The sequence below is a fragment of the Vidua chalybeata genome, chromosome 13 (assembly GCF_026979565.1).
Source record: "Vidua chalybeata isolate OUT-0048 chromosome 13, bVidCha1 merged haplotype, whole genome shotgun sequence".
NCBI lineage: Eukaryota > Metazoa > Chordata > Aves > Passeriformes > Viduidae > Vidua > Vidua chalybeata.
Window position 1 is genome coordinate 14,451,247 of NC_071542.1, and position 253,660 is coordinate 14,704,906.

The following is a 253,660-nucleotide window of genomic DNA, read 5'->3' on the forward strand; positions in this document are numbered from 1 at the left end:
TGGTCTGTGTTTCTAAGTCATTCTTGGAGCAGCAGCAAATCCCACCCTCCTCAGCCCCCCCAGGTCCCAGAGGAGCAGAATGCTGTTAATTAATTCTAAAGAACATCAGACAGCCACTCTCTCTCTACATTGGGACAGGGGTTACTTTTATCTTCATAATTTGCCTTCCTTGATCTGATTTCCCCCCAGTTAAATTAAATCTCTGTCTTCTGTTTCAATTGATTTTTCTTTTCCTGCTCTCTTTTTAACTGAAGTAAGTTTACATAAATGTAAAAGTAACAAGACAAAGTCTCGGAACAGACACGTCAGCTATTTAATATGGCACAGGCTGTTGTAAAGCAATAGTAATGTAGTTTAATTTGTATTTTCATAACTCATTCAGTTTCTCCTCCCCTCTTCCCCCCTGACCCTGAAAGCTAAATTATATTTAAATGTCATGGGGTGCTGGGAGATTGGCTGAAACTGCCTGACCCATTGGACCGTTCACTTGATGCAAGAGCCATGAAAGACTCAGACTTATGTCACAGAAGCAATATTTCTTGTATTAGCTATTTATGGATTTACACATATTTTCATTTTTCAACAGTAAATAAAATAAATAACAGGCACCAAAAGGCTGGCAGCATGACAGGGACCTTTATAAGATGCAGAACAACAAAAAAATTAAAAGCAGAGAGACTGTAAATAATTCTGTGGACTTGATTTGTGACACGTGCATGGGTAATTGCTGCATTCTGTGTTTTAAAGTCATCATTATATCTGTGTGGGGTCAGAGAAGTTGGTGTCCTCCAGAGAGAAGGAGGCTCTTTCTGTAACATGAGACCACTCTTGCATGGGAATCTGGCATGGGCAACAACCTGAGGATAAGACAGGAAATAGCTGGAGAACTAATGGGCACCTCTGGTTATGAAAGCTATTTCTTGGAAATAGTAAATCTAATAAACTTGGAAAGACTTGGCTTTACATAGGCAAATGTGATGGCTGCCAACAGAAAACAGGCTTAATTATTTGAAGAAAAAAAAGCAAAACTCACAATATTTCAGGGGTTATGAATAATGAGGGACAATATTTGTATCCATTTGGACGAAAACATAATGCAACAAGCCTTTTGGATTGTGGGCAAAATTTAAAAGTATTTACACTGTCTGTTGGGTATTACTTGGAGATGGCCAAGGAAAACCCTGACTTAGGAGACTCCTTGTAGGATACAGTGGCTCCAAGGGCTTGGCCCTGTTTGCCTGGGAAGCTGTGATGGAGGGTGACAACTTGCACTCATTTTCCCTGGATGATCTGACTGCTCCTGGCTTTCTGACTGTCCTTGTCCTCCCAGTTTTAATTGGATAAAAAGGTTCCATCAAGAAGCAAGCTTAAGCCCGTGCTTAACTTTCACTACATTCAGCCTAACTAAGACTCCTTTAGGTTTTAAATCACTGCAGCTTCTGGCACTGACTTGTGGGGTTTAGGCCTAAAGCCAGGACAGATGTGTCCACACAAACAAATATATATATATAAAAACCATATAACATTTGCTGTCATGGTAGCAGCAGGATGTCTGTGTGCTGCTGCTGCCTTGGTAACAGTGTCTGTGTTTGTCTGCCCCTGGATCCTGAGCTGCCATGGGATGGGGTGTGGGATATATTTAAAGGAAATAAGTTTTTTAAAAGCACAGGAATAAGAAAACCTATCAAGACTTCTGTCTGCCAAATCATGATCCCTTTTATACACCTCCTTACAGCCCCTACATGCACTTCTGCTCTTTGTTATAACTAAGGAAGACTGAAGAGTCTCCAGAGTATTTTTTTTTTTGCTGCGCTTGTCCTCAAAGGCCCACATACACTAGACAAAGGATGGATAAAATTTAGGGGAAAAATAACAGCATTACAACACAATGAAATGTGGGCATCAGTGAAGACTGTTTTATTTGGTGAATTCTTTTTTCTCCGAAGAATGAATGCATCAGAGCACCATCAATAACACACCAGGGAGAAGGAAAGTGGTGTGAAGTCAAGCACATCTGCCTTGGTAAAAATCATGATCTTGTCCATTCTCCACAGCAACCACTAATAATTGGAGAGATTTCTGAATCCCAAATGTTCTAATATAATAGTTAACAACACAAAGCATTAATACCTAACTGTTGCAGTTAGAGTAATAAATTTGTTGGGTGCCTGCAGAACAGAAATAAGGCAGCCTGCTCAAACTCATAGCCAGAATTCAAGGGAGTCATTACCACATTGGCCCTTTACTGAAAGCTGTCTTGAATAATTAGATTTATGTGTAGCCATAAGTTATCTTGAAATTAATAGTTCTCCAAATTTCAAGATAAAAATCCCAAACCCTAGGCAATAAACATCAATCCATTGTAAAGAAGGAATGTAGGACCACTGTAACTGTGTGAGGGTCATGAGAACACTGCTTAGATCAGAAGAAATCAAAGCTATTGCTTCCATCTTATGCAATCATGCTCATAAACTGAGAGATCCTTGAAATTCCCATCCTGATTTTTCTTGCATTGGTTTAACAAATCATTCTCACTGGTTTTATTAAACTGGAAGTGTAAATCATGGTCTGACTGCCACTGCACCCCAGTCAGTAGGAAATTTTATTTATCTCTTCTGAAATTAATGCTTGAAAGGACACAATAAACCACAAAGAAGAGTGGGAGAAAGAGCAGGGAAGGAAAAAAACCAACAAAACCCCTGAGAGACAGGGCTGCATTAGGCTGTGTTTGATTGCAGATATCTCTCTGATGGCAGCGCCCTGCATATTGTTCTTCAAGTACTCATGCAGTCAAAATGTGGGAACTCTCCCTTTGGGATGGGGATGAACTCTTCTGCAGGGCTGTCTTCAGCTGCATATGAAATGGATTTTTTCCGTACTTCAGAAAGTTTGGTCAATTGTGCCTGCCTTCACATCCCTGCTCGTACCAGTGGCGGTGTTTTACAGGCTGGTTTGCTGTGAATTTGGCCAAGAAGTGCTGCAGACTCCTCATGAGCTGGTGAATCCCCAGTCCCCAGAGTGCCATTTCCTTTACCATTCCAGTTCTTGTCAAACACCAGATTTCTATAGAGAGCCATGTGTGATACCAGCTCCTGGATGCCTTTTCCTGCAGCTTGTACCAGCAACACAGCAGAGCTGGGTTTCACCAAAGCCTGGTAATGAAGGGCTCTGTAATGTATCAACTGAGCCTTACAAGGCCTCATCTCTAGTAGAATTGTATATTTACAAGGAATCTGATTTTAAAAGCAATGTAAAAATATATGAGCATGGAGAAATTCTTTTAAGAATGGCTGATTTCTGCAAACTTCTTCAGCTTTTATGGAAAAATTCTATAGAAATCCAGGGGAAAAAATGAACATCTCTGAAGAAGTTTGAGGTGAGAAGGTTAATAGAAAAATCATATCTCTGGTGTGGAATTTTTTTTTTTTTTGGTGCACCTCAGTATAGCATTCTGTAGGCAGCTAACAGGGAAAAAAAATCTATCAGAAAGTAACATTTTCTAATCTAGTTTGCTGTAGTGCAGCCCTGCAAAGAAATAAAGACTCTCTCATCCCAGGAATCTAGCAAGTGTGAAAAGCAGATAGGAAATAATTTGTCAATAGATTTGCAGATATCAAATGGACGCGAGAGGTTAGAGCGAGCACAAACCTCTGCACAGAGCTACAACTTGTCCAACATTTTCTTCAGCAGCTCAGGGAAAGCAAATCGTTTTCCATGAACCTTTTCAGTGGAGGGCAATAAAGAAGCAGTCCCTCAGCAGCTGCTGCCTTTAATTGCTTTTCAGGTGTTCTCAACACTGGCACCTCTCCACTGCTGCACGGACCAAAATCCAAAGGAAGAATTCAAGTAAGATACCATGGGGGAAAAAAAAAAAATCTCCCTGGTTTAGAAGTCTGTTCAGTAGGTTTCTTGTTGAAAACAGGGTGTACTTTTTCAAAGTTTGCATTTGTAAGGCAAATGTGGGCATCCTGATGACCAAAATAAGTTGGTGTGGGCACTTAATTCTTTTGGCCCCTTGCAAATTCACACTAAGATCGCTGATCCAGCAACAAAGGGAATGCTGGGAGCTGGTCCAAGCAAAGCTCTGATTCAAGCTACTATGCACCAAATCACAGCAAACATTCCAGTGATTTCATCTGCTGTGAAAAGAAAGCCCTAAACATCAGTAAATGCACCAGAAATTAGCTTTCCCTGGCAGTAAGATTTTGTGGGTTTATTTATAGCCTATTAGTGCTCGTGGAAGGCAAGGAACAATAATCTAAACCAGAGTCAGCAGTTCTGCTGCTAGTTAGAAAATATGCCATTTTAACAACTCTTTGCTCCTGGTCCAAAACCCCTTTGCCTTTTCCTGCTCTCTTGCCTGTTCACCCTCACGTCTTTTTCATCTAGGCTGAGGGGTCCAGGCTCCAGGAATTTCCCTCACTGCTGGGCAATTTTAACCACAACACAGAGAGAACAGAACTGCTGAGAAGGCCCAGAAGGTGACTGTTCTCTCCCAGAAATACTCTGGTAGAAGTAACATTTTTTTCTTTCCCTTTTGGATCCAACTTTGCCTCACAAAACCTTCAACATTTTAGGTGAAAAGTGTTTTCTTTCCATAAAAAGGCCTAGTCTATCAAAAAAAGCCACTTGAGAGAGAAGAATAGCTCTAAGAGATATTCTCTGGGTAGTGACACAGTATTATCAGAACCCCACGTCCCAGCCCCTACCTGAAGAACTCCCTTTCTCCATGCAGCAGCCTCCAGCTTGTTCCTTGGTTTGCCTGTCAGAGAGAGCAGGGGGGTGTAGGGAAGCTATAAATAAAGCTGCAACAGGCAACACCAGCCTTCTTTACCATGGGATGAAATAAGAATGCAGCTGTTCTTGGTTACTAATTGAATAACTGAGTTACAGGGGCACCAGAAGCCCCATGGCTGGGTTAAATGGTGCCCAGGTCTGTGGAGGGGCTCTCTCCTCTCCTCTCCTCTCCTCTCCTCTCCTCTCCTCTCCTCTCCTCTCCTCTCCTCTCCTCTCCTCTCCTCTCCTCTCCTCTCCTCTCCTCTCCTCTCCTCTCCTCTCCTCTCCTCTCCTCTCCTCTCCTCTCCTCTCCTCTCCTCTCCTCTCCTCTCCTCTCCTCTCCTCTCCTCTCCTCTCCTCTCCTCTCCTCTCCTCTCCTCTCCTCTCCTCTCCTCTCCTCTCCTCTCCTCTCCTCTCCTCTCCTCTCCTCTCCTCTCCTCTCCTCTCCTCTCCTCTCCTCTCCTCTCCTCTCCTCTCCTCTCCTCTCCTCTCCTCTCCTCTCCTCTCCTCTCCTCTCCTCTCCTCTCCTCTCCTCTCCTCTCCTCTCCTCTCCTCTCCTCTCCTCTCCTCTCCTCTCCTCTCCTCTCCTCTCCTCTCCTCTCCTCTCCTCTCCTCTCCTCTCCTCTCCTCTCCTCTCCTCTCCTCTCCTCTCCTCTCCTCTCCTCTCCTCTCCTCTCCTCTCCTCTCCTCTCCTCTCCTCTCCTCTCCTCTCCTCTCCTCTCCTCTCCTCTCCTCTCCTCTCCTCTCCTCTCCTCTCCTCTCCTCTCCTCTCCTCTCCTCTCCTCTCCTCTCCTCTCCTCTCCTCTCCTCTCCTCTCCTCTCCTCTCCTCTCCTCTCCTCTCCTCTCCTCTCCTCTCCTCTCCTCTCCTCTCCTCTCCCTGTTTGAAGAAGCTGCTGGATGAGAGGAGTGTCAGGGGCTGCAGGGTATGGCAGGAGAGGAGGTCACTGGTGGAAGGTGGGCTTTAGGATCTCATCCATGAGTGTGGATTGACAGGAACGGGCTGAATTGTAAGACCACTCCAATTTAAACAAGAGTAGTCAAAATGGAGTGATTCTTCCCTTAGACCCCACTTTAGCAAACTGTAAGTGGAAAAACTCCTCCAACACATAAGAAATGTTTACAATTCCTGCCAAGCAAACCTTTGCTTTGAGCATGTAAAGCTCCAGGCTCCTAAGAAAAAGGCTGACACAAATTACCTGCTATACAGCAAAGAAAGCTGCTGTAGTCACCCTGTGTTGCTAACAAAGTTGCAGAACCATATTCCCAGAAGAGATTGGAGTAGCGATGCACTGTGCATGTGCAGATCCATCACAGCACGTGCATTCATGGGACAGGACAGACATGAGGAGTTTTATGCGCTGGGAGGAGGAAGGAGGCCTGCAGGAGAGTGGACTTGATTATTAAAGAAGGGATCACAGGCCCTGAGGTACAAACCACTATCAGCTTCAGCCCCTGTAAAACCCATCCCATGCATACCTGGGCTCCAGTGCAATCCCCAGGAAGCAATGTCTCACTCCATGAATTCCAGCAGAGGACACATCACACCCCACTTAGGCTGAGGTACAGCCCAGAGGCTCAGCTGTGTGCCAAAAGACATTTATACCATATGCCAAGGCCTCAAAGTCTTGTTGTTAACTCAAACTAACCTCTTCCCTCTCCACTAGTGGGAATAACACTGGCTAGTTTCTCTTTTGTACACATGATCTTTTCTTTGCTGGAAATCTCAGGTTTGAATTATTCTGGAGCTCTAAGTTATCTGGCACGTTTAATCATTGGCTAAGCCACATGTGAGAGTATAATTCTGAAAAGGGCACCTGGGACCCAAATTCTGGTGATCAGTGTATTGTCTGTGTGGCCCACAGAAGAAAATGGTTTGGCTGCTCCTATTTAAACAGCAGCGAGCAGCAGAGCATAAGGAAAGGAAATGAAAGGTCTTAAATGAATCCAATTACTCATGCCATTAATTTAGATTTACTTGAGTAGCTAGAGCATGTTAAATAAACAAAAATTGATTAGTTAGATCATGTTCATTTGAAATTTGACCACGAGTGGATGGATATTTATTTTCCAGTCTAATAGTAAAGGTTCGCCAATATGTTTCTGTGGTATTTAAAAGGAGGTCACTTGATATTTTCATCTTGGATTTGCAATTATTCCCAGGATCATTTTCATCTGCAAGCCTTTTTTCCTAGATAAGTGCTGTGCTGATGACAGGTGTAGGTGATGCTTTTTTGCATGTTTCAATCAAGCTAGACACTCTTACAAAAGAGTGTGTGTGGAATGAACCCTAAGGTTTGCCTCTAGCTCATGTAAAAATCTGCTACTGCCCACAGGAGCCAGCTCTGATTTTTACTCTTGAGGGAAAACAGCAAAAGATTACTTGAAACCCGAATCAGTTAGAGAACTATAGCACAGGGAGAATAGAGTCTGAATGGGCTTTGAAATGAAATCAAGCCAAGAAGGTGCTTGTGTAGCAGACATGCATGCTGAGGCAGCTGAAGAACAATATTTCATATTAACTACATCCCATGCATTAGGAGGTGGGAGAAAAATGAATGTTTTTATTTAGAACCAAGGAATATTTCCCTAGCTCCCATTTCCTCTTGATAAAATCACTGTTGTCCCTATAACTCAAACATATCTGGAGGTGGAGACCTTTCTTTCCACCACACAAAAAAATAGATGCAACTTTACCCAAAACTTCCCTGTGAAATGTTCTACCACAACCTTTTCCCTATGTTACACTCAGCAAGTATTCTCTCCCCTCTGAATTGTTCTAGGTACTCAACCTCTGATAAGAAAAGAGTGAGAAATAGTTTCTTCTGTGGCTTAAAAATCTTAGTCTGAACCCAGGTAAAATGATTATAATGTAATGTGATTTTTAACCACATTACTATCGGCCAACATTTCCCGTCCATTAATAAGTTTCTGAGATGGTTCTCATGGATAAAAATGGAATTTAAAAGATAATTTATTGTTTCCTTCACTGGAAACAGAGTTAGGAAGCAGGCATATGTAAAAAATAGAATATTCGCTTATGTTAGGGGGTGGGTCTACATAATCTTCTCTCCAGAAGGTACATCTGGATTTTCATCAGATATTGATGAAATTTTGTGGGTATTTGTTCTCTTCATGAATACTGTATTCAGTTCCAATCAGTCTGGTTTTTGTACACTATATTTAAGATGGAAAGACCTTGATAATACTGAGATAAAGCCCAGTTCTCCCAGCCATGGAATATGTGTTGACAGAGCAGAATATTAAAATAAGCTCTGTATTGTGAATTGCAGTAGCATTCTACCCATGGCTTGTAGAAAAATAACAAAGGTTTAGGTGGCAAAACTTGGATGTTCCTTTGCACTTTTTATTTGCTTATTTCATTTGGTGGTCATAACTCTTTTTCAACTCAGTTGGTTTTAACTTTTTCACTTTCCATGTCTCATAGTGCCTGAGTCAGTCTTCCTTAAAGAATGCCCTTGTAAATGAAATGTTATCCTCTCCAATGTACTTTAAAAGAAATTAAAGTACTCTTTAGTTCCTACTTGGAAAACAAAATCAGATCTGGCAGTTTAGGATTATTGCAGTTGTGTCAGGTTGTATTTCAAGAAGACAACTCGATGTGCAGTCTTCTAATTAAAATGAAAAGATATGATCAACTTATTAAATTAGCTTCCCATCTGGTAATTTTACTGTTTAAAATAAATCTCTTTTGTGCTTAAAAAAAATCTGAAACCAGCATAACAAATCCTAAACTGATCTTAATACTGTTATTGCAACAAAAGTCTTCCAAAAGATGAGGGAAAAGTTGATAATCCTCACATAAAGTGTAGAAATAGAAGAAGAGAGCCAGTAGTGGGGCCTGACAATGATGAGTGTTTTACTGGCTCTAGATCAGGTTTCATTGTAAGACTTTTCCCTGAAACTCACAGAATCCCCCTTCCATCAACTTCTGTGTATAAGGTGAATGACTCCTGCCCCTATTCTAAGTAGCATGAGGTGGATTTAGAAATAGATATATTTTATTAGTGTATATCACATGTGAATATTCAATATGCCAAAAAGGAGGGAAATTTCAGCTAAGGAGTGACTGTATTTCATGCAAAGCCATTGTCACACCCCTCACCTTGCTCTTGGTGCCCTCCAGCAGTGGCAGCAGTGGCCCTTTGGCAGGGGAGGTGTGGGGTCAGGCCTGGCTCAGCTGCATTGCCACGTGTCCCCTCCAGACAGGGACGTCAGGAATGTGGAAGTTCCCTGCAAGCTGTGACACTGCAGCTGCCAGCACTCAGCCTGGGCTCACATTTGCCCCTGCCAGGGTCAGCACCAGCAACACATACTCCACACCAATGTGTGTATTTCTCCTCTTCTTCATCCCAGCACTAAGGGATGTGCTGAGAGCTACATCCTGAGAGCTGGCATGTCTCCAGCTGCTTTGGGACCAGCACCCACATTAAAGTGATGCTCCTCAGGGAGAACAGCAAGAGGAATTACTTCTCAACAATTATTTCAAAGTGTTCTGATCCTTTTAACTGAGGGATTGTCTTACTTGGGGAAAAAAAAGACAAAGAAAAAAAAAATCCAAGGAAACTCCAATGCAGTGTAGCTACATGAGTTATCACTTAAAAACTCCTAAAACAAGGCTTAAGCTTGAATACCCTTTAATTGAATTAATTCTTCTCCATTTTGTTCATTTGCATCTGTGGAAATTTGTGTGTATAGCTCAAAACAGATTTTTCCTTCTTTCTTTCTGCTTCTCATCTGGAAAATCACTTCCTGATGCCTTGCAGACTCCCCAGGACTATCCATGGCTTATCCAACAATGTTCTGGCCAGCCAAGGTATTAATAAAGAAGACCAGCTCTGTAGTCATTCATACACATTTCCACTGCCAAAAGCTACACTGCAGGAAAGAAAGAATTGAAAAAATAGGGATCCACAATCCTGAATGCTTTATGAATCAGAAGAATTTCTGGGAAAGTAAAATCTAACAGCTAGCATCTGCTGTACCTGGCAGCAGCAGCCTAGAATAGATTCAAGTCTTTCCAGGCTTATTGCTTATGGCTCAAAGCCACACTCCTGAAGGTGCAGAGGCTGTAGGGTCTCAGGGAGGAAGGATTGGAACCCAGTGCACCAGGTCTGGGAAGCAGGGTGACAGGATGCAGGCCAGGTGATGAAGACAGGTCCATCATCTCAATTCTCCCTTTTCTTGGCTTTCCACTGCCTGGAGCTGGTAAATAAGGAGAAAAATTACAAAGGAACAGCTACAGACAACCACCTGCTGGAAGAGAAAGGAATACAACAGGAAGAATTACTCAGCTGGCTGTGAGAATAGCTGTTGGTCAAAGGCCCTCCCAAGGTGCTGTGTTCACGTCTGAGGATGGAGATGCTGAGACAGGGCAGAGCGTGGTGGGTGAGAGCAATCCCTGCTGGCAGCACAGCCAGGAGCACTGCCCTGCTCCCTGCAGGCATTCTCCTGTGCTCAGCTGTCAGCAAGGGACAAGAGCACAAGCTGCACCCGTGCAGTTTACACCAGTGATCATTTTCAGCCATTTTTCCCATGAGGAAAACCCACAGGGATTTCCATGGCAGCTTAATGGTCCTTAGCTTAGCTGAGTGGCCCTTGGCAAAGCTTTCACTGTGTCAGAAGAGCTGTTGTGCTGTGTTAGTGGAGGGATGATTTTTACTTCAGCTTTCTGCTACACTCAGAACACACTTTTTTCCCTTTGAATGAGTGCCCCCATTCAGCCATAGAGTACAGATTCAGAAGAATGTGTTTCCATCCAGTAATGGGTCTGGGATAAAGACCTCATGAGTCTGACATCCAGTTGGGATTCTGGCTCAGTAGTGATGAGCCAGTAACATTAATGCTGGATACTAAAGCAAGAAATAGATTTTTGGGCCTTAAATTGTTGTGTTCAGCTCCCTCCCCAGCAATCCTGTCTCCACAGGAATGGAAAAATAAAATCAGACAGAAGAATTCTGTTAGCAGACAAGGCAAGAAATTCAATACAGATGACATTTGCTTTGCAAAGCAATAAAAAAAGCTCCACCTGCTTAACAGTTAGGTACTTTGAGATAGGATTTAGCACAAAACATTTAGAACATTTTCAAAACATTGCAATGTTAAACACTCAACCCTCAGGACAAATGTGGGGTGGAGATGAGGAATTGGAGGCAGAGAGGTTGAACTGTGGCAGAATTCCAATTGGGACTCTTGGCTTTTGGGTTTTTATCCCAAGAGCAGAATGTCTAATTCTGTTTCGCTGGGTGAGGCACCCAGCATTGCAAAGGGCAATCAGCATTTCAGCAGCCAACTGGGCATCTTTTAACTTGTATTCTCCAATACAAGAGAAGTGGGACCTCAGGGAGGTGATCCCACATGAGCCATGGTGCCTCACACCTACCCAGCTGCCAGGATTCCGTGGGTCCCAGGCCTGTGGATCATCTCCTGCTCCTGTCTCAGCAGTGCTGTGCTCCTGACAGCCAATGTTTGCAGCCTTAGCCAAGACCCTCCTGCACGTGACACTGATGATCCTGTCTCTGCTGCTCATTCTTCCAAGTCACAAACGCCAAAAACCTGTTTTTAAACAGGGAGCTCTTTTCTTACTGCAAGGGAGTGTGCCAGTGTTTAGCATGTTGGGGCAATTCATCCCCACAGAAGTGCACATCTGCTTTCTGCTGAGATGACATGAGATCCCCAGCTCAGCCTCGTGCAGGAAATAATTAAATTGTTTGTATTTAGACCCAAAGAGTAGCAGCTTCCACTCTTCTGCATGGGTCAGTGAGGTCCTAGGAAGGGCTACCAAGGAACCAGAGCAATTAGCATGTAGGCACCTAATCAGCTACTGCAAAATGGCCTGAAATACAAAGGAGAATAAAGCCTCTGCACATGCCATTTCTGACACAAACAAAAGCTTCAATTAATTTTGGAGCAATATGCAAAATACCTATCACTGTTTCATGGAAATTCAGAAACAACAGCTGCTCTTTTTGTGGCTGTTTGTTGCTGAGACCTAACAGAGGTTAAAAGTTCATTGTTTCCATTATCCTCAATATATATGTATATATACATAGCAATTCACAGAGGTATGGTGAGGCTGGGTGCATCTATTGGCATTCTCTTCCTGGGAGGGGGGCCTGCCTGTGTGTATCTGCATGATGGAAAGATCTTGTTCATTAGCTCAGGATGCTCATATCATGTATATTCTATTAAGCACATATTGAATATGCATCTCATTTTCATTTCAATTAGGATCTGAGGCTGATTTCATTCATGACTATTGATTTCTTCCAGGCCATTTGCATTTTATTCTGTTCATTATTATTTATAAGCTCTGTGCTCTCTGAGGAATTTAAACATCCCTCTCATGATTGCCCCCAAGTGATGAATTACACCCCGTCCTTCAAAAACCAACACAACAAGCCCCAGGTTCATCCTCTGCTCTTTCTGTGTATTTATGGGGCTTTCTGTGCTTTGCTCTGGTGCCTGCTGTTGGGTTGGCAGCAGGTGATGCTCTGCATGGTGAACTCAATTTACTGCATGACAAGCTGTGGGACCGCCTGGAGTTTTCCAGTAGAAAGACATATTTCAGCCCCATCTCTGGTGGGAAATTTTTCCCTGCCCTGTCAGGGCACTGGGTGTCCAGGAGCATCAATAACATGACAGCTGAATCACAGACACCTCCTCTCTTCAGAAAATCACTCCTGGCTTTTGTCCCTGACTCACGAACCAGGACAAGAAACACTTCACTCCCAAATCCTCTCCCTCCCCAGGGACTCCCTCCTGCCTGACATTTCACAGTGTCAGAGGATTAATTAAATGTTCTCCCCCTGGTTTTGTAGGAAGGCTGTGTCCTTTTAGGCAAGATACTGTGTTTTAAGTGTTTTAGAGAAAGGTTTTAGTTCAGTGCTTTGCACACACTGATGTGTGTGGCTGAATTTGCTGGTCCCTGAACTCCACGGGGGTGAGTGAAGAACTGGAGATTCTTCCTGACATGTGGAGACTCCCCAATGCCTTTTGATGATTTGACAGGTACTGTCTGAGATCAAATTGCACAATCCCTAGCTTGGAATGAACAGACAGGAAACTTCAAAAGAGCCAGAATTGCAGTTTAAATTGAAAACAAGTTGTGTTTTCATTGGAAGAGCTATGCAATAATTAATTGCTTACTTAAATGTAAGGTTAGATCTGAAAGGTCTTTTGAGAGATTTAAGAAAGTCTACACATTAAATCTGATAGGAACATATGCTCCTAGATTGTTTTGATCTATGCTAACAGAGCTGGAAGGACACAAAACTGCAATAGAAGTAAAATACAAACTGAATTTTTCCAGATGTAGAAGAAAGAAGTTTGCTTGATAGAGTTTTGATGCAAATGGATGAAAAGAGGAGAGGAAAAAGACAAAGGTCATTAATTTTTCTTTCAACAAATTAACCCCTCTGTCCACAGCTCAGGCTTTCACACACCCATCAGCTAAAGCAATGGCATCACACCACGTGTGCAGTCAGACAGGAAGAAATGAAAGCCTGGCTATCAGGTCTGGCAGTGTTTTTCTCCACTCCCATGAGGATTCCTGTGTGATCATATCAAGGTGTAACAGAAGACACAAAGTCCCAAGATATTTCTCCAAAAACTGGCATTAAGGGCAGGCTTAAATTATGGATGGATGTTATCTAGAGATTACATTCCTGACTCTCCAGTGAGTGATTAATCATCACATCCTGGCTGCTCCTAAGGGGGATTAACATGGGAGGAAAGAGCTCAGTGCTGAGGATTCCCACACCAAAGCAGCTTCTCAGCCCACAGGCATATAGGATAGATGGAAAGGAAAGAAGGGAGTAGGAATGGAACAAAGACAGGAAATTAGTAGAGCTTTCACAGCTATACCACAGCTATACCAGGCATCATTTAGCAGAACAGAAAGAATGAGATGTTGGCCAAACTTTGAATTTCTTACAGCAAAAGGTACATTAGAATATATATACTTGCAAGGAGGGAGCAAGGGTTCCATGAGATGCCTCTGGTGTTTGCTCCCTCTGCATTAAGTCAAGGAGAGTTAGTTTCTAGAATTATTTTTGCCTGTGGTCAGACACATCCTGCTCTGAAATCCCAGCCAGTTTCTGGGCCATACTTGTAAAGAAATCCATCAAATTATTTGGATTTTCAGGCCCTTGTAAGCTGGGGCATCCAGCCTTAATTACAAACTCCTATTATAAAAGTTGCTCATTCTTGAAACTGTGGGTGGGGAGGATTTATTTCCAAATAAATTATCAATTTAGCCTGTACAGAGCTGCATCTGAGAAGCTGACCTCTTTACTGACAGCTTCTATTGGTAGATACATTTCCCTATTTCATTGTAAAAATAAAAGCTCACTTATAGCAACATACAAAAGGCTCTGTTGACACCAGAGACTACTCTTGGTAGAAGTCAATTATGTTATACATACCTCTTAAAAAAAAAAAGTTTTGTGATTCTTTCATATGTAAATTGGGTATTCCCTGATTCATCTTTAAATAAATGCCATTAATTTGTCTTGAAATAAATACCATTTATCTTCGATAAATGCTCTGATGCATCTGGGCTGATCAAAGGGCTCTGGTCCTTGCCTCTCCACTGAAGATGCCAAAGTGGTTCATGCTTCCCAAAACCCTCTCAGCATGGGTATTTCACCCCTTGAGTCTAAGTTACCAACACCCTGCACAAAGGCAGAGCTGGGGGCTGCACGATGGAGATAAGACCCAGAATGAAGCACTCACAGATGGCAGTTGCCATAGAAGGTACAAAGGATTCTTTAATTAAGTCTTCCCTTCCACTTATTAAAATTCAGGAAAGATTACCAAGGAATTTGTACTGTATCTTGAAAACAAATCATAACAATTACAGCAGACTGCCCCAGGCTGGCTAGATTGTAGCTCATTATTCCACAAAGGCTTGATGAATGTGTAAATTTATATAGAAGGCTTCTGCCTGTCATCATTGCTGTGCAAAGACTTCCTGCTTGCCGTATCCAGTTTTAGAAGGAAGACCAGCTGGCTAGAGTCCCTTGAATTATTTGTTGTTGTTGTTGAATTTTTAAAATACATATAAATTATGTCTCACATTTACAGTTTTTCTCCAAGCTGTCAAACAGGGACTCATTCCTGCTCTTTTTGATGCCATCTAACTCAGTTAACTCTCTGGCCCCACATCCCTTAAACATCACCAAAAACAATGGCTTTAAGATTCTAAATGTTTGATTTTTAAATGCCACAGGCTTCCTCTTAAGGAAAAATGAAACTTTACAGCATAATTGGTTTATACCTATGAGCTTAATTGCCGCACAGGAATAAAACAGGAGATTTGCATACGTGCACATCCGTAAGGACAGTCTGTATTTCCCCACTAACTGATTAAATAATGGGTCAAGTGGGGTGGGTGAATCACTCATTATATGCATTTCCTCTTAAAAGGGGAGCTTTCAACAAAGATCAGGGCTGGATTTGATCCTCTCCATCACATCCTTTGCATGTGTGATTACACACAGAAGACTGGAGCAATGGTGTGATTTATTGGCAAGGCTTATGGATTATAGTGCCACGAGGGACTGTCAAGATGATCTTAGCCAACTCCCCTGCATAAACCAGACCAGAATATTTCTCTGAATTAGCATCTGGATGAAGATCAGATGTTGGAAAATATGTCCACTTGTAATTAAAACCTATCCATCAGTAGATAATCCACTAATAGCCCTGGGGAAATGAAGCAGGAGCATCATTCTGGGACATGCACCCACCCGAGCTAACATCCATGCCTGTTCCACCTCTGTGCTTTTACTGTTCTCCTGATTTTATACCTGAGACCTCAGGCTCCAGCATTGCATAGGGAACTCCTTCACCGTTCTCCTGGATATATTGCTCTTATTGCAAGTTTAAAGCAATTTATCTGAAACTGGTTCAGTGTAAGTTTTCTGTAGAAAAGAGGGAAATGTAGATTTTTGAAAGATAGTGCTTATGTGTTCTGTTTCCCAAATGCAGTGAAATGAATGTTCTTAGTCTGTCTCCTGCCTGGCTGTGGTGACTTCACCTTCTCTTGCAAGATTTTAAATGTTCAGATACATGCAAATCCCATTTGCAAAGAAAATACCAGGTATTCCAGAGTGCCTGAGAGCTCACAGCACTATGTGAGAACTTTGCAAATATTTTAAATTCTGCTCATTTTGCCAATGGCACCTTGAAGCCAGGACTCCAGGGTCTTAACCCATCATTCTGGCAGCCAAGTTTAGCTAAATCAAACAGACCCAAAGTACAGCAGTCCACAACCTGCAGGTAGAGGCATGGGCTGGAATGCAACGCCACCAAGGCCACGAGGAGAGACTTGGCAAAGAAAAAGGGAGAAAAACTTCCCACAGGATGGAAAAAGACATAAGGGATTCTGGGTTTGTACTGTTTTTATTTTTGATTTTAAATGGCATTTCTCATTGCATCTCTGTGTAAGTGATCAAAAGAAAATATTCAGCAATCTTCTCCACAGCTAGTGTTTATTCTTGCTTTTATTCAAAAACACTTTGGCTGGGCTTGTCCAATAAATCAAAGTCTTCAGCTGATCATGAAATTAATAAATAAGGTGACACATTTGCTCTCCAGTGCAACTGAGATTTCCCATTTCATGCTTCAGTTGCCTGAAGTAAGAATGCAAGAGAGGGAGATTTTTTCCTGTGGTGGTAAGGAGAGCTGATGAAAGATTACCTTAAAATCCTTCATAAGGGACAACCAAGCAAGAGACAGGTTTGTTTGGTTTTTTTTTTTTTTTTAACTTCCCTTAAAAAAAGATAGAAGCAAATAAATAAACAAAGTAGAAGGGGGGCATACTTTATATTGATTTTCCTGCTCTGCCTGCATCATTCTCCCAGGGACTGCAGGGAGAGAGGAGCTGAGATGAGGAGATGAGCAGATGCCACAGGTGTGTGGGCACAGCTCCAGGTGCTGCCCATGCCTGAAGGCTCCTGCTGCCAACTCCTGTGCACCCAGGGCTCTCCACTCACAGCCCTGTCCCTAAAGATGTGTGAATGTAAAAAACAGGAGTCCTCCGGTATTAAAAGGAAAAAAAAAAAAATTGTACTGCAAAGATGCAGGGTGGCACAAGGGACTGATGCACTTCAAGGATTCCAGCAAGAAATTCAGCCCCGACTCATGTTCATGAATATACATGCACATAACCCCACCATGTATTCTTTACTAAAATGATCTCGTTGATAAACATTGAGTTACATAAATAAATAAATAAATAAATAAATGTATCATCCAACTAACTATGGCATTTTTCAACATTTATTTTAATAAAAGGAGACAGGAGGAGGTCTGTGAATTCTGAAATATATTCTTTGCAGGGATAAAAGCATCTAGGAAAATATAAGATATCATTACTATTACTTAGAAGATGGCTTAATTATATTTTTGACAGAATGTTTGAAGTTGGATGGTGTGGTGAATTCTTCAGCAGCTAATGAAAGATTGCAGCCTTCCCTTCAGCTTGATAGATTCTAAATGTCTGTCTTATTAGTGCAAGGAGGGAAATTTTCTGTTAAGTGTGCTTAAGGCAATGGGGAACTTCAAAAAATAAAACATCTCTTTCACCTTCAGGAGAAAAAAAATTGAATATGGTCAGTGTTTCCTTGTGCAGAATACCAGAGTGTTCACTGGCACACAAATCTCTATCTCTCCAGCATAATTAATTTTTTATTATTATTAAGAAATTTTCCTTTCAAAGTAAATGGAAGAGGAGGGAACAATCATAGAGACTAGTAAAGCCATCTTTAAAAAAAATAGATTTGCATTTTGTTTGAAAAATAAGACAGGAGGAGAGTTGTGATTTTGGAGGATCTTGGTCACTAGTGGTCATAACAAGAAATGGTGCTGCTGACAGGCTGCTTCTCTCTCCCCTCTTCTTTCTTCCATACAAAGCAAGTTACTTTTGACACACAAACCTCCCACCCTCACATACTTATTTTTTATTTGTATAAAAGACCCTGAATGCTTATTAAATGTTAATTTGTAGATTAGAATATGCACTGAGTGCAAAAGTTTTGGTAAATCATGACTAAGATAACCAAAGTGATTTTGAAAAAAAATTCCAAGATCACTGTGATGTGAATCATTGTAAGAATAAAGAAAAGATAGTGCTACAAATGAATTAACTGAGGAGCAAAATAAGATATCCCAAAAGTATTGTGAAATAATGTCAAATAAATATGCAAATTCAAGTATTCATTTTCTAGAAGAAGTTGACTTGGAAGATATTCCTAACATTTTGTTCTCTGTCCTCCCAGAGCAAAAGTACTGGATGAAAGATTTAACAAAATGTTAGATAACCTTTGATAAGTCCTAATTCTTCTTTGATTAACAGTAATTAAGTACATCTGGTCCACATTTTCGTTTCTGTTTAAAATACTTTTACCTTTCAAATAGAATATAGTTCATTACAGACACACTTAGCAAAAATGATAAGGGTTAATTTATTTTCCATTCTCAGTCTAGCCTTAGTACCATGGAGAGCCTGGATTCCTGGTCCCTCCTTCACCAGGGATGTTGTAGGATTTGCATCCTACAGAAAAAAGGCTCATTATCACTCACTGTGGTGATGAATTCGTGAGCTGAACATAAATTTCTCAGCTGTTGAAGAATGTATTAAATGCTCCCAATATACATTCTAGCAAGTTAATGAATATATATATATGCATGTGTGTATATAAAAATGCTAACTTATAAATAAATCTTCCTCTCCTCTATGAGTTTTTATGCCATAGTAAGTTAACCCCATAAGCCCTGGTTAATACTATTTTATAGAATTTCTGTTTATGCCAAGGGAATTAAAGGCTGGTTGATGCCACCTTTGGGTCCTGGGCTGGGAAATCAGGAATTATGGAATCTACAATTCATGGGAGCTTCTTAGAAGGTGAATGCAAAAGACAAAATTGGTGTTAATGAGCTGCAGGATTAAAAAGAGACATGGAAACCCCTGAGCTAGACCTGGCCTCCTTGATTCATAGCCACCACTGATATTAATTCAGCTCCTCTGCATAAAAACACCAGGCTGCCACTGTGACACTCCCTGTTCCCTTGGATGTCCAACCTGCCCCAACAGGATCCTTCCATCTGCAGTCAGGCAGGAGATCAAGAGCTCTCAGTTTTAGATAGAGCTGATACCATTCCCTCTGTCTGTATCTGGCATTTCAATATTACTGACTGAGCATTACTCACCGTATCATCTTTTTAGTCTCCTTACAGAGGAAGAGATTGACAGCACGTTCAGCAATTCCCAAAGGATGAAACCCAGACATGTCCCTGCACCCTACTCTTACTCCTGGCTCCATCTGAACCTCTGTTTCAGGACAAGGCCATCTCTACAGAGCTGGTGCACTCTTATTCCAGATTTCAGCTAGTCAGCCTGGGGTGAGATCCTAGGAAAAATAAGCTGGTCTTATTTTACTTTAGAAGCAAAGCTCATTCTTCAGACTTAACTCTGTCTTGGAGCTTAAGATGACTCAATCAGACACCTGAAGCCAGCTCTATCCTCTCTAACAACAGATAAAGGAGAACAGATGTCTTAGTTTATTACTTTTTCCTTTCCCTGGTTCTATTGAAACCTCAGATTTTCAGAAAGTAGAGTGTAAATCAATGAGCCTTTTCCCTATAATTATCATCAATAGCTGTGCACTACAATTTCCAGAAAGCAGACTCTGCCTTTCCTGTTGTTTGATCCCCTCTCCTCTGCATGCTGCTGCCTGCAGGAGATTCAGAGGGCAGCAAGGCTGTGAAAACTGTGTGGGATGAAGCCCTAAACAGGAAAGAATCTGTTGTGCAAGATGCCTTTTGTCAGCTGAAAATTGCACTTGTAAAAAAACACAGAAACCCCAAAGCTTGTAGTTAAAGAGTAACATCTTTAGCTCTAATTTATACTGACAGCACAATAGAGCTATTGCTCAAGCTCTGCCTGCTCTCTCCCCATCACAGCAAGGGTTTTATTAAGTGATAAATCAATTTCTACAAGGCAAACTGGAGATTAAGTCCTTACCCAATGTTCATTTGCAATTGAAAGCAAACAGAAATACCCTGGGACAGGGGCTTGGTGACCCTTTTCAAGGGCCAAGCTTGAATAAACACCCCACGTGCCAGCACAAGGCTGAGATCAGTATTGCAAATCCTGAGGGAATGCTATTTCTCAAAATCTGATCAACTAACGATTTCTTCTTTAAATTAATAAGTTCCCTGAATAAATTTGGATTAAAACGGTCACTGCTGAAAGAAATGTCATTCTTAGGTTCTGATGGCAGGTCTCAGCTGATGGAAACCAGTACCCAAATAGACCAGGACCTGTCTCATCTCAGATTCCCTGCCAGGTGAGGGGCAGAGCCTGGTATCTCAGAGGACACAGGGAAGCCTCTCAAGGAGCAGATCTATAAGTGACCTACTCATGGATTCTCTCTCCAGGTACAGCATCAGCTCTTTGCCATGTGAGGTAAGAGCATCTCCCTTTGGGCAGTTGCTGTGCTGATTAAATCCTCTCCTGCATCAAGGGAAAGCTGGGGTGGAAAACTCCCCACATCTGTTTACAGTCCCAGTAACAAAAACTGAATGGGCCCCGCTTTCCCCAGCAATTTAACTGGAGGTGCTGCACATGGAACGGAGGCAGGGAGAAAACATGGGAAAAATGAGAACAGTTCCATTCAGCCCAGCAACAGCTGAGTGAAAGGGCCTCCACAGGCACCCCCTTTGAGGTGGAATTGAGTGCTCAGGCAGCAAACACAGCTGGGAACACCTGTGAGCCAGCAAGAAGTGACACTTCATGGAAATGCAATTACTCAGAAGATCAAGGTGGGCTTGTGAGGCAATGCCTGCTTTCTTCTCCCTGCCAATACCCCTTCAGCAGTGCTGCAGGAAGTGGTGACAGCCTAACATCTCTTTTTCCCTTGGCATGAAGCCAGCTGCTCAAAAGATGTGATTACCCTTCTCCTTTGACTCCTCTTTTCTTTGTGGAAGAATTCTGGCACCATTTGTCACCTCGCCAGTTTTGCTTTCCCCAGTTCAGTGACCTCTAGCATTTCACCCAGCTTAGAAGTGAACGAGGCACATCTTTAGCCATTGCAGGAATTCAGAGATGACCTCTGGGTTGGCTTTAGCTCCAGGTTTTATCTTAGAATCTTCCACTAAATCAAGTGAGTTTTTTCATTTTGTTTAGGTTTTTATGTTTTGTGAGGGAATCTATAACTGACCCATCCTTGGCTGTGGTAGCTGTTTGAGAAAAGCAGGAGGGAAAACTGTCACAGTATGGGAGAGGGAAACTGTTTAGTAGCACAGGGATTAGTGGTTTGCAGGCAAACTCATTTCAGAAGCCTTTCAACTTCCTCCTTGGTGTGTGCCCCGTGCAGAAGGACCAGGCTTTCATTAATCCCAGTCTTTGCACAGGGGAATGGGTTAGGGATGCTCCCATGAGCTCCCCAGCTGGGAGGTGTGAGTGGGTGGCAATCCCTTCGTGTCAGGGGCTGAGAGGAAATTTCCACATCTGGCACAGAGCATGGGAGCTGAGGGCCTCCTGGAGCTGCGGGTGCCCAGCTCCCTGCAGGCTTTTCCCCATCATTAATGGGCTCTGTGTGTTTCTGTGGTCTCATTAACAATGCAGCAGCCATAGCAGGGCCCTTGCTGTAAATGGCACCACTTCAGATCATTACTATAGATTGCTGTAGCATTATCTCTCTCCCAGCAACAGTTTCATTTGAGTTCGAGCAGATTCCATCAAATATTCAAATGCAAACAGATATTTAACTGCAGTGGAAGGTGGTTTGCTGGCAGTGAGTCAAGGCTTTCAAACGTTTTCATGTTTTTTCAATCATTCCCTCCATCCCTGAGGTGTTTGTTGTGAATTACCAGGAGGGAAGACATAACTTAGCAATGAATGGGGGAAGGAAAAGGGAGCAAACCTCTAAACCACAGCCGAGCAATAAGCAATTCACTTTGTCCCCAGAAAACTGTTTTCAGTGTTTCTGTTTTCTTTAGAGCTGGTTATATTGTGATTTGAAGAACAAAAATGCCATAACCTTGAGTCCTGTGGCTGGTGCATTCAACCTCTTTTCATCTCACCCCACACAGGTTAGCTATAGTTTAAAATAATTTTTACTGCTGTTCTGCACTTCATAAAAGCACACAAACCTTGAGAAAAATCTATTGCCTTCCTCCAAATCTTTGGTGTTTACATGTTTTCCCACTCATCTGGGAGCTGCCCTTGCTGGACTTATTATCAACACAATCAGGATTTATTCCCAGGGACAAAAAAGAGTAGCAAAGCTCTAAAAAAGACCAAAATGACACCAAAGCCCTATGAAATCCAAAGCACACATAAATTTTCAGCGCTCACTGTCAGTACAAATGCCAGGTTATCACAAACCTGTATAGAAAAGCACCGAGGAGATGGTGACAGATGGGAGGACCTGTGCTGGGACAGAGCTGAGGTCAAGTCCCCGCTGAGGAACAGGGAGATGGAGCTGCTGCTGCCCAGTGAGGCTGTGGCCTTCCAGAAGGAGCAGCAGCATCTCCACTGCTCACCCAGGAACAGCAGCAGAGCAAAACCAAGAGTCGGATCCAGGAAAATTCCTGCAACTGCCAGGCCTTACTCAAAGTGTATCCAAGTCAGACAGCACAGCTTCTTCTCCATGAGGACAGGGGTGGGTGGAAAGTAGGGGTCACCTGGAACCACTGAGCTCCTGCTCCTGCATTCAGGGCATGGTTCTTACACCTCCAGTTCAGCAGCAAAACCAGGCTGAGGAGTTGAACCACAGCAGTGAGTCCCTGACCCCACAGCACCACCCACCACCCACTCAGCTGCGCCAGCAGGGCAGAGTCCTGACAGCCTTCACCTTCCAGCCTCACCTCCCTAACCTTTGCACCTTTCACAGCAATGTCTGAGGCTCAAAAAAACGCTGTTAACCTGAGGCTGTTCCTGTTGTGGCACAAATTGTTTAGGAAGCACCTCGTACAACAAGCCACCAGCACTATCTCTTCTCATCAAAGCCCTTTATCAGAGATCCAGTCTTTCCCATTCATGTAGCACAATAATTTGTTATCCAACAGGTAGAAGACCACAAATAAAGAGCACACAAAGAGGGGAAGGGAGATGTGGAGAACAAAGGCATCTGAGCACAGCCCACTGCTGGAAACAGCAATGTGAGAGCATTCCAGCATGCGAGAGATTTAAGTTTTACATCTTAGTGTCAGAGAATTTGTTGCACAAAAGACAACAAAAATAATTCAAAGCAATTTTTCCCCCATTCTCTTCGTGATAGGAATCTGTTCCTTTTGCAAATAAACCATGTTTTCCCCAGCTCATCCCTCTCTGAATGGAGGAGCAGGCAGAAATAAATTAATCATGCTTACACTGCCTATTTGGTTTTTGCTCATTGCTCTAAGCTCCTTTGTGATCTCTCTCAAAATATTTTCATGTATTTGTTTAGAGAGAAACTTTCCTTCAGGCAGTAATGCATAATACAGTAATACAGGACATTGCAGGAAATTTCATCTTTAAAAAAAAAAAAAAAAAACAAACCAAAACTAGGTAGATTTGGTCTGGTCTTCCATTTGAATTCCCACTCACTTTCCTAAACAATAATGCTCTTATCCCCACTGTGAAAGGGTAGTAAATACGTTGCACTTAATGATGTTTTTCTCTGGTCTGTCTATTCTCTGCATTCTAATTTTCAGTGTTAACTTCCAGACACATATCTAATGTTTCATAAAGGCAATGATCCATTTCAAATTCCTTGGGACATGTCTCATTTTCTGAAAGATGTGTGTTGTTTACTGCTGGCTGAAAAAAAAAAATCTTATTTCTTGCTGCTGGCCTTTATATCCCTTATTTTATGTCTTTTTAAATCCTGATGGAGAAAACAGAAAAGGTGTTGACCCCCATTTTATGAAATTTCTACCCAATCAGTTTTTCTTTCGCTGATTTCTTAGGGTTAATTGTGCATCCTGCAAGTGACGTTTTCAAATTGTTAAGGGCAATATTTTCGTAATTGTAGCGTTTAGATGGATGCTTGGGGTCTTGGCTGTGTTTAGTGACTGTGTTTATCTGGTTTGCCATCGCTGGCTCAGCCCTGCAGAGGGGCTGCCTGCCTTTTGCTCTTGCTCTGCTGCTCCACAACTGCTCTGCTGCTCCACAACTGCTCTGCTCCACTGATTTAATGAAAGGTATCATCTCTCCCTCTGCATCTTCACTCACTCCTTTTCTGGGAAACATTTCCAAGTCCTGGTAACTGCAGGAGGGATGCCCTTGGGCTTTCTGGGCATCTTTTTTTCCCAGTTAAAGTCTTGTACAGATAGAAAAGCACCCCTTTTCCAGGGACAGATCTGGGCCTTCCCCAGGGAAGTGGAAGCAGAGTTTACAGCTAATATCTTCCCTGTGTTTTGATGTACATGTCTTGACCCACCTCACTTGTCCCAGTGGAGTCTGCATAGCCTTTCCCACTTATTTTCCAGGCCCTGGGGAATACAACAGAGGAGAAAACAGCATTCTACGAAATCCTGCTGATATTCCAGGAAATGCTGATGCCAGGAGGGCTGAGCTCTTCTGTTTCACTTCTCATGCAGCCGTCAGGGCAGCATGGAGGGGCAGGGAGGGCAGATGAAGAACATCCCTATGGGATTCCCATCAGGAGTGGTGCTCAGCACACCTCCACAACCCATAGCACACCTCCACAACCCATAGCACACCTCCACAACCCATGACCCCACGGAGCCTCTTGGCCTGTGCTGGCACAAGGACACATGTGGGGAGCCAGAAACTCAGCACAGCACAACAGCTTTGCCTCTCTGTGCCATTAGACAGCACAGGGAACAACCCTTGACACCCTCAGTAATGCTCAGGCATCAAAGTCAAATAAGTACCAGCTTTATGGAGGGTTTTATGTATTGATTTGTAAATAGACAAACCAATTTTATCTGACTCCCTTAAGACATTATTGATATTTTCTGCTGTAAAATCTTCTGTTCTTTTGTGTGTATTTATCAAGTTCAAGGCAAATAAATGACAGGATTGGTGTTTCATAAGGGTAGCTCTGAAATGAACTGTCAAGGATTTTGTTTCCTATTTCACTTGCTGCAGTTCAGTTTTAAACTGATATTATATAGAAAAGAGTAGAATTTTTTTACCCATTCTCTCTAGGTTTGGTTACATTTTTAATTGATCCAAAGTTTTGGGAGTGACCCTCTTATATGAGTCTCTTGCATTTGCAGATAGTCGATTATTCACACAGAACTTCTCCTGAGAAAACAGAAATAAGATTTAGTGTACATCTTCTGATCTTTAACCACCACTCTCAGCAACAGATGGACAATCCCTTGGTGAGGAGGGACATTCTGGTGCAGGACACCCAAGAACTGATGGTCCAGTGCTTGCCACCTGGGTGATTCCTCTGTTGGCAGGAACCACAATTAACTATATTCAGTGAGTATTAAAGGTACACATTTGCTCATAAATAAAAGAAAAAAAAAACAAAAACACCTTTATTATAGTAACAAAATGTATTGAAATCCATTCAATACAATTCATACCTGAATTCCACAGGTACTGATTAATTGGGTTCAGAGGAAAGTGAATCCCCTTGTGCTCCATAAGTGCAAGGCTATGGAGGTATCCAAACACACCCAAGCAATGGCTCACTGTATATTAAAATACAGCAGGGAGCATAATTCCCACTGCTGCTGTCTATTAGATTAAACCCTAGCCCTTTGTGATCCTGGCACAGAAGATTTTCTAGCTCAGAATATCCCAAGTGTTTTTGCTAATTAACCATTTCCAGAATCTACCATCCCTAATGCATGAGTCAGATTCCAAGAAAGCATGAGATTTTAACTTTTTTTAGTGCACCTTCTGCTTCCTAAGACCTAGAATTGAATTCAAGCTTTTCTGCGGAATCCTGTAGCTGAGATTTCTATGTAATCATGCATCTGCAGGAGATTCAGTGCTGAGAAAAACATGACATATCATAAGAGTCAGTGAGTTTCACACTGTTTGGGTGTGAAGAAAAATATCTATTTCCATCATTTTCCTCCAGGATGCAGACTTTGCAATACTATTCCACAGTATTTCAATGTATAAAAAGATGGGAAAGACCTTTTTTGTAAGAGATCCAGACAGGTTATTTCAAGTGGTTTGGAACCATGGGATAGAGATCATGCCACAGGGTGAACAGGACAGCACCAAGCCCTGCGTGGGCAGGGCCCCCATGAAAAGCTCTGGGCAGGGTCCCAGCCTGTTTGTTTGGCTCCCAATTACCTGAAACAGCAAGGGGAGTTCTTCTCTCTTACTCTTGCTTCTCCTGGGCCAAAAGCAAATGCAGTTACAAGAGGCCAAAGCAGCCAAGCTCCTCAAATCAGAGACAGCATCAGTTTGCAAGATACAGGCTCATCTCACTGCCAAAAACCCACAGACATAATAAAAGAAGGCATAATTTTTTATCTCCCTTTGGACGATACTAAAACAGGATTCTAAGGGGATGGAGAATTAAAATCCAAATGCAGATGTTCAGCATGGTGTGGGCTGTGCTTTTCTATTTCATTATCAGCTGCTTTCTGTTGGGGACAAAATATCTTTTCATCTCTTGAAGAGCTCCAGTCCTTTACACACTACCTCTTCAGCTAGGAAGGAATTAACAACTATTGTGGATGTTTTGGTAGTGATGAAAGCTTCAGTATTCATCATGCCAGCTCTCCTATTCATGGAGAAGCCAGTCTCTGCTGTTGGAAAACTCCACCAGCTACACATCTCTTGGGTGATTGTGAAGTGTCTGTGCACAAAGTCAGTCCAGCTCCAATTCCCTGCCCTGCCCTGGTTGTGGGAGCCAATTTCCACTGAAATGCAAAAGGCAGGAAATCAAATTTATTGCTGGGGGAGATCCACAAACTGAAAAACTTTGAATGAGGCATTTTTCATCCACAAAGAACAGCACTCAGGGTCACCCTGTGCTATCTCTCCACATTAAACATTTTATTGATTTTATCTTGCTCAAGTCTGAAGAGTCTTTCAGATGATTAAAATTCAGGTGAAAGCAGTCTGAGCGAGGGGAAGGTGTGGTGGAGCCAAACTTCCTCCCGCAGGGCAGCCACATCAGAATGCCTACATAATTGTCTGTTGGAAGTCGTTTCTTTGGAATCCTCGAAGCAGCTTAAAAAATAATGATGACCCTCTGTCCTTCTGCTCCATTACCCTCAACATACTTTTTCTTTCACATGAATACATGTCATAACATGGACAAATACCAGCGAAAGTGAGTCTGTGGAAGAAGTGCTGTTTAAATCCTGGGCTAGGCCATTTCCACATGAACAGGCTAAGAGGTGCAGAGGAATCCGAGATGAGGAGGATGTTAGTTATCCTGAAACATTCATCAGCACTGCCAGCACAGCTGTTGGATGAGGAAGGACTCCTCTATCACTCTTGGCTGCCAGTTTGGTGGAGAAAAAGTAAAGGTGTTGTGTGCAAAAGAGCACAGATGCACAGTGACTCCCTCAAACACTGCCAAGGGTATTTGTTTCACTGCCCTGATCCAGCTCAAGCAGGAAGGGGAGGGCTGGGGGACTGCAGCTCTCCTGACAGCTGCTGCACGGTGGCTCTTGCTGCTCGAGAGGGCTCCACACCAGGGTGGTCACGGCGTTTTTGCCAAGGAGCAAATTGTCTCTTTGGGGTGCCAGTGTTTGTTATGAACTCAGCATCTTGGCACAAACTTGTATTTGTGGGGAAAAGCTTCTTACAGGACATGTTCTGATAGGACAAGGGGAAATGGTTTTGCACTGAAAGGGGGTCAATTTAGATTAAAGGCAAGGAAGAAGGGTTTTTTTTTCAGTAAGGGTAGTGAAACACTGGCATGGGCTGCCCAGTGTCTCATCCCTGGGAACATTCAAAGCCAGATTGGACGGGGCTCTGAGCAACTCGATCAAGTTGAAGATGTCTCTGCTCACTGCAGAGGGGCTGGGCTACATAGGCTTGAAGGGTACCTTCACTCCCTCTGTTGATGTTCACAAAGAGACAGAAGCAGGTTTGGAGTTCGTTTTACTTTTTTTTTTTTTTTTTTCCATTAAAGATGCGGGTGTCCTGCTAATTGCTGGGATCTGTTTCCAGGGGGAAATGGAGACTAAGATGGATAGCTGCTGTTAGCAATGCCTGCTTCACTTTAAAAGACAGCTTTTTGCTGTTGTTTTCTTTTGGTTGCCTGTCTAATAAGTGCAGAGCAAGTACCAAAGTCATTACACTCAACAGGAAATGGCTTTGGGCCACAGCAAGCTGGGGTTGTTTTTGAGCTGGCAACTGAAAATGAGATTTCTGTGTGCTGTTTACCAGCCCTCTGCACCTCCCATTCCCCCCCTCTCCTTCTTCCCTGCCTTGCCCTCCATCACACAGTGGTGTGGATCTGTCACTGATGGATGATATCCAAAACCCGGTCCTGTCCCCACCACAGGATGTGAATGTTGGGCAGATTGTGACTGCTGCACAAAGAGTGGCCTCAATTTTAAAATGTTGACAAAAAGCAAATTCTCATCCTAGGAAATAATTACTGAAAAGAGAAGAAAAATAATGTTCTGTGGCTGCATGTTTGGCTCCTTCCTGCTTTTGTGGTTCCCAGCACTGGCTCAGTCACCATCATCCTGATGGTTATTGACAGCCTGGGGGTGCTGGTACAGTCACTCTTCCCACACTCCTCCATCGGGCTCTCAATTTTCTCCACACAGATCATTCCACCAGCCAGTATGAAGGGAAGAAATGCTGTCTCCTGGAATGTCGAGGATCTTCTCTGCAGCCAAAGGCTTTCCTGACCCCAGCCTGGGATGTGGCTGAATGCTGACAGGGCTCCAGGAGCTCAGTGCAAAAGGGTAAATGCCCATGCTCCTAGATTGTGAGGGGGAACTGGATTTCTGCTGTTCAAAATCAAGTAATGGAGGAGGAGAGGATCTAAAAATCAGTAGGAAGAAAGTGGGGAGGGAGCAGTGTCTTCAGACAACAGAAATGAGTAATGGGGCAATAATGGCTGGAGGAGAACAGTGACATAAACCATGGAAGAAGACAGGGAAACAGTGCCCAGAGCAGGCAGGAAGCAAATGGACTGTTCAGAGCACACTTGTTCATTTTGGCTCATAATGCAGCTGATAATCTTTTCCTAAATGCATTTTCTTTTCTGTTCATCATTTGCCCACACTAACAGCCCTGCTTCTAATCCTCAAAAGGTAACATTTGTGAATAGTTGGCTAGCCAAAATACTTTGGGTGAGAAATTTAACAGGTTTCAGGATGAAGCTTGCTAAATTTATCAAAGATATTAAGTGGTGGATGTGCCTATGGGATTTGGTACCCTTGGAGTCCCCTTTGGGTCTGTTTCCTAGGTTCCTATCTCAAAGCACTTTGCACACATTTAGCCTCTGAGCCTCAACAACTGGCAAACAGATATTATCACTTCTATTTTCTATCTAGGGAGCATTAGACACAGAAAAGAGTTGGTCAAAAATATTGTTGCCAATGAATTTAGTGGAATTACTAACTCCTTAAAGAGAAGTGTGTGCTTCAGTGCTCAGGGTCAGAGCCTCCCTTGTGCTCACTTAGGCCCATTTGTGCCTTACAAATGACACCCTCTTAAGATACCAGCTGGCCCCTCAGTTTCTGAGCTGCTTAATGTGTGTGTATTTCCCCCACTGCCTTTCACATTCCCAGTCAGATGGCACTGGGAATTTTAATACCTTTGACAGCTAGAGGGGTGTAGAAATGCATCACATGTTGTTCCTGCTAGTTAATGGAGAACTAATGAGACAACAGCTGCCAAAAGCCAGCAGTGCCCCTCGCTCCCTCCCGCTCTCCGTGTGGCAGCAGGAGCACGGCAGCAGAGCTGGGGATGGTGCTGGTGGTGTGGTCAGGGTGCAGAGCAGTCCCTGGCCTTGGGAGCAGAGCACACCTCCAGCCCAATGGCTCTGCTCTGCAGCTGTGTTACTTCACACAAAAGGGTTTTTCCATCTGCCTCGCAGGCCTCGTGCAGCACTTTCCTGGGAGAGAATGAGCAGGGAGGGAAAGGGAGAATCCCATGGAGCTCACTGCTGGTTCTACACTAGTCAGGAGCAGACAATGATATCTACAGCCAGAAGTGAACAGTGGTTACCGAGAGCCCAAAGATTATTTTTTCCCTTTCCCGCTTGCTCAATGATTCTTTTTTTGGTTGTCATTCCTAAGACCCAGTTTGGAAAATACAGTCTGCAGCTCCATAAACGTTCAAGGCTCTTCACCTCCAAAGACAGCTACTGCATTCTGTAGGGAATGAGCAGTCACAGCCCTCCATTTCTACCTTGTAAAGCAAAAATGTCTGATCAATAAATTTTACTGCTGTAGCAGTAACTGTGGTAGTAACTAAACTAAAGCACAGGAGATGACAGAATGGCTGGATTGATATTCTGTCAGGAGGAGAAAGAATTGCCAGATAGGAAACTCTTTAAATGTTCATGAACAATCAACCATACAATCTTTCTTCCCATGGGACATTTTTTTAAGGAGAATAAATTACCTGCATGAAAATATTTGTTGCTCAGAGCAGCTGACTGAAATGATAGTGTGGAGATGTGTTTCAGCTTCTCAGAAGTCCTTTGCTTCTTTTTTAAAGTGGCATCATGCAAATCCAGAGTCACCTTTACACAGGTAGCTGGGATTGGACCACCTGCCTATTCAGCATGACTGTATGTTCAGGTCTACTGCTAAAACCTGCAAGGAGATGGTGGAGAATTATTTCTGACAAGTTTAAAAGCCAGCTGAACTCAGAAGGCTTGAAGGGAAAGTTCCTTTGTAATTGTTGCAAATATTGATTCAGTCTCCAAACCTGTCTGGCACCAGAGCAGAGAAGAATTACACTGAAATCAGACCTCTGTCTGCATCACAAGAGTTCCATTCTGGGCAAAAACTGGAGACTTTTGGAGGTGAGAAGTCAGGAGACAAAGTTTCACTGAAGCACAGGCTTATCCAAATCACATTCTGGCAAGTTCTGATAAAGGAAAAACACTCCTTGCCTGTAGCTGCTTATGTCTCTTGAATAATTCTCTGCAAACTCATCACCATTTGTCAACAGTACTTCAGCTGAAATAATGCATGACCCTCGTGCATCGATCCACTGGCTTGTCCAGGGTAAGCCCGAAGCAGCAAGTTAAATTTCCATCATTAAAATCTCAAATACAATTTACTTCTTGATCGTATGTAGGCAGCCTTTTAGAGCCCCCATCCATGAAAACTGGCTGCTTGCACTCAGAACAAGGAAAGGGTAACAACTTATTTAACACGCTCTCAATCTGTCTTCTCAAAGGCCTTTTCTTTTTGTATTTACTGCAGATAAAAGGCTCTGGGATAACCAAACAAACTGTTGGTACTTACCCAAAATGAATGAAATCTTAGGAACTTTCCCCTCTTTTGTTGCAAGTAAATCCTGGCCACACTGAAATGAAAGGCAGAACTCCTGTCACTTTAGTCATTCAATGTCCATGTTCCCAGCAATTACTCCTGGGAGTGGGCTTGATGCCTTCCTATTCCACAGGATGAATTGATCCTTGTTCAGGACACAGAGGGGTCCCTTGCCAAGTGTGTGGAGTGAGCACGGGAAGGGGTGAGCAGGGCTGAAACAAGACAACGTGCTATGCCGAGAGAGATGGTTTCTGTCCTGCTGCCCTGTGCCTGAGCAAGCAATCAGGGTTGGGTTTCCCTTTTTCTTTTTCAGAAGCTACTGGGTCTGAACAAAGTTATGTGCAGGCTGGGTTGGCAAAATGCTGGTCTGCATATCACACTGGGGGCTGGCATCCTGCCTCTCCTAACCATGCTGCAGTGCATCACTCCCTGCGGCAGTACCAAAAACAAACTCACAATGGTCTGGGGAGATAAAATCCAGCGTTTATCACCAAATTAAGTGAAACAACCTAAAGTAACTACCTAATAAATAGTGGTGTGACCTATCTTCATAACATTTAATGAGCAGTAATTATTGATTCATTAAAATGGCACGTGTCTCTTGTTTTTCCGCACAGTGCCACGTGTGAAAGCAGCATCCACCTTGAATATTAATGGATGAATCATTTAGCAGTTTACCGCCTCAGTTCAGATAAACAATTAAGTGCAATCCATGTCTTGTTGGAGTAAATGAATATCTGGGGAGGAAAGAAAGCCAGCATTTGCAGCCATGACTAAGATGCAATCACGGGTATGGGAATAAGAAGATGGAAAAACGGTTTTGGGAGCTTTCAGAGTCAATCTGGGTCCTCAGCTTTCAGATCAACTGGGTGAGAGACAGTCATCATCCTCTTTCCTGGGTCCTTCAGTATTTCCCAGTTACAGATCAGAGTCTGACCATCACCACCCTCAGCATGGTTATTCCAGTTGCACGGGTACAAGAGGACACCTACCCTGAGGCAGCTCCCAAACAAGCAGAGATGTCCAGAAGGCACATGAGTCAGGGAGATTCCAAGAGAACTGTGAGCCAGAGAAATCCCAGAGGAGTGAACCCAGAAGACAATGGACCATGTCTAAATACCTGAGACAATATTGCTCTCAGCAGCAGAAAAGCCTCCACATAGGTCAAGCTGTGATGATAAAATCTAGGGCATCCTACTCTGGAAACTTTTTTTTTTTTTTTGCTCTCCCAGGTTACAGGCATTTTGAGCACATGCCAGAAGAAAAAACACTCTGACTGGGGACAGAAATCCTGCCTTTCCAAGAAGTCCAGCCCCAGTCCTCTATCTGGACAGAGCAGCTTGAAACATCACTATATTCAACAGCCCTACAAAAATTCAGCCTAAAGATAAAGTGCTCTGCTGTAATATAAAGGCACATGCAGCAATGAGCTGTGCTGGGAAACCCTGAGAACAGACTCACAGCTCAGTGGATGGGATTAGTGAGGGCTGGAATTGCTTTTACAGCCTGGCTTCTGGTTAACCCTGTAGTGCACGAGGGGCTGCAGCTCCTCAGCAGCTCTGTGTGAGCAGTGCAAGGCTGGAAGCAGCTTTGGAGATGGAGAACCAGCCTGTGAGAACTTCCTGCTTATTGGGAGTGAGGAGGCAGGAAATGCCAGCTGAGGGTTTCCCAAGGTAAAGTGTTTGCCCAGCTGTCTGGTCACAATATTCTTTCTTATCCAAACAAGGTTGTAAAGTGTCTCCCACTAAAAGCTGCACAGTTGTGTCTCCAATTTAATGCAGGTAAAGGTGCTGCAGTAGCAGCATGGAAAATGGGGTGGCTACAAACCCTTTCATTCCACTGAAGCTGCAAGGTTAGAGGGTCAGACAGCTTACTTCTTCTCCCTGCAACTCAAAGGGGACAGGAAAGAGGGACAGGGATGGTACCAATCCCAAAAACTGTCCTATCAATGCCAGTAAGGATCCCTATTTCCAGGCTATTCTATTTCTTGAACTCATTTTACTGTGTTTTGACATTTTCATTGGACATCATCCCTCCTGCAGAGAACAAAATCAGTGTTTAATGTGTTCCCTAATAAAATAACTCAGACCATCATCGTGGACATTCCTTCCCTATAACCCACTGGTCATGGCTAGTGTGAAAACTATGTTTTCCCTCTACTTCTGTTGTCCCCAGTAATAAACCATAGAAGATTTATTACCAGATCAAATGATGACCTGCTGTGAAACTTCAGACCCTGGCTATTGATTTGTGTGTGCTGCCTGCCCGTGTTAACAAGCCCAGGGCAGACTGAGTGGTGTGCTCAGTCCCCCCTGATGCTGCTGGGTGCAGCTTACCCCTGGCAAATTAGACCAAAGCAGCTCCAGAGAATGGATATTTTTTAGACTGGAGAGCCAGGGATTGGGAAGGGGATTTCTGTGCCACTCTGGGCTGTCATGCTATCGCGGCAGATTTTTTTGTGAAGCTATTTTGACTGTCACTACTTTCTTGTCTTTCCTGTGAGTAGGAATGAGGCAGAGCCATGTTTTTACCATCTCCCCATCTATCATAATGCTCCAAAGAACTGGGACCAGGTCTCATGTCCATAGTGTGTGCCTGGTGCTACAAGACAATGCAGAAAAGCCTCTTTCCCCTCCCTTCCTAGCACCAAAGCCTGCTGGCCTGCTGAACTTAACCCGTTTTTTCTTCAGTGTGAAAAAGCTCTTTTAGATTTCTTTATGGAAGCCTCATAGCTCTTTTGACTTGTCAGGAACAATTAAGAAAAATGAGAATATGAGATTTGGCAGAAAGGATGAATCAGTGTAATAGGAAATATCTAATTTGAGGGAAAAGCAGAGATCTTTGCCCAAGTTATTCTTATGCTGTAGCTCTTAAGCATCAATATTTCTTTCCTCCTAAGCTGCACTTCCCTGAGGACAGAGACAGGAAGGCAGAATTCTCCTGGGGCTGGTTGGTAACTGATATGCTGTCTGCTTTCTGGGCACTTGAGATGGAGGAGATAGAAAATCTGTTTATTTGCTAAATCTAGGCTTGACCAACTTTTCTGCTGGGCAGCTGCTTCCTATTATTCCCTTTGAAATTTGCTTGTTTCCCAAGACTGAGACTTCAGCCTTCAAAGGGGTGATCCTCACAGAGCAGAGAGCAGATCCTGTGCTTTGCTTGCCCTACATGTGGAGTTGGCACATGGCAGTGCCAGAATTATCAGCTGTGTTTCACATCAGGAAAAGTGACCCCATTTTCCACCCTGAGCAATGAAGTCTAGAGGAAGAGTGGTGTGACACAGGTTTACTTCTGTTCTGCAGAGCACCCTGTTAGCCTGCTGTACAATGGCTCTGCTGCCCCTGGGCCAGGAAAATCCTGCAGCTGTTCCTCTGAAGACATGCTGCCCTCAAAGCTGTCACTTGGTGTGGTTGTGACACGAGAGCCAAGAGTTCTTCTCTATTTGTGCAATTCCCACTGATGTTGGGGGCTCTTGAGAGAGCACTGAGGAGGTGTAAAACATCAGAATCAGATTTTTTTTTTTCTCTCCCTCCCTCTGAGAATTAGGTCTTGGCAGTGTAAATTTGTGGCAGTAGGCTCTTTTAAAGCACATGTCATTCTATCCTTGCACCAGGTATAATAGCAAAAGGAAAGATGGACCAGTGAGAGAGGCTTTATTTGTGCATGCAATGTGGATGTGACAATAGAGAGTACTGACAAAGATTTTATCTGAGCAATTGTCCAAGTCTTGTACAAACAGATCTATCTCTGCAGCACCAGGCAACTCACTTTGTATTGTCTGGTGAGTGGCTTAAATCAAACACAGAGCAAAGTAAGACTGAGAGCATCTTGAGTTACATATCTCTGAAGAGAGTTTTGCTTTTTACTGCTCAGATTCCTAAAGACTAAGTATTTAAATGCTGTGTGAGCTTTGAGCACATAAAGATATGCAGTAAAAGGTGAAAAGAAGGTAGGATTACTGCTTCTTGGGGGAAAAAATCACCATAAGGCTTTCTAGGAGAGCATCTCAGCTGGGTGAGTAACTGCAAACTGAGAAAAAGGCAGCTTGAATTTAGACAGAAGTTCAGACCTTGCTGCTGGATGGACTAGAGGAGGTCCCAGTTGATGAGCCACCACACTGATGTACCATTTCTGACAGGGGTGGCTCTTGTGCAGTTCTGGCCACTTGCAAGGATGTGGTCCAGAGGTCCCCTTAGGTGCAAAGAGGACTAGGGAGCAAAAACCTGTGCTTTGAATCATGCAACATCACCTTCTACCACCAGCACAAAGTTCTTCCTTTCTCCTCCCCTTTTTTTTTGGCAAAAGTTTAATATTTTTTGAAGGGAGTTGGGCATTAATTCCCTATTTCAGTGGCTGCTAGTGCCTAAATGCTTTACCTGGTCCTTAGTGCCTAAATCCCTTAGAGATGTCACTATGCCTTAGCCCTGCCTACATCCTTCTCTCAGATTGGCCTCGCTGCTCATTTTGTTCTCCTTCCTTTAACAATTGCCCACCCATCTGAGCTGTAATCCTTTGTCTTACTGCAAAGGTGTGGAGAGAGATAAAACAAAAGCACTCTAGTGAGACACAGAAAAACCTGGCTGTGAGCAAGGCTCTGTTCTGTGCTTGCAGTGCATCTATCAGCCATGCTTGGCAGACCAAGAAAATCAGTCTCTGGCCTGTATAAATATGAATGATGCAAAAGGAAGATTAGATGCAATAAAACAACCCTGGTTGTTTCTCCTGCCTTATTTACTTGGTTTTGTTGCTATTAATAAGTATTTTGTGCAGAGGATTCAAGTGCTATTGCTCTACAAAAGTATATAAACAAGTTTAAATAAAAATAAAGGCTGTTTATCCTAAAGTCTAATTTGGTTTGGCTAAAGGCACATGTTAATGATGTGGTGACAGTGTGGGTACGCATTGGGTGTGCTGTCCAGACATGAAAACAGACACTGACAGAGGTTTAGGATGTGAATTGATGCTGCATCTAACCAGGACCCTGCTACAGAAAAGTGCAGCCCTACCACCCTCCCCCTGCTTCTCCTTCATCCACTCAGTGCAAATTAGATCAAGAAACTGGAAGACTTCTTTCATTTTTTCTTCCTCTTCATGTCAGCTCAGCTCACTGAACTGACTCTGACCCAGGGGCTGCAGGCCCTGCAGAGCTGAAGAGCCTGCAGAGGAACAGCTCTGCCTCTCCCAGCCCAATGCCCTGCTGCAGGTGGAACGTGTGCTGAGAGTCCTGGAACATCCTGAGCTGGAGCAGGTTACTCCCAAGTGAGCACCAGCCAAGGCAGGAGCTGCACCAGCAGCTTCTCTGGAGCTAACAGGGACGGTGCAGTGAGGCTTGGATCAGGGTGCAGAGATGTGCTTGGAGGGAAGCACAGATTCCCCTTGCTCCCAACATTTACCAGGGAGTCTGATGTCCCAAGCATGGGCTTTATTAAGGTACAATTGATGCAACTCCTCGGGAGCCTCATTTTGCAGCGGGGTGGAACCCGTGAAGGAGCTCAAAGCATGGGTTCAGTAACCCCCCATGCTGGGGGAGTGGGGGCCACCAAGGTGACGGAGAAGGAAAAGCAGGACAGGGTGGCTGCAAAATTTTCCCTGGCCACAAGAGGGTGGCCTAAGGTGGCACTTATCCTGACAAGTGTCATGTTTTGAGGTTAGAAAAAGCTCTGTTCATGCGTATTTTTCTAATTCCAGCCAGAAGCACAAGTGCTGGAATAGAAGAAAAACTGATTTCGCTGTGATTTTCCTGCTGTGGCTTGCAGATCAAAGGAGTTTAAATAGTTTACTTGGGCAAGTTTTCTATAAGCTCTCAAACTGTCTTGGTGCTTATCAGCATGATGTTAACTCCAGCAGGAATGAAGGATGCTCACAATCCTAAACAGCTGTTGAGTTGTTCTTAACCTCCAGCTGAGTAATAGTGCCTAAGAAGCTGCATTTGTGATATGCAGAGCTCCAGAAAGTGGGATGGTTTTTTATTGCTTCCACATCTGGAAAAGAGGAAGCATAATAGAGTAGCTTAGTTTCTCTTCTTTGTTTCCAATGAATTAAACTTCCTCAAAACACTTCTGTCTTCTCCTCTGCCTGTTTTGGTTCTGTGTTTGGTTATTATCTTTGTTGCCATACTTTTCAGGCCTCATGAGATAAATCATCTTCACATGGCAGAATAGTGAGATTTTGTACACTTCTCTGAGGTGGTACAGGTATAACTGCAATTAGAGATAACTTGTTTTTGTGCTGAACCAGGGGTTGAAAAAAACCTTTTTAATGGGTACTCTTTCCAAGATAACAAACGTCAATCACATCATTACTGTGGGCTTTGCTACCTGTTCCATAGCATCAAGCTGCAAAGAACATCCTATTGTCCCAAGGGTTTTTGTGATGGATTGGTTGAGTAGAAATGAGGGGAGGGGTGTGCTGCATTTTGTGTTGAAGTGGTACTTTTTAGTTTATATTTATCCTGGATTCTTTTCTTATGAAGAACAGTTCCTATAGCTGATGGGAAAATCTGCAGAGATGCAGTTTAGCAGCAGGCAGCTTAGAGGTGAGGTGGCTTTGCAGGGAAGGGAGCTCTGCCTGGAATCTTTGTTTCAAAGGGGCTTTAACAGGTGGCCAAGATGTGGTGTGGGATGTCTAAGGGTGCCTCAGGTGGGAGGCAACAGTCCTGGAGGGGAAATGGGGTCAGGTGGGCACTGAGGTGAGCCCTTGGTAAAAGACAAATGGGAAGTGCTGGTGGTTGAGCAGCAAGATGTGAAGAGACAGTAACAGGTTCAAAAAGGATTCTAATGTGAGCTTTGAGGGTTTCATGGAGAGTTCAAGTTCAAGTCAAGCAGCTTCACCCTGCAAAGCTTCTGAGGCTGATAATGCTCATAATAGTTGGCTGCTTCACAAAGCATCCAAGGCAGATGTTCAGCCTGATGAACACAGATTTTTCCTGCAGGGGGTTAATTTACCTTCTTATTGCTTTATTTTTTTCCTTTGCTAGAAAGGTGTGTTGCTTTGCAAAGCAGAAAAGCCATCACCTCCTACTGAATGGGACAGTCCTAGGGAGTGGAGGCTTCACAAAACTGCTCCCCATGAGCAGCTGCAACCCGCCTGGGATTTCCATGCCTGTCTGGAGATTAGGGGAGTAGGGATGAAAAGAAACTAAAGAGAGTCTGGGTAGCCATTGTATCAGGGAGTTGAGCATAGATGACTAAAGCAGAATGGGTTCTGTTCCTGATTTCCCCCTTCAGTGCTTAATGATTACTAATGGAGAGGTATTCCCTTGGAGCCTGGGCTGGGAGCACCTTCCCTGCAGCTTGCTGGGCTTTTTCTGTTTGAGTTGAGCTCTGTTACTACAGCTGCAGTCAAGCTTTGCAAGCTGAACACCATCATTAGTGTGGGTAATTTTGATGAGGAAGATGCCTCAGCTTTTCATTGTTCGCGGGTTTCTTCTCTGGAAAACTGAAAGAAGGATGGCACTGAGCTTGCATCCACATCTTGCCAGCCCTGTCTCACACCTTGTGGTGGGATGCAGCAACATGTGAAAGGTGTTCATCTTCATCCTCCTCACTGCCCATCCCCTCCAGGGGAGGCAGAAGAGGGGTGAGGAGCTGAGCCTTCGCTCGCAAATGGACACACAGCTCCTGTCCTCCATTGCAGTGACAACTATGCACAGGTAAATGGACCCCTAAGGCCTTTGGAATGATGCTTTGTGTTCACTCTAGTAGGCTCTTTGTAGTCTGTTATAGGTGCAGGTTCCATTTTTAGGAGGAAAGTGAGACATTGCCATAAGGAAGAATGGAAAAAAAAAAAAAAAAAAGGAAAGAATTACCAAAATAAAAAACCTTGCCCATTTTGCTTTTTCCTCTGGGTGTCACCATCACTGCTGCTGTTCTTGTATTCAAATGTGTGTTCATGCCCTACACTTCTATTTCAAAGTAACAAATTCAAACCACCTGTAAGTGTGGCTATTGCTCTGAATTTCATTTGTTTCCATGTGCTTGTTTCAACTGTGAATTCATGTTGGGACAAGTGGATTTTTTACTCAAAAGATTATTAAATACCTCTGTGCTGTACATGCTGGGTTTTTTTCAGGCATCTTTGTAAAATTATTGCCACTATCTCATTAATTTTATTCAAATTCCACATAATTACCTTTTCCTATCCTATTAGTGAATATATAACAGCAAGAAAAAAATGATGAGATGACAAAAATTGCCAGTACCCAGCTGTCTCTACTTCTCCAGCACAAAAGATCCTGCCTCTTTTAAGTAAAGCTTCTCTTTGTCTGTAAGTGAACCTGCTACAGGACTACAAGAATGGATTCTTTCAAGGGAAAACAATAAACATGGTATCAGCTGACAGATGCTGTCCTTCCTGACTGCAGTGTTATATCCATTATTCAATAAGATGGACATGGTGTTCAGGAGAGCTGGAGCAATGAGGTGTAACTGTATCTTTCTGCACCAGGAGGAGCCTCCAAAGAGATTAATGGAGGAGGAAGGAGGGGAAGATTTTTCCTTTGGGTTTCTGGTGTCTTATGACTGCAGCTTTTGCTCTGCAGGCAGGACTCTGGAGGAGTCCTACTGGATGAAGACTGAGATACAGGAAGCTGCTAGTGAGTTGTGTTGGTTTGTTGGGGTTTTTTTTCACCACTTTGGCAGCAAATTTGTTTTCTTTCTTAGTACATTTTTTTTTCAAATTTTTTTCTGCAAAAGTGAGGTCAAGTCATGTTCAGTGCAGGTGCTCTTGGTTCTGTGGATGAGCAAGAGGCACAGGGATAAATGTGTTGTTACTTAGAGTTGAGGAAATAACCTTGGAGCAGCTCCATGCTGAAGGTTCAGCCTGAGGAGATGGATCAGCAAGTGTGAGTCACAAACATCAGCTGCTCTGGTACAGTGAGGTTTCCTTAGTACTCGCTGGAAAGTCTCAGAGAAAATGAATTTTTGAAGCCAGTATGCATATGAAATGAGACTATGTGTGGTCTGAAGTTTATCTTAATAGTTAATAAGTGGTGCAGGGACAATTAGAACAACAGGCAGAGTCTTCTTGACTAAAGAAGGTGCAGATATTGGCTGTGCTGTTTTCAGCTAGATTAAATTTGGGAGGTTTCTAGGTCCTGGGGAAGTAGATCTAAGTCTCATCTCTAGGAACTGATCTGACACCAGTGGTTTTTTCTAAGCAGTCTTCCAAAGTGACTGCTAATAAATCCTATGAACAGGTGTAAAGTAGCTCTTAGATGTGAAAGATGATGATGATGCTCCCGTGAGAGACCAAGCATAGCAGGTAGTCCATATGTCCAGACTGGGACAAGAAATATATATACACCAAACCCCTCGGTTCATGCAGGTCAGATCCATTTCAGAAGCAGGCTTTGTGCCTGGCTACTGGGATATAAAGCTGATTTGGCTCCCTGCCAGCAGAAAACAATCCCCAGCCACCCCTGGCTTTCTTATCACAAGGCAACACACTCCAGGCATGCTGGCTTCCTCTGATCTGGCCGTAGGTGCTCAACTGTCAGCAATTAGTCTCCCTGAATCTCATTTCTTGGGTATTACAGTTCTAAGGAAAGGGCCAGTGCCTGATTCTTAAGAGGGCAAGGGGTTAACATGCTTAATAAAAATACCTTGACACTATAAAAAGCTGTATCCTTATCTCTGAAAGCAACATATTCTATTACCCTGGAAGTGACTGATTGGCCCTAATGAAGCTCCATGGGGAGAACATACAGGAACATGGCTGGCTCTGGTTACCTTAGCAACTCTCTCCTTGAGCCTTCAGAGGCTAAATTTATATAAAAATGGAGATCTAAAAACACCTGACAATATTCCAACAGAGAAAAATGTTACCCACTGAAATTAACCTTGATTAAGAAGGATGATGTTGCTGTAATTGACACGGTGTGTTCCTCTAGCACAAGGGCTTTGAATGCTCATTGTTGTTGTGAGTCAGGGAAAGCAACAGGCAGCTCTGGAAGGGTCCAAAGGAACATCCAAGGGAAATCAGTGGGGAAGTTTTGGAGTGAAAATCAGTGAGATGGGGAGAAGCTGGATCCAAGTTCTGTGGAAGTGTCCAGCTGTGAGTGTTTTTAGTGCTTGCAATCCCCTATCACTGTTTGTAGGCAAATATTTAGGTTCAAAAGGACCCTTAAGATCAAGCCCAGCTGTGAACTTCCTATGACTTCTAGGATTGTTCTTTAGGTTAGAAATTCTCCAACTCTCAGGCAAGGACTACTCTGCTCTGTCTTGTGAAGCACCTCCTTGGGTCTCCACCTAGAGCAGAACTGCAGTTTGTCAGTGGTGAATTTGTTATTGTGGACCAGTTAGCTCAATACACATATGGCTGCTTGCATTACCAGGGTGCCTGGTCTTGTTTGTACTTCCCTGGATGTCAGTGCAGATCAAATCTTTTACATCAGCCCCAATAAAGCTGGATAACCCTTGAGAGGGAGTTTGGAGAACAGTGCTTTTAATTCTTCTCTCTTTACCTTTCAAGCACACGCAGCTTGTGATCATTTTAATGGTGCTGCTTATTGTCTCTAATAATTTTAATGATATTCTGGACTGACTTAGCTTTTAAGGATTGAAAGGGAGTCTGGGGACTCAGTGGGGAAAGGTAAAGTGGACTGAGAAACCCTGAGCTCCCATAGGTGAAGCTTAAAGAGATGCTCCTGGCTGGGATCAGGGACTGAGCCACTCAGGGCTGTGAAAGCCCAGTTAAAGTGGTTAATTTTACTTGTGGAATTTGTTGCTGGGAGAGGCCAGCAGGCCAAATACTCTGGTTGGGTTTTAAATAGGGCTGGATAATTTCATGATGTCTAACAACATTTGCAGCTCTGCAAGGCAAGCTAACGAGGTTAATCAAATCTTATGCTTCAGGGAGCTGCCTTGCCATGCAGGCCTGCTTCTGTGTAAACACTGCAAGATGGTGCATCATGGGTGTTTGACCAAAAATATCAAGAGTCTGTATCAGTGAGCCAGTTTTGTCCTAAGCTAGAATGATCAAGGACTTGATCTGAGATGGAAAAATGGAATAACCATCATTACTTCTCAGCCTACTGCTCTCTGAAATGCAGCTCTTGCTGGCATATTATAAGAAATCAGAGCATGTGTGCAGCCACAAAACCTTGACGAATTATCAGTTACACTCCACTGCTGATGAGTGAAGCTCTTGGTGATTGTAGTCCCTGTAGGACTTAATGCTAATGCTCCTAGGGCAGTGCTTTCCTGCTGTAGTGCAGCTTCTGCTGGGTCAGGAGCTCAGGAACAGATCAGGAAATGGTGCTAAAAACTGAAAGGCTTGCACAGGTGAGGCAGGGCATGACTGCACAGTCTGTGCATTTCCTCCTCCTTCACATAGTAAATCCAGAATAATTTCATTTAAATGGCTTCTCTGTGAGTCTTGCCAGTGACCCTGGCAGGCTCAGCTCAGCACAGGCACAGGGACTTTGGGGGTGTCACAGAGCTTGGGACTCTGAAAGTGGAGCAGATCCTCTGCTGTGTTAATGGGGAGCAGCATTTTGATGAGCACCCTAGTTGTTTCTGATTTAGTGAGGAAATGGATGGAAGATCTCAGCCTTTTATTCCTATGTTGATCATCCACAAAGGGGTTATACTGGTATAAATTTAGGATTTATGCTCTGAAAATTGGTGGCAGGGTTTGGCTGGCTGCTTTTGTTTTTGCTGCTACTTGGCTCTTGGATGTGAGGCTTGTAATTGAGAGCTGAAAGCAAATGGAGTGAGCTTGGCCACTAAACAGCCTCACTTCTGGTCTCTTTATTTGCACAATATTTTCACTGTCTTGAAAGGAATATGGAGGGGAAATGTTCCTGGCTTGACTGTGGCTTTAATCCAGGCTGAGCCAGGTGGGCTCCAGCTAAGTTTGGCTCTTCAGCTGTATCTAACAGGTCCAGAGCCATGGGAGAGAGCAGAGCTGGAAGGCAGAACACTTTCCTGCATATTTACTGGATGGTGTCCTTCCTTTGCCCTTGCTGCTTAAAGTCTCTTCAGTTATGCTGAGAGTTAGGCTGGAGTGTGTTAGTGAAGGCTGAAAAAAGCTCAGGGTTTTCATGGGCTTTCCAATATTCTGACTGAAATATTTAAAGGCCTGAAAACCTGAAGCAAAATCTTCTGGACTTCCCTAAATTGCCATTTCCTGAAAACTCACAACAAGCCAATATGTTTATAATTATAACATGTTTAAAGGGGGAACCAAAAGGAATTTAAAAGATACTTCCCATATATAGGGGAACTCCAAGTTTCTCTGAACTAACGCAAAAAGGATTTCAATTTTTGGGTCGCAGATGTTTTCAGTATCACAATGATTAGTTCTTCACATATTCAATTATTGTTTAAACATAAACTAATAGATGCAATGTATCTTCAAGTCATGGAAATATAATTTGATTGTAGCTTCCTTTTTTGTTTTACAAATAATTGCATGATGATCAGGCAACAAAAATTTTTGGAGAATTAATTATGGAAAGAACATTCAGTAAGAACTCCCCTCTGGATACTTATGGCATGCTTGTGAGCTTCTGGAGACAGCACATGATGCTGAATTCTGCCTAACTCAAGCCAACAGAGAAATACAATAACTCCCATATACACTTTCACTATGTATATATAGATATATAAATGTGTATATATTTTTCTGTAGTACATAATTGTTGTGCAGGACTGGACTACATTGTCCTTTCAAGTTAACACTGCCTCCAGTGCTGGTTCTCAAGTGGTTCTACCCCAGAACTTGCATCTCAGCAGAGCATTGTCTGACAGTCAAGAGTTTGAATACTGTTTCCCCACTTCAAAACAATCCTGAGAGTATTCCTCTTGAATGAAATAAATTATGAATATCTCTGGTATATTAAAGGGAGGAAAAAGAGCAATCTCTAGTTAGGGGTTAACTGGTGGTTAACCCAGCTGATAAGAGAAGGTGTTGCCAGCCAGGACTGCCAGAGGAAGGTGATGGCTTGTGTGACATCTCATGGCATTGCAGTGGGTGATGCTCTTCTGTCAACACCTCAGTTCAGAGCCAGTCTGACACAGAGGGAATCTTCCTGCTTGTCTTTGAGCCAAGCACAGTGTCCTCAGGCTTGGCCTGCCTGGCCAATAATGGATTCAAGGACAGGTACACTGGGTGCTATTAACTATGGTTGTTTTCCTTTTATGTAAATTATAATGCTGCTTCCTACAGAAAGGAAGGAAGCTGGTCCCTGCTGGGGAGGGCTTCTGCAGCCTCCTGTTGTGAGGGTCTGAAGTGCCTCAGCCAGGCTGTACCAGGAGCTAAGGTAACACATATTTTGAGACAATGTACACTTTGCTAAGATGGGCAGTTTGAAAATGAAAATGCTCTGGAGAGGCAGACATCCAAGGAATGAATCCTATATCCCTATGACACCCTTCCCTTGCCCTCTGCTATCTAACCAGGTGATGGAAGTGGGAGGGTCACAGAGTCCCAGGAAGACCACCAGCAACATCACCAGCTGTTTTTTGTTTCATAAAAACTGGTTACAGTGTACTGATAACCCTCACCTGACCTCTTGCTGCCCTTGATGCTTTTGAGTGATATGCCCAGCTCTATGGCTCAAAAACCACAAACTTTATCAGACAATCCAGAAACTCATCAAGATCTTTCCGTTTGCAAAGCAGGTTTTGAGATGTTTCATTCTGCCACTGGCCACACATGTGGTGTCTGTCTGTCACTTCCAGTGCACGCTTGTCACTCAGTGAAGGGTGTGGAGGAGCAACCTGAACATAATAAGAAGCTCTGGATAAAAGGAAATTGAAAATGAAAGTCCCTGGCCTTTGGAATTAAAGGATGAAGCAATCTCTGGTTAGCTCATTCCCCCTAGGGAGGTCCTCAAGCCTCTTGTAGCCTGCACTGTAAAGAAGCTTACAGTAAAATATGCATTTCATTTTATTTTGTTGAGAGGAAGAAGGGAAATGAATTGACCAGGGGAGAGATGGACAGAGTGGAGCAGAGTGGGCACTTTCCATTATGTTTCATTTGTCAAGCCAGTTAGTCTTGCTGCAGGAATAATCTCAGGTTCTCTGCCTTTTTTCCTCTGGACATCTGCTGCCCTTTTGCAGTGATTTATCTCCTTGCCCCATTCCTCCTTTCTGGGAGGGCAGAGAAAATGGTTTGGGCTTGCCTCTTGTGCAAGAACGTGCCTCAGTTCAAAGCCAAGATCTGCCTGTGTTTTGATTGTGGTTTGAGTCCCTTGCTGCTTCTGTGGGGAACCTAAAGATTTCTCTTTTAGGGGGTTCTTGGCCTGCATCTAGGAAATATCTCCAGTTCTGTTTGTCTGGATTTGTCACAGCACATCTCCAAAGTACTGGGTACATCCCCCAGAAACTGGTTTAGCATTCTCCTCCCTTCCTAAATAACTCTGTGATGTTTCTTTACGAAGGAGTTTGTGCCATAAATGAGCTAAACCTCTTCCTTTCTCACTAATAAGAGCATTTCCCCCCCACATGCTGCCCTCTGCTCATAGACTGCAGCCTGTGGCTGGGTTCTGTGAATTGCTGCATATCCTGCCTGATGCTACAGGCTCTGCAATCCATTCCCCAGCTGAACTTCATGCAGGTTCCATCCCCAGCAGTGCTGAACTGCTGTGCTGCTGGGAGGACTTAGAAGCTGTTGCTTACACAAAAGCTGGCAATTAGCAAATTTTGGTAGGGACATGAAGTAACACTTGTACCTGTGCTCAACTCCCCACAGGGGCCAGTTTACAGTCCAATTAAACAATTATAAATCATTAAACTGAATCTTCAGAATCCTCTGGGCTCTCTAAATTGCTATTTACATAATTCTACAGCTAAAAATAATGAAGATAAAGTAATCAGGTGGCAGTGGAACATCTTTTCAAGTATATGAGAAGTTAATTGCCTTCACTTTATTCCCAAGTGTGCAAACACTGTCTTGTTTGATAGTGACAAATATAATTTGGGGGGTATTTTACCCACCTGATATTTTGAAGAGGGTATAGGCTGTGCTTAGTTGCACAGTTATCATCTTGGAGAAAATAATATTACTCTATACAGGTCCATCACCCTGTGATGTTTATTAAGGAAATATGAGATTGCTGAAAGATGAAACTTCCAAATTAGGCTCTGGCAGCCTTGACAGGAAAAGGAAAAGCTGGAGTGAACTTTCCAGGTTTAAAGCCTGGTAAAAAGGAGTTTTTCTTTTCCTTTTTCTTTCCTGTGCAGGGCAGGAGTTGTACTTTGATCCTTGTGGGTCTCTTCCAAGTCAGGATATGCTACGTTTCTAGGTTCACGTCACCATTCAGATCAGAAAAAGCCCTTTGTACTCACATGGATTCACACTTTCAACAGCTTAATTTGGAACTCTCTCGGTGTTCTTCTCTGCCCTCAAACTTTGGGCAAACCCTGCTAGGCTTACCATGCTTTCACCTATTCCTTTCACTACAGTGGAAATGCAAGGCTGGAAATAAAAAGATGACATTTATCTTAAAGGCCACACTTGACTTCAATTGGAGCTTCCCAAGTGCTCAGTGCTTTGGAAAATGCATTCTTCAACTGACAATTCGATGGCTTATCCCATACAGGACATTTTAAATGCTTTATGAAACAGAATGGCTTAAGCTTCTCATTAAATGCCTTGCTGAATACAGAGTTAAATAGCAATTATTTTGCATGACTCAGTTTCTCTACCCATCCAAAAGGAAGTTTTTGAGCACTCTGTACAGCATTACAAGGAGATATGGTATAATATAAGTGAACATTGTACAAAATCCTACACTCAGCATTAGGTTTGCCTTGCTGTGGAAAACTCAGATAACTGTTCTTTGCAAACAGTGTTCATCTTTCTTGAGAATGACACCAGTACAACTGCAAAACAGAAGTGAGTGTTTGGAAAAGAAATTACTGTGAACTGAAAAACAATTTTTTTTTTCCCAAATACTTCTTGTCCAAAGTTCCAAGTACCTTTCATCAAATTTTACGGAAATGAAACCAAATTAGCTGAAAGTAACAGAGCTGAGGACTGGCACCTCAGCTGTGAGAATGGTGTTTGTTCTCTTCTGCGATGTGTTTCTAGGAAGGAAAAAAAAAAAGGCATTAGAAAAGTGATGTGAAAAGGAAAAGTTGCACAGTGTGCTTGGTCAGTACCTCAGCAATATCATGATGACTTATCTTTGTACCAAAGCTTTTTTAACCCTTTGGAGTTGTTCTTGGAGCCCCTGAGTTGTTCTGGATCTGTGCTTCTGTTCCAAAGAGAAGGGATCCATGGCAGAGAGCAAAGCCAGAAGCCCCAGTTTTGAGGAAGAAGAAATTCTCTTCTCCCTATACAGATCTAGGGAAGGACTGACAGATGCATTGCAGTGATATCTCCATATTTCCCTGATTTCACAGTAAGCTATACCCTTGATGCTAAAAAATTAAATTCAGCCCTGGTTGCAGCCCTGGTCTTAAAACTCTTTGTTCCTTTAATCTGTGTGTTAACTGATTACTCACAGCATCCAAACTCTCCAGGGCAGCAGGGACCAAGGGCCAAAGATCCTGCCTGAGATGTTATTCTTAGAAGTGGTATTCAGTCTGGGCTGTGTAGGAAAAACATGTGGTACAGAAGTGGATCTGACTCTTAATTTCCAACTCCTTCTACCGAGGGACACACAAAGAGGCAGAGATGTTATGTTAAAGAAAAGTGAGAGTGGCAGAGGTGGCCTTTGGAGATTTAGCACTGCACAGTGTCTGTTCCCATCAAAGTGACACCCTGTGCAGGCGTCCCTGGGACACTGAGCATCCCAGGAGCTGCAGGCAGCACAGGAACCTCGGTGCTGCTGGACAGGGATGCCTGCAGGAGAAGTGCAGTGGCTGCACACAGCTCTGCTGACAGACAGGTGGCACCTTCAAGAGGCACGAACACCTGAATTTGATGATGCTTCCTTATCCTGAGCTCACCTCTGCTCCTCCTCAAAAAGCTGCAATTAGAAGCACGTTATCACTCCAAAGTGACCTCGACCTGTCACAGCCTGTGAGATACCTTATAAATCAAAAGGCACGGTAATTACCAGCATTAGGCAAGCGATTTGGGATTGTTTTGGGTAACAGCATCGCTGCAGATTCTCCTAGAGATTTCTCAACTCCAGGAGAGTAAGACTTAAGGTTCTCTCTGGTGTCCTTTGCTAAGCTTTTATTGCATCTTTTGGGCACATTTTATGATGATACAGCTTTTCTCAGAGCTAGTAATGACCATTGCAGGCTGGGAATGGCATCAAGAGGCTTTTTTAGCTTGAAGAATGTGACATTTTATTTACAGCATCCTTATGCTTGGCTATGATCTTGAGTGGAGGGACACATAACCTAGCAAGCTGGAGTAAGCTATGACTTGAAAAACGTGAGGTTTTCCTGATTTCTGTACCTTTTCAGGAAGTATTGCTTACCTGACTTAAATTTTGCTATTCCTATAAACACTAGATTCTGCCAGGTGGGTTTTATCCTTTAAAGGATAAAATTTTGCCATTTGGTGGACTTGGGAAGCCCACGAGAACAGAGATAAAATGAGAAAAGGGCCAGAATTGCTGGGCAAAAATGGAAACAGCGCTTTGTATTTGACTGGTGTAATTCTGCTTGGTCTCACACTTCCAGGTGAATTAGAGCCCTTGAGACAGAATATTACTTGTCTTTTTAACTTATGGAGAATTTAACCTGCCTGTGGAAATTACCATTTGCTCAGTCTCAGAGATGGAAATGCTGGGGATTCCCTGTGCAGAGATGAGTCAGCCATGGCCCCCAGCTGCCACTCCTTCAGAGCTCCAGCTCTCCTGTGATGTGCCTTCTGGCCTGACTAGGAGGATGAATTGACACCAGAAGTAATAAATAGAGAAAAAAGTGAGTAGTCTGGAAGAGGAATGGGAAACCCCTGTAATCTCTGCTCATCTGCTGAAATGTTATCTTTGTCTTCATCTGAGCTCCAAGACACTAAGGGCTTCCAACATTTCTACATCACCTAAATCTCAAATGTCATCATAAGAGAAGATATTCTAGTAATAATATAGAAATGGCTTAAGCCTTCCTGCCAAAAAAAGTCCTCTCCTCAAACCAAGTCTATTAGAAACTTTTGAACTCGCTCAACCTTGAAATCCCAAATTCTATTTCAAAATCCTGTGCTCTGGGTTTTCCTTCAGTGGCTCTGTCTGAAGCTGTTTATACACCCCTGGAGGATGCTCACCCCCAGCTGGGGATGTCTGCACCGTGGTGTTCCTGCCCTCTCTCTCATTTCAGGTGGAGCCTGGCTGTGCCTGCTGCTGGGCAGCCTCACCCAGCAAGGCTGAGGCTGCCCTGTCTGGCAGCCCAAGTGACACAGGCTGTGCCAGAAGACACTGCCTGTGCTGGGTTTTGTGTCTGAGCCCACTGCCTGTGCAGAATATCACTTTGCAGAGTCCCTGCCTCTTGCTTAAGAGCAAAAGGCCAGGGTAAATCTCACATCCTGCTTTCTTGGAAACAATAGCATCCTAAAAGAACAAAATCCTGAACTCTGTGCCTGACCTGCCTGACTCAGGATGTCTGTTGTAGAGGCCACAGGCTTTTTGATGGGGTTTTCCTAACAATAGGGCAGCCTCAAATAAAGCCCTTGCTCAGAGGGATGTGTAGCTGAAATTTCTCCAAACTGTTCAAGGAAGGAAGTCGGATCTTAAGAGGAAAAGTCTGTCTTTGAGTCATGTTTCTTCTACTTCCTAGGGCTATTTTGGAATTATACAGAATGGAGGAAGCAAAACATTAAAAAGCAAGGCTTAGGTTGACTTTCTTTTTTCCCTGATTGAGCATGCCTTATGTCACCAGGAGCTTTGCAATTCATTTCAGTGGGAGCCCTTATCACTGCCTTTCATTTCCCCAATTTGCCTCCAGCACTGCAAAGCAACCTGCAGTGTTTTTAGCTTTCCTGGGAGGTGTGTTGAACCCCACATCCTCTTTTGCTGTTGTTCTCCCCAAGGACTGAACAGGGACTTTTCAGTTATGAGTTATAAACTGACTTTGTACTGCAACAGTGAACAGGGCAATTCCCTGCAGTCCCTGGCTTCTGCACCCCCACTCTTGTGTAGTTGTGTAGGGACAAAATGACACTGTCTAAATGTAAAAGACTCTCTGCATGCATGTAAAGGACCTCAAAATAGAGTCACTCCCGTGGTGGTGTGACTGTTTTGCAGTAGTAATCCAAAATCTGTAGGAGTGTTACTAGTATGGGAAACCTGCAGTGGGATGCACAAGGTCTGTGTTTGAAAGGAAGAAAATTTGCAGTTGTAAATCTCAGGGTGGTTGTTCTTTCCTGCCAAGTGTCTCCTTGTTATCTCCAAAACCAAACCCTGTCTGCTCTGCATTGCTGCATGTCTCTAGGTCACTCAGTGAAGGCTTTCTCTTTGATTGAGGTTACCAGAGCTGGAAATCCACAATATTTTTATCCCGAACATTTGAATTTGTAGTGGGATCCAGCTCCTGGAGTTAATGATATATAAAGAATGCCATCTCATTTACAAAATTAAAAAATTTAAAAGAAAAAAAATAGAAAAGGAAAGGATATTTTGAGCCCTTTCGGCTGAGGGGGAAAGCTCTCAGTGGTCTCCTGAGGACTCCAAAGGAAAAAAATAGAACTTGGGAGTTGAGCTGTTTTTAAATTCCCAATTGCTAAGAATTGGAAAAACAAACAAACCCCTGAAACTGCCTCAGAAATATAGGGCACATAAGGAGAAATGCTGTGCCCAAGCAGAACCCTGATCCCATCTGTTCAACAGTGGCAGAGACAGCTTTCCCATTTTACCTGTGGCTGACTTCTTGCCCTCATGATAATTTCCTGACTGCTAAGGACAGGTAGGGAAAACTGCAGGAATCAGCTCATTGCCATGGATCATCCAGCACTGTTTTTTACCCTGCTGCAATATTTCTCGCCTGTCCCATGCAGCAGATTTCAAGAAGTCATACAGGGGCCAGGTCTGCAGTTCCATTTATCATTTCAGACAACATAGAAAATTGTGTTGCAACAGAGCAAACTACTAAATCACACATAATTGCTCTGATAACGACTTAGGGAAGGTGGCAACAACTAGGGAACTCTTTCATCTTCCAAGGTTAAACATCTTTAGAGGTATTTGATCAACTCTTCATGTGAAAATGCGTATTTTCAGCCCAGATCTTTTCTGCAAAAAGCAACTCACAGGAAAAAAAAAAAAAAAAAAAAAAAAAGGTTTGCTTATTTATCTGCATGTAACTAAGGGAGGACTGGCTGTCTTATGGGGTGTGTGACACTGAGGTCCCACAGCAGAAGGCAGGTGCAAAGCAGTCACTGTCCCTGTGCTACAAGCAGCAGTGTGGCACACTGAGATGAAGGACCTCACCCAAGACTTCAAGAAGTCTTTGGCAGTTGTCATGGTTGGGTTCAGGTTGGTCCCATAGCCCTGCTATGAGCAGAGAAGCCCCTTCATCCCTAAGTCTGCCTCCTGATTTGTTTTCACTGATTTCAAAGCCAGTGTTCCCAGCAATTGAAATCAGTTTGGTTCCTGGTGCGTGGAAAGTTACAAAGTTTTATCCGTGCAGGACTGGAGGAAAAGGCTCCTCCAGCCGTTGACTGTTCCCCCACCCTCAAAATATCCTTTTGATTGTCCTGCAATATTGAAACTTCAGCAGCTAGAAACTGTCATCAAGCTGCGAAGAAAATCAGAAGAATCTCACTGCTAGAGTTTTAACAAGGCTTTTTTTTTTTTTTTTCCCTGTGGCCCTTCATTTGGAGCAGCCAAAAATAGAGTTGGCAATTGAGAAGCCTGCAAGGAACTTGTCTTGCTGCTCATTCCCTTTCACCCCTGGCAGGGTGTGGGGTGCCCAGAAACCACCCATTTCCACAGGCAAAACTTAATTTTTGAAAGGATTTCTCTCCCCCTGGACACCTAAAGTCTTGAACAGCTTCCCCAGTGAGCTGTGTGCAGTAGGGATGGGTTCAGTGTGCTGGTGGCTGCCTGGATTCTGGGATAACTCTGGGATAATGCACTGGCTCCAGTGCACTGGGGGCATCTGAGCATGTCCAAGTGGGGCAGTGGAGCCTGCCAGGGGTTTGCCCCCTTGGGAAATGCCATTCCCAAAGGTCAGGACCGAGGGCAGGAGGAAACCCCACCTCAGCCAGGCTGCTTTCCCTCATTGTGTCTGGCTCTATGTCCAGCTGTGAGGCTTATCTTAGAGGAAAGGGTGGAGGTTTTCTAAACAGCTGATTCACTTCTGATTTTCTCACCCTTGGGAAGATGCCATGCATCCTCACTGCCTCTTTGCAGCTCTGACTGCTCCAGCAATTTCCTAATTGCTCCTGAGAAAGTCTGCAGGAGGCTGAATGTGTCAGGACTTTCAGGCAGCTGGGGAGATCTGCCCCCTGTTTTTCCCAAAGAGGCACAGCCCAAAAGTAATTTGTCTCATATTAAAAAAAAAAAAAAGAAAGAAAACACAATCAAATGAAAGAAAAAAAAAAAGTAGCTTAAGAAAGCACAAAGATTGCAAGAAAGAGGTGGGAGGGGAGAACATGGAAAAAATCCCATCATAAATTGTTTCTAGGTGTAATGCAATGTCAACACCCAAATCTGTCACTAAACCCAGGGATGAGGGTCTCCTCTCCAGAAATCCATGGGTCTGGGAGGATGCTGAGCTCTGCATTAGCAGTGACCTCCTCGGTGCAAAGGAGAGATGAGATCCACACCATAATATTTTCCAAAAATGACAGCTAACTTAATGCCTGGGTCACCAGTGAGTGCTTCATCCTGTCATGGGAAGGTCAGGTGACTGCAGAGCCTCTGTGCTCTTGGGTTATGACTCACTCTCAATACCAAAAATGCAACACAGGCATGTCTGCAGAGGGTGTGAGCTGATGTGCCTCTTCTGCCATCCGTGGGGAAGGTGTTCTCCCTTCATCTCATTCCCAGGTCACTAAGACAGCCAGCAGAGCTTATTGGATCACCATGGTGTATTTGCAGCAAGCCCAGGACCTGTGAAATGCCACGAGGAATAACAGAGGGCCAGATGGTGGCTGGATGAACAGAAGTTGGCCTCCCTTGGGAACACCTTGCCCTGGGTGTTTCTGCCCAGTTTTAGGCAGTGGGGGTGTCACTCTGAGTAGATTAGTTGCTGGCAGGACTGTCAGTGCAGATGAATTTGTTTTGGAGCAGTCTCAGCCACACAGCTCCTTAGAGGACACCTTTGCTTCTCCCCCAGGAAGCAGCATCACTACCCCAGCCATCATTATGACACCCATCCCTCGTTGAATACACCCTATAACCAGCAACCAGTGAGTTTTGTGTAATGCCACATCCTCAGCCAGGCTGCTGACCCTCAGGGTAGTTTTTCTGGACTCACTTTCCTGATATACAAAATAAAATGAATAACACTTCCTTCTCAAGCTGCTGCAAATCTTCAGTTTTGCTTTGAAGATGCTCTGGTCCCTTTAGATGAAATTCATGGATCAGCTGCAGCAGCCTTCTTGGAGTTATCATGTCATTCTTTATTTTGATATTTGTAGTTGTTTGTATGGTAAGATGTTTCCTCAGGCCCTACAAAAAACAGGTGTGTCTGTGATAAAAGAATTTCCAGCAGTTATTTATCTGACCCTCTGAATTTTCATGGTCTATGTATGGATGGGGAATATTTCTGGTTTTGCTCTGGGCTTCAATGATGGGAACTGGGTTTTCCAAGACTTTAGTCTCAAGTCCTACTTCAGTCCCAGTGGTAGAGCAGAGCAGTTTACTAAAATATGGAATATTTTATGAACAGTTTACAAAACAGACTTTGTAGATTTGTTTCACACTTAAAACAAGAATTTCACAAAAGCAATAAAAACAGTCTTAGAAATAACCTTAGGTTTGCAAGACTGAAAGTCTCCTAAGTCAAGAAGTCACATGTGATAATTCAAAAATCTGTTCATCCATTTATCAAATTCCTTTATGTATAAGTTGAAAGGGGGGGTTGCATTTGATTGGTGGTTTTTCTGTGTGTGAAATAATTTTTTTTTTAATTTGAACCCTTTTGACTACCTGGGTTTCATTTAGGAGGAGAAATCGGGCCCAAGACCTGCCACTTGTTTCCCTTTCCTTTCACAGCCACCACGGTCATTTTTGTGTTCAGTGGGGCTGGAGAGGTGAGAGGCAACTTCTGCTCCTGGAGCTCCTTCAGAAAGCAGCACAAATTTATACTAATAATGGTGGGGTTTTAAATCCAGTGCAAATTGTAAATGTGCATTTCCATGGTAACACGTAGGTAGTGAAGTAATCCTCAATTCATCATCTTCCATGAAATTCCAGCAACTATTCCTAAACATGCATCCTTTTCTAATCCCAGAGCTGTTGCCATGGAAATGATCAGATAAGATACAGGCCTTTAGGCAGATGGGTCTATAAAGGATGCTAAATCTTGGCCCATTGAAATCCTTATTTAAAAGCAACATAGCTGGCAGTGATTTTGCTTCGGATTGTTTCAAGATTAATTAAATTAACTTCATATTACAAAAGGCTTCTTTTCAAGTGACCCCTGGGAACTGAAAGTGTCTCTGGCCACAGAGAGTCAGGTCTCTCCTCTTTGGTGTGGTGCCAGGGGCTTCTGCTGCTCCTGTTTCCTGCTCCGATGTTCCTGCACCTCTCTCCACACGTGGATAACTCAAATTCTCACCAGCTTTGCTCACAGTCTGGGGTTTGGGCCTGCTTTTCAGATATCTTGCTCTGCAAAGGAACTTATTTTTAATTTTTGCCATTCATTGCAGCAGAGGAGAGCATCCAGGAGATTACATCCAATACCCAGAGGATCTCTGCTTTCCAGTGCATTAAATTCTCCATTTCAAAAGCTGTGCATGATGAGAGGCTTGCATGTGCAGAGGCACCTTCTGAGCAGTTTTCCAAGCTGGACCTGGAGGTGTGTAGATGACTGTTAAAATGGGATTTGGTTTCCAAACCTCTATGTTCAGTGCTCCTAAGTCACAAAGGTGTGTTGAAAGTCTTCTGTCTTCACCAAGGCATTTCAGTGCAGGACACACTCACTTTTGCCTTCTCCTGAAATCAACAGGAGAGAGTTTCAAAGACATGAACCACTCTTAGGCACTAGTTTTCCTGACTTTTAATAGAGGTTGGGGATCCAATTCCCATATATACCTTAGGCATTTTTCTGCAACGTTTCTTTATCTCTCTGCACAGAAAAAAAAATCCCAACATGTAAATTAATCTGAACAGAGAACATCTGAATACAAAGTGGATTTCTTGTTATTTTGAGACTTTAGTGACAAGAGTCAGAGGGTAAGACTGTCTTAACACTAAGGTGCTATAGAGATAACAGTGGTGGTTAAAGAGCCCTCCCTCAACCAGCCTGCTTGTTACCAGTTTTTGGTGGAGGTTTTTCACCTCCTGAAAGGTTGTGAGCTTGAAGGGGGGAAGGCACCTGGAGTAAAGCATGGGTTGAAGAGCTGTGAGTGTTCCTCAGCCAGAGCAAAGTCCACCAGCATAGGCTGGCTTGTTAAGGAAGGTCAGGTGGATGCTCCCTGTCCTGAAGGACTAATGAGACGTGGAGATAGGATGTGAGAATCAGAAAGTGGAGGGCTGGAAACATCAGGCCAGCAGGGAAGATTTAAGAGGACAGGAAGAAAGTGAGAAAGGAAAGGAGGGAGATCACTGGGTCTGGAAAGCAGGCAGGAGAGGAGGAAGGGCTCTGTCAGAAGCTGTTCAGCACATGAAACTCCAGGGAGAAGAGCGGGCAATATTACAGCATCCATCAGTGTCTGCACAGTCTGTTCCTCATCCCCTCCCAGGCTTTACTCTCTGCTCCTTCCAGCAAGGCAGCAGTTTTGTTTTCATTACAGGGGGGAAATTAGAGAAATTACACCCCCAGAGCCAGTGCCTTGTCCCTCCCAGTGCTGCTGGCAGAGGCAGCCCAGGGCATGGAGCCCCAAAAGAGCCCTTGCAAATCAAAAGCTTCACTATTTGCCTTGTTGCAGAGAGGTACTTTTGAAGATTCCCCCATGGAAAACCTAATAATTCCCATTAAAATAAACTCCATGCAATTCTTTATAGAGCTTAAAATAAATCAGTATCAGCAGCTCTGCCTGTGTTTAAATCATTCATGGACACTGTTTATTGTCTAATAATAATATTGCATGGATTGCAGCTCCTGTGCCAAGCACATCACATTCCCTGGGAGGGAAAAGGGGGGAATAAATTCAGGAAAAATGGCATGTTGCAGCCAAGAAAGGCAGCCAATGGTCTCCACCAGAAAATTTGGCCAGTTCAACTTCTCACAGAAGAGGCTAGCAGCAATCACACCCTGGATTTATATCATGCCCTGAAACCAAGGAACACAATGCCTCTATTGATATTTTTTCCAGCTTTAGCTCATAGATGAGGAAGGAGCATCAGAAAGGGGCCGAGTCACAAAAGCTCGTGAACACTGGCAGGAATCAGACACAGGTGTCTTGGGCTCTGGTCTGCAGCTGTAATTCAGGATATGATATTTATCTAGACACCCAAGAGAGTTTGAACGGGAGAGGCTGATGTAAACAGGAAGGCAGAGAGTGATGAGTATGATGGGAAGGAAAGAGGAAGGAGAAAAGAGGGGCAGCAGAGGAGTGTGCAAGATTGGAAGGTAATTTTCCAGCGTCTTCAAGTTAGTAGGAGTCAGAGGAGTCAGTAGGACCAGCAGTGGAGGAGAGATGGGCTAGAAGACAGGAGAACTGCTGAGATGGCATGTAGGAATGGTGCTGGACAGCAGAGCTAGCAAAGGTTTCATGCTGTGCTAGCCAGTGGAGAGCTGCAGTCTTTGTATCTGCTCCTGGAGCTAAGATGTGAGCTGGGCACCATCAGAGCCTCCCACGTTACTGCAGGAGCATTGACTCTTCTGCACAGAAGCAAAACATCCATCTTCAGGGAGACAGCTCGGCTAAAGTCTCAGACAACATCTCAGTCTCTTTCATTATGCCCTAAGTAGCAAACTGCTGTGATTTCAGCAAGACTTAATAAGTTCCCTAAAATATCCCCTTGACCAGGCCTGGCCACAATTGCCTTGATTTGCAGATCTGCAAAAAATAGATGAAAAGACAAGTGTGAAGCGGGTGCTGTCATGCAAATGAAAGGATGGAAATGCAGTGACATTTTTGTCTGGCTCCTCTACCTCCCTTTCCCTTTAGAGACACTTACCTGTTTGCAGCAGTCCTGTCCAAACGCTGCTTGATGATCTGCTAGGACTTCCAAAGTGGCTGCCAAGATTTCATCAAGTGACTTTTTACAGAAGAATTTTTGTGAAGTGTTTCCCAGGTTTATCCTATTTTTCAATCATCATTCAAAAGCAGGGTACATTAAAGAGCCTCTGGTGCTCCTGATATCACAAAGACTGGCTGGGAATGTAGCAGCAAATGGCATCACCAGCAGGGTCTGAATCCAGAGCTTTTGGCACTATCTCTCCTGCCTGAGCACAGGGAACAGTATCTCATCTGGTAGCTGCTGGAAGTTATTTACTATGTTTAAAACATAACAAAAGTCCCATTTTCTCTAAAAGTAAAACACTTTGAGAGTTTGATAGCAAGGTCTCACCACATTATCTCTGTGTTCCAAAGCAATGCATCTGTGTGTGCTCACAGCCAAGTGCACCAGGAGCTTCCTGGAGTATTTTACAAGCTGGGTCTGCAAGATGAAAACTCTGGAACAAGTAGCTTATCACTTAAGCTGCTTCGAGGATTTAGAGTGGTTTAAATTACTTAAAGTGCTCCAGGGACCCGATCCTGCACCCATTGAAACTACTGGTGATTTTGTTGGAGACTTACAAGGGACAAGGATTTGGCACTAAAGGCTTAGAGAGCTGAAGTGGATAAAACCCCTACAGCCCTTTAGAGATGGCTAAACCGTTCCAAAGCCTTAGCCCTGTTCACACAGAGGCTGGCCAGTGATAGAAAAGCCTTGGGAGTGCACCAAATGTCTCGCTGATGTTTACATCAGGCACACTTTCAAGCCCTGTGATTGCAGCGACTCATCTCTTTTTCATTTCCCAGTGACAGCTGTGGTCCCATCCTGCTCACAGCAGAGTCTGCAGCACCACTGGGCACAGAGAAAGGAGGTGCCTTGTGCAGAGTATTGCAGAATCACTTTGGCAATTTGGCTGATGATAACCAGGCAGGAGCAGAATCAGGCCCCAAGATGGTAGCTCAAATGTTTCCTCCTTTTGGTTTTTGCATAAGGACCCTTCTCTAGTCCTTTTTGAAGTCCATTTCAATACTTTACTGCCATTTGCTTTGATCCTGTCTTCCTTCCACATACCTCTTAGGTTATTTTAAACTGTATTTAATACTGATCCTTCCCTTCTTGTCTAAGTACCAGCAGGTACCCTGGGGTTTAAGTTATTAGTTAATGTATTTATCACAGGCAGAAGAAAAGGAAAATATGAAACCCTTCCAACTTTTCATAATAGCCAAAAAAAAAAAAAATAAAAAGTGTGTTTATACCCATTGCAAACCTTGGAGGTTTATTGCTCTCCAGAGATCCAACCTTCCAGTTATGCACAGGCCTATTCTGCTTTTCATGCAGAGTGGAATATGATCTCAACTACAGTGGCAGGGAGTGTTAAGAGACCTTGGGAAATGCTGACATGGCCTTGCAGGCACAGATTATCATCTGCAGAGGACACAAGAGACTGAGGGACTGAGCCAGACTCCTCCAGATCAGCACCCAGGGACCCTCAGCAATGCTCAGAACCATGTCATCCAACAGGATGTTTTTCCCTGTCTCTCCAGCTTTCTCCTACAGCCCATCCTCATGGGCAATAAGAGTAAAAATCTTAACTTCTTAAGGGGAATTCAGCCATCCACAATATAATACACTAGGGGATGAATTCCTGAGAGAGACCCCTTTTGGTATAAAACCTAAGAGGAACTGGTGTTGTAGATGATAGAACAGAGACAAGAAAAATTTTAAAAACCTTCTTGTGCAGCCATTGCCTGATAAGGTGTTCCTCCTTATCCAGTGGCCCTCACAATCTCAGCAATCCCCTTGGATTTGGGCTCTCATGCAAAAAAAAAAAAAAAAAAAAAAAAAAAAAAAGCTTGTAGCAAAACCAGAAGGAGAGGATTATATCCCTAGGATCTACAGCAAAATTTTTCCCAGCAACTTTCAGAATCTACTCAAATCCTGTCAGAGCAGTAAAAGCCAAAAGAGATGCAGAGACGCATCGAAGAACCATCATACCAATAGAAATGTTCTTGTGATATTAATAAAACAAAATATAGTTTAAATATTTTTCAGGTCAGGAGATTTCCCTTGGTAGAACATGGTAATCTGGACAGACTGACTAGAAATATAAGTCAAAGAGACTAATCTATTTCCATATATATACCAGCCTAGATGTATATATTTTAGGTTTATAGTGAATAGCTCAACAGTGTCCCCTGAAGGATGTACTGTAAATAAAAGAGGTTATGAAAGAGGTAAAAGAAAACAAAACAAAACAAAAAAATAAATAAAAGAGAGGAAAAGAATAGGGAGAAGTTTGTGAAAATCTTTTCAAGAAATAATTCCAGCTACTTTTCTTGTAACATCTACACAATTCTGGAGTTTTCCAGATCAGTTAGTTGCTGCAGTGGTGTCCAGCTAGCTGGACTTCAGATAGCTGTGCCCAAGAAACCTCTCTGCCTTTTCAGAGGGCATTTCTGTCATGACAAAGAGAACCTGGTCTACCTCCCTTTTCAGCTGAGCAGGGAAGCAGAAGGTTTTGTTCAGGGTGGTCTCATTAAAACCCCCCATCTCAGTGTGCACCAGGAATGCACTCAGCGACTATCCATGGGCACCACAATGTCAAAAATTTTGCTAGATGGATACTGAAGTCATCCAGGCATCGAGAGCCATGTCCCTCAGTGCCACCAAGCTCCTGTCTGGGGGTTTACTTGGAAAGGGATGTTTCTGCAGCAACTTCCTCTGAGCACTGAGGGTCCCTGTGGAGGCAGAACTGCTCTGTCCAGCCCTGTCCAGCTCGGGGCCACGATCCTGCAGCCAGCTCCCTGTGCACACTGAATTCCGTGTGGGAAAGCAGCTCTCAGTACCAGCCCAGCAGGATCAGGAAGTTCCACCAATTCATTTAACACCACTGTGGTTTTTTTTTCAACAACAGCATCAATGAGGTTTTCCTTCTTTTTTTTTTTTTCACGCAGAGGAGAAACAATCTGACCACTATGAGTTCAGCTCTGTAGTCTTCTGTAGGGAATCTATTTGCTGAGCCACTGGCTCCACTGGTGCTTTGCAGTAACACCAGTGCTCGGTAAATATTGGCCACTGTGCCTCTAAGTACTATTAATGAAGTTAATTAGCAACAAAAGTTTCCAAATGTTAAAAAGCTACAGGCATGGCCACGGTTCATTAAGCTTCTCAGAAGCTTCAAACCAATCTTAACTGCATTTCTCAGGGAAAAAAGAACACAACTTTTTCTAAAGAATTGAAAGAATTCAGCAGGTCTTCTCTACTTTATGAAAAGAGCATTTGATTCCTGTGGGTATAAGGAAAATTGGTCCTGCTTTTCCTGGGAACACTTTCCTGCAAGTGACCTCCATAAGGAACCTTCTACCTATAAAGATGGAGCTGATGGAACATGTAGGAAAGAAAAGAAAATGTCATAACTGTTTTAATAAGCAGTGTGCCTATGGCACTGCTGGCCAGTCCAGCATACCCCTCTCACATAATTAATCAAGACCAAGCACTAGCCTTGCTATTGTCCTGTTTCAGAGCATTATGGAAATCCAAGATTTAAGCCAGTGCTTTAATGTCCCTGCCTCATTTAATACCATTACTGCATTATAGATTTAAGGTAGCTCTTAAGTGGTAAATTTTCAAAGTGTGTGGGACTTAATGTCAACAGAAGTTCCACCACTAAAGTCTTTTGCTCTGCTTTAAAAATGTTCCTCTTAACCTCTTGCCTGCAGCTTAATACCTGGGCTAAATGGGATACTTTTAGGGTATTCCTCATGTCAGTGTATTCCCTGGTGAGTCACAGGCTCTGAGTCACAGATTTCACCCTGATGGAGATTTCCCCATGGTCCAGATCTGAGGTGACAAATGATAAGCAAAGATGCAATGCTCACCTTTTCATTTTCTTTGAACTGCACAGCCTCTATCTTGACCGGGAGAGAAGGGGGGTTGTGGCAGGCTGTAGGAAATGGGGAGAGGGAAGTACCAGATGCCTCTTCTTCCCTTCCCCATCCAGGAGACACAAGTTTGCACAGAACTGGGGCTGCTGCTTTGTGCCAGTGTTTGAAGTCTTTCTGATTCAGGTGTCAAGATCCCACTGACAGCTACATGACAACATGTTTTCTCCTTGCTGCTTTCAAATAAAAAACAAAATGAGATTTCCTTTGCTGTGCCCTGTAAGTCTGTTTTCCTCTATTTTCAAGCCTAAGCTGGATGCAATAATTATTCCTTTAAAATCAAGGGTTATTGTACCACTTCCAGCTGTGTAGTTGAAATGTTACCCAAACCTCTTCAGCTGATAAGCTAGAATCAGTCTCTAACAAGGAGTGAGACTCAATTTACCAAATAATATCCCCCCTTAAACAGAAACCTAATCAAACACATTCCACATTCTCAATGGTCACCTGAGCCCATTTCCCAATAATCTGTCTTTCTGTGTCAGAGTATTAAGTCTGGTAAAGTGAAAAAAGAAATTGTGGAGGAAATTAAAGTTGGTTTACTGTGGCAGCCATCACTTCTAGCTCAGCCAGCTGCATCACTCTTCGCTGCTGTGAAATCAATTTTGGAAGCAAAGTTCTGTTATTGCATTCTGATATTTTCTCCTAAGTTCCCTGAAATGTATGTGAATAGAGTTGTGACAGGGATGGCAGGGTCATGCTAAAGATAACCAGAAAGAGTTAATATAAGAAACTCTGCTGTTCCATGGTCTATATCCCTGGAGCACTGCATGCACATGGAGCCTCCCAGCAAGTAAATTTTGATGCAGATGGAAATGTTTGTACCTGAAAGTAAAAAATTACACATATTTCTCAGCCAATTGAGAGATAAAGCCAGTATCCTGTTGTCTACAAATCTGGTAAGATTTAAAACCCATGCTGATCTCCTTGCAGATGAAATCACAAATAGTTTTCTCACATATAATAAGAACAACATAAATCCTTCACCAGAATTATTTACTGAATTACTTTTCATGACCAGTTATCAAAGAAGAAAGCAAAGTAGTAATGAATTGAGAAACAGATGATAAGAAGCTAACAAAGTATTCATGTGGTTTTATTCCTTTGGGCAAAACCTTTATTCCACCAAAATCAATGAGAATAGAATAGGATGAGTTATGATTTATTGCTACAGTCAGATCTCATTGTGCTGTATTAAAGAGGTTGTGATGATTACAGGTTTTCTCTGAACATGCCACAAACAGCGACATATTTAGAAAGCATCAGATGTCAAACACCAAACTGTTTCTGAGAGAACTTATAAAATTATTGTCACATCACAAAATGGATCAAAATAGTGCCTTTCCCAGTTTTTACTTTGTTTCCTTTTGGCAAGCACTAATTCCTCAATGTGCTAATCCAAGTTCTTTCTTGATGTGTAACCATTGCAAGTCAGCTCTGAGAACAACACAGCCACACTAGCCTGAGCCTGGCAGAGTATGTGGCATCTGGAGCATAAATCATCGTGGCTTTGCTTGTTTCCTGCCTTGATCATGCACCAGATAATCAGTGATGACTCAGAATTACTCAAAGAGTAGCCATTGCAAGTTCATTTTGTTATCCTTGGTGTTGCCTTGTCTGTGTGTGCACTAATCATGCTCCAGGGTAGCTGGATTTAATGACGGTGTCATCAGAAAGTGGTAGTGTCATTTTTTAATATTTTGTGACAATAAAAGCCTAGCTGATGTATTGTTAGTGATATTTTCCTGCTTATATCCTTAGCATGGATGGTACCAAGATGAAAGCAACACTGTCAAGCCTTTTTGGCTACAGCTAAAATTCCTATTTGCTATCAGAAGAAATTATGTTAAACCAGCCATAGTGGGGCTGGAGGTACCTCAAAGACATACTGCAGTGACAAAAAGCATTACAGAGATGCAATTGCCTTTCATGGGAGCTTAGCTCCCAGGTATGACTGATTGTTTTAGGGCAGCAGCACTGACAGGCTGGGCTAATTTTATCAGTTGGAAATTTCCCTCTATTTTTGATTTATTTTATTGGAAAATGTTCTGCAAATGCTTGTCCGGGGATTTTGTGTATTAAGTGTTTTTCTTTGCTGGAAGGGAAGTGTCAGAATGTTGAAATCCATCTGGTTTTAAGAACCAGGCAGTGACTTTCCAAGGAAGAAAGAAGGAGCTGAGCACTGCTCTCATCAGTTTTCCTTGTCACCAAGAAGCGAGGGAGTCTGCAGGGTGCTCACAGTGAGTGGGCACGGGGGGCTTTGAGAGGAGCTTCCTCCAGGCTGGGAATCTCAAACCCTGGCTGCTGCAAATCACCTCTGCTGGTCTCTCCAGAGCACTTCAGCTCAGACCACCACCTGCTGCCCATGGATGCTCTGGTACCTCTGGAGAAGAGCACAAGAGCAGCAGAAAAATGAAAGTGATCAGGAGCTGATGAGCAGCAGAAGTACTGGATGTGAGGAGGGACTGCAGTGTGAGATCAGTGATGGTTTGTGAACCCTTTGGTGCAGCTGGGAGGAATTCCCCAGCACTGCTAGGAATGTACCTCCTGTTAGCTGAGAACTGATGATGCTTGAAATGATTCTGTGAGGCAAAATAAGTGCATAAACTTGTATAGAGGTTCAACCTGAAATAAATTAATGAACAATTATATTCTCTTAGGTGGCTATTTTATTTGAAGAGCTGAGTTCCCTTCTTTTATTCCTGTAAACTGTTTACAGGGTCTTCTCAAGCATCTTCCTTCTCTGATTCACCCAGTAATGCCTGAGGAATTTCCTGGTGGGAGGCAGAGCAAGGGGCTGCTGGTGGGTTGGCAGGTGTGAGGAGCTTCTCTCTGCCCCTCTCTTCAGTTTGCTGCAAATCAGTGGGCAAAGTTCTGTGATGCACAGTAAGGAAAGGAGGGGCTGAGCAGTTTTTGGCAGAGAGATTTACCCACGTCCCAGAGGTGTGCACACTGCTATGTCAGTAATGCTCTGGAGAGGCTGAAGGTAGAATATTTCTCCTCTTCCCTGAGGAAATTCTTCCAGCTCTGGAACTTGGAACAGAGTGGACACAGTCCTGAGGATGCCATTCCAGCAATGTCTCAACTGGCTGGAACTGAGTCCATATCCCTGTTGATTGACCATCTTTGAAATGAAGGCAGTGTCTGTGCCTAGGGTGGAAAGAGAGCTGTTAAACAGAGAAACAGTGAGGTTATGTTTTATGATCATGGCACTACTTCCCTGATCATACAGGAAAGTGTTCAGGCTGTTCCTCAAAGCAAGAGCTAATCTGCCAAAAGCATTTGCATGGACTCACTGACTGTCCTCCTCACATCAAATACTGATCTTTTGATCTGCTCATGCAGTCTCCTGTATGTGGTAGCACATTTTCCATCATTGGAAGGGAATATCTACTGATATTGGAAAGGACAGATCCCCTTTGTGACCTCTCAAAGAGACCAACTTGGTGCTTCCTGAGCAAAGAAAATAGGTAATGCTGGGACAACTCCGTGCAAGGAAAGTTCAGAGATCTGCAGTCACATGAGGAAAGAATAGAGGCTGAGTGAGGAAAAAATTTACTCATGCATTTAATTATCCGAGTCAGCCTAAATAAATTGGTCATCCTAGGAGACGGCAGGGATCCAGGAGCACAACCATCATCAGAGGTCCATCAGCAAACATTTGTCATCTTCCAATTAGTGCTGCTCTGCTGGCACAGATTCCCAGTCTGAACCCGAGATGGGGCCCTCCCTGGAGATGCAATGAAATATTGAACAGAGGGTTGTAGGTTGTACAAAAAGGAATGCATGTATAAGGGACTGAATTAGGATTGCCTAGGCAGGCTTAACTTGGGCATCTCTTACACATGGTGCACTTGACTGGACTGTAGTAATGTCCTCTTAATGCTGTTTCTTTAAAGACAATATCACAGATGAAGAGCAAGGAGTATGAAGAGTTGTGTTCACAGAAGAACAAAGAACAAGTCAGCAAGAAAGCAAATGAGACAGCCAGAGGCAAACTTCCTTAGTGAGAGAAGTCTCAGGATAAAGCCTGATATGGTTCAGCTGCAAAAGATATGTCTGCTGTGCTGAGAAGAAAGGATAAACCTCTATGAGAAATGAGCTGGTTTTGCTCTGTATTGAGCTTGATCTATTAAATACCATGCCAAATTCAGGTCAGACTATGGAGAAAATATCCTTAGAGCCTTAGAAATTAATAATCTTGCTTTTTAGAGCAATCACTCAGATTAATATTGAGAAGTAGAAGAAAGGCATTGGCACAAAATTTTAAGGAAGGAGATGGAGTTTGCTTTTCCTGAAAGCACTGTCTTCCTTTTTTCAATTAAGAATAAACATCAAGAAGGCTGATGATTACCTGTGGTTTGTAGTTCTCAAACTTTAGACAGCAAAGAAAGATTGACTTTGCTGTGTGGTTAAGTTCCAAGACTTGGTGGCAGGTTGGTGAATTAAAATTTTTATTCTAAATTAACTGAACTATTTCCAGTATTGTGCACTTAGCTGTAAAGCTTTGAGGTAAAATTAACAGTTGAAAAGAGAAGTTATCGGATCAGTATGGGAATGTAACAGGGGTGTGCATGTTCCCTGTTCTTGCTGGTTTATTTCATGAGTCATTGCATTCTTCTTCCCTCTGCCATGCTTGGTTATCTTAGGCTCTGATAACAATGTGATTGCCACATTGCAGCCCTCAGCAAAGCCAGGCAGGATCCCATGTGAGAATTTGGATGAGGAGGGTCCTGCTGCTGTTGTTACAATCAACCACCCAGCAATTGCTGGGGCTTTGGCTCTGCTGGGCTCTGATGTCAACACAATCTCTGTACAAGGTGCCTTCTGCTGGTGAGGTGGTTTGGAACAACAGGATGTCAAAACCTTTCTTTGCAGTTAGAGATCAAATGCAGCAGTTTAGCTCAAGATTAACAATGGCTTCCTACAGTCTTCTGGATAGAAATGGGTATTTTGGCTTACTCCCCATAGCAGCTGACTAACCACAAATAAAGTCTTGCCAGTGGCCCATGCTCTAATCCATGGCTCGGTGACCAGAGCTCTCTGTGATTTTGTGTGTGTGTGTGTGTGTGTGTGTGTGCGTGTTCATATCTGTGAAATGAGGAGCACATCATTTAATTTCTCTCTATCTTGGGTCTCCATCACTAGGGAACAGTTAACATTCCTTTTGCTACTCTGATAGAAATGCCATTCATTTTTAGGCTGATACCCTAAAGGCACCCATACCTTAACTTTATAATTACATATGGCTAAAGGCAGCACTAAAATCTCATGTTCTCTCTCCAATTCTTGCAAGCTCTTCTTTGGGGGAAATTTTTAAGGCATAAAAAAAGTAATTCAGCTTATCTCTTTTTGTCTTTTCTTTACAGACATTTCCAACAATGGAAAGTTTCACAAGAGGTACACCCACAAGAGAGGAAGAAGGAAGGAGAATATTCTAAATACAACTTTTGCAAGCAAAAAGAACAAAGTTAGTATATCTTTAAAAAAAATTGTATTACAAGTTTTCTTCTTGATCACACTGTAAAAATCTTATTCATTTCAATGGAATTATCCAAGTGTAACTTCAAGGGGAATTTGGCTTATGTGGGATGAGGGCAGGAGGCTCAGGAGTAGAGGCTGGCAGGACTCCTCATTCCCTGTGGCTCCTTTTTCTGGGAAGGAGAGTGAAAGGGAGAAAACCCTACAGCACATGTACTCCAAACATCTCCTCAAACAGATCACTCATCCCAGCCAGAGTCAAAAAGCCCATTCTCCAGCTCCTATGACAAATACACAGAGCCCTGACTGAGGGATACTCTGGGCTAGAAATCTGGGGCACCCCTTTCTGTGGTACAGAATTAAGTCCAGTAGAGAGAGACAAGAAGTGGCATTTCAAGTAGGAGCATTTCTGTTTGGATGTTTTAGTGTGTCACACAAAGCTGCTGATGGTGCTGCTGATGACACACAAAGCATGCAACCAGTGCAAAGCACAGCCTGAGTTGCTGAACCAGCTCTGCTCAGGAGTGACTGCAATAAACCCCTGATCTCTGTACTGTGTATCACCCAGTGGATTAAACACTCCCCACCAGTACCTAACTATAGCTTGGAGTTATCACAGCATGGCTGCATATCTGGTTGACTAAACCTCTGCAGTGGTTTTGTCCAAAACTCCCACTGACATCAGCCAGGCACAGTCCGGCTGGGGGGTCACTGGAATCCCCCTGAGGATGACAGATTGCAACACTCCAAGGGATTAGAGCTAAACCAGTGGTGCTTATGGCACTGGCTGTGTGGAAAGATTTATGAAGGGTTGGCAATTGCAGCCTGCCAGTGAAAATACATGTTTTAACAGTAGAGTGACTAAAACTAATGTTGTATTTCTGCTAGCTGCTGCCCGGGAGTTTGCTGGTGTATTTAGTTCATAGGTTCAGGGCTAGAAGACCTTACTCATCACAGTTCTTAATGCTTCAAGCCTACTGCAAAGCCTGGCACCTGACTTGATGAATAGTTACTGGAATTAATCATCAGAGGAGACCAGTTTCTTCATCATACATTTGTCTGAAAAATTGCTCTCTTTGTGGAAGCTTTTAATGGATTTCTCAAGTCTTTCTGAACCGTGACACATAATGCCTGACATTCAATGGAAGTGACAAATGAAAGGGATGAAAACTGAGGTGGAAGCATAATTACTGCATATCAAAATATGCTTTGGTAACTGAAATTCGTAGGTGATGTGGGACAGTTTAACACTGCCAGGGGCTGACAGTCCCCTTCTGCACAGCCATCCACGCTGCCACCCTGCTCTCCCTTCCCCAAACTTAATTGCCTTGCAATTATTGGCTAGGAAAAAAATCTGTAATCACTAGTGATTAATTGCCCGTCCCTGGAACTGACAGGAAGAATGGTCTCAGGGCTTCTGTCCATAGCATCATTTAGCAGTGAAAATACAGCAAGTTGTTTTGGAAATGTCAGGGGGAAGTTGCCAGCTCTCCTCTTGGGCTTGGATGGCTGCTGGAGCACTTCGAGCTCTGCTATTTCCATTACAATGGAGCACAAATCATCTGATTTTCACAGACAACAATGAGAAACCATCTCCGGGCCTAAAAGAGGTTCTGTAATGCATCTCCTCCTGCGGGGAAGCGGGAACAGAGCTCACCTTGCTTAGGTGTAAGGGTAAAGTAAGAAAATGAAGCAGAGCATTGACCTGCAGTGGGACTCTGCCTTTTTTGGAGAAGACAGGGATGAAATCTTACTGAACCTTAGATTTTCTCACTTCCACCTTTTATACTCTGGAATGCATCAAAACCCATGTGCCCTCATGATCACAATTCACAGACCCACTTTTCTCTCCTGAATGACAGGTTGTCACCATGAGCTCAGTTTGGTAGGATCAAAGCTGATTCTTTTAGAAAACTATAGAGAACACCATTATTTCATTTGTCATCCAGAAAAAAAGGGGAACAGGATTCCTTTCAGGTTATCATACCCACGTTATTTCTAATTCCAGCAGAGAGGAACAGACCATATCTCTGCTGTATTTCCATGCCCATGTAGCCTTACAAGCTCTCCTGTCTTGCTATATGTGGAGCAGTATCCAGCATATTGTCAACTACAACCAGGCACTTAGCAACACAGAAAAAAAACCCCAACAAAACCACAAAACCCCCCCAAAACAACAACAACAACAAAAAAAAAAAGGTACAGGAAAATCATGTGCCCAATTCTGAAATCTCAAGTGATTGGGGAAAATCTTTACAAAAAAATGTTACCAGCCACATGTATGAGGATCTTGTTATGGGAGTTAGAAAAAATGCAGCCATCCACATCAGTGCAGCACCATAATTTAGAGACTGAAATTCTCATTCTGGGGTATGTGCCATAATTTTTAATAAAAACAAATCTAAAATAGAGATGCTGCCAAGCAAAGCATTACCAGGGCTGCCAGAAGGCCTTCTAAGGAGCCAGCCCTACACAAAACCAGGCACGGTTTGGACATGGCTGGTAAGGAAGGTTTATTTGGATAGCTTGTGGATTTGCATGGGAATTACAGCACATTGAGGTGATTTTTTTTTTTTTTTTTTTCTGAATTGAAAAATATTTGATGGGGAATGCTGTGGTTTAACCCCAAATGGCAACTAAACCCCACACAGCCTCTTGCTTCCACCCAGTGTGATGGAAGAGAGAATCAAAAGTGAGAAAACTTGTGGATTGAGATTAAGACAGGTAATTAGGTAAACCAGAAGCTGTGCATGCAAATAAAAAGCAAAACAAGGAATTCACTTGCCACTTTCCAAGGGCTGGCAGGTGTTCAGCCATCCCCAGGAGTGCAGGGTCCCACCACATGTAATGATGATGTGGGAAGACAAACACCATCACTTGGAATGTCCCCTCCTTCCTCCTTCTTTCCTCAGCTCTACACACTGACCATGACTCCACACAGTCTGGAATATCCCTTGGGTCAGTTGGGTCAACTGTCCTGGCTGTGTCCCCTCCCAGCTCCTCGTGCCCCAATGCTGCACACTGGTGGGGTGAGAAGAAGAAAAGCCCTTGGCTGGGTGTAAGCACCATTCAGCAAGAAAAAAACATCCCTGAGTTATCAACAGCACAAATCCAAAACAGCCCTATACTGGCTACTGTGAAGAAAACAAACTTTACTCCAGCCAGAAGTAGCACAGGGAAAAATGTATTTCTGAAAATTCACAGCCTCTCCTACTATGTTTTACACAGCAGCTGGGAACAGCTTTTCCAGATGGTTTGAGGTAGGAAAAGAAAAGCACATTTGCTATATGACACTGGAAAGTTCACAGAGCCAGATGACAAACATGAACCTGGTTTGGGGACAGGACTCAGCAATGACACATGGAAAACATGGCTTTTCCCACAGCACTTTCTGGATCTGTTCTTATAGTTGTCTCTGTCAGGTAAAAATTTTCCATGTGAGCCTGTTATACTAAAGATATCCAATTAAAACCAGACTACTAAAGTACAGAAAATATATTATTTTTTTTTAAATGCAACAAGTGGGTTGTAAACTGTTTAAGTTCTGCAGCTTTTGTTCATGCCAAGCCCTGAAGTAATGGAAACTGGATTCCAACTGACCAAAGCGAGATCTCGCCAAAAAATCTTTTGTCTAGTACACTTGCTGCTTTTATTAAACACAAAGTCCCTTGTGGAGAAGATCAAGCAGAGTAGGTAGCAACAAATCCTGGCATCACTTTCTGAGATATTAGTGGCCTCTTGTATTGCCTTGTGCACTGGATTTTTTGTCTCACTTGCCAGAGCACCACTGAAGCTGAGTTATTAAATGACTGAGTCCCAAACACATATGTCATAAGCTACTGGGCCCCCCTTCTGTCTTGGTGTTTGTAACATGATGTTGCTGCAGGCCCCCAGCTGGGTAATAATTAGCATTGACTCCATGATTGCAGAAGTCTGATCAATTGCTTTATTATATTATCTTATACTATCTTATACTATACTTATTAAGAAACTTAGTAACTCTTCTAGCCAGTCCAGTACAGCTTTGACTTAATTGGTCAATCAATCTAATTACTATCTAGTGTCCAATTAAGAAATCACCCTTTGGTAAACAAATCTCCATGACACATTCCACATGTGTACAACAGCAGGTGTAACAAGTGGCGATAAGCATTTTTTCTCATTCTTTTCTCTGATCTTCTCACAGCCTTCCCCGGGAAAATGCCTGGGAAAGTCTGTGCCTGCTCTCTGTGGCCAGACAGCTGCTGCCACAATATGACATGATTTTTCTTTCTGCTCTGCATCTTGAAAAGGAAGTTCAGTGTTGTGGAGAATTTAAAATTGGCTCACACTGCAGAGGAGATTTCATTACCAACATATCAGCCCTCAAGGTACGCAGTAATTCTCTCCTTTATATTACTGGAATTTTTTGTATCTTTTCTAGGAACTAGGTATTGATCCCTGGAAAATGAAAAACACTTAAAATAAAATATAGATAACTGCAATCCCAGTGGTACCATTAAAGGATGAAATGCTTCATTAACACCTCATAAGAACATTTGGAACATGAGCGGACAGCAAGTTTCCTCCTTCATCACTGGGGCATGGTATCCACAAAGGAATGGCTCTTAAAACTTCCCAGGATTAGTCTACACACAAATTACTACAGTGTAACCAAGAGAGATAGAAGTTGCAGTGCTCTTTTCTACCATATCAAGATAATTTTTCTGCTTAGAAATTGTTTTATCATATTCCAGCCTAAATCAGCTACTTAGCAATTTAATCTTAAATGAAATAGAGGAAAAGTAAACCTTCACAGAAACCATAATTAGTTTGACAAAACTAGGTTAAACTATCAATTAAACCAACACAACTTCATATATCTACGTGCCCTTGAACTTCTTGACTGTGAAGAGCCCATATCAAATTGCTGGACGTGATCTCCCTTGAAGTTTCAGCTTGTAGGTTTTGGCTGGGAAAACGTTCTTCAGTCTAGCAGAGGTAGCAAATCTGACTGACATTTGAGAAATATAGAAATGCTGAGTCTCTACACATGACTACATAGTTTTCTTGTATTTATTTGAGCAATGATGTGAAGGCAAAAAAGAGCAATATGAGGTGTCCTGTTGATTTCCATGGCACAAAGGTACCTCTGAAAATTTAGTCCCCAAGCATTATGCAAGTCATAACTTGCACATCAGGTGGTGCCTGCCTGGAGTAGCTGGAAGCACACACTAAATTAGCAGGCTTATGAGAGTATAATTAGTTTCCAGTGAGGGACCCAAGAGAATAGGTCTCCAACATGATTTCAGGCGCTAAATAAAGCGTAATAAAGCCCAAGAGGTAAGTACTCAATATAGAGACTGGATCCACCTGAGCTAGAGTCTCCTATATCTCCCCAAGCCTGTAAGAGGTTGTAGGGGCTAACCTAAATCCTCATCCATCCGCCCAGCATGCAAACGATGCCTGGATCACAGCTCTCCTCCTGAGTGGGTAAAGGCCTCTCTGTCTCAGCCCAGAGAGACATAAAATGGATCCACCTATGGATGGGTCTGGCTCCCTAATGCCTAGAACAATCTCATTCTGCATTTTCTGCCAGGTTTCCTATCGATTATTTCATCCAGCTAGAGACTGATTATACCTGAGACATCAATGGTGCTATGTAAATATCTATCCTATATAATCACTGTTATCTACCTAAGGCTTCTGAGGTTTCTAGTTTACGTCTGGCAGGTTCATGAAGAGTAACTCAAGCTAATGATCCATGTCAGTTGGCTTAAATTCCTCAGCTGGAAAATGCTCAGGGGGGCTGCAAATCCAAAAAGGTTGAAAACCGAGGCAGTCAATAGACAGATAGTGTCAGTCAGTCTGATACTCTTAGTGTCTGACAGAAAAAAATATCAATAGCTGGCATGATTGATGAGGAATGAAGGAAATACCACCCACAAACAAAAAATAAATAAGATGTGCAAGGGCTGTGTTGCATTCATTTTGAGACTTCTTACTTTTCCCTTTTTTTTAGCTGATTCGATTTCACTCCTTGGAGTAATCCTTTGATCCAGGCATACTTTATAATAAAGAATTAAACAAATTCATGCATACACAGTGGCCCTCATGGCAGCACCTTTAACATGGGCTCCACTCTCACCTGAGTGGAGCTTCTGTGAACTGCCATGGAGAGGAATGGAGATACATCATCTTATATTTAGTGACATCTGTGTAATTAATAGTGTGTTGCTCAATGCCTTGTAAACATGTAAGTAAAAAAATGAAAGAGAGGAAATTATGGGTAATTCAGTAATTTGTTTTTTTTTTAAAAAGGTCCTTCTTGAATGTGTTCACCTCCTCCTGGTGTTTCAAATTCTAGTGTTAAGCCATTTGGAACCATAGATAGCAGTTTTTGGCTGGAACCTGGGTGTTTGAGTTCTGCCAGGCTATAAATAAACATAGATTGATTTACATATTTGTTAACTTCATTTTTACAAGGTTGCAAGCATTTCAGGTCTTTCACATACTGTGGTCAAAATGCCAACAAGGTCATTCTAGGAAATACAGAAATTCACCAAGACATTTCCCAGTGTCAGAAATGCATCAGCTTAGGAGCAAAGAAAAAGAGATGAGAGAAGGCACCATAGGTTATACCTGTTATAGGTACAGGTGGGGAGGATCTGAAGGAACTTCATGGAAGTGTAATATCATTAATAGGCAAGATACTGATGGATACCTCTCAGTTACTGGCACTGGAAGAATGTGACCTAGATGAGTTTGTGGAATAGCAGATCAAATTACATGGAAGACCATGCCTGTTGCCTCAAGGAAGCATGAAGGAATTTAGGGTGGAAAAGGAAATAAAGAGAATCACATGAGTCCAAACATATACTGCTATTGTTTAAAATGAGCCACTTCTAGGCACCTCTGAGAAAATAAAGCCAGGTGAACTGTGATCTCAGCTCTTGGCAGCAGCTCTGTACCAGTCACACAGAGCATTTCAGCAGGAACTCAAAGTGCGATTTCCAAAGAGGCTGGTGTCTCTTCTCCAAGGACTTGTATCTCTTCTCATGTGGAATGAAGTGTTCTGATTTTCCAAGCACTACACCTAGAGTCTACTTGTACCTTTATCTGCCTTCCATCCAACAAGTCTTTTGGGGAATGTAAGACTCATCCTTTGCAGCTGGGGCTTCAGTCGGCATTTAAGCCAGTCCTCAGTACTAACCACGCTGTCTCCTTAATGCCTTGCTCTAGGCTGGAGAAAACTACATGGCTGGCACAAGTCAAAACAATCTGAGGTATCACAAGAGGAGAAAGAGCCTGGCTTCCCCTGGCAGGACAGCTGGGAGCAGATCGTGCCACACGCTGTGACAAACTCAAGTACACGCTGGCATCTTTAACCAGGACAATACAAGCACTGCCAACACAAGTTATGTTGGGAATGAGTGATGCAACTTTTTGTTGCTACTTTTCTTTCACACCTTCAACCCTTTTGTCCAAGCTGCACCACCAAAAAAAAAAAAAAAAAAAAAAAAAAAGTGAGAAACATATTCTCTGGAGCGGTGAGGAAATACTGCTATTCTGAGCAGGAAAGAACAAAGTCAGTCCCTGAGCCAATATGTAGATCACTGAAGAGTTTACATATTGTCATCAAGAATAGATGCCAGAATCTGATGTCTTTGATGGCCCATCAACAGTCTAATCAGCAACATAAAGCAATCTCAGAATGGAAATTATTTGTCACACTCTGAAAGACTGACATTTGACATCTGGTTTGACAGGTTACAAGGCACCCTTGTAAATGAAGAAATTCAGTTCTTTCATCAGAATCTATAAATAACACTTTAGTCATCCCAGAGGTTCTGGGATTCTAAAAGGTGAGTTTGGACAGTCACCCTCCAAGGCCACATGGCATGCTGTACCCCTCCCTTCACATCAGGAAAGAGAATATCTAATTGCCTCTCAACTCACACCTCTGAGAAGACCCTGAAGCCAAAGGATCAACACACATAGGAAAAACAAGGGTAGACAGAAAATTGACTGAAAGGTCCCATGATTAACCTATCAAACACAATGGTTGTGTGTTACAATGTTGGGACATAAATCAGACATTAATTAACATCCCACTCACTGCAGGATGCTCTGAAATACTGACGCCTGCAGAAGAAAATGTCCTTTTAACAGCAATCCTGGTGCAACTCCCAATTTCTCAGGGATGTAGAGACTGAGACACAGTTTAGTGTCTGGTACTACTGAGAAACGCAGAACAGTGAAGCACTTCACAACAGTCATAAGAGATAAGGTACCCTGCTTAGAAGCTGTAACAGAGCAATAAGATCATGCCAGCAAGCACCAGAACACCCTAATTAAATTATCTTTTAAAGAATGAAGCACTTGTGGCAGTCTCTTGGTTTTGTGTGCAGAGAGTTTCACAGCACTGCAATGTGCAGGAAAGGCTCCATCCTCAAGGTCACTGCTGATTTTATGCCCAGTTACGTTCAGGAGAGTTTTGATGGGCAAAGACTGCAGAGTTTTTTCCTCAAATCAATTGCCCTGATAAGAACTTGCACAAATGGCTGCATAGGATGACAGCAGATGTCTGTCTAATCCTTTGTCCCCTTCCTAATCCTGGTCAAAATCAAAATATATGCTGGACTCCACCTGATAGCCTTCCTGGAACTCAAGTACATTTGCTTTGCACTTGTGCATCAACAGACTGAAATTCTGGAAAAATAACAGGGGACACGTATTAAAAGCTGGGGGTTTTCCAGTAATAACTCCTATAAACCAATCACACCCATTGAAATCAACCAGGCATGCCATTTATTTGGTGTTTTGATAATTTACAGCCCTGGGGGGCACTGAGGGCCAGATTTTAAAAGCTGTTCAGCTGTTTAACTCTCATTGATTTCAATGTAATTGATTTCAGTGGGAGTTAGGGGCCTGCATTGCTTCACACTTTGGGCCAGGCCCTCCTATGGTAACTGTACCAATTAGGCAGGAGAGACATTTATCAGGAGCCCCATTAAAGAGAATCAGAGGTGCCCAATTACATCTAAATTACCAGTTCAGCCCCCGTGATGTTGGAAGGGGAGGGGTGGTTGTTGCTGTAGCACAGGCACCACCACTGACAGGGGAACATGTCTTCCATTGTATCCCACTTACAGCAACGCTCATCCAGGGAAAACATCCTGCTGCCTCCATTAACCCACGGGGTATTTTTACCCTCCCATCGGGTCACTCTGTCACTGCAACAGCCTAATGGTGTAATGGATACCAGGAAGAAAAGCAGCCTGAGTCCAAACCTAAATGAGTGGGGCTTACATAATTAGAGGGTGAGAGAAAGAGAAACTAGAATCAGAGCCACGGCCTTTGCAAGGTTTCCAAGGCAGCAAGTGACTGCTTCTCACGCAGCATGCACCACAGTCGTGTTTGCAATTCTACAGCATCAGTTTCCCCTATGAGGAAGAGAAAAGAAATCCCCACTCTTTTGAAATGTGAGTGCTTTTGAAATAATAGAAGGTCTGGGGCATTATGCTCCACATGAGTAGTTGTGGTGATATCTTCATTTATTTGATATCATCTTCTGACATTTCGTCCCATTTGCAGGCGAGTCATTTATAACATTACATATAAAGGATTCTGGTGCCATGATCTTTAGCTTTTGCCCTGCATTTAATACTAAGGATCACTCAACCATGATGAAAGCAGCTGGATGAAATTCCTCTCCTGCAAGACATGAAGGCCAATGATGGTATGAAAGATGTGGGGCTGCTTTGTCATTTATTGCTTCATATCCCATATGTTTGTCTGATTGGTGAAGGGAAAGGTCTGTTTATTAATACAATAGCTCATGTGAATTGCAAGCAGCTGAATGGAAAAAGGAAAGAAAAAAAAAAAAAGGGGGGGAAAAACCAGCCAGGAAGGCAATGCTATGACTGAGCAGGACAGACTTAAGGGAGTTCCCAGGAGGCTGCTGAAAACCACATCAGAATGGCAAGTCTGGGTGGCTAAGCCTTCTCTAGCACCATGTTTTGAGAAATCATCTTGGGGAAAAGGGTTCTAGCAGGGGGGAAAAATATCCTTTTGGTAAGAACACTGAAAATTTCTGTTAGAACACCAACAGGTAAAGGAGGGGAAGAAGCTGACTCTAGGAAGTATAGAAATATTTCCCTGGACAGATGGATTGCTCTATATAGGTCAAAATTTTGTTTTCTGCCAGCCTTCTTTCTCACTCCTAGGATGACACCAGCTGCACCACATTGTACTGCTGGTTCCTCACTCCTGAAAGCAGTTTTTTCCAGGTGCCAAACCAATCAGAACAATGTGGGTAGCTCAGGTGATGACAGGAAGCCAGAGCCAATGTATTGGGAAGAGTAAAATCCACAGACAGCATTCCTAGAATCGACACCTTCAGGAGAGACCTCCTGGCCTGCCTGTACCACCAGATCTCCCTGGACATCCCTCCCAGCTCAAACAAGTCCCTGGAGTGCCTGGAAAAAGTAAATGCTGACTAAAACTGCTGCCTTTTTAGATTAGCTGTTAATGAAAGCTCCTTGTTATCCACAGCCTTGCTCCAGCATGAATGAGCCAGTTAACACACTGATGGTGTGTCAGTGCCTCACTGTACTCCCAATTCAAGATTTAATGCTTACTACTGTTAAGGGAAAAAATATGAAGAACTCGTTTAGCTAGGTTTAATTTCCTTACTCTCTGAAAAGTCTACAAATTAATTCCTCAGTGGATTTCTGTTCCAGCACTTAACCTGATCTTTTCAGACACAACAGTGATCATTTCTCACTTCCTGCCTTATTCTGCAAGAAAAGAGCACCACAGTACCCTTCCTTCTCTGACCTACCCTTGGTGGAGCTCTCACAATGCTGTGCCAGAGAGAACAAAAAATAATGTTATGTATTTGGGTGGAATTTCCAATACTACAGTGGTTGTTTTTAATCAGAAAAAAAATCTCTTGTTCTTCATGGGACCAAGATCAAACACCACAATGGGGTTTCCCTTAGTGGGTACCCAATCCAAGCATTCATCTAATTTCAGCTAAGGCTGGGGGAAGTAAATTCATTTTGCTTTCCTCCACCATATTATCCATTATTTCTTCTCTGTTCTTTACCCAGCTAAATTGTTCATTTACTGTTGAGTCCAACTAACCCTTTTTATAATGTGCTGGTTTTCATAGGTGTGGGAAGAAGGGCATGGAGACTAATGAGACTCATAATAACCCCCAGCCTTTTGCTTGTACAATCTGGCACTTGGGAAAAGCTTCAATGGTATCTTTTCTTGTGATGAAAAAAAAAAAAAAAACAAAAAACTGGTGCTGCTTGGCCAAAGGTTTCATGACTGAGGAAATCATCTGTAGCTCAGGGTGAATGCTGGCTTTCTGCTTCCCAATGAGCTCATGTTTTCACACGTTAGGCTATAAAATTGTTATGTGGAATATTAGGGCCTTTGGTTTCTCACTGTGAATGACACAGAAGGACACCTCCTTGCCATGGTAACAAGCCAAAGACGATGTTTTAGCCAGAGAGTGCACAGAATGAAAAGTATGGCAGAAACAGCAAAGGTGGATTGGTTGTTCATCAGGATATGTTTTTAGAAAACCAGGTAGGGGGAATGGGAAAAAAGACAGTGTCAGAGATATTGCCTGTTGACTGCAGAGAATGTGGCAGGACCGGGTGCTTCCATTGATGTTGGAGTGGATGCAAAGTGAGTCTGGGACTGCTGAGTGCTTCCACTGGGGTTATCTCAACCAGGAATCTTAAAGTCTTCTTTCTTCAGATGTTTTTTCAATATATTTTCTTTTACACTCGTAAAACGTCCCATCTATTAGTCTTACTTATGGAATTTCTCCATTTCTCAAGTATTTTTTTCTACCCCATCCTCCTCAAGATTCTCTTGAGCCATAAATGCCCCTTCTTAGCCCTTTCTGAGATCACGTTGCACTTAATGAGTACTTGGCCCAAATCTGGAATGGTGCCAGGACCTCTGGCTCAGGAGATCTTTGAGCAAGACTTCAGCCCAGGTTACCACCTTCATTTTTAAGTAAAATGTATCTCCAGTGCCTCCAACAGAGAAGTGTGTGTACTAGCCAAGAGTTTTAATCCTTCCCAGAGGTCTTTTGCAGTTGGTCCAGGCTGGCTAACAAGCCTAGAGCTTGTGCACAAGCTTTTAAACATCTGCTCTAAGAGCACCGTTTTAGCCCTTTGAGTTTGGCCTTACACATGCTATTTTTGGCCTGTGCTAGTGACTGACATGCTGTCCTGCTGACTGTGTTATATCCTGGAAACACTGCAGGCTGTGAGCTGCAGGACTCTTGGTTTGGGAAAAACACAGGTTTCTTCTGTAAATCTCTATAGTCTGAGTGTGCCCTAGCAAGACACAAGAAGGGAAGGAAATTAAATGGGTGCTGAAAAGCATTAATACATAATAAACAAAACAGTGGCATAACAGGCAGAATTTGATCAGCTGGAATCTCAAATATTGGTGTAGAAGTGGACTATTTATAGGAAAAGGCTGCTCCAGCCCTGTTTAAAAATACTGGCAGAAGTTGGAGGGAAAACTCAGATTATTGTGTAGGGTAGAAATGGCCAACCGAGTGTAACATTTGCAAGTCTCTGGAAATCTTGGGGATTTCAAGCAGCTTGGGGCAAAGTATACTGCACACACATGGTGCCTGCCATGTGTTCAGCCCTCTCCACTCAGCAGGCCAACTGCCAGGATTTGTGTAGCGTGTGTGAGGATGTGTTTGGATAAAGCATTACTGGAAAGGGAACTTATGCAAACTTCACTGAGCTCACCTGAAAAATTTCCACGGACACCTCTTAACACAGTAGTTGTTTTATAACTCAAACCCAAATGACGCCACTATAGAGTTTTTAACCTTTTGTGACTCTCCCTACATTTCCAGACAGGGAGGGTGTTTTTCTGTACTTCACCAGCTCAAAATTCATGCACCAACAAGTTCAAACATCTATTGCATCTCTTTCAGGTTCCCATTCAGGTGGCTTCAACCTAGAGCACACAAAAACTGCAGTAATGGTGTAGAGATTGTGCCACGTTTCCACTAAATAGTTCCCATTGCCTCAGACACAGGCAGAGCTAAAGTGCTCAGAATATTGGAAGGACAGCTGAGTTTGACACAGGTTTCATTAATTCAGTGGATAGCAATCCTTCTTCTGGCAATGCAAATAGTCTTGGCAGTGCCCAAAGTGTCTCTGTGAGCGCCGAGGCGGTGCCAGCTGCTGACATGGTAGAAGATTGAATTCAGCCTGGGGAAGGGGGGGATCATTTCTGGTTGTAGCTGCAAAACAATAAGGGGTGAAAGGAGAAGGGCAAGAACATCACTCCACTTAAGTGGCTTTTCCCTAAGTTGACCCCTGTGGATACATTTATTCTGATTTCTTTGAATTTAGCACTTGTTTGCTGGCTTTAATTTATTTATTTTCTTATGATTTTCTCTTTGCTTCTTGCAGAGCTTCTGAAGGTTCTTGAGATCATTCTGTCTGCATATCCTTTTACCTACACATCTGCCCCTAACCTTACCCCAAACTATCTCCAGGCTTGATGGGACTCTGAGCAACCTGGCCTGGTGGAAGGTCCCTGCCCATGGCATGGGGGTTACAACCAGCTCTCTCAGGTGCCTTCTAATGACCAGTCTATGATTGTGTCAAACCTTTGGGTCAGATTCTGCCAGATGTCAGCTAAATCCAAGTTTCAGCTGAAGAAAAGGCACAACCATGGTTTTAATATTTATTAGAGCACTACGGAGTGTGCTCAGAAAAGAGACAGCAGTAGACTGGAGCAGAGTTCAAGCCTCTCAAAATACAACCAAATCCAACTGCTCAGCACACTGTTGTAGAAAGCCAAGCTCCACTTTACAGTGTTTGACTTTATTTAAAAATGCAAATGGCTGCAGCCCCCCATCCATCTGATCTGCCAGAGAAGAGGAGTTTGAGGAGGTACAGCAGAGCACACAAGACTGCTTTCAGTACATCTTGTTATGCTGCAGCAGAGATCTCTAAAATGAAGCCTGAAGACCTCATGTATCAATGAACACTGATTTTGCCTTTCACTGAAGGTACAGAAGAAGCTATAAACACTTCTATAAACACTGCAGAGGGTCCCTGCACAGTTGTTTGCAGACACTGTCTCCCCAGATGATTAACAAACAGCAGTAATGGGTCTGTGTTTGAGCACAATGCTGCTGGAGTTAATATCCAAATCCTTCCCTGAATGGGAAGGGTATTTTCTAGGTGCTTGAAAATGGGCTGGTTAATCATCAAAACTAGAGTCATTCAGGCAAGAGGTACTTCAGAGATGAGACAGCAGGGGGAAAAAAAGGCTGCTCTGTTTGCTAAAGGTGACAGATTTGACAACATTTTGTTTCTTCTGGAAGACAGGTGCTTCATCTGTGTTGACATCAGGGAGTATGGTCATGTAAGATTGTGTAGGCTACTTTATTGATACTGAATACAGGCAAAAAATTGTGGGTTTTTTTTGTAGTTTTTAAACAGTCACATGTTGCAAGACATTGTCTATGGATAAAAAGAAACACTGCGTAAGCAACTCTTAACAATTAACCAGAATTTTTGCACCAACAGTGCAGTAGGGCACAAAATCTTCTCCTCTCATTATACCCAGTTTGCATTTCCCACACTTGATTTGGCTCCCTGCCAGCATGAGCACTGGGCCAACACCATTCTCTTTCAACCTTTCCTACTAAAATTGCAAGACACAAATTTCTGTCAAAGAGCATTTGCTGGCCTGCAGAGGGGATGTATGTTGGTGTTTGTGAAACGCCGTGAAGATGCAGAATGCTTAGGGAGTGCTGCTTGTTCTGAAGGAGGACCAGAACAGGTGGGGATGCACACCCAGGGGCTCGGGGAGGAGGAAAGGTCTGTGTGCTTGCACAGGAGGCAGTGCTGAGGTGTGGTGAACTGAAGGAAGAGCTCAAGGGCAGCGTGCTGAGGCGTTTGGGAGAGCAGAGCTGCTGTCAGCCCCCACTGAGATTTGAATGCATTTGTTACTGTGACGAGGCTAACACTTTCTCTTTTGTGCTAACTTTGGTTCCTTGCAGTGCACATCCTCCCCCTCTCCTTCTTGAGCATCTGCTGAGGTCGCATCTTCTCCTCTGCTCCCCTGCCTCCGCGTTTTGGGGAGGAACACTCATTGTTGCTTACCCCATGAGCTCCCAGCACGTGCCCAGCCTCTCCCCCAGGACTGGGACACATGGCATTGCTGTGACAGAGTGGCACTTACACTGGGGACAAGGACACTGTCAATCCCAGCACAAAAAGAGAGCTAAAGAAGCATCCACACTCTGCATGCTGAGAGGCTTAAGCTGTGCCCAGGCAGCAAGGCCAGCTCAGGACACTGTAGTCCTTCCCTGGGACTGGCTGTTTGCTCAGGGTCTGCAGCATATCCACATGGCTTTGCTGCCACTGGATGCTCCTCAGCACCTCCCTAGGGCAAGGAAGACATTGGATCAAGAACTGCACACCGTTGCTGGGCTGCATCCTATTTTGTCTTCCAAATTCAGGATGAAGGGACAGAAATTAAGTGTGAGCCAGAAGATACTGCACATCCAATGGAACATATTTTTTCTCTGCTACAAGTTCTGGTCTGCTGGACATTGGGCCACCAGCATTTCCCTGCTGCTTCATTTCAGGTGCTTTATGTAAGCCATTTAAATTTCTTCCAGTACCTGCCTTGGCACTCATGCAGCAGGTTTTCTCTGTTGGTGTAGGCACCTCAGCTCAGTTCAGTGACAAGGGTGGGATTTCTGTCCTGCACCTCATTGCCTGGCTTGTACTTGTCATGGTCTATATGTAGCACCTACAGACAGGGATGGGGAGTGGGCATGCTGGTGAATCCTGCCCTGAGAGCAAAGAGAGCAGGAAGAATCTCTCCAACAGAAAATTCTCACTAGACTAAATCTAAATTAAATCCTTCTCTGTCCTTCCTAAGACCTAAATAGCCCTTGCTGAAGCTTTTATTTTTCAGCTTAACTCTTCAGGTATCTTATATATTCTCTACCCAGGGAATATCTACTAATAAGGTCTGAGCATACTCTTGCAATTTCTTTCAAAGCTAACTAACACTAACCTATCCCTTCAGGATTCCACCTTAATTACTATAACTTCACTCCTACTCCTGACTTATTGCTGGCCTGTGTTCCAGATTGATGCATTCTTTCCAGATGGGGCAGGTTCTGGGATCTGGGGGAGTGGAGATCATCTGTGAGACAGGGGAAGAGGAGGAGGAGCAAGAAATGGTCCAACAAGTTGCAAACAAGTTTGAAAATTTCTTCAGTCTACCTGCCTCAAAATGTCCAAAACAAGGGAATAAAAATGAAAACAAAACAAAATTGGAACCTCAGGATTTAGGGGCTCCAGAGAAGGATCCAGCTGATTTATTTTCTGCAAGAAAATTTCCCTAAAATATAGCAATTCAGATGGAGTGAGACAATGCATGTGAGCTGACTTAGGCTAACTGGAAAAAGTGAGTGCAGCAGTTTTTATGTATTAACTTTCATGTACACAGTGTTAAAACAATATATTTTAGTGCAGGCATGACAGTTGCAGGGGTATGTTTTCAAGCTGAAAAGACTGGTCCCTTCATGCTGAGACAGGAATTTTTACTGAAAAATTGACCTAGAAGTGATTTTTTAACAGAGAGAAAAGTTTATAATGGTGAATAATCCAAACCTGAAGAAAACTATTTTTTTAAATATCCATTTTTACTTCCTCTAAACTGATTTTCTCCAACACTCTTATTTTCTGTTTCTGCCATTAAATCCCAAAGTCAGGGTTTTACTGTGCTTCAGCCCTTCAGGCTATGCTGTTCTGACTCCTCAGCACTCCCAGAGCCTTGCAGGAATTAAATGCCTCTCACAATAGGACACATTTCCAGGGTGAAGGTTTAATTTGGTTTTGGACTGTGTGACTAAACGGATGAAAAAGCAAACAAGAACTTCCTCATGCCTCTCCATCAGTTCTGCTAATGGGAGCTCTAAGTGTAAATGGGTTGATTTGCTCTGTTATGGGTGGGAAATGAGCTGAAGCAATCCTCCATCCGCCACATGTCCAGCCAAAAGCAATTTAGTCAGCTAGGAAATAAGGAAAACTGGGATGTGCTGCTGGTCCAGGGCAGCCATGTGCTGTCATCCTCCCCAGGTAGGAAGGCAATGCCATGGAAGTTCAGGTCAGTGGGACTCCATGGCACCACACTTGTGCTAGAAGAGCTTTTCAGTGAACATGAGAGTGTTTCTGGGTTTAGACACATGGGTTGGTCATGGCTTTCTGGGGCAGCATATTCAATTTATCATTTGTTGAACACAGAGCAACAGTGAGATACTTCAGCAGCTCCCACAGACTTTCCCTTTCCCTTCTGGGGAATCCTTCAGGGATCCTTCTGTGTGGACCAGTCCAGTAGTAGCCCCCACAAATTCTCCCCCTGTATCACAGCAAAAGATGCCCAGAGTCTGCATTTTGCTGTCAGCTCTGCAGCCATGCACAGGTAAGGGAACACCAGGAGGCATTCTTTCCTAAAAACAGGGAGGGATTGTATTGCCGTCCTGCTCAGCTGCCTCACAACACCCACCTGAAGCAGGTAAACAGATTTTTAACAGAGATGTGTTAGCTGGGTTGCTGTGGCCATCCCAGAGGCACACCCAGGCTGGGCTGTCCTGCTGCACAGAACGCAGGGCAGAGCAGGGATGCAGTTGTGACTCCCGAATTTGTGCACTTTGGTTTGTGCCATGCCCGGCCCACCCTGGGAACCAGCTTGGACAGGGCTTCTTTGGGGATCCCAACGAAGGCAGCCCTGTCTGAGGCACACATTCCCTTAGACTGTGAGCAGCACGGACAGGAGCACTACCTGAATTTCCTGCTTTTAGTCTTCTTTGTCAGCAAAACTGTGCTTCTGTCCTGGGAATACCCCAGCGGTGCACAGCTTCTGCTGATGAGCTAGGATTAGAAGGACTTTACATAAGGCTGTTTGATTAAGTGGCTATTATCAACTAAAAACTTGGTGCTTCCCATTAAGTGCTCTCAAATGTGTGTCCTCATTTTACTTATTTTGTGCTTGCATTATGCTTCAGAAGAGGCAGCCTGGCCTTTTTGCCTCGTCCAGGCCTCTTTGCCAACACCAATAAATTGTCCAATGCTAGTTTAAGGAATGCAATGCCCTGATGAAGCCCTTCCTTAAAGGTGTTTCTCTAAAATCAGCACATCACCCTGTAGTTTGCCATGCAAATTGCCCAGCCCCTGTGAACTTTCTGCTCCCGACCAGATCCTTCAGCACCTCTCCCTCGAGGCAGCTCTCTTCTTCCAGCAGATCAAAGCCTGCACCACTGACAAAGGACTAAAACAATAAGGCTTTCACCTTTTGTCTTTGTTTCTATTGGTATGCCAGTGCACTTTGATTTGCTCTTTTGCAGCATCTGTGCTCAGGCTGCAGTGATTTCCCATTATAGTCCAATATACTTTTCATGATCCATGTTCAATTTATACCCACACCCCACTTTAATCCTTCTGTCCAGATCAGTTATTTCATACTTTTCTACATCAAATTGCTTTCACCATCTGTTGGCCCAGTTGCCCTACATAAGCCAAACCCTCTGAAGGTATAATTGCAATATTGTTCATTATTTGCTCATTCCCCTTCCTCCCAATATACATAATGGCAGCAAAATGAGGAAATAATTTAAATCTCATTTAAATTCCCTTCAGGTTTTTTACACTGTGCTGATCAAAATAGTAGCTAGGGTCTTCGAAAGAAGAAGCCATCCATCTCAGAAGAGCCTTGATGCCCTTGGATAGCTATCTGTGAAAATGAGTGAATTTTTGTAGGACTGGAGCACCATGTACCAGCATTTAACAAAGCTGATGGCAAATGCTATCAGCACATCAGCATGCTGTTAAATCATTGCACAGAAGAATTCCAATCTGGTTAAACAGGATCTGATTTTATGCTGCCACTTCCATGAAATAAATGTACTAAAGCCATTTTTTCTTCTTGTCTTATCTATTTTCATCTCTATTTCGGCCAAAGCTCGTTGTGCTGGGGCTGTGCATTGTGCTTGGGCAGTTTTTCAGGCATCTACAGAGAAAACTTGTAAGCACCAATCCTCTTCCCCAGGGATAACTATTCCTTGAGCTTTGATTTAATTTTTCCTACAGTCAGGAGGCCACCCACAGAGCTCCAGTTCTGCCTGACCTGCTTCATTTCTGCCTCAGCATTAACAGCAAGGGCACAGAGGGGCATCAGTCTCTGGCAAGATTCACAGGTTAATTCAGTCCTGGGTTTGCATTTACCTTTAGGACTTCCAGTGGGGAGGAAACTGCTGCAGAGCTGTGGGAAGTACCCCTGCCCAGCATCAGAGGGGCACGTTCCAGTGCAATACAGTCCACCAGTACCCAGCTCCTGCAGGAGTAATGTCAGTGGAGAGAAATAAGACATGTAATTTCTTGTCAGGCTGTTGCATTTCCCACTGCTCCTTTTAACAATTACACTCTGTGACTTTTTTTATTAAACAACCGAAAAGAATAGATTTGTGTAACCCAGGAAGAAAAATTGCCTGGAGAAATGAAACATACCCAGACTTAATCTTCTCTCCTGCGCTTTTTGAGGTGTTTGAAATGAATGTGTTTTCAGTACAGCAGTCAGTAATGAGACCTGTGGTTTTGGCACTTCTTTGCCACGCTCACCTCTTCACCAGCCAATTTCATTACACACAAACCCAGGAGGAATAAAAGGGCCCGTCCAAGCCATGGCACAACTTTCTCCTCCTGAAAACCAATGGAAACACTGCCACAGTTTACAACAGGGATTGCCAAAATCCCACCATTATTTCATATGCAGCTTTCTCCAAGCCTTATTTTTAAAGCAATTAATAGAAGGAGTGATTGACCTTTAGAGAGCCATATCCCAGCGGGATTTGTAATCAATGCTTCTTCCGAGTGCTTCTTTGCACTGACATCTGTATCAATTAGTGGCTTCTTCTACAGAAAGGTTACACAAACACAGTTTTATTTCTTATTATTAATTATTATTCAGACAGGGCCAAGTTTTAAGCAGCTGCCTGGACTTAACAGCTTCAATATTGGATTTGCTCTTGTAAAAAAAGGCTCCTTTTAAGACTGACCTGGAAAATAGATATTCAAGGAGCAGACATGCTAGAAGAGGTGAAGCACTTCTTTTTGCTTTCAAGACCAGAAGGTTGCACATAAAACATAGCCCAATACTCATTACTACAACTTCAATGCTTTTTAAACAGTGATGATTCTGAACTCAAGACCAGCCTGTTGTAAACAGATAATAAGATCAATCTGAAACCCTCTTTGTATGCTCAACTGGTGCACCTTTGAAACAAAAATAAAATGTAGAACAATAAAATTGAACTTTCTTTGAAGACCAAAAGAGAAGATACTGAGACATCAACCTTTCCTCTAGAAACATCTCTGTTTAATTCCAATTCAACAAAATACAACATGGTATCATGGTCTAGCCCCATCAGGATTGGGAGGAAGATGGAAAAAAGGCAAAGCTTGTGGGCTGAGAAAAGAACAGTTTAATAAGTGAAAGGAAATAAAATATACTAATAATACTATCCACAATAATAACAATAATCATTGTAATGAACATGTTAAAAATGGGGAAGATTGTGAAAGGAGAAAGGTTGGGGAATAAAGGCTTTTGTTCCACAGGATGTGCAAGTCATTAAAATGCATCTTGCTGTACCTGGAATATTTCTCTCATGAGGGACAGAATACAATCCCCTTGAAACAGCTACAACAGTCCTGTTGGGTGTATTTTTTTCCTGGCAGAACAAGCTGAATCTTCCATAGTACAGTTTGTTCTGTTGGAATTGGTACCTGGCAGGAGAGGTCCTCCCTCATGGCTGGGGCAGGATCGGTCAAGACCTCCACAGAGGAGACTGCTGCTTCAAAAATCAAGGACATTGATAAAGTTGTAGAAAGGCTTGAAGGAATAAGTGCTCAGTGTTGTCACTACTACTGAGTTTCAGGGCAATTTTTAGTGCAACATCTAGATTATAAACATGAAAATATGGCATTCCAGACTCACAGCCATCTGAACGTGGCTGACAGTGAATGCTCATTTCTATCATTTCTCACCAGGGTGAGTATTGATTTCATTTCTCACACCACACTAGTCACTTGACCAAACTGCAATCCAATATTTAATGTGTTAGTCACACTGGCTTGTGGGGGCCTGTGGTCTGTAGTCTATCATATGGTGACCTTTATGGTGACTGGCATAGCCTTAATCATGACAGAAAATGCTGATATAGAAGTATTCACATCATTATTTCTAGCACTGGAAATAGGATTGTTGAAGAAGTAAGGTATGAGTAGAGTAGCATTTACTGTTCCCCGTGGACAAGTGTAGTGATTTGTTGTATAGTTTAATGCTGTGGGTTTTTTTTGGTTTTTTTTTAAGGACAAGGACAAAAAGTTGGCTGCATAGGCAGCTGAGAGGAGGTAAATGCTCTGTTTTAGGTGAAGGAGTGCTCAGAACAGAGGTATCAAGGCTGAAATTCCTCACATTAACTGCTTGCACAGCTTCTCCCAGCAACCTCATTCCCCTCCAAAAGCACTGAGCAGAGTTTGAACCTCAAAATGAGAGATGAGCCCGTGACATTGTAAAGTCCTGTAAAAGCTTTGTTATGCTCAAGATGGAAGATGCTCAAATACTCTGGGAGCAGACAGACATTAAAAATGGCCAGGAGAGTGGCCCACAGGGAGTTTGCAGAATAAACAGCTGATCTATGAGCTGGAAGGTCTCTGCTCCCATGAGAGGCCCTGATAGCAGAAACTATTTTTCATTGAGACCAGTCTCACCCCTCAATGTGCTCTCCCTGTAAGAAATAAATGAAATGGATCAATATTTTTCCATGCTAATTTTGCCATTTGCTAGCCTTCCTTGTAATCTTTGAACTCTTTCCACCTTTCAAAGTATCCTTCCCTTCTATAAACATTATCACTTGTCCAAAGCATTTTGCAGTTATTATATGAGCAGTATCAACATCCTCCAAGAAGAGTAAGAAGCTTTGATTGATGGTGAGATCCTCCTCACTGTGAAGGGTTAACCTGAATCTCAGGTTCTACTCAAGCTCCCAGGCTGACCCTCAGTGAAAATTAATAGCTTGTATCTGTTTAATATTCCTTTCCAGTACATTGTCAAATCGTTTCATCTGTGCTTAAATGGATCAGTGGTTTTCATCTCCAGTGTTTCCTCATTCCTCTTTTGGGTTTTACTAATTCTTTGTTGTTTGAAGGTATTTTTAAAATCAGAGAAGAAAGTTCATTGCTTTTATTTTTATTTCATAAGGTTTTCATAAAGTTGGAGATAAAGGACAGATATCACATTAACAGATCTACGTTGTCTTGATCCAACTAAAAAAGTGGACCACATCCATGCCTTTTATAAGCTGCATTACAGACATGGCAGTGTCATCATTTGCAGCTAATCAAAACATGCCAGTTGGGCACAGATTTTATAATAAACACATGTATCAGTCTTATTTGTCATGCAAGTCATAAATTTAAACTGATGCATCTGTTACAACCATTGGTGCAGGAGATGGAAAAGATCCATAGGGAGGCTTTCAGCTTTCCATTTAGTGCTAAAGTGGAACAGAACTCTATCAGATGTACTATTATTGTCATTATTATTTAATATCCCCCTCTGCCTCCCCCGTGCATTAGCCACTTAACAGAAAGCATGAGTGCAGCCCTTGTCTCAGACTGCTTGCCATCCAAGTGACAGACTGGTGTCCAAGGGACAATAAAACATATTTCAAAGAGGGTGGCCAGGATCCTCCTGGAATGGCTGCATGGTTGCTCAGGAGAGGGGGGCCAGCTGGCTGGTGAACACAGGGATTTGGGCGTTGGTGCTACTGCTGAAGTGTAAATATGATGGTGCAGCCACGAGTTTCCAAGAATGGCACGATGGTGAATGAATTAATGGAGTGATTGTGAGCACTGATACTTCATTGGCATAGACACCAAAGAGTGACAGAAAGAAAGAAAGAAGTATAAAGAAATATATTGCAGATGCTGAATAACAGAGAGATGATAAACTGACCCAAGTGCTGCTGTAAATCCAGTCCTTAGGCCTGGGTTCAGATGCACTGCAAGCACTGGGCAGTGTCTAAGCCTTGCATGCCCTCAGGCTTGCATTAGCCATGCTTCCAAGCTCAAGAACATTTTTTCTTTCAACAATGCTCCTGACAACTGCAGCTTGGAGTCTGTTCTTGTGCTGTTTCTGTAGGACTCACATGCTTGACTTGGAAAGAAAATCCTTTCTTCATTACACTTTGCAGGTCACAGAGTTAACAAGTTTCCAAGAAAACCTTATGTATGTCAACCTTGGGCAAAGGCAGGGGACATTCTTTGTGCTTCCAGGAGACCCCTGGAGCCCAGTGATGGCCACATTCATCACCCAGATGAGCTTTCCTCGGGAAAGCACACTTTGAATTTGCTCAGGCCTTAATGAGTTATCTACGAACCATCAAATATTTCACATGCCATATGGATCATCCAGGTTTCCTAAATGACACCATCAGCTCGGGTGGCTGCAAGGATGATCGTAAATAACTCCCTCAGTTTAATGAGTTACAGTCTGAGGAAAGGCTGCCCTACCAGGTAATGAGTCACAGCTTCATTTTGTTGTAGATCAGCTGAGACACTTGATTTACTGTGAGGGTTACCTGTATTAAAACTAATCAGAGGCTATCGAGGAAACCAAACAGACCCAACCTACCACAATTTAATCTCCCCACAAATAAAACCTACTCATAAATCACAGACAGCATGTAAATGTGTCCCTCTAATGCTTCTATTAGGAAACCTAAACCCACAAAAAGCTCAGAAGGATGTGAAAACTGTGGTAATGTCCTTGGTACCAGGCTAATTCATAGCACAGAAGGAGATGTAAGATACATTCTGATGTCTAAATAATCAAGATAGAGAAAGCAATTTGAAAGATATGTTGAAGTCTCTGATTTCATTTTGAAATGTAAAATGGACATATTTTTACGCTTTTATTGACCTTCCCAGAAAAAACAGAGAGAAAACTATAGATAAAGGTATTAAAATTGTCATTGTAATATTTACTTACTAAAAGGAGAATTATAATAGAAAATCCAGTAATCAAAACATACTGCTTTTAATAAAAAATTACACAAAAACTGAGTTTCACAGAAATACATGTATTTATTATGGTTGAAGCATCTCTCTTGATGAACTCTGGTAATGAGCTTTTCTCAAGCAAACAACAGCAATAGTTCATGAAGGGTCTGTTCAGCTTGATTGAGAAAAGGCATGTTGATACAATGGAATGACTGGAGAGACAATCACTCTCTTGAATAATCATTATCATATTGGCTTGTGCATGTGGTAAAACAATCTCCACGTAGAGGAGAGCTGAGACCGAGCCTTTGTTCAGGAGAAAGCAGCACCTCCAGAACTTCAGTCCTCAACAGACCAGGTGGGCACTGATGCAATTTATGTCAGTCAACAAAGCTGAATATTTAAAAAGCCATATCTTTTTGTAAAGATCTTGATTCTCATCCTCTCAGTAGACGTACTACTTCAGTTCTCTGTTCCAGAAAGGCATTTTTAATTTTGTACAAAGGAAAGAATCAAGATCCTTCTTTTCAAAAGATTAATGATACACATCCACATGGAGGAAGTTATGCAAGGGAGTTTTGTTGAGTATAGTGGTTGTCTTAAGGTGCCATGCTCCATTCTGCTTCAATGTGATGTGCACAGACTATTAATAATAGTAAAATATTGCATTTGGGACAAAAACTCAAGGAAATAATTTATAACAAAATCTGCATTCAAGTCATCTCTCAGCTTTCACATACTGGTCATAAATCACTGGAGAGACATTTATGATGGATTCACAGGAGAGTTTTATATTACCATAGAAAAATAAAAATAATAGTTACCTTCTGAACAACTGTCCTTCATTCTAATTATGCAGCCAAACATATCCCTCATAATTGACAGTTAGGATGTTTCTCTCGGAAAAGAGACTTTGAAAGTCAGAAAGGGAGTTAAGGTGTAGGTGCAAAGCTAGATCCTGAATGATTACAAGTTTCAAGTGTTTGTAGTTAGACAGTGGGAATCAGCTCCCATGCTTGTGGTGTCCATACAGGTTGTGGTGTCTTTATGGCACCAGATCCCACTGAGCTCTAGGGAATATCCCTGAAAACAGTGTCTCAAGGTCACTCCTTTCTCTAGATTAGGTCCTGTCTGTAACGTTCCTGGGTAAGTGCATATGGTCTCCTCTGGGAAGATGAACAATTTTAGTTGCAGAGTGAATCCCATCTCTTGATGTCCCACCATAAGTATAAAAGGCCAGAGCTAGTTTCTTGATCTAGAGGGGAAGGACATTTAAATGAGTAGTGAGAGATTATTTCTTTTTTAATCCATTTGAACTAGCCATCCCATACCCTGATGTGAGATAATAATTAGCATCCAAACCTCCACCACTGCACCCTCAGCATTAGCAGAATGCCATTCTTGGCTTATGGACAGCCCTTCACACACCAAAAATGTAGGAGATAGAAACTGAATCTTTTTTTCAATGAAAAATACCTGCTGAGGGCTCACCTGCAAGCCACTCTACCCAAAAAGCAAACATTCATGTGAGAGCTTTCAGGATATTTCCTGCAACCCAATTATTTTCTTTTTAAAATAGCAATGAAAAGTGGAGCAGGAATGTAACGCTGTTAAGAACCTGTCAGGCTTTGCCTCTCCTTGTTGCTCCATTTTCTCCATGCTTATTGAGCACTCTAGAATTAGCATCAAGCCTCAAGATAAAAAGCTCACAAATCTCCTTTAATGACACCTTCCTTTCCCTGACTTTTTTTTTTACAGGAGAGTTGTTCTGTCAACCAAAATATGGGCTCTGTTTGCTTCACAGTAAGCAAAGGAATTGGACATTTTTTCCTTTGAGGGCTTTGCTTATTTCAAGGTCAAGTAGAGCAACTCTGCTGCCTTATCGAGGCAGTTTCAAGTAACTTGGTTTTATTCTTTGACCACCCATTGCACTGCCCTGTTTTCATGTTGGAGGTCAGGCCAAGAGCAAGTGAATTCCCTTTCTCTTTCACTGGCTTAGCTAAGTTCCAGTGAGGTCAACAACTCCTCTCTCCCCTGCATTCCTGGGTCCTGCATTTCTATCACTGCATTTCTATCATTGCTTCAGAGATATTACACTCCTTCATACCAAACACTCTAAGGATCCTTCACACAGGGAAGTTCAGCCTCTACGACCACAGGGATGAAAAGATGCAGCAAGACTCTGGTGCTCTTTGGATAAAGTTTGCCTGCAGACTTCAGGAATGCTCCACAAGGTCTTCTGCAGAGACTTCAGTAAAGGCTCCCCTCACAGCTGAGTCTTTATATCAGATGACCATTGCCTTAAATATCAATTTGTGACATTACATACTACAAGAGGCTGTTATAGACATTTCATTTTCACATAGACATGAAATAATTTAGGGATTCTCTTAATTCTAAAAGCTTGAACCAATAAAGCAGAATAAACCACTAAACCCCCAATGAAATAAGTTTTTAAAAAACTTCAATTCCATTCTTGAAGTTCCTACTTGCTTCCATTAGTCTGTGTGCAAACCTTTGAGGACCAAATGTTGTCAAGAATGCTGAAAACCAATTATAGCCAGCTATTAGAGTCCAAGACAAAAGAAAAACATTTAATTTTGGCCAAAATGCTCACTATATACTCATATTGCTGCCATTTTTCAAAGGTGCATTGTTACTTATCAACATGAACTTAAAAGATTACAGCTCAGCTCAGGGTTATGTGTCCAGCCAAAGCAGATTGTGACTGACCTTATGGTACCCAGAGGCACTGGGATAGCTAAGGTGACAAAAGGGTGTTCTTTTACATCAAGCTCACCCAACTGAAATTACATAAGTATATAAAGTAACACCCAACAACATTGTTAGCTGCTCCTAAGATGAACCTATTGAATTGAACTGGGGTCATGCATCAGTTGAGGTGAGAGAACTCAGTAGTTCTGGCCAAAAAAAAAAAAAAAAAAAAAAAAAAGAGCTGGTTTATGGGAGCTGGTTTTGTTTTGAGGAGCTGTTCCACAACATCACAATGCTATCAGTGAAGTTCCTCCCTTTTCTGTCTGTACTGTCCTACTTTGTGTTTGCTGATTGCCTTGATTCTTTCATGGACAGCATAGGCCACTATTTTAATTATCATCTACAATTATTCAGCTTCCCACTCTGCCATGAACACCTTTACCTCAGCCTGAGAGATGGAATACCCTTCACAGTGGCTCACTTCATCTGGGACTACAGTGTGTGTTAGAGAGACCCTGGTAGTACAGATTCACCACAAAATCACACAGGAAACTCTCTTCCATTGGCAAGAAACAGCTAATCCAGAAAAGCCCTAAGCCAGGTTTTTACCAGCTCAGAGATGTTAATAAAATCTATTCTGCAAAGAGATACAACAGTCATTTCAATAAACCCAGGAACTAGTACCGTGAGAGAAATACAATGCTCTACATTATGTCTAGAGAAAAAAAATATGACTGGGCTGAAAGCAAGCAGTGTGTGATTGAAAGTGTTCACGCCAAGCTGCAAGATCCACTGAGAATGCGGTCATGGACAGTAAATAAAAGGCTCCAGGGGAAGTCAGCCCATGCGCCCATGGCTGGATTTCAAGATGCCACTGAGCATCACTGTAAACAACTTCTTTACTAAGGGGACAGTCTGATTTACAAGTACTGGGTCCCTAAAGTCATTATCTAGCAAGAAGTGTCAGGGCACAACTGTTCAGTGTCTGGGTGGAACTCCACTTGCTTACACAGTGTTTATAGCTCCCTTGGTCCAAAGCGCTTCACAAGCTTTCATATTAAAGCTCGGCTTCATTTTGCTGTTAAAGGAAGTTACTCACAATGTGGACACGTAGAAGGAGCAAATTGTGTCCAACTAATACCAAAAAAAAACCCAAAGTAAGGGGTCAAAATGAAATCACAGCAATGAACTTTGGGCTGACTCACTAATATTAATGCCCAGAGCTGGGCAGAAGTGTCCATGTGTCGCCAGCAACTGCAACTGTGTCAGAGCTTGGTGTGACTTCCTACACAAAAGATGTCACCATCACTCCTCCTGTTACCCCACCACCTGGAAGATGAATTCTTGCAGACTCCAGGGAACATTGCCTTCTGCTGCATCATCAGCCACGGACAGGTCTGGCCAAGAATATTTTTCAGAGTGTGACAGTGACAGGAAAGCAGAACATTTGTAATAATGTGTTACTACTGTGAGTATCTTAGTTTTTTCACAAATGCACATCAATGTATAAAATATAGATGATGTTCCTTTTTTTGACTAAATAGAATTATTTTTTAGAATTAAGAGGTTCAAGGTCTCATCCTTACAATAAAGAAATTAAATATTTTTAATGTGTATTGACTTAAAGTTTGGACATGCATTTCTTTATGAGATGCTGATTAATAGTCAGGAAAGCAGCAGTCTATTGTCCAGTAATTTACTTTTCATTTTCTGATTCTGCAAATTAACTTTCCTACTAAATGAGGCGTTAGGCTGATGTCAATATTTGCAGGTACTCCACAATTATACTGTGTTTGCTAAATGACATTGCTTTAATTCAAAAGTAATTTGGATTTCCATTTAGACCATGATCCTGCTGGGTGCCTAGTTCTGCTGTAAAAGTGTCGCATGCCCTCAGGTCTCATGGAGTCAGTGGCACTGGAGATTACTCAGCTGCCTTCAGATCCAAGTCTCTTTTATTTGGGAAACCGTAATTAGAGCTTAGAAGCCAGGGTTATGCAATGTGGATTGTAGACAAGACACCCAATTCTTGCATTTAGGAATCTACTCTCTTTTTTAACTCTTTTTCATAGGTGGAGATTTCAAGGTGAGCCTTGACCTCTTGTTAAACTAATGTGTCCTAATTTTCTGCATTTTTAGCTTCAGTGAGGTGTTCTCCATCCTTTCATCATGTGGGGGAAGGAACAGCTATCTAATCTGCTTGTCTGAAGGAAATACCTTTTTAATGAGTCCAAGTCTCCAGCAGGACTCAAAATAGCAAGGCAGTAAAGTCAGAAGTGTTTATGGAAAGAAATTGCTTTAAAACTGTTAGTGTCATGGTATCTTGGAAATGACAGCTGCTGATATGTCCACAAGCTGCCCCAGTCTCAGTTCTCCTTACTGCCATACACCCTTGGCTGATGGGCACACTTATACCCCCATTCTACAGCGGAAGGTGAATAAAAGCCCTTCCTGTCTCCTCCCTCCTGTGCCAGCTGCTCCACAGGGTTTTGCACCGGGGAATCACGAAACATAATTTCAAAGCCATCCCAAGGAAAAGCCTCTTGGCCAAAGCCCTGGGATCTCATATTTATTTACATGTTCTTCCTTGTACTTTGAACATATCTAAAGTTATTCCTTATTGTCTTAATATGTAAGCCTTCCCTCAGACAAATGCACCAGGCAGGACCAGCCAGGGGTGCAGATCTGGTGCCAAGGGGATATGATTTACGTTACATGCAAATCTGTTTTGGCAGCAGATGAGCTCTCCTTTCATCCAAATGGCTTAAAGCAAATGAAACCTGGCCAGAACATGGATACACTGTCCTGGAAAGAAACCCAAATGGGTGTAGTCTGAGACTGGTATCTGAGACAGCTGTGCCTGATTTTTAACCTCACTGGTGGGATTTTGACCAGAGCAGAATGCAAACTCTCAGGGACATTATTTTCCTGCGCCCAATGCAGCGCTGTGACATCCTCACAGCCAGGTGAGAGCATCTTCTCTGCCAGAGCAAGGGGCAGAACAAGTGTCAACCCGGCAGACTGAGGCAAGCATGCCTCGGGGGCGGCTCTCACGATGATGTTCCTCAGTCGCCCTTGCAATTATCTCAGATTAGCAGCGATTTACAGCCGGGCTGGCACCCAGGGCCACGGGGCAGGAGAGCAGCCCCAACACTGCACAAACACCCGTCTAAAAGCATAGCCATGGGGAGGGGTGAGGATGCAGACACTTGGGTGAGTGTCAGACTGCAATAGCTGACCTGCAGCAGTGGAAAGGAGAGCAGTGAAGTGCAGTCACCCTGTAGAGAACATCCACAGAAGTTTTGGTGGCAGAAGTCAACAGTTATGGTTGCAGCACTGCTTTGGCTGGATGTTTTTTAATATATATCACAGGTCTTCTGTAAGACCATCATTTTCTCTTAGCACCTGTTCTTGCTTTTCCCTGCTACATCCTCAGCAGGAATAGGTACAGTGCTTCAGAGGGGCTGTACTGGGTGAGGCACACATTAGCTCCCTGGACTGTAAAATATGTCTGGAAGTTTTGGGAATACGATTCCAACGGCAGTTGTAGAGATGCCTAATGATACAGCTCAGCTGCTTGCTTTGGCACATTTCACAGGAGTGGTTTCCACCAGCTCTGCTGAAGGGAAATCATCCTCTCCTGCTCCTTCTCCTATTACCCACACTGCTGATGGTCAAGCTTAGATTTTCAGTTTGCACTTTTGCCCCTTGAGGTGTAAGATACCAGTCAAGTACTTCACTAAGGTCCTCACCCTGCACAGCTCTCTCTCAGTTCTTCAGAACCACACACGCCATATACCACAGACGACTCCACACATGGGCCAAAAAAGTTATGCCTGCCTAGTATCAAGCCACAAGATTACACAGCTAATTTGGAGTAATATTAACCATAAACGGGAGGGGGGAAAAGTGAACTAAAGCAGAAATTGTTTCAGCGTGGTGACAGACTAAGAAAACTTTGCCTGCTAAGGTTACCCAGAGGTGAATGTTGACACAAGGCCAGAAGCAAGGAGATGTCCAGAGACAAGGTGTAATGAGATGGTCTCAGGAGAGCTGGCTTGTTTAAGATTGGAGTGCCCACCCTTATCTAGGGCAGCACACTCCCTGCCGGCAATGAATGTCGGAGTGTTTATGAAAACCTGACAAGGTATCTGCAAGATGCTTTAGTAGAAATTACTGTGGGGGAAATGCTTGCTTTGGATGTGGAAACAGCTGAAAACTGTGTTGGCCAAACTGCTGAGCCCTGAGGAGACGGGACTATTCTAGCTGTAGAGTCATTTTTCATTCTAGGCTAATGATAATCCAAGAACATTAGTATTCCACACATTAGTAGTTAAAGCTGAGTCAATTTAGGCCAGAAAAGCTGTTTGGGTATAGCAATAATTAACTATTAAATCCAACCAGGTCACTTGTCCATCCCTGAAGCATTCTACTGAGATCTCTCAGGAATGTGGTCTGTTTCGAGGTGGCAGAAAGCAAACTCAGGTCTGCCAATCTACTTCAAGTGAAGATGCAAGACCCTTACTCTTTCTTTCAGCAAAGCAATGCAGGAGGAATTTTTCTAGAGGAAATAAGTGTGAGTATACAACATAAATAAGAGAAAAAAAATCCAGGCATTCTGTCTCTTCTGGACAGAAACAGAACTGAAAATTGTATTCTGCTGCAATAAACCAAGCAACCAGATGTTTCAGATAATTAGTATTAAAGTCAAATTTTTCTAGCAGCTGTTTTCCTTGTGAAAGACAAGCAGTGTATCAGCCCGGACAAACTCTTCCAACAGGATGTCTAAGATGTGATCAAGACACATGATGTCATTTGCATATATTTTATATATATATATATATATATATATATATATATATATATATATATTCTCAAGAGCTTTAAAGCATTAACTTGAATATTGGTAACTGCAGTAGCATGTGCAGAAGTTTACTTCTGCCTCCAGCTATATACTCAGTGAGCTAGATGAGTTTTCAGAGCTTTGCTGTCTTTAGCATCTAACATAGAGCAGCCAAAAGATGACTGGAAAGACCAGCATGCCCCAAAAATGTGTATTGGTTCTGTCGGGTGGGTTTTTTTTCAGGAAATTTTAAGACTTCCCCTAGCACAGCTCTGTATGTTCAAGTATTTTAAGAGACACCACTCTGGTTTCACCTATTTAAAAGTCTCTGAGCTTGTCCGTCCTGTTTATCACGCACTACAGCATCCACCTGGAGCAAAGCATCTGTCTAGCCACGCTAATTGAATTAGTCTGTGAATTTACCCATCTACAGATAGAGACCTTGCTGGCTTCCCAACTTCAGGATTTTTACAGAACAGGTGCCTAAATAAACATCTTAGGAAGGAGATGAGCACTTTTGTTGTCTAAAGAGATTTCCAGAACACTTGCCTTTTTGGGATTTCTTTGGTGGAAGAACCAGTTTTTTCAGGATGGAAAACAAACACCTTATGAACTGGCAGAAACCTGTATGGAAGAGCCAGTTTCTCATGTCCTCATGCAAAAATCGTGGCAGCTGAGCCCTCAGGTAGCTTCTAATGTGCATCTTGTGAGCCTTGCAGTGTCTGGAGGACTGATCTGTATCTCATTAAAATTAAGACCACTCATCTACAAGCACCAGACTGTTCTCCTCACTATTTGATAATGATGCCTCAGGCCATTAATATTGGAGACTGTGTCCCTGAGGTGGACCGGACTATTGACTCCTGTTGATGTGGCACAGACCTGCTGGAAAAGCTGAACAAGACAAAGTTCAGCATGGGAGGGACCTGTTGGCAGCTGATGAGCGAAGGGCAGCAACTGAGTGTGCCAGGCCTCTCCATTTTCTTTCCAGCAGTGGTTTGCTGTTCTGCAATGGGCATCAGCTGGACTCAGTAAAGATTCATCAGCCTGGCTGGAGACGCTGCTAAGAGATTTTCAGCGTTGCATTTAATAACGTTACTCATGTAACAATAGGCCAAAATAAAAAGCCCCCAAGAGGTGATAATATTTTGGGAGAAGAAACTCAAAAAGAGTACGGGAAGAAAAAAGGAGTTAATTCAAAATATCAGTTCTCTTGACTTCCTGCTGCTGACTGGTTTATGCTTTATAAATTAGAATGGTCCTAAGTTCCATTTTCAAAGATATCTTCTGAGGTGTTCAGGAGCTTCAAGGCCTCAACTACCTTTGAAAATGAAATTTCGGATGCAAATCATGGGGTATTTCTGAAAAATGTAACCTGTATTTCCACAAAAAATTCTTCCTCTCAAAGGCCATGGGCATCCCAGTCCTAAATGAATCATGGATTTAAAGTTCCATATAACTTGGAGTTTAATAACACAAGGAAGTAGAACAGCAGCCCCCTGTGTGGATCCAGAAATGAACAAGAAAAGTGCATCTGAAGAGTGAAACAGATCAGGTTTTGCAATTACGCTGACAAGGAATGTGATCCGTAATAGTAGAAGTGAAGATTAGTGGTTTTTAAGAGAAGATATCTCTTGAAATTAGAACTCGAGGTGGGGCTGGCCACAAAGGGCATCACTGAAGGCAGGTGCCAGGGACACGAAGCATGGCCAAGGCCGGCGCACATGGCAGCGGCGGCGCGACGCAAGTCACCTCCAGCCGCTCATTTCTTCTGACGTTTAATTTTTGTGGGGCCTCCGTTTACCTTTGTAAAGGGGCCCCTACAACCGAATGGAACAGGGGACCCACACCGGCAGGGCGCCGGCCGGGCGGATGAGGGGGCATCCAGCCCTCCACCTGCGGGGAGAGTCCCCGCTGCCGGCGCCGCGCGGGAGCATCGCCGCTCGCTCCGACGGCGGGTGCGCGGCCGCCGCCGCGGGGCAGCGGGCTCGGGGCGGGCACTGCGGCCGCTGCCCCCGCCGTGCCCACAGCCCGGGACGGGGCCGCCCCGCCCGCCGCGGAGCCTCCGCCAGCCCCGGCCCCAGCCCCAGCCCCTCGCGTTCCCCGCCCCTCGCCGGCGGGGACGCGGATTCGGCCTGCGCGGAGCCGGCGGAGAGAGGGAGCGCGGCCGGGAGAGGGGAGGGGAGAAGCGAGGAGGCGGCGGCGGAGGCGGCGGCGAGCTGGCCATGGCAGCAGCCCGCGGGCGGAGAGGCAGCCGCGGGTTGCCGCTGTGATTGGTACCCCGAGGAGGAGGAGGAGGCGGAGGAGGAAGGCGCGGAGCAGCCGCGGGGCCCGCCATCCCGCGGCGGCGGAGCGGCGGTGCCCGGGAGGATGCCGGGGAAGCGGGGCTCGGCGGGCGGCGGCGGCGGCAGCGAGCTCCCGGGGGCCGGCGCGCCGCGGCAGCGCAGGCGGCGGAGGAAGGTCTCCTGCTTCTCCAGCATCCAGCTCTTCCTGGTGTCCGAGTGCGCCCTGATGCTGGCCCAGGGCACGGTGGGAGCCTACCTGGTGAGTGCGGCCGTTCCGCAGCCCCCCGCGCGGGCGGGGTGCGCGGCGGAGCGCAGGGGAAGTTTCCCCGGCGCCGGGGCGGCTCTGCGGGCAGCCCCCCAGCCCGGGGGGGGGGGGGGGGGGCCAGGACAGCCCGGCGTTCGGCGGCTGAAATGACTCAGCAGTGCCGAGGGGTCACCCACCCGCTGCCGCCCAACTTGTGCGGCCGCTCCGCGGGACTCCCGAGCGCCCGGAGCGCGGCCGTGCCCGGGGCGGGCTGGCACCAACGCGGGTCTCCGGCTGGCCGGGCACTCGGCTCCAGCACCAGCCTTTCCGCTTCACACTGAATAAATACCGGCAAAAGCTAGTGGGGCATTTATTTCGTGCCTCCCGCGTTACCGCTTTTCCTCATCCTCTTAAGTGATGCAGCGGTGCAAAGCGCAGCAGCCCCGAAAGTCCCGGTGTTGGGTACAGAACAATCCAAATAAGACTTTAGCACTAAATCTGCATAGTGAGATGTGGTGTCAGAAGCAGAAGTGTAGTACAAGAGTTGGGAAGATGTCCATACGGCTGTACTTGTGCCTTGAAGTGTACAGCCTGTGGAAATGTTCTGCTTCCAGCAGATGTAAGTGTATAGTTGATTTAAATTTCTTAAAATAGCTTGCTGGATTTGAGAATTATAGTTTCCATGGAAAAGAAATGTATTCGTAATCTCTGAGGCTTTTTGAGGCCATACACATAATATATTCTACAGTAAATGTAAGAACTCTGCATTTGGTACTTGCATTCAGTATTTAGCATTGCTTCTTTCACATGCTCAAACTACTTATGCAAATTTGTACTGAACGTGATCTATAATTTTTCAAGGTATGTGACTAAACGAACCATGTTAATATTCCCTCTTAATATGAAATGGAAATTAGAATTCATGTCCATATAATAAAACATAAGTTTAGTTTGAAACATAGTTGTAATTCCAAAGAAAACTGCATCACATCTGATGAGATAAATTCAGCAGTTCTATACCCTAGGTGAGTATATGTGGATATAACTAAATTTGTAGGAGCCTGACAGGAACATGCCTGTTTTATGTGAGTAACACCTTAGTAAGTAAATATATTGTTTCCTATGAGCTACTTGCAAAATGAGCTGTCAGTGTGAATGAGTGTAGGATAATCCTTCCTCAAAGTAATAGCCAAGGAAGAGCCCACGGGTGATGTCACCCAGTGGGCACCGGTGTGCCGGGAATGTATGGATCTGCTAGAGGACTGTATATCAGCACGCTTCGCTGGGGTGTTTGAACGTAGGATCAGCAGCATTAGTCCCTAGCGTGGCATTTCCCTCAGATTCCTTTGCATTGCTCACTCCTCGCCAGTTTTGCATTTCTTTTCCTGTTTTCCCCAACTCCTGGGGCGTGCTTTGTGCAGAGTGTTTTCACACACCCCAGCCCCACCGTCTGGAAATGAGCGCTGCCATTCCCAGAGCCCTCCCTCCTCCAAGGGGTGAACTCAGCGGAGGTGCTGCTGTCTCTGCTCTCTGCCTTTCTCCAGGTCTATGTCCTGAGCAGCAAGGCAGCGTTCCCCATGGCCAGCGGGATCCACAGGCAGTAACAGACAACTGGGCAGTGGGGGAAAAGGAAAAAAAGCAAACTAAACTCAAAACAATCCCTAGCATGCATAAGCAGTGGCCCAGCTGCAGTGGGCAAGTGTTCCCTTGTTCCCTTGTATAATTTATCTGCCATCATTGCAAATACCATGAAGCTCTTCATACAATGAACAGATGGAAATGTGGAATTGTCATTGCAGGGTGAATCTGTGCTCAAAGCAAATCTGCCCAGCGCTCTGCTTACAGGTGCTGCAGGGGAGTGAGAGCAGGAGCAGCAAAGATGCTTGCTGGAAAGCACCGAGGACTTAATCGTTTTTACAGACCAAGTGTCCCGTGGGGCCAGGTGCTGTTCTCGGGTGCTGCCATGGGGTGGAATCAGTGGAGGCACTGCAGAATTGCCCAGGTGTAAATGCAAGTGGATATTCATTTGCTCAGGCTCCTGGGATGAGTGGGGCTCGGCGGTGGCTGCTGGGCTGCTCCCCGAGGGACAAATTAGCAGGTGAGACAAAGTGGAAAGCACAGAAAGACAAACAGGGAGATGCTGCATAGGACAGGCGCAGTGTGTAGTTCTGGGCAGTTGAATAAACTACTAATTTTAGCCTGTCAGCAGTGAGGGAGTTCTGTATTGTAGTTCTGCTTTCCTTGGCCACATGTGTGACTTTCCCTAGTTAGTTGTAACTCAGGAAGAGAAACCTTTTTTTTGCCTTATACGGTGACAAGCTGGTTTCCTCAGATTTTGTCTTGTTCTGCACAGGGAGACCACAAGGGCAGAAACTCAGCTTGTTAAGAAAACAAGCCAGGGGCTTGGCTTTTCAGGAGTGATTGAAGAGCTCAGTTTAGATTTGGCTTCGCTTTCATGTCAGTACATTTAGAAGTTGCTATTGTTACTTCTTTTTAGAGATGTAAAAAACCTCCCCTTTTCCATGTTCACTGTGCAATAGACTAGCAGCAACCACTTGCATCCGTGTACAAAGTATACATTCATTCATTATGTGGTTTTTAAGCAAGGATCATTCACTTTTATTTGTTCATAAAACATTCTGCTTGCCAGCAGGGCTTTATAAATAATAAATGCTGATAAAAATCTATATAAAGTCCAATTCTTTTCCCACAGAACTCAGCAGTGAAAATACCCCAGGATGCCAGCAGTAGATGTCTGTGTTTAAATAGTGCAGCATCTCTGAGGTTCTTCATGTGAAGTTTTAGGGAGTATTTGATCAATGTCACATTCCAAAATATTTGTCTATTATTATGCTTGCTGTTTGCAAAATGCACATGTTCCAAAATTACTTGGTGCCATATCCTGCATAGTTTATGCAAATATAAGCCTGTGCAGTTGCTTTAATTTCTGGGGCTGCTGAATACACCCTATTATTTGCATATTCGTGTAAGGTTTTGTGTACACATTTATTTGGCTTCATCTAATTACTCCTGCGTGCTTTTGGAAACTTGAATTTCCCAGCAACTGCAGCGGCAGTGGGGAAAATGCTGCTTGTAGTCTGCAGGCATTCCTGCTGCAGAAGTTACTCAGGATTTTTGCAGCAACTTTTAAAAGCCCAGCTGATTTCCACCTGCAGTTGCTCTCCTGCAGCGCTGGGCAGTGGATTAAAGAGCTGAGGGTGACTGGTGCAGATGGCACCAAGAGGGAAGGGCTGGAGCTCTGTTCTCCAGCTGGAGCCTTGTGCCTTTCGGGTGGATGCAGCAGTGTGATCAGTCATGCCAGCCGTGCAGCGATGAGGATTTCGATAAGGCTGATTCACATACCTTGGCAACACTTCCCTGCCTGTCTACCTCCCTCCCCATGAATTCCTACATGCACTATATTTTGGAATATTTTTGCTGGTAATAACGTTCCAAGTGCTCCTGACGGTTCATCGCTGAGGCATTTCATCACCCTGCCAGTCAAATCTTGTGCCTAGCCAGTGGTGGAATCACTGCTTGAGCAGAAGGCAAAGCGCTCTCTCTTTGACAGCCACAGTCTGTGGAGCAGGAGCACAGTTTAATTTCTCTCCATGGCCTTTAGCCTTGACTTGCTCTGGTTCAAACTGACCTAGTTGCAAGCATCCAACATCTGCCAAAGTCATGGGCTTCTTTAGATAAAGGGCATGCATATGGGAAGCGCGTTGGGAGCCAGTTCTGTGGTGTGCTCTGGGGAGCTGTTTTTACAGAGCTTTACTGAGCTGTCTCTGTTTGCTACAGCTTTGAATGCAGCTATTCATGTGTTTTATCAAGTGATAGAGGATGACTGGCCTGAGCATGGGATGGAAAGGAAAATAATTGGTCCCTCCCAAGGAGGGTGCATTGGTGTTTGCGTGGGAATGAATGCCAAATTGTTTCTTGTTTTGCTGAATGAAAACTTTTTGAGCCATGCTTAACTTCCTAGGGAGAGCTTTGCCCATGCAGCAGTGTTTGACTGCAGCCTGCAAAAACTCTCTTAACTAAGTGTCTGCAGTAAAATTAGTGCTGTGTGACTCCAGGTGAGAGCGTGCATGTATGTGGTCTCTGAGACAGCTTCCTTCTGTGTGGTTTTATTGCTGCTGGGGTTTGAGATACCAATGAAAATCTTGAAATTCCATCTTCAGGAAAAAGATAAGTGTAAAAGATAAATACAGAAGTTAATGGCCAAAGGGTTCCTGCTGGAGCAAACAGAAATAGGGGCCCAGTGTGATGCATAGCTGGGAACTGCGGGGTTAACAGCAGAATTTGGCTCTTATATTTTTTAAGTTGTTTTGCTATGCAACCCCTTCCTCTCAAATACAACAAAACAATACTGTGTTCTGTGGCACAGACCTGATCAAACCCACCTTGAAATCTGGCAAGATCTGCATGGAGGATGTCATTAAAGTCAGTTCTGGGAATACTGCAGTGCTTCAGAGCTTTCTGTTGTCCTTGGTGCTGCACAATAGAATTTGCCTCTGTGTATTTGCAGTCTGAATGGATGGAGTGGGAGAAGTGTCACAGGTGGGGAAACTGAGGCAGAGATTAAGAGCTTGATTCTTTTTCTGAAGCTATTGATAAAGCACTTGATTGGTTGGCAGCAGCAGAGCCTGAATGGCTTAGGCATGGGCAGACTTAACTACAAAAGTAGTTTTTCCTTTTTAATTTATTATTGTTTTTAATAAAGTATTTGTTTTTCTTGAATAAGAATCAGCTTGAAAATACTGCTGCCTTTTTTTTCTCTCCATCCTCAGCCATGCTGAGTAATAAATTAGCTGTAATGTTCATAATTTATTTGTCACTGGGGTAGTTAAAGGGGAAGAAACTCATGGAGTGAAAATAAATGTTTTAGTGGGGACGAGTATTGCCAAGCATTGGCTGGTTGTTGCTTACCATTTATTTTTCCTTACTATATCTTTGCTGGCAATGTTATTTCTGGAAAGTTGTTTCTAGTGTGCCTTTCCCATTAGAGAATATTGTCTGTTCTGCAGCTGAGTTGCACAGAAAGTTATTCTAAACTAGCTCTTTTGACTACATTCATATTTCTTCTTGAAGAAGCCTTCTGATATATTTTTGGATCTCTGACTACAGGGTGGAGCAGAAACCAGATCCAGCTCTGGGTTCTGATGCTTTCAGGTTCCTGTGGGGTGTGAGTCGGGAGTGTGGCATGGACACATTAACCTAAAAACTTTATTTAAGTTATAAATTCCAATCCAATTGTGGATTTTTGAGTATCAAGAAAACTTGTAACTGGCATATATGTGTTGATTAGGAGAAAGGTTGTTTTTTTTATCTGCTACTAATAGATGAAACAGTGTGGAGATAACATGCTTATCTCTTAGATTATGTGTTATATGCAACTTACAACCTGATGTCTTCCTGGTTAAATGCATTTAAAGGCAAAATGCACTTGATGTCTAAATGTGGACTAATTGATTTTAGTGTTTTTGTTATTTTTTAGCAGAAAGTTTGGCAGTTCTTAATTTTCTCTGTAAGGGCCAAGTGATATTTGTAGGCTCTGAAAGAAGGACAGTTAGAAATGCTATGGTCCACTATAAAACCGATGTCTGATTTCTTCCAGAATCCCTCTAGCTCTTGCAGGGTGCCTGTGTGACAGGCTCTGAGTGGTTTAATGGCCTGCAGTATTCCTACAGCTGAGGTTTACAGGGATCCTGAATTAGAGCAGAGGATGCACTGGTCTGAAGGTCTGTGCCATTTGCACTTAGGAATTTCAGGTAGTGTGACTTTTAGTGGTCCTGTAGCCCCTGTCCCGGAGAGAGCTCAGTGGAGCTGTGATCCCTCCCCTTCTCTGCAAGGCAGAGCAGATACTCCCTGCTGCCCAGAAAGGGGTGTCTGTCAGGTTTGCATGGGCTTTTTTGTCCCTTACCTTCAGGATATTGCAAAGGACCAAAAGCCAACTTCTGTCCTGCTACAGCAGTGTAAATTTATTGCTTCAGAAAGGTTATTCTGCAATTCATCAAGAAGAATTTGTCCTCTGTGTATTATAATCCTTACTTGTAGGCTGCTTGGTCTCCTGCTTTTCCTTCACAGGAAGATCAAACAATGGCAAGCTGTTTAGTGCGTGAGGTTGCACCTTGGATGAATTAGTGTAGCTTCGTCTCCTGATCAACACAGATGAAACTACAAGTGTTGTATTTTAAGCATCATCCAAAGAAATTTAAATAAACGTGATAGTACCTTGTTTAGTAACTCCTTTAAGCGCTCCAGTGAAGTTTGGAAGACTTATTTTTTCCTATTGCACAGAAAAATGGGCCACTGAGTTTGATTTACAAGGCTTCATTATAACTCTGCAGCAAAACCAGGACTAGAACCCCAAGAGTCCCATCTCCAGGTCACCTTGGAACAACCACTAGACACTCTGTGTCTTTGTAGATAGGCAGTGCAAAGCAAAGAGTTGTGCCTGCTCCACAGAGTAGGGATTTCACACTGCCCTGCTCCATGTGCTGTCAATAGGATCAGTAGTGATTGCAGGCTGTTGAGGAAGCTCCTGGAGTGTCTGTCACTCCTTCCATCCATGCTGGGAGGGCTCTGCCCTGTTATGGGAAGCATTCTGTAGTGTTCAGAGAGGTGGTCCCTGCATCCAAGCTGTTTCTGTTTGAGAGGAGGGGGAGAAGGAGTGTTCCTTTTTCCCAGATGTTAAGCAGATATGCAGTCGTAATCATACCGAGGTACAGACTTAGAGCACAGGTCTGGATCTGCCTCCCCTCACTCAGCAAACTAGGAGACACCTCAGAACTAAAATCAGATTTTCTAAGCTCTCCACTTAGCAAGTTTTTTTCCCAGCCTTATTCTTCATTTGATGTGCTTCAGCATTTTACCACCTGAGTATTCCTTGCTGAAGTGAGACAGGCAGCCCCCTCCTGCTGTTGCACGGTGCCCACTGTATTGAAGATCTTTTACTGAGAGCTTCTGTTGCAGCAGTGCCTGAACACAGGCAGTTATTTTAGATGACTGGAGTGTAAAAGCAAAATATTTATTTCTGGTTTGCTGGAATGTTTATCATCCTTGTTATTTTCAAGAAGAAAAGGAATTTGCTTTGGTTTCTGTTTTTCCCCTCTGTTGCCTCTCCCTTCATAGTAGCCTTTTGAAACCTCACCAAGCAGCCAGCTGATTTCTCTGTATTTTTTTAACACCATTTTGGTGTCTGCAGCTATCACTTGGATGGTTTCTGCATGTTTGCAGGCACAGTGGCTCTTAGATAAGTGGCTGTGAGAGCTGGTGTGGGAGCACAGGAGTTATTTCATGCTACATCTGTTTCCTCGGCAAGGATTGCTGGAATTGGCTTATTTTTAATATTTAAGTTTCCTTTTGAAATACTTACCATGCTGTCTGCTGGTATAATTCATAATTCCTTAGTTTACTGAAAGTGGAAAAAAACTTAAAATTTCATTTTATGGTGATCCATCAAATGACAGTGAAGTTTTTGACAGAAACTGGATAATCAGTTGTATTGAGGTCTTCATGACTCACCCAGTTTCTGAAGCAGCTATAGCAGGTTTGTTTTTTGGTGCTTTGATGTTTGCATCTGAATCCAACATTTTCTTTAGGTTTTTTTTTTTTTTTTTTTTTTTTTTTTTTTTTTTTTTTTTTTTTTAAAGGCAAATACAAACTCTGCCATAAGGACACTGAAAGAAAGTTCGGCTGTTGAGAAGAGGTGTGTGGTGTAGGTGTGGAAGAATACAGAAACCTTTCAGAAATGTTTCACTTTTTATTTTCAGAAATGAATAGTGGCATACTTTTTTTTTTTTTTTGTCTCCCACTGAAAGACTTCTGGCTGAATTGAAATCAGCGTTGAGTTTGGGTCAGTATAGTAGAAACAGCCTTGAAATGTGTGTTGCATGTGTGTATTTTAGGATGATACCTAACATTTTAATACCTGGAGAACTGCGTGAAACAATGTGGAATTGCTTTCCGAAAACAGAGGAATTACTCTATGAGTTTATGTTTAAGGTAAAAAGGAAGTATTTTTCCTGGAGTCTTCTTGGAATGTGTGTTAGATGGAGCTAACCTATGGAGCACCTATGTTCAAACACAGCAGGGCCAGAGGATAGTGGTGGGCCTGTTTGCAGAGTCCTGAGTTTTCTGGAGTTTCAGATTTATTTCATCCCTTTAATTCTCCAAAGGAATAACAGGGAGGGAGAAAACATCATAACTTAATAGTTTTGCAACCTGTCCTGTTAAACAATGAATGGTATTTGTTTTCTCTGTTGGAACTTTACCAGGAAGGGCTGCAGAAAGATTGTCTGGAGTTCTTGTTTTTTATTTCTGAAAAGGAGGATATGAAATAGTTGCTACCTCTTTCTACTTCTCAGCTTCATGCAAACATAGTTTGGCACATCATTAGCAGGAGACCAGAGATTTGCTTGGGAGTGTTTTGGTGCTGTAATGGACTAAACCTCACGCTTTGGCTTGAAAGGAATCTCTGAAGGAAGATGCAGGAGGACCGGCACGTGCATTGCTTGGGACAGTAGCAGGGCAAGTCCCTGCACCTCTGAAAAATACCACATGTGCCTGTCTACACTGAGAAATGCCAAGAGAGAAGAGGGCAAGCATTTAAAACGTTCCAAGAGAGAAGCTAAAATACTGACTGAAAGAAAATTATTTTGAAAAACATGAAAGGGGAATGCCCCCAGTGGTTGTCCTGCTGCTTCTTGTGCCCTGCTAATGAGTTTCATCTGCTGGAAACATGCTCACTTCTCATCCTGACGTGGTCTGAGTGTTGTATGATAATGCATTGAGTTGCCATATTAAGGATGGATTCTTTGTTACCCAGTAATTTGGAAACAACAGAAAAATAACAGTAAATAACTAAGGTTTGATTTTTAAAGAGGAGACGCTTAAGACTTTCAGTTTCTCAGTCCTACCGCTTGCTTCTCATCTTCTCACTGAGCTGCAGGAAGAGCTGTAATTGTTGTGACTTAGGAAAGCTATTTTCTCCAAGTTATTCTTCAAGCTTTAACTCTTGTTCAAGGATGTCCACCTTGCTTGGTGAGATGTTAGGGTGTGTTAACCTTGGTCTGCAGCCAGGTCACTACCCAGCTTCTCTCTCACTCCCTCATCAACACAGTGGGGGCAGAGAATGAGGTGAAAAAGCATGTGAGTTGAGATATAGCAATTACTGTCAGGGATAAAACAGACTTGACCTGGGAAAATTAATTGTCATCGCCCATTAAAATAGATTTTGATGTTTAAAACAAAGCCAAAAATCAAAACACCATATTCCCCCCCATCCCACACCCTTTTTTTCCCCCCCTGGACTCTCTGGGAGTATGTCTCTGTCAGATCCTCACTGTGCTCTGCCGAGAGAGCATCCACCCTTGCCATGAGCTAAAGTAAATCATTAATCATGTTTGAGCACTGACATGCTCTTTGCAGAAATGTTGGCTGCCACTGGGTAAATGGTTTCCCTTTTGCTTGGGTCCTGTCTGCACTTGGTGATCAGTCACTGGTTTTTGTGGTGTCCCACTGGGCAGCAAGGTTCAGCCCAAGGAGAAGCATGTCTGTGTGACTAAAACGCGGTGGTGTTCTTTCTGTCCTGCAGGCATTGTCTGTAAAATGTGATTTTTGTGGGAATTACCCTTCCCATAGCCTATGCCAAATGCTCTAGCTTGTGATAGAGAAAGTGCTGGGCATACAGGCCCTTTTTGAGAAATAGTGGGCAGTGTTTTTAGGGCGTACCAGCAAAGGAAAACTGTGGGTTTTGTTTTTGTCTTGTCTAGCATACAGGGCTGAGAGTGGTTAATTACAATGGGCCTTTCAGCCTCTGCATGAGATGCACACTTTGTTTCCTGCTGCCTATAGCTAGTTATAATGCAGGTCCTTATGTCTGAAGTCAGTGCAGCTGCTGGCTGAGGGACAGGAGCTTCAGCTGAAGGGATGCCTTGTCTAGGGGTGCTTGTTTGTGAAGGGCAGTGATGGCTGTTTGGGTGATCCTGTAGATGGTCTCATCCAAGGTTCTCAGTGCAAGAAATGCCCACTGAGCTCAGCTGTGTTCCTTCAGGAACCTGCCTTGTCTTGTGTTCTCCAGCTTTGGTCCAAAGGGGGGTGCTTGGACCACAAGTTTCTATTTTTGATATCAAAATGTGATACCAAAACCACATGGCTGCTTTAGCCCTTGGGTCACAAGATGCTAGTCTAGGTTGGGTTTTGGGTTTTGTTAGTTCTTTTTCTATAGTCTGTGGTATTTAATACTATTAAAAATTGTAACTCAAGGGAGCTGCTTAGGGTTACTGAAAAGCTGTCCCATAGTCTTTGGGATTCAAACCTACCAGCTTCAGAGAGTTTGAGAGCAACGGCTGAAAGTATTCAATATTCCATGGAGCTAGATAAACCATTCACTTCCATGAGTTAATTCACTTAATTGAGGCCTCTTCTGCATTGACAAATCACTGTGTGAATGAATGGATTCCAAAATCAGCCTGGGAGTTATTTGATGGCTATTGAAGTTAAGCCACACTAGCAAGCCATGTGCTAGAGGCACAGTTTTGTGGGTTTGCTGTGTCATTTGGCACAACTGCACAAGCTTTCTCAGATGCTGGCCCTGTACAGAAGTTGAGTGTTTTGCATGGATTAGGATGCATCAAGGCTGCTGTGTTGCACTTAATCTCAGTTCTTGCTCTTTCTTAGCAAGAAGGCTGAAGTTACAAATATCATCTTGCTGTTTCATGTGGAAGTATTTGAGCCTTATGGTGTAGCCTCCTGTATTTTAGATGGCATTCACTGATTTGAATTACTCAGCTTAATTCAATGCTGGACAAGCTTTTTGCCAGAATTTTCGTTTTGCCTTTTTATTTAAATAGATCCCTAATGATTTATTGTAGTTGTATATAATGACTCTTGGGAAATACTGGATGCAGCCACTAGAATCAGTTCTGTGTGTTTTCAGATTGCAAAGTTTTGAAATCTGTCCCTTATTGTTACCTAAGTTTTCCAGATACTCCCACATTAATAGACTGCACCTCTGGTACCTGTGGGCAGGTATCCAGTGAGCAATTGGTTAGCAGGGTAACAGCTGGGAGGTGAATCTGGATGCAGAGTTCTCTCTGGGATTTGGTATAATAAGGTTGTATGTTCTCATGCATGGAAGTTTTTTTCCCAGGCTCTCCTACAATCTTTCCAGCTCAATACTTCTGTATTTCCATGTTCAAACTGACTTGCTCTGAGTTGGCATTACAATTTGAGGGAGTTCTTGGCCAAAATGGACAAAAATGTTCTGCAAATAGCTGGTAGCAAAGTGTGGTCTTCTGGTTTAGCTAACCTGGCCTTTTGACATGGATGGAGTGTGTCTGGTTACTTCAATACTTGTACTCAAGTTATTGTTGATCAAGTCTTTATAGATTCCTGTTAGGCATCACACTGAGGCTTCAAGGAATGGGATCTTTAAGGGGCACACAGAACTTTGCTACAGTGGAAGTGCAAATGAAACTAAAATGACATTTGATTTTTTCTTTGTTTGCCCCCTCTACTTCATAATGCATAGATTCAGACACTTTCAATTTGATTCTCGGCATCCTGATTGTGTTCAGAACTCTTGGTATCCAGACAGTGTCACAAAATACTAGGTTCATGGAATGTTCCAGGAGTCCTGTCACTGTGTATTTCCCTGATCTCCTCCTTGCCCCCACTGTGAGGCAGGTGAGAGATTAAATGATGGAGGAACAGCAACTTGATTCCTCTGAACCAATACTGACGAGGTAGAATCTGGTGATGGTGGCATCTTGGCAGGAACAGAGGAGCACTCCTGCCACATGTGGATAATGTTTTCAAGCCAAGCTCTTACTTTGTAGCTGGCTGTCCAGACCTGTCATGTCCAAACGGACTCTTTTCATCAGTCAAGACTAATATTCGTGCCCAGAGAAATCTGGATTTATTTGCATTTGGACAATGTGACATGTGGCAGACTTGGGAGATGACAGCTTAGCCCATGGGGTAACTCTTGTTGGCTGAGGAACAGCTACTATTTTGTATTTTGTGGTGAAGGTGCAGACCAGGCATGCTTGGGCTCATCTCCTGGCATTGTCATGGACATCTCCAGGCCTTCTTTGGGCTTTCTCTCTCAATCAGCAAATGTGCTAGCTGTGTTATTGTCAGGTTCCGTGGTCATCTTGTGGTGTAGGATGATGGGCACTGAGCTGCTCCAGTGATGGTAACTAGGATGAAAGAGGCCCCCAGGCTTGAGTCCTGAACCAGGTCTCTAGCAGTTATAATAACAGGCTGAACTAAATTAATTAATGGGATGGTAATTTTGTGCTATCCTACCTGTGATGATGCAGCCTTGCTGCTGAATGGTATCCCTGTTTCCTTCACACCTGCCTGAAATGTCAGGGCTGAAACATTTAGCCTTTTGCTGTTTGAGGCTTCACTGGAAAAGACTGCTTGGGGCTGCTTTACTCACTCTTTGGTAAGTGATGGATTTTAAAAGAGCCTGAGGGTATTATTTTCAAGGATGTTTTCTGAGCCATACTGTCATTGACAGAAGTGACTTACTCCAAGTGTCTCTTTGAAAATGGGACTCTTGTTCCAAAGCCACTGAAGTGCTTTTGAAAAATATCCTTCCCTGTTACTGACTGCAGTGGACTGTCTCAGTGGTGTCTAGCTTCTTTTAAAGCAGGCCAAAATTAGAGTCTAAATGTTATGTGCCTGGCTAATAAACTGTATTGTAATTAGTACCTGGGGGAGGCAGGAACCAGGGAGAAGCTGAGTATAAAAAGAATTAACTTCATGTAGAAGCTGTCTGCAAAGGATGAGTGAAGAACTGGATGGAGATGAAAACATGGGATTCGCAATGGCGGTGGAGGTTGAGAGAACCCAGATTGGGAAAGTTCAAGGAGAAAAGAAAGAGTGCTCATGTTGGCTGCAGTAACCATTAGTGAGTCTCTGGCTTTGTGTTGAATGCTGAATAGAAAACCATTCCCACTCTCTGGTGCCTGAATGATGAATTCCTCCCAGAATTTGCTATGTCCCTAGGAGCAGTGATCCTCTATAGGAACCCCTCTCCTATTGTGCTTTGGCTCATGTCAGACTCTGATAGGTAAATAGAAGAGGTGGGAACTTCTGTTTTCCTTCTGTGTGCTCATTAAAGTTTTTCAGGGTCTGGTGATTCTGCTGTACATAGATTTAAGATCACCTTCAAGCCATGACTCGCCTGCTTGCACCATGGCCCTCCTTGCTCACCTCCCTGCCTCTCCCTTTAGTGGGAAGATTGGCAGCAGCCAGCACATGGCTCCTGTTTGTACCCTTGTCACTGCACAGAGACAATGTGAAAGGAGAAATGAGTTGTTTGTGGGCAGCTTTGTAGGAGGGTGTTACTTAGCAAATAAGCAGGATGACACGGACAGTGCTTGTGTGGGCTGCAGGGTGTGAGGTGGGGATAAGCAAGCAGCACATGTGGCTCTGGGGCAAGCTTGGGGTGTTGCTAGTTAGGTGCTAGAGTAAGACCTCAATTCCACATGCAGAAGTGTAATTCAATATTTCTTCTATGAGTTGTTAAAAAGTGCTGTGGAATGGCAGTACAATGTGGCCATTTTGCTGTTTCCCTTTTAAATGGCTTCTTATGTCCCAAGACTCACTAAATTGAAGCGCTTGATGCACTGGTTGATGGGAAAAGCCTCAAACTTCTCCCTAAACCAAGTTCCCATTTGCTGCAGCCAGGCATCCTTTCTGCTGGATAGGGAGTAGAGCAGGAGAGATATCAGCAGAGCCAGAGCAGAAGAGGAGAAAAATAGTAGGACTTGTCAGAAAAGCTTCTCTCCCAGTATATAGCCTTTATATAATCACCAGCGTCCTCCAACCGTGAAAACTGAATTCAGCTTCCTTCAAAGCTTTTAGTAATGCTGCCTCAGAGTGTCCTGCCTGTGTCACTTCTGCCCTGATTCATGCCTGGCAGCTGGGAATACTTCAGCAACCAGCTCCACAGGCCTTGCTTCTTCATCTGCGCTGTGGCATAACTCAGGTGCAGCCCTCAGCCCCGAGTTCAGCTCTTCATCATAAATTAAGCTAACATGAAGCCCTTCACGTGACAGGTTTCCTCGTCAGGCTTGCCTTATGGTTTCTGTGTGGTAAGTGCCCTGTTTATAGTAGAAAGCCTTCTCTGCAGGCATGGAAGTGTTGTGTTAGGAAGTGTTTTATTGGATGAACAGGCAAACCTGCATTCAGTTGTGGAGGTGGAGAAGGGAGGGTGTTGCAGTGTGACAGCTTGGGATTGTGCTTCTCCAGTGGTAGTACATAGTCCATGTGATAGTATATAGGAAAGGGTTTTTTCCTGTTAGGAGTCTTCCAGTGACATGAATTTCATTTTCTCCTCTCAGCTGGAATCCAGCATGATGGTGCCCAGTTTTCGGAGTTCCAGACCCATGTATGAATCTTGCTACCAGTTCTGTATGTGGCCAGGAGTGCTGCAGGAACCTACATTTAAATTATACACTTTGAATTCCTCTTCATCAGGCTTTGTACTGTACTTGCTGGCCATGGAGGAAAAAAAAAAAAAAAAAAGATCCATCTCTGAATGTGTCAAAAATGTTCCAGCAGCTTTCCCTTGGCTGTTTACTTTGATAGAGAGATTGGCTGCCCCTGCTCACCAGCCCCTGCTGCTGAGCACTTATTCCACATGGAATTCTTCATCCTCCAGGTCTGAAATGTGCCGGCAGCGCTGTTCTGTGCTACAGTTTTTAAAGCATGCAGAAATGTAGCTGCGGGGTTGAGGTGTTGTGCTTCTTTGCATGTTTACGATGTGTTGTTTGACTGCCAGTGAAAATGACATAACATTTAAAAATAAGTAAGGATTCAAACATCTACTGGCTTTGTTGTAAGTGTGCTACTCAAGGAAAGTTTGTGCTAAAAATGGATTCTGGTGCTGGATGTTTTTATGTAGATACCTTGTCAGGGACTAAAATACCACCTGCTTTCACTCAGTGAGGTCAGTATTGAGCAGCAGACTTAGAGACATAAAGCTTGTGTGGACACTAAGTCTGTGGTTGTGATTATACTAACACTGTAGGTTGGGGCTTTAAAAGGTTAAAAAACGAGATTTTGGCTGCGGTGTGCATCTGTTTCAGAGCAACAGAAAAAGCCTTTCAAGTTCTGCTTAGGCAGTTCCATGTGGCCTGGGTCTGCTTTGACCTGTTGGTGACTCAGGCTGACTTTCCATGATGAATGTGAGGGGGTAGCTGCAAATAACACCCCAGTGATCTTTTTGTTCACACCGCTGTAAATGGGGCACTGCACCTTCCCTTCCTTGGGGGAGCTGGGAAAGGGGGTCAGCCCATTGTGTCCCATGCAGGATCTGTAGGAAGCAAGAGAGGGAGGTATTGACAGCCCTGCCTGCCTTTCTGCTTGCTGCAGTGAGTGCCTGGGTTAGAGGTGAGGTTTTTATGCAGCGTATTTGGATCCCAGTTCCACTCGAGTAGCGGAAAATGCACGTTTACCTTTGAGAGGCACGTGGCTTTTTTCTGGTTTAAGCTATTTTGGAACAAACTGTGGCTTTGCACTGATGTATCAGCTTCTGACCAAACAGGATATCTTCCATGGGTGCTGAGTACTCTTTGTTCTGTTTGCAGCGTGCAACAGCCTGGAGCATGGCTGTGCTTGTGACACAGCTGTGAAACCCTGCAAAAGGTGCCCAGGCACGCTTGTTTTGTGCCTTGGGTGTTGGCCAAGGGCCAGTGGCACAGGATGCTGTGGCTACTGAAATGTGGCGAGGAGATGCACAGTGGGCTAGAGGAGATGATGGGAAAGTTTTCTGCTTGATGCCAGAGAGAAGAAGGTTGCCAACGTGTGCCTTGCCTCAGCTGGGAGTGTGATGTGCTGTTTCTCTTGCTGCATGGTCCAATACTTTCTCTCTTTTCAGGCCCTGAAAATCCTGACCTTGAACGTGTGCTTAATTTGCACTGTGTCACTAACCTCAGAGTTGGTCACTAGAATATAAAATGAATTTTTCACACCAGTGAGGCACAGATCCAATCTGCAAACTCCTCGTGGCACCAGTACAGTAACTTGCATATTTTTCAAGTGCTGGCCTAGAAACAGCACAGGCACATGCAGCAAGAGCCAAGCTAATAACACCCTACTTTCAGCAGGGGTTCAGCTGTGGCATCTATTATCCCTTGTCATGTGAATGCAGATTTCTATGCAGAGATGATTTCCAGACCTTGAGCAGAGCCAGCTTGGGTGTGTTCATATCACCACCTTTTTTTGGTTTCCCTTATGTTCATGTGCCCAGAGCCAGCACAGGTGTTGGCATCTGCAGTGAAAACGTATTTAAATTTTGACTGATTTTGCTGGACCAGGAAAGGTGTTCAAACAAGTGATCAGCAGTGAGACAGACAGTCCTGATGCCCTCACTTCAGTGGGGTGAGGAGCAGCGAGAAGAGCTGTTGCCTGGTTTTGGGCAAAGGGTATTAAGGTTCTTGCCTTCTTCCCAACCATCCCATGGGGTTGGAGTGTGCAAAATGCCAAGGAAGTGGCTGCCTTTTTAAAAGTTTGGTTCAACCACAAGTGATCCATCTCAACCCTGGAACTGTGGAGCAGGAAGATGTCAGAGCAGAGGATCAGCATCATTCCCTTGGGCTTGAAGCCTGAGCCTGGTGGCTGTGGGAGGAAGGGTGACCAAGCCCCTGGGGCCCAGCTCTGCAGGACAAGAGCTGTTAAGAGTCTCCTAGTGATGGGATCACATTTGCCCCATCCTGCACAGCTGCTGGAAGAGAAGTGACACCTGAAGAAGTGGGTGGATGCACCTGGAGGGAGTGGCACTTCTGGCATGGCCCCTTTGGCTCTGCAAGGAACCTTGTGTTTCCCAGCTCTGTAATGGAGACTGCATTTGTTTTCCTTTGGGAATGTAGTTGCCAGGCAATTATTTTACACCCTGTAGCACTGCAGACATGTCTCTTCAAGTCCAATCTTTTACCACAAAACTGAGAAAATATATTTTACATTAAAAAGAAACCTTTTGAAAAGGCCCTTCAGGCATAAAGTCAATGTGTTTTCTATATATAACCCAGTATTATTAATACAATGAACTTAACTGGAGACTCTGTGGGTGAATATGACTTGATCATTAGAGATCTGAACAATATGATATTCATTTTCAATGTACTGTGGCTCTGACTCCATAATGGTGCTCCCAGCCTTCATTTCATTCCTTAGTGATAAAGTGGGGCAATAGGGTGAAGCAGGTCTGTGGATTGTATTTTTGCTGAGCACTAATATAAAATAAACAGCCTGTAGAGAAAACAAATTTACCTTGGTTCAGACAGGCCGAGGTCTGTAGATTTGGGACAGACAGGAATGATGAATGTGAGCATGTATTACTGAAATAAGTCCAGAATAGCATGGCATAAGCTTCTGTGGATTTAGTTACAAAAGTTGCAGCACAAATTGCTTTGGCTGGAAAATTTTAAGGTGGTGATTGATTTCTTTTTTTGTTGTTGTTGTTGTTGTGGGTCATTTATCACTGTGTGCGTTACGTGAGACATTTTCCTTTTTCAATCATTGAAGAATGTTTTAGAATGGTGTTAGGAGGCCCCTTTAGCCCAGGCCTGTTTGATGTCAGTCATCTGATCCAAATGCGTGTGTGCAGCCTGCCGTGGCTCAGTAAGAGGAGGAGACAGTGCAAGCTTGCTACAAATTTTAATCACTTCTGGTTCTTGTGTGTGGCAGTGTGTTCACAGAAAGCCAGAAGGCTGGGTTACATGGTCTCCTCTAGATGCCCAGCCTGCTTTCTGCATAGCAAGGCGTGCAGGTGCCAAACTGGTGTAGTTTTCAGTGGTCCAGTTGACTGTTGTGGTACAGACCCAGTCTGGAGGAGCGGGAACCTGTGGAGGAACAGCAGCCGCACAGTTCATCTGTCCCAGAGCTACATCTTGGTGGAGCTGCTGTCAAAAACTGAGTAGGAGATATCTGGGGTAGGTGAAAGGGAGTCATGCAAGAGGCAGCAAAGCTGGCACAACAGAAGGCTGAGTCCAGTGTTGCAGTTAAAGGACTGGCTGGTCAGAGCCCCAGTGCCCTGCTAAGGGACAGATGTGAGCACATACAGGTGGCAGGCAAGCACATTGCCATGGGAAGCTGTAGTTTCAGTGCTGGTCCCATTTTCCTGGATGTTGGCATGTGCCATGGATAGAATGCTGGCCCTGCCTCTGTCCTTGTGCCTGCTCTGGACCCGACTGGTCCTGTGGGTGGTTTCACACCAGTGACTTCTTGGGGTCAGACTGCATGATCTGCTCTGTCTTGTCTGCAGGAGTTTTGCTGGGCGCTGTCTTTGCTTCCTGGTAACTGTTGTGATCTTGGGTTAGAAGCTTTTTTTATCTAAATACCCTCTTAGTCAATTCTTTCCATCCCTGACTAAACAGCTGTGTAAGTTGACAGGAGTCAGGAAGTAGCAGCCTCACAGCTGTGGGCTCCTGGTGTTTCCCTGCTGTGTTTTAGCAGGAGGTTGTCCATCTGAAGCTGCTGTGCTGCTGCACCATCCCATGGCCCACGTCCCTGCTCTTAAACAGCATCCACATGGGCTGTGCTCTGGAGTGATGGACCTGGCATCAGCACACAGGGACTTTTTATAATCCTCACAGCCTTTCCACATGACATCAGTATTTTACAGGGACCTGTGGTGTCTTTTACAACATTTTATGTAACTCTGGATAAACAGAGTTAGTGTCTGCGAGTGGTGATGGCTGGTCTGCTGGGGAACAGGATTGTGAAAGGAAATATGGGCAATGCAGTATTTTTATCCCACAGTTACAAGGGCACTGGGAACATCCCACATAGAAACAACAAGTTTAGTCAGGTTAAACCTTATATGCAGAAAGTCCCATAAAAGTGGAGCATAGAGGGTGGGGGAATGATTTTAGCCATGGGCAGGGGTTTATTTTGCATAAATGCAGGTAACATCTGTGCTATGCTATTGCTGATTTTGTAGTTGGTCTTTGTAAGGTCACAGCCAATGTCACAGAAAGAGTTTGGGCTGTGCTGTCCAGGCTGCAGCCACCCTGGATAAAATGCAGTTGGGTTCCTGTTGTTCTCTGGCTAAGAATTTGCATGTTGACAGTTATGTTGACAGTTTATTTCCCAGCCCTATTTTTATTTTGGGATTTTTTTTCCCCTGTCACTGTGACTGTCAGTTTTGGAGGCTGCTCTGCTGATGCTGGTCTCAGCATTTTGTACTTGGATGCTATTTTCTTCTGGATGCTCAAGGCTGGTATGATGGATTTGTTCTTTCACCAGACCCCCTGCTCCTCATAACCCACTTAGCAAAGGCAGAGCTGGTAGCACTGGGTAGCAGTGCTACAGCCAGAAGGAGCAAACTGGGAAATGCAGTGTGATCTGGCCAGAGGAATAAGGAGAACTGCCAGCTTTTTTCAAGAGCATTGGAATTTGCCCTGTGTTGTTGTCCTCCTCCTGCTTTTGTTTCAGTCTTTTCCACAGAGTAAAACAGGAAAGTATTAGGGGATAGTGAGACTCTTTCCCTACTGTGAGTGGGTTAGTGTTTGTAAAAAGCAAAAGAATGGCTGAAGCCCCACAGAAATAAAAGTAGAGTGAGAACTGGGACTCTGGTTTTAGTTCCCTGGTTTGTCATGAATTTACTGTCTCTGTCACTGTGAATTGCACCTGGAAATGGTGCAGTTTTCTGTATCTGAAATCCAGCTGTCCAAAATCTGACTCTTTTGAATCTGGCACCTACATGTGTCTAAACACCATCCTGTTTTCTAGCCACTTGTATATATGCATGATAAAAGCCTAAAATGTGATAGCCAGGTTGAAATGTGGGAGACTTCCAAAACTAGTTAATACCAGTTGGCCTTGGGAAATCACTTCTGTTGGCTTTCAATCTTCCAGCCTAAATTATTCCATCAGAAATTAATTTTGTTGACTGTACTTGTCTCATTAATAGTTGGCTCTCTACCTCAGTTTATACAGCTGTAATGAGTAATCATGAGTTTCCCATCTAGGTACAGCTCAGAAATCAGCACCACAAACATAATTTTGCATGCTCAGAGCTATATATTGATCTTGGAGAGATTCCCCAGTCTGTCAAAATTGGTGTTCACAGGACCCCAGCACCACCACCATTAGACCACACCTTGCAATAAAACCATGGATGATAAATTCTTATCCATGGTGAAAGGTTTGGAACTGTAGATGATCCAAATCATCAAATCCAAACCATTCTATGGTTCTCTCTCCTGTGGGTGCCTGGTGGATCTGCCTGTGGCTGTGGGATGCTGTGCCTTGGCGTGCCTTGTTCTCTGAACACCAGCATGATGTTTTACAGCAGTGTCTGTGCTCACCTGCTCAGCTCCCACAGAGAGAGGGCTGGGAGCAGCAGTGTCCCTGTAGAATGTGAGCTCCAGCACTGCTGGCCAAGGCCACTGGAGCAGGGACAGGCTGTGCTGTGCCCTCTCACAGGGGACACCGTTGTCCCTCGTGAGTCACGGGGCTGTTTCATCCCAACAGGGACCTGCACCTGGCGTTGCCGGCAAAGTGGTGATCGCCTCTCCCTCTGACACACACACCTGGCTTTGGCATGGGAAGAAGTACCGCTCTTGCACTGCCTTTATTCATAGGATTTCATTTTTAGGTTTCTTTCTCCGTGCCTTCCTCAGCTCTTCCTCTTTAGTTGGGGAGGATTACGCTGGTGGTAGCATAAAAATATAGCTGCCTGTATGAGAAGAGAGCTGGATTTTCAGAAAACATTAGCACAGTCCAGTTTTGGAGATCTGACTTGGACGCTTATCACAGTCAGGTTTGGGAGCTTTTGCTTATGCAAAGAAGCAGAAGTGGGTTGTTTCCATTTTCCATTTTGTTGCCAATGGGGCTGTCTTTGTCCAACTTTGTCCAACTGTGCCCTGGTGTACCCTAGCAGAGGCAAACTGCCCCCGGAGAAGAACTGCTGTCAGAATACTTTAAAGTCGGTCAGGCTGGCTCCTGCTTCGTGAGGTTTATCAGCAAAGATTTTCAGTGCCTCCAGTGGGAGGCTATTTTTATTCTATCCAGGGGCTACCTTCTGCTCTGAGGTCTTTATCACATTTTTTTTTTGGAATGGAGAAACCTGCCTCTTTTAGGACAACCTTAAATACCTTCATCTTCTGCAGTTTGAAAAACAAGATAGCTTTTTATTCAAGGTAAAAGTTTTTGGCATTTCTGTGACACGTTCAAGATTTCTTTTGTTGCTTTTTTGCTGTAGAAGAGGGACACTGCCATAGATCTGAGGATACTCTGTTTTCTCCATTGAGCAGAGCTGACAGCAACTGAGGTACTTAATGGTTCATCCTTCATGCTCTGATCAGTGCTTGACTGTTGCAGAAAATCCACATTGTGTTTCACTGCACCATGTAATCAAGATTGGAAGAGCTCTCAAGAGATGATCTTGTTCATTTTCCTGCCCTATGCCAAGATCAGTCATATCTGTGTCTTTCCTGACAGATGCTGGTCTGTGCTCTCTTAAAGACCTCTGCAGCCTTTCCAGGTAGCATATTTCAGTGCCTCACAATCCCTATCAGTAAAATCTGGTTTCTCCCCACCTTGTATCTAACCTGAATCATCTCTGCTGCAGTTAAAACTTGTCACTTCTTGTCCTGTCCATTTTGAATTCAAAGAACAGATCATTCCTTTTTGCAGCACTATTAAATATTTGAAGACTATTCATGTGCTTCTCTCTTCCTAGTGTTAAATACCCACAATTTGTTAAATCATCCCTTCTTCATGGTGGATTTAAATCTTCTATGTAAACCTTAATTGGCCTGTCGTCTCAAAAATACTCTGTGACGATCCCAGTCATTAACTAATCCACAGTTTAAACCCTTTGATCAGCATTTTATTTATATACTCGAGTAAAAGCATTCAATGCCAGCTAAACTGCCTGTTTGTACATCACTGTCTCTGAGTGGCTCGATAGCCTTGTGCTGGTGTGCAGGCAAAGAATCTGCAGGGTTTTCTGCTGCTCCCTGACTGCAGTTCATTCCAGGGGAAAGGCTGGGTACCTGGCAGGATGTGAAGCTCAGTATGGTTTGTGCCTTGGTTCTGTGGGACAGTGCACCATGAAGGTTGTGCCCTCAAATAGAAAGGGAGCCCAAAGACAGAATCATGGAATCACGGGTGTCTGCAGGCATCCAAAATACACACTGATGGGCACAGGAATTCGGAAGTGACATGTGCTCAGACAGGTGGTAGGCTGTGAAATGTCACTTGGTATTAGGACCTTCTGGCGTGGCTGTATTTGAGCTGTCAGGTCATGCTTGGAGCTCAGCTACTGTACTGTGATTTGGATGTCCTTGATGGATATGGTTTCAACTCCAAGGAGAAGTCAAGGAAATTTACGCTTTAGCAGTACATATGGGGAGAATAGAAGGCATGGAATGTAATTTTCTCTGGATTTCTCTGTTGTAGGTGAGTGTTTTAACCACCTTGGAGCGGCGATTCAACCTCCAGAGCGCTGACGTGGGCGTCATTGCCAGCAGCTTCGAGATTGGCAACCTGGCCCTCATCCTCTTCGTGAGCTACTTCGGAGCCCGAGGACACCGGCCACGCTTGATAGGATGTGGAGGGATAGTCATGGCCTTGGGTGCCCTCCTTTCTGCGTTGCCTGAATTTCTGACCCACCAGTACGAATACGAATCGGGAGAAATACGCTGGGGAGCTGAAGGGAGGGATGTGTGTGCTGTCAACGGGTCCAGCAGTGATGAGGGACCAGACCCGGACCTTATCTGCAGGAATAGGACTGCTACCAACATGATGTACTTGCTGCTCATCGGGGCACAAGTCCTCCTGGGCATTGGTGCTACCCCTGTCCAGCCCCTGGGAGTTTCCTACATCGATGACCACGTGAGGCGGAAAGATTCCTCCCTGTACATAGGTAAGGCTCTCTGAACTTCTCCTGGAAGGCTTTCCTTGTGGGTTGGCATCTGGCTCTTGTTGCCTGTTTGATGCCAGTGGAAGGGATGCCTCAAGGCCTCTTCTCCATGCGCTGCAGTGCCTGTGGAAGTAACTTGGCATGGGTCTCTACATCAAGCAGCAGGGAAGCACAGCAGTGCTTGCTTATATTGTAGCAGTGGTAAAGGTTGACAGCCGTGATGATTGGGCAGATGCTCATTCCTTCTCTTGTGTTTGCCCAGATTGCTTTAAGTTCTTATATTGGTGGCTTGTGGCTCAGTTTTAGCTGAAGAATTTTCAAGTGGTGTGTGTGATGATGATTGACTCTTTTGGCTTTTTTCCCCTCACATGATACCCTAGTACTCTTCCTGTTCCAAAGCATGTGTCTGAGTGATCACTGCAGTCTAAGGAGACTGAGAGGACACACGTGTTGTCACTACCACTGTCACATTTTAACAAGGAAGTGCCAGTTACAGAGTAGGTGCTGTGACCCAGGATGCTGTGGCAGGACCCTCGATAATGTGATCCCTGTAACGGAATGGGATGTGGGAGCTGGTGAGGTCTATTTTGAGATACAGTGAGCCTGAAGTAGAACTCATGGTTCTGGTGATCATATTGCAAAGTTCTCTCATATGGTTACACTGTGAAATTTGCCTTTGAATCCCCAGTGAAACAGCTCAGTTATTGGGGTAAAGTGCTTGTGGGTTTCAGCAGTAGTTCCCTCTTCCAGCAGGTTTAAAGAGGATGTTGTTGGCAAAGTTTTCTTTGAAAAAATGTACCAGCTTGTCACATTCCTCTTTCTGCAGGATTTATCACTAGGTAAGCTGCTCCAATGGAATAAATCAATGGAGTGTGTGCTGCCATTGTTAGTATAATCCTGGTTACCAGAAGTGTGCACTTGTCCCATCATCCCCACCTTGGTATGACTTTCAGCTGGATGGGTGATCCTGTTCCCCTTTGGGTTTTTTTTCCCAAAGACATTTTTATCAAGTTTCCAAGCTGAGTGTGGCCACTGACAGCAAAGCTGAGCAGTCCTGCTGACTTTCAGAGTGCTGTTTAATGTCTTAGGTAGTGCAGAAGCCTGGTGGAAAGTTACTACATAGTGTGGCATTCATGGATGTGTTGCTGCTTCACTTAGAGCTTTGTCTGTGTATTCAAAACATGACCCTGCTTTTCTGTAGCTGGCCATAAAATCATAGTATTTCAGCATTTAGCTTTGTCCTTGGGTCATTATTCATCTTCACTTGGTTCTGTAAGTGTTTGTGAGGGATCCACTGGACAAAGAAGGATGATGTATAAAATGCAAGATAATGTACAACCCAAAGGTGAATAATGAGACTGAATTCACTGGAGCAACTGTGCCAACACCATAAATGATGAGCTGGAATTAAGAGTGATTCTAAGATTATCTATTATAAATAACTATATAGAGAAGCAGCAACTTCTTTCAGTCTGTTCCGTGGGCATTTTTTAAGCAATGCTTCATGTCTTGAGAACAGGCTGGAGGAGGGTGCATAAGAGGAGGATTAGGAAGAGTGATTCTTCTTCTTCTTCCTGAGCTACATTCATCTTGTATGCTAAAATAACGTGTTTAAAGTTGGCAGTTCAACTGTAGCTGGGAAAATACTTCCAGAAAATTATTTCTGCTTACTATATGCTGCTTTTTTATTTTTTCTGCAGAGATAAGGATGTTGTCTAACCATATATGTTACTACATGTGGAGTTTAAAAACGAGCAAAGAAAAAAAGCCACACCAAAAAAAACCTCACCACAAAACCCCAAGCATTTTGGGGTTGTTTGCTTTCTGGCTTTAGCTATGGAAATCATAACCTGAATTTCTACACCTGAATTGTGGATTACAGAGGGGTGCCTGTGTATGCACACTGAACCAGCAATGAAGTTTAATTTCTGCCCTCTCCTAGCCTATCCATCACAAGTAGGGTTTGAGATATTGGATGATTAATTCATCTATCAACTTGCAATCAATTTGGCTAGTGAAAATAAAAGCTACCAGGAAAAAAATCTATTCCATGAATGAATATAAATGGAGAAGAAACAAGTGGAAGTGTCATCTTACATTGGTGGATACTTGAGAATTATTTGCTCAGATTTGTCTTTAACTGATTATTTTTGTTGATGTCATCAATGCAGTTTTCAGTGGCCTTAGAAGAAAGCTGGCTGAGCAGCTTACCCACTTCATTCTGCTCTGTTTCGCAGAGGAAATAACTGCAGAGTGGATACTGTCACTGTGCTATATTTATATCAGTTTGCTTTCTCATAATAGCTCACTCACTCAGTGGGGGCTGTGTGTGACCAGATGAAATGTTTTTGGGTAAGTTCCCTTAGTTGAAATTAGGGGCAAATCTGGCATAGATCGTTCTCACAGGATAGGAACTAATTAATAACAGTGATAATAGTCTGGCTGAACTATCTAGAATGACTGGCTGCTGCGGAGAAATGATCAGATTGACCAGTTTGTGCTGTCCTTAGTGTATTGCTTATGTTGAGTCCGTGTGTGCTGCATTGGGCTGGACTGTAGCTGAGGGTTAGAAGCAGTCTCTCAACCTGACAGCTAAGCACTAGTCATTGTTTACCTCTGCAATAAAAATCCTCATGTCCCAAGGCAGTGAATTAGATAGAAATAACTGTGGTTTTTTTCCTCCTTCTGAGTTGTATGAAATATAAGTGGAGTAATAATATAATATCTAATACAGTCACTTTGCAGTGAAATAACAATACAGTACACCGTCTCTGGTTATTTTTAAAAAAAGTCCAAACCCCCAGAACACCCTCCCAAACCTTCTTTTTTTGTGTGTTAATACTCATGTGTATGCAGAAGAATGCAGATGTGATACCATATGGAGTTTAAAGTGATGCTTTGGCTTTAATCATTAGTGGAACTAATAGCATCTGTGGAGTGTAATATTCTTGTGGCTATGAAGCCCATCAGATTTCTCCTGTGGTTTCTCTGCAGTGACAGGCACACAGGAGGTTGTGGGCAGTGCACCTCTGTTGTGCATCCTTTGAAGTCAGGGGTTGCTCAGGCTTGTGCTCTGCCAAGGAGGTGGGGATTCTTAGAGCTTCTTAATTAGAGAGGCAGGGGTGAGATACTACAGGAATATTTCTATTCATGGGCTGCTGACTTGCAGCTTCATGTTTCTTGAACTAATGAACAGATTTTTTTTGCTGCCTGCAATGTGTTTCTACCAAACTCAAAAAGATTCTGTTGCTGTAGTAACCAGGCCTAGGAAAAAGGGCTGTGTTTTGGTAACCCAGGGCAAAGTGAACCAAAGAGATGAGTGTGTGAAAGTACACACCAAAGTATGTTCCAAAGGAAACACATTTGTGCTGTAGCAGGGTTAGAAAGATCATGGCACCCTGCCTGCTCTGGTTAATCATAGAGTCATAGAACAATTTGGGTTGGAAGGGTCCTCAGAGATCATCCAGCTCCTACCCCTGCTGTGGACAGAGACACCTTTCACTTGAACAGGTTGCTGATCAGGTGAAACCTAATGATGGGGAAGAAACTCTCCTCCCATTTTCAGCATCTGAGCACCTGCTTGACTCAAAGGTCATAATGCTGGCAGTAGCAGCCAAACAGTGGGAAAAAATAAAGGAATTTTCTTAGCAGTTTGAATTTGGGAAAAATGTTCTGATTTGGTGCTGGTTTGGTTGCTTCTCTCTGAATCTGATCTGGTATTTAGTATTGGAACTCCCATCTAGAGGTTTCCAAACAAGCAGATTAATTTTACCTGTGTGCTTATTGGCATCTGGCATAAATAACCCCTTTGAGTGGAAGAATTCATCATTCCTACAGACCATGTGGGGCTTGTTACTGCTCCATCTTCACTAGTGTCAAAGGAGTCCTTCAATTTGTGGCACTGTTTATTTTAAAGGAGTAAAGACTACTTACTATACGGTTCCTTTCTCCACCCACTAATGACTCACTTGGCATTTCCTTTTTTAGTTCTTTTTCTGCTCAGTCTTGCTGAGTTCTCTTGAAATCAGTGAGAACTTTGTCATTAGGAGGGGGATCAGAGGCATCGTGGAGCTGATACAAAGAGGGAAAAAAGCCCTGACCTGACAGTGGTTGTATAGATTTGCTGCCTCTCAGATAAGCAGGAGCTTGCAAGCATTTTCTGCTCACTGAAGTGCCTGTGCTGCTCCCAGCAGTGAGTTCCATTAGAGGCCAGTGCAGTGATGTAGTTGGTTAATGTTTTTAGCAGCCTGAGACACACCTTCTGGCCTTCCTGCTGCATTTAACATTTGCTGATAAAAGTTCTTGCCTCTTGTCTGGGACACAGTTACCTATAGAGCAGAATGAATAGCCTCTGGGAGCCAGTATTTGATCTGGGACAATTAAGGGTTGTATTAAACAGAGGAAGTTGCTATTATTCTGTCTCCAGTTGATGGAGGAAATTGATATTGATGTTGGAAGGAGCCCTGCCAGACTGTGAGACTCATTCAGAAGAATGCTGTGCTGATCTTTAATGCATTTCAGAGTTTCCCTTTGCATTTGTTGAAGCTGTCTCTGTGTTTGGCATCGTGGGCACACACCCCACATGTTCAGGACCCGTGACTTAGGGCTCCTCACTGAATTGCAGTAATGTGAAGAATGGCTTAAAGGAAACCCCAGAAGGGACAAATCTTGAGTCAAGAAGTACGTGCTGTGGAGTGATGAGTGCTCCTGAATTATTGGTGTGCAAGGGTGTATCTGAGCACAGCATCCTCTGGGGCACAGAGCTGTCCTTGGCCTGTTTCATGACAGGGCAGAGGAATGCAAAAATGGATAACTCAGCTCTGCTGGATGTGTCTGTTCAGCTGCTTTCTTCTGTCTTACCTATTTGGCCTTTTCTGTTGTATTTTGGTTTTATCATGGTTGTTCCAGTTCTTACCCTTGGTGTGAGAGGAGAACTCAGCAGAATGGTGTATTCTTAACACATCTGCCCTAACGCTGTAAGAGGGACGGGACCCTGCATTGCAGCTGCTGGCTTTGACCTTTGTGTTAGTGTGGGGTTATTTTGCATGAAATGTGTAGAAGCACTTTTTGTTTTGTGATGACAGAGAGAAAGCTCACTCTCACTTCTGATGTCTTCTGTCCTGCTTTAAGCACCAGCCCAAGATTTGCTGCAGAGAAAGACAAACATGCCCTAATTGGAATTTTGCTGTCTTCAGGGATAAATTTGTCCATTTGAAAAATCATTTATGGTAGCTTACGTCAGTCAAAATGATAGCAGCCATTGTGCTTTGGAAAAGCAGAAACATTTTCTCAACTGACAAGAATTTAAGCTGAGAGTTAGTATCTATGCTGGTGAGTTAATGGCAAGTTATCAGCATAAGCTGCTGAAATCAGAGTTTGGGTAAACATTTTGTGTGTTCGAGGTTTGCTGGTTTTGTCTCTACCTGATGAAAAGTCTCTTACAAGGAGGATGAATGTATTTTGGTCAGTCTTATCCTTTCCAAAGCTCTCAAATTTCTTGACATGTATGTCTGAACCTACATTTCTAAACCACAGGAAGTGGAATAATTGTGTGTTTATAGCATACAGGTCATATCATCAGCCCTTTGAGGCCATCTGTTGATGTGTATCAATTGGAAGGCCTTTAGGACCCACCTGAGAGGTCTCTACAGCTCTGCCCATCCTGGCTGCTTATCCTTTCACTCCTCACAGCATTTCCCACATGGCTACTCTCCTTCCTGTTGTGCTCATTTGTGGTCTGCAAGCAACATGGATACTTTATTCACATTAGCCCTTCCTGCTGGAACATGCTTCTCTGAGCTCACCACCTAAGGCTCTGCCAGCCTTGTGCATTCCTTACCCTTTTTCCTTTTAAAGCCTGTTTTATGAGGTCTTTTGTAGTGGATTGTAGCTGACTTCTATCTGTTGTATTTGCTCTGTGCCCACTCCATACCCATCAGCCGCCTGGTGAGTTTGTCCACCCCCACGTGGGCACAGAAGCGAGAATTGCTTTTCTCCTTGCTGGTATAGGCAGTTTTATAGGTGTGTAATATTTTTAGCCTGAAGACGGAATTCTGTAATGCTTTTGTTCAGTAAATGCATCCTCCTACGGGTGATTTGGAGAGCCTTTCCTTCCTGTCACAGCCTCCCATGGGCTGAGAAAGGCACAGTATTAGCTCTGAGCTCCGAGGAGAGCTGCTGCCAGCGCGAGGGCCGTGATGCCTGTTCATTACTGGAAGGTGTCTGTGCTGGAAGATTCTCTGGGCTGTCTCCCCCATGGACTGACTGTGATCAGATTAAATTACACGGCTTCACGCGGATAGCCCGGTATTAACCCCCTGATCCATCGATAACCTGCAGCCTTTTATAATTGCAGCCCTTTGGGGAGAGATGGGTGTTCTCATCTGCCGTGTGTCAGCGGGGCTGGCTCCGTTACACGTGTCCCCTTTTACAGGGCTGGTGGTAATACCCTAGAAAATTAAATGGAAACACAAGTGTGTAGGGTGTATTAGAGCAGTAACAATAATCAATTCATGGGAATAACCTTTCCCACTACAGGCAGGAAGGCTGTTGCAAAAAGCAGTAGGTGAATGGATGTATTTATTCAATTAAATAAATACATGCACAAAGTCGTAACTGTTGTGCACTCTATTATTTTACAGCAATTGTTTCAGGTACCGTAACCTTCTGCTAATAGCTTTTTTTTTTTTGCTGTTGTTATGAGCTGAGTAAATAAAGCTTAGGGCCAACCAAATGACTTTGTGTGAAAGCATATTGAGGGTGGGAGCTGTTTCCATGTTACTCTGTGCTCTCTGTGTACTCTGCGGCTGATTTTTGCCTTAATTGGGATTTGCTGACACTGATGTCTTGTAAAAATCACTCCATTTGTTGAGTTTGTTGGGTTTTTTCTGTGATGTACTTTAAATAGTCATCAGCTGGGAGAGCCTAGTGAGGTACATCATTCCTGGGGCAGCCTGTCTGTGCAGTGCCCTTGTCATTTAAATGGCACATATGCAGAGTCCTAAGGTTCGTGAAATTAATTAAACAGATTGGAAGGTGGTGAGTTGCCCATGTCAAAAGCTGAAGGCTGCATTGTGCCTCCTTGATGGCACAGTCAGGAGTGGTGTGTGCCAATCTTGGCCCTTCCTCTGGGAACTTGACTGAGACTCCCCAACTTACTGCACATAAGGAGTGTCCAGATGTTTTGGTCACAGTTTACAGGCTGGCACTGAGGACAGCTGGGGCTTTGTTTCCTATGGTAGGACAAGGCACAGAATTTTCCCCTTCACCAGCACTATTCAGGGCACTGGCTGGGTGTTACTCACTTATCTGCAGGACAAGGTGTTTGTATGAGTGTATAGGAGAATGCAGAGAAGTTCCTGCTTTCCCTCTTTCACAACTGCCTCTCCTGTGCCTGGGTGAGGTGCTCAACCAAGTTTTCTTGCACTTGGAGAAGTTGCTGCAGGTCTGAGCTGGGTTCTGGGCAAGCTGGCACTTACACCCTTCGGGTGCCAAAAAAGTGCTATTTGGGTAACAACCTACACGTGTTTGCTTTTGCAAAGTCCCAAGCAGTGCCATGGCACAAACGTGCAGCTCTGTTGACCCACAGGGCCTGGCAGCACTCAGCTGCCAAAGCTGTTAAAGTGTGGTTTTATGCTGGCTTTGCTGGGCATTGGGGACTGTGCAGGGTACTCCACCACCTCCCTGTAAATGTCACGTGTGCCACTGTTTCATGGCCCTCCTCGTAATACATTTCTTCTGTAGATCTAGTTGGAATTGACCCTGTAGTAGTTTAAAATCTTTATCCCTTGTCCTATCACGACAGGTCCTGAGATGGCCCATCAGGGTGGGACTTGGGGCAGAGCTGCTGTGGGGACATTGGTGCAGCCTCACTAACTACAAGTATCTGATTGCCCCTCATGCACCAGCCTGGAGGAAAAAGTGTGGCCACAAGTGATGGCTACCTTGTAAAACAAAACTAAAATTCCTCTGCATCCTTTGTGGTCATCTTAGCGGCCAGTGGAGTGGAAGCTCTTCCTTGGTTTGGTAAATGTTGAAAGTTTATAACTTTATGGATTTATTTGTTTTACATAAATGATAAGTTGCAAAGATAAGTTGATAAATCTGGGGTTATTGAGCATGTTTGGCTTTGGAGAAATTCTGGCTTTACTTTATTTGGTTGTTTGGGTCAAAGTTGGCGTCTGGTCCCAAAATTGCTTCTTCTAATTTTGCTCTTTTGAAAGGACTCAGTCTTTTATCAGATTTCTTTTTGCCAGGGTATGGCCATTCCATTAACTATGCTGGTAATGAGGTATTTGGCTTTTTCTAAGAGGGAGGCCTGCTCCCACTAAGCCCCCTTTTGATTTCAGTAATAGGGATTTCGTATGCAAATTTGGCTCTTTATTAACCAGTTAAAATGTGAGATTTAGTTTCTTGGATAGAAGTTAACAACATGTGACTTTGCTCTTTGACTTAATACTTCAGAACTCTTTAGTGCAGCCAAACAAAGCTGTGTCTGTGACAAGGAGCAGGATCTGGCTAAAGGCAGCAGATCAAAGCAATAATGAACATTCAAGTGTTCAAACTGGTAGAAGAGCAAGATACTCTGTGCACCAGTTCTTTCCTCTCTGTGTCTCTCTGCTTGCCTCACTTTTCCCCTGTGGTATTCTGTACATTCCTGCCCTCAGTGTTAGACAAACCAGTCCCACTGTGACTGTTTGTACAAGACAGTGATACTGCTTATTAGAGATTGAAAGAAATAATATTAGGGGGGAGAAAAAGACAACTGGGACAACTTTGCTGTGTTAGTAATTGCTGCAGAGACCAATTAGCCATGTGATGAAAAACCACCTCTATCTTGTTAGCCATCAGCTACAACATATGGATGTCCTAATCCAATCAGGCTGATCATCAAAAGAATAAGACTTGTTAGAGAGAGCTTTTTCTCAGCAGACAGTTATAAACTGTGTGCTGGGGTTAGAGACTGAATGGGTGGTAGCATGCAAGAAGTGAACTACAAATTCCCCTGGGTGTGCTTCTGAGGTGTCTTGAGCACTGATTCATGCTTTACTGGCCTGAGCTTTCTGTTCATTCTGGGCACTTGTTGGTTTGTGGTGTAGAGAAGTGTGTGTGTGTTTTCAGTATTCTCCCTCCTCATTTTATATAAAAACTCACACTCCTGGAATGCAAGCATACAGATGTTTTACTGCACTTGTGTTTTGTCATGTCCTCTGTAAATGTGCTGCTGTGGTACTGGTGGAGACAGGCACACTGTGTTGTAAACCGCAGGAAGCAGCATTGCAGGAAAGGAAATTATTTGCAGTGGTTTAAGTAAGAGTTCTGTGAAGAGTTTCCCACAAGTGCCCAAGGGTAAGAGGTTTGTAGGGAGAGATAACACCTATTTAATACACACATGTTCATGCTTGGTGGATCTTGTTCTGATCAGTGTGACTAATCATGCTCAAGAATGTTTACATTTTGTTTCTCAGTTGTCACCTGATCTGGTAAAATAACATCTTATCCCTTCAAACCTTGCTTTACTTCACGCGTTGGTGAGACCTCCCTATCAAATGGAAACACTCTCTTCTCTAATTGTATACCCCACCTCATTAGGAGCTTAGGGTCCTGGAGGTACTCGATTCAGAAGTAGGAGCAAAACTTAAATTAAGCTTAGGTTAAGCAAATACTCCTACTCAGCAACGTCTCAAGGGCTATAAAACAAGTTAATAAGAGGGTGAGAATAGACCCCAGGAATTTTGACTCCAGTGCTCTGCAATTGCTCTGAGAACTAAAGCATTTCACTACATTCCTGCAAAGCAATGTATCTTCCATGGGTGCAGACATTCCTTTCTTTTCAGTGTCAGAGGGGTTACAGATCCTGGCTTTTTGTCTGTTAGCACTAGCCTGCTCCACCTCTGCAAACTATGTTTAACTTGCCTCCAAGAGCTGGATGATTAAATTGAGACCAACACTGTCTTTGCATAGTGGAGAGAGACTATTTATAAGAGCATGTAGTGACAGGACAAGGCTTCAAACTGAGAGTAGGTTTAGATTAGATACTAGGAAAAAACTTGATTGTGAGGATGGTGAGTCACTGGAACAGGTTGCACAGAGAACTGGTGGATGCCCAGTCCCTGGAAGTCTTCAGGGCCAGCCTGGATGGGGCTGTGAGCAGCCTGGTCTAGCAGAAGGTGTCCCTGCCCATGGCAGGGGTGTTGGAATTTAAGGTTCCTTCCAGCACAGACTATCCTGTGATTGAGGTTGGTGAGCTGCAAGAAGTATTCTGAGGACAGTCTGACACCTCACTCTTCAGTAGCTCGTTCCCAGGAGCCAGCAGCTCAGGGATGCACATCCCAGACTTGTCCAGTCACCTCTGAAGCTCACTTGCAGCCTGCACAACAAAAATGGTAGCAAATTCCACAGTTCCCTGTGGCTTTTGTCATCTCCGAGTTAGGCTGTGCATTTTTATTCCCAAGACTGTTGCTTTCTTGATTGGATGTTTAGGATTTTGGCTTTAAGGCTGTGAAGGTGGCGAAGTGGGCACAAAACCTCTCTTGGAGTAAAGATATCTTCGAAGTGGCATCTGCCTATCAAAAACCTGCTGAATTAGCAGTCCTGCCATCGCCCTGGTCTTGCAACATCCCACCACAGATAGGAGTGCACATGGAATTCCTTGGGCTGATGAGAAAGTGCACTGAGGCTGGGGAGATAAGGCACAGGCTGGCACAGCTGGCAAAAATCAGGACAGGCAATCCCATTAGGTGAAAAATACGGTCTTTAATGGGTTTTGCCGATGCATAAAAGACCTGTTGAAGTGAAAATTTCAGATAAACAAGAGAAGTGAAAATGCAGCTGTGCTGCTCTCCAGATTGCTGTGTAAAATGCTCCCATGTGTAGCTCCCTGAGTTCATCTCACATTCTGCACCCCCCAAAACTGTGGTAATGTGGAGATGAGAGCAGCTGAGTGAAGCTTTCTGAATAAATTAGTCTTGCTGTCCTGTGGTATTCCAAGTCTGCGTAAACAGAAGAGACACTCTGTGCCTTAAAATCAGCAAGTTTGGGTTTTATTAGCCCTGGAGGGGCAGTAAATTCTAGAGCTGAGCCAGAGGAGCAAAGGAATGAGAGTCAAGTAAGGAGGTGTAGGGCTGGCTGAGGATATGCTCGAGAAAGTCCTTGCTGCTTACTGCAGCCCAGGAAGGCAATTGGAAATTAAATCTACAGTGCACTGGGGAGCTGTTGGGGGTGGCTTAGGATGGGGTAAGGATTTGGGAAATCTGCTTGAGCAAAGGCTGCATTCAGCAGAGGCAGGAATAATGATGGTGGTGAAAGGGAGGTGGAGTGAGCAGCAGCATATTCAGTCTGAGGGTGGAGGGGTCAGGTATTGAAGCGAGCAGAGTTAAGACAGGAGCTCAGCCAATACAGCAGAAACATGGTATGGGCCATCTCCATTAAGTCTACAGAAGCCTGGATCCTTACATCCAAAGGCTAACTTTTTTATTAAAATTCAGGCTCTTAAAATAATCGACACCCACCTGGGAATCAGGTGTGTGAGTGGAATCTGTGCTAAACGTTGCCTTTCTGGGTCACAGCTGTTGCAGGGCTCAGGAGGGTATTGGTGTGTGCCTCCTCCTAGACCACAGGGTGCTCACATCTCCGTTCTCTCGCAAGGCAAGCTTGTTTTGTGAATAAACAGTGTGTTTTGATGGTGAGTGTGGGTGGTGTCAGGAAGCGAGTGTGCCAGAAGCCTTGTTCCCAGGGAGAGATCCAGTGTTTACTGAAGATGCTAATTGCTGCCTCCAACCCATCATTATTTGTCTTCTGCCCGCAGCACACCGATCAAAGGTGCTGATAGCACTTTCGCTAAAAAGCACTATCAGCAAAAGGTTGTAAGAAGGAAAAGAGATGCTCTTGAATTTCAGGACTACCACTGCCACTGGCTGCTGCTTTACTTTTCTATCTTTTTTCTTTTTTTTTTTTTTCGGGGAGGGATTTTGAGACTGAAGGTTGCAAAGGAAGGAAATGCTTTTGGTTTTTTGGTTTTGTTTTTCAATGCCCCATATGGCCGTTTTATTAACTGGAAAACCTCCAGCTGAGAATTGGATGATGTTACAGAGCTACAGAGCAAAACTCATTCCCAGCCGTGTGGCAGAGAGTACTTGTGCCTTTGAATGTGAGCCATGCCTCTCCCAGCTAGGGTTAGGGTGAAAAATAAAAGCTGTATTTGCCCTGTTTTGCTGACCCAAGGAAAACACTGTTGTTTTTCATGCTGGGGATGTTGAGCTTTTCAAACTAAATGCAAACCTTGAACAAGTGAGTTGTCAGCAGATCATCAAAGAGCACTTTGATTTGAGGTTGTGGGAGTGACAGGTACAGCAAACCCCTAAGTTCGGGAGTTTTATGGTTGCAGTGAGTTTATCCACCACAAAGTTAGAAGTAGAATAGGTGCATTTATACATTATTCCCTGCTTGTATGAGTGGGTTTTTCTACTATAATATGAAAGAAGCATTGCAAACCAGACTTGTGTAACAGTGATCTGCACTTCCCAAGGATTGACTCTTTGATTCCTGCCTGAGCAGCATTTCTTCGCATTGTCTACTGATTTCTGTCCTGTCTCCCCTGCTGAGACAGAGAAATTACTTGCTGTCTGTAGCATCTCAGTTGGCAAGTGAGACTGAGAATTTAGAAATAGCTTGTAGACTTGTTTAGCATCTTTTGTGAGTGTGTATGTTGAAGTTACTACTTCAGTTTTCTGTCCAGGAGACTTGGAAACAGAGCATTTCTCCAGACCTGCATTTTCACGTCATTTTCTATTGTGCGAAGTGGGGAAAAGGAGGGTTGGGACCTCAGCCTTTGTTCTGAGACTATCTTGATTTTTCCACAATATCCTGCAGACTTTCTGTCTCAGAGGGATGCAGGAGAGAGGAATGGAATTTGTTTAAGTGGATCTCTTTGGATTTAAGGATTTGCTTCCCTGTCAGTTGCGAGTGTAGAAGTGGATTTTGGTGTTTGGAAGCAGACCTTTCCCACTTCACATCCCAGAAGTCGTGCCTGTGGTTCTGATCCTCACAGCTTTCAGAGCTGTATCCAGCACAGCAGAGTCCACGCTCACGCTGTCACGAGTTAAGGTTCAGCAGATGATTCATTGTTTTTGCTGCCAGCTTCCCTCTGGAGCTGTGCTGGGCAGCACAGAACTGCTGCCTGCTTGCCAGAGGTGATGTTCAGGAGTGGATGGGCTGGAGAAGGCTCCTCAGCGGGTAGGCAGAGCTCCCCGTGCCTGCGAGCAGTGACTCGGGGCTTTGGCTTCTCTTCCGTGGAGATGCCTGCCAGAGACAGAGGGAATAAATAAGCTGTGCTCTGGTTACAGCAGGTGGATAGTATATCAGCAGGGTCCCCACAGCACTGTCCAGGGTCTGCTGCCAGCTGGGCCAGAAGCTGAGATAACCTTTTGCTGCAGGAGCAGGGTCAGGGCTGTGTCACACCAGGTGCCACCGTCAGTGCCTCTGATGGTGACGCTCACACAATGAGTGTGCCGGGTGGCATCACTGGGGCGAGGCTGGTGTGCTGCTGCCGTGGGGAGCTGGCACAGAGCAGGCACAGGCTCAGTTCTGCAGGGTCTGCACCTTCTGCTCCTTGTGCAACCTACAGCATTCTGCAGGAAGGCACTGGAAGAGAAGCAGGAGGTCCAGTACTGACTGCTGAGGCTTACTGCCTCCAGCCCAGGTTATGTGTGCCTTAGTTACCACCTGTCTGTTCAGCACAAAGTGGCTTCAGTTGCCTGAAAGGACCTCTCCTTTTCTCTTGGTCACAAACATGTGATCTGGTAGAGGCTGTGTATTGTAGCTCCGTGTTGCCCCAGGCTGTGTTGCTGCACGGGAATCAGTATCCCTTTTTCAGCCAGTTGTGTTCATAACAACTGTGTTACAGCTAAAAGAAAGGGCAGATTTGGAGGTGACGCTTAAATTGTTGTTTAACAGACTCCTCTGTGCTGCAGAAGGATGGGGCACCTCCTGTACAGAGATTGCTCTCTCTGGGAGAGTTCAAATCTAACCCCCAGTGACTGCGTGGAGGGTCCATGTAGCTGAGTCTTGGTCCCCCATCAGGTGCACAGGAGACAGCTGCACGTTAGGGTTTGGCACCAGGCTTGTTTCTGGTGTCTCCTTCTGCTCTTCCTTAACGAGGCTTTTGGGGTTTAATTACAGCTACTGCCTAACTTCAAGTCCCCAGTGCCCCTAGGTTCACAGTAGTCAGGGGAGAGACTGGCTGCTCTGGAGCTGAGCTTGGGGGCTTGGGGCTCATCTCTGGAGATGCTGCTCTCCAGGAACTGCTCCTGCATCTTGGGATGCCATTGTCTATCCAAGTCACTGGCTTTGATTTTGAGTGTAGGTGGTTAGAGTATACTCCTTACACACACTTCAAACCCAGATTGTGCAGGATTACTGCTGGATAACAGCCAAATCCCAGGCAGTAGAGACTGATTAATCACACTCCTCTGTCTCTGCTGGATTAACTTAATTAATGTAAGCCCTTTTGGATGGGCGACCTGTTATTTGTCTGGTGCAGTTCCTAATTTGTGCAATGCTGTGCATATACCCAGGATGCTGTAGAAATGGTGATGAAGGTCTAATTCCACTTGCATACAACTGTTAACCAAGTAAATCTCCACTGACAGACAAGAAGTTTACTATCCCTTTGGAGGAAGTTGTAGACTACTTAAAAAAAATCAGAATGCCAAACTTATATTGGAATGATAATTTTCCAAGCTTCTTCAAGGGAAATTAAAATGGTCTTTTTTGGTTTTAGTGTTATTTCTCTAGGGAGCAGAAAAAAATAATTTATAAATCAAAGGTTCATCAGTGCCTTCTGATCCTCACTAATTTCAAGGGTGACACAGAGCTTGATGTGCAGTGGACATAATAGTGACTGTGTCCTTGCACATCCAGCCTGAGCACATGGGGCAGGAGCTGTGCCTTTATCTTCTGCCTTCTGTGGTATCTGGAATCATGGCAAGAAGGCAAAAAGTGTTTCTCAAACATATGACACTCATCCTATGGGCCCAAAATCGTGTTGGCTGAGTTACTCCCTCCTATTTATCTATGCTTCTTATGCAGCTGGACACAGTCTAAACCTTAACAGGACATGCTGGCTGCCTTTTATTTCACCATTTCAGGGTTTTCTAGCAGCAAATTGGAGGGAGTTTATTTAAGAAAGGAAGAAAACCCAATAAAACAAGCCTTGCAAAAACTGAACCTAACTAGTCAAATATTTAACTTGAATAATAATTTCTGAATTTTAGTAGGCTTTTTGTGTGCGAGAAGTAATTGCAACATTCTGGGTTAGTTTTTTTTTTAATGAAAGTTAACTTCTGCTTTCATTATCCCAGGTTTTAACTGTAACCTTTTACATTGAGAAAAATCACAGATATAATAATTTCATAAGGAGGAAAATCAAGTCTCATCAGTTCTGGTGGATTGTTTTCTAGATCTTGGCTGTACCCATCTGTGCAGAAGGCGAAAGCTTTCTGGAGCATTCTCTGAAAAACAAACACTTGTGTCCAAGCTTGAAAATTAGTATGAAAGTGACATTTAGTATTTGGCCATGAGCTACAAAGCCTGTTATTTTCAGTGAGGTTCAAAGGAACCTCAGTTGGGCAGCTCTGGCCCGCAGGGTCCCGGCGTGCCCAGGTCCCTACAGCGGAGCCGCCGCGGGTCTCGCCAGCCGTGGGAACTGGCAGCGTTCCTGCTGGGAGTTCTGCAGTGGGCAGCGTGTCCTGGGCTGCCCCTCTCCCGTCCTGCTTCTTCCACGTGCCCTTCCAGAAGCAAGAAGCCCTTTCCAGGGAGTGCAAACAGGAGCTGATCAGTTAACAGGCGATCCCTGGTTGTATGTTGCCTCTGATTTGTATTCAGCGCTAGTAGAATGCTCTCATCACCCAGTCTGTGCTCACAAGCCTTATTATAACTAATGTCGAGGCATTTTCCTATAATTTTTCTCCCTGAAGCCACATGGTGTAAGGAATTTGAGATCCTGTGCAAGTCCCAAATGCTCTGTGAGGGAGCACAGACTGGGTGAGCAGACGGCAGGAGCATCATTACACCTGGGCCAAAACCTGTGTGTGTGTGGAGGATGGGGTGTCGTAGTTTTCAGCTACAAGAAGCCCAGTCTTTCAAGGTTCATGTGGAGCATCATTTGCAACAGAATAAATACCTTTGCATGTCACATTTTACACAGCAGAAATGCTTCTGACTTTCCAGCCCTTGGTATCTGTAACTCACTTGAAAGAATTGCTGACGTCTGCCCAAATGCCAATATCTTCTCAGCCATATGAACCTTAATATCACAGCTTAAGCTTTAGTCTTCGAGCTGTGCAGCGCAGCTAAATCAAACTGTGTTCCCAGCACTGAAGGAAATCCTGACTTTCAACCCACTGGCTTTTTATTTATCTTCCTTCTGTGCTTGCTGTTGAATTGCAAAGTCAATTTAATTCCAGGGTTTCTAAATGGCATATGATTTCTACACCATGATGGTAAATCTCCTTTGGGCTGTTTATACCATCTGATGCTGGTGGCCTAAGCAGGAGCAGGTCAGCACAGCACGAAGCAGGGCACTGGTGTTGTATTTCCTTGTACCCTTTCTTTATTCATAATAAAACAGGCAGGTCACAGCAGTGCTTAATCTCCACCTTCCTGTTAATCTTTACATTGCTTTGGTTCAGTCTTCTTTCCTTTGCAGCTCCCTGCTGCCAGAGTCTCTCCTTTTTCACCCCGAGTGTGTTTTGTGTTCAGCCTCATAGGCTTGGTGGCTTTGTCTTTAATTTCCTGGAGAGGTGCTCCTGAGCAAAGGTCTGGCTCTGTGTTTTTCTGTCTGGGGGTGACTAATAGGGGATGTCCCATCCCACCAGGACTCCCATTTGACTGGTGGTGTCACCATTCAGTCAAAACCGCTCAGATTCAGAAGGTTAAAGTTGTTGAAAGGATTAAAGTTGGTATGGATTGGTTTGGCAGAGGGCTCTCAGAGGCTCTGAATGCTGTAACCATTGCAATGAGACCTCTTCTGGGGGGATGTGATGATCAGCCCTTTTTTCTTGTTTTCTTGCTTATGGTCATCAGAGATGCAGCTTTTAGGACCCAGCCCTCAACACTGGGCATATAATGGGAAATGTCAACTTTACTTAGTGAGAGCAGAGGGACCTGATACCAATCACTGCAGTTCATTCTCATTTTCTGCTCTCTTAAATGGACAGTTTGTTTCTTGTGTTTTATTCCTAATGACTAAAGTACTTTTTTGCCTAGTAATAAACATCATTAAGTTCCTAAGCATTTTTAAGACTTCCTCAAGTCTTCTGCCAACACGCTCACATGTTGTGAATGTCACCCACAGAAGGCTCCTGGCTGTGACTTACAAGTATTCAGGAGTTTGGGATTTGGGGCTGGCCACTGTGGACCAGTTTGCCTTAGAGTCCTTTGCATGTCCTGGAGGAGAGGGCAGAAGTGGTCTGTAGGGTTTGGTCCTTGTGCCTGAGGTGTAATTCCCCTTGAGTCATGCAAGGAGTTGTTGCTGCTCTTCCTCCCCATCCCACATGCTTTGTTCAGTGTCAAAAGTAAGATCTCGGAAAATGAAATTAATTTCATCTTGGTGCAGCTATTAATGTTACACACTGCAGGAAAGCTCTTTAAGGAGGCCGTCAACCTTCATCCATGTGGAATAAGTGCTGAATAATGGAGAGCTTTCATATTTCCACAAAAAGAAAAGAGCTTTTTAAGTCAACTAGAGATGTTATAGACATGGAGGAGGGGGGGGAAAAAAAGCCAAACTGCATTAGGAAACAGTGGGCAGAGTGTGCATGAGGACAGGGCAGCAGTTCCCTCCGTCTGGCAGGTGCTGCTGTTTGCAGAAGCCTCTTGTGAGCATGTGAAACTGCACTGACCTGTCTCACCTGCTGCTCCCACGGCACCTGCAGAGTTTTGTAAGTCAGTGTGTTCAGCTTTTCCTCCTCTCCAGCCCAGACACCTGCTTGGTGTCTGCACTGCCAAGCCCTGGCCAAGGTTTTTTCTCTCTTTCCTTGAACTGCTTCCCATTCATTCTTCTCTGATGTCCTCTGGTAACCTGTGGTGTGCTTCAGCCATTTATTTAATGAAAGAAATGCACCATGAACAATTTCTAGATGGCCTGTTTTGTCTCCCCACCTGTTCATGCTTTGAAGAAACATTATGTTCTGGGAGCAAAGTTCTTGTTCCCTGATGGTCTCAGTGAGGCTGTTTAGAATGGCCACTCAGGAGAAGGATCCTTCTCCCTCTCACCCTGTCTGTTTTGTGGGGTTTGCCTAAACCTCACCACACTGTTGATAATTGGGGTGCTCAAAGCCTGAGCTGCTCACAGTTTTCCAAATTCAATCCCTGCCTAATGCATCATCAGCTAAATAATTGGAAATATCCATTTGTGCCTCTGTGTCACCCCGTGAGGTAGGAGCCTGTAAGAGCTTAAGTGCATTTCATTTTCTAGTTTTTCATCTTAGATGTAAGTGGTAGTTTTGAAGTGACTACACAGAAGAACCAGAATCCACTAAGAAAGGATGGAAATTAAGACTCCCACCCATCCCTTTGAAACCATGTTACTGAATATGAGACAGGTTTGATTTTGGGATTATTATATTTAAACTTTGTGACATCATTTGGCCCTTAGGCCCTATATATTGTAGTTGCCTTTCCTTTTCTAGCTGCATGTTGGATGGTGGGACTTGCCTTTAATCCTGGAAAAAATATGAAAGCCAGCAAACAAACGGCAGTTGTGGTTTTTTTCTGTGTGGCTTTTTGTAGTATTTGCATGCTTCTGGCAGTGTGACAAGAGAACAAACAGTTTCCTTAGCACACAGTTGTGCTGAAAAAGGTCTGAGAGAACGTAGCAGGCTTCCTTGAAAATGTTGAGTGAAGGTACAAGGAGAGGTTCTCATCACATGAGAAGAGGAGCCGATGTTTGGACCTCGGACAAAAGAAGCTATTAAAATTTTGGCTTCCTGACAAAGCAGCAACAGCTACTGTGTCTTTGCAGTACTTCAGGACTAAGCAGCCATGTCCCAGTGCTTCAGAAGGCCACTTGTCAGTGTGGCTGTTCCCGAGCGCGTGGCACTGGGGGGGACTGGTACATGTGGAGTGGAACAGGGATGTTGGAGATTAGGAGGTCCTGGATGGACAGACAAATTCTGCACCACTAGCAAGGTAAGCAGGAGCCGTTCCTGTGGCTCTGCTTGTTTGCAGCAGCAGCAAAGCTGGGTTTGGCTCGCTTCCCACAAGTCACTGAACTTCATTTTGCATCTGTTTCCACAACGTGCAGAAAGGAAAGGCAATAAATATTTATTACTCTGTAGCCTGGATCCAGGTTTTATTCCTCTTACTGTTCTTCCCTTCCTCTTGTGACATTTTATCTTGTGGCTTTGGAGTGCCTCAGCTTGGGGAAAATTGAAGAAGGGTTTACAGGAGGTGTTGAAAGAGGCCACTGCCACCCCAAGAAGCATTGCTCAATAAACCTTTCTAATGTTTGTCTCCTGCAAGAGAGGCAGTTATTTGCCTCTGCCTTTCCGCTTTGCTGGTAATTACAAGCTCTCCTCTAGCATGTCAGATGCTAATTTGCCATTTGTCATTGCACAGCTCTGCAAAGCACCTGGAAGGGGTTTCTGAGAGGGGAGTGCTGCATGTCCAGCTGTGGCCCCTGCGCCCTCCGCAATGAGTCACCCTGGTCACGCTCCTGAAAAACCCTCTCTTGCAGAAGTGTAAGGAGGGGGAAGAAAAACTTAATCTTTCATTACTTAGATAATGAGTCATTCTTATGAAATTCATGGTGCTTTAGGAGCATCAGTGTTCTCAGGAGAGAAAACCAAGAGAAATGAGACTTTTAATGCAGTATTGACCTTCTGGCTTTTTTTTTTTCCATGGAATTAAAGCACAGTTTCTTTACATCACCTGAAAAATTAGAAAATGAAATTGATTGCAATGAAAAGAAAAATTAGAGAGTGCCATATAGCTACGTACCCTTCATCTATGTATACCAGTGGGATTTGTTAGTTTGGGTCCAGATCTCTGCTCTTGGTTTGAAGGCTTACACTTTCCCTTCTAAGTTTAAAGAGAAAGGGCAGTATCTTTTGCTGAGTCCACAGAAGCTGCTGCACACCAGTGTTTTGTGGAAAAGCAGTCATAGATTCTTGGCTCATCTTGGTTTTTTTTTTTCCTTCTGGACAGCATCAATAGCAAGGAAATAATTAAATGGTGGTTTTACTCCTTTAAATTGAGGGGAGTTTGTGTCCATCTTTCTCTGGTGCTTCTGGACTGCCCTTCCTCTCACACACATTTGTGCCATTGGTACTGGCAATAGTTCAGGGATTTCTGTGCTACATTAAACGTGGGGACAGCTGTGGCCAGAGTCCCTCTTAGCCTGTGCCCTGCCTCACATAGTAACCAGCAACAAATGTTCAAGTGTGGAAAAAAGCAATCCAGGATCCTCTCCTGGGTATTTGAACCCAGTTCTGGCTGTTCAGTGGTTTGGTTTTGGAGGCTCCATCTGGACCATTGCCATATTAAGTGAGTCTATACTTTCCAAATTCGTCTAACCTGACTATAGGCTGATTTGTATTTCAGGCCCTGCAATATCTTGCAGCAGCAAGTTCCACAAACTAAATTTTCTTTTTAGATCTCTTTGACAGCTTCTGCCTGGGTACTCACAAGCCCTGACAGAATAGTAATATTTTGTTCATCTCTTCCACACAATTTGGTCATCTTAAGTTCCCAAAGCAGTGGTTCTCTCCTTCTGTGTTTCCATTCCATATTTCTAGTTTCCTTGTCTTGTACTGTCTGTCTTTCCTAGTTCTTTTCTGTTGTTTCTGAAGCTGGATGGCCAGATGTTCACATTTGATATGATACAGGTTTGCTCTGGAGTTGGATGGTGACAGATTTTTTCCCTTCTTAATTGCCTCCCTTGTCCCTCAAGTTTTGCAGAGCACATTCTAAGAGATTGATTTTTTTTTTTTTTTTGTATCAGGATGGATTTGTTTGTTTGTTTTCCCTATGAGAGTGTAATTAACAGCCTGAGCATTGACTAGCACTGAGACATTCTGGCACGCCTTCACAGCCCCTCAGTTGTGTCATTGGGTGGAGTTGGTTGACAGGATTCCAGGGATGTTGATGACCCAAGGCCTTCTACAACATGACTCATTTCTTACTGAGGCTGTGATAAGTACTTAAGAGTTGCTAAACTGGCATTTTTGAACAAAGGAAGAGAAATGGAGAGGGAGAAGAATGCTGTAGGCTAGAGGCATGGTCTGTGTGGAGGTGTGTCTCTGAATGAAGGTATTAAAGCATTGTACTGTGTGAAATTGATTATTATTTTGAAATCAATGCACTGAAAAGACAGAGCCTCTAAACTTAGTCTTACACCTGTATTCCTTCTGCAGTAAATATTTTTTTGTAAAAATCAATGGAGGGAGCGTACTCAGCAGTGTAAATTCTGTGTAATTATTGAGCAGAGAATTATGGTTGTCGCATATCGATTCCCCCCTGCTTTGTAAGAGCTTCCTCTATTTTACAGGGCTGAATTGCAGTCAGTGTTGGCATTAAGGAGCTGGAGGAAGGACAGAACATGCTGCTGCTAATCAATATATGGGCAAGGGGCTGCATGTGAAAATACATGTGTGTACACAGATTGCTTCAAGAGCATCTGACTCACATAAGCAAAACTGCTTAAGGACTGAAATTTCCTTCTCTGACCCCAGAAGGCTCAGCTGCTCCAGCAGTTCGTGTGAGCTAATCTTGAGCCATTGCTTCAGGGACAGCCCTAGAGATGGACACTTGTGCAGTTCTCCTTTTCTGCTACCCCCCCGTCAGAAACGTTAGAGCTGTGTTTTGTCCTCAGAGTCATGCTAGGATTCTTTTGTGGGATTTTAGTCTGCTGCTTCACTTCTTCTTGCAGGTGTTTGCAGTGCAGAAGTGAGTAAAACATTTCCTGGACTGGGACCTGAAGGAGAACGTCCCCTTTGTGCTTCAGTTTGCTTTTGTTTTAGAGCCAAAGGATTACATGTGTCATCTTGGGATGGGTTGTTAACATCACAGAATCACAGTTCCCAGTGATCCATCCTGAGGAGCTACACAGGATTATTCTGCTTTTAAACAAGCAACTGCAGCTGCTCAGGGGAGCATTCTTCCTTCAGCTGCATTGTGTGCCAGAGCAATTTAAGTCCACTAAAATGAAATACTGCCTAGGGATTTGTGACAGAATAGCAAAGTCATCCTTATTTTCAAATCCTCAGGAAAGGCAGGTGTAGCTTGCTCAGAGAGCACCCTGTCCTGAGATTCAGGTCACACCTTGGTTTTACACTGTTCCTTTGGAACATCCCAGAAACACTGGTGGAGTTTCAAACTGATTGGTAGCACGGTGGTTGGGTATAAGGAAGGACTATAGCTGGGGATGTGTGCAAGATCAAGCACTCTTACTGAGCAGAAAGTCAGTATTTCAAGGGTTAAAAAAAAGAAGGGGAGTAAAAAAGCTTTAAAAGGAAGTATGTCAAAGTTTTGTTTGCTTGGAACATTCCAAGGCAGCAGCAAGGGTTTTCCTGGGGTTTGTTTCAAAATTAAATATACTAAGAAAATTTCTGTTCACTTTACACCTGTCCAGTGGAGGGGCTGCTGTGCTGCTGCTGTGACTCTCACCTGCACCATCCTTCACTTGGCAGAAGTGTCACCATCTCCCAGCCCTGTGGTGCTGGAGCTGGAGAGCTTTGCCTCCAAAGCTGCCCTAGTGCCCCCTCTTACCCTGACTGGACGAGTTTGCTGTGCCTGGTGAGATGGGGACCTCAAAGTCTTCCTGGTCCCTGGGGTTCCAAACAGGTGCTGAGGTGTCTGCTGCAGAACACAGCAGCATTGCTCCAGCCTTACCCTGCTGGGATGCAGAGCCAGCATGGGATTGGGATGGGGAAAGGAAAAGAAGCGCTGCCTGAGGCTTTCTTGTATGCCACAGCTTTAAAAAAAACCCAAAGTTATCAGTTGACCTTGCAAGTTTAACTTACTCTGAAGAAGTTTTGAAGTAGCTGCTGTCTCTGAGGCACTTGAAGCAAAACTGGTTTGTAGTTGGGAAGATACACAGCTATTTTAGGCAAGCTTTGCTCGTACAGGCTGCCAGCACAGGGTGGGCTGCAGGCTCTGCTGCGAGGATAAATGCAGCAATCGCTCCGGACGGAGGTTTAACTGAAAGCCAGCTCCTGCCCACAGTGTCTCATCCTGGAGTGTAGGATGAAGTGGTTATTGATGCAGCTTCTGTCTCTGAAAAGGGGCTGGGAAAGGGAAAGCCTCCTGTTGTGAATGAAAGGATGGCAGCAAACTTCCTAGGGCTCGTTTCTGATTCATGGGCATGTTTCTGAAGTGGCTGAGAAGAGAATCCTTGTTCATAGCACTTTCTGCAGCTCTTTGTTTTCAAATGTAAATCTTGGATGTGTGGAGGATGTGAATTTAAAAAGAAAAAAGAGAAATTTGTTTAGTTTCCTCTTTATTCCTGAGGAAGTGGAAGAAAACTTGTACAAGACTTGGTATTGCTGCACTGAGAACTGCTAGGTGTTTTTGGGAAAGGAGGAAGGACAGGCTTTTTTGTAACTGCAGGAAACTAATGTGTACCTTGTGTACAGTAAAGCATGGATAACTTCCTTCCTTCCTCTGATTGTGCCAGAGCAAAATAGTATCACTTGTCTGTGGGTTTCTCTTGAGCCAGTGTGTTTGGGTGTAAGCTGTCTGCAAGAGAGAAAGCCAGGTCAAAGATAAAAATCCCATACTAATCCACTGTCTATTTAATTTCAGCTAAACCCTCCTGCTTTTCTGCCTTTTTACCTCTGTGGGGTCAGCAGGGTGGCTGGCTGCTGCTTTACTGTCATGCACTGCCTTCTGCTTGTTTTAACCTGATAAAATACACTGCATTTCTGTGACAATCTGGCCACAGCATCTCCCCAGAACCCTCATTGCTGCTGGGCTCCTTCCGTAGGGTCACTCCAGGTAACTGCAGTGTTGCTGCACAGGCAAATCAAAGCAACATTTGTTGGGTATTTTTGCTTTGGCTCCACATTTAAATCCCTTTCTCCTTCTGTCTCCTGGCCTCCGCCTCAGGCTGCTTTGCAAGCCTATTGCAGTCTCACCTGTGGCAGGAGAGACACTTAGTAATTTTTTGATTGTGATTCCTTTTTCTTCTGCAAATGTTATTTAGAGATCTTGTTCCAGTTTTTGAAATTACAGCCCTTATATAAGGTCACACGGTTTCCAATCTTGTCTGTGTTTTGTACAGACCAGTGGGACTTGCCACCTGAAAATGATTTATGCCCTGTTAGCCCTTTCAGTTCTTAATGCACCTTTTACTGACTAGTAGAGAATACAGATTTTCATGGTGTCCACCTCTGGAAACCTCCATTGCTATTTGATCAGAGGAAAGAAATAAAGATGGGAGGGTTTTGTTGTTACAGTAAGCAGAGCAAAGCAGGCCGCTTAATGCTCAAACACTGAGCATTAAGGGTTATTGCAAGAAATACCTTTTTTCAGGTACAATACTTGAATGGGAAGAAAATCAGCTTTATGCTCTGAGAGCAGAACAGGCTGAAACAGAGCTTTCCTGACAGGTTTCCATCCCAAAGGACTCTGAGGCTCTGTCCAAACTGCTCAGCAAGAAGAGTGAAAACATGCTGATGTACGTGTGCCACCTTGCTACGAAATGTAAAGAAAAATCTGAGAATAACACACTTGGTGCTCATTTACTGAGCTCTGCTTCCCACGCAGACAGTCATAATGAGCTGAAACAAAAGGATCAGGTGAGTGGGAGCAGGCTGGCAGGGAAGGAGCTGCTTCTCCACGGGCAGTGAGGATTGGAGTGAGGAAAATTAAATATCCAAGCTAATGTGTTTGGAGGACAGAAAGGCTGCACTCCAGTAAAGCTGGAGGCAGGGAATTGGGAATGCCAGCTCTCCTCCTGCCTGGTAGCTGTTTTCTAGGGCCTCTGTAGCCTCAGGGCTCAGGAAGAACTTCTGCTTGCCTGTCAGTAGTTGTAGCTGGCAGGGCTGGTCTGTGGTGCTTTTACAACTGCAGGAAACTGTACAGCCACAGGGCAGGGCCTCCCTGCAGCCCTGCCACATCATCCCTCCATCTGGGATGGGGAACAGACCTGATCCAGGTCTTTCTTGCTCACACACTGAACAGCAAAGCTTTTTCCCTGGGATCTATCAGCTTTTACAGTGGCCCCAGGGAGGCTTTCCTCACACTGGGACTGTGAAGCACTGGCTGCTTTCTCTCACCCTGAGGTTCCCATCTCTGCTTGCAGCAAGTAAACTGAGTCAGAGATGCTCCAGGCTGGGTTTGTGGAAATGCTCTCTGCATGGTAGCTGTTTAAAAGTGGCTGTTGCCTGAGCAACAGCTGAGATTTATGAAAATCTAGGTCTTGCTCTGTGTGCTTCTGACAGCAAATCAGTGTTTGTTACTTTGTGTCTTGACTCTCAAGATAAATGTCCTTGTCATCAATTTAATATATCTAATCTGTTTCTATTTCGGCAGAAAAAGTGTGTCAGCTGCTAGGTTCTTGCTTAGTAAAAATCAACCACAATTAGTTTATTCTTCTCCTCCCTGTCACCACAGTATAAAACTCTGGCCTAACCCAAAGCTTTGTGTACTTGAAGTGCAGGGATTTTTCTCTGTTGAAGATGTTTAACCTTTAGCTCTTCACCTGTGATTTTCTGCAGAACCCTCTTGTAGCTCACACCCGTGTCCTTGTGCTGTAATGCAAAGTCATGCTGGATAATCACACACCAACCCAGGAAACACAACTTGGCCCATGATCAAACCTGTTTCACAGTTCTGTATACTCTGTACAAAAGGTTTTTGGCTCATATAAATTAGCCTGTGCTGCCTCTGGGGTACTGTTCATTTTGGAGTTTTATCCTTTCAGGCATTAAGGACTTTTGGACATGTTTTGAGGTCTTAAAAAAAAAAAAAAGTAAATTATTGTTTGCCTATATTTGTGTTTTTTTAATAACTAAACCATTTTTTTCTAGTGAGTGTGGTGTTTATTTGGATTTAGAAGAGCAAGACAATAAAAATGCCCAGCTCAATTACTTCAGTGCTCTTACAAATACATTCAAAACAAACCAGATAAGAAAACAAGACTGGTGAGCACCTCCTCTGTGTTAAGCAGCAGGCAACTGAGCTCCCCTGCCCTGGGGAAGAAGGAACCACTGGAGTCTGTCCTGAAGAGCATTGCTGGGTGAGATTCAAACATCTCACCCCAGCCATAACTGGTGTATCAACAGACAGGAGCTTTGTGTTTTAAGGGGTGAACCATTCTCAGGGAGATTTGAGGTGGTGCTTGTTGGAATAATTTTCAATATTTCCTGGAAGCAAGATGCACCTCTTGCTGTACTCACCAAGCAGCTTCTTGCTTAATGCCATCAAATCCAAGCAGAATTTACCTCCCACGTGAAGATGAGTGTCAGGTATCACCCTCTGCATGAAGGTGTGCGTGCTCTCCTCCTTCAAGAACATTAATATCTAACCACACTAGCAAGTGATATGATTGTTTGGAGGAAGAGACCTCTTTTGAACTTTCAGGATGCTCTGTTCACTCATTAATTCATTCATTCTGTTCACCTGCTTGTTTGGAAATAGTGGCTTTAACTTCCTTTATATGTTTTAGCTTTGTTATCCATGAAATGGAAATGATAATACTTATTTGCTTACCTCACAAGTTTGTTAAGAGGATTAACTGATGTTTGGACAGAGTTTTGAAGCCTTACACAAATATTAATAGGCGACATGGAATAACAGAACTGTCAAAAAAAAAAAAAAAAGAAAGAAGCTCAAAGTTGAACTGTCCTCATGCTTTGCAGCAGTCTGGGTTTCCAGGCTCACACCGTGTGTGCTGCTCTGGAGGTGGGATTTGTAGGGCTCCCGTGTTCCTGTTCAAAGGTGTGCACCATGGGAGGCTCCTCTGCTTTAAAATACCCTTCAAACCCAGTTCTCATGTCTGTTGCCCAGCTTGTCAGCCTGCAAACAGCTGAGCTTTAGGCATTTTCAGGAGCTTCAGAAGTGTTTTGAAAATCCTCAGTTACAAGATTGTTTTCAGTTTTCCTAAATGAAATCTCAGACTGTACTTTTTAGGGATTTTCTTTCTAAGTATAGGTTCGAGGGGGTGAGTTTCCATTTCAGAATTTAAGTTAGCTTGAAATGTGGTGGCTTTTTGGAGAAGCCTTTCTATTTTTTCTCTCTAGCTCTGGTAATCTAGATATGCCAGCCTTGAACCACTGGCAGTGTATATAATTGTCTGTAAGATATTTCTCAAACCCAAGATTTGTTTTCAGCTTCCATGTTTTTATCTTGGTGTTGTCCTTTCAGTGTGGAAGTTGTTCATCCTAAAGGAAGGAGCAGGTCAACATTTCTTCTGAAAATTACTTTATTGTCTTGTTGCAATGCTTTAAGAACTAATTTGAAGATGCATTTCAGGTCCCTGAAATGAGGCAGAGAACACATATGCCATATCTCTTCCCCTTCCAAACATGCATGGGGGAAATTTTTTTCTGGTTTTCTGTCTTTCTCGCTACTCTTGGCCTATTAAAATAGAAGTTGCTTCCACCCACCATGTTCTGGAAAAAGCTGTTGCTGTTCTAACCATAAGGCTCTCATTAGAGTCAATGGGAGGTATATGACTAACCCTTCATGTGAGCCACTTAAGGGAAAAATTGTAATTAATAACATGGCTTTTGTGTGGAAAACATTTTTGGTGTTAAAAAAGGACGTGGTTTTGTCCTTGATCTATAGCATATTTATGGGGAAGTTTGCATGTTTCAGTGTGCGCTGTGTATCCTGTAAGGAATATACACAGATCTCCTCTTGAAATAGTGATGGAGCTTGGCCAAAGTGTGGCAGCTCTGGAGCCTCCTATTCAGTGTGTTCCAAACAGAGCTCCCCCTGGGCACTACCTGGCTCCTGAGGTGATTGGGGTTTGGCTGTTTGCACGTCCTGCTTGGGCTCCCTCTGCTCTTGGTTTGGTGCCTCCAGGGAAAAACCCTCCCCTCACCTGCAAGGTGTGAATGCTGGTTGTGGGTTTATGTGATTGTGCAAAATTCTGTGTCTTTATTACCCAGGCAGGCTGATGATATGTGAACAGACTCTGCAGATGTTGGGATTTTAGCACTGCTGTTTTTTTGCTGTTTTCTCATGGAAGTTGGTGGCTGACTGGCTTTTTAAATATCTCAGTACATCAGTATCTGGCACTGTGGAGGGAAGAAATAAGGCTTTCTGTGAATGTGAAGTGTGCTGAACTAAAGCCAACAATCTTCAGAGTCTTTAATTACCAAGCCATTCAAAACCTGCCACTTTTGAGAGAGATATTTTGACACAACTTGAAGGTTTTAACATCTGCTCTTTGTATGGAGCTGAAGGCATTTGGTAGAATCTGTTTAATTTTTCACTAGATATTTTCCTTTGCATTCCTACCACAATAATATAGTGTGCAGAATGGGAGCTCTGTCAGCAAAGACAGCTAGGTTTTTGTGGTACAAAAATTAATTGTTATTGAATCCTCAGCAACCAAGTATGAGCTCATGTTTGGGGAGAAAGGTTAGAGAAGAATTGCTTGGATTGTAGTCCAGTTGATGCACTGCTCCTCCAAAGCCCTGGCTGAGTTATTTCAAATAGGCTTTCCCTGTTTATGAAATTTTACAGGTTGTTACAGGTTTTGAGTAATATTTTCAAAGAGGTAAAAGCAGGAGTTGCTACTAGGATGGAAATGTCTGTCAAACCACAGCTTCTAAATGTTTGTCGTGGGCTGTGGCTGGACCTTTCCTGTGTTCAGTGAAAGTTTTATTTGTGGTGGTGAAACGCTCTCATTTAGGATACTGTCAGATGCTTTAATGGGCATAGCAATGACTGGCATTCAATTTATCCATGTGGTTTCTACTTGCAGTCAAGGCAAAAAACCCTGAAGTACTTCAAGATGTGGCGCTTCCTTGAAACCGGAGATGTACCACTTGATGTGATTTGGAAGACTTGTAAAAGTGGGAGAAAATCCAAAAAGTTCTTATTGAGGTCCGTGTTTTAAACCTGATTCTTCAGCTCATTTGATGGAGGAAGCAGAAGAAAGATGCTCTGCCTTCTGCTGGGCTCTCCATGGTCCTACATCTGTAACCCTGCCCTGAGGAGGAGGGAGCAGTCAGTGCCTTTCCTGCTGTCATCTGCCCAAGAGTCACATTCCCTTGTGCCAGATGAGCTAGTGGCACAGTGCACCTTCATGCCAAAGAGGCAGAGCCATCATATTTACTGCTTTTAATTCTGTCTTCGTAGCACTGGCACAGAGGATGAGATTGGAGCAGAATTCCTGCATCCTGCCTGGGCTTAATCAGTTACTCTGTGAAACTGTACTATGCTGTAGCTCTCCCCAAACAGGGTGTTTTATAAATGGGGTTTTTTTTTTCCTCTCCTTGGCTTCCTACAACTCTACCCAGAGCTGCCAGCCAGTTTGGTTTCACACGTAGGAGGGCTGGCTGGGCTGTGGGGTGGGATTTGGGGGGGGGATTCTGCCATCCAGGCTGGAGCCTTCCTGTCGTGCTGCCTCCCTGTAGAGTCACAGCGATCCTCTGAAAGCTGCTCTTTAAGTCTGCTGTGGAAAGGTGTGGGAAAGGATGCTGATCAAGTGGGAGATGATATTCTCCAAAGTTTTGCAGAGCCAAGCTGTGTCTAATTCCCCAGGCTGCTTTCTAGGAGGAAAATACGACCATTGCTTCTTCAGCTGTCTTATTTTTGTATGCAGGCTGCTTGCTTGCATGTGTTGTCCTCCAGCTCTGTCAGTTTGAGAGTGGCTTACTGTTTCATTTTGTTCTAATCTTTTCAGTTAAATGAAGGCTGGCCTTGAAAAGAAGCTTGTAGCATTTTTTCCCAGCTGTTGCACAGAAAAAACCAGCCCCTCCTTGCTTCATTTCTAGCACCTCTGCTGTACTCAAGCTTTTGGAGAGACTGCCAGCTTAACTCTGACCAGTTTTCCTTGGTGTCGTCACAGGACTTAAGTGTTACTGTGTGTCTCCTTTCCTGCTGTAAAAGCAAGCTTGCTTTTCCCAGGGATCTAGTGATAAATTAAGGAAGTAGGATAGTTGTCCACACTTGTGCAATTAACAGCTGAGAATCAGTATTTTATAGCCAAAACTAACACAACCCTCCCTGAAATACAGGGTCAGTCAGGATATAAAAGTGTATTCTCTAATTACCAAAACTGAACTTGAGGAACATCTAAACTGAATTTTGTATATATGGCCAAAAATACTTCAGCTATGCAAGGAGCCACACTCCAGAACAGAAAAGCTGATGTTTATTTTCCTTTTTTCAACTGCATTCTTCTCTGGACAACTCTGTCCAGCTCTGGAGGCCATGAGAGTAAGGCTGAGTGCCTTCTGTGTAGATGAAGGTGGTGACTTCTCATTCCATGACAGGAATTCCCAAATGTTGTTCCCACTGACAGGGACAGAATGTGCAGCTGCTCAGGGTCTTCCTTGGTATCAGATATTCACTGGGCTTCCCTGAATGCTCCAGTGGCACCAGCATGGGTTTGCAATCCATGCCTTTGGGAACACTGAGCATGACAGAGGAGCCTTTGTCTCAAAATCATGGCTGGGCTGCTCCTTTGATGTGGTGGCTAATCTGTTACTTTTCCCTGTGCTTTGGCTCTTCTTCCTGTCTTTGTCTCCTGCATTGGCTCTATCATCCACCCAAACCTGTTTGGATAAAACTGCTACCTGTTGTCTTACTCTTAGTGTAGTATACACGGTTTTATACTAGCTGGACAAAATGTAGGACAGAGGCTTAGAGCTCTGGAAAGGCTATTTTACCCTGTTATGGAGCCTCTGTTTTCACTACACTTATTTCCAGAGATAATTTTTATCAAGCCAGGCCCTGATCTCAGTTTTATAGAATGTTCCCTGTTTCCTGCAACTCATGGACAATAATCACATTTAGGCATGAGCTGGTTATTAGATTTAATTTGGAGTTGGTCAAGGAAACTGCAGTTAGGATGGGCATGTGGTGAATTTCTGTGGAAGGCAAGGATGTGCAAAGTTAGGAGGGTATGAAGCTTCCAGAAGAATAAGGGAGGCTTGTGGCAGCTGCTGTCTACACTGAATTGTGCTCAAATATCACCTCCCTTGGGGTGTGAAGTGATGTCCATGAAAGCCAGGCTACATCTGTTTACATCTTTAGAGGTCAATAGAAGAATGTCAAAACGTGTCAGTGGATGCAGTAACTTCTCAAACACCATTCAAAAACATCCACTCGCAGGACACAAATGTGACTGCTGGAGAAGTGCTGCACAGCTCTGCAGTTCCCCTCCTCCTGATCCCAGGCAGCATCTTGTGAAGTCCTTACATGGGCTGGAGATGGGTGTGTGGGGAGAGGAGACGTCCACCAATACTGTCAGCAATTCAAGCTGGTGCTCCTGAGCTGTAGAGACTGAAGAGGGGAAGCAGATCCCTTGCTGTCACAGCAGCTGTGGGAGAGAACTGCTAGGGAGATTTATCTGGAGGGAGGGATAACTCTCCAGTGCTGGGCAGAACGTGGGGAGGTAAAAGAGCTCTTTGCATATATTTCTGCCACGACATGCAGGCACTGACTTTGAGTTACGACAGTAAAAGAAAATCTCATTCCTCTGGGTCTGTAGGTAGTCCTGCAGTTTAACTAACCTTTCCTTTGAAGTCTTGGCAGACTGCAGTCATTCTGAGAGGCTTTCAGTTTTGATTATGCACAGAGCTGAACTGTCAGCACGGTTCCCAAGTGTATTTGGGCAGAGACGTGACCACAGGGGTAGAGCTGGTGCAGGAGTTGGAACAGTGTGGGGTTGCATAGCAGCCCCTATAAGGGCCCTATTGCAACAGCATATGCTGTGTTTGCATTGCTGAGTTGATCTACAGTCTCAGTCCATGCTTCTCTTGCAGATTTGACTCTTTGTTGTTTAAATGCCAAACCTGATGCAGAGAAGTCCCATCGTCACCTTCAGCAGTCCTCTCCTTCCCCAGGATGGGCAGATGGAAGTGCAGGAGTGAGCTGTGCAGCCATTACTGCTTCTTGTTGGTCTTTGTCAGAGCAGCAGAAGAGGCCACTTTGCTTAATCTTATATTGTCTTAGATTCAACCAAAAGGAGAATTGATAAGGCTAGGCTGAAATTCTACAATTGAGTATGTCCCAAGCTTATGAAGAATTGTCAGATCCAAGCCAGTGGGTCAGATGGATCCATGTCCTAACTGTGTGTTTGATCTGCAAGTAATGAAACTGCTGGAAATGTCCATTCTGCACCAAAATCAATGGTGATGAGGAGGCTTCAGATTGTCAGTGGTCAGGCACAAGGGGAGGATATTTCTGGCTGGGTTCTGGGCTGCTGTGCTCCTCCCTGCCCATCACACTTCAGTGACCTGTAAACAATGTCTGTGCAGTTATCGTAGTCAGAAATAGGTCATGTGAAGCCGAGTATTTGGGTCAACTTAAAATGCTGCTTATTCTCCTTTTGAGCTTAAAAACCAAACTGAAACAATTGTTTCTGCCTCTGGTGGGACAACCTGCAATGCACAATAGACTTTATCTTCTGGGTCGAGATCAGCTGTAACATAGGAGTGCTTAAATATAACCTCAGTGTTAGAAACAGGCTTAGAAATATGCTCAACTGACATTACCTTTCTGAGCCATAAACCAGCTTTCATCTGCCTTTAGAGGCCATCATATTTTCCAGCTGAGTCAGTGTAGACGAAGTTATTAATAAATCAGAAAGAGCAGAGTCACTGCGAGTGCCCCTTGGCAAACCACCTCACCTCCACGGTGTCTCAGGTTTCCAAGCCCCCAAACTGGGAAATGATACAATTTCCCCTGAAGATGCACTACTGAGAGCCATCTGTTGTTAATAACAGCCCATCAGCTTCTCCCTTTGGCTCTTCAGGCTCATCTCAGTGGAAGTGTTTTCCTCAAAGCGTTGCTGAGCCTTGGCTGTGAGGATGCAGTGGTGAGGGGTCCTTGTGCCTTCACCAGCTGAGGTTCCTCTGCCATCTGGGATGTGTGAAACCGTGGTGTACTGGAGCTCTGTGGGGAGATGGGTCCTATGAGTGCCAGCCCTATTCTAAGGGAAGAGAACAGAGGTGAAGCAATCACTAATTCAGATGTAATAGTTACCAGAAGGGTTTGTGCAGGTCATTCTGGTGATCAGGTGATTCTTTAATGTGGCTGTCTCTTCTGTGCAGGGCTACGAAACTTTTGTATTTTTCAAAGTGATATCCAGCTTCAAGTATAAAAACTGGTCAAAATTTGCCAAAAAAACAATATTCTGTGAGAAATGCTAGATAAATAATTCATAAAAATATGCCATGTCTCTGGTTCTTAAGAAATTCCAAGAAATAAAGTAACTTCAGTTACTTTGCAGGCAAGCTTGTAGTGCTACTGCTCTTCAAGACTGCTTATTTCAAAAACATCTTGTAACTGAAACCAACTTCTGGGATGAATTTTAAGATTTAGGTGGCATCTCCAGATATATGCAGAGAGTTTCTGTGTTTCTGAGGAGATTCATAAACCAAGAATGCCATTTTTGTTCATTCACCCTGAAGAAGGGGAGAGAACAAAAGAAAATTCGTGTCCTGGAGGTGAAACAAAAAGGTAAATAATTTTTTTTGGTTGAGGATAAAAATTTGCTTCTGTGTCCTGACAGGGACAGAGCTACCCACCATTTGATTTTAATTGGTTGGGTGCATTGTACACATTTAAAACCCTGTTTTACGGCTCTCCTGATGTACTGCATTGGAAAGCCTTGCTCACATGCATTTGCCTAGGGTCAATTTTGGCTTATATGTCTCTTCCAAATCCCTATTTTCTCTTTCTCTCCAAAGTGGTAATAAGATTTCTTATTATCTTCTTGCTTAAGACTCCTTCACGGCTGCTGACAAAGGGGCCTCAGCTGCTCTCTTGATATTATCTGGGCAGATATCAGTTGAATTTGAAAGGGTGGATTAAATAAGTGCTTCCCTAATGTTGCCAGGCCTAACTTCATTACTGTGATCCTGCAGAGGAGGAGAGGAGAGGGGAGAGAAATGAGCTGTCTGTAGAAATCCGAGTGCCAGGATAGCAGAGTGCTGTGCGTGCAGATATATTTCTATACATAAATATGTGTATGAAAGCATATGGTACCTAAATTTGTAAGACCTTGCCTTCTTTCTTTCAGACATATAAATTATTTATAGATGCAAGTAATATGCACGACATTCTCCTTTGGGAGGAAACACTGAAATGGAAAAGAGAAGTGGCTGTTATTCACATATATGCTTTTCCACACATTTCTTCCTGGCATTTATGGTGGAGCTGTCTCTGTGCAGGTATTTGAGCCTTGGCTTATCCAGGAGATACCTGGGCACTTTCTTTAGGAGCCAGGGAAATAAATATCTGTTCTTTGACTTCCTATGCTTCCTGGAAACCTGAGTTCCTTTGGCCTCTCCTGTATGTTTTATGGGGATATTCTGCCTCTGGTGTGGGGAGCTTGGCTGTGATGTTCAGTCTGATCCAGTGAGTAAGGCTGAAGCTCCGGGCAACAGAATTGGCTTCCTAATCATCTCAGTGGATAATTGTACCTGCAGGTTCCTTTGCCTTCATTTCCTCTGATGCACCTGCTCTGTCCAGCCTGGTCAGACCATAGTCTTCAATACAGGGATGATGCTGCTTTGTCTGTATCAATTTCCTAATGAGGCCTCCACTCTCCTGGGTCCTCTAAACATTAACAAAACAAATGCTCAATGTTGAGTACTTTGAAAATCTCAGATGAAAGGCAAAGTATTACTAGGAAGAATTAACATCTCCTTTCCCTCTGCATTTATTGATGGGGGAAGTGGTCCCTGTGGAGGCTGGAGAATGGAGACAGCCTTGTGGATGTACTGATTTGTTCTACATGATGATTTCTCTTGGAGTAATCTCACTGTCAGAGTGTTTATCAGCTAATGAAAACATACTTCAATAATACAAAAAAAACCCCAGCAGGCTAAGTGAGCCTTGGCTTGGTTTTCTGATGGTTTTCTCCCTCTCCTGAGTGTCCGTTACTCATGTGCCACTTCTGTTCCCCACTCCAGCAAGCTGCAGAGGATAAGGAAACCTCATCCACCAGCCTGGTGAAACCCCATGTAGAAATGGGTATCTAGATAAGAACTGCACTTACCCAAAAGCAGATGGGGTGGAAGGAGAAGCCACAAAAGGAAGTTCAGACTTGAACAGAGCTCTAGTTGTGAAAACTTAGAATTAGCGCATTGTCTGAGCTGTGCCAGGGTCTGCTGTGGGGGCCTGGGCTCTCCTCTGTCCCAGCCCACGTTTGTGCACGTGGCAATTCTACCTGGCCAGCAGTGTGTGAGTCCAGCTCTGTGGCACAGGCAAGACTTGGGTGCTCAGGAAGCTTGGCTGCTTTTTGCAGTTGTTGAGCTTGCCCCGAGACTGAGCCGTGATCCGAGTCCCCACATCCACATCGGCTGTTCCCTGATCTGTGTTACGCTGCAGACTAATGATAGTGCTGCAGATCCAAACAGCTAATTATGTTAATTAATGAACAGGGTGTTCTGGATCCCACACACAAACACACACAGCAGTTCAACAACAAAGAAGAAAGCTAAGCAGGATGATACTCTGTAGGTTATGTGTTGCCTGCTGGCTGGGTTTTCATGGGGAAGGGCAAGAGTGGTTTGCATGGATCCAAGAAGCCGCAGCAGGCCAAAGAAATAGTGTGGATGTGTTTGGAGAGGGAAGGGCACTGTAAGACTAATAAACTAAACAGCTCCAGAACAGAAACCATGTTGGTTAATAAAATACTTCTTAGATGTGCATTTGGTCTAGGCAGTGCCATCCAGCATTTCTGTCTGCTCCTTGAGCGTTGGCACCCTCGTGCTGCAGTGGGAACAGCGGGGGAAGGAGGCTGGATGGAGCCTGGACTCAAACACACACCAACCCCACAAAACCTCAAGCTGCAGAAGATATTGCAACCAAATGGATAAAGCAGGGAGTCAGCAGGAGGATGGTGTTTCTGGCTTGCTTTGCTTTCATCCTCTGAAATGAATCTGTGAGTTGGTGGGAGATAAGATGAAAAAAGCACAAGTTCTTAATACTAAACCAAAGGTTATCTTTTTGAATGTTTACTTTTAAATTTTTCTTTTAGTTTGAAATTTCTAAGCAAAACATTGTTTCAAACTGGAAAAGATGATATTACTTGTTTTGAAGGCATTTTGGAGAAGATATAGGAGCAATTAAAAAATATTTCCAAACTCTGTTTGGAAAAAGAAGGGACTTGAAACCATCCCTTTCAGTTTGCATTATGAGAAACCAAGTTTTCTCATGTGAAAATGGCTCAAATAAATCATTAGCTGGTAATGTGACATCCTGACCAAGGTTCAAAGCTGCATGAAGAGTTGGTGTTATCAGGAATCCTGTTTTGTGCCTGTGGGTCACACCATAAATGTTAAGAAATTGATGTAAAAGGAGCAAGTTTTGATTTAAAATTACAGAGTCTTGAGCTAGAAGAAAACTTGCTGTGTTATGAGAAGAAGTTTTATTCACTTTAGGAAGAGTTTATTTCCATGTAGAGCTAATTTGGAGATGATACAGCACAGGGTGGAAAAGATAGTGGGATGTCAGCCCATTTCCTCCATTCCTGGGGGGAAATACACCGTGAAACATCACTGCTGGGGCACTAGTAAATCCTTGCAAATTGGAAAGGAGGTATTTTATCTTCTCTCCTGGTTCTCTGCTCACCTCCTGTCTCTGCAAGTGTTCAGATGTTGGCCTGCTAGAACACACAGACCAATCAAAAACCATGTTGTCAGAGATGGGATTTTATTTTTGTACCCGTCGTTTTCCCAGTGCTGGGCTGAAGGGAACACTGTCTTGTTTGGAACAGTTTATTTTGCCTAAAAAAGCAAATAAGCCTACAAATGCAATTACTATTACATGCACAACTGCACCCATATTGAGGCCTGGCTGAGCAGGATGCCACTCTAGCCACCACAGGCAAGTGAAAGCAGTGAACTTCTAGCACAGGCAAACCCTTAAATTGGCTTGTCTGATCCATGAAATGCTAGTGCTCTGTCTAAAATTTCCCTTGAAAGCCTTGAAGCCCTGTACAGGTTTCATCGGGGTCTCAACAAAGCGGTGGTGGCGGATTAGTTCTTAAACCATAGTTAAGGTTTCCTGACTTTTCTGGGAATCTGAGGGGGGTTTTTTTCCACATTCACACTGTCCTATCAGTACTTGAACCTTTAGAGCATGGCTATTTCTTTTCCCATGAAAATGTGATGGAAATAGGATGCTTAAACCGAAGTTCACACTTCTAAATTTCTTGTCCTTAGTTGGGGAGCTTATGGCTAACTGTACTCTTCCTTCCTCCCTTGAGCTTCCTCCTCCTCTTTCCATGCTGATGACTTGTATTTGCATGTCCTGTTATATATGTAGGACTAAAGAGAGAGACAAAGTGTCTAATTAAGATCTTTAAATAAATTTTCTTATTCTGAGGACTGTTTGATCATTGCCTGGTGTCAGGCAGGACTGATTATGCCATGTGGTGCTGCATCCATTTCTACATGTTTTGAGCAGTCAGTATTCTGCCAGCACCTCTGGAATGGAGCTCAAGATTCTGTTTTAGCTCATTAAGATGTTTCTACATGTTCCTAGTGGAGAAGATGTTGTGGAAAAGCAGCTTTTTTTTTTATACCTTTCTCAGCAGTTGGGGATTTTTGTGGCTTTGACTTTTGGCATGAAGGAGCACTATTGTTAGAGCAGCAGGGAAAGGGAGGATTTGTGTGTTTGGGTCTCTTATCTCAAGATAATACTGAATCCAAAGGGTGTCCTACTCATACTGCTTAGTCTTCCAGTGATGTGTCGTCTTCCAGTGCTGAAATATATGGTAAGAAAAGAGGCTGAGGTGGCAAATGCTACAAGGTTGGGAACAAATTGAAACTACAAAACTTGCAGTACATAGTGTCACAGAGATCTCATTTTAGCACACAAAATCAGGCAAATACTTAGGATTAGGTCCTGACTCAGCCTCATCTCCCTTGTAATCCTCCAAATCTTCCAAGTTTTTAGGCCTTTCATTTAGCTGTAAGCAGCCAGCCTCTGTGGCTAGGCTGCTTGATGTAGGTCACTGCACAGCACTGCACTTCAGAGTGTGTCCTGGGGACCAGACACATCCCTTCTGCCATGTCTGAGCTCAGGCAGCAGCTTCATCTCTGGATAGTGTGGACAGGAAATACCACCCTGCCAATCCTGGGAAGCTGCTCAGGAAGTGGAAACTCTTACAGCAGATGTGGAGCTTGAGATATGAATGGATCAAAGCTGTCTGGCATGGCTGTGGGCTTCTTTGCTGCTGTTGGCCACCATCTGCTCATGCAACACCTGACAGACAATAAATCCCTGAGCCTTCATCTTTGTCGTCATCTGTGCATCACCACCTATTTATATCATCACTGGTGCTGTAATCCTAGAGCTGTCATTTTATACATCCCACGTGATGGTGGTGTCACTAGTGCATGAATGTGGACACAGAAGCTGGAAGTTCTTCCTGAGATTTTTGTGAGCAGCAGCCCATTTTAATGTGCTGTTCTCTCCTTTCCCAGTGAAGGGGGTGAAGCTTTGGGAATTCTTGTGCTGGAGAATTGCAAGATGGGAATTACACTTCCTCTGTGCATGAGAAGCAGTGATGTATTCCCCACTGACTCGCTGCAAATATTTTTCTTCACATGCTGAACTTGCTTTTTGAGTCAGTAGTATTTTTTAATGATACACAAGTTGTGCAGTGCGTTGATTCTGGGATTTTCACTTACATGGCAGCCCAAATTTGTGTGCATCAAAGCAAGAGCCCTTGTTCTGTTGTCGTCAGTACCAGAGGCTGAGAGTTTGGCCTTGGGTGTGATAGGGCAGGACAAAGTAATGGTATTTTTGTATCACAGCTCCTGTTGTGTGGGGGGAGTTGTTGTGACCCTGTATGTACAGCTGTGTAAGTTTGATCTGACTGGACCATTTCTCCAGTTATTCCTCAGGATCACAGTGACTTAAGACTCAAACAGGGGTTTTCCTATGACCTCCAAAAAATTCAGTATGAAGGTCATCAGAAACATCTGCTTCTGACTGCCAGTGCTTAAGGCAATTATTTTAGGCTGCCTGGATCATACTATGCTTGTATGCACAGATATATGGAGGGAAACCTTTCCCATCCATAGGAACCAGGCACCTGGCTTCTCACTGAGGCATTTGCCAGAATCTATAGAATAACAGAATCACCAGGGAAAGTTTCCAAATAGCTTAGTTAGATCTAAACTGCAAGACAAACACTTTATTTGTGGGTGGCTGAGAGCCTCCTGTCCCCGTGGCCACTGCAGCAGCTGGGCTTGTGCATTGTTACATGGCAACAGTGTGGGAGGACCAGGGTGCAAATATTCATCAACAAGACCCTGACCAAGAGTGGATTTTGCTTTGACACTGGAGCTGCTCAGAGGGCAATGCTGTTATCCACAGCAGAAGGCAAAACTTTGCTGTGCAACCATCTGGCACTCCCATCAGTCCTCACTAACCCTCTCCACAGGCTTGACCACAGCCTTTCTGTCTGTCTGTCTGTCTGTCTGCACTTCAGTGCTTGTGGTTGCTGCTCTTCATCCTGCTCCTGATGCTGGCTGTTGAGTGGCACACTCCCAATCCCATGGACAGGCACCCAGCTGCTTTGAGAGCTTAACTCAGGTGCTGCCTCCAAAGCTCAGTTTTAATTCTGTGTCTTTCCATCTGAGAGTGGGAGTCACCCCAGTGCCCTCAGGCTGTTTCTGAAGGTGGCATCTGCACTGGGCAGTGATGGTGGGACTCAGTCTCACATGAGGAAGGGAGCTGCCTCTTCTGTGAAGAATTCCCTGCTTGGGAGATGTGGGCATCTTGTTAGTGCAAAGCAGAGATGGGATATTGGTGATGTCAAGCTGAGAGATGAGGGGTTGGCATCTGAGAGAGAGGTTTCTGCAGATGGTGCTGTGGGGAAGGCTGAGCTTGGGTTTTCCTGTCAGTGCTCTGCAAACAGTCACTGGTGATTTTTCCATCATGACAGTTCTTGGTGTGCACAGTTTCCAGGAGATGAAAGCCTTCTAGTTTATGATCTCTGTAGATAAGCTTCTGTTTTCCGTTTTGCCAAAGAACAGAGGATTAGCAGAAGTGCCAGGTGTTACCAGAACATTAAAAGGCAGGGACTGGACCTTTGCACCTAGGCTGGTTTTATTATTTTTACCTCTAAAAGGGATGCCATGGAGGTTATAGCTGTAGGTTGACCCCTCCCATCTGCATTTGCTAATACAGTTAATGTCTCTTGGCAAGCTTGAGAAGGGAGCCAGAGCAGCAGCTGCCAGTGAGGTGCTGCTCCAATGTACCCTAGGCCAAGACTGTCAGAAGGAACCTAAAAAACAGGAGACTAAGGACCCACTTTACAACAAAGCCCTGCAAGGAGGTTGTAAATTGCTTTTTAGCAAGAATCTCGGGGGACAGGAGAAGGAAGGAGGACACATGGCAGTTAGAAATCTTGGTGATCTCTACCCAAGCGTAAATTTGCAGATATTTCCTTCCTTGTGTTTTACTGAGTTACAAAACCATCAATACATTTCCCCTTTCTATTTCTAAGTGATGCTTATTTCCCCTCCCCTGCCATATCTCCTCAGACAATGCAGTGCATGTTAGGGGTTGTTCTGCTTGGCTTGTTGATCACTGCTTGGCTGGTCTTGCTAAGCCATTCTCTTAATGGGGTGTCTCTGAATATATTTGCCTGAGTGAATTATTCTACTTGTGAAATCCTATTTTATTCAGTTCCTATTTTTCTTCCTTTTTCTTGTGCCGTTAGGATAATATGGGGAAAATACCAATTTATCAGCTTTTGATACAAATATTAATTTACCCTTGAACTGATTCTTGTAATAAGACACCGATTAATTTCCTCCAAAAGGACCAAGCTGGTTCCTGCACTGTCTGTTCTGATGTTGTGCTACTACAAAATTACCCCAGAGGAGCCACTCTGAGGAGCCTGGAGCTCACAGGTGGAAGCAAAATGCCTCTGTGATGCATAGTTTGCAGCATCAGTTATTATAAAAGATTCAGTGTTACTGTACCTGCTGATTGGGTCCAATGTGTACCCAGCAAAACCAGAAGAAGTATATTTTTATTAATGTTCTTTGGAAATCTGTAGGGCTTTACTTGTAAACATGAACTGGACTCGCTGAGTGTGTGTTCAGCACCTGCAGTTTCGCAGGTCTGTGGTCATAATTTAACATTTGGTGTTGCCTTGAACCAGTCCATTTGTGAAGAGGCTGCAATAAGTTTGCTGGTGCAGTTGTCATAGCTTTAAATTAAAATAAACACAAATGCCATATTCAAATTGATTTTTTTCCAGCTTTTAAACAGTAATGATTTATTTTCATTATTCTTTGTTTCTTTGGCTTTCAGTACATGTTTGTACTCCAGCTGGGGCTGCAGCAGCCAAAATACCACAGTACTTCTTATACAGTGAAGTCTACTGCAGCAATGCCTACAAACTTGAGCAGAGATGAGAGCTCCACTGTACTGCCTTGCCTCCTTTGTGTGTGGTTTGCTCCCACCTTTGACTTCGCAAAAAAAATATAAATGCTCTTTTAGGTTTAGGGAAAAGTAAAATTCTGACAAATTTTTGAAGCTGTAGCTGTTGAGTCTGTTACAGCAGTTGGGTCTCCAGAGCTATTTTTGCTTATAGTGAGAGTTCCTGAAGTGCTCTTTGTCTGCTTCTAGTTTGAAAAGACTTTGTGACCTGCCAGGGGACTCTTTTTGAGCATGATCCATGTTCCTGCTGATGTGAAGGTTTGGCAGATGAATTCAGCCAGTTCCTTTGCCTGCAGAAAGCATTTCTTGTGTGAACAAAACATGGGAACCCAAGACTGCATATAATAAGGATGAGAAGCAGAGAAATGTGTTGTCTGTAAATGGCAGAAGGAGAAAAGTCCTTTTTGGCAAGATGTTGAAGTGTGAGGTAAGGCATGGGACAAAGAGAAAGAGGGTAATGAAAAGATTTGCAAGCAGGTTGCAGTCAGGGTTGCTGACATCAAGGGCTGAGTGAAGTTTCCTGCCTGAGCAGAGGTCTCCTGTGACAGCCTCCCGAGGTTTCCTCAAATCCTGGCTGTGGGCTTGACCAGCTGGCCAGCATTAGGGATGCACATTTCCCCTGTGTCTTCACAGTGTTGCCAGGCTGGTGTCACCTGCTCTGTGAACTGTGAGATGCTGATACAAGCTGGATAACACTAACGCTTTGCATTAATTTGGCCTCTTGGAGAAATCAATCCATCATACTAATTGAGTGCAGTGCTTTGGTGCCAGGTGGCTGTCTTGAGTCCAGAAAGTTGGATCACATATGGTCTGCACTGACTTCTAATAAAGAAAAGAATTAGTGCTGAACTCCCTTTATTATTTTTTTCCACATGCAGAAGTTTAAGATAATATGCTGAGCTACAGCTTCTCTGATGTGCATCCTTTGCAGTGGTTTGAATTTGGGATGGAGATTCAGGCTGTCTTATAGAGTCCACATCTCAAAAGAAAGGTTACATTTGTGCCAGCTGCCAGCATTAATTACTTGCCCTGATTTCTTTGTCCACTGAACAGCTGGAACAAAGACATCTATCCAGATCTTTGTACATCAGCATCATCCTCTGTGGTGGAAGGAGCACTTGGGACAGAAAGAGGAACCTTGAGCTTGGACATTCTTAGAAGTGGTTATTAAGAATGCCAGTCTGTGGGACTGAGGCCTCCCAGTGAATTGCATTGTGCTCCCACAATGGCAGTAGGAAGGGGATAATCTGAGGTTTTTTTCTGCCACTTAAACAGCTTTTTGACAATCCCCCTTCCCCTCTCAAATTTCCTGATAATTACTTTTTGTCTCTGAAGAACTTTTTATTAGAAAAAAAAAGTATTGAAATTATTTTTTTTACTCTTTTATAGGAAAACTTCTTTTAAATTAAATAAGATATGGGAAAGTTTTGGCCAACTTGTAGCCTGTTTTTCACCCACTTTGTTGTCAGTTGTGGTGTCTGACTCCAGTGTGGCTGTGGCTTTGAACAAGAAGAGGCTGCTCCAGCATCTTGTGCAGGTGGTGACAGGAGAGGTTTTTGGATCTAGCTGTCCCTGAAACCTGTTCACAGTTTTATAGATGCTGCCTGTTGATGTATGACTTCCATACCTTCCCTTGTGCAATCAAAGTCAAGAAGAGCCTAAATATAACAGTGTGGGACAACTGGGAACATATGGGAAAGTCCCTTGGAGGAATCCTGTTTGTTGTGAATAACAGACCCTTAAGCCAGCCATTCCTTGGTGTGTGGAAAGCAGTCAGGCAACTGCAAGCAGCTTGATGTATTTGAAAGATGAATCACCCCTTGTGTTATTTGACCATCAGCATTTTAAACCTGACAGAAGAGTGTTGATTTCTTGGTCACAGCAGCTCCTGAGTAAATAAAAGCTAGGAATGTAATTTGTTTCTGCAAAGTAAAACATTTGATTAGAGGGGAATGACAAAGAAAAGAGCTTCTAAGCACAGTGGCTGCAGCCAGAATCCACTTCAAGGGCTTTCATGCTGATATGTCTAAATTACTGGATTGAGCGTCCTTGGACTGGGATCCAGGTTGTTGTTGTTGTGCTACTGCTTTGTTTGTGACCACGTAGGTCACCCTGTATATGTTTGTGCACAGTTACTAGTGCTTCTTTATTCCCAAAAGCTGTTTGGGGGTTTGCTGGGCTTCTCTAGTGCCTGTCAGAATCAATGTCAGCAAACTCAATGCCATCAATACAAACTTGGTCACCAGGAGGAGCACACCTTGTGTGTGCTGTCACAGTTCTGTGACTGCACAAGATCTTCTCCACGATGGAAAACCCATGGGCCAAATGTTGAGCAAATACAAAGCAACAGAGTACACTTGGGTTGTATAAACTGAGTGTCTGTCTCTTCAAATTCCTGTACTGACCAGGGCTGGAATTTTGAATGCTGGTGGTTTGATGTGATGTTAACTCCTCCTTCAATTGCCTTTTGCCCCGTCTCATAGTGGGGGAAGTGAAACCTTGCTCTCTCCTATCTGCTGTGTTACTTGGCAGGAAGAGAGATTTCTTATTTTGTCCAATTGCTTTCTTAATCCATCTTAACTTTTGGCACTCATTACTTGACAGTGAGTTCCCCAACTTCAAAATTAATTGGGGCAAAAAGGTAGTTTCTTCCATTTGTTTAAGCTCTTTGGAAATACAGTAGTTTTATATATACAATTAATATTAGGATTGGCCGAACTGTTCCCTGTGAGCTGCATGCAAGCAGCAGCTGACTCATCCCTGCTTGATTACTTGGTTTTTGGTCTTCCTCTTAGTTAAGTGGCCTGTAATGCATTGCCAGGTACATACCTGGTGTTTCTGTTCTTGGGAAGGCATCACTTGGGTTGGAGGGGTGACAGGCTGTGTGATCACAGGTGAGGTGGAGGTCATCTCCAAAGCATTACTTCAGCAGATGAAAACATTTGACAATTGTCTTTGTTGGTCTCTCCTTGTGAATAACTTCTCTGATGAGGGAATAAGCATGAGAAAAGCACAGACTTGTACATCCAAGATTAAATCCAATGGATTCACTCAAAGGCTGCTTCTGCTAATTGAGGGCACTGCATTTCCAGGGCTTATGTAAAGGCAGTTTTCCAAGGAGAAAAAGACACACTTGAAAACAATCAATTCCATTATTTTGTAGCCTCTGTTGCATTGTATTTATGTTCCAGGATCCTTGACTTGGATTGCATTGCCTGCAAGTGGCTATTTTACCTCCACTTGTTCTCTTACCTTTTATCTTCTTAATAGAAGTACATGAAATGGAACCACAGAAATGAGAGTTTGGAAATATTCATTACAGCTGTCCTCTCAGGGTTGAATGCAAGATAGTTTTCAACAGTATGTATGCTCAGGGCCCATCCAGTCCAGTAAATGACTCGTGTGCTGAGGTTCTCTGGGGAAGCTGGGGCTGCAGGATGATATATTGTGATTGACAAAGGGTATTTGTCCTGGCTTTCTCCTGGGACCTGAAGAAGGGGATTTCTCATTTTAGTAGTCAATGAAGAAGAAAATGGATGCTAACTTACAGCTGTCATTTTAAACTATTTGAAATTAGTTTAATGCTCATGGGTGCCAGATTGTCTGACCCGAAGAGTGTCCTTCTCCATCGTGCAGCTGCTGATGTTCCTCCTTCAGTGCTCCTTCAGTGGGCATCCCAGGGCAAACTCAACTTTGCATTTCTTCAGATTTATTCTGGCATTGACACCAAGCTTTCAGCAAAGACTCCAGTTAAGCCAGGGTGGGATTGGCACACAGGGCTGTGGCAGGAGCCCTTCATAGGCATTTTTACATAAATCCATTAATAGCTGTAGGATGATCCCTGGTGTTTATTCATGATTAGGTTCTGAAATCTGAAACTCTCCATCTTCTGTGATTTTCTGAGGCTCTAAGAGTCTTCAAGTATATATGTACTACAGTTTGAAGTACATATATACTTGAAGTACAAATAAAAATACAGCTTGAAGTACAAATAAAAGTACATATTATATGTACTTTTAATTGTTTGTCAAGGGACACATTCTTGCTCCAGTTGCAGATTATTTGATCTTTTACAGTGAGGTTGCATCAGATACTTCACACAATGAATGGCTAAAGTTAATTGTTGAATCACAGCACTGTCTAATCGGAGAAACTTCAGCCAGCTTACTTCACAGTGCTCATGCATCATTTCAGATGTTTCCATCTCTTGTCATTGATTTAGATACATGAGTGAGTGCCAGTTTATCCTCAAGAGTTTAACAAGTATCTTTGCTACCTTTTTAGAAGAATATTTCTAGCAAAGACACTGTAGGTTCTATATTGCATTTTGTTTCAAGAAAATAAAACAGACTGTGGCAAGTCTTGAATGTCATCAAATTCACAGCAGTTCTGTCTTTCCTAACTAAGAAAACTTATCCACATAGAAGATCTGTGATTTGATGTTTGCATCTTTTTCTAAAGTCTTACTTTTATCTCTGAGGAGATAAAATAAATACAAAATAAATACATCTTCTTTTCTCAGCAGTGCAAAACCATCAGCTTAGCTTTATTGAAGAATTTCTTTGTGCTTCCAATAAAATTTCATGGTCCAAGTCAGCTCTTGAAACACGAAATCAGGACTGAAGAAGCTCAGTGTGCACACTCCAGAGCAAGTTATCAGTTGCTGCCATTCCAGCTGAAAGGACTTCGTGGATCTATGGTGTGTAAAATAATTTTGGTATTGTATCACAGACAGAGTCATCTTCAGGGAGGAATGAGAGTATATTGTTTCTGACATCTTTTTTTTTCTGACAGTTTTACTCTTTGACATTTGGCTATCCCAGCTTGTTTTCCTACTCACTGACCCAAAATATCGTAATGGTCTGGTTCAAAGGCTCCAACTAGCCTCAAATTTTGTGCTCTGTTGAGCCTTCATTTCAGTTTAGTTTACTGAATTGTCAAGTGTCTACCTATGAACGTTGGAGAGAGATAGAAAGGCACCTTTAGAATTCTGATGATTGTGAAACTATGATGGGGGCAGAAGGCACGATGTTATACTGCTGCCATTGCATTATTCATGAAAAAATTAAACATAACATTTTGACCTTGAAATCTTTTTTTTTTAACTCTTTTTTTTTTCTTCTACCTTTTTTTTTTTTCTCCTAGATATATAGACTGTAGTCAAGGAGCCATTAATGGGATTTGAAGAACTGGATAAAGCTGTCTTTCCCAGGCAAAAACTTGCAATAATTTTGGAGTTGTCAGTTTTACTGAGTTCTAGGGTCCCCCCTGGACTTGGAGAGGTGGGCACAGCTCTGTCCAGCCCCTTGAAAGAGGAGTTTGAAGATCAGAGTAGTCAGTCCTGCAGGGCATAACTGGCTCTGCAGACAGTAGGACTGAAATATCTTTCTGTCATGGTCTTCTGGTTGTTTTAATAGACTTCCTATAAAAGTGAGTTCTAGGTTCAAGCAGAGGCCTGCAGTGGTAGAGATATTGAAAAATGATGCCTGTCCATTGCATTTTTTCCCCTGGAATACATCAGCATGCAATGCTGTTGCATTTAAAATCCCTTCAGAAAACAATAAATGTGTTTTGAACCACATCCTATCAGGCCAGAGTCACAAGTACAAGGGTTGAGGTGTAGAGTGGGACCACCCTATTACCCTCAGGGCTGCAACTTGGCCCCTTGGAAAGAGCAAAAGTGAAACTTCTGGCTTAGAGAGATGTTGGGATTTGTGATGGAAGCGCATTACGCTGTATAAAGGATGTTAGATCAATGGAACACTTTATCATACACCTGTACCTCGCTGCCCTTACTCACTAAATGTCTTGACTACTAAATGTATCTGTTTTTTTCCAACCAAATGTAGGGACTGTGGCCCAAAAATGTGATGCTCTGTCATGGTCAGACAGTTGAGCTCAGAGTAGCAGTCTCAGCCAGAGTTTGCTCTAGGCCAGCCGCTCTCCTGCCTAACCAGGCTAAGGAAAGCACAGGAGCACACAGCGATGGGGCACGTGTCAATCAACAATAAGCATCTGTATTTCTGTCCTTCTGACGAAGCTCAATTTATCTCCCAAGTGTTGTGGCTCAGCACAGGGAATGGAGCTCTCTGCAGAGCCCTTGCAGGTGGGTGGTGGGTGAGCTCTGAGAGGGAGCTCCCCCTGCCCACCCATGGGCAGGGTCAGCCCGGCGATGGGAGACACGTAGGCAGCCAGCAAGGAATCCTTGCAGGGGTGGGAGGGAGCTTTCTCGCCTCTCCGCTCTGCTCTGCTGCTGGCAGGGAAATGTGCTTTCAAAGCACAGCTTACAAAAGAGGCACAAGAAAACAAGATGCAAATTAGAGGAGAAATAAACTTCAGAAGAGTTTCCTTTGTGATTATGACTCAGTTGTTCAGAGGCAGACAGGGTAGCTTTGGAAGCATCAAAGGCATGTCACCGTATCCTGTAATGAATTCCTTTCTTTCAGTTCCTTTGGACATATGGGGAGGCCACAGATTTGCACGGCGCCAGAGCTGCTTGCCCAGACACTTGCCTGTTGCTGTAACTAAGGCAAATAAAATCCAGAAACCTTGTTGCTGCTTTTTACACTCTCCCGGGTATCTGTGCCTTGTGGTCACTTCTGTCTTGGTGGTGGATCTGATGAGAGGCAGTAGGTGTTTGTGCCCACAGGTACAGTACAACCTGTACACTACACCTGCTCTGTTTTTCAGTCTCAAAATACAGACATGGGCTCTCAGTTACACCCCTGTCCCAGGAACAAGGAATTACTTGTTTTGGCCAACCAGAATTCCTTCTGATTCCTTCAGCTATCTATACAGGATAAAGGAATTGCTAAATGTCTCCTCCCACATGGAGTTGATAGCTCTGGGGTTTTTTCCAACATAATGCAATAAGCAAGCTCAGTTGCAGGTGTCTCCCTCAGACCTCCATTGTTTGTTGTTCCTGAATAATGTTTCAGCTCTTGGAGAAAGCTGCAAGATGAAGTGCTAGAAAGTGCTTTGCCAGACTGGTCACCAGGGAGCCAGGACATTGCATAGAAGGAAAGCTGCTCATCATACATCAGCTTTGCCAGTGCTTTTCCTTTCAGTGTTCTGTCATTAACATGTAGATAGACTTGTGTCTGAAGTTGCTCCCAGGCCATTCCACCCTTTAAAATGCTAAAGCTGAAAAGAAAACCCCTGAGGCAAGTTCTAGGGCGAACTTTTCCTGAGCTACCTCCTAGAGCTCATGTAGGAGGAACAAATAGTGCAAATGCACTTCTTGTCTACCATGAGTGCAAACCTCGAGTCCTGGTTACACAGCAGCTGTATCACTGTGTGTAGTTTATCTTCATTTGTCGCTTGAAGGTGGCTGTTGAGAAAATTGAGGCTTTTTCAGGTTATTCCTACAAAGACATTTGAACCAACCTGTCAAGAACCTGTGTGGCAGTATAAATATAGCCAGCCCAGGAGGTAAGAGAGAAAGAAATGCTTATTTTTGTCTTTCCTTCCTATTCTGCCAAAGGCTAAGTCAAAGCACCTATAAAAAGAGTCTTTAGAGCTATGTTTTGAAAGACACTAATTCTGGTGGCCTTTATACCCTGTGTTTTCTGGGGTCCTGCCTGTCCTCTGGTCAGGGCTGTGGAGCCCACTGAGAGAAAGCCAAATATCCTTTGGGCAGTCCTGACTGAGGCAGCTTTTCCTTTTGGAAATCTGTGGTGCCCAGCACTTTTGTCAGATGTTGCCGGTTACTGGTTTAAAAATAGATCAATCCGTTCATTGCTCTTACTTCATTATGCCCAAACCAAGGAAAAACCAAACCCATAATTTTTAGTGGTTGCTGTCAGTCCTGTGGCAGCCTGCCAGTATCATGGCTCGTTGGTTACCGTGGACAAATGAGAAACTAGAGGAATTCCACTGACTCACGCATTTTGCTTGGGTGGTCCCTGCATTTTTATTGGCCCTGAGGCTTTGCTGCCCTCATTTTAGAAACCAGTCTAGCTCTTGATCATGCATGGATCTGAAAGATCTTAACAGCGAAGCCTGGCTTTGGAGATTGGGGAATTAGAGCACAAAAAGGCAGGTTTCCTTGTGCAGGGATGGGCAAGTGGCAGAGCTGGGAGCAGCAGCTCCACTGCCAGTTCCATGCTGTATCTGCTGGGTCACATTCCCTTCCCTTTCTCCCTGCCCAGCAGTGCAGATTGGGCTTCCCTTGCTCCTGTGGAATAACAGCTCTGATGCTATGCATTAACATCAGCTGTAGCAGGGATGCTGGCAGAGCAATAGAAGAAGGCAGGAATTGAGAGAATAATTTCTTTTAATCCTGCTCATCCCAGTCTGATATAGCTGTGGTACTTCCACAGCAGAATCAGCCCCATGTAAAGAGTGTCACCCTATCTGTGCTTTGCATAAATACCCAGTCCTGTGTTAGTGACTCTGCTGTCAGATGAGACAGCTTTGTACATGCTTTTAAGCACTATATGTGTGTATTTTAAATGTTAGCTGTGTATTTTGGTGGCATAACAGCTGGAGACCATTATGGTGTGACAACACTGCTCTCCTGCACCTCGTAGGAAATTCAGTTTGGTCGACCTACATTCACCCCAGCCTCCACACGAACCTGCTCTGTAATCTCTCGCTTCTGTTGTTGCAAATCTGAAGCACTGAATCAGGAAACAGAGGCTCACCAAAATTGTTAAATAAGCAGAGGCCGTGTTGTTTGGAGACTGCCACTGTGTTTCCTTGCTCACATGGTCCTGGAATGTGTCTCCTGCTAGGGGAAAGGGAGCATTTGTGAATGTAGTTCTCAGAATGAGTCATTATGGTAGATATTTTATTTTTCTTTAAATTTGTGAGTTAAGATTTCATGTTTCTGAAATGATAATTTAGAACCAGGAAAAAAATCCTGATATAACAGCTGGTACTTGCTGAGAGGTCTGATACACATGTGATGTGTGAGCGAGGTAAAGAGCATCCTTTTAGGGAAGACTATTTTTAGAAGTTACAAATCCTACCTCTTCCATGCACTGTCCTATTTTTAACCAGGAGTGCTTCTGAGCTCTCAGCCCTGCTCCCAGCTGTGATCTATCTGCAGGAGCCTTCTGTACAACACCACTTTGTTAAGAGCTTGTTGCCTGTTATGGAGCACGAGCGTTGTGGTAATTGCTCTGTGTTAACACTGACAAAATGGCTACACATTAATTTCATCTTTCTTTTAATATGCCTTAGTACTGATCTTGGAGGAGGTGGCCAACCTGTGAGCAGTGAGCAAATTTGGATTAGCAGGTAGCTAGCACAGAGCAGCTTGGCAGGAGCTGTGAGATGTTTGCAGAGGAATGGAAAGGAGCAGATGCTACACAGCCCTCCCCTGCTTTTTCCCTACCTTCAAGAGCTTTCAGCCTCAGAAGCAGCTTCTGCTTCTGCTTTTTAGGCCCAGGAAGGAGCATCCCACAGACTATAAAGGCAAGTTTTTGGTAAGCAATGAAGTGTGGGGCAGGACAGCCCATGGGCATGAAGAGTTGCGGTGACAAGTGATGCAAATTCCTTGACTGTTGGCAAAGGAGGGAAGGCAGAGACTGGCAAAACCCATCCAAGCTGCAGAAAGATTTCTGACCAAAATGGGAGCTTTTTGTACGTAATGACTCCTTTTTTACACATACAAGATTCATAGCACAATGATGCGCATTTTTGCAGGCAGACAGATGTTGGCTGTTGAGAATTGGGTCAGAAAAGGTTGCATCTGTAATGAACGTGTGATCAGTAATTACCCTGAATTGGGCCTGTGTGAAGAACTTGCTGATTTCCCACAGCTCCCTGTCTACTGGGTGCTGTTGAATCCCACTTGTAAGCTCTTGAAAGTCTGGCTAACACTGCACGTGTGAGGTAATGAGCATCTTTGTAGTGTTGGAATCTGCAGAAATGGGATGAACACAGAGCAGGGTGTGATACAGGGGCAGGTGAACAAGGTGTGTAAGGGTTGTGTGTCAGAAGGAGGTGGAGTAGAAGGAGTTTCACTAAAAGCAAGAGAGGGAGGGATGTAAGATAATGATCCACTAAAGGCAGCTTTTAAGTTTGCACTCCTTCAGGTGTTCAAGAACTGCCCATCAGTCCATGATGCCCCATCAGTGTCGATGCTGTTCTGCTCTTCCTAATGTGTTTGATGCCCCGCCTTCAGCTGGACTGGATCTCTCCCTCTTGTCCTCCCTCCCCTTTCTCTTGGGTTTGCATGGATAAATTGCATCCACACTTTTCTGGAGAAGAGATGGGGTATCCACCCCCACATGGATGAATTTCTCAAATCTGATTTCACTTTTAGGTCTTCTCCATGAAATTGTCCTCAAGAGAAGTTCTTGGAGGATAAAACGGGTGTAAAAACTTTCAAATGGCATACTAGGAAAAGAAAAAAGAGTGTTTCTGAGGGTGATAATGCCAAAGTGTTATGCTTTTTTCTGCTCCATTCACTTCTGCTTCTCCGTTGTGGCACGGCCTGGGAATACAATATGCTGCTCTGTGATGGCAGAGGCTGTTCTTGCAGTGTTTCCATCACATTCAGAAATAGGAAGAACAAGATGTACCATGAAGAAGATTATTTTTGTGAGACTTCAATCCAGCTTTGCAATTCCAAGTGCTTCAAATCTACGTCTGATCTCTGGCATGTTTGCATATATCAAACAAGCTTTGAGGCTCTGCCCATTGCTGGCTGTGCAATCTTGCACCCAGTTTCCCACCTTCTTGTTCTAAACGTATTTTGTTCCTGACTTCCACCAGGAAGTTTGGCTTGGCAGTGTCCACTTATGTTGGTATATAGGGTGGCCTCGAGACATCCTTCTTTGGAGGGCCAATGGCACTTTTTTCAGAGCTAGAATGCTGAGTGTGGAGCCTGTGGGAAGACTCAGGCATTGCCAGAGGGTGGTTTGTGTTTCAGGTGGACTCATTTGCCTCTGAGCATGTTTCTTGGTTCTTGAGAGTGTCTAGGGATATATTGTTCTAAACAGGGGGGATGCTGGAAAGAGCTAACAGATATTTGACCAGTTCTTGGGTTAGTTGTACCAGTGAATTCAAAGCAGACAGGTTCTGTTCAGCAGCAGTAATTACTGAGGTACTGTGGAGTTCCTTGTTTCCAGTCTCCAGTAATGAGGTTCCTGTATAGTGGTGTCATTCCTCAGGAGCTGTGGCTGTTGTCCTTTGCATGCAGCTCCTACATTAGTGATACATTTCAGTGACACCTCAGCAGAGATGCAGACTTGACTTGTTGGGGAAGGTGGCCTCTTCTATTTGATTGTGAATTATCTGCCTTTAATATAGTTCAGGCACACAAAGCTTTATTTTTAGATGCTGATTCCTTTTTGTAATTTGATATAATAGCTGAAATAGCTCTTCTTCAATGACCCAGTTCTCATCAGGAGTGACACTGACACCAAAAGAAATGTTCTGATCCTCCTTTGTGTTTCTGTATTCCTTTTTCTAAAAGTCTGGCCTGAACACACACGTGAACATTGTCCAAAAGCTGCAGTGCTTCAAGGAGCTGGAGCTACTTCTCTTGGGCTGCTACTGCTGTGCCAGGCCAAGGCAAGAGCAGAGCCTTGACCCACCCTTGGCAGCTCAAGTGCATGGTCATTGTCATCATCATCCTCATCAGAGATGGCCCTTCAGTGCTCCCCTCCAAGCAAAGCATTGTTCCTGTTGCCCAGTTGTATTGTGCTAATATTCTCCTTAATTAAAATGTTGTGAAACTCATGACTCAAAGATGAAGTCTAAGAAGGAGTTTGTCAGCCCTAATGTTTCCTGACTCTGTCTGGTGACCTAATCAGTAAGTAGGAACCTGGCCTCTTTGGTTATAAAACACTGCAAATAATGATGCCAGGAGCTAAGCTTTATCAGCCGCCTCTTCTTAAAAAAAGATTTGTTGTATAATGGTGTGTCAGGTGTTCTTTTGCTGGGATTTAAAGGTCTGGGTCTGCTTGTTGATTTAAATATCTTCCAAGAGCATTATAAACCTGGATATTGGGTCAAATTTCTGGCTTGGAAACCTTAATGGTTCAGTAACTCACAGGCTCTTTTTAATAAAAGCCCTCAGGAGAAGAGACGTGCCAGGGTGCAGTGAAATATATGCTCTGTTCACAAAGACGGCAGCAGCTGCATCAGATGATTAATATTTTGTACATCCTGACACTGAAATGCAGGCTTTGGCTGAAGGATCCAGGTATTGTTGTGTCACAACCATATTTTATTACATTTTAAGATACAGCCACTGAAATGGCGCCGTTGCTTCCCCATGATAAATAATGGAAATAAAAGCTGATTAAATAACAGCCCTCCAAGAGGGGAGAAGCTGCTAGGAGCTGGTTTGCTTTGTCTTGGCCTTCTTTTTTTCTTGAGGTAGTTTATAGTGTATGGTGAAATGTTCCTTGGGAACTGAATTATGTAACTTTTAGCAGTGTTAATGTGTGATGAAATGAACACTCAGCCATTCAATTAACACTGTGCTATTGCTTACACTGATAGACACAGACATAGTAAAGGCATCTGCATTGATAGGGGGTGACCATAAAAATACTGCCATTGTCAGCAGTAGGAATTACTGGGTGGATGTGCAGAAGGGTTGACATAAGACAGAATAAAATCCTGGTGGTTCTGGTGCATTCCCTTCCTGCTAGGAGACCTGCTGCACGTTCACAGTTCTGCCAGCAGAATAAACCTTGGATGGGAACTTTCTGTGCTGCTGAGTAGCTACTTCAGCAACTACTGAGTTCTTCTGTTTGGTTTTTCCTTTTTTTTAAAAAAAAAAAGGAGAGGTAAAACCCATCAGCAGTCCAGGGGTCCATCTCTAAAGGCTCCACTGCTCAGACTTCAGAGAAAACACAGGGACAGCTCAACATTTGTATTAGAGAAAGCAGGAGCTGAACAGGTATAGAGAAATCTTTGATTCAGCAGGAAGAGAACCTCAAATTGCCTGTTCCTCTCCAAATTTCTATGTATGTCAGGAAAGAATGAGATCTTTGGTAAATACACATGGGATAACTTGACCCTGATACTTGGCTCCCTAGAACACACAAGGATTTAAGGGCAGTTTGAGTTAAGTAACCTCTGCAGATTTTTCATTTAACATTAAATTCTAATACAAATTTTGTCATGTCTTCAAGTTCCATTTTCCTGAGAACAAGGAACAAACTGTCCTTCTGCAGTTAAGTACAAAATCCCAGCACCACAGACATCTGAAACTCCATCACAAAGGTCTTGTATGGCACAAAGTAATGTGGTCCCAGTGGCTGGGTGGTTATGCTGGCTGAAATTACAAATGCTTGGCAGATGGAGCAGCTCTGAAACAGCTTTTAAAAAACGTACCAGCAGCACTAGGAGATGAGGTAGGCTCCCTCCAAACTCCCCATTGCATGTGTTGTGTTTGCACAGCTCCCACCAGCAGTTTATGTTAGCAGATTTATGGAGCTGGCTTAGATTTATGGCAGGGAAACAGAGCATGGAAGCCCTGGAGGACAGCGTCAGTTCCTGCCCCTGGGTAAAGTCCTGCCCTTATCAGCAAGCCCTGAGCCAGGTGCTGGGCTGCAGAGAGCTGCTGTTTGTGACCCCTTCCAACAGGAGCTTGGTGTGCTCCTGCCCAAGCCTGCTGAGTTACCTGAGTTACTTGGGCTGCATCCCAGCAGGAGGATCCGTTCCTGCCAGGGGCTGCAGTGTTTCTCTTACAGCCTCACCTGCCTATGGTCCTTGAAGCCTTATAGGAAAATCTGTGGTTTTGTTCAGTCTTTTATTTTTCTCCTTTTACTTTCTTTTGAAAGTGTTGTAAAACAAGAAGAAGGGAGAGGTTTGCAAGACAGAAGTGAATTAGCTTAAAGTCCACGGTGCTGCCTTTCATCCCCTCTGATCTGTTGTGAGGGGTGGTTAGTTTTATCTGTTGATTGTTGGGCTGGCCCCAAATCAGCAATTTACACCTATTAGTGGTTTATGTTGCTATCCATCACCTCAGTTCCACAGGTTAGGTATTTTAACCCATGCAGTGTGTGGATGTTCAGCACAGTGCTTTTCTCACCAGTGCACCACCAAGTTCCCACCACATAAACCAAAGAATCCACGCTGGGAAACCAGTCCCCAGCAGTTCAGACACCTTCCCCATGTGCACTGATCAGCTCTCTGTTTGAGGACTGGGCTTAAAAAGCACCACTCAGGTACCTCAGGCTTTGCAGGAGGTTGGCTGTCTACCTGATGTCCTGTTAAATGTTGGCCCTGCAGTGTTGGAGGTGGATCAAGCAGCCTCACAGCTGATTGTGTCCCTTTGCACTGCATTAGTTTTAGTGCCTACAGCTTTCCAGCTTTCAGAGCTTATCCCGAGGTTTTCCATGAAGAGTGTTTACCTCAGGGTGAGATTTTAGGAAGAAATTCAATTTTCAGTGCAAACAGCTGTGGCTCAGTGTTTTTGGTTGAACACATGTTATTTTACCATGTTCAAATAGAAATATAATTCTTATAGTCATCATGTGCTCCCAGGCCTTGCAGTCTGGGGAGAGAGAGTTTTGTCACCATTATTGAATCATTTAAGTATGCTGAACTTTACTGTCTGAAAGACTTTATTTTGTGATGAAATTCTGAAAGATTTTATATTTTATATCCTTGGTGGGGATCTGGGTAATGCATCTTGTCCAGAAGCTTCATCTGTGATGGGCATGCATGTGCCATGGCTGGGGGAGCTAATGCAGAAGTTTCTTGTTCTTAGTCCTTCCACTCATTTCTCAATGGCTTAGGGACCAGGAGCTGAGTCAAAACCCCATTCATCTCCTTCTACAATTCCTTTACTTTCTGGTTTGCATTTTGACCTAAAAAGAACTTTTCTTTCAGGTCTTCTTCATGGTAGGATCAACTCTTTTGAGTGCTGATTTTTGAGCCCAAACTTGTCTTGTTTAACACCAGGTTTTCCTGACATAACCCAGTTCTGACTAAGCTACACAAGCCTTTTTTGTTGCTAAAAACAGAGAAAGGTGAATTTATTTGGGTTTTTCCTGGTAAAATAATGAACTGTAAGCTGACGTGTTTGTCTGGACATTGTCTCTGCCATACTGTATTTTTTCTTCCAGTACCACCCTGGCATCATGCCCATGTAATTAAGTTGAAATGAGTAAGCAACACGTGCTTTGACTGTGCCATGTGGCTCCCTATTGTATGTTTTACAATGGAGCTCCTCAGAACATGTGGGTTAATTAACATCTTTTAGGGACCTGAATAATAGATAATGGTGCACAGGGCTTTTAACGTGTTGGGCTCTAATCAGTTTATTAGAAGACAGATGAAGACAACACAGCAGGGCTGTATTATTCCTGTCTCTAGCCTTGGAAATTAAATTGCATGGCATTTATTTGAAATTAACCAAATGTGATCTGTTTAAAAATGTACTAGGACCCGTTTTGTTCAGGTCTATACTTTACTTGTTTGTTTGTTTTCCCTGTTTCTGGAGGGGAAAGACAACCATGTTCAGCCCTTCCAGCACAGTGTAGAACTCACCAGTATTGCTTTTGAAAAGTCCCCCTTAGCTTAATTAACAACATGGTCTGTACCCAGGCAGCATTAATTAATCACTTGCAAATGGCAATTTTGAAGATGGCAGTGGCGACTACTGTTAGCAGTCTGCAATCAGCTTTTGCTGCCCACACAACAGGGATGGCCCAGAGGAGCTGGGAGTAAGCAGCAGGCTTTTTGCTCTTTTTCTTTTTGTAATGTCAGAGGTGAAACTCCTGCTTTGTTCTGTACTCACAGATCTCTGTGAAGTCTCCACAGGGCAGAATCCAGTGGTGGAAAGGACAGGCTCTGACGGTTTGACACTCTTGCATGCTGATGAGTGAATCTCCGTTTCTTTTTTCTCTGCTACCTTGCAGCATCCTCTGCACAAACCAGAGAGCTGTCACACTGCCTGCTCTTCCACATCTGTAGAACATTTCACAACCAGATGGAGATACCTGAGCACTGACCCACGTCACCTGTCATTTCAGGACAGAGGCTGCTCTGCCATGTGACAGGTAGCTGAACTGCCTTTAAACTTTCCTGATGCAAGCCAGGACTCACAAGCTGAGAATCAGGTTTTACTTTCATCACTTAGGTTGCTTTGGAGATCAGTTCTCTGACCCTTGGCAGGCTGCAAGTGCAGGGATACAAGTGCTGGCAGGCTGGAAGCCAGCTGGAGTGACTGTGCTCTAGTCAAAACTTTGTCACAGCCCGGTCTGTGGTGGCAATCCTGAACTTGTGCCTTTGTCACCCCATCACTGAGATGACTTGCAGAACCTGTGAAGTACGTGGTGGTACCCAGTGTGTCCTCATTTACAGTGGCAGCACTGAAACATGAATCATCTTTATACTCCTGAGGACAAGAAGGAAAAGTGCTTTCCCTGCAGTTCTTTGAAGGGCTTTGCTAGCTGACAGTCCTTTTAGGCCTTTTATTATTGGTACAGAGCATCTTTGGATGCCCCTTTCTCCCTCACCCTGCTGATGCCTTAGATGGTGAACTCAAAGCTTCTGCTCAAAGCCCTGGTGCTTGCTGGTTTTATCAGCAGCAACCTCCATTCTTGAAGGGCTTTAATGAGTTGAGTGGAAGTGAGATGCTTTGGTCCTGGTAGTGGGATGAAACAGGAGCTTTCATCCAGGAGAGAGGGAGAGAGAAAAGCATAGCTGAAGGGTAAGGGTGTGTGATGAGGGCAGATGGACCCTCAGCTTGGCTGCTGCTCTCAGGTCCTTGCAGAATTAGAGGGAAGATAAAGCACAGCACCTTTCCCACAGGAAGATAAACATGATGTAGGATGGTATCCACCGCAAACTGTGTGAGATGTTTGGTGATGGAGTGCTGGGAAGCCCAAAAATCTTGGCTTGTATTGTCTCCTCTGCTGTTGGACAGCAGTGGAAAGCGATGTAGGTATTTTGCTCTCAGTTTGTTCTTTCTTCAGAGGGGAGAAAGACAATATTTTGACCTTTTTTTTCCTCAGAATAATGTGAGATAAAGGGCTGTGGAATGTCCAGTCCCTGAAATTAGTGTTGTTACTTAAAAAAAGCCATAGAGATGTGACCTTTCTAGCCTCTACTGTGTCAGCTGCAGTTTATTTCTCTAGCTGGTATTTAAGAGATGCTGACCCTTGATCCCAGCAGGCAGAGTTGCTCCTCTGATCCATCCCTAAACCAAAATGAGCCAGGTGACTGAGCATGTGAACAGGTCTTTGCTAATCTGGCTCCTCTTGACTGGAAGGAGGTAGGATGCCTTTGCACTGATGGCTCGGCCAGCTGCCCCGACTGCTAGCAAAAACATAATGAGAAGTAAAAAAGAGGTCATGGCTGTACTTGAGAGGGAATATCTGTCAGTGGCTTAAGTCTTAGAACAACATTTGTTGCTGCTGTTGGGCAGACCTGGTGGTGTAGGAATGGAGAACCTCCCACCAAACTGTTCTTAAATAGTCCGGGGAGTTTGGATGCGACTCATTCTCCGTAAATACGGCTCCAGGTAGCTGCAAGCAGAATGTGATGGAACTGTCTGCTCTCTTCTTTATTCATGCCAGCTCTAATTTTTCTTACAATGACAGGTAAAGGGAGAGGAATTTGCATTGCCTCTGCCCACAAAGATTACACAGAGCCAAAAGGCAGCACAGAGTCACTTTTCAGAAATGACAGTGCCCTGTTCACATATATTAACTTCTTTTGCCTTCTGCCTCTGGATTATTCACGAGCCAGACAGTATGCTGCCTAAATACCAATAGTGAGTAATGAGGATTAAGTGTTACCTCTAATTCCATCATTATGAATATTTCAGAACTTCCTGTTCAGGCTTAACTGCTATTTTGGTGCAAAAAAGGCAAGTCTTGGGAACTGAGCTGCTGCTGGCCGTGACATCACAGCGCTGTGATTTGGGTCTGGCGTGACACATATTCCAGAGAGCTAAGCTCCATCAAGCCTCTTATGTAGATGTGTCTGAGAACCTCTGTGGAGAGAGAAGCACTTGTTAGTGAAAGGGTGGATTTCTAGTGTGTAACAAATGTGATTTTTCTGACTACTCCTGCTACTTTTTTTTTTCACCCCGGTTTGCTTTCTGAGCAATAAAATTCAGACCCTAAGCCAGCATATGAGTTAGGGAGAAGTTTGGAAACCTTTAGCTTGGTTCCAGTTCAGGAACAGTCACTTGTAAAATCTGGGACCAGACAGAGAGTGGTGCAGGTACTTCCCTGGCAAGGGAAACAATTGAGATGTGGTCTCCTGGAGGCAGATGGGGGACGAATAGCTGGGCTAATAATGGTAAAGTGGCCTCTTCATTCTTTGGCAGGTTATAAGAATGTAGTCCTCACTGGCAGTTTTTTCTGGAAGTGCTGAGTGAGCAGCACCTGGGAGGTTTGGAAGTGGAGTTGCTCAGTCTGGAGAGTTTTTCAGGTCTCATAATCACCCATGACAAAAGCTGTGAGAACAGTGAAACAAAAGCAAGCTCCTCCATGCAAAGGAATGGACTTTCTGTGCCCATCTCAGGGGCAGGTGAGGAAATCTGTAGGTGTTGTATCTGAGATGTGCAGCATGGCTCTCATCAAGCTCCTTTCCCCCTTTCAAACACATTAAAACCTCTCTTCAACTCCAGCACTTCTGTGCAAGCCCAGAGTTACTTCAAATGCCAGTATTAAAGGGCTATAAAGGTTTGTGGAACGACTTGTCTCCTCTGTGTACCAAGAGGTGACCTGGTTTTCTCCACATTATCTTTTCTTGCTGTGACAGGACCACAATTGCTTTCCTCTGTGAGCTTTGGAGGAGGAGCAGTGGCACAAAGTGGTGGTTTGGGGGACAGAGCTCTTTTCACTGCCTGCCGTGGTCAGATGGGGAGGTTGCAGCACATTTCTTATCCAGCAGTGTGCAGAAAGCAGGATCAGTGCTAGAGAGCATTCAAAAGGCAGGATTAAACACACTGTTTGCAGCAGTGCCTGTGTAGTGTTGTCACTTCAGGATGGATGAAGGGTCCTTTATAAACAGCATCATAGATCTCTGTGTCCCCGAAGGGTTTTCAAGTTTCAGACTGTGTCAGTCAGCATCTCTTTGTGTATTACAGCTGCTACTGAAAGGAATAGTGGTTTTCACTTGCAGCATTTTTCCCTACCTTCTTTTTCTCCCCTTGTTCACCAGTTCAGTATTAACAATGAGCATAAATGTAAAATTGTACATCTGGATACCTGAAAATAATCCCCTTGCAAAAGCCAGGAAGAGCAGTCCTACACTGACTGTGGCGTTAAAGTAGATGTGACCCAACAGCTTTGCCATAGTAATGCAGAGCAGTGATACACTTACTGAAGTCATGAACTAGATGGATTCTAATCTATTTAGACTGTGAAAATTGCGTATTTCCTAACTGCCCTTGTGGCACACACCACACTTCAGTTACCATTCTTAATGGTTACTGTCCCCTATTAGTATTGCGTGCTTAATGGTCATTTAGTGTCAAAGAAAACTTTTATCTTTCCTAAGTGGAGAGGTGTAATAATTTGCCTGCAGGCTTCAGTTAGTCACTGGAGATGAAAACACTCCATGACTTCAGTGCCCAGGTAATTGCCTTTAAAGAAATGCCCTGCTACAGTCTTGTGCATAGTCTTGCCAAGATGCAGTGATTAGAACTTTCTGCTACAACCTCCATATTTAAGGATGTTCATAAAGGTCACATCCAGGTCAGAAACCCCCTTGTGATCCTTGCACCTTACTGCTGGGAAAACAAGGCACATCAGGTTTGCAGAGGGAACCTTGCAGGTGATTGCTGGGTTGTGTCTGCTGGACACTTCTCACTGTCGCAGGTTTTTTGTAAGGTAAATTCGTTCAAATTGAAGTGTTTTGCATCAGATTTATCCAAATATTCAACATTATGTATTTGGGTGGAGACAAAAGATCTCTTTATATAATGTAGTACTGAGATGAAAGAAGCTCTAGGTAGTTACTTTTCCCCTCTATCAACGCATAATGTTTCAATAATTTCAGTGAAGTGTCTTGGGAATGTTTCTTTTGGCAAAATAAATCACATGGGCTGATGATTTGTCTGGACATTGGACTAAAGGAATTATTTTCACAGGGATGGAAAAATATTTTATTTTTACTGTGCTACTTTGCCAAACCTTCCACAGAACAATCTAAGCCTCTAAATCTGTGAGGGGTGGTCTGCTTTCCTTCTCTTGGCAACTCCACAGGCACTGAGGAACCTCCAAGGTGTCTGTAGATGTTTGTCTCCGTATTAAATCATGGATTTGATCAGGTAAAGGAAAAAAGGTGAAGAGAAGAATTAACTTTAAATGCATTTAGAGTTGAGAAAAGGAGCAAAACCTGGATAATGTGAAAAATTTAAGTCCCCTTCTCTTTCCCACGTTTCAGGTTACACTGGCAGGAGCAGAGCAGGGAGCTTTCTGGCAGACATATGGCTGCTTTGCAAAGCAGAAATCTTCACAATAAATGCAGAGTGCCTTCTGTGTGTCTGCTCTGGATCCTTATAGTGCTGGCTTTATTACTAAAAACCTCTGGGAGATGATAAAAGAATAGAGTGAAAGTGAAGGTGGAATGTTCCTCTGAGATGGTCATTCCATTGGTGAGGCTTTATTACAAAATCAAGTTAATAGTTTTCCTGTATCCCCTGCAGGATGCAGATTTGGTGGCATACAGCAGACTTTCACATAAATTTTTATCAAGATCCTGTGGGTAGCTTTATTGAGATCTACGCAGAGGGAAGCTCCAAACCAGCCCTGGCAGGCTGCAGCTGCAGCCTGAGAGGCTGGGAGGGATGTCATGGAAAAGCCTGGCTGGAGAAATCCTGATGGCTTTGAAGGAGTGAGAGAGTTGTCAAAGACACCCTGGACAATACATACTCATGACCAAGTCTACAAAGAATTCTAGCATTTCAGTGGGCCTAAATCAGGATTAATGGGGATTTTTCTTGAATTTAAATGCTATGCAGGACGTCAGCAATGTTGTCGGTCACGTTTCCTTTAAAATTTGGTACCTGTGAAGAGTAGAAATGCCTGTTGAATGTAATTGTGATTACTCACTTTGGGACTGCTGCTTTGAGAAGGTTCCAGGCACCTGTGTCCTTTGTGCCTGTGATGTGTGCCAAGCCCTTGACTTATTTCTGTGCTCAATGAGTGAAAATAAAGACGTGATTATTAAAAGGAGAAGGACATAAACTTCAATGGGTGACAGCACAAACTGTGAGAAGGGATCCATCACAGCAGATTTTAAAGTATCTAATGTGGAATCTGGGCATTTCTGGATACCAGCTCAGGAAAAAAGAGGTGGAAGATTAGAATCCTCATTCCCTGAAGCCCTGGGAATATCCTTGGTCATATGCCTTAGCCTCTTGGTGCCTCAATCCTCTGTTCTCTGTGGTTTAATGAAAAAAATACCTGAAGTGTGTGATATGCAGTGACAAGAGCCTCTTACTTCCCCTCAGTGAGAGACAGTGTGACTTGTCCTCCTGCAAGGCTTGATCCCCATGTGCCACTGAACCATAATTTATTTCTTTGGAAGCAAGGCAATGGTAAAAGTCAGACGGTAGAAATTAAAAGGTGGAGGAAATTAGAGGTTTTCTTCGGACTGAAAGACCAGTTTTCCTGCCAGGGTGAACTCTCTACATCCTACCAACTCACAGATGAACTTCTGTGCTTTGAGATCTCTCTGTGATACCCTGAAATAAGCATCTATACATACAACATTGTCTATAAATACAATAATGTCTATAAATACAACATTTGTGGCCAGGCTGTTGCTACTTAGGAGCTAGCACAGACCTATTCCAGGACAACATATGCCTGCCAGTCATAAGAATTTTGTGTGTTTAAGACCCCTGCTCTCAGTCAAATATGAATAAGCCCATGAAGCTGATGTTTGTTGGGTGGAGGCAGTCAGAAGGTGCCCAACACCTGCACAAACCCAATGCTTCAAGCCTCCCATTCCCAGAGTCAGCTAAAATACAAGAAGAAAATGGTACTGATACTTGTTGGGTGAAAAAGACCCCAGATTCTTACGAGGCATTTTGTTTCTATTTTAGCTATCATCAGCATTGGGTTGCTCATATCATATCACAGCTGCTCAGTCCCAGCTGATGTGGGAACAGTGGGGACAAAGCAAGTCCCCACTTAAAAACCAGTCCCCACTCATGTACCATTCTACAAAATCTCTATGGTTTCTCTACAGCCTTCCAAATTTCTGTCTTTGTTGCTTGTGGTATTTCCCTGTTCTCCTTTCAAGCCTCCCTCTCCCCGAAGCCAGCCTGGTAACATAACCAGAAAGGGTGATTCTTGCAGTGGGTTTCCACAGCACATTAATAACTAATCAAGGCTGGAATCGTAGCAGGTGGTTAAAAAGGGCCTGTTGGTCATCGTTTCGAGCTCTGGCAGGAAGCCTGCCCTGGAAAATGTAATTACTGTCCAAAAGAATGCGACAAACTGCCAAAAATAATGAAAGTAGATCATCGTCCAAAGCCACACCAGCTGAAACATGTGGCAGTTTGTGGGGGCCGGCCAAGCGCGTCCCGCGGGGCTTGGCAGTGGCGGCTCCGCGCAGAACGGCTCTGCCTCCCTCTGCAGGGAAACGGGGCAGGCTTTGAAACTTCCCACACAGAGCGTTTTGGGAACAAAGTCCCTGAGAGATCGGTGGGTTTTGTTAACTCTTCTGTTTTTTTTTTTTTTTTTATTTGGCTCTGTATCACGCACTCTGAGCATTCATCACGGAGAAGTGACTGGTTTTTCGACCCCAAATTAAATAATATGTTCTGTTTTTAATGTCTGGGGAGAATTTTCAATATCCTGTCTTTTTTTTTTTTTTTTTTTTTTTTTTCCTCCCAATAATTAAAGTAAGGATAAGCAGCCACAGTCTCATAAAGCCTCCTGGCTTCATCCCCTGCATTTTTCCAGTGGCACACTGGTCCATCAAAGCCTTTTTGACCAATTCCATGTACCAGGACTTTGCAGTAGAGATAAACCCTGTGAAATGATGATAAAAGGGGCAGCTCTATTTGCTGGTTTGGAAATTGCTTTTTCCAGCTTTCTGTCACAGACTCTCAAGGATTCCTCGCTGCAGCAGTTTTTTTAGCTGGATTATTTTAAAAGTATGAGTATCTTAACTTGGATTGCTTCACAGGATTGGGCTTGGAAATGGCAGCACTGGCAGTTCAGCTGGCAGGATGTGCAGCATGTGGGTGCTAACAAGTTCTATAAACCTCTGAGTCCAGCTCAGATCCAGCCAGAATAGCATGGTTGTCTGAAACTAGTTTCATTTTCTGAGTAGTTCATTTGCCTATGCAGTCCTAAGGAGTTAACGTCTTCCAGGAGGTGATTGCTGGGAGAGGGGTAATAAACAGTCAGAGAAATGACTCAACATGAATTCATTAATAGAACCTCACTGGAGATGAGCAGGAGTGACAGCACCAAAATGACTCTTAGAAATACTATTCAGAGATACCTGCAGTTGCTTGGTTGGTTAAAACTCCATTTTTGTCTAATCAGGATGAAAGGATGCTTGCAAAGAGAAGCCACTTGAAGTCAAAAATTTGGGAATTAAGAGGCTTGTATTAATTTAGTTGTTTTTTTAACCGGGCCAACAAATAAAAGAAAGAAGGCAGAACAAATCCACACCTTCACCCTTTGGAAAACATAAAGCCCATCAAAAAGTAGCAAACTCAGAGGCGGACATCTCTGAACAAAGTGGAAATCATGTATCTATCATTAAAGCCATTACTCACAGAAGAGTGACCTTGCAGAGTCAGACTAGCTCCTGAAAGGTCATTGAGGAGGAATAATACGAAGAATTTTGAATAACCTGTTTCAGTGATAAGAGGCCATCATGGACCTTCCTATGTTCATCCTACTCGGCCAGCTAGGGTTGCTTCCCTAAGGCAAGGGCAGCCTCCCACTAAACACCCTTAACCAGGCCGTTCTGACGTGATTGATTTTAGATGGGATATTCAGCAGCTTTTAATTCACTTCTCAACTTAAAACACAATTCCAGGTCTACTGTGGGAGAATTGCTGTCTTCTCCCAGAGCCTCCATCCAACCCCTTTCCCGGAGGGCTGGAAGAGGACTTCGTTTCATCTTTCAGCTGTGGCTGTGGATGTTTAATTGAGGGAGACAAGCCCATAATGATAGCAGCACCTGTTCTCTCCTCTGGGCAGAAAGAAACTCTTCAGGGACAGGGTCCTCCTTGGCACAAAAGAAAATATTCATGTGAAAGCAGCACTGAAGAGGCTGGCAGCTCCCCACAGCTTCTGACTTGGTAAGAAACTTCAGGAAAACAGCCATGTGGCCTGCAGTTTTGGCAGGATGAGGGAAGGCTGTGCACCAGGGATGAAATGGTGAATAACACCCTCTCAGGAGCATATTCCTCTGCATCCAGTCTGCAGGGTTTGTGGTGATAGTGCAAGCAACTGCTAAACAATTACATTGGAAGTAATCTTAGATTGGGGGATTATCCTGCGTGCAGCCAGTCTCCCCATCCCCCAGAACAGACTGGCATCTGGCATCCCTCAGACTACCCCACATGGGGTAATTAGGGGCGATATTTGGAGGGGGTTGTCAGATTGGATCACCCCATTGCCTGCCTGGAAGGTTTTGTGGGAGCATAGTGCTGTCTCACCCATAAATAATATATATTTAGACTTCCAAAATTTTTCTTGATAAGTTTACATAGAGCTTGTTGAGAAGTAGCTTTGCCATGAAACAAAGCACAGCTAGAGCCCCAGCCCCACATTTCCCACAGTGATCCCCACAGATGCTTTGGGGACAGCTTGGCACACTCCTGCCACTGTCCAAAGGAAGCAGGTGGAGCTGCAACCTGTGCATGGCCAAGGGCTGAGCAGCTCTGCAGTGGAGTACTTCAGAGGGAAGAGATGGGTGGCAAGGAGATGTGAGATACCTGTGTCAAGCCAAGTCTGCCAAGTCCCAGGCCAGCAGCCTAAATGTCTTTAAGAATAAATATTTATCTGCTCTAAGAATCAAAGGGTGGATTTGATCCAAAGCCTGTTAAGATCAGCGTAAGAGTTCCCCTAAACCTGAGTGAGATTTGGGTCAGGGCACAGAATGACTATTGTCAAGAGCAAATGCTTTTTTCTGATGGCGTTTGCAATATGAGGAAGCAGAACAACACACATTTTGTTTTCAATTTCCTTTCCTTCCTGACAGCTCAGCCATTACCAGAGTAGATTTAATCTTGTGCAGAGGAAAGCACGGCGCTTTCTTAAATGGTGGGTACAGATAACTGTTATCAGCACTGGATTCCCAGCAGCCTGCCTGACGTCATTGGTGATTCCCAGGCCTCTCCTTGCCTCGGAAACTTAGGATGGGCTTGCCCAGTGCCAGCTGCCTGTGAGTCATCCTCCACCGTGCAGCGTCGTCTGTACCTGCACAGCAGCCAAGCAAAGGAGATTCGAACAGACATCTCAAAATGTGTGAAAACTGCTCTTGCTAAAAGTGGAAGTTGTGCTGATGGCTTTTGGGAGGGCAGGAGCTGCCCTGGCAATTCTTAGGGAACTGTTGCTTTTTGGACGCTCTTTTCTTCCTGCTTTCCTTCACTGATGAACAAACCATATCGTGCGTCTTTAACCGTTCTGAGTTTTTCCTCCAAGACCTTTTGAGAAAACATGAAACAAAAGGAGAAAAATAAATTAGAATTGCTTGTGTTCCCAGGGAGCCGTCAGCTGAGCTGGAAGCAGTGGAGCAGGGGTGATGTGGGGCAGTGGGAGGGTTTCCTTGGCACAGAAATGCCTGAACAGCAGGAATATGAACTTTTCACCCATTGTTCAGAGCGTCACATTCTGTAGCAGGTGCTGTGTTTGGGATGGAGGATTACTCATGTATCTGTGTGTAACAGCTTGATCAGCTGGGAGGGGAGCAGGATTTGGGGAGCTGTGGGCTGCTGGGATATCCAGGACCATACCTGACATGACTGGATGAGTCTGTATCATCCAACCCTGGAAAATCCTTTCTCTGGATGATGCTAAGAGGAAAGGTCTTGAAATCCTAGGTGCTGTCAGCTCAAGAAAGAAATGGCAAATGCTTTAGAGGCATGAAAAAGACTGGAAATGCAGCAGTGGCCCTCTGCTTCAGTCAGGTGAAAAGTGGGAAGGAGCAGAGGGGAACTCTGCAGGGAAGAGTTTTTCAAATGGTGAGACAGACATGTCAGAGGTCCAGTAGGGAGAAAAGAGCTGAACTTTTCTTCCTGACTAATCATTGCTTAGAAAAGCAGCAAGCTGCCTGTATTGACATAAAACCCCAGTTAGAAATTGAACGTGTTCTCATTTAAGGTATGTGGGATGGGAAGGGATACCCCCAAGACTGAGGTTAGAGAGAGAGAAAGGCAGTTCTGGCAGCTCTGTCCTCAAAAGAACATGTTGTGTCTGTTCTGAACGCAGTATACAGATGAAAAGAAAAAAATAAAAAGGGAAGGTGGTGTTGCAGCAACTTCCAAATGCCAAAATTCACACTTTACAGGCTGTGAGAATAGCTCATTGTACTGTCAGTTGCATGAGCTGTTGGAGGCTTTTTTCCCAGTGTATTTTAGAGTATAAGGAAGTGCTCGACTTGTGCAGAATTCAAGTGATGGAGGTTAACATGTACAAGAGCCTCAAAAGAATCTCATGTCTGTTGAGCAAACACAGGCTGTGCTCGTAGGTGGAGTGGACAGCTCGTCCGAGCAGGGAAGAGAGGACTGGGAAGAATTTTGTGCAGATCTTTAATGTATCCCTACGCTCTTCTGTAGGATCAAAACCACCCAGTATTGAAGGGGACATCAGCCAGCAAACTCAGAGCAGAGTTGCAGTCCTGTAGAGAGAGAGAGGAAAGCGCCCTAAAAGTATATTTCCATACAAACCTACAGTTGGCACAATTCCTGGGAAATAACACAAGGAAATCTGCCCATCTGTAGCTGCAGAGGCATCGTGGGTTTGGTGGAACAGGTGTTTGTGTTTAAGGGCTGGGGGGAGATGAACACAGCTCGAAGGCGTGCGGCTTCAGCCCTTCAAAAAAAACACACTTGGCATTGGACAATGTGGCTTTTTTTCTTCCAAAGTCTCTTTGGTGGCTGCCTCCCAAGGTAATTAGCACAAGGGAAAAATTGCTTACAAGGTGGAAATTGCTGGTTCAAGCCCACGGCTACGGCTGGTGTGTTTGCACCTTATGTTGGAGGTGTGGAATCCGTGGCTCGTGGGCTCGTGCGTCAGGGTGGAAATAGCCTGCCCTGGATTTGCACGCTATAGTTAGGAACGTGCTTGTACCCACTTCTTAAATGGAGCTGCCTCCTTCTGATGTGATAACAAGCAAGTTTCAGGGACAGGAATGTGAGCCAGCAGGGTAGATGGAACAAGTGGCTTGTCCTTATTTTTCAGAGATCACTCAGCATTGGCTTTTTGTGACGCACCTGACTGGACAGGGCATGGGTTCATACTTTCTTTGTTTCTTTGTTTCCTTTTTGCAGAAAGTGGCAGAAAAAATGACTATTGAGCTTTTTTCAGACTTCTTCTAACTCAGCCTGGATCTCTAATATCTTGCAATCCATGTCCAACTACCTGTAAAACCATTGCAGAAGGAGACAAATCTTCTGTGAGGATTAAGCAATATGACTATCTTAAGAGATGCTGGTTTATAGAAATAACCAGCATGAAGGTCAGCATTTTGGAAGAGGTTGGAGACAGCACTAGGTGCAGAGAGATAGATTAAATCAATGTGTGTGTGTTCTCATAGGCTCTCATCTTGCTTGCATGCACTGATGTGATTCTGCATGCTGTTTGTGCGTAGAGTGTGTGTAAATATTAAGAGACAGGGCATCAGAGTGATTGCAGCTCAAGTAGGAAAACACTGCTACAACAATGCCACTGCGTTCATAATCCTCTGTGAGTGTTCACTGCTTTGGTTAAATATGCAGAGACTGATGGAGATTGCCAGTGGATTAGCTCTCGTGTGGCTGGTGCCAGGGATTGATTAGCATAAGCAAATTTCTTCTCCAGCTTCCCATCAGTAAGGAGAGAAATACAGCAAGAGGTGCCTCTGCTGCCTGGGAGGGGACTGAGATGGTAGGGAGGAAAACTGGAGTGGGAACAGTTTGTTCCCAGTGTTAACTGGTGTGACCAAATAAATCCCAAGACTTCTGTAGTCAGCACATCCCCATAGTTTACCTTGCAGAGCTCACAAATGGGCTGCTTTAATTTTTGTTTTGCTTGCAAACACAGTTTTGAGGGTTGTGGAGCTTTTCTCATTATGTGAATTGTTTTTCTGCCATCTTTTTGGTGATCCTGTTTCAGCAGCTGGATAAAGGAGGAACCTAAAAGCCTATATGCATGGATCTTTCTGTTGGGTTTTTGGTTGATATGAGGTTATATTTTATGGGTTTTTTTCGGGGGGGGGGTGGTGTTTGTTATGTTTGGCTTGGGTTTTCTTTATTTCTGTGCTCATCAGAATGAGGGCACAAACCAGCACATGAATGTGTTTTGAGCTGCTGCAAGTGCACCTAGTCATTATGGAAAATCTGGGGCTGGATGCTGAGCTTGTGCTCCTAATGCAAAAGCCCAATCCCCTTCTGTGCCACTCCACAAACATTCTGTGTGTGCATCAGGATCCCCTGGGACTGTCAGTTGTTGATATAACATTGATCCTTCCACATGTAGCCTTGATAGTGCTGAGGACAGGGATTTGCTGATAAAACAAACCTAAGGCTTGGTAATAATTGAAAATGCAGGGTGGTTCACCAGGCAAAATGCCTGCTTATAGAAAACAGATTTCATCTCTAAGTCAGCAGACATTTCTTTAGAGAAATCCTGAATTCTGATGGAAATCAATATTTGAAGGGACCCTGATAGTCTGGGGAGAAGCCTCCATGTAAGATACTTTCAAGTCCAAGCAGCCCCTTTAGGGATAAATATCTGAATGTTAAATATAGGCTCGAACAAAAACTGTACTGGAGTAGTGAAATAGTCTTTTCCAGCAGGCAGTGAAAAGGCCACTGCCATGGGCTTTCTCCAGCCTTGGAAGAATCATATTAGAAGTTTGTTACATCTGTAGCATGGATGCATGTTTTTATTGCTTCTTGTAAGTAAGTACATGAAATTCCCCAACCAGCTTTAGCTACAGGTACTAAATCTCATTAAACACGGGGGTAAATAAGTCATTCTGCAGCATTTGCATACAGTGGTGAGTAGCTTGCTTTAAAAACCCAAATATTCATGAAGCAAGAGTGGCTTTTACAGGCTACTGAAACTGATTTGGTATATTGATAGAAAGGCTTGATCAGAGAAGAGGGGAGGATGGGAGATGTCCAAGGCTGCCAGATTTCAAACTGTAATAATTTCTTTCACTGGCTGAAAGAATTAAACCCCTGTATGGCTTTCCCATCACAAGTGGTTACATGGAAATGGGAGAAGTCAGATTCAATCCAATGTTTTTGCTTTGCAGGCTTTCTGGAGCTGCTCTGTTGGCCCAAAAGCAGCTGCAAGTCTGTCAGTGAGAAACAGGATGTCTTGGGACAGTGCTGTTGGATCTTTCTCCAAGTGTTGTGTTGCACACACAGATGCAGGCAGTGAGTTGTAACAGTGGAATCAATGGGAAGAGCTCAGAACTAAAACTCACTTTGTTCTAACACATTTGGTGTTCCTGATAACTAAAGCACTGCATAGTATTTGGGCATCTTGCAATACATCACAAGGAGGGACTAGCTTTTGTTAAAAGGTAGAAAGGTAACGAGATGCAGTGACTGGTCCATGGGAAGGGAATGGCTGAGCAGGGATTTCAGCCTCTCACTGCCTTGGGACTGCCAGGACATCTGTGCCTGTCGCTGGCATCTCTTGAGCAACCCTAAATAGGTGTGTGAGGGGTCTGCTGGTGTTGAGCTCCTGAAGGCAAGACTAATAAATAATGTGTGTGCTACTGTACAGATGGGATGAACCCCCAACCTCTTCACTCCTCCCACCTCATGCCAATACAGGGCTGGAGCTGCTTTGATCCCCATCAGAACAAAGACTAAACATTAAAGTGAATTGTCCCAAAGTTGTTCCTCATTAATCGACAGCTGCAGGCACTTGGAAACATCTGTCCAGCCTGTTTGAGCATTCCCTTCACTTCAGTGGGTGTCCTGAGGAGGCAGAACAAATCAAAACACGCCGCCAGGCCAGCACCAGCTCTTCACCTTTCCTACAGCCAGTGTGAGTGAGCAGCAGCCATAAGGGAGCAGGAGGTGGTGGTGGGCAGCTGGTTGTGTAGACAGGGAGCTGAGTGGCAGGGAAAATGATGTCTTTCCATGGTAAATGAGCAAAGCTGGGAATGAGAGACCAAGGGCTGAGCAGGAATGCAGGCATCCCTCCACTCCTGTGGACACGAGCAGCTCATGGGCATGCTGTCTGCCAGAGAGCATGGGCAGTGCTGAGTGACTCCAGCAGGTTTTGCTGTACAGAGAAGCTCTCTGGGTAGGAAACAGCCTCCCTCTACCCTTACTATGTGTTTTTGAGGTTACATCAACTGATAGAAGTCAGAGAAAACCCACTGAAGCGGGGAGCTTTGCCCACCGGGTGTGAGAGTGGAACCTTTATCCCTTTATCCCCCTGAGAGCCACTCCCTGGTGTGCAGGAGGACACAGCATCCCCAGTCTGTACCAGGATGCCTTTGGTTCCCACAGGCTGTTCTGGGCTGGTGTCTCTTTAAAGGCAGGTCACAGAGCCCCTGAATTAGGATATTCCAGTAATCCCTTTACACTGGCCTGCCCAGCCCTCCACACAGTGGGAAATGTGGGACAAGCAGGGTTTTGAGATTATCTCGTGCTTTGCAAAGCCAGTTCCCTTTGTGCTTTTAGAAAGAGCTTGCTCCTGCACAGGCAGGGGGCTGAGGGTGACGTTCCTGGCCAGATGCTGTCCCATGACCACGGCAGCACTCCCAGGACCATGGCAGGTGGTCTGTGCTGTGCCCTCCCCCACACACCCCAAAACCTGTGGTTTGTGATGGTCACTGCACCACCCAGTTGCTGACAGAGATCACATTCAGCTCCTTGATCCCTTCCTCCTCAGGGATGTAGTTACTTGATGCAAGGACAATGTTTTGCAGCAATTTCCCACACCTTCCAAACGGATCAGCTTTTTGCCCGCCAGAGCTGTCCCTTGGGATGGTGCAAGGGGGAGGAGCTATTTCTCTGACCATGTGCTTTGCTGAAGATGTGCTGCTTCTTAGGAGCACGGTGAATAATCTTCCACACTTTAATTTCATGGAAATGCCAAGGCAGGAGCAGCCTGGCTCCAGGGGACCCAGCAGATACCAGTGACAACCCCATAGCTAAATAAAGCAGTATCCTCTGCTACACCAGGGGTTTGCCCATGGCTGGGAAGTGCTGTGTGAGTCACTGCTGATGGTTCCTGCTCTGATAGCCAGCCCTGTTGTGGGAGATGCTGCTTTTCCTCCTCCTGTCTCACCTACCCAGCTCACCTTCGCATGGCGTATGTTGGCAGCTCTCCAAAGTAAATTTCCTCGTGTCTTCAGCCCCTGGTGAGGCTGAGGCTTTGAAGCAAAATTACTTGGTTGGTGTTCTTTAGCTGCCCACGTGTTCTTTTCCTCTGCCCGTGACTGTGCTCTTATTCCTCAGTGAACTGTACCTGAGGTGCTGCTGGCTGCACCTTGGTGAGGCTGGCAAGCCTTGCAGTGTCTCCCTCAATGCCTTATTTCCAGCCAGGAGGGCTTCTCCTGGGAGTTACTGTCCCCAGTTAATTCATCACAGGGATTGAGTTGATGCCTCTCCTGTTTTACCCTGTGAACAGCACAGGTTTGCTCATGTTTCAGGATCCTGTTGCTACTGGAAAGCAATTTGAAACACCAAGGGACAGCTCTTTATTACTGAAATACTGACAGCTTTTATCCCTCTTTGCAATTTGGTTTCTGTGTACTTTGTGTGACTCAGAGCATCTCTGTGCCACCATCCCTCCACAGATGGGGTACCTGCTGCTGCTCCTTCCCTTTGCTCTAATGGAAACCTGCATTATCAGTCTTGGGCCTTACTAGTGATAAAGTCTCATCACAAAATGTCAGAACTAATACTGGCCTCTGTCTCAATTCTTTCCTCAGCTCTGGGAAAATGTTATTTGACAGGACAAAGTAGGATTTGGCAAATTGTTCCATTTGAAAAGATGAGGAGGAAAACATTTCTGATTTCTCAGTGCAGCCTGCTTTGCTGCCTTTTTTTTTTTTTTTTTCCTGCCTTTTTGGGAATAGAACAGGTAAACTGAAAATTATTAGCTGTTTTCAAACTAAGATGTCATTTTGCTCTAAAAGGACACAAACTGGGAGGAAATGTTTGAGAGTTAACAAACAAAGTGTTTGAATTGTCCTAAGACAGAGTTGCTTTTTTTTTAAATTCTCTTCTCTGAAGTACTTCTAAGAACTGCTGTAATTTAGTAAGAATTAAGAAAAATAACTCAGATATTAAAAATAAAAATACCATCAAATTTCAGTACCTTTACTGATCACTGGTTTTATTGGCATCAGTGGGAGTTTCCCAAGAGCCTGGTGGAGCCAGGATAGGACCTTTGATCTCTTTGCTCCTGGTATCAGTGTCCTCTGGCTCCATCAAATCAGACTGATCTAAAAGTTAGAGGGAAACATGGGAAAAGACCAAGCAAGTGGTATTAAAGCTAATGACAAATTTTGTACATTTTAATTCTTAGCAGCAGCCCCAGCACTGGGAAAAGGCCTTTTGCAAGACCTCCTTTTATACTAAGCAGCAGCTTTGTTGTTGCATGACGAGGTGGGTGATGTGGAAAGGGTTCTCCTAGTAGCAGGATTTCTCAAAAGAGGAAGGATGTCTTAAGCTAATTCAAACTTGCCTAATTTCCCCTTCTCTCCTCAATTCCGCATAGATGTTCAACCACAGGCTCTATCCCAATTGCTTAATTAGCCTGGCTTTTGTGCCCAGCAGCATGCTCCATTGATCCTTGAGCATGGTCCTGCTCTGTACAGACCCTGGACTATCCATTGTGACAGTCCATGCCTTGAGTTTTCCACAATCTGCTTGATTTGTGAATTACAGTGTAAAATACTATTATTGCAACCCTTGGATTTTGTTGGAGTCTCAAAAAAAGATAAAAAGGGCATGGGGTGAACCAGTTGTTTTCTTCTTGATTTTAGAACAAACTACAGAAAAGGTGAAAACAAAATTAACATGGGTTTTTAAAGCTAGCCTAGAGGCGAATAATAATTAAATAGCTTTTGTAAGATGTTAGATAGGTGTTTCAGTGGATGCTCTATCCCACATTGCCCTCTAGTGAGGACATGGCAGAGCAAATCGTGCCTTCCTGCAGCCACCAGGATATGAAATGAGGTACTTTAATAACTGAGGACAGGGCTTGTTTCTGGCATAGTGGTTTCGAGATGCAATAGTGTGAGGAGGGGCAGTGTTCATCTGTCACCTGTGCCTGTACTGGTTACAGCTTTCTCATTGTTTGCCTTTTTCTGAAATAATTCTCTCTGCAAGCATCTCGCTGCTGCTGCTGGATCACCAGCCACAGGTCCCTGCTTTTGGAAAAGAGGAACATATTTCCTGTTTGTTTTTGGTGAAGGATGATCTTTTTCCATGTTCCTTGCTTCGGGCTTTGCTCCATGAAACAAACACCAGTTCTGTGGTTTTGCTGTACACACATGGTCAGACAACTCTGTGGTTTGGAGATCATCACAGGGCAAACTTCATCCCTCCTCAGACCAACACTGATGCGTCCAAAGGTGTTGCCTAGAAGGTAGAACTGGCTGGCCCTTGTCCTTCTGCCTGAGTAGCTCCATTTGTCATTGCTCCAGCTGATATGGGGCCCAGCGTGTCCTTATGTGCTTGACCATATTTACATAGAAATTTGTAATTAATGTTCAGTTTTCAAAGGTATTTGAATGCTGTCTCATTCATCACAGGAGTAGCCGTGGCAATCTCTGCTACATGCTGTCTCCTTCAGCTCTGTGCCTGAAAACAGTTATAGAACAGTTTGTGCTAAAACCTGTGATTTTTGGCATCCAGACAGGGAAGGGGCTCAGCCTGAGTGTGTATATGGCAGATGTGTGGGTGCTGACAGTGCCCTGTGTCAGTGCCACCCTGTGACATTCACATTCTCTGGACAGAGAGACATAACTCTGTCTCTCAGGAGAAGCACAGAGAGAAGAAGAGAAACCAGTCTTTATCTCTGCTCCTCTGTTTTCCCCATGTGGAATGTGGTATGGAGATTGTTTACCTGAAGTGATTGCTGGGTTGGATTCTGGTGAAGGTTGTTTGGGTTCAGTGACCAATGGGATCCAGCTGTGGCTCGGACTCTCAGCAGAGAGTCACGAGTTTTAGTTAGTTAGAGAGGTAAGAAGTAAGTATGTAGAAAAGGATAGTATCTCTTTAAATAGTATATTAATGTAATATAGTATAGTTTTAATAAAGCTATCCTTCAGCCTCCTGATCTGGAGCCAGACATCATCATTTCTTCCCTGAGTCGGGGTCTGACACATTTTTTACTATACCACCCTCCATGGGGCTGTAGGATCCCGGGAACAGCATCGTGTTCTGGGAGCAAGGATGAGCAGCACTGTCACCCAGCCTGCTCCATATGGCACTTGGGGGCTGAATGTCAAACACTGATGCCATCTAGTGACCACAAAAAATGTGACATGGATATTTTAGAAAATCCTGCTGGAAACTGTGTAACTGCAAGTGGGGCTGGCCTTGGGACTGGAAGGGAGGGGGGATGGGGCTGAGGTGTGCTGGGAAAAGAAATCCCTTTTTTTCTGCTCTCCCAGCCTGTCTCTTCCCTCACTTCACATCCCTTGAAATGCTTCTGCAGGTGTCCAGGGATCTCCCCTGTGAGGCTTTATAGATCCCCAAAGGAGCAAGGCACAGGCTTCCTAAGCAGCTCTGTTGCTCAAGGAGCACAAATTCCCCAATGTACTGCTGGATCATGGAGCACAAACCGAGCACCCAGGACAAGGTGACTGCAGGAGGGGAGATGGCTGTCCTCCTGTGACATGGGACAGCACGGGCAGAGACCCTGGGGATTAATGTAAGCTGGCAGCACAAGCTGAGGCACGGTGGCATTGCTGCAGCTTTGAGCTTGGCAGAGACCGGGCAGGGGCTGGCAGCTCCTGCTGCTGCCCTGACAGCAGTGACCCCTCACTGCAGCTCATACAACCTGGCACTTCTTTTCCTCCCACCACCTTCCTTTGTCCCTTGTGCTGCTCTAGGTGAGAGCCTTGAAGGCTTTAACACGCTGGGTTTCTGTGTGAGCAGCTGGCTGGGGGCACCTCTGCTTTGTCCCTGGTTATTAATCCAGCCAGATCCCAGTGCCAGCCACCTGGAGGAATTAGTCTGCACCCTGCATTTTAAAAATGAAGGTGAAGTTGCTTCTGACCGTACGAGTTTATTCTGCTTGGCTAAGCTGTTGTTGGCAGGTGTGGTTTGCCTTGCCTGGGGATGGGGGTCTGGGAATTTTTTTGCAGCTCTGATACTTTCTCCAGCTCCTGAGAAATGCACAGAGAGGGAACTTGGGAATTAAAAAGTTTCCAGATAAGGAACTTGAGAGCTGAAATAGCTGTGATGAAGTGCATTATAAATGCACTGAGATGCCAGGCAACACCCCCAGAGAGATTAGGAGAGTGAGAAAAGCACCCAGATGCAAATAAGGTCCTTCATGGGCCATTTCTGAAGTGCAGTGACACCAAGACTGGTGCTGGCACGTGTCTGCTGAGGTGCCCCTCTCACCAGGCACATGGGTCCATCAGCAAGGTCCATTCCTTCCTCCAGAGGGAACAAGCAGGCTCTTGCTCTGCTGCACACTGCTCAGTCTGTCCCTGCCCCTTTCAGAAAACCATTTACAAGGGTCCTTGAGGGACCTTTTGTTGTTTTTCCCAAATGTTGTTATCCCAAATGTGAAAGTACCTAATATGTTCTTATTGTCTAATTTACAAATGTTTTGTGTTACCTTTGCTGCTTCTTTTTCTGATTATCCTTGTGTCCCCCTGCCTTTCTGCCTTGGATAATTGAGAGCTGGCACTGTGCCTGTAGCATTCCTGTTTCAGGGCCAAAATGGGAGTGAAAATAAATGCTTCTAAATACTGTATTGAAACAAATAAGTAATTTACTCATAATGGCTCTTCTCCTGGCATTACACTGGCAATTTCATGCAGGTTTTGCAGAAAGAACAAGCAGTTGTGAGAGGCTGGAAGATCCACAGAGCATGAATATTTGCCATGTGTGTCTGATGGGGAGAAGGGCTTCACAGATGTGGAAGAGTCCTCCCACTTCTAAAGGGACTTTATCCAGCAGTCAGTGACTACACTCATTTCATAGATGTGTTGTCCCTAATGTTTGAAAATTCTGTCTACCGGGATTTTAGCTGGAGGTGGCAAAGACAGAGTTGCCTGTGAGGAGAAGGCAGGGCTGCTTTGCCTTGTGCTGTTGAGTAAGACATCTTTTAGAGCAGCCAGCTGACCAAAACACAGCATATGTCCACACTGTCTCCTCAGCTCAATAGAAATCCTTCAGCATTATCACACCTCCATCTGTTCATTTTCCTGAAGAGATATGAAAAAAACAAAACACATTTAGGGTGCTCTTTTGCTTGGAGCATTCAACACAGAGACTGTCCCTATCTATTTGGCACCACTGAGGTAATGCCATCTTCCAGGAGACAAGCAGAACAACTTGCAATGAATAACCAGAGCCTGGTACTAATCTTCTCTTTTCTCTCTCCTTGTAGGGATCCTGTTTACGATGCTGGTATTTGGGCCAGCCTGTGGATTTATCTTGGGCTCCTTCTGTACCAAAATCTATGTGGATGCTGTCTTCATTGACACAAGTAAGGAGACCTGGGTTTGGTTTCAAATAAAATACACTAAATTTTTATCATCAGGACAAAAATGTTGATGTTCAGAAGCAGGAAACTCATTCTGTCTTCAGTGCCTCTTGCATGTATGAGTGTCATATTTAGAAGGGTTTTAAGACTGGGATTCAAAAGGTTTCAGCTCTGTTCTGTTAAGAAACAGATTTTTAATGGTTAAGATTTATTCCCTTCTGTGTTTTCTACTATGAGATGAGTTTCATCCCAGCTCTTAAAGGACACCTTGAAATAGCACTGTGGCATTGTCATGCCGGGGGAGCTGTATCCAGAGCACAGGGTGAAATCTGGAGAGCTGCCACCCCAGGGTGTGGGGGAACCAGCCAGGTTCTGACGGAGGCACACCAGTAAGGTCCATGCCCAGCACCTTCTGCCCATGACCCTGCTTGGATGGGCAGCATCAGTCCCACAGCGTTATTGCTTTTCTCCAAAGTATTAAATAATTATTGCTCACCTTGACTTCACTCGGGTTAAAGCAGATTGTTTGCAAATTGTCCTTTTGTTCGTTTAGACCAAATTCTGCTTTTTTTGATGCTTGCACTGTGTGTTCTTCGCCATGAGAGGGCAACATGTGACAGGCTGTTCTCTGCTGCTCCCCGACCCTCTGGCTGCACACGGCAAACCTGATGCTTCATTCCTTTCCCTCGATTGTTCAGATGCTTTTTCCACAGATCTCAGCTCCGTCAGACCCCACAGACCCTTGTGCAGGGGTTTTGTCCCTTAGAGGGTGTATTACAGCCTTATGATGTTGCAAATGCGTTGTCACAGAACACATTTGGATGGAGTTGAACCTTGCAGGACTCAGAACAGAATTGTGCAAAGCTGCAAGTGTGTTACTGCCTTTTTTTTGATCTCACATGCACATGGCAGCTGAAGAAATGTAAATAACATCAAATGAGAAAGAAGTATCTTTTGGGATGGCTGAGGCATTTGGCTGCAGTTTGGTCAAACACCACATGGCCCCTTTTCATTCCTTGGCTTTACCAAAGCCTCATTTGGCAGAGGAGCTGTTTGAAACCTGTTAGATATTTTACCATTTAGTATAATTTACACTAAAATATGAATGTACAGAAGAAAATATTTTATCTCCCAGTAGGTGAAGCTGTGGAACTCCTCACCATAAGGTGCTAAAAATCTCCAAATGGATTTTAAAGCAATTGGACAAGTGTATATATATGAAAAAAATGAACATGACACCAATCTAGCTTAGAAAGCCTCCAAGCCACAAGAATAAGATATACTGGCTTTATTCTTGTAGGTTTTCTGGGCAGCTGCAGTTGGTTGCCATCAGAGGCAAGATGCTGACCTAGCTGAGAAGTTAATTTGGTATCTCCTGGCCATTTTTAACATAAGACATTGCTCAGTATTTACAGCTCAAAAAGCCCCAGACAAGTACTGAGCCACAGACAAGAACTGTGGAAGGTTACTGCTGAGAAGCCTGGAAGGGCTGTGGCTCAGCCACTTTCCAGGGATGGTGCAGTGCTCCCAGCTCCAGGTCCAGCTGGCTTTGGCCACGATCAGTCACTGTCATGCAAAAGCTGAGGCACACGTGGACTTGGTTTTCGTATGGGAAAGAGTTTCCACTTTGCAGCTGGCTCTGCCTTGGAGCTCGAGGTGGCATAAGGAGAGCAAGCTCCAGGGGGTTGAGCCTTGTCCTGCTCCCTGTTTTGGGCAGGTGTGGGACACCAGCATGCTGCTGCACTGCCCGCCACCCAGCAGCTATTTTAGGAAGGTAATATGAAGAAAACTCTGATTTGCCTGACTCTTCACACTGTTGTGTTCCCAAGAACCTGAAAAAAATGCACTTCAGGCAGGAGGAAATAACAGCAGAAGAATCCAATCCCTCCACAGCACTATTTTTCAAACTTTATCTGTGTTTGAGAGCTACGTGTTATTTTCCCTAAGGAGAAAAGAGTTTCCTTCTGTCTCAGCTTGAGAGACAACTTGATTGCCTCACTTGAGACAGATTTTTCAGAGTGGCAGTAACCAGACAGTCACCATGAACAGAGGAGCTTGTTATTCCAGCCATGTGGACGTGGGTCTCCCCCAGGAATCAGCTCCAGCACTGAGCACCCTTGTGGCTGTGGCAGCAAGGCAGCTGTTAGGAAAAGTTTTTCCTCTCCTGCTGTTTATATGTATTTCCTCAAACTGACTCCAGATCTTTCTTAGGCCTTACCTGTGCTGAGTGATGGCCTACAGGATACTCTAGCCTTTTATTTTACTTTTCTTCCTTTTCTGATTATTTCTGTGCTTTCCTGAGCCCATTTGATACTGTGGGTGGGTTTCTTTTCCAGGATTTAGGACTGTTGCACCCTCCAGTCACAGGTTCCCCTAAAGCCCAAATAGCAATCTCTCTTTTGCTGAAAAGGGCTGTGAAATCAAAGCGGAGGGAGCATTGAGCTCCTGGGAAAACAGGGTAGTAAGCAGGGTTGGAGGTGCAGTGTCCTTGTCTGTGCAGGTCTGTGCCAATAGGTGTCAGGTGAGTGTGACACACCTGGACAGGGATGCCCAAAACCTCAGTGCCAGCACAGGGGGCACTGGTGTACAGCAGCTTCCTAGAGCTGGCATAGCCAAAAACACTAGGGAGAAGCTCTGACTAGAGGGTGTTGCAGAAGCTGGGTGTACCATTTGGATAGAAGAGGGGATGGGAGCTGGTCCTAAGGATCTCTTGGATACGGAGGACACTGTGCACTGATGGCTCACATGCTACAGCTGTGAGGTTCACTGTGGGCTCCCACTGTGGGAATCCTTAAAATCAGAGGGTTTTGGGCAAGTTGCAAAAGGCAGGCCTCAGAGACAGCAGAACTGGGATTAGAGCTAAACAGTAGCCATAAGATTTGTCAGCAGAACAATTATAAAATAAGTAGAAGAGTAAGGGCAAATAGAACAATGGTCTGTGTATTAATGTTTGTCTAGAATAACTCCCTAAGCTACAGAAAAGTATATCTAGTGAGATATTAGGAAGTTCTAAGCTTAATAATGGAGCTCCATGCATTGTATCTTAAGGCTTACAAGCAGGTATTGTATTCAAAATAAGCGAGCATTGTTTTAACCAAAGGTACGTCTGTGGATATTCTCAGTTCAGTCGGAGAGAAAAAGAGACATTTCTACCAGGCTGGGCCTCGGAGAGAGTTGGAAAAGAATGTAAATAATTCACTATCTCTCTTGTTCACATTGTTTATAGATATGTTCTGCCACCATGTGTCATTCAGAGTGCACCAATGGTGTGAGATATTTTTACTTTAAGACCAATGAAATCAGTCTGCACGATGTTCTCTATAAATAGAGCGGTGCATTTGAAATAAATCAGTTTTCTTCTCGCCTTCTGAATTGGAGTTCTTCTGTTCCTATCCTGCCTCAACAGCGACAGTACATGTGCTTATAGTGGTTGGATAGAACTACTTGTCAGTATGCTTTTGCTTATTGCGATTGGTCAAAAAAGCTTTTAAAGTAAGTTGTAACATTAAGTTCTTGGTCTGCTGCCAGGGATGTGAGCTGCTGGCATCTTCCCATTGTCATAGCCATGTAATGAGACTGATGCTGCAAAATAAACAGCTCGAGACGTGTTCCTCAGCAGTCCCGTCCCGTTCGTGATTGGCACATAGTCCCCCGGCCAGCAATGTCCCACCTTGTGTCTTGTGCCCCTCCCTTGCCAGCAAAGGCCCCAACAACCGCCTTGCAGCCCCCGGGATCCTTCACACCGCTGTCTTTCCCTCCCCGTGGCCAAGCCGCTGACTGACTCGTGTTTGCTCCCCCCACAGGTAAGCTGGACATAACCCCGGACGACCCTCGGTGGATCGGAGCGTGGTGGGGAGGCTTCCTGCTCTGTGGTGCCTTACTCTTCTTCTCGTCCCTGCCGATGTTCGGCTTCCCGCAGTCGCTGCCGCCGCGGCCGGAGCGCGCCGGGGAGAGCGAGCAGGCCATGCTCCCCGACAGGGACTACGAGCGGCCCAAGCCCAGCAACGGGGTCCTGCGGCACCCGCTGGATGGGGACAGCAGCACCACCTGCTTCCAGCAGCTGCGAGGTGAGGCGTGAGCCGTGCTGTCCGTGAGGCTCAGCAGCAGGGCCCGTCAAAAGCCACCCCAGAAATCACTAGCCTCGAGTTTCAGTCCTTAGCTGCTATTTAATTATCTCCGGTGTTGCCCGCGTCTGAAAGAGAGATTTCGTTCCACTCGAAAGCTTTGGGTTGTTTTTATTTAAGCTGCATGATAGTCCTGTAGAGTTGCTAAAAAATATGAAGGGGAGCACAGCTGGCACAGCAATTTGTGAACTTCTCTCCAGTGTACTGTCCTGCTCCCCTCTGCCTTCCGAAACGGAGAGTGAGCCAGCAAGGGCACTTAAAAGAAATTGGGAGCTCCTAGCACCTGAGCTTCAGCTTAGTGCAATCCCAGATACAAAGCAGCGAGTGCTGGGCATCACCACAGCTCTTAAACTGAAATGGGAAGAGGGAGATACCAGCCCAGAATAGCAGCAAAATGGCAGGGTAGAGCATGATTTGTAGCAAATTAGAGAGAAAGCCTCACATCATGTCCTGCAGTGATGGAAATGGAGGTGACTCTAATTAAAGTCAGCTGAGGATCCAGCATTTCATGGGAGAGTGTGGGCAGATATCCTTTCTTTAGGCTGTACTGGGAAATCCTTCATCTGAGAGGGTGTTTCTGTAGCACTGGTGGCTGCTTCCCACTCCCTGTTGCTGTGGCAGAGCAGGTTTCATTACTGCCTGATGCATTTAGATAAATGAGGACAAAATCACTTACTCCCTGTGCAGTCACCTTAATTGGGAATTGGATGAAGTGCGAGTGGGATGGAAAAACAGAGTTCAGGGGAAAACTGTTGTCTAAATATATAAAAATGCCTTGAATACTACATGTGGTTTTCATTAAGGGAAGGTCAAAGATGTGAAATTTTGACTTGATGAGGAAATGCAGAAGGAAGGTAAAGGGATAAATTGTTTGAAACTCAGTCAGTAAAATTCATTTCTTCATCCTTTCATCCTTGTTGCAAGGATTTTCTCTTGAATAGGCTTTTCCCACTGTATGTCCTTATGGATAGTTCTGTGGCTTTTGTTGTGTACACATCAGAGTGTCTGCTTCTGGCCACTGAGCTTTTGGAATGAGCACTGGAAATGGTTGCAGATTTTTATATAGTAAAATGAAAGAATATGATGTATCCCTGCTGCATGGAGGGGCAGCAGTTCAGCCTGAGGATGGTGCTGAGCATCTTGCACACAGGGAGGCCATGGGGGGTTCACTGAGCATCTGTTGCTCATTGAAGTAGAGAAATTAAACTGCCACATCCGTATGCTTCAAGTATTGATTACATCAGGAGGCACCACAGGCCTCCACGTTAGCCCTCTCACTGGGTAACCCCATTTCGGATCAGTCAGTATTCCAGGAGCCTCTTTGGAGATGGACTTTGAAATAAAATTTACATCACATCAAATAAGACAAGGAATGACCTTTTTAGTTATTCCTTTGAGGCTGTCACAGGCGACACGGTGTTGGTATCTGACATCTCCTTTCAAATCCCTTGCCACTGTTGTCATAGTCAGAATGTGGTCAAGAGTCACATTGCTGCAGTGAGGCAAACACACCTCATCATTCCTGAAGAGCGGTGTTTCAGGTGATGGTTTAACCTTTCTGTGGGTGTACATTACTTTGATAGCAGCTGAAATATCTGTATGCATTTCTTTGTGGCAGTTCTTAGTCTCGCTAATTTGTTGATTCTCCTTTGGAGAACGTTAAGACTGTTTAGGCTTTTTCATAGGGTAAAAAAGGCTCTTAATTACATACAGAGGTTAAAAATATGTATGTGCATGCATAGTCATGTCTTCTGTCCTAATATGACCTTGGATTTTGCATGAATTTGTGACTCTGAACAGAATTCATGGAATCATAGAATGGCATGAGTTGGAAGGGACCTTAAAAATCATCTAGTTCCAACCCCCCTGCATGGGCAGGGACACCTTTCGCTAGGCCAGCTTGTTCAGAGCTCCATCCATTCTGGCTCTGAACACTTCCAGGGATGGGACAAGCACAGCTTCTCTGGGCAGCAGCAGAGGATTTGCCTCTACAGGGGGCTGGGGCCGGAGATGCTCCTTGGGGTTTGTATGGCCATGACTCTGACTCATTTTTAGCAAGCGTTGGTTGTGCAGCTGGTCCTGGACAGGGCTGTCCCTGCTGTAAGTCCATGTCTGCACGGAGGTGTGGATTGTCCATCTCTTGTGCAGGTGTGGGGAGGAAGAGCTGTTTCTCTGGACTGATTATGCAAACACCCTCTGTATCAACAGCACATCCTGAGAGGATGAACTGCATCTCCTTTTTGGCTACTGAAGGAGCTTTATTGTTTTTTCTTACATTTGTTTCCAAGCCTTGCAGTGACTGCCACAGGAGAAAGGACATGGTAGGAGAGGGAGCAGGGCAGTGTCAGCTGGGGACATGCTCTGAGCTGGGTCATGGCTGTTAGCTAGAGACATGGCACGGCTGGCAAGTGGGAGGACGCTCCAGACACCACAAGATCTGCTGAAAGTCAGTGGGATGGAGGGCTGGCAGAGATTCCTTGGCTTTCTCTAGCCTTAGCATGCAGAAAAAAAGCCAGGACTAATATATAAGGGACATGCTCAAAGTATTGATCTTTTACATCTCTGTCAAAGTCTAAGCAGGAGGGAGGGCCCAGGTTTTGGGAAGCCCTGGCATCTCTTCCTGTGGGGTATTTTCATGCCAGGAAGAAGCAGTCTTAAGAAGAGCTCTAAACTTGAAATGCAAGTGGTGCCTTTGAACAGCACGAGGTGAAGAGGCAATCAAAGGCAGTGGAGGCAGCAGGGGGCTCAGCACAGGGGCACAGCAGCTCAGGCAGGAAAGCTTTGGGACAGTCCTGGGAGCTGCTTCCCATGGCTAAACTGGCATGTGAATGCTGCACCACTTTGCCTGATCAGCATTTCATTTTAGCAAAGCAAATCCATTTGGGAGCACAGAGAAGTGAAGGATTAACAGCAGTGGAAGTCTGAATAAATGCTGCCATTGCTCTTTGCTCCTGCCTGGCAGGGTTGTTCCAGCCCTGTGCTGTCCGTGTGGTCTGTGAGAGCACTTCAGGCATGGGTTGGGCAGTCCCTGATCTTCTGGGGGGCACAGCTTTGCTTTCCTACCTCTGCTCTGCCTTGGAGACCTCTCTGCTCCTCAGGGCCAGAGAAGATGCTCGGCTCTGTCAGGGCACCTGTGCCCTCTGCTTGAGTCTGTCCAGCATCTGCCCTCTCACTGGCTGCCTCTGACACACCACCTGCTCTGGGACGTGCTTGGAAATAGTTTGTTAAAACCCTTCTCGTTTTTTCACCCAGAAATGTCACATTTATTGAACTGAGCGGCCAGTTCTGATGAAATTTGATTTCGGAATGCTTCCTCGGCATGATCTTTAACACCTCTGAAACATTCTGCCCTAAGTGCATTCTGTTTAGCAATGATTTAAACCAGAAATTCGTTACGTTCTGCCGCTCCGTCTAGCAAGAGAGATTAAAACCCTAAAAGGATTGAAATTGATATGGAATCCTCCAGGTTTGGAAAGGGAAGCTCATTCATGAGAAATTAAAAGAAAACTCACTGTGGAATTAAATGAATTTCAGAACTGCAAATTCCCTAGATTTGGAAACATTTTGGTTTCTTTCCAGCTTCATTTTCAGGAGTGTAGGAGAGCTGGGATGTACAGCTGACAGCTGCCTTGTCTTCAGTTCCATCCTGCTCCGTGTACCATTCTGCTGAATACCTAGGGAGGGAGCTGCTCTGAATCTGGGATTTCTCTCCCAAAAAGTGCTTGCTGGGAGCATAGTGCTAGGCCAGAAGCTCCCAGCTGTGCAGGGAGGACCTGGACCATAGGGAGCCTGTAATCCTCAGTGGGAGTTCATAGGATTGGGCAGGATTAAAGGCTAACAAGAGTAGTTTTTAACTCCTGACTTCTCATGACTGATAGTGACAAGCTTTTGGAGAGGGCTCCATCTATACCTTCATTCACAGCTGCAGCGGTGAGGCTTTGGCCCAGGTTTAGATTTTAATGCCTCTTTGGATTTGGCTCTTGTCCCCCTGCAAACACTTCAAAGGTTTGCTGAGAAGTCCAAGTCTTAGGTGAGAAGGTGGTGATCATAAAAGGCATCAGGTCCCATCAGTCTTTGAGTTTCCTTTGGCTTGTGTTTCATGAGGGTGCAGGTACTGTTGTCGGGTTTTTCATGGCTGATTCCAAGCCAGCATCTTGTTGTCAGCACCTTTAAAAAATTCAGAAAGGCCTTCAGCTTGCACACGTCAGGACCAAAGCTGAGCAGCAGCTGAAGGCAGGCAGAGCCTGTCTCCAGAAAATGCTTTTCCATGACTTCTGTGTCACAGGTGAGAGAGGTTTCTGTCCTCCTCTCAATTCAAGTAAAGGTGGTTCCTGCAGGGAAGATGATGGACTAGAAGGAACTGCTTTCCATGCTTGAGTATGTAACTGCTGCTTCAAGCTTGCATCTTGTCAGGAAGACTTCTTTGATTTATGTGTCATGCTTTTCCCTCATATCCATTATGATAATTTTGCCAAGGCCACATGGAACTTTATCATACTAACCTCACCTGAGATATCTTCAGCACCTCTTGCCTTACTCCATATTCTCTTCTACAGGAGCTACCTGTTTCCAGAATGTGTTCTATTGTTGCTGCCTGTGCTGATTTCTTCATCCCTTTTTCCTCAAGCCAGGTGAAGATTTTGCCTTTTGTTTTCTCTTCAGAACTGAGGCTTGCTGCTGACGTGGGTAGTAGAAAGTTGTATTTTGGCTCAATACTACATTTTGCTTTTCCCTCACCACTCTGTCCTAGGTGGACTGGGCTGTAAACCTCCCTCTAATTTATTACTTTGCTTTCTGTGTTCTTCATCTTTACTGCAAATTGAAAACATGTCTCTGTAGGGTGCTCCAACCAGAAACAGGGGCCTTGGTGATTGTAATGTTCCAAACAATTCATTTCAAGCACCAACGTGATGATTATAGTTTGTCGTTTCTGGAGAGTAGTTAAACCTCGTGTAATGAGGTTGCCAATTATCCCCGCTACTCCCCGATGTGCAGTGACAAATCAAAGCTACTTGGTGTACATAAGTGTGTGCATTTGTCAAGCCCCTGGCCTGTCATCCACAGAGGCCCCACGGAGGGAGACAGGGAGGGGGTTTGGATGCCTTGGCACCGGTGTTGCTTGAGGGTGAAAAGGTGGGAAGTCAGGGGTTTGGTTGGGGGTATTGGAGAGCTTTGGGACATCCACCCCATCCCTCCCAGCCTGTGGATGATCCTGTGACCAGCACTGCACGTGGATGGTCTGAAGAGTTGGGATTAAAGCACTTTTCACTACTTTCAGCAGTGAAAAGAGGTGTTGTGTTCTCCTCAGTGCATCTTGCCATGGCAGTGGGAATCACTTTTCTGCCACGATTTCTGGAGCGTATCGGGTGCATCAGGATGAGGATGGCAAATGAGCTCATCGTTCTGGGAGTGGGAGGTCAAGTCTGTCTGTGTGCCATGTCTGCTGCAGCTCGTGGGTTCTCCAGGTAGATTTTTGAGACTGTTTGGACTCCAAAAGACTTTTCCCACTTGGCAAATGGACTTCATTTGAGCTTTGTAGCTGCAAAGGGCTGCTCCAAAGTGTTCAGGTAACCTTTGGGCCTGTAAAGGTATGGGGTAATGTTGACCATGACACTGCTGGGTTGGCTCCAGTGGAAAAGCACCATCCATAGTTGTGTTCCCCAGGGCTTCACTGTCCCCCATCAGGCATTTCCATTCCTACTCCATACCCAGCACCATAAGCCAAGCAGCTGAAAGCATGTCACTCTAGTCCATTGAGAGATTTTTAAACTTTGCTGCTGACTTTTTACCTTTTTCCCAGAGGTATTTCACCCCAAGAACTGAGACAGATGAGGCAGCAGCCGGTGTCAAATGATTGATCTTAGCGAATGGTAGTAGCAAGATGAAAGGATATTAAATTCTATAGGGAACCCCGTGCTATTTCCCTTAGAAGATGAAAGAGAATGAGCTAGCCCTGGCTGAGGAGATGGTGGAGGCTGCAGACACTGCTTGAGTTGTCTGTGCACTCTTTGCACTGGGTTTTGTGTCCCACATGCCTGATGGTACAGAGTCCTGTTGCAGTAGACAGTGGTCCAACATTCAGCAGAGGACAGAATCTGTACCAGACAGCTCACAGGAAGGAGAAGCAATGATCGTGGAATCATGGAATCACAAAAAGATTGGCATCAGAAAGGACCTTAAAGATCATTTTGTTCCAGACACCTCACCATAGACAGGGACACCTTCCACTAGACCAGGTTGCTCAAAGCCCCATCCAGCCTGGCCTTGAACACTTCCAGTGGCATCCACAGCTTCTCTGAGCAACCTGTTCCCATGTCTCACACCCTCACAGTAAAGAACTTCTTCCTTATATCTAATGTAATCCCTCCTCTTTCCGTTTAAAGCCATTACTCATTGTCCTGTCACTACACTTCCTTGTCAGAAGTCCCTCTCCAGCTCTCCTGTAGCCCCTTTAGGTGATGAAGTGCTGTGACTTGGAGCCCTGTACTGCCAGACAAGGCACTTATGAGGGGTTCCTCTTCCATGTGAGATGCTGCAATAACTCTGCAAATTTTTTGTTGTCCACCCCAAGCACAGAAGATGGATTTTGACCTTGGTAGTGCATGATGGTTGGGTGCCAACTTCAGAAATAAATGTCCGTGATCTTTAGCTTCCTCCTGCAAAAGGCAGGCTGTCATCACTATTGTTTGGTGGATAAAGTTAGAGCTAGACCTTAGTGTCTTTGGATTTAAATTGGCACAAAGCTACATCTCAAGGAATCCATTAATCTTGAACAAACTGAACTCCCGAGGCACAACAGTCATTAATACCTTAAATATGACTTTTCAAGCTCAGTACTGCCAAGTCCACCCTTTCATTTTCTTTATTTTTCCTGGCAAGAAGGGGAAATTCTGTAGGTGGCCACCAAAGAATTGAAGGAAGCAGCAGGTGGCTTCTGAAATTTATCCATGTCTGAATTCCCCCATCCCCATTCCTCCCACACAGTATTTTTTCCCCCTTTTTTCTTTTCTTTTTTCACCTGTTCTGCTAAAAATTGCTATGCCTCTTGCACCTTAATTATGTTCAGTAAATCTTTAGCAAGCAGAAATTTTGTACAGCTTGGAAAAATGTTTCTGATATAAAGAGACTAGAAACTGTGAAGTGACCTCTTCCAAAAAGGTTAGACCAAACCTAATTATAACCCTTTTTTCCACTGTCCCCAAGAAAGAACCAAGGGCACCCAAGCAGAGCCTTGACAAAGAGCTGTGCATTCTCTGCTGAGGCCAGTGCAAAAAAATCCCTGAGGGAAGACATAAGCCAGCACCAGAGAAACATCATCTGCCAGTCCCTGGTACACCACAGGGAATCTGGGGGATGGATTTTCAAAATGCAAATAGGGGTCCATTGAGGCTCCACTACACTACTTCAAGGTAATTTTCAAACTTAATGATTTTCACATTTAATTCAGGGAGAAATTAGTCATCAGGTATTGAGTCAAAGGAAGGCTCTCTTCTGTACTGGGATGCTCTCCTGTTCAAGCTATGTTAGCTCAACAATAATTAAAATGCTCGCTGGAGTAGAAAACGTGCAATCTGATTCATTAGACAGATTTCCCTTTGTAGGGTAACTCTTGTTTGCTTATGGGAAATTGAGATGGGCTTGGAAGAGAAAGGACTCTAGACACGGATGATTTGGAAGGGGAGAGCCAAGGGATCATGAAACCAGAGCCACACGTGTGTGTCCTACACAGTGAACAGCTCAGCACGTCCTCTTCCACCCTCTTAAGCACAGGAGGGTCTACATGGAAGGCTGGAGAAGCCTTAGGTTGTGGGAACACACAGACTGACAAGCCTGTCCCAGGAAGGAGGACCCTTGTGCCATGGGTATCCATGGGCCAGGCTAAGCCTGAGAGTTTCAGCTTGCTGAAAACACCCACATGTGCTGCACAAAGGTGACCATCAGTGAGTGAGCCAGTTTGGAATAGGAAAGCGAATCAAATCTGAATGACAGGAGAAGGAAAAGCCAGATGTGAGCTGGGTTAGTTTGTGTCTGAAAGCTTGCAAGAATTTATGATGAATACAGCACTGATGGCACCCATCAGCTGGCTCAGCTTTGTTCATGGGGAGCAGGTACAGAAAGGAGAAGGGGATACCAGGTTTTGATTGACTTCTCTGTGGGGAAAACAAAAAGCAATATGGGAAATTTTTCTCATTCATCCAATTTTCAAAATCATCTGTAAGAGTAAATAATATTTCTTTTTGCACCCTCTTGGTTCTTGAATCTTTAAGTGGCACTGTTGGGGTGTTTCACTTTGTTCTGGTGTTCCCTCATTTCAAGCAGCTTGTCTGTGCAGAACAGGAAATTTCTCCTGCTGTGAAGTGAGTTTACCCTACAGAAGAGGAGAAAGGCACCTCAAGTAAAGTGTACAGAGAAACACCTCTCCCTTTTTCCTTTCTTCTAGTGATCCCCAAAGTGACTAAGCACCTGCTCTCCAACCCCGTGTTCACCTGCATCATCCTGGCAGCCTGCATGGAGATCGCGGTGGTGGCCGGCTTCGCCGCCTTCCTGGGCAAGTACCTGGAGCAGCAGTTCAACCTCACCACCTCATCTGCCAACCAGCTGCTGGGTGAGTAACCACAGGGGACACCAAACCTCTGCCCTCCAAAGGGATTTAAAAGCGTTCAGCGTGGCTGGTAACTGCTGCCAGTCTCGCTGGTTAGGCTGCCCAAAAAGTGACTTGTCTGACATGTGGGGATGTGTCTGTGAGTGAGAGGTTGACCTTCAGCTGTGCCATGGCTGCAGGGCCCAGGGCAGACCTCCAGCATCCTTTCTCCACTGCATCCTGCTGCCATCACTTCCCCTGTGGCCCAGCCTGTTGTGTGGGACTCCCAGGATAGGAGAGTCTTTGAGAGCCTTGGATGCAGCAGAAATGCACTGTCTGGTTGCCCAAGACTGCAGTTGCTCTCCAAGTGATAGTGTGGCCCATTGAACTGCTTGTTTCATGGTCTGGTGCCCCACAGTTCTGCAGCCCATCTCAGTCTGGGTTAGGAAGCCCAGTGTCTCCTGTTAGTCACTGCTTTCCCCTTGGCCTGGAAATGACAAGATTGCAATGAGCAGTTCAATACCTGAGTTAGTGCAGCTTGGTCGTCTTTCAAATGTCCCTTCTCTCTGACCATTCCATGCTGCTGTGATTTCACATTCTACATTTCTCAGTGTTCATTTGTTCCCTGTCAGGACACTGATGGCAGAATAGTCATTTATTTTCTGCTGCTGCTCATCCCAGGCAGGCCCAGCCATTTGTTTATGACAGCCCTTCTCTCAGCAGCACCCAATTAAGATATCTGCAAGTTGATCTTGGACGATCTGCGACCACAGCTCGCCAGATGGGCAGCTGGCAGTGATCTGTCAAAAACTGGGACATCAGGAAGTGGGTGGATCTTCATAGCATAACAAGGAGTTTGCAAGCTGCTCTCCTGACAGTTGTTTATTTCCCTATTAAACTCATTGATATCTTCTGGTTTTGGCTTGGTTTTCCAAAAGAGACAATCCCCTGCACTCAGCCTTGCTTCCCCCAGCAACCCAGGAATTTGCTAGTGAATTTTAATATGATTTGACAGAAGGCCAGAGGTCTCAAAGTTGTTAGGCTTTTCCATCTTCCCTGAAAATTAAAGGCTTGGCAAAGGAAAGTAACTTTACTGTTGACCCAGTGGGAGAAGGGGAAAAGCTGTTTGGTGGGAGCTGGCTGGGCAGTCAGCATGTGAGTGCAGCTGGGTGGCCAGCAAAGAGGGGATCACCCATGAGCTAGAGCACATCCTGCTTCTGAGCTGACAGTGGGAAAGGAGACTTGGATACCTCTGTGTTTCTCACAGCAACTTGCTTAAACAAAGTTGTAAATCAGATTTCTCACATGGTGTTTAAGGGAGTCTAGAAATGCCAGGACTGGGATTCTCTTCTAAGCACAGTTCAGGCGGTGAGATCTGGAGTGTAACTGGCAGCAAAGGGATAAAAGGGATCCCAAACAAGCATAGTGTGGTAATTTCTGTCTGTGCTGGAAAGGGAGTCACTTCTGGCAGTGATTTTGCATTTCACAGTTAAAAGAAAATTCTTTTAGGGAGATTTCATATTTTCAAATGCTGCTCCTGCCTAGTCTCTGAAGATCAGATTTCTGTGAGTCACACTGGCAGGGCTCATCCAAAGCCTCCAGACACTTTGGAAAATTCTTTACTTTATTTGCTGCTGCTTAGGTCAGGCTGGGCCAAGCTCAGCAAGTCTGGCATTCCCTCCAGCATGGCTGAGAACTGGCAGAAGATCCTGGTTCCTCCATGCAAGGCAGCATGCCTGTTTGCATCTGTTCCTTTTTTTAGGCAACCCCAGCTTGGTGCTACTCCAGCAGTTGGGCATTGCAAGGTTTCCTCATGCCAGCGCACAGATCTGGCTGCTGGAGAGTTCAGCACTGTCACGCTGTCACAATGTAGTTCCCTGGGCCTTGCTAACTGTTTTTTTTTTCTTTTGCAGGGATGACAGCAATCCCATGTGCATGTCTGGGCATATTCCTGGGTGGCCTCTTGGTGAAGAAGCTCAGCCTGTCTGCTCTGGGAGCCATCAGGATGGCCATGCTGGTGAACCTGGTGTCCACAGCTTGCTACGTGTCATTCCTGTTCCTGGGGTGTGACACAGGACCTGTGGCAGGGGTTACTGTTCCCTATGGAAACAAGTGAGTCCACAGAGAGTTTCAGGGAGCTTTACCAACATAAATCCATGTTAATGTCCTCGGCAGGCAGTGCTGGCCTTCAGACAACCATAGAGCAAGCACAGAGAAGGCAGTGCTGTATGGGCTCTTAGTCTGGGATGTTTCCATGCCACTCACCACTGAGAGAGCTGAGTACCTGCAGATGACAACAGAGTTTCATTAAAATCAAAATTCAGTCAAACTGAATCAAAAAGTGCCAGACCTAAGTCTGTACCTACAGGCACCTCTGTAGCATTGGGTCTGGTTTGTCCTGGCAGTAGGGTACATGCACTGCTCTGTACATTGATTTAAGTGCCTGAGGGGAATCTGTAGAACCAGGTTTTTGATGCCTGGAAATACAGATACGGTGAAGAGAGAGTGTTTTTGGCTGCAGGCTCATTTTAATGTGAGAAGTGAGGCCCACGTAACACTGTTTTGTCCTGCACTCACAGGACTTGGAGGGAGCTATTTGGTATTTTCTTCCTGAGTGCTCCTGTATGCAGTGGCAGCTCTTTAGATGACAACATCAGCCTGTCAGTTGCTTACAGTGTTGCAGAAAAACACAGAGCAATCTCCACAGCATCTCTTTGTGTTTCCTTGAGGATTCTTGTTGAGGTAACAGGACAGCCCAAGCCTTGCATTAGTTTCTCTTTTGCAGGGAGATAGTGGCCATGGCATTTCAGTCTCCAAGGAGAGGCTGTAGCCTGGATTTCTTTGAGCTGGAACCAGCTATCCTGCCCACTGCTTTTTTGTAATGTGTTTGCCTTAACTATCCCCCTCAAAGGCATCTTTGTGAGGCAACAAATGGAAAAGCTGTCTGATACCACACTGTCCATTAATTCCTTCCTCTCTTTGTCTTACAGCTCAACTCCAACCTCATCTCTGGACCCATATTCCCCGTGCAATAACAACTGTGAATGCCAAACTGATTCCTTCACTCCAGTGTGTGGGGCAGACGGGGTCACATACTTATCTGCCTGCTTTGCTGGCTGCAGCAGCACGGTGAGTGGCCTTTCCTGGGGACCTCTCGCCTCTAGGAACGGTTCTGGGAGCTCAAGTGAGTGAGGTTCTGCATGTCTGGTAGGGTAGCTCACCTACAGCCAGCAGTGGCTGCACCCCCAAAAGCTGATCTCACACCTCTGGTGGGCCTGAGCCCTGTTGTTTTTTCACTCTGTTCCATAAATGCCCACTCTCTCCAGCAGCAGCTGCCAAGGTCACCCACAGAGCAGGATGGGATCTCACAACCTCCTGCCCTGGTCTTCTCCTCAGCAGGGAAGCAAGGGATGTGATAGGAGATCTGCACAGGTGTCCAGTGGCAGAACACATCCTCTGCAAGAGATTCCTAACCCAGAACAGACCAGCTGAGGAACCAGCTTCTCTTTTATCCTGCCACTTCTCATCTCCCCTCTTCTCCACCTGCCCATGTTTGCCCTGCCCAACCCTTTTAGTCTTTTTCCTATTGCTCTTTCCCTGAATCTGCTTCCTAGATAGTTGTGAGCAGTTCCTGGTTTTATCCACCCTTGTTTAAGCTTTCCTTTAACTCCACTTGCTTATTTCTCTTTCCTTGCTTTGCTCTGAGGCAGCAGCAAGAGCAGTTGTCAGGGGAGCAGAGTTCCCATCCAAAGACATTCTGCATTTTTCAGTTCTCTCTAAGAGTTTTTTTCCCTTAGAAAACTCTTAAAGACCAAACTATCTCTCTGTAAAGAAGATGTGGGGAATTTTTAACAGTATCTTGAAAGCCAGCTTTTTCATTTTTTGCTGCTGAAATGTTAATGTCATCTGGGGTACACTGAAAATGAGTGCCTGCTGCTCCTGTGGGTGGGGACTGGTGGGATCCCTCCATCCTTGCTCGCTGCCTGGGGCTGTGCCTGTGGTGATCACTGCTGTGTGGAGTCTGTGGGAGGTCAGCCTGGTCACAGGGGCTGTTTGTGCCTACACATCAGTGCTCACCACATGCAATTATCCCTCCATGGCTTCATCCTTCCTCTTTGAGGAAATACCAAACCTCCCTTCCTGTCCTGGAGACAAAGCACATGTGAGTGCTGCTGAGCAGACACATCTTGTCTCCTCCTTTCCCTCTCCAGCCTCAGAGATGTAGGCATCCCTTTGAAACACCAGTTTTGACCTTTCAGCAGCCCTACAAGGATCTACATCAGTGTGTGACACATGAAGGTGTTACCTCCTGCCCTCTTCTTCCTCCTCCTCCCAATAAGTCAGCACCCGAGATGGCTGCAGGATGATTTTAAGAAGAAACCAGCTTGTTTCAGGCCCACAGAATCGTCTCTCACCAGTTCACCAAGCCTTCAGCAAGAGTACAGCTGATGTTGGTGTGTGGCTGCAGCGTGGGAGCGATCTCCTCGCTGTGCAGTGTAGGGCAAAGCTCTGGCTCCTCTGGAAGGAGCATGGTAATGAAAATTCAGCTCTGCCCCTTCAGTCTGCAGCTGCCTGATCTTGTGCTCTGCAAGGCAAAAAACCTCTCAGCAAAAAACTCACTCTCCCTCATGCTTTCTCTTACTCACTCTTTCTTATTTTGCCTTTTTGTTGTCATCCTTGGGGTTCTTCTCATCTCTTTGTTTTGTGGGGGTTTTTTTGCAGTAACATTTTGAACACAAATTGGTGAAGCAATAGCATCTGCTGGAAAGGGCATTATCAAGAATTATGGACCAGTTTGGTCATGCAATGGCCTTGAGGCAAAGCCAAATTGCCAAACCAAGTTTTAAACCCATAATCCAGGTAATGACCTGTCTGGAGGGTCTTGTGAATGTTATGTGCTTGTGATGAGCCAAGGGTTGCTTTTTACTGGGACATAAAATCCTCTGAATGCTTTATTTAACTTTACTACATTTTACGTTTCTGACTGCTTCTCTTCACTTTTCCTCTGTGAACTATTTCTAAAAGCAATGTATAGCTCAGTTATTTTTTTTTCTTTTTCATTCCTTCTCTCTTACTGAGGTGATTCCAGAGGTGCACTTGTCCAAAAAGCCATAGGAATGTCAGTGCTGGTAGGCAGAGCTCTGGCACCCCCAAGAACTTTTCTTTCAAGCCATTCCTGGGAGTGACCCTTGCATACCACGTGTTGGACTGTGCATCTTGTTTGTTTGATGCCATTGACTCTCTCAGCATTTTGGCTGGACACACATGAATTCCAGCTTGGAGTTACTGTGCTGGCACCTCACAGCTTTGCATTGAAATACCAGCCTGTCCCTTCCCTATCAGAGCCAGGGCTTAAAAAATGAGTAATTAAAAACATGGGTAATTTGCATGGATAATCACACCAAAGTCAAGATGCTGTTAAAGGTGTAAACTCTGCATCTGTGTAGCTTCACAGGCACACATAAATCTGGGTGTGCAGGTTGCTGGGCAGCAGAAGGTTCTGATAACAACTGGTTGAATGCAGTGGGGTTGCAGACAAGGGGATCTATAGGAGTTTGGCACAGGTAGCAAAAAAATTTCCTCTCCACAGGACAAAGTTATAACTCCATCTTTGATGTTTCCTTGTTTGATGTCTGTGAGTTGCATACTGTGTCAGTAATAAAAGATCAAAGATCTCCCAGGTAAGGATGAGGTGCAGTGCCAAGCAAGCTGAGGTAGTTGGTACAAACCACTCACACTGCTTCAGGCCAGCACCTTGAAGCAAAGTGGTCAAAAAAGCAGATTGAGGGACAAATTTTCAGGCAATGAAGGTAAGACCTGCCTTGTGCTTTGTAAAAAAATCACACCAGTGGGAGGACATTCTGCCCCACCACTGCCCGAAACAGGTACTTTCTGTCCCTTGATGAGAGCCCATGGGAAATAAACACCCAATTCTCCATGTTTGCTGTGATGGGAATTTTGTCCCAGGGTTATTCAATGCAAGTATATACTTTTCCAGACTTACATGTGTTTTGATCCACAGGGTTGGTGGCTAGAAGTGCACTGCAGTCAGAGCCAGGAGCTACAAATTCCTGTTGTCTGTGCAAATACCACCTCAGTGGTGCTAATTGTCACCATTCTGGAGCCTTCAGGTGTCAGCTTCTAACTCACAGCACAGGAATTTGTTATTTTAATTACTGCTTGCCAGTGGGAAGGCACCTGCATGTCTGCTCCAGCTCTCCTAGAGTTCTGCACCACAGTCTCTCTTGTCCTCTGTGCACTTAATTGGAAAAAAAATTATTTGAGTCCTATGCAGAGGAAAGAGATTGGTGTCAGAAAGGTTGGAGTAGTATCCCTGCTGATCCTTATCTTCAGAGGCAGTGAACCAGAAAGTGTGGTTTTGTGTGGTCCTAAGGGGACCCCTTTGGCAGAAAAGCAAAAGAATTTCTGCTTGCACATGGTAGAGGAGAAGGGGAGGAGACTGAGCTGCTTTTCAATATGTTATATTTTATGACGTTATTCCTCATACAAACATGTGACCTGCAAACCCAGCGGGCTTGTGAAGACAAGCCATGAATCATTAATGACTGTTTCTTTCTGTATTTGTTAAGGGATTTCTTGGTAGTATTGTGTGCCTTAATTGCACTGACATCCCCCACTCAGAAATTCAGGAGGGCGAGTTGGAAAATAAGGGGGGAAAAAAAAAAAGTAAATCCTTAAATCTGTGACTGGCAAACAAAGCTTCTTTTCACATCCTGCACTTGCTGGAGAGATCAAAGCAAAATGCAGTCATTCCACCCTCCTTCTGATCACATATTGATAAAGTTTATCTTGCTTGACTTGAGCTTTTAGCTCAACACAAATCCCTCTGAACCAGATGTCAGTTATTAGCCCTGGAGTGCACTGAAGTCCAGCAGCATCCGTGCTGCCAGGCTGTGGTAGTTCAGCTCTGGGTGAGCTGCAGCACCCATCGTGGGTGGCTCCTTCCCGGGGTTTGAGGTGCTGGAAGCAGGCCCCAAACTGCAGCCAAGGACAGAGCTGCAGATTTACCTGCATTTAACGTAGTTCAGTTTAATTACAATACCAAGAGGATGGAGGTAAATAAGAAAGTAATTAGAACCATAATGGGGGAAATCTTCCTTGTCACAGAGACACAGATTGTTTCTTTATTCTCCTCCAAAGAGGTAGGACTCGGTAATAATTTTGTCTCCGTGACATTTATGGGAGAGATTTGAAAGGAGCAGAAGAAAAGAAACAAGCCAAGGGACAGCTTTCCCTTGCTGGCAACATGCATCAGCTCTGACGCTCCTGAAATTCTTTCCAAACCCCCCTCCAACAAGCACTTAGGAGTTATTTAATTGACCATTAGAGGATTAGGCGTTGCTGCTGACAAGCCCTGTTACAGCGATGGGGATCACAGCTCTCCCTTCTCCTGACTCCTTGTGCTCCTCTGCAGAACCTCAGTGGCTGTTCGTGCCTCACTTCGGTCCCTGCCGAAAACGCCACCGTCGTTCCTGGCAAGTGCCCCAGCCCTGGGTGCGAAGAGGCCTTCCTGACATTCCTGTGTGTGATGTGTGTCTGCAGCATGATCGGGGCCATGGCGCAGACTCCATCGGTCATCATCCTCATCAGGTAGGGCTTCTGTCACCATCCTCATCAGGAGGGGCTTCAGTCACCATCCTCATCAGGTGAGGCCACTCTTGGCATGATATGAGGGCTGGAGGGACCCTAGAGCACAGGGGGAGCTGAGGGTCCCACACAGCTCCTGGCCTCTGCCTTTTACACCAAGCTCACTGTCCCAGACCCATGACTTTGAACTGAACCTCCACTCAAGCTGTTTTCTCCCTAAGCCACTTTTTTTTCACTTGGTAGCACCTGGTTTAGCCAGGCATGGCATTTCAGGGCCTGCAGTATGGAGCTGCTAGAGAGAAAACAAAAACTGCTCAAACTCTCCTTTGGTAAAGTGAGGGAGTGAGGTGGAACTGGGCCCCCAAATAGACAAGATTCTATCAGGGATGTTTCAGAGAGTGGTGGCAGGGGTTGTTCTTCTGAGATTAACATGGAAATACACATGTGCATTTCCCAGTCCAGGTAGTAAGGAAGTTACAGCTGCATCGGGAGGGGGACAGAATTGCCACCCCATGTTCTCAGCACATAATGACTTAGAGAGAGGCTTAAGCTCACCTTTTGAGATAGTCTGGAGACCATAGAAACCATGGAAAAATGAAAAGCTGTGGCAAAGATTAGCTTTGGTAAATACCTCCCTGAGTGGAGTTCAACTTCTCTCACCCTGGACCAAGTCCAAGAACATAAGGAGCTTGGAAGTCTGAAGGACATGTCTGAGTTAAACCAATGTGAATAGGTGGGCAAAAGTAGCTTATTCAAATAACTGACCTTGTGTTATTTCCAGACATATGGAACACTTCTCCTTATGACATACATATATATCTAAGCCCACATTTATCCAAAATTACTTAGCTGTCCAAGCTGTCACTTACTGAGACTAATAACCAGAGGCATAAATAGCAGATCCATTCTGCTGCCTGGAAAATTCCAATAAAATTCAATCAATAAGGTCTGTATTAGAAACACACTCTTGAGTGGATTTTGGACAGAACAGCTCTGCGAGGGCATGTCTCCCTGCAGGATACAAAATGAGATATTCCACCTACTAGTTCATTTCTCTCTTTGCATCTCCGGTAGCTAAAGGGAAATCAAATTTCTTCATGATAAATATTGTGACAAAAGCAATTTGAAGTTTGAAGAGTTCTTTGTTCAAGGAAGCTGCCAGCACCTTTAGGATACAGCATGGAGACATCTTAGTGTTGCCTTCAAATGCGATAAGCCCAGCACCAGCCAGGAAGAAGAATACCAGGGAATAAGAAAAGCAAAGGGAAAATTAAACATACTCAGTTCAGAGCTGTAGGAAATAAACAATTCATGCTTCCAGGTTTGTAACTTCACTCAGAATCACTGATAGCTACCAAATGTACAGTCGAGAGCTCTGAGCCAGATACCACCTCGTGCTCTCTTGCAACTGCCATCTTCCATTGCTTAAAGAAAGTTGTGGCATATGAATGTGTCCTTGGTGTCCAGAGCAGTGACAAGTGATGCTGGCAGCTCCCATGGTTATTTAAAAATTGACTCAGTGTCTGCAAATCAAATGTCTTGTCTTACAAGTCATTTGGTCACTGCTGTCGTCAGTGAGAAAGGGAGATGTCTCCAAGTAGCAATTTTTACTCCAGCCTAAGGTATGGGGATTGACTTTAGTCTTAAATATAGAAAAGTGGATGGAAGGACACCACCACCAGTTAAAAGCCCACTGTGAATATTCCATGTGATAATCTACTTTTTCATTTAAAAAAACTTCTAATGCTCTATTTCCTTCATTTCTCACCCAACTGTAGAATCCTATTTGAGCCAACCCATTAACCATTGTAAGATTTTTCCAAGGTCATATAATTCCTGGCATAAAGGCTTTATATATAAAAAATGTGGAGGTCTGCCTGGAAACTGCTGAAATTCATCCCGAGGTCACAGGCTTCACACAGATGTCATGGTGTGGTATAACATGGGCCATGATTGTGTGAGAGGAGGGCAGGTGATCAGAAGGATCTTCTCCTAACTTAAAACCTATCTTAAAAACTGGTTCTGTTTTATCAGTTTTGGCCAATGCCCCTCCAGTGCATTTATACAGAGAACCACCCCTGCCATGAATGGTTTTTTAAAGCACCTTTGAAGGATAACTCTCAATGCAATAGTGGTTGTTCTGCTCATAGCAGAAGACACTGCAAACACTGTCCTCCCAAGATAAAAAAAGTGTCATGAAAACTAGTGTTGAGCACTTCCTCACTGAATCACCAGGCTGACTGAACCTTTTGGTCCACCATTCTCCCTCTCTCTCTTGTTCCCAGTGTCTGGGGAGTTTCAGAACCAAAAGTTTTCTCTCTCTCCAGTTCTCAACATCTGGAGCCTTGAAAACTTGATGGGGAGCTTATAAACATCCAATGTCAACATTAGCTGTTGTTATTAATGACTTGGCTAATTCCTGAACCTATCACCAATGCAATTACTTTTGGGGCTGTAGGCAGTTCAGGAGAAGGCAGAAGAAAAGCCCCATTAATGACTTTTTGAAGAGGCTGGTGGCATCCTGGCTGACAGCACAGAATAGCCACAGGGTGTGTTAATCAAAGCAGAACAACAGGAATTGATTTCTCTCTCTCCCTCTCCCTCTTCCCTGCAGAACCGTGAGCCCTGAACTCAAGTCTTACGCTCTGGGGGTGCTTTTCCTGCTGCTCCGGTTGCTAGGTAGGTACAAAGGTTGTGTGTCCTTCTCTCCCAACCTTTTGTTCCCTCTTGGAACACTCCATTTTTAGCATGCAAAAGTTGATTTCTACTCCCTGTAGTGCTGTCATTGTCGTGAGTGGGGTCTGACACATTGGGGTCCAAGCCCTCTCTGTGAGGGATGTCACATCAAGGCTCCTGAAGGCACTTTTCCTGCCATTTGTGTTGTGCTAATGGAAGAAAATGCAGTGTTGCATGAGAAATTACTGTTTTTCCCATGGTCCCACACAACCAGTTTCTCTTCTGTAGCTGTTAATAACATGTCAGCAGCTCGCAGAATTACTGCTGTACTGCATATTGCTGAAGTAGAGGGATATGGATTTTCACCCTCCTCTGAGGGGCAGGACCTGTGTTACATGGTGAGTTTGCCCCTTCCTTTGGGTGTCTCAGAAATGAAACCAGGAGAATGAGACAAGCTGAGTCCTTGTTTCCTCCTGTGGGTTAATATCCCATTAAGATGCTTATGGCTCCTCCCCTGGACCAGTATGTTCTCCTCATGTATGAATTAAAGGGAACATACCAGGCTGCTGCTTGTTTCTAGGTGGTTTTTTCGCCCCTCTGGAAGAGGTGGCTCCTATTTTAAAGCTCTTCTATTTCAGCTCATTAGTCTCAGTGGTTTAGGGCAAAATCCTCTGATCCATCATTGTGTGGGACCATCTCATGCCCAGGGTTTCTGCATGTTGTGGGAATGGAAGTTACTTTTTTTAGCAGGGCACAGAGAGCACCTTCCCTGCATGGCTCCCTTGGTCCCAAAGGAATGAGCTGGAGACTAATGTGCCATCTCTTAGGCTACAGCAAGACACTGGGAAGTACAGGACTGAAAATCCAGCAGTACCAGACACTGCTTTGAATAAGTGGCCTCATTTTTTTTTCTTATTTTTTTAACACCTTATTCCCTGTAAGCTGAACAGGAAATTGTGCTCCCAGACCAATTTACAGTAAAGCTAATTAGATGTTCATTGATTTTGGTGAAGTAACTGCAGCCATACAAAAAGTTCCATCAAGTTCACTTACCCAGAGCTCAGATAACTCAAAGGGAAGTTTCTGGGATGACCCAGGTCAGCTCTGGTTCAAGCCTTGCAAACACAGCATTTTCTTTAGCTGCTGGTGCTGCTCGTGGGTTTTGGCCTGACTTCAGCTGTGACTGGCAGAATGTGGAGTCTCAGGAGGCAAGTGTGCAAGGAGGATGGCTGTGGGCTGTTGTTTCCAAAGGAAAAATACTTGCAGGGAGGGATTTTTAGCTTTTCTTTTTTCCTTTCAAAAGAGAGAAGCCTCCCAAGATAGCAGCATCCTGAATTCCTCTAAAACCAAGCTTAGTTATGTATGCTTAAGTGGAACAGATTTCTTTTTTTCATTCCAGTAAAGAAGCCATAGTGAGAATTTAAATTCAAATCTTTATATGTTGCTCTGTCACTAAGGGATTCCCATGAAATAAGACAATACATCCTGAAGCATATCAGCAATGTAGCTGGAACGCACAGAAAATGAAGAGAAAGATACTTTTCCATATGAGCAAGGGTATCCAAATTGTGCCTCTATCAACCTGAGGTTTGAGAACAGCTTTAGTGATTTATTTTAAAAGCTTTTCAGTTCACCTTTAAGCTTTGACTTAAGAAGACAGCGATAATAGCTGCTTCTTACACCAAAGGAGAGAATTAAATGCAAGAGGTATGAGACCCGAAGGTGCAGTCGTAGCTAATAGATTTCAGTAAGACAGAAGCACCTTTTTTTATGCAGTCCTACCGTTTCTGCTATGAAATATATATATATATATCTCAGAAATTTTTGCAACATTTTGCAGTAAGAGGTAGAACATGATTGACTCTCTTTAATATTCAGTGGAATAACATGAAACATGATTGAATTCTCACAGTATCCTCCTGCATATATTATCTCATTTCATAGGAATTCTGCTGTGAGAGAGCAGCCTAACAGTGTCTTCATATAAAAGCATTACTGCAGTTTCCCAGAGAAGAGAGTAAAGCAGTGCCATTGGAGCCAAAGGTTCAGAATGGAATTGTCTGGAATGGCAAAGAATTTCAGGCCTTTACGATTCTGGATGCACTTTTTGTGGGTGGTGTTCACCATGCATCCTGGAAGAGCCCCTGCTTATCAGAGCACTTCCTTAGATTTTTTTTCCTCCAAGCTCATGTTGTTTGCCTCTTACTCTAACATGACAAAACTCCACAGTGCTTCACTCTCAGGAGGAGTTTTGGTGTGCAGTGCAACTGCTCAGCTCCCTCATCTCAGGTGTTCTGAGCACCAGCTTGCTCCTGTGAGTCTCTTGTTTTCTCCTCTGTTAAAAGCAACCTGAAATACTCACTGGTTGCCGAAGGTTTCTCCACATGACTGCATTGATATGGGAGTAGCTTTGGAGTTCAAGGGAGACAGGTCCTTCCTCAAGTCTTATGAGGAGCACTTTCCAGGCCAAATTATCGTGGACACCAGGCTGAAGCCAGCAGGTGGGGATGGCAGCTCTCTCTGAAGTTCAGCCTGCACGTCTCCAAAGCTTCGTGTCGACATCTCTCAGCACATTAACAAGTAGGGACTCACACCTCAAAATTATGATCCAAATGTGGTTTTCTGTTATTACAGAAAGAATGTGGCTCCTCAGTCACTGCCAGATCCGGATATTACTCCTGAGGTGCCATCCAGCAGCACTGGGCACACAAACTGCAGTCAGCAGCACAGCCTCTTGCTTCTTTGTGGCCAGAGCGTGTGGTTGTTCACACGTTTCAACTAAAAAAACGTCTTGTAACTTAGAAGCAGAACCAGCCCTGCCTGGATTTTCCAGTCATTGAAATGATAAACAAAGAGCTGGTGCTGATATTTTTTTTTCCAGAACATAGATAGGTTTTTAGATATGATGACTGGAACTAGTATTTCTAACAAACAGATTGTCTTGCTTTTTTATCATCTGGTTTTATTTACTACATTTGTGCTATTAATGACTGGTTCAAATGAGTACCAAAAGCCCATATAGCCTTCCTTAATTCCTGCATTTATCAAGATATAAAGAAGATCAAACAAAATCTGCAGAGCTCCAGTCATCAAGAAAATAAAATGAAGAGATCTCAGTTACCACAGAGAACAGTGAAGACAACCAATTTATTTGTAGTCTTAGGATACATGTCATGAATGTCACTACTTTGCTCGTGACAAGCTGAAGGAAGGTATCTTTTTTAAGCCTGGAAATCCAGGTTAATGATGAAACTGGATCCAAGATTAAACACTTTCCTGTCTAAAAACTGCAGTCCTTGTGTCTGCTGTCACAGGTATTTATAGAGTCTCAGGCATCACAGCACCTACGGATGCAGTGATACTGTCAGGGGGGTGTTGTGCCTGCCTGCTGTTGGATTTCAGTAGATGCACTGCTCTCCTCTGCTCACTGTCTTAACCCACAGCAGTGACTTTATCAATCAGGGTGTTTTTCAGGGTTTATCTGCTTCTAGCCTCTGCCCATAAATACAGCAGAAGGTAGAGAAATGGTTACAATATGTAGAATGTTCACATTTCTTCCCAGTGCTGCACACTCTGGCTGGGGAGCACAGAGCTGGAATGTGGATATCCTAATCACCATCAGGCTAATGGGAAATGGGGGGTTGCTGCAGTGTCCCTGCAGCATGAGGGAAAGTAGACAAGAAAAGCATTTCTTCTATTAGTTAAATGAGATTGGAGTGATTACTTTGCTTGAAGATTGCAGCTCTTCTGCAAACTATGATTGAGAAACACTCATCGGTAGTTAGCTGCAGTGGCTGTGGGAGAATCCTGCTGTGATATTTCATTTAATGGCACTCTGAAATTTTCCCTTCTTTTCAGATGGCATCTTTGACATCTATTAGAGGCTATTGTTTCTTTTCCTTAGATTCAGAGAAAACCTTTTGCTATGTCAGGGTACGGTCCAAAACTGGATCTCAGTGCCAAGGCTGATTTTAGGTGCTGAACTGGAATGCTATGCTTCAGGTGATCACCCTAAAGTGCAGAATTGACAGCTTCTAGAGAATGAGCTGCAAGGCTGTCCTCCTCCTCTTTCATTTACCCTCCACTTAGTCTCATTAGGCAAACAAGAAGCTTAATAAAAGCCACTCAAACTTGAATAAAATCCTTGCTGCATGTTGATATCAGCAGGAATCTCTTCTGTAGATGTTAAGTCCAAGCTAAAAGCTCATCCACAAACTTCATTCAGGTTGATTTAGAACTTCAAAAATTAGAATCACAGGCTGCAGCTGGGACTATTAGCCTTGATAAAGTACCCTCTTTCCACTCACTGCAGTCACGTCCTCTGTCTTTATCACAGGGATGATAAAAGCATGATTTGTCTCTCTTATTTTGGCAGGTTTTATCCCACCTCCACTGATCTTCGGGGCCGGGATTGACTCCACGTGTCTGTTCTGGAGCACATTCTGTGGCGAGCAAGGAGCCTGTGCACTGTATGACAACGTGGTCTACAGATACCTGTATGTCAGCATTGCTATCGCCCTCAAGTCCTTTGCATTCATCCTGTACACAACCACCTGGCAGTGCTTGAGGAAAAACTATAAAAGATACATCAAGAACCACGAAGGTGGTCTCAGCACTAGTGAGTTTTTTGCCTCTACTCTCACCCTAGACAATCTGGGGCGGGACTCGGTGCCCCAAAATCAACCACATAGGACAAAATTTATCTATAACCTTGAAGATCATGAGTGGTGTGAAAACATGGAGTCTGTTTTATAGTGACTGTGGAGGATTGAACTATATTAATAATACAAGGGTCCTTTTTAATAAAAACAAGGAGAGAGCACGAACGGAAGAAGAAACAACTGCAAAACAGCAACGGCAACACAGGAAACTTTTGTCTTTTTCTCAAAGTCAGACCCAGCCAGGATTCTTGAGAACAGCATCTTTTAATGGGATCACTTGTGACATCCTGTGGGGTGATGGAGAAAGCAGGGAGCCCTTGTGGCTGGGTACCAGCCCCTTTTGGTGACAGTACGAGCTTCCGAGGAGGGCACCTGCAGAGGTTCAGCAGAGAGTTGGGCACGAGGCGTAGAGAAAGCAAGGTGATAACAGCAAGCTGATAACAGCAAGGTGATAACAGCAATAGGTTCTTTCCCAGTTGAGATAGGGTGTGTGGAGCCCTGCAGGGCTGGCCAGGCTGGGTGCTGCTCCAACCTGCTGCATCCTCGATGGCAAAGAGGGAGCGGTGCTGGAGTCCTTCCACCAGTCACACTCTGTCACCAGCCACGAGTCCACAATAAATTCCTTGAAAGCTGCTGGAAACCTTCCCAGTGGGGAGCAATGCTGTCAGGGGTATCCAAGTCCTTCCAGGCAAGGCTTATTCGCAGATTGCAGCTTCGTGGCTGTCTGTGAGTAACCGTGCTCAGATCTCAAACCCAGTAGAGTTCAAGACATTTGCTCACACTTGCCAAACGTGCTGTCATTTTTAAAGGGGGATGAGTTCCAAATACTTATCTGTGTAGTCCTCTAATAAGATGTTTTTGGAAATTATTTTCGAGTATATGTTAACCCTTAAATCGCTGACACTTTTCCATGAGGAGGTTTTATTTATGCCAGTTTGGGGAAGGATCCTGTTTAATTCACCAAAACTTAATGTGACTCAAGGGGTTTGTTTAATCCTCTGCATTTTTTATCCATACGCCTTCATTCTAATATGCTACCAAGCCAATGAAGACACATAATATGTTTTTAAAAAAGAGAATGAATGCACTGTGTCTCTATAAAAACAATTGTCTGTTGGAGAATTATAGATAATATGATGATTTACATAATATAGTTTTTTCATATTCTATGTGACTCAGTGAATACATATATATGTGGAGAGGCTGTTGATGTTCTCTCCAGTTTTTAAAGATATATATATAATTTGCAATCTAGAAATTGTGTGGTGGATGTTTTCTTTAAAGCGTGTGTGTGTGTGTGTGTGCGCGTGTACAAGATGAGAGGAATACTGACCTTAATCCTTCAACCCTCACAACTGGTGTTTTATTTTTCACCTGAGAAATTCCACTGACTTTCAGTGGAAGCCATGTGAGGAAGATGGAATAATCTCTCCTGGATGCCACATTTTGTTCCTACATGTGGGAATAGTGTCCCTCTGGAAGGCTGGGTTATGGGAGCAGAGGCTGGCCAGCATTGAGCAACTCAAACTTCCATTCAGCTCCCCACAAAGCATCCATGCAGGAGCAGATTTGGCTTGGCTCCTGCAGTGCAGTCTTACCTAAACCTGCAAAAACCATGGGGAAACTCTCATCACAAGAAACGTGGGGGTCAAGCTCATTTTTTTATGCACATTTTTGTTTTCCAAAACATTCCTGCTGGGAAGCAATGCAAATTGGTGGATTTGATAAGTTTTTTTTTCCCAGGAACCAGACTTGTTTCCTATGGACTAAATGTCAGAAGGGCTTTAAGGGTTAGCATCATAATTAAAAGTTCCTTTTTTGTGTGAATTTCGAAGCTGTTGTGAACTTGAGGATGTTTAGAGGAGTAACCTGGCATGTTGACTCAAATGCTGGATGTCACTTCCATGCAGGTGGCAGAGGGGCAGATCTTCCCCAAGTCCTTGTCCATTGCTGCAGTGGGCAGCCCAGAGCTGGCACAATTACAGAGGGTTGATAACTTGTCACTCATGTTCAGCACCTTTTTAGCAGACTTTGCTCTTATCCAGGCTTTGCAACATGGGTGTAGAATATCAAACTGCTTCCACTTGATTGACTTTACATGTGTGCTTGCAACTTATGCTCAGAATTACATGTTCAGCAACAGTAAGGGCAGGAAAAAAGGGTGTATCAAATAAACTCAATTGTGCCAAATACTCAACAGATATTGTAATTGCAGATATTTAATTCTTGGGTTTCAGCCATGTTAAGAATCACTCAATTGATGAAGGAGTTTAGGGAAAAAAAATACTAAGCTATGCAGTGCCATTGTTATGTTGGGTGGTAAATGATGCTTTTTAGACCATTACATTGGTTTAGTATATCCTATCTGCTAAAATAGAGATACTGCATCCATAAAGCAATGAATTCAAAAAAGGCACAGGGTGCATAACTGTCTCATAAAATATATATAATTGTCGAGTATAAGCCTCTGAAATCATTCTGTACAGTTCTCTTCGTTCTGCAGATTTATTACTTAGACTGCTGTCTTTCCAAATGTTAGCTCATAATTTTATACTATACACACACTTTCAGACTCAAACACAAATGTCACAGAATAGAACCTTTCTAAAAGCCTGATTGCTTGAAATTTCATAACCCCTTTCACAATTTCATGATTTTCCCCTCTGAAAGTCCAAGGTGAAGGAGAATAGCATGCTGATTGATATGATGTAAAACAAACTCCCAGTGTTCATGAGCTGTGGTTTGTTGCTACAGTCAAAAGTCTCCCTTGACCGGAGTTATAGAAACAGGATTCCAGGGCACATAACATTTTCATTTTTGTTTTTCTTTACTTTTTCCATTTGATCTCTCCTCTTAGTATGTGTGGGAGATGCAGTTGAATGGGGTTACTTATGTTATTTTTAAGCTGTAACTTGAATTTCCTGCATGATTGTTACTTTATTTCTTTTGATAATGGCACTCTTGAAAATCTCTTCCCCCATCCCACTCTTTTCTTTTTTTTCCCCCCAGGGTTAGGTCTGATGCCTTCATCATGAAGGGCTTTGCTGTCAGTGCTTTGGTACAGATACAAGAATAGAGCTTTAGTTGAAAGAAAATACACAGACCAAACCCTTCATCCACACCAGAAGGCATTTTGGTTTTTTCTGATTTCCGAACCACAAGCCATTTTTGCCTACAACCCAATTTTTGTTACAGAATAACAAAAGAAGAGTGTCAGACATCCTCCTTCTTCCCAAACTGCTTAATGGGCCTTCACCTGTCAGCACTTCACGTCCATCCTGCAACTGCCTTAACCATGCAGGAAACTTAAAAAACAAGGATGGAGTTAGAAAAATGCCTATTCCCAGGAGCAGAAACAGGGGCATGCTCTGAGCTGTGTGGTCCAGATCCAATGGTGGAAATTGTTTCTTCATATTCAAGGGCATTGAAATTCAGGAGTTTGTTGAGGCCTCAGTCTCAGCAGAAATGTTCTTTTGGCATTTCCAAGCACTGTGTTCCCCATGTGGCTGTCTGCTAAGGAATGAGATGTTTGGAAAGACAAACTGCTTGAGATTCTGCAGTCTCTCTGGGATTGACCAGTTGCCTTGCATGACTTCAGGTTGGGGTTTCCTTTCCCTTGCTCAGACACCACTTTGGAATAGCCCCAGTGGAATCAAAAGGGGACCCCAATCTAAAATTGGTGCAGATGACACTGGAATTGTTTTCTTTGCATCCTTGTTAACAAGGTGATGCATTTCCAGAACCTTCTTTTAATACAGATAGAAATCATCCATTTTTCTGACTTTACCCAGCACATCTTGGATGTAGAGTGGGACTGAAAAGTCCATCACTTGAATTATCACTTGAATATCACAAACCTTCCATTCTTGGCAATTCAGCTAACAGGGACCTCCCTCTGCCATTCCCCTCTGAGATGCACTAAACTCCTCGGTGCTGCTGCTGCTGATCATCGAGGTTGGGTCTCACCTTGCTCAGAAGGTGAGAAGGGAAAGATGCAGAGAGGAATTAGCATCCATTATCTGACTTAGCTACACTTGAAAATGCTTCCAAATTGAACTGATGGTCTGTAGACATTTAGAAAGTGATTGGAGTATTTCCAAATGGCTGAGATGCATTTACTTCTTTTGTCTTAAAAAAAAAAAAAAAAAAAAAAAAAAAAAAAGAAAGAAAAAAAATTAAAATTAAGGGAATTAATGTGATTTGAATCCCCTCCTATCCCCATCAGAGTTTCATGTTCATCACATTGCAGTGGAGGCAATGCACTTAAGGTTCACCTTTGTGTCTCAGACAGACTCATTTTTTTTTTCTCAGTAAATGAGGTCCTGGGACACAGAAAGGCAACTCCATCTCACAACCAGCAGTTTCACTCCACAGCCAACCCACAACAACCTGAAGCCTACCAGCACTGTGAAGCTTTAGCCCCCAGGTCAGCCACAGCTGTTGCTGCCATATGAGAATTTGTCACAGCTGGGTGTGTTTGGCTTGGTATTTTCTTCATATTTTGGCATTCTTGGTGTGATGTTTGCTTTATTCTTGGCAGGTGATATGGGGAATTGTCAGTATAAAAGACACGTGCAAATGCTTCACTGGACTGATGTGATAACAGCTTTGTTTCTTTATTCACAAGGGTTTCCAGACTTACTCCTGCTCTGCCTTTAAATGCAGCTGTGCTCATCTATCCCCCTAATTTCATGTGAACTCTGTTTGCAGACAGGAGCAGGTTTGTTGTTGTTCTCTCTCTAGATCTGATTAACGTGTGCAAAGCTCACAAGCTTGCTGTGCATAGGGCAGAGCACCCCTGATTACAAGCAATAATACTGACCTGCTCTCATTTGCAACAGGGCTTCTGGCTTTTCTTTCCTAAATCTGGGTTCACCTCTCCCAGCATCCCACACTGCTGCTGTGCCTCACCTGTTTTGTTGGCAGCCAAGATAGAAGTGGTGGGAATATAGGCAGCAGTTTACTAAGATGGGAACCTTTGGTGTGAGCCAGTTCAGCCATGCTTATCTGATGGTGGACACTGATCTGAGGAGGAAAGGACATTGTAACTGAGCCACTCGATGTCTGTGAAAGGATTATCCACCCTTCTGTGCTCCTGGATAGCCCTACCTCCACCAGACCCATGGTTTGTGGGCGTTTTCTTCCAAACTGACCGTAAGCTTCCTTTCCCTAGCCACAGTTCTTCCTTCCCCCCATGGCAAAGCACAGCTTGGCTCTACCAAGTCAATACAAGGTATCCAGAGTTACTGGGAGGCATTTAAATTTGCCTGGGATGCCAGCAAGTCTCACTTAGTTTTACATATGTTCAAAATGTTATCGTTTGTTCTTCTTATATCCCCTAAAATCTATAACTTCTGGGCTGCAAATGATGTTTTCTATCATTCCACTGACATTTCTAGCCAATTTGAGTCTTAATACAATTGCTTTGCTGAAAAATGGCCTCTCAGCAGTTCTTAGACATGAGGTACTCCTTTATTAACTAGTGATGCCAAGTAAAATCTGTGTCCATTGTCTGTTCCCTGAATTCAGGGGAGCAGAAGGAGGCTGTGCCTGCCCAGAAGCAATACTGATGTTTCCTGGGGCAGAGTGTGAACATGGACTGCTTTTCTTTCAGCTTCAGTGTTGCCTTGGCTGCTTTGCTCTGAGCAAAGTCCAAAAAGACACAGGAAATTCAGGAGAAGCCACGTGGACAGAGCAGTCCATTTAGATGGCTGCCAGAGTAGGACTTCAGGATGTTTGTAATGTTGATGTCGTTTTGCTTGTCAAAGCTTTGCTTCAATCTCTATTTGTTTGATGAATGGCGTGACCCCAGGGATGGGGTCTTTGGGATGGGATGAGTTTGTGATGTTTCCCCCATTTATTCAGATTAAGTGTGGCAGAGCAGGGTGTCCAACCCTGAGAAGAAAATGCTTTGTCATACCCTGAACAGTTTGTAGTGCTGGACTTGTTCTGCACGAAGTTGGTATCTGCATATAGCAAGAAGCAATAAGAAACTTGTCAGCTGCAACTCGGCAAATAATTTATAGCAACTTCACACATTAATTCTCCCTTTTATTTCTTCCTTGCAAATTGCTGAGAAAACCAAGAAAATGCCTTCAGTGTATTTGCAAGGTCGTTTCTGCATATCATCTGTGGTCTGGAGAAGTTGGAAAAGCTTTCTTATAATTCACACACAGGGATTTGTTCTGGATGGACATAAAACTCACAGGGGTTATTTCTGCTCCCTGAGTTCCCTAAGGTGGAATTTTCTCATCAGTAAAAACATTTCGTTCAAAAGTATGTGATTAGGAATTGACTAAGAGGATCCTTGCTCAGTGTCAGTGGGCTGAGCGCCGCTGGACACACCATGCTCCAGGACAGCCAGAGTGCTGGCTTCCAACTCACAGTCCATTTCCCAGGAAAAATTTCTCAAAAATTCTTGAAATTCTCAGCCTCTGCCAGTATTCCTACTGGTTAAAGTACTCATTTGAGTAATTGCTGAGAGCAAGCACCAGAAGGGTATGAACCCAGACAGAAAGGAATTGGTATTGAGGTGAAGCAGGTGGTGTAAATTTTATTTGCGATGTTTGCACAGCTCCTGGATCAGAAGCAGAAACCTCTTGGGCATCAAGAGAGTTGCATATGGCCTAATATATCTTAGTTCTTCCCAAATGAATTGCCCATGGGTGGGACAGCAAAAGGCATCTTTCTCTGCCACGGATGTCTCAGCCCCCAAAACCCGTTCTCTCTTGCAGTATGGCATCGCACAAACAGCAGTGCATTTACCCTCAGTGCAAACAGTGCTGTGTTTTTGGTGCCTCACAACTCTTAACTGTGAACTTGGAAGGAAGAAATGAGCCCTGTTCTTCACCTGTGACACTCCCTGCCCGATCAGAGGAGGAGGATGATCCCTCTTGGAGACTCACAGCCCTTTTCCTAAAGTCTTACTGCAGCAGGACCAAATGGTGCTCTGTGATCACCATGGGTGGCCTATTCCCTGTGCTAGGGGTCTGTAGCTCAGCTACAGCTCCACGTTGCCTTCACAGTGTTTTGGTGCAAAGCACGGTGAGGAGGCTGCACATGACTGCCCCTGACAAGTGCTGAGGTCTGCCAGTGGTCTGTGACCACCAAAGTTTTGGAGTCTCCACGTTAGCACGTGAAAGCAGCTTCCCTCACCTGCTTTTGGGGAAGAGCCATCCCAGAGCAGGTTCAGAGGGAAACTGGAGCAGCGCTGGGACCGCACAACAGGGAGCTCACATCCATAGGGAGGAGGGGTGGGATGGAGCAGAGGGAGAGCTGTGACATTTTAAAACCCATAGTGCCTACCACTGCAAATGGAACGCTGTATTGTATTATATTATACGTGACTACCGTGTAAATAAAGTACAATAAATGTGGTGTTCGTTAGGATTTTGATACAAGTCAAATGCAGTCTGCAGAAATGGTTTATTCCCTGCTGTATGTACTTATATCGCATTCCAGGCACGGGGACATTCGGAGTCGTGTGAGCTAACAATGCATAAATGGCATTAGATGGGGCATGTTTGCAGTAAGGCTGTTCTAAAATTCCTTGTGCCCTGTGCAGGTGAGACACGAGCACCATCTGAAATCAGAGGAGAGGGAGTGGGGCAGTTTGCACAGGTAGGAGGAGAGCAGCTCTTGATGTGGTTCATGAGCAGAAGAGACTGCCCAGCCAGTGCTTGGCCATGCCTCATTCATGGTGGAGAAACAGCCAGGTTTCAGTGGCTGATCTCTCTTTCTTTGTTCTGCTGCTGGAGAGCTTGACCAGCAGCACATGCCCTGCCTGTGTAACCTGGTTATTCCCCATGCCTGACAGCCCTTAGTGGCAGCTACAGATGAGCAAACTCAAGAGCTTAAAATTCATAGCATATAGGGTAAGAAGTTCTTGACCAGCTGGCTCCTCTGTGTCTCTGACAGAGATTGAGGGGCTTGGGGTTTTGGCTAGTATTAGGAACCTACTTTATTCTTTAACTCACTCCCTCATCCATCCTTCTCATTCTCCATAGTGTAAATAAAGAAAATAACACACACACGAAGCAGGCCTGCCATGTGCCCTCCAAATCCTGATGCATCTCTTAACTGGGTTGTTGGTGGGAGTTTCTCTGGGCTTCAGCAGCTCAGGACTTCTCTGACAAATGTTTGCAGCTGGTGTGTGGATGCAGTCTTCCATCAGTGCATACAGGGTGCTTCCACACTGATTGTCTTGTTGGAAACCATGAACCCCATGCAGTTTGTCACACCTGTGCTTGAAACTCACCTGCAGAGCTCTGTGCAGGGTGCACAGCTCTGGAGGAGTATTTACCTGCCTCTGCAGCAGACCAGTCCATGGTGTTTGTCCCTCAGGCCATTGCTGTCCTTCACAGTCACCTGGGCAGAGCAGCATTTGTGGGCTGTGGAGAAGGTCCTTCCTGCACAGAACATCTCCACAGATAAGTCTGTAGCACTGCGGGACCTGGATGAGCCCACGTGCCACTGCCCCTTCACAGGCTGGGGGTTACTGTTTTCCTGCAGTGCCCAAGGGAAAGTGGTCCTCAGAAAGGTCTTTGAACTGTGCTGGTAATTTGACTGCTGGTAATTTTTCAGATGTTTAGCAGCACTTCCAAAATAAACCAAAACCTGGTTTGGAAAAGGAAATGTTTCACTGTACAATTGACTTAAAAAAAAAAAAAAAGAGAAGCCACATGCTCGATATATTTTGAATACTGTGTTCTGTATTTTTGCAGCTTATATTTTCCAGATGAGCAGTTTAGAAATATGTGATGTGAAATACATACTGTAAGTTTGCTGTAAATGATATTAAAAACACTATTTTCATTGTTGTCCTGTCTCACTGGATGATCTCTTTGGTTCTCCCAGGTTGGCTGGCTGGGCTGGTGCTCTGACTGTTCCAGCAGGTTCTCAGTCTCAGTAAAAGCAGGGTTGAGAGTTCAGGTTGGAGGTTTGTAGAAATGACAGTGGGGTGAATGTGTTCTGTGCATGTGCAGTGCCTTCAGAGGGGAGGTCCAGTGAAGCAGTGGCTGTGGCAGAGAAGGAAAGGCAGGTTTTGGGGAAGGGCACAATGAAATTTAATGAATGGAGAAAGAAAAGCTAGAACAAAGGCATCCTAAATTCTTGCATAACAGAGGAACTTGAACACCTGGAAGACACTAAATTGATGAGGAGCTCAGAGGAAACATGATTTGAGCAGGAAAATTCTGTATGTGTCTGTGGTGATGAATATGTCTCACACTCTTTGTGTCAGTTCAGCTGTGGAGGGAAAAAAAAAGAGCTTTTAGCTGAAATAGCAACAGCTGAGTGAAGTGGCTGAGCCCTGCCATGCACCCTGAGCCCCTGCAGCTGCAGAAGCTTCTGCATCTCCATCAATGGGATCAGGCCCAGAGGGTGACACATTACTGAGGATTCAGTGACACACGCTTCCCCTTCTTCCAGCTGCTGTACTGGTCAGAATAAAAGTAATCACTTCTTTGACCCTTTATTTTTAAATGCTTCAAATGTGGTGTATCAAAGTTTTCTCCTGAAGCTTCTACAAGATTATGCTAAATGAGGCAATTGCATTCCAACTGAGTTGAATATTCACTTATTCCTTGTTTGTTCCATTTTTTATCTTTCCCTGTTCCAATTTCCTCTTCCAAAAGGCAATGAGCAAAACAAAGATTAAAATTCAGAAAACAAACAAAAAAAAAAAAAAAAACCAATTTTGTTGCACAGGAGTTGAATCCAACCACTGTTGTTTTGAATTCACTTTCCAACAATAGGGGCTTTGGAGAATAGTTCAGGAAGAATGAGGGAGGAAGTCTGGGAAAAAATGTTTTGTTAAATGTTGATAGTGAAGAATCCTTGTATTTATTTCACTTCATTGCTTTTCCTCAGCCCAGCTCCTGGTAGTGCTGAGGCCTGTGCAAGCTCCCTCTGAAGGCATCACTCCTGCTTGCTCCTCTGGCCATTCCTGGCAGGTCCCCTGTCCCCACAGAGGGTGAACTCACCAGCACACATCACACCCAGCATTTCAGAGCCTCCCTTCAACCAGCCTAGACCTTTCATTTTTGCTGCTGCTCTAACAGAAGCTGGTTAATTGGGTATTTACCGAGCTGAATTCTGTTGTGGGTGCAGACTATTAACCTTTATGTCACCTAGAAGATATTACACCTGGTAGAGTTAATGTTTTGAGACTAGGAGGTTAATGTGTCAGTCAGTGCTCAGTCCTCCCTTAATTAGCAACAGGGCCCATGTGTGGCTGTGCTTGAGCCCTGCTTTAATTGGAAAGGACTCACAGTTAGGTCACATCAACAGCATCAGTTTACCTGCCCCTTTCAGCCTTCTCTGATCCTTCTCCTCCTTGGTGTTGTAGGGCTGTGGGTAAGTCTTGATGTTATGATGCCCACTCTGGGAGATTGTGATGCTGGAACCCTTCCTAAGGCCACCCTGAGCTGGGTCTAGGGCAGTGCCTGGTGATGAATCTGGGGAGCTCCAAGTGGAGAAAGTTGTGGTGTTCCAGGCAGTGTTCCCTGCAGAAGGTCTTAGCTCTGCACCAGCTTTGCTCAGCTCCTGAAGCTTTAGAAGATGATCTGTGTGCTCCTGAGCTGGCTGAGTGGGCTGGAGGGGTTGGGAGAACCTGTTTGGGTTCTGTGTTGTGGTGCTCCCTGTGCTGGCAGCAGCCCTGGGCTGTGTGTGTGAGTGCAGAGAGCAGCCTGGTGGTCTGAAGTGGAGAACGTTGGATAGAATGTTCTAGAAGGATAAAACACAGCATTAGAATTGTCACTCCAGCACAAACCTTCTTAGAAGAGCCTTTCTCAGCCAGCCAGAGAAGAGGGACAGATCCCTGGCTCAGGGCAGGGCAAAGTTAGGCGTTTATCTCATTTCTGTTTTCCTGTCACTCCTGTGACAAATAGGTGTCCTTCCACACAAATGCCTTTGGCTCTGCAGGCAAAATGCAAAACCAACCTGCAACATACAGCCAGTCAGAATATTCCCTGTGAGGGGAAAAAAAATGTAATTTCCTCCAAATTATGACTTTTTGTGGGAATGTCTCCGTTTCAGTGCTATTTCATTCAAACAAAAGCTGATGAGCTCGCAGTATCTTGTTGAAATTGGAGCATTTAGTGCTTTCTTTGGGAAACTGTAGCTTGAAGTTTTTCAGCATATAAAATAAAGTGGAGTATTTGGGCCTTTATCAAAATGAAATGTTTTGATTGCCTTCAAGCAATATTTTCTGCTTAACATTACACTTCTGTGGAAACTCTGAAATTCAGTGTTTTGTTCTATTTTGAGACACAAGTGCATGTAAACCTTCTGGAACTTTTCACAGATGCCTTTTGCTAATCCAGACCCCACCAGAAAAATACTTAGAGTGCCTGACTGGCCTGGTGGTCGCTTGGGACATGGGAGCAGGCACAGCTGCTGTGAGGGAATGAATGCAGGAGCACAGCCACCAGCAGAAGGCCATGCTCTGGCAGGCAGTGTGAGGATGAATCCTACTTCTAAGCAATTAAAGGTTCATCCATTGCTCAGCTTCCTTTTTCCATTGATCCAGCCTTTGAGAGAATAACTATTTAAAAATCAAAGCTAATGGTGCTTTTTTTTTTTTTCTTTCCTGTTAGTTTGAGGCCAGCGTTGGTTTTAAAATTGGCTTTGTGTCTGCTCTTTTGCAAATTTGCATCTTCCCTCCCTGGCAGGGGAAGATGCTTGAGCAGGTCTCATCCTCAGACTGGGAGCTCCATGTTCAGGGGCTGAGCCCGCTCATGTCCCACAGGCTGCAGAGCCCCAGCCTGTATTTTTTGGAACACAGAGTTCGCAGTAGGAGACTCCTTATTTTGGGAGTGAAAATCCATAAAGCTGAAGGGCAGCTCTAGCAATAGGGTGTTCTTACTGGCCTTGTAGGTGTGAAGGAGCTGCTTGAGGAGAACAAAGTGCAGCTCAGGGGAGTTTGCTCCCTGCCTGAGGTCCATGAGGCTGCCTGGCTGTCAGGAGCATTAGCCCAGCACAAGGACCTTGCTCAGTGCTTTTCTGCAGAGCCTTTCCTCCACCTCTCAGGCTGTTTAGTCCATTAGTCACCTCACTGGCCTTAAATAAAGGAATTTGAGGTTTTCATTAAAAGTCTTGAGCCTGGGAAGCTGATGCTCAGCAGAGGGCCCATTTTCACCTTTAGGAGATGGCCAGAAAGAATAAAAATGGTCTCATTATACAGCAGGTTAGGAAAATTTCTGCTGAGAGGTGGGAGAGCAAAGGGGATGGAAAGTTTATCTTATTCTCAGGTGGGCTCAGGATGGCAGTGAGGAGTGAACGTGCCCCAAAGGCTGCAGGGCAAAGTGAACAGGGGTCCTGGGGCTGCTGCCAGAAGATGAGTACACAAACTCAGTGAGCAGAAATTCAGGAGTCTAAGAACTGCTTGGGATGGAGTGGACCCTCCTCCTGATTTTCTGTCTTACAGATGGTTTCTGGAATTAAACTTACCTCTCCAAGCCTCCCTTCATATGCAGGAGGAAAGGAACTGCTGAGCCAATGATATGAATGATTGATAGGCTGATGTTTTTGTGGCAACCCTTAGAGCATGCTGGAGCTACCCTTCCCCTTAGGTTAATTAGGAATGCTTTCACCTGAAATCCTGGAGGCCTTTTCCTGCAAGCCTTGAGTGTATACAAAGGTTCTTCTCCATTCAGGACATGTACAGATTCCCCACTGAAATCCCCACTCATCCAGTGCTAACACCCACACAACTTCCAAATGTGTCTGCAAAGGAGCAGAGCAGCTTGAGAAACATCTAGATTTCTGTATGAAGCCAGAATATAACCCAGCCTTTGTTGAAATGACACAGAGGTGTTTGACTTATTTTATTTATTTTTTTTCCAATATTGTGGAAACATGCTGCTGGACCATAAATGCCTCTGGAGGTGCAGAAGAGGGTGCTGAGCCGCAAACCAAAACCTGCTCAGCACAAGAACACTCTTTGTAGCTAAAGATAAGGTTTTAGGGGGCTCTCTTTGCCTTTGTATTACTACTAATCTGTTTCACTGCGGGTTATAAAGCCTGGTGTGCTGAGTTTTTCAAGTGCCATTAGTTTATGGGCTTATTAACAGAATGGATTTTGTTGGTCTTTCATGGTCTGAATCTCATTGAACTGGAGATCCCTTGGTGTAATTTTGATGGCAGAGGAGAATCAGGTTAATAACATTTAGGATCATCTTTCAGAAAATATTATTTGAGCTGGTCCCCTTTTCAATTCCTCCTTTCCCTGCTCTCTTACTGCCATTGCTGGTGTTAGCTACCTGGTATCACTGGAGCTGCGTTTCTGTGGTCATAGCTTGGGTTGAAGCTTTAGAAGCATGCAGGGCAGCCACCTTTTGGGGGCTGCATGCAGAAGAAGGTGAAGGAGTCTGCAAGAAGCATGTTTGTTTGTTTGCTTTTGCATGTGTATCTCTATACAAAGCTGCAGATGGAATGCCAGGATGTTTAAAAGCCAGGGGACAAAAACCGAGTTAGACTTTTTAAAGCATTGTTAGAGCACAGCAGGCCCAGTGATAGCAAGGATGTGAGACAATAAAAGGGTGAATCAGTTAATTAGGATGTTTGGTTAATATACTGCTGCAGTCAAAACTCTTCTGCTGGCAGTGCTGCCTTCCAGTGTGAACAGAGGAATTGTGAGACCTGAAGAGGACAAGCAGTTGTGGGGGTTGGAAATAGAACTGTGTGTTTCAGCAAGGGCAGGAAGAAATATCCAGAGGAAAGTCTTCAACAAAGAATGTAGCTTCCAGAAGGGTTGGAGTTTGTAAGTAGCTCTTGATCCACATCATACATTCTGTCTTGAACTTTTCATAATGCTACTGCTGCTGAAGGAGCCTTTTGATGGTTGAAACTCAGAGACAGCCCAGCCTGGCTTCCTGCACCTTTTAGTTCTTCTCCAGTTTTCTAGTTAAGTGCAAACAAGTGCGATGCACCAGGAAGAAAAGTTTTGGGTTATTTCTGGGGAAAGCAGTCTTAGAACCTACTGCCTGCTTTCATTCATCTCCTTTTTCATAGGAGAGAGCAGAGACCTTGCTGATTTCAGTAAGACATTTCTCTTAAAAGGTAACAACCTTTGCAGCAGCCTCTGTTTTGATGGGACATTCTTAAGATCTAATGCAGACACCTGAGACCTTTCCTTTCTTTAGAGAGGTGAAAATGAGGTTTTGCCTTCTGGAAGCTCTGTGTATAACTAAACAACCTATTGACTTGCCTGCTACAAGGTGTCTGCTTTCTCAGGATGTATTAAGCATGACAGACACTCCTCTAGTCCTCGGCAGTGCAGCATTAACCATGTCTGTGCTCTGCCTCTGCTGCAGGATGCTCTTCCCAGTGACCAAACTGACATGAAGGAGCAGAGGGACACTGTAGCTACACACACTAGATAAATAGGTCAAAAATAAATGCTTTAGAGAACAGAGTAAATGACTTTGCTCTCATCTCATCCATTCTGCCTCACACACCACGATCTCATCAATATCTTCCTCTCTATGACAACCCTGAGAAAAACAAGGCAATTGAGGAGCAAAAGAGGTTATTTAAACAAGAATGCCGAGTGCCTTTCTGAAGTAACTCTTGTTCATTATTGATCTGCTGGGATTTTTTTTTGGAAGCACTTTATAGAGCAACAGGTTAAAAGAAAAAAAAAAAATAAACCAATAAATAAAAGACCATGCTGGAATCCTGAGCAGCTGAGCTGTCCTCCAGCTCAAGTTGCACAGAGCTGCTTGTCACCATGGAGGAGCTGACTCAGGTGAGGTGTTGGGAACAGGCTGGGGGAGGTGTGGAAGGGTGTAGCCAGAACCCAGAAAAATGTCTCTTAGACATCTTGCAGTGCAGATTTTATGCCACCTTTAACAAGTGCTAATGCTGGGTGTGAAGGTGCTGTGTTTTTAAGAGCTGCTCTCTCATCAGCTTTGGGTCAGACTGGCTTTGGCAGACAGGTCTCCATCCCATTCTGCAGGACCAAAGAAGTTCCTCTTCAGCTTAATCAACTTTATCTTTTCCTTTTTTTATTTAATAGGCTGTGTTTCAAATGCTGCAACAAGTCCAGACAGGTGGCCATTTCATAGTTACAGTAAATAATTTACATGACAAATTCAGACCTGTCCCCTGGTCCTGTATTATTCATGAATGAACAGGGTTAGTTTTTATGACAGTGTTGCTTATTCAAACACAATCTGTGATGTATCTCAGTCCTCGAGTTCATTGCTCTGGCACCTGGCTGTTTGCCAGCCTTTTGTTGCTATTTTCTGGTTTGCAAAATGTATTACCTAGATTGCATTTCTTCAATTCACTCTCTGAGAGACTGAAACTTTTATACACCACAAAGGTTTCTTTGTAGTGAAACTCAAATGCATATTTCTGAGCATTTTCCTTTGTACAGTTGGTCTTGCACACAAAAATATCATTTGTATGAAGATTCGTGGCAAAGGGCAGCAATGTCCCCAAGGAAAACGCTCAAGCACCATTTATATAAATCCTCACAAACACTTCACTGTTGTTTGCTCATTTTGGCTTGTGCAGCTCTCACCCATGGGGTTTATAGAGGGTTAGGCTCCCTGGTGACCTCTGGGCCACCTGTTGTCTCTGAGCATCTCTAATCCTGTTCATTTTGCTGGACGTGGAGAGGACACAGCTGCGGTTCCCCGGCTGCTCACTGAATTTCTGAGGTGTAGATCTTCTTGGGAAGATGCACACTGTGGCTGGACCACAGGAGTCACCTCTCAGTCCTTTACACGCTTCCACTGAGCCTTGTTTCCTCACACCTTCACTCTTCAGCCATAAAATGGGGTGATAACAATCCCTTTCTGCCAATATCCCTTGTCATATCGGCTCACCCTGCAAATGCTGTGAGACACAGATCCAGGGTCATCTTTACACCCATTTGTACAAATGACCCCTCATCCCAACAATGACAAATAAACATTAAATATCTGTGTGACACCAGGCAATGTGAGAGCACTGAAACACAAATCCAGCCTTTTGTATTCATTTATATACTGCAGAAATACCTTATATAGGGGGATAATTTACCCTGGTTGCTCATACCCAGCTGATTTGCTGCCTCCATGCTTGATTGAGTAATTGATGGTGCTTTCTGTGTGCATTCATCCCCTGAAATAAAGTGTGTATAAAAATAAATCATCCATCCCCTGAAAATAAGCCCATTGTAAATTAGTGAGAAATTAAAGATAACGTTATCTATTTCTTCTTCTGGGAATGTGTGGTCACAGCCTTGAAAAAGTTAAAATTCAAGTGAGAAAACTGGCCAAGCATGTTATTAATGCCCTCTATGTCTTGAGAAAAGCATTGATTAATTTGCTACCAAGATCCCTTTGGATGAAAAGGGTCATGGGTTATTTACAAACAAGTGCTGTTTCTCCAGCTGTCATTATTCAAAATTGTGATGGAGGAAGCTCTTTGTTTTCTTTACATTTCTTTCTGTATTTGAGAAGGCTCCAATTTGTTGGCTCTCTGTTTTTGATACAGAATTCCTTTAAAAGCCAGAGGATTCACCAAGCCCCTCTCAGGGGGTGATGAGACTGCTGATCTAATTAGGAAAGGATTGGAGCATTGCAGTCTCCTCAGATGACTTCACTAGAAATGGTGGGAGCAGAGATGCTTTTGAAATTCAGTCTCTGCATCCTTTATGTGTCTCTGGTCCACAGACCTCCAAGGAAGCCCCAGGACACCACAGAAAGTGGCAGCATCAGCACAGGATTAGCAGAATTTATGGTTTCTGGAGATAGTTTCAGCTTTCACATGAGACCAAAGCAAGTGCTTTGATCATTTAACATCATGAGCCATCCTCTGCCATTTCTGACAAATGCCAGGTGCTAATTTTGCCTTAAAATGCTCTGCAGTGGAATCTGAATATTTTATCTCTGTGTACATATTCTTCTTTATACTTTTGGGCAGTGAAGCTACTTTGGTTATATTGGTGGCAAATTTATTTTCTTTTCCCCCATGGAGCTACTCCCCAAGAATGACCCCCAAGAAGAAATTTGGGATTATAACATTGGGGTTCTTGGAGGAAACGTTTTCTGAGAATCTCAGCTGCAAGAGTCAGGGCATCCTACCCATTTAGATATTTTGCAGATCAGAGGAGCCATGCAGGGAAGCTGAGCTCAGCAGCACTCTCCTTTTGGGCTGTGAGGGATGGGAAGTCAGGAGTGAAGGGTATCAGTAGGGACTTGCAGAATCAGGTCTGGAGCAAAACTAAGGCATGTTGATGGAGGTTTTGGGGGGATCTTAGAGTTGAATGAATGCAGCAAATAATTTTGCCTTGAATTAGGGAGTGACCAGAGCTCCTGCAGTGCTCCAGGAGTGGAGGAGAGAGGCACCCCAGACCCGAGGGCAGGGACAGCCGGAGGGTGCCTGTTAGGAGCCAAGTGCCTCTGCAAGCTGTGCCAAGGGGGTGATTTTACACAGAACTTTATATATTCCAGCCTGGGCTATTTCTCCCTTCATACACAGCATCCAAGCAGCAAGATCAGCAGGAAGGTGTGTTTGCCCAGGGCCAAATTCAGCTCTGCTCTCATCACCAGCAGTAAGGACTGCCTGCCAAATTCATACCCAGCTGCGTATCCGCAAAACCAAAGCTCCTGTGGATTCAGCACGGGAAATGACAACCCAACGCTGTACTCAGGCATCTTGTGCTTTCTGCTGCTGCTCTGCTAACCAGATTAGGTTCCCCTGCTGCCTTATTCATTTTGCACTCATTAAATCTAAATTTAGAAATGAAGGCAACTCTTCTCCCCTCTGGGAAAGGTAGTAGGGAGAGTCCTTGTTGCAACAAGCCGTGAGGAGGAAAAAATAGCATCTAGATTTTCTCTCCTGTGAGATGGAAATGTAAGTGTTTCTGCTGAGGCAGAGAAAGAAACTTGTGTCCAGTTCCCTTCTGCACAGAGCACTTGTTGGACCCTGGATCTAAAGAAATTTCTGCTAATTGTTGCAAGCATGCAGCAAAAGGTTTATTTGACCCAAATCACAGGCATGTAGCAGTGGCAGGAGCTGTTACTTGCTCTGGCCAGATCTAGAGGAGCTGTAGCTTGCTGCTGAGTTTGGAGTTTGGGCTTGTCTCCAGCTCTACACTGGCAGATGGGCAGTAGCTCCCAGATTTCAGCTAAAGAGGCAAATGCAAAGATATTTCTTCCTCTCACTGACCTTTAATAATCAATGATGTCAGCTTTTTGTGGAAAAAAAGTAATTGTGGTGTAAAATCTGCCTTCGGGTTCTTAGAAGCAAGAAGTGGTGGACAGGAGGGCTGAGCTCCCCCAATGCCCATCCCAGCTGGGCATTGCTCACAACACAGCTGGAGTGAGGGGGAAGAGCTCAGGTCTTCTGGGCAGGCAAATGCCATCACCATAGCAGGGAACCTCTGAAGAATTTCAGAAATCTGTGTGAATAGGTAAATCTGAGTGTCAGTGTAACTGACCATAATGAATGTGGGGAGAAACAATCTGGGCCATCTCTGCATGTGCTGAGCTTGGACTGGGCATAGCTGGATTCAGTTCTGACACTTCTCCAATAACATTAGCTCAATGGGCAGTGGCAGCCAAAAAAAGCTTGTGAAATACCAGGGAGTCCATTGAAAATGAGTGAGTTGTTTTGCCTCCATATAAAATCATGGGATACCCCCATTCTGGGGGTGATATGCCCCTGGCTGGGGGTATGGACTCCAGATATTTAGCTGTGCCTTGCACATCTGGCCAGCTGCTGAGTGCTGCTTCCACATGGAAAACTGAGAAAAGGAAGGGTTAACTTTGGCTGTGGGAGAGAGGGCAGCCACAGGGGCTCTGACCAGCAGCCATGGGCTGTCACTAGCTGTTAAACCCAGAAGGTGGAAGAAGCTTGTCAAAAAGACAGGCTCTGTCTCTGCATCTGTACGAGGTCCTGGCTGGGTGTTGGGAAGCACTGCTCCCTTCCCCAGAGGTACAGACTGAGCTCCAGAGCCTCTGCCACTGCTGGGGCCTGTGTGATGCAGTTGTGCCTGCAGCATTGCAGGCAATGTCTTTCAGGAGCAAAAAATGATGTGTTTGACCCTCATGTGGGAAAAAACCCAGTGAGAAGGAGTGTCAGCACTAGATTAATGAAGTATTCCCCTGTGGAAGGATCTGTGCACAGCTTTCTGCCAGGGACCCTGGCAATGCCAAGAATGAGGCATGGGATCAGCACCCCTTCCAGAGCTGAGAAATACAAATCCAGCACACAAACAGAGCCAGCTTCACTGATAACTGCCAAGGGAAACTGCACTCACCAGCACAGCTTGTTAGGCAGCAAAAGTTAGGGCAGAGAATATTGCTGGGGGAAGAGTGTCTCAAGGTTTTAATAATTTCCAGTTTGTTTCACGGCTGTGGTGAGGAGGCTTGTGCAGACCATCTTGTTTAACTTATTGCAGCTCACCTGAAGGTGCAGGTTTTGGCTGAAGTGTAGCAGCAGATTTAAACCAAAGGCAGCAGCTGGGAGCCCTGAGCCTTGTGCTTGTCCTCCCTGGAGGGCTGTGTCTCTCCAGGCAGGGACAGCAGCTCCATGTGTCTCATCTCCCAGCACACTGTGGCTTTTGGCCACGTGCTGATCGCAATTTCAGTTCACCCTCACAGTAAGGCAGAAAATTTCCATGGCTCAGGAGCTGGGCCACAACAGGATGGGAATCCCTGGCTTTGCTCTTTATGGCTGGACAAGCAGCAGCTTCTACCCATCTGGTTTAGATCTGCTGCTGTATATTGCCTGCAGCCTGAAGTTTCCTCTCTGAAGTTCCATGAACTTCCTCCTCCTGGTTCATTTACACTTGGTTGGCACTGGGCTGCACGATGGGCTGCGAGTGCCAATGCAATTCCTTTAGGGAAAAAAAAAATCTGCTCTGACTTTCAGGCAGAGATAGTGATTTTATTTCTGGAAAATAGAGCTATAAATTCGGCTGATGCCAAACAAACACTGCAATGTCTGTATTAAGGTGGGGTAGGAGAGTTCTATCAGAAAAGGATGATATTTGTCACTCACCTGTCTGAGTGCTGAAAATGCTCTTGTCTTTATGTACTGGCTGCTTAATTTTTACCCTGCCTCCATCCTGGCCTCACTTTTTGCTCAGATTAATTCTGATCTTAAGACTGCAAAGCTCAGTAGAAAAATATTTCCTTTTCAGTTCAGCACATAAGTTTGTAGCAAGGAAGAGCTGTGGGAAAAATTGCCAAACAGGCAAATGAAGGAAGGTGCTTGGGGTGGTTTGTGGCCTCAATAGAGCGTGTATGGCCAAAAAGAGAAAGATTAAAAATCATATTTTTAACTGTCCATCTACCTGACAGACACCTGGATGGGGACATTAGAAACCTGATGGATAAAATAGGCAAGGCAGGAGTAGCAGGCTGCTAAATTACATAAAGTGCAGACACAAATTGCAGGCAGAAAAATAAAAAGGAAGGACAGCTCAAAAATTGTAGCTGAAGTATCCATTTCTAGACCAGTTCTTGTGGTGCTAGGAAACAGATATATCATTTAGGTCTGAAGGAGATGAACTATTTATTTAGCTTGAATATTGCCCCCAACAATTGTGAATCGAAGGTTATCTAATGTCTTTGCCATAGGCTCTAAGTGTCTGGACAGTTAGCATATGCAAGGGAATTACTCACAGATAAGCATCCAGTAATTTATACAGAGCATTCCAGATAGAAACCTCTCCCATATCAATTCCTGCCTGCTCTGTAAACTGCACCCATTTATCAAGCCGGATAAATTCACAGGCGGGCTGTGAGGGGGTGCTGAGACCTGTACATGCTTTATCAGTTAATACTCACTGAGGTCCCTTTGACATGATTGGAGTAAATCTTTCTCTCCTTTTCTTTGGTTATGACCAGTCTATAATCTTCCTGGCTAAACACCATTCCCATGAATGAAGAATAATACTGAGAAGTAGGTGAAAAAGTAATATGTAGAGAGAATGCATTTCATCTCACTTTGGACATAATGAGGCAGTTTAGTGTGACATGTCATATAAAACCAGGCTTTTCTTTTTTATAGATTCCATATCCCTGAAGAAGTGACTGACAGATCAGTGCACAACATATTTTTCCCAAGGAAAAAAAAAATTGAGGTTGACACAAAGGGGGAGTCAGCAGAGTCGTGATGATCTTCAGGAAGACAAAAGGATGAGTCTTTCTCCATCACGTAAATAACACAGACCTGAGGTTATGCAAATTAAGATAAAAGCTTCAAAACCAGAGTTTGTTGGATCAGGATGTGGCTGTGGTATCTCTGTCCTCTAGCTGTCATCTCTAAGAAGTTCCCTGACCAGCTCTGCCGTGGAGGCAGCCCCAGAAATGAGCCCTGAGCAGTAAAATCACAAACTCACAGGATGGGTAAGGCTGGAAGGGACTTGAAAGGCACCTGGTCCAACCTCCCTGCTCAAGCAGGACCCCCAAGAGCACTTTACTCAGGATTGTGTCCACACAGCTTTTGAATATCCCCAAGGAAGGAGATTCCAGCTCCATTTGCCCTTTTCTTGGGCGTTGCTGGCCACCTGCTGTTTGCCAGAAAATTCCAACTCTGCGCCCTGTGTTCCCTGTGCTGTGGCTGCCACAGGAATATCAGCTGAGGGAGCATTTGAGGTTTGCTTTGGCTGGGAAGATCTACTGAGGCTGGGAGTGTACTGAGGACTGGATGGATCCCAGCAGCTGCATTTTGTGTTGGCTGCCAGCAGCTCACTCCAGGCTACCCGAAAGCAATGCACAGCTGTTTACTCCAACCAGACAGATGCTTCTCTCCCTTCGAGTGTGAGTGAGGACCGTGGAGCACATCACACACAAGACACGCCTTTGTTGTACAAGAAAGGAGCTATCACCATGATCCCAGATGTGAGAGATGTTGCCACATACTTGGACAGAGTCCATACACAGCTCTTAAAAAATAAGAAAAAAAAGAGGTGCATAATGAGTCCTGGCACACGTGTACTCGAGGCCATCTGTTAATGTGATCCGGTGCCAATTTGTGGAGCTAGGAACCAGTCTCTGCAGGTGGTGGATGCCAAGAAGAGATGGGCTTAGAAAAGGCACTTGCAGGATGTGCTAATGGCCAGTGTTTATCAGAAAAATCTTGCTAGCAATGAATGCCATCAAAGGAGACAGTGTTGCTCTTTGGTGTCTGGGACCACAGCAGCCCACACAGATGGAGCGTTCCTGCCATGTCCTGATGTCTCTGCCCCTGCAGTGAAAACAGGAAAGTTCCAAACCTTTGTAAACACAGCAAGAAGTGAACATTTAACCAACCTACTCTGTAAGTTGTTTCAGTATTTATCCCTCTGCTGCATGACTAGGTGCACAGGAGGAAGGCTGGAGAGGAATTGACGTACGTGTGAGCATCCTTAGGAGCAGGAACACAGATTACAGGATGTATAAAGAGCCATTTTCCCTGTGGCAAGCACAAAAACCACTCTGGCCTGTTCATCAGTCATGCCTGGAGTCTCACTTGCAGGACACCCTGAGAGCAGGAGCGTTCCTTCCTCTGCTAATTTCCAAATGGCTGGACCTCACCTCAGGGGACAGCCAAATACGGAGGAATGAGCCAAGGTTACAGCCACCAGACACCTTTTAAAAAACAGTGGATTGTTGATAAAAAGGGCCCTAAGCAAATCAGATTTATTTTCTAATCAGCACCTGGTAATGTCATCATCATACATTTGCATAAGCAGGATGTTTTATGCATTGTTTTCCTTTGAGCAGGTACCTTCTCATTTGTGTGAGCTTGCTGATGTGCTCTCTTAACCTGCCACAGACTTCCCCAAAGCTACTGTCTGTGAATGCTGCTCAGATAATAATTAGGAATATTCACCCTCTCTACATCCTTTTTCCAACAAAGACTTGAAAAACACAACATGATTTTTGTAATATATTTTTTTCCGTTTTCTCTCTCTTTGTCCTTGTTCAGGTAGTGGCTACATGGAGGGCAGGTGCCTTTCATCAAAAGATGAGGAGTCATCTTCTCCTTAGGAAATGTTTATGTGCCTTCCACAGCACCAAATTGAGAAAACAGATTACCTCTCAGAAAGCCATCTGTTTCAGCACCATGTGAGCTCTCAGGTTGGTTCTTGCGTTTTATGAGACATGCGAATCCTCCTGTGATTTCTCCCTTTCACCTGTCTGCCTGTTACAGAAATTGTTCTGAAGGCACAGCGCACCCATTCAGATATGTCAGTGCCTGATTTCCAAATGTTCTTGTAGGGTTGCGTTGTAAAAAGCCAAACTCCACCCAAAAGAACCCTTCTGTTGTGCTTTAGCGTGGATGATCACAGACTAATAGGAACTGGATGAAAAAATGAGAAGAGGTGGGAATTTGGGTGGTTTTTATTATTATTTGAGAGTAAACCAACCTTTCCCTGCCCCTAAACCACAAATTATGAGAAGAAATTCATTTCTATAAGCAAAACTGGGGCTTTCCAATGAAAATTTGAAATCTTGGGAGGGTGGCTGATGTATTGTGTGGAAGGAGATGTTTACTGAGAACACAAAGGATTTTCCAGAGAAGGGCTTCAGCCTGACACAGCTGCCATGTGCTGCTTGTGTACCCATCACTAACTGTGGACCTACAGCCTTTTTCTTGGTCTACATTGTTGCTGGGAAATGTGAGGATTCTCCAAGCTCTAGAGTGGTTCTTCTTACTCCTCTTTGAGTCTTGAAAAGTTCATCTACTCCAATTATGCTTTCTTCCATTTGCTCATCCTCCTCTA

At 44.2% G+C, this 253,660-nt stretch overlaps 1 protein-coding gene across 1 annotated transcript; it reads left to right on the forward strand.

The window, feature by feature from the left end:
- The first annotated feature begins 100,533 nt into the window (after positions 1 to 100,533).
- SLCO3A1 (solute carrier organic anion transporter family member 3A1) lies at positions 100,534 to 238,763 on the forward strand. The gene is made up of 10 exons (XM_053954768.1): positions 100,534 to 101,047; positions 123,464 to 123,929; positions 202,199 to 202,297; positions 206,098 to 206,361; positions 214,859 to 215,023; positions 216,913 to 217,111; positions 217,990 to 218,128; positions 222,435 to 222,610; positions 225,222 to 225,286; positions 229,659 to 238,763. Exons 1-10 carry the CDS (start codon positions 100,874 to 100,876, stop codon positions 230,036 to 230,038), a joined length of 2,127 nt encoding a protein of 708 aa, XP_053810743.1. The 5' UTR covers positions 100,534 to 100,873; the 3' UTR covers positions 230,039 to 238,763.
- The last annotated feature ends 14,897 nt before the right edge of the window (positions 238,764 to 253,660 follow it).

Excerpts from the sequence above, each read along its gene's own strand:
- SLCO3A1 (XM_053954768.1), top strand. The coding sequence starts at position 100,874 with ATGCCGGGGAAGCGGGGCTCGGCGGGCGGCGGCGGCGGCAGCGAGCTC. Across the intron at positions 202,298-206,097 it reads TGCTGTCTTCATTGACACAA|GTAAGCTGGACATAACCCCG; the intron begins GTAAGGAGACCT and ends CTCCCCCCACAG. Across the intron at positions 215,024-216,912 it reads ATCTGCCAACCAGCTGCTGG|GGATGACAGCAATCCCATGT; the intron begins GTGAGTAACCAC and ends TTTCTTTTGCAG.